This window comes from Trichomycterus rosablanca, chromosome 6, assembly GCF_030014385.1.
Source record: "Trichomycterus rosablanca isolate fTriRos1 chromosome 6, fTriRos1.hap1, whole genome shotgun sequence".
NCBI classification, from domain to species: Eukaryota; Metazoa; Chordata; class Actinopteri; order Siluriformes; family Trichomycteridae; genus Trichomycterus; species Trichomycterus rosablanca.
In genome coordinates, this window is record NC_085993.1 from 15649035 (window position 1) to 15937392 (window position 288358).

General features: G+C 39.0%; 1 protein-coding gene across 2 annotated transcripts; it reads left to right on the plus strand.

Moving 5' to 3' along the window:
• Nucleotides 1-75637: 75637 nt before the first annotated feature.
• Nucleotides 75638-227976, plus strand: LOC134316305 (cadherin-22). 2 transcript variants are annotated; one of them, XM_062996651.1, is made up of 12 exons: nt 75638-75918; nt 88589-88883; nt 122759-122878; nt 126963-127130; nt 142250-142437; nt 148801-149057; nt 151668-151804; nt 152655-152662; nt 166436-166549; nt 191382-191499; nt 200921-201172; nt 227463-227976. In XM_062996651.1, exons 1-12 carry the CDS (start codon nt 75691-75693, stop codon nt 227954-227956), a joined length of 2379 nt encoding a protein of 792 aa, XP_062852721.1. In that variant the 5' UTR covers nt 75638-75690; the 3' UTR covers nt 227957-227976. The 2 variants fall into 2 exon arrangements, with proteins under 2 accessions (XP_062852721.1, XP_062852720.1); XM_062996650.1 differs by lacking the exon at nt 152655-152662 and having other exon boundaries at nt 166428-166549.
• Nucleotides 227977-288358: the final 60382 nt, after the last annotated feature.

The window sequence follows — 288358 nt, forward strand, 5'->3', positions numbered from 1 at the left end:
GCATGTGTTTGGGCTTATTGGTGAAAACAGAATGTGATACTCATGGACACATGGGCAACATGCAAACTCCACGCAAACATAATCCGTCTTGTTGTGAGGCGTCAGCGCTACTCACTGCACCACCGCGTCACCCAGAGAGTATTAATCATAATGAAATAAATACATTGTTTTAGTTTGTATTAAATTAGAAGTTACCAAATACACAACAGTTTTATACTTGTTCAAGTAAGGCGCATCATGCTTGAGTACTACTACAACTACACCACTAGTATGTAGCAACAGAGCAGATGTTCTTCATGGATCTTGTCTGCTGCACTTGTAGTTATTTTATAGCATTTATAATAAATACAGTGTTTTTAACATGGGCTCAGGGATTTAAGCCATTATGACCCAGACAGTTTTTTACATTTGTATTAGGGCTGGCTTGATACCACTTTTTTTATGTCCGATACCGATACAGATACTGCAAATACAGTATCTGCTGATACCGATACCAATCCAATACCATCATTTCTCCTCTCAAACAACTAAGCAGTAATATTACATGTCTCAATGAACCATGGTTAAATTAGCTATCTAAATAACAATGCTCAGACTGTGAAACAAATATTCTAAAGGAATAAATACAGAACCTACAACATCACACTTATGCAAAACTGCTGTTTTTATTTTAACTTTTACACACAAAACATTTAGCAGCATTTTTGGCTCGTTTCACAAAAGTATCCACAATTGGAAGATGTGGATGTCAATCAAACGCGATGGACCAATTAGAATTGATGCAGAGTTGAGATTTTTCGTTAAAGTTCTGTCATGTTTTTAGATTATTAAACCCTGCTGGATTTTGAAGAGGACATCTGTGGCTAAACGGGAAACGGTGTAGTTTGTTTTATTTCATAACACTAATGAATTAATCATTGAAGATGTGAGATATCTCCAAGCCGGGACAAGATAGGTTCTTTATCTCAGGTGAGCGATTTATCATTTATAAAGCGATTTTTATTGTGTTTAAACAGTGTTTTTAGATGTGGCAGTAGTAGATGATTTTTTAAAATGCTAAAAGTTTAAGTAGATCAGTGTATTTTAATTTCTAAACGGCCGTTGCGGATGAGTTGTAGATCAGTGGCACATGTTAATGATAGGACAGGACAGAGGTAGCCTATTGGGTAGAGCTTTGGGCTATCAACCGGAAGATTGGCGGTTTAAATCCAGGCTCTGCTATGCAGCAACTGTTGGGTCCTTGAGCAAGACCCTTAACCCTGTCTGCTCCAGGGGCGCCGTACGATGGCTGACCCTGCGCTCTGACCCCAGCTTCCAAACAAGCTGGGATATGCGAAGAAATAATTTCATTGTACTGTACACCTGTATATGTATATATGACAAATAAAGTATATCTATCTGATATCAAGCGTGAGTGGCAATAAACGGCGCTCTGTTGGAACGTATCTTCGTGTGTTATTTGTTTCACACACAAACAATGGCCTTATTTACATTCAGTGTTATTTACATTGTGTTATTTATATTAAGTGTTATTTACATTAAGCAACAGGATCGGATTACATGTTTTTTTTCCTTCCGATATCCGATCCAGTGATTTGGGCCAATATCAGCCCTAATTTAGATTATCAGTGTTATGAATTCCATGATTTTCCTTGTTATTGCTTTTGTCTGGTCATTGCAAAAGAAAGATAGCAGGGCTGCTGGCTTGTGCCTGGTTCTATGCTCTTGCTAGCTTTAATGTCTTTGCTTTTGTTCGCTTTGTCAAATTCCACATTGAGTGGGATGGTGCTGTTTTAAAAGTCTTATTAAATTTGTTATTCCCAATGTTTTGAAAGTTGATCCCCCACTGCGTACTTTTTTTGTTTTTTTGCTATTTTATTAATGCACTTTCTCCCCTTTTCTCCCAATTTAGCTGGAACACTTCGGTCGTATCCGAGGAGGGTATATTTGCCTACCTCATGCACCGACCTCTTCTTATTTGCCCACACATTTGGTAAATTTGTGCGTGAGGAAAGCCTCTTGCCAGAAGAGCCACACACTGATCTCCATGCTCCTCCACTTTTTGTACAGGTGACTTGGGGTCCTTGCACAGCGTCAAAAACCCCACCCACTTTCAGTCTGGTCTTTTCCCACCTGGCAGACTTTAATGGCCAATTTTGTCTGCTGCAGGCATTGCCAATTATGCTCACCAGAGGGTGCCCAGCCAACCAGTAGCAATTTAGAGTATACAGCATCTATTCCTAATCTTACAAAATCCCTCTAAAATAATTCAGAACTAAACACAGGAACCTGTAGAACTCTAAAATAGCATATGTTCTGAAATTCCCATTTGTATACTTTCTGATACACATTCGCTTGGCACAGAGTTGTTGATTGTACAAGCCACGTTTGTTTTGATTTGTATCTGTACACCTGTCAGAAAACAGACTGGATGTGTAAACCGAGGATATACAGTAATAACGGTTCAACTGGATAAATGCATTGTGCCACCTGTTGTCATGAGCAACTTTTTTACATCATGAAGACAGACGGATTTAAGAAAGACAGAGAAAAAAAAATACAGATAGAGATTAAGAGACTTGGAGAAAGAGGCAGGGACTGTAACACACTCCATTTCCCAGCATTCCCAGCTTACAGTTCTAACACCTGACGCTTATTCCATATCTTATCAGTCCGGCATTTTCATACTCAGTGTTCTTTGTTATTCCATAATAATCTCAGCTAGTACTCTCTCTGGTAGTTCAGGCTGTAGTATATTGATTAGTTTAGTTTGTAGCCTTGGCACTTGTAGCTTGTAGCCTTAGCTTTAGCATCCATGGCACTCAGTTACATTTGTACATTTTGTTGTACTGTTCACATTTGTAAATAAATATTGTGCACTCTTGTCTTTTAACTTGTATTTAGCATCCGTATGACAGAGAGGGAGGAGTGTGGAGTAAAAGGAATGTCATTTAGCAAGAAGGTAATGGGAAGACAGATGGAAGAAAGGAGGTGATGACTTTTTTAGGAAGTATTTCAGAATTTGATGCTAAGGTCTGAGATATACTTCCTCAGTAGTGTATGTAAGAGCATTGCTAAACAACCTGAAGCGGTCTATAAATTAGGCCCTTTTGGCCTAGGTTGGCAAGATGGAAGCATTGGAGTTTGGAAACGTTGTGTTGAGAAGTCTTGTAGCATGAGGTCATTTTTGGTCTGATTTTGGTAGAATAGAGAGCACTTGCATGTCTGGTGGCAGCATCATGCTATGGTGGTGGTTGCCAGTTGCTGTGGGACAGTGGTAGCCTAGAGGTTAGAGCTTTGGGCTAGGCAATAGCATAGATAGGTGGCACAGTGGCACAGGTGCTAAAATATTTGCTGCAAAGCAACATGGTTCCTATGTGCTTCAGTCACTGCCTGGTAAGTCTTTGTTGGTTTCCTACAGTATGTGTACCTTCACTTACTAAATGTGCAGAGGGTATGTTGGCCTTGCTTGGTCGCCCCTAGCTGTGTGTGTGTCTGTAAGTGTGAAAGACATTACTATAGAAGTGTCATCATGTTTTCGGGTCTGCTGGGTCAACCACAAGCCTGACCAGAATGAGGTGGTAACAAAATAGAATGAAATAAATGTTATATATTAGTATGCATGGGTAGTAGTGTTCATAAAAGCCACTTTTGCTTTTATGGACATGTGGCGAGCATTAATCTTTATTACGAGGGTTCTTCAAAAATTATTTTGGTCTGATTAGATAAAAATTGAACGTTTTTGGTAGAATAGAGAGCACTTGCACGTCTGGTTAAAAAAAAAAAAAAAAAAATGGGGGTGGTAGCCATGTGCTGTGGGACGGTGGTAGCCTAGTGGGTAGAGATTTGGGCTAGCATTTGGAAGATTGTGGGTTAAAATCCTGGCTCTGCCATGCAGCCACTTTTGGACCCTTAAAAAAGGCCCCTAACCCTGTCTGCTCCAGGGGTGCTGTCCAAATGGCTGACCCTGCGCTCTAACCCTAGCTTCCAAACACGTTGGGATGTGCAGAAAATAATTTTGATTGTACTTTACCTGGGTTGGTTTCCAAGGTTGAGCAGTCTGGGTCCTTTCTGTGTGGAGTTTGCATGGTCTCCCATGTGTCTGCGTTGGGAGCTTTTCCTCCCACAGTCCAAAGACATGCAAGTGAGGTGAATTGAGGATACAAAGTTGTCCATTACTATGTTTGACATTAAAGACTAGAACTGATGAATCATGTGCAACCAGTAATTACCAGTTATGTCATGAATACAACTATGGTGTGTAAAACATGAAGTTAATATCCTAATAAAATAAAATACATAAAAAATAAAATAAATAAAATATGATAAATAAAGTGTATTAAATTCAAATAAAAGTATTCTTTTTCATTCTATTATATTTTCACAGGAAGCTGGTAAGAAATAAGGGGCAAATAAATGCAGCAGAAAAAAATATAATAACATTAATAATAGTAATAATAATGATATAATTATAATAATAATGATATAATAATAATAATAATAATAATAATAATAAATACATAAATAAATAAATAAATAAAAAGAAGAAGAAAAAAAAACTTTAGATTGCTGTTTAGTTTAGCAGGACAATAGCCCGAATCATATAGCCAAAACAACACTAGAGGGGCTTATGACAGTCCCAATCTGTGTGGTATTTTTAAAGATGTCTCCACTTACCAAGATGCTCGGGCGGCACAGTTGCTAAGTGGGTAGCACTGTCACCTCACAGCAAGAAGGTCCTGGGTTTGATCCCCAGGTGGTGCGGTCCAGGTCCTTTCTGTGTGGAGTTTGTATGTTCTCCCCGTGTCTGCATGGGTTTACTCCAGGTGCTCCGGTTTCCTCCCACAGTCCAAAGACATGCAAGTGAGGTAAATTGGAGGTACTAAATTGTCCATGACTGTGTTTGATATAACCTTGTAAACTGATGAACCTTGTGTAATGAGTAACTACCATTCCTGTCATGAATGTAACCAAAGGGTGTAAAACATGACGATAAACAAACAAACAAAGCAGGAAAGGTTTTGTAATGGTCGTGTTTCTCACACGGAGTGAGAACCAAATTGTTTTGTTGAGTAAAATCATGTCAACACTTGATCAAGGCACAGACTCACAGACTGAGGCGTGTATCTTAAAATCACTACATGCCACATCTATCCTGTTGATCTGATTTTCATCTCAAATCCATTGAAACCTACTGTGGTCTCTTCCTAGTCATTTCATGAAAGTGCTTCTTATAAGCACATGAATAAGTAATGAAAGCAAACCTGTTATCAAACCTTCTCTAATGTGTGGGGTTTTGAAAAACTCGGCAGGGCTTCAGCAGCGTTTGCTGGTTGATGTCTTTTAATTAAAGGAGGCGTATGTTAGGAATTGTAAGTGCAGAGATGATGGAGGCGATGGGTTACTTTAAACACAGTGAGAACCTTTCAGGCTGCTTGTGGATACACTTCAGTTCATCTGGTTTTATTGTTTGAATATGAGCCACATCAGTTGGCTGACTTGTTTTTTTTTTTAATGAAATTATTGGTGAATTATTTATAAAGTGATACTGGTGGACTATATAAAAAATATAAAAAGTTAGTGACATTTTTAGGAAATGAAATTACTGGTACAGCATGTGGAGTGACTTGATTTACAGGCAGGAATATATATACACCGATCAGGCATAACATTATGACCACCTTCTTAATATTGTGTTGGTCCCTCTTTTGCTGCCAAAACAGCCCTGCACCTGCAATGTACTGTGTATTCTGACACCTTTCTATCAGAATCAGCATTACCTTCTTCAGTAATTTGAGCTACAGTAGCTCGCCTCTTGGATCGTCTGTTGAGCCTTGGCCGCCCATGACCCTGTCACCGGTTTACCACTGTTCCTTCCTTGAATCGCTTTTGATAGATACTGACCACTGCAGACCGGGAACACCCCACAAGAGCTGTAGTTTTGGAGATGCTCTGACTCAGTCATCTAGCCATCACAGTTTGGCCCTTGTCAAACTCACTCAAATCCTTACGCTTGCCCATTTCTCCTGCTTCTAACAACATCAACTTTGAGGATAAAATGTTCACTTGCTGCCTAATATATCCCACCCACTAACAGGTGCCGTGATGAAGAGATAATCAGTTTTATTCACTTCACCTGTCTGGTCATAATGTTATGCCTGGTCAGAGTATATATATATATATAACTAAATAGATATTTTTTTATTTCCACTTCTGTTTACTTTTACTTATTAATTTATAATAATAAATAATTAATAATAATAATAATAACATTAATAAAATAATAATAATAATAATAATAATACTATACTTATAATAATAATAATAAATAATAATAACAATAATAAAATAATAATAATAATATAATGAATAATAATAATAATAATAATAATAAATAACTGTACACAAAATGTTTTTCATTTACATTTTTGTCATTTAGCAGACACTTCTTTATCCAAAGTGACTTACAGTACTGTGACAGTAAACAGTCTGAGCAATTAGGGGTTGAGGGCCTTGCTCAAGGGCAACCTGGCAGTGGTGGGGCTTAAACCCGCAACCTACTGATTACTAGTCCAGTACCTTAACCACTAAGCTACAACTGCCCTTTTTCATAATTCTGTCTGTAGCTGTTTTGGCAGGACATGGGCTCTAATTACACAGGATGCAAAATGAGTACAAATTTGCATGTGCAATGGCATAGATAGGTGGCACAGTAGCACAGGTGCTAAAATATTTGCTGCAAAGCAACATGGTTTCTATGTGTGTGCCTGGTAAGTCTTTGTTGGTTTCCTCTTTGTACCTTCACTTACTAACTGTGCAGAGGGTACAGTGGCCCTGTTTGATTGCCCCTAGCTGTGTGTGTTTGCATGTGTGTTGGAGTCTGCTGGGTCAACCACAAGTCTGACCAGAATGAGGTGGTAACAAAATGGAATGAAATGAATGTTATATATTGGTATGCATATGTAGTAGTTTAAAAAAAAGCCACGTGTTCATAAAAGCCACTTTTTTATGGACATGTGGCGAACATTAATCTTTACCATGAGGGTTCTTCAAAAAGTTTCAGCACTTTTAAAAATCTGTTTATTAAGAATTTCAAAAACAAATGACATCACTTTTCTACATAGTCACCTTTCAGTGAATTTTCCCAGTGTAGCCACTGATACACCGCTGCTTTCACATCATCATCACATAAAAATCTTCCCCTTAAAGCTTCTTTGAACGGTCCAAAAAGGTGGGAATCAGATGGCGCTAAATCCGGACTATAAGCTCTCTCTGTCTCTCAGACACGACCAATTACTCCTCCTCCCACCCTCACCATTTCCAAACTAAATATATAAGTGCGGAAACTTTTTGAAGATCCTTCGTATATTGACCTTATATGGCTCACCAAATGTGAAAACTCGACCATAAAGCATGAAATTATTAATGAACATAAATCTGAATTAGCGGTTTGAGAACAACATTTCTTAGTGCATGATTGGGTGGAATTTATGAAATATATATTTCACAATATACAGTCAGTCTATAACATTATTAAAAGATTCAGAGAGTCCAAGGCAATATATCTGCATACGGGGCATGAAAGAGGAACAATATTAATGCTTATATATTAGTATTAATGCTTATTTATTACTTCTGTAATGAATATAACTACATGGACTCAGGAAAACATGGACTCTTGTTAGTAAACACAGTTGCTGCCCCTACAAATCCAAAATAAGATTCTACTAGGTGAAGCATAAGCCAGCTTTTTGTTCTTTGGACTAAAGAAGAAAACAATCATCCTGATTGTTGTAAACACAAAGTTTAAAAGCCAGGGTCTAGTGTGGTACAGGTTGTGTGAGTATCAGTGGCATGGGTAACTTGCACATCTCTGGGGTGGCTAAGTGGCACTGTCGCCTCACAGCAAGAAGGTCCTGGGTTTGATCCCCAGATGGGGCGGTCTGTATCCTTTCTGTGTGGAGTTTGCATGTTCTCCCCATGTCAGCGTGGATTTCCTCTGGGAGCTCCGGTTTCCTCCCTCAGTCCAAAGACAGGCAAGTGAGGTGAATTGGAGACACTAAATTGTCCATGACTGTGTTCGATATAACCTTGTGTGAACTGATGAATCTTGTGTAATGAGTAACTACTGTTCCTGTCATGAATGTAACCAAAAGAGTAAAACATGACGTTAAAATCCTAATAAACAAACAAACTTGCACATCTCTGCTTGTTTCAGAAAGACAATGCCAAGCTGCATTATGCATGTGTTTCAACAGCAAAGAAACTGCTTATATCTGTCTTCATTAAAAATATATGGCAAACAGAATGGAACACACAATCCGAACACAAACGTCATGAAATATGTGCTGTCATTACCCAAGTACAAGCAGAGAAATGTATCAATCAGGTGGTTTATACAAGATGCCGCATTGGACACACACATTTAACACATTCATATCTTTTGAGAGGGGAAACTGCCTCATCCTGTGATATTTGCATCAGAGTTAGAAGAGAGGCGGCTGAAGTGATGCACCCATCATGCCTAGTGCCTACCGTACAAGCCTGTGGGGGCAGTGCTATGATCTGGGGTTGCTGCAGTTGGTCAGGTCTAGGTTCAGCAACGTTATGTGCCCAAAGAATGAGGTCAGCTGACTACCTGAATATACTGAACGACCAGGTTATTCCATCAATGGATTTTTTCTTCCCTGATGGCACGGGCATATTCCAAGATGACAATGCCAGGATTCATCGGGCTCAAATTGTGAAAGAGTGGTTCAGGGAGCATGAGACATCATTTTCACACATGGATTGGCCACCACAGAGTCCAGACCTGAGCCCCATTGAGAATCTTTGGGATGTGCTGGAGAAGACTTTGCGAAGTGGTCCAAATCTCCCATCATCAATACAAGATCTTGGGGAAAAATTAATGCAACTCTGGACAGAAATAAATGTTGTGACATTGCAGAAGCTTGTGGAAACGATGCCACAGCGAATGCGTGCTGTAATCAAAGCTAAAGGCGGTTCAACAAAATATTAGAGTGTGTGACCTTTTTTTTTGGCCAGGCAGTGTATACCCCTTGTATTTTGGTTTCCATACTTTATAAAGTAAAAGATTGTGCCACTGGTCAAAGTGTCTCTCAGCTCTTCTTTGATTGTAGTGCACTCAGGAGCAAATGTCAGTTTAAATGAGTGTGATCTTGTCCATGTTGTCTCTCACTGGCACAGTAATCTGAGCTTGTTGCTACCTCAGTCTCCATGGTGACTTTGTAAGAAGGACTTCCATATGAGCTGAAGTCGGAGCTGGCCTTGCTTTTAAGGCTAACACACTCGTTTATTAGTGCTTAGCTCCAACAAGGGGGTGAAGCGAGTCGGCAAATCTGTGTGTGTGAGAGAAAGCGAGAGAGACTTTATATGCATGTCATGGCTGCGCTATTAATTTTCCCTCGCTACCTGAAGCTTTCTGCTAGCTGTTACACGGGCCGTGCTGATGCTGAGATAGGGTGGAGCTCTTTTGTGTGATTAGGCAACAGTTTCAGAGTAATTAAAAGTGTTTAAGTAGACATGGAGCCATGTCAGGGGATGGTGGAGCATCCTAAGCTAGATAGGAATGGTAATTAAATGGTCTTGTGGGTTGTGAACATGTCGGGTAAAAAAAAAAAAGTGCTTTATGTCAGTTTTTTTAAACTCTGAGAGCAAAAGACTACATAATGAGGCTGTTTTTTATCAACATAAATGAGCTTGACGGTGTCTAAACAGCTAATGTGTTTCACAATGATGCTGGATCTCTGAGAGAGAATGAAAAGAGAGCATGCAAGAGAGAAGGTGGAGGAGACAAAGAGTGAGAGTAAAAGCAAAAGAGAGAGAGAGAGAGAGAGAGAGAGAGAGAGAGATCAAATTTTTCTTGGTCCATTAGCAAATTACCTCTCCTTCCAACACTGATCAGATATACATCCTGAGAATTAATTTGCTTCTTACTTGAAAAATAATTAAGTTGACCATTTTATGTGTGTGTGTGCACGCAGGAACGAAACGTGGCACTTTAAAGAACTAAAGACTTCAAAAGAGATTAAACAATCTGAACAGTATGCGGCTGGGTAAGTAGCATTTTGGTATTTCATTGCTAATGTTCTAATACACTGTATTGTATAACCAATGACACTCTGATCATAATCTCACACTACTGCCTGATAATTCATTTTGGTTAAAAAGCTAGTCCTGCTTATGCCAAGTTCACACTACACGACTTTCAAGTTGTTCAGATCGCTGTACAGTTTACTCTACACAACTGGATCTCTTGCAATCGGGAGTCTTTTGAGTCATGGATTTCACACTATACGACTGATCGGCGATAGGGGGTCACACACTACACGATCTACCATCAGGAGGAATCACAGTTGAGTCAGTCTGGTTTCCCAAACTACATTCTGTCACGAAAACACACGCGAGAAGTGATGAGGGGTTTAGTCATACCATATCCAAAAATTCACGTCAACAATAGGCAAGCGATCAAAGTTTTGTGCGCTGATGTGCAGCGTAAAAGAAAGTAGGAAAAAATAAATGAATCCGAGTGGATTAGGCTATGCGACCAGCAGTTCTGTAGTGAGTTAAAGGTAAGTAATTTATTTTGCAATGCAGCGTGGGTATTATGGTTTGGCGTGGACGATAAGATCACAAATACTGTACAGCTTGTGTGTGTGCTGATGTATTCTGATAGAAGCTACTGTATATTATGCCCCTGTCCCACGTTTTTACAACTCCTCCCCCATTTTATTGCTGTTCTTACGTTTAATTAGTTCTTAAATATAATGTAATATTTTACATTCAAATACCAAAATCAACATAAAAATAGTAGATAACTGAATCTTTAAAACATTACATGAATTTCAGAATTTATTAGTTTTTGGTACTCCTGATCTGGGAGGTGCCCTCTCTAAAACTTGAAATTTAGAATGAGCTGTATCACTAAGTTTCTTAGGGATTTCGGGAAAATAAACCTCTCCCACTAAAGCATCAACAATGACTTACACATTTTTGACTGATTTAGCCGGACAAAATAAACTAACAGACCAAAAACAACATAAAAGCAGTCTAGAAGAAAACTAGAAAGATTACCTCCAATGCAAACTAAAACAGAATTTAAAGGGAAGATGTGGTGCACTATACTTTCCCAAGGAATACAGAATAAATTGTGACTTTTATTATTATATAATGTAGACTGATTTCATGGCCTACGATTTAGCCAAAGAAAAAACTTAATTATCAGTTATGGACCTGGAAACGTTTATCACATCGTGCGAGCAGCGGGATATTCCGCTAGCACACCAGCGCTGTGATTCTGAACTCCTCGGTTCGAAACTCGGCGTTGCCACCGGTCGGCTGGGCGTCATTTAGCGGGCATAATTGGCAGTCCCTGCAGCAGATACATTTCTGCTAGGGTGGGATGACTGGACTATGTGGGTGGGGTCTTCAAACGCTGTGTGAGGACCCTGATTAACAGATAGAGAGACACCAGTGCAGAGTGCATGGGTGAAAAAGGGTTCCGCTAAGGGCTACGCAAGGGTCGGAGGAGGCGTGAGCAACAATATACCCATCTCGACTGCAATCAGGGATCCACAGCAGCGGAAGACAAATTGACTACGCAAAACTGGGAGAAAATGCATAAATAAAGATAGAAAAAAAAAGACAAACAATATTAGGCACTTTTTAACAATGGGGGGATCTATATAGTATCTGTATAGTCAGATTTTCATCCAAGTCATATTATTACACTTGGTTTAAAATTTTTTGCCTAAACCTGTAATACACACACAGCTGTTTTCTTTATGGTTTTGGTTTAAACATTAATTTATAAGAATATCAGACCTTTTAACTTTTTTAGAAGAGTAAGTAGTACTGTATTTGTAAAGTTTTCAAAGGCTTTACAGTTTTTACACTGTACACATTTACCAAAACATCACTCTTACTGTAAAGTGTGGTGGAAAGAGTATTATGTTTTGGGGCTGCTTAGCTGGCTCAGGCACTAAACAGGTTGCGGTTACTGACAAAAACAATTTACAGTAGAATCGCAGGCTAGCGGTCAATTACTTAAACATTAATAGGTGACTCAAATTATCAGAACAGTTTGGAAAGAACAGGAGTTTTGTTTTAGAGTGGCCATGTCAGGGTCCAGAGCTTAAGTAAGATTAAGTAGAGATTAAGTAGCCGTGACTTGACCTGGTGAGGAATGTTTATTCAAGCAATCCTTGTACTGTATTTATTTTTTCTCACTATTGTGTAGTTGTTCCGTTAGTTGTTACCTACAGGTTTACTTTAACTGTAATGTGATTGATCTACACTGATCAACCATAACATTAAAACCACCTCCTTGTTTCTACACTTACTGTCCACTTTATCAGCTCCACTTACCATATAGAAGCACTTTGTAGTTCTACAATTACTGACTGTAGTCCATCTGTTTCTCTGCATACTTTTTTAGCCTGCTTTCACCCTGTTCTTCAATGGTCAGGACCCCCACAGGACCACTACAGAGCAGGTATTATTTAGGTGGTGGATCATTCTCAGCACTGCAGTGACACTGACATGGTGGTGGTGTGTTGGTGTGTGTTGTGCTGGTATAAGTGGATCAGACACAGCAGCGCTGCTGGAGTTTTTAAATATTGTGTCCACTCACTGTCCACTCTATTAGACACTCCTACCTAGTTGGTCTACCTTGTAGATGTAAATTTAGAGACGATCGCTCATCTATTGCTGCTGTTTGACTTGGTCATCTTCTAGACCTTCATCAGTGGTCACAGGACGCTGCCCATGGGGTGCTGTTGGCTGGATATTTTTGGTTGGTGGACTATTCTCAGTCCGCAGTATTGACTACCATTAAAACTATTAAAAACTCCAGCAGCGCTGCTGTGTCTGATCCACTCATTCCAGCACAACACACACTAACACACCACCACCATATCAGTGTCACTGCAGTGCTGAGAATGATCCACCACCCAAATAATACCTGCTCTGTAGTGGCCCTGTGGGGGTCCTGACCATTGAAGAACAGCATGAAAGGGGGCTAACAAAGCATGCAGAGAAACAGATGGACAGTGAGTGTAGAAACAAGGAAACAAGGTTTTAATGTTATGGCTGATCGGTGTATGCTAATTATTATGAATTGGATGAAAGTAATTAACTTAAAAAATCATTTCATTGTTACATTTATTGCATTATTGTATGTGCTTATTTTTTATTGTTTGGGGGGTGTAATCAGACATATGGATATTCACATTGAACAAGCTATAGGGGGCTTGTTTACTACTGATTTAAATATTTGGAGCCTGCTTCTGTAACGTATAATGTATTTTTAATGTATGCCTATTATTTACTGGCAACAATCAAAGCAACATTGAAGTCTATAAATCTAGCAAATTATTATTCATCCACAAACTGTTGTTTGTAATGAAACTTGCTAATTGTTGGTAAGGATTAATATGCACAGACTGCTTGTTTTTGGGAGGAATAAAGATAAATCTAGGAAAGAAAGCCAGAATGCAGCACTACAGGTGGTGTACTGTATCATATAAGCAGGGTTCTTTTATTAACTCATTCAGATATGTAAATTAACACAATGTACTCAAATTTCTGATTAGCATAATTAACTAAGTCTGGGGATAGACGGATAGGGGGTTGGTTAAGTGGTTTACCGCTGGAAATCCTGCTGTTGCTACAAGTATATCCGCAGTCATTATGTGCGCTGCACACACTCCCTACCATAGCACACATTTCATCTTAGCACAGAGCCAAAATCTGCTGACTCAAGGGGATTATAGCCCTTACCTCCTTAATATGGCTTAATAAGTCTGCCACTATAGCTGATGTTTTAATACGGTGTGGTGTATGCTCCCCAGCCTAGTTCTCTCCAGGCTTACAGATTATGTGGGTGAATTTGCTTGCACCATCTGTCAGTTTACTGAAATTGTTTCGACACTGATGATGGGTCTTAGCAACACTGCAGCTTGACGTAACCATGCTTTTATTTTGTTCATTTGTTTGTTTCGACCAGTGTAATCTAATAAACAGATTCGGGGGGATAGGATTTGTCTAAAAATGAGGCATTTATGTTGTAGCATTTCTAAATGGATCTATTGAGTGTGTTTTTTTTACCATTTATGAATAACATCTTTCCTCCTTCTATTTTTCGTTTTTTATCTTTCATTTTTGTTTGCTTATCTACCAGTCCTAAGTTTTACACAGTACATGCACAACCATGCATAGTATTATTATTTTTTTTTTCTTATAAGATCACTGCTTGTCACATTGTACAGAATCAACTAATCAGCGATACCTTGTCCAGTTTTATATGACACACTATTTTAGGGCTGAAATGATTCCTCGAGAAACTTGAGTAATTTGATTACTAAAAATCATCAATGCAAATTTTCCGCATCGAGGCATTGTTTAATCCATACAACTATATACATCTCACGTTGTTTCGCACGGACAACTTTTACCTTTGCACAACGCATTCACGCTGTGGGCAGGTGACGTGAAAAAGACAAGAGCTGTGTCCAAAAACGCATACTTAATTGCTTGGCCGGTACAGAAGTAACTCTTTCAGTACACAAGTATGCTCTGTTAGCATACTTAAAAATAATTGCCCATGCAGTAGGTCATCCGGGTACTTTTCGCGTACTGTTTTATGAATATTACGTATTCGGGCACACTAACCGCTCATACTGTTCAGTATGAAAGTATGCGATTTCGGATGCAGCTGAGATTTGATGGTGCGGACTGAAAAATGGAGAAAGGGAGATAAAATAGCGAGGGGCAAACAGAAGAGACGGGACAGAGAAAACAACAGAAAGGGTCCAAAGTTTGGGATCATTTTAAGTTGAAAAAAAAATAAAAACAAGTCCAACAATCACACCATCAGAGCGTCTGTTTTCTGCAGCAGGAAACACAGCATCATTGCGCAAGGCAAGACTCAGTTCTGAGCATGCTGATATGAGCATGTTGATGCTTTTTAGAAGGTTCAGGCAATCACACATGTACAAGCACACAAACACCAAATCTACCTCATCTAGGAGATACAATCCTGACATAACTTTTTTTGCCTCTTACAAATACCACAAAGCCTCCCAACAAATCATTAAAGGTTTATGATATGCGTGAGCTGTAGCTAAAACTTTTAATTCTGAAAGAAGGCAATGTTTATGTATTATTGTTTATTATTATTTATGCCTTAGTTTCAGGTTGCCGCTATACATTTTAAAGCCAATTTGAATTTGATTTATTTTTGATATATTTGTTTTTGCATTTCAAAGATGTTCTCTTTAAACTGTCCTGTATGCAAGCAATACAAATGTACAGTTTATTTTAAGAGAAACGTCTTATTTAATCTTATATGTATTTATTTTTGCTCTTTATTAAAGCAAAAGTATTTCTTATCCGATTACTCAATTAATAGCTGGAATAATCAATAGAATACTTGATTACAAAAATAATCGATAGCTGCAGCCCTACACTAGCGGATAACTTTATTACACAAATATATTTACATTTTTGGCATTTAGCGGACACTCATTTCCCTACTTGTCTAAAAATGCAAATCTGCTGAAACTCTGTTGAACAAAGATTATAAGCAGCCTAAGTGCTTAGTAAAGAGGTGATGAAAGTCTTTAGTCGTCTTTTGAGAACTGTGAGAGACTCAGATGTACAAAAGGACAGGGGAAGTTTGTTCCACCACTTGGGTGCTAGTACAGAAAAGAGCCTTGATGCTGTTCTTCCTTGAGTTCTGGGTGGGTGATCAAGACAAGCGAGAGTAGTGGCTCAAAGTCTATGCATGTACAATATGTATGGTCATGTGAGCACTGCTGCCCAATTAGAAATTAATCAGTAAATAAGAGCTATAGAACAATTAATGCAAAGTGTTCTGGAAAGAGGGAGAAAAAAAGTAGAACTACCAACATGGTAGAAGTGTTTAATAAGTGAACTTTTTCCACCAGTTCCATTTTTTCTAGCACACACGTAGATTAGGGTACTTTTAGGGATTACCTAATCTGAAACAGAGTATCTTTGTCAGAGCCAACACTGCCCTAAACAATCAATGCACTTGTACATTTTATAGTGAAATCATTAATGTATTAATGTCATTAATGTAAACACAGGACACACCCACTGAGCCACCATGCCACCCATTCTGGTCAGTATAGTTGGAGGCAGAATAACAGAATGTTTCCATATCGTAGGAATTTGTGTTGAGTCCAGTACGGACTATTGTTCTTCGTTCATTTTGCTGTATCATCAGATCTCCTTCAGATCTCGTTTCTTTAGTGGATAATGATGGTTATTGTGTTCCGAAGCTTTTGGGAAGTGCATCTCTGGTCAGCGGGGGATTCTGTTTTTAGCGTTGCATACTGTCACTGCTGCTTTAGGTCTTTTCTTCAGTGCAGATGCAATATAACTCTGTAATTACACAATATAAAGCTTTTTGACTTGATGCCCAGAAATAAAAAGCCTATGCGGTGCAGTAAAAAGAGATTTTACTGTAGTTTACGATATAAACATAAACCCACAAGAACAGCGCAGGCAGCTGAAAGGCTCCCAAATGGTACATCAGGGAATCCAGTTGCAGGCCTGACCCAGACAGAATGTTTGTAAATTGGTTTTGAAAAATCGGGCGGTGGGAAAATAAAAGATGATGCTCGGCTTTGGAATTAAATATGATAACACAAAGATCTGTAATTTTACTTCGAAACATTTCCCACAGAACAACAAGTAAAATTCAGTGCATAGTGAAGCAAGACGAGGTACAATACTCGCTTCTCAGGACTGAATTTAGTCAATTATAGTATGCATGCCTAACATCATGAAGAGACAGAATTATGAAAAGGTGTAAAATGAGCAAAAAAAATCATTGAATTTGTCTGAGTGTTTGGCTTTGGTTACAGTTTCTTGGTCAGTTAAAATGTATGTTATTCCCATAACTATCTGTACGTGTCCTGAGATGTACTGGTGCCCTTCCCACAGTGACCTTCAAATAGGTCCGAACAACATTAGTGCTTAAAATACAACCCCAAATCAGAAAAAGTTGGGACAGCATGAAAAATGCAAATAATAAAAAAAAACACAGTTTTTCTTACATTTACTTTGACTTTTATTTGCTTGCAGACAGGATGAACCTGAGATATTTCATGTTTTATCTGCTCAGCTTCATTTCATTTATTAATAAACATCCATTCCTGCATTTCAGGCCTGCAACACATTCCAAAAAGGTTGGGACGTAAAGAATTTACCACTTTGTAATGTTGCCATTCCTTTTCACCACACTTAAAAGACGTTTTGGCACCGAGGATACCAAGTGATTTAATGTTTCAGCTTTTATTCTTTCTCATTCTTCCTGCAAACATGTCTTAAGATGTGCAACAGTATGGGGTCGTCGTTGTCACATTTTTCGTTTCAAGATTCTCCACACATTCTCTATTGGGGACAGGTCAGGACTGCAGGCAGGCCAGTCCAGAACCCGTACCCTCTTCTTCCACGGCCATGCCTTTGTAATGTGTGCAGCATGTGGTTTTGCATTGTCTTGTTAAAAATTCATGGATTTCATTTGCATTAATGCTTTTTTGCATGTACTTTTCAGCATTAATGATGCCATCACAGAGGTGTAAATGACCTTTGCTTAACAATGGTTTGCCAAAGTAATCCCTTGCCCATGTGGTTATATCAGCTATTGTTGAGAGGCGGTTCTTGATGTAGTGCCGTATGAGGGATCAAAGATCATGGGCGTTCAGTTTAAGCTTGTGCCCTTGGTCTTTATGCACTGAAATTCCTCCCGATTCCTTGAATCGTTTGATATTATGCACTGTTGAGGGAGAAATATGCAAATCCCTTCCAATCTTTCAATAATTTACTCGCGCATTTGTTGACAAACTGGAGATCCTCTGATCATCTTTGCTCATCAAAGACTGCTTTTGTACCAAACCATGATTACAATCACCTGTTGACATCACCTGTTTGGAATCACATTATTATTTAGTTTTTTTACCTCATTACTAGCCCTAAATTGCCCCCGTTCCAATTTTTTTGTAATGTGTTGCAGGCCTGAAATGCAGGAATGGAGGTATTTTAACAAATGAAATGAAGTTGAGCAGACAAAACATGAAATTTCTTAGGTTCAAACTGTCTGCAATCAAATAAAAGTCAAAGTAAATGTAAGGAACACTGCATTTTTATTTTATTTGCATTTTCCATACTGTCCCAACTTTTTCTGATTTGGGGTTGTAATTATGGCTAATATTTTCTTATAAATATTCTTTTTTTTTATCCTCCACACTCTAATATGGGTCACCGTCCATCACACTTAGAGGAGATTTGGAGTAGCCAATCTACATACTAGGATTATTTATTAATTTACAAAGAAAGCCTTTATTTGTCATTTATACATTTACACGTGTACAGTACAATGAATTTTTTTTTTTTCACATATCTCGGCTTGTTTGGAAGCTTGGGTCGGAGTGCAGGGTCAACCATTGTATGACACCCCTGGAGCTGAGAGGGTTAATGGCCTTGCAATAAGGGCCCAACAGTGGCTGAATGGCAGAGCTGGGATTGGAACTGTTAACCTTTTGATTGATAGCCCAAAGCTCTACCCACTAGGCTACCACTGTCCCCACTGTTTATTTATTATTTAAGAGGAAAACCAGAAAAAACAAACCCATGCAAACAATAATGCAATTTCATGTGCAGAAAGTGGTGTACATACTGCACAGCCCCAGGGACCTGGGTCTAACCCTGCATACGGTTGCCTCATATTTGTCATGTTGTCAAATTTGTCATGTTCTTCCCATGAGTCCTGTGGTTTTTGCCTACCTACCAAAATCATGTACATAGGTAGATTAATTAGTATAAATTGCTCTTTGGTTTCAGTGGCTTAGTCTAGCCCTTGGTCTTAATCTTGGTCTTGCACCCAGTGATACAGGAAAGGCTCCAGGCACACTGTGTTGAGTAAAGATACATTAATGAATAAATGGTAAATATTTAACTGATTTTTGTTTTGCCATATTACTTTATATTATGATACTCTCAATCCTGCCTTTCATGTTAAACCTTTTATATTTCCTTTTTATATCTTTATACATCAATATTGTTAAGTTTTGAGTAAAGATATTGACATTGCTGTAGATAAATGTCATACTTATACTCACTGCAGGCTTTCTTTACCTCAACCATTCTCTCTTCTTGTACGTAAGATTGACAATAGAATTTTAAGTGACATTGTTTTTCTGATGGCAGGCTCAAGGATACTTGACAAAGAGGTTGTGAATAGCATCAAAAGATTGATGTACTCAGCACTTAGCTAATAATCATGAATTGTCCCTGCAGCCTATGTTTTGACAACGTTATTTACAGTGTGTTGCTCAACAGATCTCTATGCAGAAAATATTCACTAATGTTCCACAACACTGAATATAACTTGTAATGCAGTGGTAGCTCAGAGATTAACGTAATAAACTAGTGATCAGTGGGTAGCTGGTTCAAACCTCACCACAACAAAGTTGCCACGGTTGGGCCAATAAGCAGAGCGCTTAACTCTTAATTAAAATTGTAAGTCGCTTTGGATAAAAGCATCTGCTAAACGCCATACATGTGAACGTTATACAGTTAAATACAATTAAAACCCAGTGCTAAAGAGCCGGTGGAGAATTAGGCAAATAATGGGCTAACAACGCCTGACAAAAAAAAAACATAATATAATGCAAAAAATAATACAATTTATTTATTTTTTAAATAAATAAATACAACATACAATTGACAGTAAAGAAAAAAAACCTTTTAAATAATGCATAAAATAATACAATTTATTTATTTTTTAAATAAAAAAATACAACATAGAAATGGCAGTAAAAAAAAAAAAAAACTTTTAAATAATGCATAAAATAATACAATTTATTTATTTTTTAAATAAAAAAATACAACATACAAATGGCAGTAAAGAAAAAAAACCTTTTAAATAATGCATAAAATAATACAATTTATTTATTTTTTAAATAAAAAAATACAACATACAAATGGCAGTAAAAAAAAAACCTTTTAAATAATGCATAAAATAATACAATTTATTTATTTTCTTAAATAAAAAAATACAACATACAAATGGCAGTAAAGAAAAAAAAACTTTTAAATAATGCATAAAATAATACAATTTATTTATTTTTTAAATAAATAAATACAACATACAAATGACAGTAAAGAAAAAAAACCTTTTAAATAATGCATAAAATAATACAATCTATTTTTTTTTTAAATAAATAAATACAACATACAAATGACAGTAGAAAAAAAAATCTTTTATATAATGCATAAACTTAAATACAATGTATTTATTTAAAAAAATAAATAAATACAACATACAAATGACAGTAGAAAAAAACCTTTTAAGTAATGCATAAAAATAATACAATTAATGCATTTATTTTAATAAATAAATACAACATTCAAATTACAGTAAAGAAAAAAAACTTAAATAATACATAAAAGTAATACAATTTATTTATTGTTTTAAAAGAATACAACATACTAATGACAGTAGATAACAATTATTATTATTATTATTATTAATATTATTAATATTATTATTATTATTTATATTAGTTGAACAAGACAACTACTATTATAGCATCCAACATAAACTAAAGCATCAGACATAAAGAATCTTAAAGTGTTGAATGTCAATGTTGCTACTAAAGAATGAATAATTGAACAAAATAAATTGCAAATTGCAACATTTAGCAAAAAAAATATAAAATAAATATTTTACTTTTCTTTGGAAGCTGGTTAAAAGGCATTTGGAAAACCATGATCAGCAAATACTTACAAAAATTACAGCAATACAGGGGTGATTTATAGATTATTCTCAAAGTCTTTTAGATTGATTACAAATAATCTACATTCACCCTTGATCTAACTTTTAACAGCAAATCAATATATTCAAATTCTGCTCTTTTCTGTAGTTCTGGCTGCTGTTTATTATGCATTTCTGCTTTTGAATTAACAATTGAATGGTTTTTACTAATTTAATAAATGGAAAAATAATCACTACATTTTATAAACATTAGGCCTGTAAATAACCTGCCTTGCACCATCAGTGTTAACTAATTATAATTAGCATGCATAACTAGATAACATTACTCAAGCTGATGCAACTTTCCCAGCTCTGCAGTCTGTTGCTATTTTTGAACATTTTGTAAATTTTAAAGAATCAGAAATTCTAAGCTAGCATTGAGTTTGTGGACTTTCACCTAGTGATACTTTTTTTTATTTCTTTGTCATCTTGACGGCAGTCAGAACTAACAGAATAGTTCTGGCACAGATCATGTAAATATTGAGAATTGCTTTCTGACACATTGCATTGTGTTAGCTGTATGGATGTTTGAATACATTTAGATTTGTACTGTATAAGGATTATAAGTTCTTATTTTTGTAGTAAGCAGCTCTTATTTACAGTAATTTGGCTGAAAGACCCAGTGGGCGCTGTTCAGTAAAATGCTTTAGCGCCCCTTAGATACATTGAAATAGCGGTTGGGGCTGCGGATATGCTCTGATACTGTCCTTGGCAGTTACAGTGTATCACAAAAGTGAGTACACCCCTCACATTTCTGCAGATATTTAAGTATATCTTTTCATGGGACAACACTGACAAAATGACACTTTGACACAATGAAAAGTAGTCTGTGTGCAGCTTATATAACAGTGTAAATTTATTCTTCCCTCAAAATAACTCAATATACAGCCATTAATGGCTAAACCACCGGCAACAAAAGTGAGTACACCCCTAAGTGAAAGTTCCTGAAGTGTCAATATTTTGGGTGGCCACCATTATTTCCCAGAACTGCCTTAACTCTCCTGGGCATGGAGTTTACCAGAGCTTCACAGGTTGCCACTGGAATGCTTTTCCACTCCTCCATGACGACATCACGGAGCTGGCGGATATTCGAGACTTTGCGCTCCTCCACCTTCCGCTTGAGGATGCCCCAAAGATGTTCTATTGGGTTTAGGTCTGGAGACATGCTTGGCCAGTCCATCACCTTTACCCTCAGCCTCTTCAATAAAGCAGTGGTCGTCTTAGAGGTGTGTTTGGGGTCATTATCATGCTGGAACACTGCCCTGCGACCCAGTTTCCGGAGGTAGGGGATCATGCTCTGCTTCAGTATTTCACAGTACATATTGGAGTTCATGTGTCCCTCAATGAAATGTAACTCCCCAACACCTGCTGCACTCATGCAGCCCCAGACCATGGCATTCCCACCACCATGCTTGACTGTAGGCATGACACACTTATCTTTGTACTCCTCACCTGATTGCCGCCACACATGCTTGAGACCATCTGAACCAAACAAATTAATCTTGGTCTCATCAGACCATAGGACATGGTTCCAGTAATCCATGTCCTTTGTTGACATGTCTTCAGCAAACTGTTTGCGGGCTTTCTTGTGTAGAGACTTCAGAAGAGGCTTCCTTCTGGGGTGACAGCCATGCAGACCAATTTGATGTAGTGTGCGGCGTATGGTCTGAGCACTGACAGGCTGACCCCCCACCTTTTCAATCTCTGCAGCAATGCTGACAGCACTCCTGCGCCTATCTTTCAAAGACAGCAGTTGGATGTGACGCTGAGCACGTGCACTCAGCTTCTTTGGACGACCAACGTGAGGTCTGTTCTGAGTGGACCCTGCTCTTTTAAAACGCTGGATGATCTTGGCCACTGTGCTGCAGCTCAGTTTCAGGGTGTTGGCAATCTTCTTGTAGCCTTGGCCATCTTCATGTAGCGCAACAATTCGTCTTTTAAGATCCTCAGAGAGTTCTTTGCCATGAGGTGCCATGTTGGAACTTTCAATGACCAGTATGAGAGAGTGTGAGAGCTGTACTACTAAATTGAACACACCTGCTCCCTATGCACACCTGAGACCTAGTAACACTAACGAGTCACATGACATTTTGGAGGGAAAATGACAACGCAGTGCTCAATTTGGACATTTAGGGGTGTAGTCTCTTAGGGGTGTACTCACTTTTGTTGCCGGTGGTTTAGACATTAATGGCTGTATATTGAGTTATTTTGAGGGAAGAATACATTTACACTGTTATATAAGCTGCACACAGACTACTTTTCATTGTGTCAAAGTGTCATTTTGTCAGTGTTGTCCCATGAAAAGATATACTTAAATATCTGCAGAAATGTGAGGGGTGTACTCACTTTTGTGATACACTGTATATGTGTCAGGGTCAGGTTATATGTGTTGCGGTCTCCTGATACAATACTTTACATTTGCAGCATTTAGCAGACACCTTTATTCAAAGTGCCTTACAGTTATGACTGAATATAGTTTGAGCAATTGAGGATTAAGGGCCTTGTTTAGGGACCCAACAGTGGCAACTTGGTGGTGGGGTTGGGGCTTAAACCAGTAATCTCCTGATTATTAGTCCAGTACCTTACCCACTAGGCTAGCCCTGCCCCTGTTGCATTTATTTCTATTAATCAAACAAGACTACTGCTATAGCATAGTTAGTTAATGTAAATGGTTCTTTGAGGCAGTGACTGTGTTCATATTTATTTTTATCAAACAAAACTTAATCTGATCTTAATAGTATGCCTGGTCTGATCACGACTCAGCAATAAGCAGTTTGGCTTAAGGACCTGAAGGGTGTGTTGGCAGCTGATCAGTACACTAGCTGGATGCTGACCAAAAGACTGAAATATTTATATACCAGGGCGACTGAGGGACAGAGAAGGAGTAAGCTATAATAGCGTATGATTTACAGTTGTTTTGACACTGTAAATCTAATTATCATAGTCGAAACATAGAACCGGGCAAGGAAAAGGACATGGGAACACAGATTAGTACCTGGACATGGAGGATACAAGATGAATACTCAACTTTTCCTTCCAATCTAGTTGTATCGATTTACCCTATAGCACTACGCTTCCTCTCTACTAATGTTGATCTCCACCCTGATTGAGGAGAGCCTAGACTAACACACGCCCCCTCCGACACGTGTGCAGTAGCCGACTGTATCTTTTCACCTGCACGAGGCGAGTTCATATGCGGATCAGCTTTGTGTATGGGGAGCCACATCGTGATCAATGCATTATCCCTCGTCTCTGTAAAAGCATCATAAAGCAGCCAGCATAGGTTGCAATTGCATCTGTTATGAGGTCCCCTCCGGCACTACCCTTGTACAACAGCAAATCGTTGTTCGTGTAGGTGCCTAGCTTGCCAGATGGCAGAGCTGAGATTTGAACCTTTGAGCTCTGGTGTGCTTATAGTGTGTACCGCCCTTGCTGCAATACTTTCAATAGGAAACAAACACAAAAGGTAATCAGTAGACGATGGGGGACAGTTAAGTGACGGTGTAGCCAGTTAACAGGAGGCAATAATAAAAATAAAAAGGGGGGGGGGGGGGCAGGGTTACATGCATGAAAATACCATAAACACACTAGAAGTGACAACGCTATAGGGGAAACTGGCTATCTGTGGATCTGTAGACAAACATCTGTTAATTATGTAAGAGAAGGCATTTTATTGAAGGTAGAAAATCTGGCTCAGGGGGTAGCACTGTCACCACACAGCAAGGAGGTCCTGGGTTCGATTTCCAGGTGGACCGGTCCGGGTCCTTTCTGTGTGGAGTTCTGTGTGCATGGTCTACCCGTGTCTGCAAGGGTTTCCACCGGGAGCTCCGGTTTCCTCCCACAGTCCAAAGACATGCAAGTGAGGTGAATTGAAGATAATAAATTGTCCATGACTGTGTTCAACATTAAACACTTGCGCTGATGAATCTTGTGTAACCAGTATCTACCTGTCCTGTCATGAATGGAACCAAAGGGTGTAAAACATGACGTTAAAATCATTACAAAAATAATTAAATCAATAAATATAAAATGAGAAGCACAACTCCTCACGACTCCACACCCAACATGGTCGGCTTATTGCATGTTTATATAGAACCCACGACTGTGTGGTTAACACAGTTTAGGTCCGGAGGGCATGTTGATTCGAGCTCCACACTTGGGATTCTCATGCGACGGTGATGCCCTGGAGGAGACCTTGATTTCGGCTGTGTCGTGTTTACATTTAATTTGCACTTGTCAGTCATCTGTCTGCATTATGGCAAGATGGCATCCGGGCTGATATGATGGAGATGAATGCGTTTCTCTATGTTAATGCGGCCACAGAAACACACACGCTATACGGTACTCGAGAGCCAGTGCTTGAAGGCTGCTGAGATCATCAGGGGTCAATAATGATAATTATATTATATAATTATTATATATTATGGTAATAAAAAAAACACTTTAAAGCATTTGTCACCTCATATTAGATAACTCTACGAGTCCCAGGGAGGCCATGGAAATGGAGACCCTTGTTCATGGGCCACCTTGATTGGCTCACTTATTTCATTAAGTGAGTTTATTACTTTATTTAATACTTTCAGCGCATCCGGAAAGTATTCACAGCGCTTCACTTTTTCCACATCTTGTTATGTTACAGCCTTATTCCAAAATGGATTAAATTCATTTTTCCCTCAAGTCAAGAGACTCAAGAGTCAAGAAAGGTTTAATTCTCATTTCAGCTATATACAAGTACAAATTGAAATGAAACAATGTTCCTCCAGGACCAAGGTGCAACATAGAACAAAACGTGCAAGACAGTACAGTACAGTCGACCCTTGAGTTACGAACGGTTTACCATACGAACATTTCGGGTTATGAACGATCTTTTTCAACTTAACGTACAAACAAATTTCGGACTACGAACTAAAATTCGCAAAACACGTGACGCCACAAACAAGTTGACTCCGACCGTCTCTCTTTCTGTATATATACAGTGAGCAAACATTCGCACAGCGGACGGTGTTTTTCCGGTGTTTTCAATATTAAAATGTCCCCAAATAAGGTGCAGAGAGAGAGAGCAGAGCTGAGAAACATTGCATTTGTTGTTGTATAATTACTCCTGCCAGTAGCTGTCACTGTGTATCAGACAGAGGGGACAGTGAGTGAGAGAGAAGAAGAAAGTCCACTGAGTAAATATTGTTTCTTTTGTGTAATTACACCTACAAAATACAACACTACTGAAATAAAGAAGGAAATGTGAGAGAAATATTAGAGTTATTGCTGTTTCTGGTAGATACATTTTATAAAAAAAGAAGGAAATGTATTATGGTGTATGAAATGTGATGTATGTGTTTTATGTACAGTACTACTGTGTATTGTTGTTTATTATTGTTTATTTCAGGAATGTCTATTCAATACTTTAAGATTTAAGGGAAAATATACTTGTATTTGACAGTGGCAAGGAAAAACTCCCTTAAAAGTTACAGGACGAAACCTTGAGAGGAACCAGACTCAGCAGGAACCCATCCTTCTTGGGTGGCCTGGAGGAGTTCTTTATTGTTCAATCCAGTCTTTGAAGAAGACCTGGACATTATAAGTTCTGGACATTTTTGGTGCAACATGCCAGGTTCCCGTTCCATCTAGTAGGGGCACGCCAGGTTCTGAGCATTTTTGGTGCAATATGCCAGGTTCCCGTTCCATCTAGCAGGTGCACGCCAGGTTCCCGTTCCATCTAGTAGGGGCACGCCAGGTTCTGGACATTTTTGGTGCAACATGCCAGACTCCCGTTCCATCTAGTAGGGGCACGCCAGATTCTGGAAATTTTTGGTGCAACATGCCAGGTTCTCGTCCCATCTAGCAGGTGCACGCCAGGTTCCCGTTCCATCTAGTAGGGGCACGCCAGGTTCTGGACATTTTTGGTGCAACATGCCAGGTTCCCGTTCCATCTAGTAGGGGCACGCCAGATTCTGGAAATTTTTGGTGCAACATGCCAGGTTCCCGTCCCATCTAGTAGGTGCACGCCAGGTTCCCGTTCCATCTAGTAGGGGCACGCCAGGTTCTGGACATTTTTGGTGCAACATGCCAGATTCCCATCCCATCTAGTAGGGGCACGCCAGGTTCTGGACATTTTTGGTGCAACATGCCAGGTTCCCGTCCCATCTAGTAGGGGCACACCAGGTTCCCATCCCATCTAGTAGGAGCACGCCAGGTTCCCGTCCCATCTAGTAGGAGCAGCATTGTTGGCCCTGCAGTCTCAACTTGCAGTTATTAACCTCGGGAGGGTAAAATTCTACACACAATACCCCATGATGACAAAGTGAAAAAGTTTGTTTGAAATTATGATAAAAAATAAAATGTGGTGCAGGCCGAGGTTCAGTCCTCACTAACGTGTGTTTATGTGGAGGTTGCATGTGTTTCTCTGTAGATTCTCTAGGGAAAAAATGACTATCTGTAATTAAATGCTAATTGAATTATTGGACTGGCATCTGGTCCAATGTCTTATATCTCTGTCTCCCAGTGTTCTGGGAGAGAAATTCTAAATCTAAACTTGAACTTGATGTTAAACGAAGAGCGCAGTGTGCATGCACAGAGAATATCCTAAAGCATGTTAGTCTCAAAACATGACACCGCTTTGAATTACAGCCAGGGTGTGGAGGAGACTGTGCCAAACTGATTATAGAAGCAAAGTAAAGATTCATGGGGGAATGTCTCAGGGCTTATGTTGTCTTCCAAACAAAATATGCCACTAGATGCCAAGTCAACACTGATTCATTTTTGTCATTCCAGTGCTCATTTAGGGGAGGCTTCAGTGTGCTGCTGTGGATAATCAGATTTCATTGTTTTGGGTTGTTTTATTACTAGCATTTTTCTGCATTCATTAAAGGAGATGGGAAATGGAGAAGAAATGCGTACGGCTTATGGATAATACAATGGCAAGAAGCCATGTGGCTTAAAAAATTTAAATCACAGTACTGAGGAAATAGTATTACAATATTAATCAATCAATATTTTTGTGTTTATTTATTAGGATTTTAACGTCATGTTTTACACTTTGGTTACATTCATGACACTACAGGTAATTACTGGTTACACAAAATGTATCAAGTCAAGTCTTTAATGTCAAACACAGTCATGGACAATTTTGTATCTCCAGTTCACCTCACTTGCACGTCTTTGGACTGTGGGAGAAAATCGGAGCTTGGGGAAATCGGGAAGAACATGCAAACTCCAAACAGAAAGGACCCAGACCGCTCCACCTGGGAATCGAACCCAGGACCTTCTTGCTGTGAGGCGACAGTGCTACCCACTAAGCCACCGGGTTTTATAACATCATATAACGATGTTACATGGCCTTCTCATTTCTTGTGAGTTGTTACAATTTACTACAGCTTATGGCTTAAGATGCTCAGCTGGTGTAGAAGTTTATTACTCTTAATTTCAATACAATGCTTGTGTGAATGTTCAAATCTTAGCGCTTGGCTATGTCATGATTGGCAAATTTCACCTTATGCTCAAAGGAAATATCTTTACATTTTATATGCAATCCAGAACCAAAAAACAGGTCTGCCTTTGATATGGGGTAGGTCAAGAGGGCTGTAGTGCATACCCTGGGGAGAAAGGTCCAGATCTTACCCTCAGTCACTGTCTGTAAGGAGTTTTCTTTGTGTCTACATGGGTTTTCTAGTGCTGTTCTGGTTTTCTTATTTATCCATTGAGGGCAGCACAGTGGCTCAGTGTGTAGCACTGTCGCCACACAGCAAGAAGGTCCTGGGTTCGATCCCTAGTTGGGGTGGTGGGGGTCCTTTCTGTGTGGAATTTACATGTTCTCCCCGTGTCGTTCCCTCCCACAGTCCAAAGACATGAAAGTGAGGTGAATTACAGATACAAAATTGTCCATGACTGTGTTTGACATGAAACATGTGAACTGATGAATCTTGTGTGATGAGTAACTACCTGTTCTGTCATGAATGACCTGTTCTGTCTCTACATTGAGTAGATGTTTAGCTGCCTGTGTTGATACCAGGTGTAAGTGAGTAAAAAGGTAGCTATTTAATGCACTCTAATCCATATGATAATTCTTGCCCTGCACCGATTGTTCCTGGGAAGTATCAAACTCACTGTGACCCTGATCTGAGTGAAGCATGTAGTGAAATTAGTATGAATAGAATGAAATGTGAGGCTTGCTGACTAACACTATGAGCTGGACACTGAAACATTAATGTATGAATGGAGTGATGTCAACAATCGCATCTGTTTTCACACCACAGTACAGAGAATTTAAATTCATGAAAATATAATTTGTTTATATATATATATATATATATATATATATATATATATATATATATATAGAGAGAGAGAGAGAGAGAGAGAGAGAGAGAGAGAGAGAGAGAGAGAGAGAGAGAGAGAGAGAGAGAGAGAGAGAGAGAGAGAGAGAGAGAGAGAGAGAATGTATATATATATATATATACAGGATATACGTATATTCAGCATTTAACAGACACTTTTATTCAAAGCAACTTACAGTGTACAGTCTAAGCCATTGAGGGTTAAGGGCCTGGCTCAAGGGCCCAACAGTGGCAACCTGGCAGTGGTGGGGTTTGAACCAGCAACCTTATGCTTACTAGTCCAGTGCTTTAATTGCTAGGCTAGCACTGCCTAGTAATTAATATATATTAAAAATAATAATAATAAATTAATAAATTCCCTCACTCACATATCTGGGACTGGACATACCACAAATACACTCTGAAGTTAATAATTTTCCAATAATAAGCATTTTCATTATTATTACAATAACTGTTTCAAGCTGCCTGTGTTATAGCCCTGAAGTAAGCGAGTTGGATTACGGTTTTTTTACATTAAAACTATTTTTTTAAAACATTGTTTCTTTTATAGTGTTTTTATCTTCCCATCCATGTAGATCAATGTTTTAAGACACAATCTAGGAAATAAGATGCATTCAGACAAAACAATTGTCCAGTTGACCAAATAGTCTTGCATTCAATTTCACGCCTGACATATTTATATTATTGGTGTATGCATTCAGGTGAAAGTGCCTCAAGAAGAGGGGTTAGAGGGTTTGAGTGATTTTGGGGAAACCAGACCCACTGCGACCCTGACTAAGATTAAGTGATATTATTATCACTGGCAATACTGTATAACATTTAAGTATCATATACATTGTCCAACATTGCAATCAATTTGAAACCATCATTGTTGTATCATAAATACAACAATGCTGAAGTGAAGTGTTTATTTATTTATTATTATTATTATTATTGTTATTATTATTATTATTATTATTATTATTATTATTATTATTATTTTTAGAACATTGCATCACATGAATAGGACATAGGACAAGAATAAAAAGGACAACCATGATTGTAAAATAATCCAGCAGAACCACCAGGTATCCTGAGGTGCTCACCAAAACCCTAAAGCTTCTTCTACACAGGATGAAGCATGTGCTTGCTTTTCCTTTTGCCTGTCTCTGCCTTTCACTATTAAGGAATCGGAAATGAAAGAAAATAATTCAGATATTCATTAAAAAAGTGCAAAGCTTTCTTGTTGGGCAAAGAACTTAATAAAATATTAATCAATATATAAAATGTATACCAGTGTTAAATATGTGGGGTGCAGTGCTGATATTTTGCAGTTCTAGTTTTGTCATAGGGTCTGTCTAAAAACCTAGTGAGCTCTCTACATAAACAGCATTGTATGTCATCCTGCGCACGTTCCTGAAAAGAAGCCTGTATACGCCTTGAAACTCAACGCCTTTTAAACTCAACGCCATTCCCAGAACCAACTGACGTTGAGTTTTAAGGTACCATATATTTGTCAAATAATAATAATAATAATAATAGTAGTAGTAATAATAAAAAAATAAACAATAATAATAATCATAATAATAAAATAATTAACAGTAATAATAATAATAATAATCATAATAATAACAATTATGATAATAATAATAATTATAATAATAATAATAATGATAATAGGGATAATAATAATAACAATAATAATAACAATTATTATTATTATTATAACAATAATAATAATAGCAATATTATTACTATTATTAATAATAATAATAATAATAATAATAATAATGATAATAACAATAGTAATAATAATAGTAATATTAATAATAATAATAATAATAATAATAATAATAATAATAATAATAATAATAAATATCTTATTCACAAAAGTATTTCCCCTCCTTTTTTCCTCACTGGATATGTCTTTACACATAGATTTACACAGTTTATCCCATTCTACATGACATACTTTTAAACTTAATCAGGTTGAATGGGAAATGTCAAACTGCCTCTCTCCACAGCTGTATGATCAGGCTTTGGTTTTGGCTTTGGCTGGGCCATCCAGAGACCTGCGACATTCAATACACGCCCCTAAAATTAAGAAACAACTGTAATTCACTATAAGCACTACCAGGGTATGAAAATACATATTAAGTCAAGCATTTATTACCATCTCATTCTTGGCTGAATAAGAAAATGTTGCAAAATTTATAAAAACAAATGTATTTTCGTGTCTGCTTAAATGAACTTCATTTGCTGCTAGGCATAATCTCCTAAATCAGGGTGGTCTAATCCAGATTTATATGTGAATAAAGAAAAGGTGAGCGCAGGAACTGCTAATCCACTTGTTTTGTCTCCCTGCATGTCAATGTTGGTGCTAAGCTAATTGTTTGTACCTGGAAAGCTAATGCTTTCGTTAACATGACCTTATGGTGATTGTCACATTCTGTAATCCCTTCAGGAGCTGCGGGGTGCCGAGGCAGTCTCCTTTCATTCTTTATAAGGGTGTCTTCAACTGTGTGGAGCTCAGTGAGACTGGGCATCTTAAATTGCATTAGAGCCCTGACAAACCTTTAGACATGCTCGTTGGGTACACAGCCGCCGTCGTAATGGGCTTCACCTTGACACAGTAAAGATTAATGTAACAAGACAGAGCAGCGGTAAGTGTCTCTTTCTGATGCGGTACACAGAGACAGTCCTACACACACACAAATCAGTGTGTAATAGACCAGACAGGGACATCAGTACCATGGTGCGAGGAGTTTTCCCTCTTGCTGCCCATGCTGACCAGCAGTTCTGCCACGATAGTGAGATATAAATCTAGAAAACTGGGTCATTATCCGGACAGAGTGGCTTTAGAGTGCCATGAAATATAGAAGTAAAAGAAAATGAAATCAATCAGTTCATAACATTAAAAATCATGTTTTTAGGATCACGAAGATAGTGTAATATATACACATATCATTTTAATCACCTGCTTTATCCGGGGTTGTGGCTAGTCTGGTCTCATCTCCTTCGGGAAACACTCAGGGTAAGGGAGGAATATGCTGGACAGGGCACCGATCCATCGTAAAGATTCCGCCTTGTGTAAGGAGAGACATGCTGTGAGCTTTGCAAATATTACCAGACAGCAAAAGTTGCAACTGCACAGAGGCAATAAAGACTGCTCAAGCTCCATCCCTCAGGCAGAGCTAATTGCATGTTTGGATGCCCAGCCAGGTTGTTAGTACTGCCTGGGATGCAAAGAGTAGAGATCGGAGATCTCAGCAGTGGTGGCCTACTGTGTTACACCGCTGCGCCATCTGAGAGCCCTCAGTTTCACAGTTCTACATCTAAATGTCATTTCAAAAGCCTTTTTGTTGTTAAGTATAACAATTTATTAATAAACATTGATTTTAAGCCAGAAGCTAAAAAATACTAATAATAGAAATGAAAACTGATTTCTTTGTGCATTATTAATAAGTATTATGTAATTGGGTTTATGAAATTGGAGAAATGGGTTATATGTATTTGCCAAAAAAATATAAATAAATAAATAATAATAATAATAATAATAATAATAATAATAAATATTATTATTATTATTATCATTAATAACAATAATAATAATAATAATAATAATAATAATAAATAATATTATTATTTGTATTTCTTTTTTAATAATAATAATAATATAACAGCTTCAACTCTTTTGGGAAAGCTTTCCACATGGTTTAGGAGTGTGTTTATGGGAATTTTTTGACCATTCTTCTAGAAGCACATTTGTGAGGTCAGACACTGATGTTGGAAACCCGTTCCATGAAGCTCTACGCACTGTTCTTGAGCTAATCTAAAGACCACATGAAGTTTGGAGGTCTGTAGCGATCGACTCTGCAGAAAGTTGGTGACCTCTGCACACTATGTGCCTCAGCATCCGCTGACCGCGCTCTGTCATTTTACGTGGCCTACCACTTCGTGGCTGAGTTGCTGTTGTTCCCAATCGCTTCCACTTTGTTATAATACCACTGACAGTTGACTGTGGAATATTTAGCAGTGAGGAAATTTCACAACTAGACTTGTTGCACAGGTGGCGTCCTATCACGGTACCACGCTGGAATTCACTGAGCTCCTGAGAGCGACCCATTCTTTCACAAATGTTTGTAGAAGCAGTCTGCATGCCTAGGTGCTTGGTTTTATACACATGTGGCCATGGAAGTGATTGGAACACCTGAATTCAATGATTTGGATGGGTGAATACTTTTGGCAATATAGTGTATATTTTTAAGCCCACAATACTACATTATGTATCCATCAAAAGATGACTGTGGATACCACCCAGGGATTTTGAGTCCAACTTAACCACATGCAGGCTGGCAACTGATAAAACTGTTGACACATGCCCCCCTGTGTCTTTTCCAGGATTGACTGCTGCCCTATTCATGTTTCAGAAAAAAAAGAATGGGGGGAAAAAAGATAAGAGTTATATCACAACATCTAAATTTGTCACGACTGAAGTGCTGATGTCTGACCCTTGATGGGGCCTTTCGCAGGCCGCGATAGCTCTCCATTATCCTTTTCTTCTACTTGTGGATGCTACAGGCCTGATTGACATCTCAAGTGCCTGTATGGGATAAGAGTGTGGTCCTCCAGAAGAGTGCTCAGGAATCAGGGGGGATTTAAAGTAGGCTGAATGCACACAAACAAGATAATGACAGACGAATTACAATTCAGAAGTGCAGGCCTGCATCCTTTCTATGAGATAAGGAAGCAATTTCTGTTGATGTACAGCAGGGTGTCTTGAACCAATAGGGCTTTATGATGGCGATGGGGTTTGTGGGTCTGATGTCATATAGATTTGTAAAGAAATACTTTTATACTATAATGTATTGCAATTGAATTTAAACAATAAGAATAAGACAAGTTATATTATATCACGTCATGCCACGACACGGTCATCTCTTTGCGATGGTTGTCTACACAGATGGGTCTTCTTTTCCCAGTGCCCTCTTAGTGGTGTTGGCTGTAGCAGACTAATCCCTGATAATGCAATCCATGGCTGCAATAAAAATTGCATACTTAAACAGAATGTACTAAAGCTTTTTCAGTACGCAAGTGTGCATTATGCACACAACCTTGTATGGCCATCGTTCCAACATCATGTGATGCATGACGTCACATCGCCACAGTTATTTTAAAATACAAATTTTAAAATCACAATTTTAAAATCAGACACATTTCTGTCGTTCTCCACAAAGCTACTGATAACGTTATTCAGGGTTGTACTTAATCATAACATTTTTAATTGTTGTCTCACTCCAACTCAGATGCAGTAGGTTATCCGGGTACTTTTTGTGTACTGTTTAATGAATACTACGTATTTGGACACACTACCCGCTTTTGCGTACTGCTTTCGCCTACTGTTCAGTATGCAGGTATGAGATTTAGGATGCAGCCCATGTCATAATGTCAATTCAGCTTATTGTTGGTCTTTCCACAAGCCCTGTCGTAACACTGCCTTCATGGGTGTCATGTGGGGGCCTTATCAGACACCCAGAGTAATGTAACATCACTGTGAAGAAGTGAAATAAGTGTTGTTTGCCTACATATAATGTTAATGGTTGATTAATGTCGTGTATGAAGTGTTGCGACACATTTGGCGAAGGTTCTGGGTTTGATCCCCAGTTGGGCTGATCCGGGTCCTTTCTGTGTGGAGTTTGCATGTTCTCCCCGTGTCTGCGTGGGTTTCCTCCAAGAGCTCTGGTTTCCTCCCACAGTCCAAAGACATGCAAGTGAGGTGAATTGGAGACACAAATTTGTCCAGGACTGTGTTCGATATAACCTTGTGTGATGAGTAACTACCGTTCCTGTAATGAATGTAATTGAAGTGTAAAACATGACGTTAAAATCCCAATAAAACTAAACAAGCAACACATTTGGCTGTCACAGTAACACCACTTGGGGCAGTCCTTTCTGGAGTGGGCCCCAAGTTTGGACCTATACTGGGCATTTTAAAGTAAACACAGTGATACTCTTAAATTATGTTCTGCATTCATGTCTTAAAACTGCATAGTTTTTTGTAATGAAGTGCACATAAAAATGAATAAAAAAAAAAATAAAATCTAAAAAAGAATAATTAAAAATAAAAAACACCTTTAAAAAAGGAAAAAAAAACTAACTACTTCTTGACAACCTACTGTTATTTTTATTATTATTATTTTTAATCATTATTAACTGTCTTCATAGTTCATCATTTTTGGAGTACAGTGAGGAAATTATAGTATTATACTTATTTCATTTTCATCTTTGAGGCACTTAGTACAGGTGAATAAGAATAAGCAGTCTGATCTCTGTTCTTTGCCCCTGTATGCCAGTATATTTCATATTTGTAGCTTCTCTTCCATGTCAGTTCCTTAAAATGTAAGACCTTTGAGAGCCCCACATTGCAAACTCATCATCAGCAGTGAGCCTGGGTGTTCAAGTGAACCCAGTTTCTGTAAATGTATTATATTTACTTGAGTTGCTCTGCTGTTGAATCCCTCCATCTTTCTCCTGACATAAGTAACTGCTCAACAAAAGAGCTAATGAAGCAGAAGAGAGGGGGATATTTTCCTGGTAATTATGAAAAATGAACGAAGGCGACCAAGAGGCTGCTGCATGCTTCATAATTGTCCGGTCCTCTATTATCTTCCTTCCTCCATTCTTTCTTACTTCATCTGTGCCCAGCCAGCACCTTTTTGTGACCTTCTACCTAATGCATGTGATGAATGCAATGTGAGTTTTAAGGTTAAAAAAAAAACTGGATGACTGGGTGCTCCACATCTACATGGATTTTGGGTTTGATTCTTACCTTTAGTCATTGGTTTGTCAGAGATTTCACATGTTCAGCGGTTTTACCCGAGGACTCTAGTTTCCTCTCACCTCCGAAAGCATGCACAAGATAGATTGGCTGCTTTAAATCGCCTCTAGCTGTGACTGAGTGTGAATTCTTCTGGATTAGTTTCTGCCAAAGGTGTATTTTTTACTAATGCAGGGACCCTACCTTAGATGTAGAATTTAGGAAAAGTTAATGCATGTTAAAAAGACACATTAATAAATCATTATAAATAAATCATTGGTTGTTAAGGGCATTCAATGTTTCATGCTATTTGATATAGATAGATTGTACAGTATACACTAACTGTCCATTTTACCATATAGGAGCACTTTGTAGTTCTACAATTACTGACTGTAGTCAGTAATTTCTCTAGTCAGTAATCTCTTTCTCTACATACCTTTTTAACCTGCTTTTACCCTGTTTTTCAATGGTCAGGACCCCCACAGGACCACCACAGAGCAGGTATTATTTAGGTGGTGGATGATTCTCAGCACTGCAGTGACACTGACATGGTGGTGGTGTGTTAGTGTGTGTTGTGCTGGTATGAGTGGATGAGACACAGCAGCGCTGCTGGAGTTTTTAAATATTGTGTCCACTCACTGTCCACTCTATTAGACACTCCTACTTGTAGATGTAAAGTCAGAGACGATTACTCATCTATTGCTGCTGTTTGAGTTGGTCATCTTCTAGACCTTCATTAGTGGTCACAGGATGCTGCCCACAGGGCGCTGTTGGCTGGATATTTTGGTTGGTGGACTAAACTCAGTCCAGCAGTGACAGTGAGGTGTTTAAAAACTCCAGCAGCGCTGCTGTGTCTTATCCACTCATACCAGCACAACACACACTAACACACCACCACCATGTCATTGTCACTGCAGTGCTGAGAATCATCCACCACCCAAATAATGCCTACTCTGTAGTGGTCCTGGAAGAGTCCTGGCCATTGAAGAACAGCTTGAAAGGGGGCTAACAAAGTATGTAAAGAAACAGATGGACTACAGTCAGTAATTGTAGTACTACAAAGTGCTCTTATATGGTAAGTGGAGCTAATAAAATGGACAGTGAGTGTAGAAACAAGGAGGTGGTTTTAATGTTATGGCTGATCGGTGTATATACTTTCCCTACATTCCCTATGTCACCTCAAACCAGTCTGGCCTTCATCCTCTGATCCCCATTCTGATCCATACCATTCTGTGTAAAATCTAAAGACTGTAGTGGCAGTTTACCCGATATACTTAGACCTGCCTGTATGGAAATATACCTAATAAAAATGGTGACAATCTGGCCCCACTGTGGTCTACAAGACATAATGTAAAGGCTTCACAAGGGGGCAATTGTGTACAAGTTTTTATATGCCTGTTAAAATTCGTTCATGTAATCATTATTATTTTTCTGTGCGACCCATTTTTCTTTTGGCTTGCGACCCACCCAGAAGTCGCGACCCAAAGTTTGAAAAACCCTGCTGTATGGCACTGACAACTATGCTTCATCTGTACAATTTATCTGTGCTTTTGCTGATATTTTTAGATACCTCACTAATAATAAGGCATTTTGATACACACTCAATAATATTTATGTGCATACACACAAGCCCTGTGCTCTTGTCTGTTAATGCACATACCTGTTCCCTGACAGGTTGCTATATGTTTTATGCCTTGGTTGCTACCACACTAGCTGAATGGAAGCCCATATTGATACTGAACCGAAGCTCTAATAGTGGAATTGCTTTTTAATGGATGGGCCATTTGGATTTTTCACATTTGACAGAATTGATTCTAGTGAGCTTACTTTCTCCATATTGATATACAGTCAGTTACAAATTGCAATTTTGGCTGCACCTTGTACTAAGATGAGTTGACTGAATATTGATTGAGGTACAAACGAATCTTAAAGGATTTTTAATAAACAAAATGAAGCTGTATTTCTTAGGTAAAACAATGCGGGCTAGAAAGCCAATTTAGCTTTCAGCGCAGACATCTACTGAGATAAGCATTATTTGAAGGGTTTAAATTAGACTAAAATGGAAAAAGCGAGAAAGTCAAAGAAATTACATTAAAGAAGTGAAGGCCAACAAAATTATGTTAAATAACTAAGAAACTGACGTAAAATGTAATATTTTGTGTTTGTACTGATTGTCTGTGTTTAATTGATCTGTTCCCAATGGGTACATTTAACGTGTACCACCATAATAAACAATCATTTGCAGAGAACTAGTTTTTCTTTATTTATTAATCTCAAAATTTGGCTTTTTCTCATATTTAGTTGCATATGTATTCTGTTATTACTTACTTCTTACTTCAACTACCACAGTAAGTGCAGTAAGAAGTGGCCACTCTATTTTGATGGGAAGCTTTAATAAAATACGTCAAAGACTGGATTATGAGAAAGAATAAAAATAATTACCCTTTATACTCCCATCAGATACCTTACACTGATCAGCCATAACATTAAAACCATCTCCTTGTTTCTACACTCACTGTCCATTTTATCAGCTCCACGTACCATATAGAAGCACTTTGTAGTTCTACAATTACTGACTGTAGTCCATCTGTTTCTCTGCATGTTTTGTTAGCCCCCTTTCATGCTGATCTTCAATGGTGAGGACTCTCCCAGGGCCACTACAGAGTAGGTATTATTTGGGTGGTGGGTCATCCTCAGCACTGCAGTGACCCTGACATGGTGGTGGTGTGTTAGTGTGTGTTGTGCTGGTATGAGTGGATCAGACACAGCAGCACTGCTGGAGATTTTAAATACCTTACTGTCACAACTGGACTGAGAATAGTCCACCAACCAAAAATATATCCAGCCAACAGCACCCCATGGGTAGCATCCTGTGACCACTGATGAAGGTCTAGAAGATGACCAACTCAAACAGCAGCAATAGATGAGCGATCGTCTTTGACTTTACATCTACAAGGTGGACCAACTAGGTAGGAGTGTCTAATAGAGTGGACAGTGAGTGGACACGATATTTAAAAACTTCAGCAGTGCTGCTGTGTCTGATCCACTCATGACAGCACAACACACACTAACACACCACCACCATGTCAGTGTCACTGCAGTGCTGAGAATGATCCACCACCTAAATAATACCTGCTCTGTGGTGGTCTGTGGGGGTCCTGAACATTAAAGAACAGGGTGAAAGCAGGCTAAAAAGTATGTAGAGAAACAGATGGACTACAGTTAATACAGTTAATTAAGTGCTTCTATATGGTAAGTGGAGCTGAATGAATGGACAGTGAGTGTAGAAACAAGGAGGTGGTTTTAATGTTTTGGCTGATCAGTGTATAGGATAGTGGAGGATTCCACTGTTAACAAAGATTTCTTTGCTAGAACTAAAACCAGCTAGAACTGGGTTTTGAAGGTCATAAAATGTAATTGATGCACTTCTTGTTATGTACACCACTTTCCAGTATCATTCCACTGTAGCAGTGTTTTTGAAATATTGGAATATGACTCCTGGCAGTCTTGCCCTAAGCATTTCTTTACATTCTAAGTAGTAATTAATTATACAGTATATTAACACTTCTAGTGTAAATTAAAATTTTTTCTCCCACAGGTTGCAGTGCTATTACTCTGTGCTATTTTTAAAACAGGAACCTCACACGTGTAGTCTTGTGTGACTGCTTTAGATTGATTCGGTAATCACACCGTAATTGCAGTTAATGACAGGCTTTACAGTGAACAGTTTTAATCATTAACCATAAGTACAAATTTAGTTATGCTTTAAAATAGATGTTTTATTGTTATATCTGTCATTGGCAATCTGTAGTAATGAAGCCTTTTTTTTTAAATCAAATGTAGTGACAGAAACAACATGTAGCGGTCGTCTTTATCCAGCGGTTTGACAGTTCCCACGCAGCTAGGTGAATCATACTTCTGCTGAATTGAAATCTCTAGGTCCAGAGGTGCCATTCAGCATGCTGAGGGGAGTCTAATGATGCCTGTAATGCTGTTTATGATGGTAATAATAGTAGTAATACTGGAATAATGACAGTGCTTGGTGTAATAGCTGTTCATTGTGTGTGGCGCAGAGGTCTTCTCTGTGCAGAGATTACTCTGTCATTGTCCCAGCAGGTCACTCAACTTTCAGTGTTCTGCTGTATGATTTCCAAAATTGCAATTCTTTTTCGTGTGTGTGTGTGTGTGTGTGCGTGCGTGTGTGCGTGCGTGTGTGTGTGTGTGTGTGTGTGTTCGTGTGTGTGTTCGTGTGTGTGTTCGTGTGTGTGTTCGTGTGTGTGTGTGCGTGTGTGTGTGAAACCTTTTAGATTACAAGAATTGCCAATATTTTATATATACGTATATATATATATATATATATATTTTTTTTTTTTGCTTAAATTTTTGTTTCCATGTTCCATTTTCATTTATTTGTTTTCTCCGCACCTTTGTAGTTCATTCTCTGTTTGGTAAGATGTGGTTGTAGAAAACATAGATGCAGAAAGCTGGTGCAAATAACTAATAAAAAATAAACATTTACTTTGACTTTTATTTGATTGCAGACAGGATGAACCTGAGATATTTCATGTTTTATCTGCTCAACTTCATTTCATTTATTAATAAACATCCATTCCTGCATTTCAGGCCTGCAACGCATTCCAAAAAAAAGTTGGGACGGTAAAGCATTTACCTTTATGTAATGTTGCCATTCCTTTTCACCACACTTAAAATATGTTTTGGCACCGAGGATACCAAGTGATTTAGTGTTTCAGCTTTTATTTTGTCTCATTCTTCCTGCAAACACGTCTTAAGATGTGCAACAGTACAGGGTCGTCGTTGTCGCATTTTTGTTTACTGGGGACAGGTCAAGACTGCAGGCAGGTCAGTCCAGTACCTGTACCCTCTTCTTCCGCAGCCATGCCTTTGTAATGTGTGCAGCATGTGGTTTTTGCATTGTCTTGTTAAAAAATGCATGGACGTCTCTGGAAAAGATGACGCCTTGAAGGCAGCATATGTTGCTCTAAGATCTCAAAGTACTTTTCTGCACTAATGCTGCCATCACAGAAGTGTAAATGACATGACAGACCCTGGCTTTTGGACCTGTTGCTGATAACAGTCTGGATGCTTCTTTTTGTCTTTGGTTCGGAGCACACAGCGTCCATTTTTTTTCAAAAAATACCTGGAATGCTGATTCATCTGACCACAATACATGTTTCCACTGTGTGATGGTCCATCCTAGATGCCCAGAGAAGTCGACGCTGCTTCTGGACATGGTTAACATAAGACTTCTCTTTTGCACAGTAAAGTTTTAAGTGGCATTTGTGCATGTAACTCTGTATTGTAGTGCTTGACAAAGGTTTGCCAAAGTAATCCCTCACCCATGTGGTTATATCAGCTATTGTTGAGTGGCGGTTCTTGATGCAGTGCCGTCTGAGGGATCGAAGATCACAAGCGTTCAGCTTAAGCTTGCGCCCTTGGCCTTTACACACTGAAATTCCTCCCAATTTCTTGAAATGTTTCATGATATTATGCACTGTAGAGGGAGAAATATGCAAATCCCTTCCAATCTTTCTTTGAGGTACATTGTAACATTTCATTCATTTTCTCACACATCTGTTGACAAACTGGAGATCCTCTGATCATCTATTTGGAATCACATCATTATTTAGTATTTTGACCTCATTACTAGCCATAAATTGCCCCCTTCCCAACTTTTTTTGAAAATTTGTTGCAGGCCTGAAATGCAGGAATGGAGGTATATTAAATGAAATGAAGTTGAGCAGATAAAACATGAAATATCTTGGGTTCAAACTGTCTGCAATCAAATTAAAGTAAAAGTAAATGTAAGAAAGATTTGGGGTTGTAAATAAATAAGTGAATAAATAAATATTTTGATTAACCCTAAATATCCAGGACCATTCTGTTGTCCTCTAGATCAGTCTTCTAGCTCTTGTGTCCTTGTGCATTGATATAGTTCCTGTGTTGGTCTAATCTTGTTCTTCCAGAGTTTCATTACTAGAGTTTCGATTGTTAGTTGAGTGAGACCACCTTTTCCAAACAGCTTCAGATCGCATATAGTGTCCATAATTGCTTCATTTTCTACCAGTTAAAGAAGCCGCATTGCGGGGAAGTGCACACACACTGTTTGATTTTGATTAATTTAATGCATTCTGCATATGACAAAGAAGCTTTAAAATGGTCACAAAACAGGTGTAGGCTTTGGTTTTGCTTTCAAGATAAATGTATCCAGCCACAACAAGGACGCCGATTAAAGCTTTACAGTTGATTTATACTGATGTTGCTCACGAATCATGCTCTGTTCCTTTCACCCACCCAGAAGCAGGTTTGTGTACTCTTCACTTTTCTTGATCTGACAGTGCCTATAGGCCTGACACAGCACTGATCAATATACTGGCACCTTGTTATACTGCACCACACTGCCATCTTTTAAATGAAAAACCCAGTTCCAAAAATGTTGGTACAGTTAAAAAAATAGATAAATCAATCAATAAAAATTAAACAATAAATGTATAAAAATAAATATAGATATGAAGATATTAATAATAATATATGTAAAGATATAATAACAATAATAATAATAATCAATTTAATGTTTCAAGTATTTAACTAGTTTTTGTTGTAAGTATATATTCTTAGTATATATTTAATATATTAAAAATATATATATATATATATACTATTTATATATTTTAATATACTATACTAAGTATATATTTAATGGCTGCACCTTACTTTAAACACAATGGGACAGGGCATGTTTATCACTTATATCACCTTTTATAGTCTTAATTAATTTATTATTTATTATTATTTTTTATTATTATTTTTCAACAGTGGTATGTAATTGCTTAAGAACTGAGGATACCCATTGTTTTAGTTTTATTAATGCTATTTTTCCCAATTCCTGCTTGATAAAATATTTCAGCTGCTTAATAGTCCTGGATCTCAGTTGCCTTATATTGAGCTTTATAATGCACCACAAGTTTTCAATGGAAGTTAGGCCGGGACTGCAGCCAAGCCAGTCTAACACACAGTTGTAATATGTGTAGAACGTGGCTTGGAATTGGTTTGGTGAAACAAAAAGGGAAAAAAAAAAACATATACACATATGAACTACATCAAACTTAGTAAACAATACACAAATAGACAGTATAAGGCACAGATGTTTGCAGACTTTACATGGTAAAGAAAAACAGATGTTAAAATTGCTAAAAGAAAGATGCTTAATGGTGTATTTAGGTCAGACTTACTATTTTATCCTAGTGTGGAGCAGCCCCGGTTCTGGACCGCTTTGCTTGGGGGGGGCAGTAAAACCCAGGTGCGTCGCAGTGGGGGGCAAAGTGGGATAGAGTCACCAGGGCCCCAAATCGGGGGAGGGCCCCAGAGAGCATAATGAGCAAAGAAACGTAGCAATGGAGCACCCGGTGTGGATCGGCAGTCAGGCAGGTACGCCTGGTACATGCAACCGATCGCAGGTTCACCAAGGGGAGGGGGGCGTGCCGGAGGACGTGCGTGGCAAATGCGACCAAACGCGGGTTCACCTAGAGCGGCTGCCGTTCGAAGGGGACCCACGGTCACTTCTTGTGCATAAGGCCCAGAATTTGGTTCTACGCCCCTGCTTGGGGGGGCAATGTCCCCCTCAGCCCCCCCCTAGCGCCGGCCCTGGTGTGGAGTATGGTGCGGTTTGCCCCACTTTGCTTGTTAGGGAGTGTAGATTCCAGTAGGATCTTCCATGTGGAGTTTAAAGGAAATCTATGATCTGTGGGCTTAATTTATGAGGTGGTTTGGATGCACATTGAATGATGGAAAATATAATATTTGCAATGTAAAAGAATATAAATCATGTAACTAGAGAGCAATACACAAGAGCAGGCATGTAGCTTCTGTTTGAAACTAATTACCTATATACAGTACAATGCCTTAAAAAATTTACTAATGACCAATTTTTTATTTATTTATTTACACACCTCGGAGTTCAGTTAAATGCATCATGAAGCAGCGTGAATATTAACACTAGAGCCACACACTTTAGGTTAGACCACCTCTCTAAACTTTGACTAAACTGAGCACTTTGCAGAATGGCTGCTGTGACACAATAAACGAAAACTTTAACAATCAGTCTTAGTTGTACCATTTTAAAACATTTAGTGGTGAGAAAGAAAGAACATACAGTATTATGCCTTCATACGGAGACCCCCAATTAAATTTACTATGATAGGTGTTCAAATATTTTCATAACACTCTATTATTCTTATTAAGAAACATCTGCAAAACATCTCTGAAAATCTGTGGTCTGATAGGACTAATAATGTCAGCTTAAATACGAATGCTTAGTGTGGTGTAAATCTAACAATTCACATCAGCCCAGTAGCACCACACCTACTGTAAGATATGATGGAGGAGGCAATATGTGAATGTGGTTAGATTTGATAGGCAAATTAATGGTTCTGAAGGGAAAAACTTGAATTGTAAAAAAAAAAAAAAAATTGGTCTACAATTAAGAAAACTAATTTAACTACTGATCCACTTAGAATCCTGGTGTTTATCCCATCAAACATCTGAGGTTGGTTTTTAATACGACTGTACACCACAGATATACCACAGCTAGGCTGGCAGAACAAAGGTGATTTTGTGCCATTTAAGCTTATTTATCATTAAAAAATTGGTACGACACTGATAAAAATTCATCGGAAAGTGACTATGTAGAAAAGTGATGTAATTAGTTTTCAAAGTTAACTTAATGAATAAAGTTTAAAAAAGTGTGGAAACTTTTTCAAGAACCCTCGTATTATTATTATTATTATTATTATTATTATTATTATTATTATTAATGATGATAATAATAATAATAATAATAATAACAATAATAGTTATTATTATTATTATTATTATTAACAACAACAACAACAACAACAATAATGATATAATAATAATGATATAATAATAATAATTATTATTATTGTTATACTACTACTACTACTACTAATATTAATAATAATAATCATAATAAAATATTATTAATGATAATAATTAATAATAATAATAATAATAATAATTAATATTATTATTATTACTGTCATACTACTAATATCAATAATAATTATAATAAAATATTAATAATAATAAAAGTAATGATATAATAATAATAATTATTATTATTGTTATACTGCTACTACTAATATTAATAATAATAATCATTATAAAAATAATAATAATAATAATAATAATAATAATATAATAATTATTATTATTATTATTTTAATAATATTTTTATTATGATTATTTTTAATATTAGTAGTATACTACTAATATTAAAAATAATCATAATAAAAATATTATTAAAATAATAATAATAATTATTATTATTATTAGTTTGTTTGTTTGACCAGATTTGTATGCCACCACCTCCATCATACTTTACAGTAGGTGTGGTGCTACTAAGCTGATGTGAACTGTTAGATTTACAACACACAAATCACTGACAATATTAGTCCCATCAGACCACAGGTCCTCAGAGATGTTTTGAACGTTCCTTAAAATGAACCATAAAGTCTTATGAAAATGTTAGAACACACATGATAATAATTTTGATCGGGGGTGTCCGTATGATTGCATAGTACTGTATATTTCTTAGCAATCTAGTAGTCAGATTTAATAAAATCTTAGTTTGGTAGATAATTCCTTATTTAAAACTTTTCAGAGCACAGTATTATCAATCATAATTAATGTATCCTGCACACTGGGTAATATATGGTACACTAGCCAGTCATTACACTATATGCCCTGAACGTGCCGGATAACGGGATCCATTGGAAGTTAGAATTTCCATGGGGTTTGGAATGTCACAGCTGGTTGATTTGGTGATTTCTTTAGGTCTCCAGTGTGTTCTGATTGTTTATTTATTTCCACTTTTTGCTGCTGAGAGCCAGCTTGTTTTCAGTCTCGGGGAATATGCCTGCAAATAGATTTATTAGCCAATAATGTAATCATGACAAGGGTAATGGGCGAGTCAGTCAATGTTGGAGAACGGCGGCGACCGTGTGTGCAATGAGGATGAGCCGTGCTACTCAGAATTCAAGAGACACATAGAATACCTGCTCAGCCTGCATATCTTTAAATACTGCAGGTACAGATCAGAAAGTTCTTCATTATCATTACACTGCTGTCACATGTCTGAAAAGGCCAGGAAATAAATGATAATATAGCACAACAGAAGGTGTGCAGTTAATGAAACACCATTTCATTTCCTGAAATAGTGACACTGCAGCTTTGTTTTGGATTTGTCTTCATATCGTTTGGTCATAAAAATCATAAACATATGTGGGCCAGATGTGCCTATATGTGATGCTGAGGTTTTGTGCATAGCTGTTACATTTGATCAAACTGCCATCTGTACATTGTGCTTTTTAATTTACATCAAGCATTCTTGGAGCCTCACAGCAAGAAGGTCCTGGGTTCGATTCCCCACGTGGGGCGGTCCAGGTCCTTTCTGTCTGGAGTTTGCATGTTGTCCCTGTGTCTGCATGGGTTTCCTTTGGGAGCTTCGGTTTCCTTTCACAATCCAAAGACATGCAAGTGAGGTGAATTGGAGATACAAAAATGTCCATGACTGTGTTTGACATTAAAAACATGATGTTAAAATCCTCAAAAATAAATAAATACACTAGTTCACAACATAATACCATTCTCTAATATGTTAGGCCCCACTGATAACATAGATAAGCATCTTTCACATTCAAAACAAGGAAAGAATCAGGTGGCCTCCTCTAATAATTTCTCTTGCATTATTTATATGTGCGGCTTCACACTGGAATTTAGGTGTTACATCCCACATACAATGAATTTGGTGACAATAATTTGTAATTATCCTCTCACTATCAATCACAGTGTTCTAATGAGCGTTAGTCTATGATTTAGATAGCTAAATAGACATTTTAACAAACAATTATTTCTTTGATGTGGGGGACTTTCCACTAGCACACCAGCACTGGGATTCTGAGCTGGTCATCTGGACCTCCCCTAGCAGGCACAATTGGCAGTGTCTGCAGCAGACAATAATTGGCCACTAAATCTGCTGTGTGGAAAAACACTGGGCTAAAAGGGGTGGGGTCTTCGATGCTGTGTATGGACCCTGGTTAATAGCCCTAGGCGCCTGTACAGAAATGGAGGAACGCTGTGATCAGTGCGTGACTCTCTATGCGCAAGACTGGCCATGTCCAAATCCACCGAAGTATGGGCGAATAAAAAGGGGTCTGTGGGCTGCACACGCAATGTAGGGAATGTGTGTCAGGCAAATATACTATCTTTGAATGTGATCTTGGTCTCCAGCAGCGGAAGACAAATTGGCTACTTTAAATTGGGAGAAAATGCATAAATAAAAAAAACAAAACAAAACAAATATATTATAATAAATAAATAAATAAAATAATAATAATAATAATAATAATAATAGTAGTAATAATAATAATAATAATAATAATAATAATAATAGTAGTAGTAGTAGTATAATAATAATAATTCCTTTGATATTTGCTTTATTAATGAAGTTTTAGATGTGAAAATGGGGTAATGATTTATACTGAACTGTCTCTTATACTAAACTGTGTACTAAACACCTGTATCTAATATGGAGTTATCTTGTGTCCATGTCAGAATTTCAGCATCGTGACTAATGGAAAGAGTTTGTTTTATTTTTCTTGAAGTGTCAGGGCGGCACGTGGGTAGCACTGTTGCCTCACAGCAGAAAGGTTCTGGGTTTGATTCTCAGGTGGGGCGGTCCAGGTCCTTTCTGTGTGGTGTTTGCATGCTCTCCCCATGTCTGTGTAGGTTTCTCCCAGGAGCTCCATTTTCTTTTCACAGTCCAAAGACATGCAAGTGAGGTGAATTGGAGATACTAAATTGTCCATGACTGTGTTTGACATTAAACTTGTGAACTGATGAATCTTGTGTAACAAGTAACTACTGTTTTGTGTGTAAAACATGACATTAAAATCCTAAGAAATACATAAATAAATAAATACATTTCTTGAAGTGTCAAGATGATTCACAACACACCCATGTGTTTAAGGATTTGTTAAACAAGCATGCCAATTAAGTAGTTGCCTTCCTAGAATACGTGTAAAAATTAATAATTAAATTACTTAATAAAAATTATGTTCATACCCTCTAGTATCAATTTGCAAAAAGGTTACATAATTTACTAATTAGGCTTTTTTATTGGGAACATGAGGACATAAATTAAACACAGAAGTTCAGCAGCGGGAATTCTCCTGAAAACAAAGCGTTTTGTGCACAAAAAGCGTTTACAAGCTGCAACTTAAAAGCAATTCCTCTAATAGCAGTTTGGTGAGCTGCTCACAAGTCAAGACACTTTGTTCTAAATTTCACTTCATTTTTTAGGAATCTCTGCTAATGCAAAGATTTAAAGCCCGTAAAAAGAAGATTGTTTAAGCAGTTTGCAACACCTTGTCAAGTATTTCCCCTCAAACAGTATTAGGCTGTGATCTGTTTTAATAGGAAGTGATCTGTAACATCAAACCACATTTTCAACGTCAATTTGTTCTGGAAGTGGTGTTAAGTTTAAAAGGCATTGAGTTTCAAGGTATTTTTTCCCATTAGGATTTATGGGAAACCTGTTAATGCTTTACATGGACCTGTGGAATTGCATATATTTTAGGCTATTGTAAAATAATGGTGTTGTTTTGACACTTATACACTGAAAGTAACACAAATATAATATAAAAACACTGAAATACAATTGAAAACAGTAACATACAATAAAACCTGTGCTTTACCTTTACTTCTTTATTGTTTCCTTATGCTTCTTAATCGTGAAGATGCTTGATCTTGGAATACCGTATTCTGTTCAGTCAGGGTGAATTCACATGAGAAGCAGCACAATAGCTTTTGCACTGACTCTGCCCTTATTTCCTATGGGGTGTGGCAGTGAACAAAGCTTGCCGTGACTTATTGTACTAAAATAACGAGCGAGGAATTTCATTAGTGGAGAGAACTAATGAATAGTAATAATTAAGAGAGGTTTAGTGTTTCTATGTCATTCTTTTAATACATTAAGTCACATTAAGTGTGAGGTACGGGCCAAAGAAGGACGCGTGCAGATGAGGCTAAAAAGGTTTATTACCAAATCACAGTCCAAAGGCGTAGTCAGAAACAAGCTGAAGGTCGATAACCAAACAAACATACACAAAAAAGGAAATCCAAAGACAAAGTCGAAAAAAAGGCCAAAAGTCAAAAACCAGTACAAAGTACAAAAAGTACAAAGAGCAATAATAAGGTCAATCTGGGATAGGTTGCCGGCTGCATATTAGAGGTCACATGACGAGGACTCTTGGAAAAGCTGAGAACCCCGAGCTATGACACAAGTTTAAAAGTGAAACAGGAGCTAAGAATCCAGCAAAACACAGATACATGTATACGCTTGCCGAGTAATTTTGATGGATATTCCACACAAATGCAGATTCGTCTCATATGCGCACTTTGATGACGTTTTACTGCACCGCTCAAGCCAACCGCTAAACAAAGCGTTGTTCATTGTTAATTTGAAATTAAATAAATACATAAAAAAAGCTGAACACATTAAGTTTAAGGTAAACGTCTTTAGGGGGAGTTTAGGGGACGTCGAGTTAAAAGGTACCACTGCATATTTGAAATACATTTCTTTGTGATTGTGGGCTTTTGTTTGTTCTTACATTTAGATTAGTTACTGCTAATAGTTAGTGTTATGCCACCCAAGCTTTGGAATTCATTACCACAAATTCAGTGCCATTCTCTTTTTGCTATGTAAAATGATTTTAGGTTTTAGAAAGACACTATATAACTGCAACTTATTATTCTTATTATTGTAATCTTTATATTTCAACACTGGATAACTAATGAATGACTTGTGTGCCCTTGTTAGTGGACAATGAATCCAAAAGTTAGCCATTTAAGATTCTACCTGCCAGCCAAATGTATTAACTGTTATTTTGTAGGTTATTATTAGATTAAATCCTGACTTCTTCTTAGTGATGTCATTCGTCTTGGTTCCTGTCGTCTGGCTCCAGGAGATCAAACACAAAAAGTGACAAAACACATCTTTTCTTAGTCGATCTGAAGTTTATTTAGCATGAGTCATAGCTAAAGATGATATCTAACATCCACCCAGCACAAAAGACCAGACAAGGTGATTGACAGGAGAAACAGGATGATAACATGATCAAACATCTTGTGTATGGCATAGAATATCTGACATTAGAAACAAAGGAAGGATATGTGCGTTATTGGAAGATGGCACAGAAATGACAGAGCAAAACGTTCTAGCTTAAGGTAAAAAGGGTGATAATGTAGTGTGCCTACGGGCAGAGAGAAATGGATAAGAATTCAGAACTAAACTGATCACAAAGTAGAATATAAGATTCACAAAGTAGAATATACACTGATCAGCCATAACATTAAAACCACCTCCTTGTTGGTATTATTTAGGTGGTGGATCATTCTCAGCACTGCAGTGACACTGACATGGTGCTGGTGTGTTAGTGTGTGTTGTGCTGGTATGAGTAAATAAGACACAGCAGCGCTGATGGAGTTTTTAAACATCTCACTGTCACTGCTGGACTGAGAATAGTCCACCAACCAAAAACATATCCAGCCGACAGCGCCCCGTGGGCAGCGTCGTGCGACCACTGATGAAGGTTTAGAAGATTACCAACTCAGACAGCAGCAATAGATGAGCGATCGTCTCTGACTTTACATCTACAAGGTGGACCAACTAGGTTGGAGTGTCTAATAGAGTGGACAGTGAGTGGACACGATATTTAAAAACTCCAGCAGCACTGCTATGTCTGATCCACTCATACCAGCACAACACACACTAACACACCACCACCATGTCATTGTCACTGCAGTGCTGAGAATGATCCACCACCTAAATAATACCTGCTCTGTGGTGGTCCTGTGGGGGTCCTGACCATCAATAACTGTAGAAATACAAAGTGCTTGTATATGGTAAGTGGAGCTGATAAAATGGACGGTGAGTGTAGAAACAAGGAGGTGGTTTTAATGTTATGGCTGATTGGTGTAAGATTCACAAAGTAGAATATAAGATTTACTCTAACAATGTCCCCCTTTTATTCTGACAGGATGAACAAGAAGTTTTATATTTTTCATTTTCTTCTCTGTTCTAACAGAATAACACATAACAGTACAGTTCTACCAGACCCGGGCACAAAACCCCAATTCAGGCCACTTGAACACTAGGGATAATTCCTTTCTGTGCGACAGAGTTTCAGCTCCTGGCAGTAAATTAATATTTGTGATGACTTTGAAGGTTATACAGCTCACTACAGGATCTGTGACCTAAGACTTTACACACGTGTGAACAGAAAGTTGAACATGAAACATTACACAGATATACACAAATACACAAAGAATAACAGTAAATTTAAGCTAAAAAAAAAAACCTGTATAATTGTCAAAAAATTTATTATAAATAAATAGTGAAGAGTAAATTGTGGATTTATAATGACGTTGACCACCTTTTTACACTTTTAGATTTAACATCAGGTAGCACCAAACCGGAAGAATTCAGTCCAACAGCTAGAGATCAGTTTTTTTTTCTAACAGCTACAGTAGACAGGTACCAAATAAACAAATCTAAATAATGGGCAATTGAAGAGGATATACAATGGTTGTGAGCCACTAAAACCAGCCTCCACCTAGGTTGCTAAAAAAGTAGTAGTGCTGGCTTTTTCATATCTGATACAATATCAGAAACAGCATTTTATTACATCAGGGTCTATAGCCAGTAAAGAGAATTATACTGTACACAGAGAGGTCCAAGATTGTTTTGGTTAATTGGAGCTTACATCAATCAGCCATAACATTAAAACCACCTTCTGGTTTCTACACTTTCTAAACTCATTTGTAAAGTAGCTGACAGAGCTCCTCATGATGATCTCTTTAATTGGCTCATGTTATAAACCTTAGATGAAAAAAAGTGTGATTGCTTCTGTTCACATACATATGTGTACCAAGTGTCAGCAAATACCTAATAATTGTACTTGTATGCCTGTACCTGATCAGTAGTTATCTGGCATTTAGATTATGTGGTGTTTACAAATGCGTCCTCGTAAAGTGTAAAATAAATATGCAGTAGTAAAGGGTATCTTGCCTTCTGTGGCATGTTGAGTTAACTGATCTTGCTAAATTGTTGTTTATTAAGTTTATTACTGAAATGAAGTCTTGGAACAATATGTAATTTGCTTGCGGTCATTATTTTTTTTAGCTAACTCAATGTGAGCTAATAATGTGTGTGCCTTCAAATAAAGTATAGCTCCTTTTTATAAGCTTGAAATATGAGGGCCACCAGAGGCAAATGTGTTAAAAAGAAAGATTTTTCTAGGCTGTAATTTATTAAATGTATTTTATATTTAATTTACGTAATAAAAAGCCTCTGTATTTATATTTATAAGCAGTTTTGTTTGGGTAAAGCTCAGCACAATGCTTAGGCACTTTAGGATAGAAGCCCTGTAGGAAACAAGACATCAATCAATAAGCAATACAAAGTAGCTTTTTAATTAGGCTGCCTTTTCAATTTTTAACGTATTGTTGGATATACACTGATCACGCATAACATTATGACCACCTTCCTCATATTGTGTTGGTCTCCCTTTTGCTGCCAAAACAGCCCTGCAACTGTGATACACTGTGTATTCTGACACTTTTCTATCAGAACCAGCATTAACTTCTTCAGCAATTTGAGCTGCAGTAGCTCGTCTGTTGGATCGGACCACATAGGCCAGCCTTCTTGCCCATTTTTCCTGCTTCTAACACATCAACTTTGAGAATGAAATGTTCACATACTGCCTAATACACCGACTAGGCATAACATTATGACCACTGACAGGTGAGGTGAATAACACTGATTGTCTCTTTATCACGGCACCTGTTAGTGGGTGGGATATATTAGGCAGCAAGTGAACATTTTATCCTCAAAGTTGATGTGTTAGCAGGAAAAATGAACAAGCGTAAGGATTTGAGAGAGTTTGACAAGGAATGAAATTGTGATGGCTAGACGACTGGGTCAGAGCATCTCCAAACTGCAGCTCTTGTGGGGTGTTCCCAGTCTGCAGTGGTCAGTATCTATCAAAAGTGGTCCAAGGAAGGAACAGTGGTAAACAGGGTCATGGGCAGCCAAGGCTCATTGATGCACATGGGGAGCGAAGGCTGGCCCGTGTGGTCCGATCCAACAGACGAGCTACTGTAGCTCAAATTGCTGAAGAAGTTAATGCTGGTTCTGATAGAAAGGTGTCAGAATACACAGTGCATCGCAGTTTGTTGTGTATGGGGCTGCAAAAGGGGGACCAACACAATATTAGGAAGATGGTCATAATGTTATGCCTAATCGGTGTATATCCCACCCACTAACAGGTGCCGTGATGAAGAGATAATCAGTGTTGTTCACTTTACCTGTCAGTGGTCATAATGTTATGCTTTGTCGGTGTATTCTTTCCTTTTTATTACTGTCACCCCTTCTTGGAAAACTTACATGACTAACTGGTAATGTATTATAACTCCAACAAGCTAAGCTCAGCCTCAATCCTTAACCAAACCACACTACTTCATTGAAAACTCGCACCTTGATCTACAACTCTTTTGCTTTTAAATTTTTGCAGGGAACAAGAGGGTTTTCAAGGGCTGCCTGCAATCTCTACATTTACAAGGTCCCGAGGGTCTTGTTAGAAGTAGGCTGGGGCTGTCAAAATATTTATAGTGCTTGAAAACCCTGGATATAGACAAAAAAAATAAATAAATAAATAGACAGCATGCTTGAGGGCCTCTCATGTGGATTGCACTAGTGCAAAAAAAGGGGCTGTGCTTTACAGGGGGGCAATCACTTGGCTGTTGATTTGTGTAATGGATTGTTGTAACGCTAAGGCATGCTTGATGAAGGACCATTGACTGAAGTCTCTGTGCTATTGCAATCTATGTGAGGTCTAATCTTTATTGCAGCAATTTAGGATGAGCACAAGCTATAGAACATGTTCTTTTGTGGAGCCACACAGGACAGCATGGTTTACGTATGGGAAAAAAGTGGGACAGAGACTTGTACTGTACATCTAGTGCACTTAAACACCAGTACAACAGTACGAACAAATAGCTTTTACTGCTTTGGCTGACAATGTGAATATAAAACAGGTTTTAGATTTAATGCCTGCAAAACACTATTTTTTTTTCTTAACTGTTTTGAAACATGGGTTATTTGGTAATAGGTGATGGTATCACGCTTGGGTATAAAAGTGAAATTCACTGAAGGTTCAGACTTATAATTGTGCCAAACGTCATGAGAGAACTTTGTGAGAGTCAGTCACTTCTTTCAGAACATCTTTCAATGCAACAGTACAAATAATTTGGGTCTTTCACCATCTACTGGGCGGCATGGTGGCTCAGGGAGTAGCACTACTGCCTTACAGCAAGAAGGTCCTGGGTTCGATCCCCAGGTGGGGCGGTCTGGGTCCTTTCTTTGTGGAATTTGCATGTTCTCCCCGTGTCTGCGTGGGCTTCCTCCGGGAGCTCCGGTTTCCTTCCAGTCCAATGACATGCAAGTGAGGTGAATTGGAGATACGAAATTGTCCATGACTGTGTTTGACATTAAACTTGTGAACTGATGAATCTTGTGTAATGAGTAACTACTGTTCCTGTCATGAATGTAACCAAAGTGTAAAACATGATGTTAAAATCTTAATAAATGAATATAAGCACCATCTACTGAACATAATATTGTAAAAAGATTAAGGGAATCCATTTACTGTACATTATCTGCATTTAGTAGACGCTTTTATCTAAAGAGTCTTACAGTACTGTTACAGTAGTCTAAGTAATTGAGGGTTAATGGTCTTGCTTAAGGGCCCTAGAGTGGCAACCTGGCAGTGAAAGGGCTTGAACCAGCAATCTTCTGATTAGTACTTTAACCGCTAGGCTATCCAAAATCCAGAGAGAGCTATGTCAGCATGTGCAACCTTTGAGCCCTCAGACAACATAGCATAAAAAACCGTCACGCTCTTGTGCTCTAGACACAAGCTCGGGGGTAATGTTGACACAAATATTGGAGCTGCATCAAGAAATGCAGCTTAAAACTGCAAAGAGAAAGCCTTATATTAATTTAATATTTAATGCAGTATTGTAAAAAAGAGGCATCTACAATCCTGATCAGTGGCTGCTTAGAGAGCATTTCCTCCCCTTTTTCTCCCTTGTAGCGCATCCAATTGCATCATGCTTCCTCTCCACCAATGCCGATCCCTGCTCTGATTGAGAAGAACAAAGCTAACCCACGCCCCCTCCGACAAGTGGGCAGCATGCCGTATGCATCTTATCACCTACACTTTGACGAGTGCAGTGCAGCTCAGCACTGTGTACAGAGAGACACACCCTGACAGCACTCTCTCCTCATCTCTGTGCAGGCGCCATCAATCAGCCAGCAGAGGTCGTAACTGCATTAGTTATGAGAGAGACCCTATCTGGCTTAACCCCACCCAATATCTGAACAACAGGCCAATCGTTGTTCATGTGTTCGCTCAGCCTAGCCGGCAGGCAGAGCTGAGATTCGATACGATGTATTCGAGATCCCAGCTCTGGTTCAAGCGTGTGTTTTTACAGCTGCGCCACCTGAGCGGCCCTATGAATAATTAATATGATATACAGTATATATAGTTAATAAATCATTAAGCAATGTAAAATATCGTAAAGTGTATTTACAAAAAAAAATATATTTTATTTTATTTGTATAATTAATGCTGCAGAGATGCTCTGCTCCAGTGACCCTGGTTCAATTCTGGATGTCTCTTATTTATACTTTTTTATTTACTGAATGATTAGGTTATTTGGCTTTTTTATTTCTTTATATTTTGGATTTCTCGTTTTTTGACAGATGTACTGTACACATAATTTGAGTGCGTTTGACTGGTCCTGGCCAGGTTCTCTGAATTGGACTTTTTTCACCCTAACCTTCTACATGAGTTATCAGTTGGGCAGCGGGCCCCAGTGATGGTCCCCTGGACTAATGGGAATCTTCTGGCTGAATAAATCTCTCAGCAGGGATGCACACACCTGCACAGCGAGTGCTCCAGCTGTGACAGAGACATGGAGAAAATGAACTGTGCTGTGCAGGAAAGCCATGTTTAAAAGACTTTTGTGGGGGGATTGGTGGGGGGGGGGGTGAAAGGGGAGAGTACAGGTAAAGAGGTAAAGGCAGGGTATGTATGATGTTACATTTACATTTGCAGCATTTAGCAGACACTTTACCAGGTATGACTGAATACAAGTTGAGGGTTAAGGGCCTTGCTAAGGGGACCAGCAGTGGCAACTTGGCAGTGGTGAGGGTTAATCTCGCAACCTTCTGATTACTAGTTCAGTATCTTAACTACTGAGCTACCACTGCCAGTATTACGCTCATCATTTTATATTCACCGATTAGGCATAACATTATGACCACGTCCTTGTTTCTACACAGCATTTTCATACCTTTTAGAACCAGTGGTCCTCCTTGGCAGAAAATAGTACTATGTGTGTATCATTATTCAAGTGTGGTTGTGTTTAACTAGCTAAATTGTCTCACCAAGGCATTTTAAGGGCGATATGTTGCAAAACGTTTTCCACAGACATAATTATTTTTAATGACCTAAAATAATTCATATACACTGATCAGCAATAACTTTAAAACCACCTTCTTTTTTCTACACTCACTGTCCATTTTATCAGCTCCACTTACCATATAGAAGCACTTTGTAGTTCTACAATTACTGACTGTAGTTTACTGTTTCTCTACATACATTTTTAGCCTGCTTTCACCCTGTTCTTCAATGATCAGGACCCCCACAGAGCAGGTATTATTTAGGTGGTGGGTCATTCTCAGCACTGCAGTGACACTGACATGGTGGTGGTGTGTTAGTGTGTGTTGTGCTGGTATGAGTGGATCAGACACAGCAGTGCTGATGGAGTTTTGAAACACCTCACTGTGACTGCTGGACTGAGAATAGTCCACCAACCAAAAATATCCAGCCAACAGCGCCCCGCAGGCAGCGTCCTGTGACCACTGATGAAGGTCTAGAAGATGACCAACTCAAACAGCAGCAATAGATGAGCGATCGTCTCTGACTTTACATCTACAAGGTGGACCAACTAGGTAGGAGTGTACCTGCTTTGTAGTAGTCCTGACCATTGAAGGACAGAGTGAAAGCAGGCTGTAGAGTATGTAGAGAAACAGATGGACTACAGTCAGTAATTGTAGAACTACAAAGTGTTTCTATATGGTAAGTGGAGCTGATAACATGGACAGTGAGTGTAGAAACAAGGAGGTGGTTTTAATGTTATGGCTGATCAGTGTATATTGTGATATAAATGAAATCTTTGATCATCTAAACTACTCTCTGGCAGGTTGAAAAGCATGAAACATTCTTTGTTTGTTGTTTGCCAATATCCAGTCAGTGAGAACTAATCACAACATGGGTTCCTAGCTCAGACATCTACTTTCTCTCTAATGAGCCCATCAATACATGGAATCAAAACACTTTCCAGGGTGTTGATTACTTGTCCGTGCGTCCTGCTTAATAACTTAGCCCTCTTGTATGTTAGTGAAATTCTGATTTTGACATCCTGCCGTGAGTCTTGGCAGTAGTTTGACGAATGCCTAGATCAGTTTTATATTTATTTGAATTAGATAACTCCTCAAGCAACATGATCTGCGAAATTCGTCTGGAAAGGTTGTGTGGCTAAATCATATTTAGGCTTTTACCAGAGGACCTTGATGTGGCTTTTCTAGGTTGGAGAGCTGGCAATAAACCGGCCCAGAGACCAGCCCCTGTGACAGTCGTATTTAGCTTTTTCCAGATGTCAGCTGCCCAGCTGTCTTCCTAAATCACTCCCCTCTATCTCTTCCCCTATCCTTCTGATCACTGGCCAGTGCCTGCCTGGGGCTGGACTGTGCCAGTGCTACATAAGATGAGTGATTGAATAACTGCACATCTGGCAGAGAGCAGGGTGGGCAGAATACCATAGAATGAGATCCAGTAAAGGGAAGAGAGGTATAACCAGGGGGAAAGTAAAAGGTCAAAAACAAAATGGAATTCAAATGACCAACAGTGGCTAAATGCTAGAAGTAGGGGACAAAACAGTGTGTCTACCATATCTAAGTGCTTGTGTGTCGGTTAGCAGAGAGCGAAGCCAAGAAAGACAAAGTGAAAGGGGAAAGTGGTTAAAACTAGCTGCAATTAGCATAATTAGACAACCTGCTTTTCTAAGGCCATGACAGTATATGTCTTCCCTCATTACATCCTGTAAGCAAACGCAGAGCCTAATGCGAGGCAACATGCTCGCACTACACGCTTCATCCATTACCGTACACAGAGCTTTGCCAATCCGCACTACTCCCCTCTGAGACTCACTCACCCGTGCCGCTCTGCTTTGCCAAGACGAGAAAGTCTCCAGCACACGGGCTGCATTAAAGTGCTTCCTCATTCCAGGCCATAATAGCCTGTCTCAAGAGCTCCCAGTCAGCAGCCAAATGCAAGAATCGGGCAAAACTACAGCACGGGTGCCGATGCCAGTCCAGGTGTTTGGTTAATGCTGCCTAATTGACTTTGTATTTCCAAATGTTTGGCTTGCCAAGCGTAAACAGTTGGTAGGTCAGAAATGAGGATCCAGATGTATTCACTTGCACCAGTAACCTGACATTATTATACAAATCCACCACATCGCAGGTTTTATTCCCATTGAATGATGGTTGTTCAGCAAAATAATACAGATGGGAAGAGACAGGACTCATTATTATGATTTAACTAAGAATATATATATACATAACATTAAAACCACCTCCTTGTTTCTACACTCACTGTCCATTTTTATCAGCTCCACTTTCCATATAGAAGCACTTTGTAGTTCTACAATTACTGACTGTAGTCCATCTGTTTCTCTGCATGCTTTGTTAGCCCCCTTTCATGCCGTTCTTTAATGGTGAGGACTCTCCCAGGACCACTACGGAGTAGGTATTATTTGGGTGGTGGGTCATTCTCAGCACTGCAGTGACACAGATATGGTGGTGGTGTGTTAGTGTGTGTTGTGCTGGTATGAGTGAATCAGAGTTTTTTACACCTCACTGTCACTGCTGGCTGAGAATAGTCCACCAACCAAAAATATATCCAGCCGACAGCACCCCGTGGGCAGCGTCCTGTGACCACTGATGAAGGTCTAGAAGATGACCAACTCAAACAGCAGCAATAGATGAGCGATCGTCTCTGACTTTACATCTACAAGGTGGACCAAGTGGGAGTGTCTAATAGAGTGGACAGTGAGTGGACACAATATTTAAAAACTCCAGCAGCTCTGCTGTGTCTGATCCACTCATACCAGCACAACACACACTAACAGACCACCACCATGTCATTGTCACTGCAGTGCTAAGCATGATCCACCACCTAAATAATATCTGCTCTGTGGTGGTCCTGTGGGGGTCCTGACCATTGAAGAACAGGATGAAAGCAGGCTAAAAAGATATGATGGATTACAGTCAGTAATTGTAGAACTACTACTGCAAAGTGCTCCTATATGGTAAGTAAAGCTGATAAAATGGACAGTGTGTGTAGAAACCAGGAGGTGGTTTTAATGTTATGGCTGATCGATGTGCATATATTCTTGCATATCTTTGCCAATGATTAATAGTCAAACACAATTGCTGACCTATTAAAACACACTGAGGACATTGATTTTAATAGGAGCAGTAAACACAGACAAATTGGTTCTCAGGCCACAAACAACACATGGGTATGCACCTACATTCTGTTCTATCACAATTCTACGGTTAATAGAATACACCAATTAATGATGCTGAGATGATTGAGATTAATGAGTCATTTACATCAGTGAAGGATATGAGTGAGAAAGTGTTTGTAAATGATCATTTTTCTTCACTGACTTTAACAACATTTTGTTTTTAGTTTTCATTCTCAGCATGCAGGTAAGCCAGTAGCCAACAGCCTGTGTTCCAATTCACATCATACTGTGCTAAATCTATGGCAAACTAGTCTACAACCATTAGCATTCTTACCTGACTGTAGTTCAAGATGCAAGTTTCCAGTGCTGTGGTAGATGAACTTAACATTTAAGATATTGCTAAAAAATGATTGTCATTGTATAGAACCTACAGATATAAAAGACTTTGACCTATATGGTTGGAGCAATTTATACAAATAAACATAGCACTTTTATGGGAAAAATAATTGAATTGATTGGCGATGCCTCAGATTATTATTAGGCAATTTTTTTTAGGCAACATTTTTGACAGACCTTAAAGCAACAATCAATGAATTAATAGATCAAAAACCTTTCAAGAGATAGTGGTTTAAATGTAGCAATGCAGTTGTATTAATCAAAACGAAAAATAATAATAATTAATAATAGTAATAATAGTAGTAGTACTAGTAAGAGTAGTAGTAGTATTATAATAATAATAATAATAATAATAATAATAATAATAATAATAATAAAAATGTAATAGTAATAATAGTAGTAGTAAGAGTAGTAGCAGTAGTAATAATAATAATAACAAATAATAATAATAATAATAACAAATAATAATAATAATAATAGTACAAGTAATATAGTAATATTAATAATGTAATAGTAATAATAGTAGTAGGAGTAGTAAGAGTAGTAGTAGTAGTTAAAATAATAATAATAATAATAATATAGGGTTTTATTATTATTTACAATAGGTAAATCTTGTGTAAGGAATAACTACCGTTTCTGTCATGAATGTAACCAAAGTGTAAAACATGACGTTAAAATCCTAATAAATAAATTACTAAATAAATTAACCTTTTATTACCTTATTTAATTTTTATTTTCCTAAATATTAGTTTTATCAGCCAGCACTCTTGGCTGTTTAAGGGTTAAATCCAAAAGTATAGCTGGATTTTAACATTTCCAGTTAAAATTTCCCAGCCCTAGTTACCTTTCCCACTTTACAATCTAATTAAAAAGCATGTTTCTGTTGTGACAGCAGCTTGAATGCGGAAATACAGAAATCAAAAGGTGTCAAAATTTAAATACGCTACGTGTACTATAGTTAGCTTATAGATACTATATTTGTCTCACATGAAGCAATTAATATGCTACAAATCATAATCACATGATCAACACTGGTTGAAAGTGTTCTAGAGGCTTTTTCTATATTCACAAAGGTTTCATAAATGAAGGCCATTGTTTCCATAAAAGGTCAGAAGCTCTAACTCCATTAGCTAAATGAAAAAAGATTTGATTGGTAACCTTTTGGGTTCTTATTATGCCATGTAATTGTTCACACAGTGCAGCTAGACAACTACATTTCAATCACACAACCTAACTATGATATCTTATATATTATTTTAGTTCACATAGCTGGTCAGGGCCAGAAATGGTGACTTAGCTGTTTGTGACCTAGTGTTTTTAGCCTTGCCACCGTTAGCTTTTGTCCCTTTGTGTCATAGTCTGACTGTCATTTAACCTGACTACATATATTTTTATTTATTTTAACTACAATACATTTCACTACAGTATACTCATTTATAACCTTGTTACCTTTTTATTCTGACCCACTTTCAATGGCCTTGGTATGTTTTATTCCTTTTTTTTTATAGCTGTCATTTCAAAATTATTATTTTATTTATTTCATTTCCACAGGCAGTTGTAATAACCTAATACTTTAGGCTAATGGCCAGACATTCCCCGTCATGACTGGTTTCTCATAATCCTTCACAAAAATGATATAAGTAGGTCAGTTCCAAAGTGACAGGAATAGAAAACCTCTAGGAACACGTTTATTTAAGGAATTATGCTAATCATGCCATCCTTCCAGCCATCAGTGTCATAATACATGATCAAAATCAAGACCTTCAAAATGGGGAGAGAAACAACAAAATGTGATCTAAACACACTTGACCATTAGAAAAGCTTGTGTGATTATGTCGTCTGAGATTTTGGAACACAGCAATCTCTGGAGTTTCGGCTGAATTGTGAGTAAAACAGACAAACATTTAATATTCTGCAGTTTACAGCTGAAGAAGGATCAAAGGAGATATATATACCGATCATGCATAACATTATGGCCACCTTCCTAATATTTGACCCCCTTTTGCTGCCAAAACAGCCCTGACCTGTCAAGACATGGGCTCCAATACATCCCTGAAGGTGTGCTGTGGTATCTGGCACCAAGATGTTAGCAGCAGATCCTTTAACTCCTGTAAGTTGTGAGGTGGGGCCTCCATGGATCGGACTTGTTTGTCCAGCACATGCTCGATTGGATCGAGATCTGGGGAATTTGCAGGCCAAGTCAACACCTCAAACCTGAACCATTTTTGCTTTGTGGCAGGGCGCATTATCCTGCTGAAAGAGGCCACAGCCATCAGGGAATACCGTTTTTATGAAAGAGTGTACATGGTCTGCAACAATACTTAGGTAGGTGGTACGTGTCAAAGTTCCCAGAAGAACATTGTCCAAAGCATCACACTGCCTCCACCGGCTTGCCTTCCTTCCATAGTACATCCTGGTGCCATGTGTTCCCCAGGTAAGCGACGCACACGCCCCCAGCCATCCATGTAATTTAAAAGAAAATGTGATTCATCAGACCAGGCCACCTTCTTCCATTGCTCCGTGGTCCAGATCCAATGATCTTGTGCCCGATCACTTTCGGCGGTGGACAGGGGTCAGCATGGGCACCCTGACTGGTCTGCGGCTATGCAGCCCCATTTGCAACAAACTATGATGCACTGTGTATTCTGACTCCTTTCTATCAGAACCAGCATTAACTTCTTCAGCAATTTGAGCTACAGTAGCTCGTCTGTTGGATCGGACCACACGGGCCAGCCTTCGCTCCCCACGTGCATCAATGAGCCTTGGCCGCCCATGACCCTGTTGTCGGTTTACCACTGTTCCTTCCTTGGACCGCTTTTGATAGATACTGACCACTGCAGACTGGGAACACCCCACAAGAGCTGCAGTTTTGGAGATGCTCTGACCCAGTTGTCTAGCCATCACAATTTGGCCCTTGTCAAACTCACTCAAATCCTTACACTTGCCCATTTACCTGCTTCTAACACATCAACTTTGAGGATAAAATGTTCACTTGCTGCCTAATATATCCCACCCACTAACAGGTGCCGTGATTAAGAGATAGTGTTATTCACTTCATCTGACAGTGGTCATAATGTTATGCCTGGTCGATGTGAGGACAAAAATCAGTGGCCTTGACTTATTTCCATTAACATTTATTATATTTGCTGACCTTTACATTTGAAGGTCACACAATGTTGCATTTTTCTGTCTTTTTAGATTTTCACGTTTTATTATTATTCATTTGCTAGGCTACAGGAAGCAAGTAGAAGAATAATTGGATCATGAGTGAATGTAATTGCTTACAGAAACTGGTGAAGACAGATTGACCTTTGTAAGGGGAAAAATCCCATTGAGGTGTGCTGCCTTGATGTGGTAATATGTTGGGCTTCAGACTATGATCTCAGCCTGGTACAGTGCAGATAACAAAGACTGCTCATAAGCTGCTTTGTCTGCATCTCTACCTGCTCCATTGTGTTTCTGCAGCAGTCAAATGTTTGATGGAGTTTGGCCATCTCGTTACCCTCACCCCGGCATTGTTCGATGGCTCTCTTGATGTCCTTGGTACAAAATATGCTGATGGCTATAGCGGTGTAGCGGTAGGCTTTCAGACAGCACAATGAATAAAATTAATATAGGTCCAGGATAGCAGTTTTCAGGCTGTGTTAAGTCAGTTGTGACTCCAGATTACAAGAGATCAAATTGTGTAGTGTGAAAACCACAACGACTTCAAAGAATCTCGATTACAAGAAATCAAATTGTGCAGTGCGAAAACCAGGACTTAAAAGACTGCCGATTACAAGAGATCAAGCTGTGTAGTGTGAAAACCACAGTGACTTGAAAGACTCAAGATTACAAGAGATCAAGTTGTGTAGTGTGAAAACCACAGTGACTTACAAGACTCCAGATTAGAAAAGATCAAGTTGTGTAGTGTGAAAACCACAACGACTTTAAAGACCCCTGATTACAAGAGATCAAGCTGTGTAGTGCGAAAACCACAGTGACTTAAAAGACTCCCGATTACAAGAGATCAATTGTGTAGTGTGAAAACCACAATGACTTGAAAGACTCAAGATTACAAGAGATCAAGTTGTGTAGTGTGAAAACCACAGTGACTTACAAGACTCCAGATTACAAGAGATCAAGTTGTGTAGTGTGAAAACCACAACGACTTAAAAGACTCTCGATTACAAGTGATCAAGTTGTGTAGTGTGAAAACCACAGTGACTTACAAGACTCCAGATTACAAGAGATCAAGTTGTGTAGTGCAAAAACCAGGACTTAAAAGACTGCGGATTACAAGAGATCAAGTTGTGTAGTGTGAAAACCACAATGACTTTAAAGACTCCTGATTACAAGAGATGAAGTTGTATAGTGTGAAAACCACAGTGACTTTAAAGACTCCTGATTACAAGAGATCAAGTTGTGTAGTGTGAAAACCACAACGTCTTGAAAGACTCCCGATTACAAGAGATCAAGTTGTGTAGTGTGAAAACCACAATGACTTCAACGACTTCTGATTACTAAAGATCAAGTTGTGTAGTGTAAAAACCACTGTGACTTAAAAGACTCCTGATTACAAGTGATCAAGTTGTGTAGTGTGAAAACCAGTGACTTAATAGACTTCTGATTACAAGTGATCAAGTTGTGTGTTGTGAAAACCACAACGACTTTAAAGACTCCCGATTGCAAGAGATCAAGTTGTGTAGTGCGAAAACCACAGTGACTTAAAAGACTCCCGATTACAAGAGATCAAGTTGTGTAGTGTGAAAACCACAGTGACTTAAAAGACTCCCGATTACAAGAGATCAAGTTGTGTAGTGTGAATTCCACAACGACTTAAACGACTTCTGATTACTAGAGATCAAGTTGTGTAGTGTGAAAACCACTGTGACTTTATAGACCTCTGATTACAAGTGATCAAGTTGTGTAGTGTGAAAACCACTGTGACTTTTTAGACCTCTGATTACAAGTGATCAAGTTGTGTAGTGTGAAAACCACAGTGACTTAAAAGACTCCTGATTACAAGTGATCAAAATGTGTAGTGTGAACTGTACAGCGATCTGAACACCTTGAAAGTTTTGTAGTGTGAACTGAGCTCAAGGGCCCAACAGTGGCTGCATGCCAGAGCCAGGATTTAAACTTTCAACCTTTCAATTCATAGCCCAAAGCTCCACCCACAAGGCTACTACTGTCCCAGTAGTGAGGTATTGGTGGTGTAGATTAATTTATTATTTATTATTTTTTATTTTGTCTGAATAATAATTAGATTTAATTTAATTTGTCTGAAATATTTTTACCGCACTTGCTAGTAAGTAAAAGAGAATTTCTTTGCCATGCTTTTTCCTGTTTGACAGTGAACAGCACACCTCAGCCACCAGACATTCGGTGATTAGTATTAAATTGATGGATGGTGGACAGGTTGTAGGAGCCTGTGAAGCAAGCCACAGGATAGAGGGAGATGAAGCAGAAATAGGCTGAGAGGAGAGTGACTGAGAGGCTGTCAGTCTCTGGCTCTGGCACTAAGCCCATCATTCAGTGGTGATCAGTCTCTTCTCATGCCATGGATACCCGCTGTCAGCCCCTTGCACGTCGGTTAGCGGCAGATGAATGCTAGCAGCCGTGTTTTCCAATCAATCTGCAACCTAATAGGTCACGCGTGAGCATGGTCAGCTTGCCAATAACAGTTTGAGTGGGAGCGGTGAGACCTTACATCTGTATCACACCCTGCCAGTGACTCCTAACCTCCATTCCTTACTTTTGATACCCACTCATTGACATTCCTGTATGAGGTAGCAACCCTAACTGAACCCAAATGGCAACTTATTAACACACCACATGCTCAGCCTAAATAAGGGACAAACTGTGTGTCCTCTAAAATCATTTTAAAGGTGGTCAGTTAGGCCATCTGATAGTTTAGCCCACCATAGATGAAATCCTGAGCTTTTGACTTCAGATTACAGGCGATGCTATTGACCTGTTCAGGCATTTTACAGTCACAGTTGTCTGTGTCAGAAGGTAGGATGTTGACTAGTCTGATTAAGGTGCTAGAACTAGAATACAAAAAATATAATGCCTTTATTTGTCATATATGCTTATACACATGTTCCGCATATCCCATCTTGTTTGGAAGCTGTGGTCAGAGCGCAGGGTCAGCCATTGTACAGCTTCCCTGGAGTTGACAGGGTTAAGGGCCTTGCTCAAGGGCCCAACAGTGGCTGCATGTTAGAGCCAGGATTTAAACACTCAAGCTTTCAGTTGATATCCCAAAGCTCTACCCATTAGGCTACTACTGTCCCTGTAGCAAGGTATTGGCGGAGTATCTTCATATGTGATGTGGCTCTCAGACAGGTACCAGTTGAGGCTGACGACTGCACACGTGTTAGACAGAGCATGTGAGTCTCAGTTCTCTTTGGACAGTGCAGGGGGTGGTTCCAGCAGCATGGGAATGGCAAGAGGGACAAGAAATCTGGTGGTTAAAGCTAAAAAGACTAAAAAGAGACTAAAACATTTTGCTTTGATCTGTTGGTAGTTCACTAAGGAAGATGTCAATTCAAACTGAGTTTGTTTCAGCCCTAACAAAATGTTTTTTTATCCACCATCAAGCCAAAAACCCTTTACAAGTGTCTCCAGATGTCTTGTTAAAGAGGACGGCTAGCCCTGCAAGGCTATATCTCAGCCAGGAGGCAAACAGTAATATACAAGTACCAGTAATATACAAGGGGTTTATCGGCTACATCTACTTTATATTTGCACTTCTTGATCATTTTATACAGGGCACGGTGGCTAAGTGGGTAGCACTGTCGCCTCACAGCAAGAAGGTCCTGGGTTTGAGGTGGGGTGGGGTGGTCCTTTCTGTGTGGAGTATGCATGTTCTCCCCATGTCTGCATGGGTTTCCTCCGGGAGTTCCGGTTTCCTCCCACTGTCCAAGAACATGCAGTCAGGTTAATTGGAGACACTGAATTGCCCTATATATGTGTGTGTGTGTGTGTGTGTGTGTGTGTGTGTCGGCCCTGCGATATACTGGCGCCCCGTCCAGGGTGTTACTGTGTGTCTTGCGCCCATTGAAAAAGCTGGGATAGGCTCCAGCACAACCACCCCCCCCCCCCCACCACCACCACCACCATTTCCGCGACCCTATATTGGATAAGCAGTTAAGAAAGTGAGTGAGTGATTATTTTTTAAGCTACACCCACTATACAGATGAACTCTGTGCCAACAATGCTGCTCCTGCTAGATGTGACGGGTACCCAGCGTGTTTGCACTAAAAATGTCTAGAACTAACTACAGACTTTACAGAATGGACTGAATAATGAACAACTCCAATTGTTTAATTTTGTGCATGTATGATTTGTGTAAATTCTATTCATTCAAATTATTCTCCAGGCCACCCAAGGATGTGGGTCCCTGCTCAGTCTGGTTTCTCTCAAGGTTTTGCCACTGTCACCCTTGACTTGATCAATAGGGGTTTTTGGTCTTTTGGTCCTGTATTCTGTAAACTTGCTTTGAGACAATGTCTATTGTAAAAAGCACTATACGAATAAATTTGACTTGACTTGATTCGAGTCTGTGGTGATACACCTACTGACTGTAGCCCATCTATGCAGCTAAAGAGCACATTGACAAATGCACCTCCCAATAGCTTGTCTGTTTGGCCACCTCCCCCCTAGACAATCATATCTGTGTAGACGCCCAACTGTTTGATAGCACTGCTGAAACTTGAACCCCAGCCCTCAGTTGGCAACATGGGTAACGCCACAGCAGAACATTCTGGTTTGTAAACCTGATTTGGCACAGTTTTTACTCCGGGTGCCCTGTATGACCCAACCCTTCTATTTTTTATCTGGGCTTGGGACTGGCATTGAGAGCACACTGACAAATGCACCATCCAATGGATTGTCTGTTTGGCCACCTCCCCCTGACATAGACATATCTGTGTAGATTCCAGACTGGTTGATAGTACTGCTGAGATTCGAACCCTATATTTCAGTGGTAGTGGGCTGGCATATTTTATTGCCGCACCACCCAAGCACACAGATTCCACTTTATTTTTATTCTATGCCCAAAAGTCCTAAAAAAACAAACATAAGCAAATTCTTGAGCTTGAAGAAGGACTTCAGAGACACACTCATCCTAAAAGTGATTTGATACGAATTGCTTATAATTAATCATAGGAACATGGCTGGGTCCAGTTAGGAAATCTGCTGCAAACAGACACGGGGGAGCTGAAAATCGACTAAAATGAATTAATCCGTATTTTCCACTGAGCTGTTTTCTGTCCCGGGAAATATGAAACAAACAACATTAACTTTGAAGTAACTCTTTAGCTAAAACATAGAGGACTAATTGCAAACATGAAAAACATTTTTGATCAGAAAGAAGTAAAGGAAACTCTTTTGATTATCTTGGCAGGATTTGGTGGACTGCATTTTAGCTACTATACTGGAAAGTTGATTGAAAAGTTTTCAAGTAATTATGATAAAATGTATTGTTGTTTTAAGGTATTGCTGTGAATGTGTTATATAAATATAGAAATTTTATTATTAAAGAGAACTTAGGAGCAGTAAAGAGACGTTTAGTGTTTCTATGTCGTTCTTTTAATACATAAAAGGAGGAAACCGGAGCACCTGGAGGAAACCCACGCAGACACAGGGAGAACATGCAAACTCCACACAGAAAGGACCTGGACCGCCCCACCTGGGGATCGAACCCAGGACCTTCTTGCTGTGAGGCGACAGTGCTACCCACTGAGCCACCGTGCAGCCCGAGTTTAAGGGTACAAATCCTTCGATGAAAGGTGTTGAGTTTCAACGATTTAGAGTTTAGGAGACGTTAAGTTACAAAGTACCACTGTAATAATAATAATAATAATAATCATCATCATTTGTGTCGAGTCGCTGGTAGAATATTACACATCAAAATGCTGATTTCCTGTTCATTCATTCATTCATTCAATAAAATGTATTTATTTGAGATAGGTACAGAGAAGCTGTAAAATGCAATTAAAAAGAATCTGTGATTTGGTAATTCTTTGGTAATGATATAAGTAGAAAGAAAATATGTCTAATGATGTACTGATCAACTTCATTGAATTTTGAACTATAAACACATTTAGAATTTAATGCCTAAAACACACTAAGAGGAAGTTAAAGTTAAGTGTTACAGTAAAACATTTCACAATAAGCAGGTGAATTGGTAACAGGTGAGGAAATCATGACTTGGGTATAAAAGGAGGATCCACCCAAGCCTCAGCCTTTACAATAAATTATGGGTAATGGCTTCAACTTCATGAAAGAATTGTCTGTCACTTTAATAAGAATATTTTCCAATACAAGATTGCAAGTAATTGAGGTTGCAGCATTGCAGCATCTACCATAGATAATATTCTAAAAACATTTAAATGCTTTATCTAAATGTTCAGTCGATGTAGGGCAAGGTCAGAAAACACTGTTCAAACCCTCAGACAATGTTGCATAAGAACCCATCATGCTACTGTGCTAAATATAGCTACAGTGTATCACAAAAGTGAGTACACCCCTCACATTTCTGCAAATATTTCATTATATCTTTTCATGGGACAACACTATAGACATGAAACTTGGATATAACTTAGAGTAGTCAGTGTACAGCTTGTATAGCAGTGTAGATTTACTGTCTTCTGAAAATAACTCAACACACAGCCATTAATGTCTAAATAGCTGCAACATAAGTGAGTACACCCCACAGTGAACATGTCCAAATTGTGCCCAAATGTGTCGTTGTCCCTCCCTGGTGTCATGTGTCAAGGTCCCAGGTGTAAATGGGAAGCAGGGCTGTTAAATTTGGTGTTTTGGGTACAATTCTCTCATACTGGCCACTGGATATTCAACATGGCACCTCATGGCAAAGAACTCTCTGAGGATGTGAGAAATAGAATTGTTGCTCTCCACAAAGATGGCCTGGGCTATAAGAAGATTGCTAACACCCTGAAACTGAGCTACAGCATGGTGGCCAAGGTCATACAGCGGTTTTCCAGGACAGGTTCCACTCGGAACAGGCTTCGCCAGGGTCGACCAAAGAAGTCGAGTCCACGTGTTCGGCATCATATCCAGAGGTTGGCTTTAAAAAATAGACACATGAGTGCTGCCAGCATTGCTGCAGAGGTTGAAGAGGTGGGAGGTCAGCCTGTCAGTGCTCAGACCATACGCCGCACACTGCATCAACTCGGTCTGCATGGTCGTCATCCCAGAAGGAAGCTGACGCACAAGAAAGCCCGCAAACAGTTTGCTGAAGACAAGCAGTCCAAGAACATGGATTACTGGAATGCCCTGTGGTCTGACGAGACCAAGATAAACTTGTTTGGCTCAGATGGTGTCCAGCATGTGTGGCGGCGCCCTGGTGAGAAGTACCAAGACAACTGTATCTTGCCTACAGTCAAGCATGGTGGTGGTAGCATCATGGTCTTGGGCTGCATGAGTGTTGCTGGCACTGGGGAGCTGCAGTTCATTGAGGGAAACATGAATTCCAACATGTACTGTGACATTCTGAAACAGAGCATGATCCCCTCCCTTCGAAAACTGGGCCTCATGGCAGTTTTCCAACAGGATAACGACCCCAAACACAACCTCCAAGATGACAACTGCCTTGCTGAGGAAGCTGAAGGTAAAGGTGATGGACTAAACCCAATTGAGCACCTGTGGCGCATCCTCAAGTGGAAGGTGGAGGAGTTCAAGGTGTCTAACATCCACCAGCTGCGTGATGTCATCATGGAGGAGTGGAAGAGGATTCCAGTAGCAACCTGTGCAGCTCTGGTGAATTCCATGCCCAGGAGGGTTAAGGCAGTGCTGGATAATAATGGTGGTCACACAAAATATTGACACTTTGGGCACAATTTGGACATGTCCACTGTGGGGTGTACTCACTTATGTTGCAGCTATTTAGACATTAATGGCTGTGTGTTGAGTTATTTTCAGAAGACAGTAAATCTACACTGCTATACAAGCTGTACACTGACTACTCTAACTTATATCCAAGTTTCATGTCTATAGTGTCATCCCATGAAAAGATATAATGAAATATTTGCAGAAATGTGAGGGGTGTACTCACTTTTGTGATACACTGTATATGGAAGCATTTTGGAAAACCATTGTTACTTAACACAGTTCACCACTGCATCAAGAAAAGCAACCTAAAATCACTTACTCACTCACTTTCTTAACCACTTAGCGGGGGGTGCTGGAGTCTATCCCAGCTTTTCAATGGGCGCAAGACACACTGTAACACCCTGAACGGGGCACCAGTCCATCGCAGGGCAGACACACATACACACACACATATACACACCCATTCACCTATAAGGCAATTCAGTGTCTCCAGTTAACCTGACTGCATGTTTTTGGACTATGGGAGGAAACCGGAGCTCCCGGAGGAAACCCACGCAGACACAGGTAGAACATGCAAACTCCACACAGAAAGGACCCGGATCATCCCCCTTAAGGATCGAACCCAGGACCTTCTAGCTGTGAGGCGACAGTTCTACACACAGAGCCACCATGCTGTCCTGCAAAATTGAACTATTACAAAAAGGGAAACCTGTACATAAATTCTATGCAGAAATGCCCAAGTTCTCTGGGCCAGAGCTCATCTCAGATGGACCGAAAGAGATTGGAAATGCGAGATGAGTCAGATGAGTCCACATTTTAGCTTGTAGAATTCTCCATGCCAAAGACAAAAATGAACTTCTCACTGTTATCAGCAAAAGCCAACATCTGTCATGGTATGGGATGAATCAGTGCCCACAGCATGGGACTTGCTTTTATGTGAAAGTACTATTGACTACTGTAGAAACATGCTGGCATCAAGATGTCATCTTCTCTTGGGAAGGCCATGGTTATTTTAACATTCTGTATGTGCTACAACAGTGTGGCTACATAGATACTGAGTGTGTGTGCTTGGCTGACCTGCCTGCACTCCAGATCCATCTCCAATTAAAATGTATGGTGAATTTGTTCAAAATAGATAACAAAAGATGCTATTTCAAATACACCCATGTAGGGGTGAACAAGCTCTTCATACGCTTGCCAAATTGCTGGTGGGTGTTTCAAGTTTGCAGATGTTCTAACTCACACATGCCTGGGCGTACTTATATGAATAATTATAGCATGTTGTCTGCATTAAATTGTACTTCATTACAAATGTTCTGTTTGTGTGAACGGGTCCCATTACAGCAGTCCCACTTTCTGGTAAATACGCATGTGATCCAAATGCATCAAATGATTAATAATTCATTTTAATAATGATTGCTTAGCATGCCGAGCATATCAGTAATATAGCCTTGACTGGAGTTTACGCCATGCTTTACTTACTTGCCTCATTTCTACAGTCTTTATTCCTTCCTCGTCTCTGCCTTGTGTATTAGCCACATATAGAAGCATATCATTCTCCATTTGTTGCTGCGGCAGTCAGTTAGCCTTGAGGTTGTGACACTTCAGTCACTTGTTCTGGTGTTTTTGTGCACATTCAGAATGCCTCAAAAGACCATTAATCGTTATCCAGTGTTTGTGTGCAGCAAGGCCATAGCTTATCTACACCTACTGACCCAGTGTTTGTTTGAGGCATTAGGCAAGCTGCCCTAATGGATGGAATTAATTGATGAATGCATTTATCCAATTAGTGCTCCCTCATGCAATTAATCAGATACCCTCCAGTGTAAATCCCACGCTGTAGGTCAGAGCTATGCAGTTAGAGGTTTCCAGACCAGGTTCATGATGTATAACCCTCCCTTAGTGATCCTTTCTCCACACATGACTAGCTTATACACCAGTCATTGCTGTAGGGCTTGAACCTTTATTAGAATTCTTGCTGAGTCTAAAGATTGTGCCTGGAAAACAGTTCTGCTGGTAAATTACTACAATTAAAAGTTATTTTTTGTTATTTGTAGACTGAAAGGGGGTAAATAGGGCAATTAAAATGGGACCAGAGTGTGGCACAGTGTTCTAACAATCACATTTGGTTTGTACCTTATTGAAATAAATAAGCTAAGTTTTGCTTTTTATTGCTAGTTAATACACGGCTGGAAAAGGTGCACAGTGTACCATTGCAATGAAAAGAACAGCAATTAAAATAGGATTAAATCACCTAGGATGGTCAAGAATAGTCCCAAAATGATACACACAATTACAGAGAAGCTCACAGGCAGCTAGACAGTCATCATAAGAAATTAATAAAGTGTGAATAATACTGATTGCCATGTTTTCCCTGGGTAGTCTGGGTAGGTTTCTGGTGGGTACTCTAGTTTTGTCCCACCTCCTAAAGACCAGGTTCTGTCTGTTCTTCTATCTGAAGCGCCACCTGCATTATGATTTCAGTCTGTCTGTCCCCATGCCCTGTCTCCGCTTCTGGTCTATTACTGGTTTCTTTGATCATTGTCTGCACCTGTTTCTTGATTAGTTTGTCTATGAGTACCTCTTGTGTGATGCTTGTCCTGGATGAGTATTGTCCTTGCTGTTTAATTTAATTAATAATTATTTAATAAGTAATAATTCTTCTTCTTCTTCTTCTTCTTCTTCTTCTTAGTTTAATTATTTCTTTTTTATTTCTTGATTGTTATTATTATTATTATTGGTAGTAGTAGTAGTAGTAGTAGTAGTCATTTATTTCTTTTTTATTTTTATTATTATTATTAGTAGTAGTTGATCTATATTATTATTATTATTGCTATTATTATTATTACTATTAGTTATTATTATTACTATTATTACTATTTGTATTTTTATTTATTTATTTAATGTTATTTTTAATGTGTTTTATTATTATTATTATTATTACTATTATTGTTGTTTGTTGTTTGTTGTTGTTGTTGTTGTTGTTGTTGTTGTTGTTATTGTTATTATTATTATTGTTATTATTATTATTATTATTTTTATTTCTTAACCCTGTTTGCTTGTATTTTGACTCTAATATGGATTGTGAATTACTGGTTTGCCCCAGTGAAGCTCTTTAGCCATGCTTTATGCTTAAGCTTTATCCACTACCCGCTGGATACTACAGAGTAAATGTGTGAGTGTGTGGCATGCTACCCAGGTTGTATTTCTGCTCTGACAGTTAAAGTAGGGGACACTGTTGTAGGGGGCAGTGGAGGCTCAGCAGTTAAAGTACTGAACTACTGATTAAAAGGTTAAAGGTATCACCTTCAAACTGCCACTGTTGAGCTGCTGAGCAGACAGCACCAGACCTATCTCAGCCCGATCAGGATGATGCAGCTACCAAAGATAAATAAATGAAATTATTAAGAAGTCATTACTTTCTTTTTCTTCATTTTTATCTTCTTTTTTAATCATAAAAATTAAGAAGGAGGGAAGTAAATAGTTGAGAAAATGATATACTGTAATTAAAACATTTACCCACATGTAGAAGGCTTTCTAGGATGGCTGTTGAGATATAAGATATCCTTTATTTGTCATATATACATATACAGTTGTACAGTACAATGAAATTCTTTCTTCACATATCCCAGCTTGTTTGGAAGCTGGGGTCAGAGCACAGGGTCAGCCATTGTATGGCGCCCCTGGAGCAGACAGGGTTAAGGGCCTTGCTCAAGAACCCAAAGCCCAAAGCTCTACCCACTAGGCTACCACTGTCCCTGTTAAGTGGAATGGAAGGACATCAGCTTTTTTATTTTTAATATAATATTTTTTTATATAATAATTTTTATTATTTAAAACTGTTTTATAACTCAGAATGCATCAGTGCAGATAATTTGATCAATATACAGTGTTTATACTTAATATGTACCATAGGATCAAATCAGTGGAATTTATTAACTTTGTCTTTCTGCTCTGTTTCAGATGGACTGCCCTTTTTCCATCACATCTTTTTGTTGATTCTGGAGGTCTACTGTGGATACAGCTAATACACTACTAAAGAGGCTGTGCTAAAGCATAAGGTCCTGACTGTATTGGATTTTTTTTCAATCATGTTTCCTTGAACACAGAAACACTTTGTGCAAGCTTTTATTCTCAGCATCATGACATTCATCGTATCTCTTTGAATGGTTGATGAAAGAAAGTACTGTGTATGTTTGCATTTGATAAAACGGCGGGAAAGGAGTAAAGTACTGTAGCATTGCACTTACTATCTTTTTCATGCCACCGGAATTCAACCCTAAAAACACCTGCAACATTCTTTTTTCCTACCTGATTTACAATCATGTCTAATATCTTGTTCAGGTTTTGCTTCTTCTATAGAGAACTAATAGCACAGCAAGAACTGTATGGCTCTACAGCTATTATTGTAGAGTAGACTCATCTCCCCATAACTTTACTACAACTAAACCACTACAGAATAAACAAACAAACAAAACAACAAGAACATGCTTCTCAGATCTGCGTCTTACCAGTACAGTCTGCAACTTTAAATAGAATCCACACCCTGGAATTAACTTTCCTGAAGACCTTGGATTTTCTTTCCTTGTTTCCTTTTTTTAACCATAAACATCAAGAAGGAGGGAAATAAGAGTTGAAAAGAAAAGTTGAACTGTGATCATAACATTTACCCACATGTAGAAGGCAGACATTTTCCCAGTATGGCTGTTAAGTGGAAAGGAAGGACATCAGCTCTTGTGGTGACTCTGGGAGTGCTGAACTTTTGGGGATTGGTTTCTTGTTATGATGAAAGGACTAGTGCTCAGAGAGGAAGCAGATCTACCGAAAATCACACTTTTACTCATGAGCGAGTGAAGAGAGGATGGGTGTGGAACCAGTTCTTTGTGGTGGAGGAGTACACGGGAACAGAGCCGCTTTACGTCGGAAAGGTACGTTCACCTGAAGAACTATTATGTATATATACACAAGGGTTATTCAAAAAGTTTAAATTAAGAATTTCAAAAACAAATTCAGTCACCTTCCGATGCCATTTTCCCAGCGTCGTACTAACTTTTTAATGCCATCAGCAAAAAATGTGTTTGGTTGAGAGTGTAGCCACTAATGCATCGCTGCTTTCACATCATCATCACATGAAAATCTTCTTCCTCCTAAAGCTTCTTTGAGCGTCCAAAAAGGTGGAAGTCAGATGCCGCTATATCCGGACTATAAGCTCTCTCTCAGTCTCTCAGACACGACCAATTACTACTCCCACTACCTCCCACCATCACCATTTCCAAAATATAAAAGCGCAGAAACTTTTTGAAGATCCCTCGTGTATAAGTCTTCTATTATCGAGGCTTTTTAATCTAGTAGTGGAGTTATGTTTTATGAATCTGTTAAAAGGTTTTGGATGGACCATTAATACAAGTTGTCCATACCTACAGTAAGATAAACTGATACACTATCCTTGCTTTGTGTGGCTATTTATAATATACAGATGTTTAATTGAGGTGACCTTAAAACCTTTGTGGATAGGGGTGAAAAAACCCCAGCATTTTTCAGTACATTACAGCAAAACAGGCTTATCGAGCCAACCTAACTGTGTTGTAACTTTTTTTTTTTCCATCATAACATTTAGTGAATGAAGCGAATCTTATTTTTAGGTAACTATTGGCCAGTTCAGCAAAATAAATAAATAAATCAATAATATTAAAAAACAAGTGTTATTGGATGGTTTAAACATCATGGAGACCGAAGAAGCCTTTGTTGACGGTTGGTTGAACAAATTCTAGTTTTAGTACTTAATTGTTAATAGATTTCATATAGTATAATTATGTGCTGAAAAAAGACGAAGGTCCAAACTATGGAAGGCCATACACTAGCACACACTCCTCCAACATGTGTGCAGTTACTGGCCACTTCTTTTACATCAGCCAGCAGTGGATTCTCTTTTTTTAATGCATTTTCCTCCCGATTTAGTGCACTCAGTTTGTCTTCTGCTGCTGAGGGATTCCGGATTGCATCCGAGGAGAGCATGTCGCTATACACGCCTCTTCCGACATGTGCACAGCCCTCCTCTTCTCGCCCCTGCACTTTGCACGGGTGTCTCTTGCGCCAATTAGGGTCCTTACACTGCGTATGAAGTCCCACCCACACATAGTCCGGCCCCCACCCTGCAGATATGGCAGCAATTAGTATCTGCTGCAGGCACTGCCAATCATTCCCGCTAGATGGTGCCCAGGTGACCGGAGGCAACCGCTAGTTGGTGTGCAAGCGGAATATTCCACTGCGCCACCTGGGTGCTGGTGGATTATCATAGTGAGTATTTGTTAGATACTTTGTCAAGTGTGTGGCTCTGGTGGTGAGTTAGTGTAATAGACCGCTGTTTTATTCTGAATACCTCAGTCAGTAAGGCTACAGCAAAGATTACCTTTGGATCCAATTCTGGAATGGATTTTGGCTTTGTTTTGGATTTTTGGATTCTCTTATTAAATGCATTTGTTGGCTTCTTAGTGCAGGTTATGCACTAAAACCTGTATTTTTTTATTATTATTTATTTATGTTTTTTTTACATAGGTCAGTATTTTAGATCTTCTGTTAACTTCCGTTTTTTCTTCCTGGGCTCATTGTGTGTCAGCAGCCAGGTATGTGATTGTGTAGGTGTGTTTTAAAGAGAAGAACAGTTGCATTTTGGACTAATTCATTACGCCTGGGTGTGTGTCTGTGCTAGACAAGATAGGAGCAGCTGTCTGCAAAGGAAGGCAGGTGTAAGGGGGGGTGTCTGTAGAGACGTGATTTTATTAAATAAAACTGCTCAGAAGTTATAGCACCCCAATTGTGTCGTGAAGCCACGACACAAGCCAAGACAATTGATAGAGACTGCTGGTGTTGCTAGACCCATTTATCGCTAAAGGTATCAAATACTTTAATTAGGTCTATACAGGATTAAATATGACCAGCATGCTTTTTATCACCTTTTTTTTTCTGTCCTCCCTTCATTCCTGCCTCTTTATTCTCCCTATCTCAGCTACGATGCCAGAGAGATTATGGATTTTATTTTACAGATGAAATGTGTCTTTTGATTACTAAATGGTCCGATGTCTGCACTATAAACTGGCAGTTTAGCCCAATACATTTGGATAATGAACTTTCCTAATCTTCTATAATCTGTTAAACCCTCTCCATTTATGCAGGTTTTGTAGCCATAACACAGATTTATAAATGGTTTATGATAGCCATATTTATGAAAACTTGTGTCATGTAAGAACCAGGGGATTTGAGGGACAAGTACTCTATTCATTATTATTTAAACTGGGCACATATTTAATGTTACAATTACATTGCATGAATGCTATACATAATATAGTCTAATATATTTGAATAACTAAACAGGGGCTTGCTGGACATACTTTTGGAAAGCCATGGGCAGGAATAGAATAGAAAAGAATAGAAAAGAATAGAATAGAATAGAATTAAAATACTGTAGAATTAAAATAGAATAGAATACAAAAGAGTAGAATAAAATAAAATGAAATTAAATAGAACAGAATAAAAAAATAAAACCAAAAATATAATAGAATAAAATAAAATAGAATAGAATAAAATAGAATATAAAAGAATAAAATAGAATAAAATAAAATAAAATAAAACAGAAAAAAATGTAATAAAATATAATACAATAAAATATAATAATATAAAAAGTAGAATAAAATAAAATAGAATATAAAATAAAAAAGAATAAAATAAAAGAATAAAATAGAATAAAATAAATAAAATAAATAAAATAAATAAAATAAATAAAATAAATAAAATAAATAAAATAAATAAAATAAATAAATAAAATAGAATAGAATAAAATAGAATAGAATATGGCATCTCTCCAATAGAGGTAGTAGCAGCAGAAAATAGTTTACACAAAATGTACACTCTGCATAAGTAAATGCACACGTGTATTTATAAATATTAATTACTGGAAATTAATTTTAAAAAACAAGTTATATCACCTTTCTACATAGTCACCTCTTTCGTAATAATAGTTTTTGGGAATGCTTTTGACAAGATTGTGGCGATGATGCCATCCCTAGGCCTCGCTAACAATTATAATTCCAATGAATCTCACATGTATTTAATGGGCTTGAGGTTTAACACTCTGTTCAGGCTGCTGCACTGCTTCCACATCAAAATCATTAGACCATGTCTTTATGTACCTCTAGTGCACAGGAGGAAGCTGGAGTAGTAAAGAACCCCACACAGATCTTTCACAAAATTAGAAGCATATAATGATGTTTTATAACATTGACTTTATTCACCTGGTGGCAGTGGGTGTAGTAAACAGATGAACTTCGTAATTAAAAGTGTCCACATACTTTTGTTGGAAATATGATGCCAGGTTTTCATATATGTACAGTATATTAACATTAAAACCACCTCCTTGTTTCTACACTCACTGTCCATTTTATCAGCTCCACTTACCATATAGAAGCACTTTGTAGTTCTACAATTACTGACTGTTGTCCATCTGTTTATCTGCATGCTTTGTTAGCCCCCTTTCATGCTGTTCTTCAATGGTCAGGACCGACCCCCACAGGACCACTACAGAGTAGGTATTATTTGGGTGGTGGATCATTCTCAGCACTGCAGTGACACTGACATGGTGGTGGTGTGTTAGTGTGTGTTGTGTGAATTTATTAATACTAAACTTGGCTGATGACATAAGTGGGATTTATTGGGGCAGCAGTGCAGCAGTCTAATAATTTAGCCCAACCACCACAGACTTATGTTCGAGTACAAGTGCCAGTGGCCTGGTTTAGCTCTCAACAGACCAAACTGGGCATGTATGCTGGAGAAATGGCTAGATACCAAATTACCTTCTTATGTTGGCTCCTGCTGTTTGGGCTGTAAGTGTCTAGTCCTTACGTGTTAGGGTTTCTGTAAAAATCCTTTGCTGGCCAGGGTACAAAGTGGCCGGCATTTTCATACTTTTTAGAGCCAGTGGTCCTCCTTGGCAGAAAATAGTACTATGTGTGTATCATAATTCAAGTGTGGTTGTGTTTAACTAGCTAAATTGTCTTACCAAGGCATTTTAAGGGCGAGATAAATGTTGCAAAATGTTTTCCATAGACATAATTCTTTTAAATGACCTAAAATAATTAATATACACTGATCAGCCATAACATTAAAACCACCTCCTTGTTTCTACACTCACTGTCCATTTTATCAGCTCCACTTACCATATAGAAGCACTTTGTAGTTCTACAATTACTGACTGTAGTTTACTGTTTCTCTGCATGCTTTGTTAGCCTGCTTTCATGCTGTTCTTTAATGGTCAGGACTCTCCCAGGACCACCACAAAGCAGGTATTATTTAGGTTGTGGGTCATTCTCAGCACTGCAGATGGAGTTTTTAAACATCTCACTGTCACTGCTGGACTGAGAATAGTCCACCAACCAAAAATGCCCCGTGGGCAGTGTCCTGTGACCACTGATGAAGGTCTAGAAGATGACCAACTCAAATAGCAGCAATAGATGAGCAATCGTCCCTGACTTTACATCTACAAGGTGGACCAACTAGGTAGGAGTGTGTAATAGAGTGGACAGTGAGTGGACACGGCATAAGCGCTGCTGTGTCTTACCCAATCATACCAGCACAACACACACTAACACACCACCACCATGTCATTGTTACTGCAATGCTGAGAATGACCCACCACTCAAATAATGCCTGTCCTGTGGGGTCCTGACCATTGAAGAACAGTGTGAAAGCAGGCTAAAAAGGTATGTAGAGAAACAGATGGACTACAGTCAGTAATTGTAGAACGACAAAGTGCTTTTATATGGTAAGTGGAGCTGATAAAATGGACAGTGAGTGTAGAAACACTGAGGTGGTTTTAAAGTTATGGCTGACCAGTGTATACTGGAACATTGTCAGATTCACATGTGGTTTGTCCTGCAGTAATGGAAGAAGTCGTCACATGATTCTGTGCTCTGTCTTACTTTGGTATTCTTTCTTTTACTGATGCTATCACTAAATGTCTACCTCATATGTAGCTGTCCGACTGCCAGGGGATATATATATATTTTCCCCTGGCAGTCGGACAGCTACATATGAGTAGTATATACAGTGCCTTGCAAAAGTATTCAGCCCCCTTGAACTTTTCAACCTTTTGCCACATTTCAGGCTTTAAACATAACGATATGAAATTGTAATTTTTTGTGAAGAATCAACAACAAGTGGGACACAATCGTGAAGTAGAACGAAATTTATTGGATATTTTAAACTTTTTTTAGAAATAAAAAACTAAAAAGTGGGGCGTGCAATATTATTCAGCCCCTTTACTTTCAGTGCAGCAAACTCACTCCAGAAGTTCAGTGAGGATCTCTGAATGATCCAATGTTGACCTAAATGACTGATGGTGATAAATAGAATCCACCTGTGTGTAATCAAGTCTCCGTATAAATGCACCTGCTCTGTGACAGTCTCAGAGTTCTGTTTAAAGCGCAGAGAGCATCATGAAGACCAAGGAACACACCAGGCAGGTCCGAGATACTGTTGTGGAGAAGTTTAAAGCCGGATTTGGATACAAAAAGATTTCCCAAGCTTTAAACATCTCAAGGAGCACTGTGCAAGCGATCATATTGAAATGGAAGGAGTATCAGACCACTGCAAATCTACCAAGACCCGGCCGTCCCTCTAAACTTTCAGCTCAAACAAGGAGAAGACTGATCAGAGATGCAGCCAAGAGGCCCATGATCACTCTGAATGAACTGCAGAGATCTACAGCTGAGGTGGGAGACTCTGTCCATAGGACACAATCAGTCGTACACTGCACAAATCTGGCCTTTATGGAAGAGTGGCAAGAAGAAAGCCATTTCTCAAAGATATCTATAAAAAGTCACCTGGGAGACACACCAAACATGTGGAAGAAGGTGCTCTGGTCAGATGAAACCAAAATCGAACTTTTTGGCCACAATGCAAAACGTTATGTTTGGCGTAAAAGCAACACAGCTCATCACCCTGAACACACCATCCCCACTGTCAAACATGGTGGTGGCAGCATCATGGTTTGGGCCTGCTTTTCTTCAGCAGGGACAGGGAAGATGGTTAAAATTGATGGGAAGATGGATGGAGCCAAATACAGGACCATTCTGGAAGAAAACCTGTTGCAGTCTGCAAAAGACCTGAGACTGGGACGGAGATTTATCTTCCAACAAGACAATGATCCAAAACATAAAGCAAAATCTACAATGGAATGGTTCACAAATAAACGTATCCAGGTGTTAGAATGGCCAAGTCAAAGTCCAGACCTGAATCCCATCGAGAATCTGTGGAAAGAGCTGAAAACTGCTGTTCACAAACGCTCTCCATCCAACCTCACTGAGCTCGAGCTGTTTTGCAAGGAAGAATGGGCAAAAATGTCTGTCTCTCGATGTGCAAAACTGATAGAGACATACCCCAAGCGACTTGCAGCTGTAATCGCAGCAAAAGGTGGCGCTACAAAGTATTAACGCAAGGGGGCTGAATAATATTGCACGCCCCACTTTTCAGTTTTTTATTTCTAAAAAAAGTTTAAAATATCCAATAAATTTCGTTCCACTTCACGATTGTGTCCCACTTATTGTTGATTCTTCACAAAAAATTACAATTTCATATCGTTATGTTTGAAGCCTGAAATGTGGCAAAAGGTTGAAAAGTTCAAGGGGGCTGAATACTTTTGCAAGGCACTGTATATTAAAACATTACTAGCTGGTCCAAGCCTTTGCATAAGCAGAAAGTTCAATAAAAATACATGTCTGTGTAAATTGGGCCACAGCATCTGAATGTATTAAACGAATTATTGCAGAAATCCACAGAATCAGAATATCCTTATTATTTTGTGTGTTGAATTTATAAGTAAGCTACGTGGGAGTTTGGTGAAGAATTGTACACTGTTGATTCTAGCAGCTGCCTAGCGAGGCAGACCTCTGCGTGACCTTTAATTTGAAGTCTCTCACTCAGACAAAACCTGCGTCCCTCCAGTTAGCATGGACAGATGCGTGTGCAAATGGCAGCCAGAGGCAAGGAGAAGACTAAGAAGAGCTGATTTAAACCCGTCTGACTGACTCGACTCATGACACAGCTGCTATCAGCCTACTTGCACCTCACTGTCTTTTTGTTAAAGCAATAAGCCACGAGAGGCCGTACGTTACTGTGATTTTAGCACGGGGATGACGTTTTGGCACGACGCGAAGCGGAGTGCCTAAAACTTCTTTCCCCGTGCTAAAATCGTAACAGTAACGTACGGTCTCGAGTGGCTTATTGCTTTTATAAAACGGCGGTCAACATAAAATATAATAAATACAACAATGTTTAATTCATAAATGTATTTATTGTGTATAAACTTACAATAAAGCATTCTTCCGCGACGCAAAATAGTTCGATTAACAGTGTTGCTAGGCAACATAAGGTCGAAAATAACATTAACTTTTTCGATTCAGTGGCGTATTAATATGGAATGATGTGAGGTGGTCATAGGTGTGAGTTTATCTGGGATTTTACAACGGCTTCGAACGCGGCTCAGCCAATCAGATTTTAGGACCGGAACTATCCGTTTTATAATAGGAAATATAACAGGCTGGTGCGGCTGCTTCCTGAGAACTATAGGTTAAATAGAGACATCTAATAGACTGGTTTTAAACCTTAAACTATTTTAATTGGATGAAAACAGACCTTGAGATCCATGTTGATTCCACTTACACATGCAGCTCTTGTACAAAATCTTTACACTGATGTCTGTCTCAGGTTGTTTCCTTTGACAAGAACTAAATTTATTTTTCCCACTACTCTTCAGTTTTGTTTAAAGGGTCAGTTATTTAAAGTGCTTTAAAATACACAGAAATAATTACAATATTATTACACTGATTTCATTAATTAAATATTAAATGATTGGGGGCAGCACAGTGGCTAAGTGGGTAAAAAGGTCCTGGGTTTGAACCCCAGGTGGGGCGGTCCGGGCCCTTTCTGTGTGGAGTGTGCATGTTCTCCCTGTGTGGGTTTCCTCCGGTTTCCTCCCACAGTCCAAAGACATGCAAGTGAGGTCAATTGGAGATACTAAATTGTCCATGACTGTGTTCGATATAACCTTGTGTGAACTGATGAATCTTGTGTATCGAGTAACTACCTGTCCTGTCATGAATGAAACCAAAGTGTAAAACATGACGTTAAAATCCTAATAAACGCCGCTCAGGTGGCGCAGCGGTAAAAACACACGCTGGAACCAGAGCTGGGATCTCGAATACATCGTATCGAACCTCAGCCCTGCCTGCCGTCTAAGGCTGAGCGGCCACATGAACAACGATTGGCCTGTTGTTCAGATATGGGCGGGACTAAGCTGGATGGGGTCTCTCTCCCACGACTGGTGCAGTTATGACCTCTGCTGGCTGATTGGTGGCGCCTGCACAGAGATGAGAAAAGTGTGCTGTCAGGGTGTGTCTCTCCGTACACAACGCTGAGCTGCACTGCACTCGTCAAAGTGTAGGTGATAAGTTGCATACGGCATGCTGCCCATGTGTCGGAGGGGGCGTGGGTTAGCTTCGTTCTCCTCAATCAGAGCAGGGATCGGCATTGATGGAGAGAAAGCATGACACAATCGGGCAATTGGACGCGCTAAAAGGGAGAAAAAAAATCCTAATAAACAAACAATATTAAATGATTGAAAATTGATTCTATACATTCTCTTACATGATGGAACCAAACGAAGTAATAAACTAATGTGAGAGGAATACACTAGAAGTATTAATACATAATCAATTACTACTTAGAAAATGTAGATATGCTTAGGGCATTATTGCCAGTAGTCGTATTCCAAGAATATTGCTACAACAGAATGTTACTGAATGTGTACATGGTGTACATGATAACAGTGCAAGCTCATGTTATTAGTACCTCCAAATGCAAATTCCTCCAATGCTGAATTCATGATCATTTGAAAGTATGAGGGTTCTTCAAAAAAGTTTCCACATTTTTTTACACTATTTATTAAGAATTTCAAAAACAAATACATCACTTTTCTACATCATCACCTTTCAATGCATTTTTCCCAGCGTCGTACCAGCATTGGTTTTGGCTGAGCGCATAGCCACTGATACACTGCTGCTTTCACATCATCATCACATGAAAATCTGCTTCCCCTTAAAGCTTCTTTGAGTGTCCAAAAAGGTTGAAATCAGATGGTGCTAAATCCAGACTATACACTCTCTGTCTCTCAGACACGACCAATTGCTACTCCTCCCGCCCTCCCCGTTTCCAGCCAAAATATAACCGTGCAGAAATTTTTTGAAGATCCTTCGTAGAAGACACTAATACAGTAATATTAGTTAATAGATCTTGATTGAATTAAGGACTGTCTTTTTAAAAATAATACGCTTTATTAAAATGAAACTAAATAAAAATGGTTATTTAATATGCATTAAGCAAATATTATTCACTACTTGCCCTGAAAGCTGTTAATAATAATTAGTCAGTAAATTAATAGTAATTAATTAGGTACCTTTTGTACAGATGATACAATGATACATTTTAAAAACATATAGGATTTTAAATCGAATGATGCTGTCACGAATTCAGCCTCTGTGTGTTCCTGCTGCAGCTCCTGAAGCTCCTATGTGCCACACCCCTCTCTCGCTCAGTCCTCAGCCAATACTGTTACAAATTCAGCCTCTGTGTGTTTCTGCTGGAGCTCCTGAAGCTCCTATGTGCCACACCCCCTTTCTCACGCTGTCCTGAGCCAACGCCCCTTTGATGATTGGTTCCCCTCTGCTAATTGGCTCCAGCTGTCCCTCAGCTGAGGGTATTTAAGAGGGGAGCTGGGAACGCTTATTGGAGACTATTTTGCTTTGAACCCTGTATGCCTTCTGATTTGATTTGCTTCTGAACTCTGGATTTTGCCTTGTATTTCGACCTGGTTTGTCCTTGCTTTTGTCTTTGTCTTTGTCCCTAGTCTGTTTAGCCTTTGTTTAGTCTTGTTTTGTCCTGTTTAGCCTTTGTTTAGCCTTTGTTTAGTCTTGTTCAGTCCTGTTTTGTCCTGTTTAGCCTTTGTCTCTGTTCATTAGCCTTAGCCTTTTGTTTGTTTAACCTTTGTTTGTTAGCTCTTTCTAGTCCTGTTTAGTCCAGTTTAGTTTTGTTTAGTCTGTTTAGCCTTTGTTTATTAGTTTTTGTCTTTGTTAGTTAGCTTTTGCCTTAGCCTGTTCAGTCCTGTTTAGCTCTTGTTAGTTTCTGTTTTCCTATTTAGCTTAGTTCATGTTTAGTGTTCAGCTTAGTTAATGTATGTTTAGATTAAATTAGCTTAGCTTAGGGTTTAGGTTGCTGTTTTGTGTGTAGCATTTAGCATAAGGTCATGTGTTTGCCTCGTCTTGTTTATACTTGTCTGGTGTATTTTGGTTATTAATAAACTTAAGTTTGCACATCTCCGCATGTGTGTCCGCCCCCTCTTGTCTTGTCTAGCCCAGCATTATAGATGCTTTGTAAATAAAGGTTTGTTTCTTTGTTTTATTAGGATTTTAATGTCATGTTTTACACACTTGGTTACATTCATGACAGAAACAATAGCCACTCATTACACAAGCTTTTATCAAACACAGTCATGGACAATTCAGTGTCTCCAATTCACCTCACTTGCATGTCTTTGAACTGTGGGAGGAAACCCACGCAGACACTGGGAGAACATGCATACTCCATACAGAAAGGACCCAAACCGCCCCACCTGGGGATCGAACCCAGGACCTTCTTGCTGTGAGGCGACAGTACTACCCACTTAGCCACCGTGCCGCCCGTAAATAAGGGTAATCATTATTATTAATGTGGAATAACAGAAAACATTTTTTTCTTTATTTGTCTGTTGTGCAAATGAAAGTGAAAATCAGAAAATTAGGCAAGTATTTATCTCCACATCATTAATGCTGTAAATGTGATTTTATTCATCCACCCAAACAAATAAATTAGTTTAATCAGATCAGCATTCGCACAAGGTTTTTTAAGTACTTAGCAAACATCCGGATTCAGATGATGCACATACGGATATTTCATATTGTTCACACCCAGAAATTGAAGAATTCTTTTATAAGTGTTGAAATATTAATGTATCCAAAGATTGTATATTTTCCAGAGTGTCTGTTTTATTTGACTTGGGAAGATGGATAGTGAGTGAAAGAGGGAACATTCAATATGGCGAAGCTTGCTTTGGGTTTACGACTAATACTTAATGAAAAAAACCCCATGAGGGTGATCGAATCCTGTATTTAATTAAAGGTTTATAAAATATTAAATACATGTGATTTTATCTCCCTGTCCATTGATATTTGGTAACAGAGAGATGCAGTGTTTGGGTAACACTGGGGAAGAGAGAGATGCTGGTGCTACATGGTAGTAGATCAAGGAAAATGACTTCCAGTGACATTAGGAAAAAGTCCTTGCAGATTTATAATGCTTTTCAGTTATAAGTGCACTTCTAAAATCACATGTTCAACCTTTTTTTTTTTTTCATATTTCCCCCCCAATTCAGTCATTTCCTGTTTCCTATTATGAATTCTCAGACATAGCCGAGCCTGTAGCACCACTGAGATTTGAACTTGGGATTTTGAACTCTCCATGGTAGTGGGCTAGCGTATAAAACTCACCTTTAGCAGGGGTTCAAAGGAAAATGAGGCAACATGTTGTACAGTCGGTTTAGTGTGTCTAAAAATATTGTGTCTTCAAGATCCGAAAGCTGAAACTGAAGGTGGTGTTGGCCAATAACAGCTCAAGGCAAGCAGGATCTATCCTTGCCTTTGTTATTTACTTCTACCACAGTCTTCTAGCACAGTCTTCTACCACAGTGTTCTAGCACAGTGTTCTAGCACAGTGTAATGCTATGCTTCATCCTATTTATGTTCCAACCAGTGTCCAGTCTTTAGTTAGATAGCCTCTTGCCATATCATGTCCAGTACTGGTACTGTAATAATGGTTCCTGTATTTTATTTTTTATTTTTACAACAGGGATGTTGGGGCGTCACGGTGGCTAAGTGGGTAGCATTGTCGCCTCACAGCAAGAAGGTCCTGGGTTTGATCCCCAGGTGGGCCGGTCCGGGTCCGGGTCCGGGTCCTTTCTGTGTGGAGTTTGCATGTTCTCATTGTGTATGCGTGGGTTTACTCCGGGTGCTCCAGTTTCCTCCCACAGTCCAAAGACATGCAAGTAAGGTGAATTGGAGACACTAAATTGACCATGACTGTGTTTGATATAACCGTGTGTGAACTGATAAACCTTGTGTAATGAGTAACTACTGTTCCTGTCATGAATGTAACCAAAGTCCTAATAAACAAACAAACAATAGGGATGTCCAAACGATGGCCTGCAGGCAATTTGGGGTATGGTACCATTATTGAAACAACTCACAAAGTATTGTAGAAACACAGTGGTACCTCAACATCAATTGGTTCTGTGAGTGACATTGTGTTTACAAGGCGTTAAGTTATTTTTTTCTCATAAGGTTGTATAGACAACCTTTTACTCCATCTGGCCCCCAACAAGAAACACTGCTTTACACTGTATAATATTAATACATTTGTGCTCATTTGTTCACTTATACCAATCTCCCTTCTGACCGGCAGATCCACTCTGACTCTGATGAAGGCGATGGCTCTATCAAATACACCATATCTGGAGAAGGTGCAGGGACTATATTCATCATAGACGAAGTCACAGGGGATATTCATGCCACCGAGAAATTGGACCGTGAAGAGAAGGCGTTCTACACATTACGAGCTCAGGCTCTGGACCGTCAAAGTGATGCCCCGCTGGAACCCGAGTCCGAGTTTGTCATCAAGGTCCAGGATATTAATGACAGTGAGCCCAAGTTCCTGGAGGGGCCGTATATCGGAAGTGTAGCAGAGCTCGCTCCTATTGGTAAGATGCTGTTTACAGTTGTTTACTTGAAATAACTTTACCCTGGTCAGGCTAACTGCGGGTCCGGTTGCACTTAGAAACACTGGCAGAAAAGCAGGAATATCCTAGCCATGTCACTGAGATTCGAACCTGGATTTTAGTGGTGGTGGGCTAGTGTTGTACATAATTGCATATATAAAGAAAAATAGCATCCACTATGATCTAAAAAGCTGTGAGATGTGGTGTGTAATGTGTTGTGTACAGACCCCTTAAGTTCTGAAATACATATATATCATGTAAACTGATGTTGTTCAGTAGATGTGATATAGTGATATAGTTCAAGTGTATGTACATGTATTCACATCTATGTAATGTATGGAGCACCGTAACTGCACAATGATTTAGAAGTCAGCTGAAACCAGGGGACAAGAAACAAATGTTTTATACACACAGCCACATGTTTATCTTAATTAAGTTAAACTTTCCTCTGGTTTAAAAATTAGTCCTAATTAGTGCTATTAGTCATAGCGCACAGTTTACTTAATCAACGCTACACAAAAGATCCAGTTTTTACATTTAGAATCAGGCTGTAAGAACAAATAAACTTGATGTGTTTACTGTGTTCCCTGTAGACTCCTGATTACAGTCAAATTTACCTTTGACATGTTGTAGTTTACTTTCATAGCAAAGAGTGGGCTAAGTGTTTATCTTGATCAAGTTCAACTTTAATCAAGTTAAAAAATGTGCTATTAGTCATAGTGTACATCATACATTGACAAGCAGTAATAAACAAAAGATCCAGTTATTACATCTAAATAAATAAATAAATAAATAAACAGTTGAAAAAAAATCAAGTTTAAAAATGTGCTGTTAGTCATAGCGCACAGCATACCTTGACAAACTGCAATACACAAAAGAACCAGTTCTTACTTCTAAAAATAAATAAATAATGGCTAAAAAAGAAATTTGAAAAATCAAGTTTAACTTTTATCAAGTTTAAAAATGTGCTATGTCATAACGCACATCATAAGTTGACAAACAGCAATACAGCAATCTAATATAAATAAAGTTTAACTTTCATCATGTTTAAAAATGTGCTATTAATTTTGGCGCACAACATACATTGACAAACAGCAATACACAAAAGATCCAGTTCATACATCTAACTTAATTAATTAACTTGATTTTTTTGTTTCTGTTTTTCAGCCTTTAATTAATTCATTAATTAATTAAAGGCTGAAAAACAAAAACAAAAAAAATCAAGTTTAACTTTCATGTTTAAAAATGTGCTATTAGTCATAGCGCACAGTATACATTGACAAACAATGATACACAAAAGATCCAGTTCTTACATTTAAATAAATAAATAAATGGTTGAAAAAAAAAGAAATAAAAAAATCTAATTGAACTTTAATCATGTTTAAAAATGTGCTACTCTTCGCACACAGCATACCTTGACAAACAGCAATACATCATACTAATAAGTGAAATAAATAAATAAATGGCTGAAAAAAAAAAATAAAAAAACAAGTTTAACTTTCATCACGTTTAAAAATGTGCTATTAGTCATAACGCACAGCAAACATTAACAATAATACACAAAAGGTCCAGTTCTTACATCTAAATAAAATAAAATTATTTAATTAATTAATTAATTAATTAATGGCTTAAAAAAGGAATAAAAAAAATCAGGTTTAACTTTCATTATATTTAAAAATGTGTTATTAGTCAAAGCACATAGCATACATTGACAAACAGTAATACACAAAAGATCCAGTTCTTACATCTAAAACTAAATAAATACAAAACATAAAGTTTGTTTCATTTTGTTTAAAAAAAAAACAAAAATAAAATAAATAATTGGACTTGCCTTCTAAGAATAGGAATTAAACAATGCCCACTCATGTAACATTTAAGTGTAGGATTTGCTTGTTTTTACTGGATTTAAGAAAGAGCACTGTGCATAGGTGTGTGTATAGGTTTGCGTTGTGTTCCTGTTTAAAAAAAATACAGTGTCTTGTTTGAGAATCATTGATATATAGTAATATGTATTAGTAATGTGATTTGTCATATGATCAGCAGAGTTATTTTGCTTACAGTTAAGATCTCTCATTCCATTAGAATCTGTCAAAATCAATAAAGGCGTTCTTGTTAAAATGACTTAACGTACTTACAGTATGTTAGGGAAAAAGTAGCTGAATGAATGAATGTGCTTGGGTAAGTGGATTCTTTTTTTGGGTTACTATTCACTCGTGTCTGGCTGCACATTTATTTATTTATGGGTTCGTGTTTTCTTTTTTTCTACTTAAAGTTGATTAAAACAAACTAGAGGGCGAGGTATGATAATGCAATGCTTCGGTCATCTGTAACAGTAAACCTTCTGATTAGAATTAATTTCTGCTTTCTCAGCGTAGTGCAGACTGAGCCCGTGGAAGCACTTTCTCAAACGAAGAGAGTGTAAAAACGAGAAGGAGGGAGAGAGAGAGAGAGGGAGAGAGTTAATGTCCATGCCTTCTTCACTTCACATCCTCCTTGTTTCTCCTCCTCTCACATTAACAGTGCTCGCTGTTCATGTTTTAAACATTGAGCTAAATGGCAGGTCTAATGAGATAGCATCACTGCTTTGTTAAGCATTTTACTGTTTTGCTCTGTCGCAGAACAATTACTGATGCCGTAAGTGTTAGCGTCTGCATGATAAGGTCACACCTCTCTGTCAAAGCAAGGCAGACTGATAGCCCAGTCAGATAGGAAGAAGAATGGGTGCTTCGCATTAGCTTGGCACTCGAAGATGAATGTATGGGTTTCAGAACATAATCTTAGGTGGTTGTTTAACACACAACAGACAGTCGAACATTCACAAACTCTACAGTCTTCACTAAATCAAATTATACTGGACGTGTTCTACTTAATACTACACATGATGGACAAAAGCATTTGGACTCCCTATCTAATTAGCAAATTCATGTGTTTCAGTCACAGCAATTGCTTACAGCAGTGTTTCCCAACCTTTTTGAGCCATGGCACATATTTCACATTAGAAAAATCACAAGGCACACCACCAAACAAAAATGTCACAAAAAGTATATTTACTTTTGTCTCACTCACAGGATGACTATGTTCTTGTGTATTTTTTCTTCGTATTTCTTAGACTCTAAGCGAGTGGCGTGTAGTGACAGGCAGAACAATTACATTCTCTTCCACTAGAGGGCAGTACAACTTCTTGCTCCAATTAAGTGGATTGCCAACTGCCAGTAAAACAGAAGAAGACGAAGAAGAAATACGAAAGTACATAGTCATGCTGCGAGTGAGACAACGCCGCAGGTAATACGCCATAGAGTACCAATCAGGTGAAATTGGATAATCTTCCACGGCACACCTGATGATTTCTCACGGCACACTTATGTGCCGTGGCACAGTGGTTTGGAAACACTGGCTTACAGGTTTAATAAATCAATTATACACAGTCGAGTCACATTATTATGACCACTTTCTACTTTTGACGGCGGCAGCTCATAGCTCATAAAGGAAGTCATGTTTTGTTAGCTGGCTTGGTGGGTACGTATATATCCCTTGTTGCTGTCATGGGTAAAAGTACTATGGGTAAAATTGTCTTCCCTGGGGCAGATGAGATCCTCCAGCAAGACAATGCGACATGTCACATGGCTAGAAATGTCCGACATTGGTTGGAAGAGCATGACCAAGACTTTGAAGTACTACCCTGTCCCCCTAATTTCCCAGACTTTAACTCAAATGAGCATCTGTGGGATTGCCTTGATTGTGGATCCTCCCCTATGCACCATCCAGCAGCTGTGGGATGCACTGCAGTCAGCATGGCTCTAGATACCTGTGACAAACTACCAGGACCTTACTGAGTCACTTCTAGTTCATCTAGCTGCTGTTCGTGCTGCACAAGCCGGTGACTCTACTGTGTACACCCAACAAGCATAACATTATGACCACTGACAGGTGAAGTGAATAACACTGATTATCTCTTCATCACAGCACCTGTTAGTGGGTGGGATATATTAGGCAGCAAGTGAACATTTTATCCTCAAAGTTGATGTGTTAGAAGCAGGAAAAATGGGTGAGCATCTCCAAAATTGCAGCTCTTGTGGGGTTTTCCTGGTCTGCAGTGGTCGATATCTATCAAAAGTGGTCCAAGGAAGGAACAGTGGTAAACCGACGACAGGGTCATGGGCAGCCAAGGCTCATTGATGCACATGAGGAGCGAAGGCTGGCCCGTGTGGTCCGATCCAACAGATGAGCTACAGTACCTCAAATTGCTGAATAAATTAATGCTGGTTCTGACAGAAAGGTGTCAGACTCTATGTCTCAATGGGTTAGGGCTGTTTTGGCAGCAGAAGGGGGACCAACACAATATTAGGAAGGTGGTCATAATGTTATGCCTCATCGGTGTATAAAGAAAATGTTATGCTTAATTTTTAGCGACAGTTTAGGGAAGGCTCTTTCATTGTTCTAGCATGACTGTGAACAAAGCAAGGTCTACAATGACATGAAGAAAAGTTTGGGCCAAAGAAACTCCAGTGTTCTGCACAGAGCTCTGACCTTAACCCCACTAAACAGCTTTGGAATTAACTGGAACATCAATCAAGACTTTCTTGATCAACATCAGTGCCTAGCCTTAGAAATGCTTTTTTGACTAAATGGGCACAAATTCCCACAAACATACTGAAAAGATCACTCTATGTTAATACTATGTATTTGTTTTTAAAATTGGGGTGTCCAACAAGCTAGTGGTCAGATGTCCAAATACTTTTGGCCATAGAGTGTGTACTTGCTAGTATCAGAAATAAACTGCCACAAAGGGCTCACCCAAGTGACAAATCTTCCATATCAAACAAGAGCATAAGAAGTCACATGAGCCAGCAGGTTATTTCTAAATATGAAAATCATGTATTTTATTCTGTGCATCACCTCTTTTATAACAACAGTGGAATTGTCTTGGTGCTTGTTACCTCACCCTATTCTCCATCATTCACTATCTGTCTGTCATTGATTTGCTATTTTTTGCCATCACAGAGACCAAATTGGGTTACATGTGTCAGTTTATACAGCATGAATTCATTATGTCTGAGCCCTTGTCTGCTTTCAGACCTTCACTGTGGATGTTGGACTGTTAGTTTTAGGAAAACGGACATGAAGATGACAAAAAATAGAGGTGGTCTAGGAAACTAAGAAAATTCCTGTAATATTTAGCCTCTGCTGTAGTACTTCAAAAAATAGACAGACAGACAGACAGACAAAAAGGCAGACAGATAGGCAGATAGATAGATAGGCAGATAGATAGATAGATAGATAGATAGATAGATAGATAGATAGATAGATAGATAGATAGATAGATAGATAGATAGATAGACAGATGGACATACAGACATACAGACATGTAGACAGACAGACAGACAGACAGACAGACACAGACAGACAGACAGACAGATGCTAGATAGATAGACCAACACATAGGTAGGTAGGTAGACAGACAAATGACAGACAGACAGATAATCACACAGACAGACAGAGACAGTCCGACACAGGTAAGTAAGTAGGTAGGTAGGTAGGAAGGTAGGTAGATAGACAAACAGAGAGACAGATGACGGACAGACAGATGAAAAGACACAGTCACACAGACATATGATAAATAGATAGACAGACAGATAGACACAGACAGATGATAGATAGGCAGGCAAACAGATAGACAAATAGACAGATAGCTAGCTAGCTAGCTAACTAGATAGACAGACAGTTTGACACATAGGTAGGTAGGTAGGTAGATAGACAGAGAGACAGATGACAAACAGACAGTCAGTCACACAAACTGATGATAGATAGCCAGACAGACAGACAGATGTCAGATAGACAGATGGATGGACAGACAGATAGATGTTAGGTAGATAGACAGACAGATAATAGATAGACAGTTTGACGTGGGTAGATACGTAGGTAGGTAGACAGACAGACAGGTACTTCATTAATCCAGGATGAGATTAGGAGGGATAGCCACATGCATCTGGCAATATAGTGTGTATCATAGGCCCAGCAGGTATAGTCGGTGCTACACAGCAACATGGCAACCCATATATGAGAGACTGAATGTGTGGTGTGTGTGGCCTTGTTATAGATTAGTGCCCGGTTCAGGGGTTATTTCCTTGTTACTCATCACAACCCTGACCAGGATAAAGTGGTTAGTTAGTGAAAATTGAAGAATAAATGATAAGCATGTACCACTTTTTCCTTGCTACCATAATCTGCTTCTTTAAGCTGTCCTTAAACCACTGAACAGCTGTTACAGTGAGATGATTGGCTGATCAGTTAGTTGAGTCTGATGTACACTGTTAAGACGTGGCATGAGGCTCGGGTATTCTGCTGTGCAATTTACCAACTGCTGAATCATTTAGCTTATCAAATGACGGTTTCACTACTGGAGAGACAGAACTCATTTCTTACACTCATTTAATACTACAGAGAGTCTAACTAACCCATCAGATCAGGGTCATAACTAATCAGGCTAATTGTTACATAACAGCCAGAGCAGGGCCACTTTCAGAACGAAACCTACAGATGTAGAAACCAAGTGATGTGCGGAAATATGAGATTTAATCACAGCTAGTGGCCGAGCAGGAGCGTGGCTGGGTTTTATTACTGCAGTGGGGAGTGCTCGGCTATAATAATAAAAGTCTAATCACAGACAAGCCCCCAGCATATTCATTTTCCCTAGCCACTGTCTGTCTTGTTAGCACTCTCTGTTCTCATTCTCACTGCATCTGGCCTTTAGTGGGAAGCAAAGTCCATGGTAAATATGTTTGCATATAAGTACACTGAGTTGCACGATTTTGTTGGACAACGCTAGAGGAAGTGCATAGCTGGAAACTGGAGACTGTCGACACAGGGCAGGGGGTGATCTGTGTTGAATATGTTCACTATCCGGAAAGGGAATTACAATGAAATTACTGCCAGTGGTGTGTATTTCATGCCCTTTAGAGAAGATTGCATTAGTGCATCTCAACCTATATGAGACCACGGATTTTGGCCAATCTTATTTCCTGGTGCACATTTAATGCTAATTTATTATTTATTTATTTATATAGATTTTTTACTCAGAGTTAAAGAGCTTGACATATTTGCAAATAAAGCAATTTTGTGGAGGCACATACACTGACGCCACAACATTAAGACCACAAAAAAACAAAAAAAAGTAATAAATAAAATAAAAAACGCCTATTTTAAAATAGTTTTGCAAGTCACTGTCAATAAAATAATAATATTAATAATAAATAAATAAAATAATAAAATAAATAAATAAATACAGTAAAATTTTTTTTAAAATGCCTGTTTTATAATAGTTCTGCAAGTCACTGTCAATAATAATAATAATAATAATAAAATTATAAATAAAACAATTAAATTAATAAAAAAATATAAATGCCTATTTTATAATAGTTCTTATAATAGTTCTGCAAGTTACAGAATTATAATAATAATAATAATAATAATAAAAAATATAAATAAAACAATAAAATAAATAAATAAATACAAACAAAATTTTTAAACAGTTTTGCAAGTCACGGTCAATAATAATAATAATAATAATAATAATAATAATAATAATAATAATAATAATAAAAATAAAAATAATAATAATAAAATAATAAATAAATACATGTTTTAACTGAAATTAATTGGAAATTGTGTTCCAATGATTGGCTGAGCAAAGTAGTACTTTAGTTTTTTATATAGCAGCTCATCCAGGTACTGGTAGGTTTTAGCCTAGTCTTTAGCCTATTGTTAACATGTTGGGTGGATGTTAGTTACTCATAGGACAGATGTTGAATACTGCAGATTTTGACAGCTGGGTTAAAGTATCTCAGAAACAGCAAGGATTGCTAACAGACAGCCATTTTAAGGACCCACCAAGTCATGATCCGACAGTGTGTTGTTGGTCAGCCAGTATTCATTGAGAGGACTCTATTGATGCCATAGGACATGAAAGCAATGACATCTGGAATGGACCAACAAAGGACTACAGGGGATCAAACCGCAGATCATTTAAATACTGGTGATGTAGTAAATTTAAATGGAAATGTTGTTGCAGGACAGTCAAAATGATCACTTGGACCTCTTGTCCACTACTGAAAGCACCTACAATTAATGCAGGCATCTGAACTGGACATCTGACTAATAAAAGACGGTCAACTAGTCCAGTAAATCTCGTTTTCTTTCTTGGATGGCCAGCCAGGTATACATCATTTATCCACAAAAGGATGCATATTTGTAACAGCTGGTTTGCAACTAACAAGTGAAGCGTGATGTGAAGCCCCACACTTGCAAGTATGAAACATCTAGGTGTGGAATGGTTACCCATGCAGAAAAATACTGTTGCTAAAAAGCCACTAACAAAAAAGGGACTTTTGTAGCCTAGTGTTTAAGGTACTGGACTAGTAATCAGAAGGTTGCTGGTTCAAGCCCCACCACTACTAGGTTGCCACTGTTGGACTCTTGAGCAAGGCCCTTAACCCTCAATTGCTCAGATTGTATACTGTCACAACTGTAAGTTGCTTTGAATAAAAAGCAAAGTTGGGGAACTCTCAGAACCAGCCAGGACCCATAACCCGGATTTACGTGCGAGGTCTACCGCTCTACCAGGGGGGTTCTATTGTGAGACCTAAAATGCTGTGACACTTGGTGAGTGCCTAGAGAAAGATAAGTGTGCTGACATTGCTCACCAGCAAAAAAAGAGGAGCTTGGCAAGTCTGAAAGGAAGAAACCGTGATATATAGAAATAACTTACATCTGGAGCAAATTAGCACTCACAAGGTGCAGATGTTTGTCCATTAGAAGCAACTGACACATCAATAATCTGCACTTCAAATGTCTCTCTGTCAGCCAAAATGGCAACACAGAAGGGCATGACTCTTAATTTGACAGGAGATATAAAGAGAAGAGAATCAGGGCTTTAGTTTTAGACTGAAAAAATACTTGCCGCTATATTGCATCATCTTTTTTCATTTTTTAACACAGTATTAAAGGCTGTATACGTTTTTATTTTTGTCTTCTTTCCATGGCTGGACTTGAGCATGTGCTTGAATAACAAGCCAAACAATGCTGATGTCTGAAATGCTTTGGTTGTTTTTGAAAGCTGAAAGCTGTTGGTTTACACACAGGACTGAAGGTTTTAGCTTTATTCCCCAACACAGCGATTTGATGCATTACACCTTATTCAGTGCTGGGCTTATTATCATTTTGTATAGGCTTATGTTTACTTCACATTGTGAAATGACTACATTTACTTTAATGCTTTGAGGATGTTAAAAGCTGTTTTCCTGATTTGTGAAAGGACTGGAGGAAAATGATTTTTATTTCTGTTGGACTTGATTTAGTGTAACTGTCGCTATGAGTGCTGACTATGTTTTTTTCTTTTTTTTTTTCCGGATAAACACCATGCCACAAATTATAAAATGTGTGTATGTGCAGGCTAAGCTGGTAAAAGAGGAGAAAAAGATAAAACAGAGAGCACTGATACATTGCCACTGATAAACTGTGTTGACAGGGCATGTTTTGTTCAGTAGACAAAATATACTAAATTTATGATGTGTAACTTTTTGTACATGGCGTTTTTTTCGAAGCACTTTGCCACACTTGCTATTATCTTGTTGCCTTTTGGGCATTACTACCTCATGTTTACCACTATCACTTGGCTTTAGAAGCACTGCCTAACTAGAGGCATGCGATAGCCATCCTGTACCCTGATTTATTATAATCACACCATAATGCTGAAAACTGAATTGACTATTTGAGAAACTAAAAAAATAAAGAAATAAAATAAAAAAAATATTTATATGTATATATATATATATCTTTATATATATACATATATATATATATATATATATATATATATATATATATATATATATATATATATATATATATATATATATATATATATATATATATACAGTGTATCACAAAAGTGAGTACACCCCTTACATTTCTGCAGATATTTAAGTATATCTTTTCATGGGACAACACTGACAAAATAACACTTTGACACAATGAAAAGTAGTCTGTGTGCAGCTTATATAACAGTGTAAATTTATTCTTCCCTCAAAATAACTCAATATACAGCCATTAATGTCTAAACCACCGGCAACAAAAGTGAGTACACCCCTAAGAGACTACACCCCTAAATGTCCAAATTGAGCACTGCTTGTCATTTTCCCTCCAAAATGTCATGTGATTTGTTAGTGTTACTAGGTCTCAGGTGTGCATAGGGAGCAGGTTTGTTCAATTTAGTAGTACAGCTCTCACACTCATACTGGTCACTGAAAGTTCCAACATGGCACCTCATGGCAAAGAACTCTCTGAGGATCTTAAAAGACGAATTGTTGCGCTACATGAAGATGGCCAAGGCTACAAGAAGATTGCCAACACCCTGAAACTGAGCTGCAGCACAGTGGCCAAGATCATCCAGCGTTTTAAAAGAGCAGGGTCCACTCAGAACAGACCTCGCGTTGGTCGTCCATAGAAGCTGAGTGCACGTGCTCAGCGTCACATCCAACTGCTGTCTTTGAAAGGCGCAGGAGTGCTGTCAGCATTGCTGCAGAGATTGAAAAGGTGGGGGGTCAGCCTGTCAGTGTTCAGACCATACGCCGCACACTACATCAAATTGGTCTGCATGGCTGTCACCCCAGAAGGAAGCCTCTTCTGAAGTCTCTACACAAGAAAGCCCGCAAACAGTTTGCTGAAGACATGTCAACAAAGGACATGGATTACTGGAACCATGTCCTATGGTCTGATGAGACCAAGATTAATTTGTTTGGTTCAGATAGTCTCAAGCATGTGTGGCGGCAATCAGGTGAGGAGTACAAAGATAAGTGTGTCATGCCTACAGTCAAGCATGGTGGTGGGAATGCCATGGTCTGGGGCTGCATGAGTGCAGCAGGTGTTGGGGAGTTACATTTCATTGAGGGACACATGAACTCCAATATGTACTGTGAAATACTGAAGCAGAGCATGATCCCCTCCCTCCGGAAACTGGGTCGCAGGGCAGTGTTCCAGCATGATAATGACCGCAAACACACCTCTAAGACGACCACTGCTTTATTGAAGAGGCTGAGGGTAAAGGTGATGGACTGGCCAAGCATGTCTCCAGACCTAAACCCAATAGAACATCTTTGGGGCATCATCAAGCGGAAGGTGGAGGAGCGCAAAGTCTCGAATATCTGCCAGCTCCGTGATGTCGTCATGGAGGAGGGGAAAAGCATTCCAGTGGCAACCTGTGAAGCTCTGGTAAACTCCATGCCCAGGAGAGTTAAGGCAGTTCTGGGAAATAATGGTGGCCACACAAAATATTGACACTTCAGGAACTTTCACTAAGGGGTGTACTCACTTTTGTTGCCGGTGGTTTAGACATTAATGGCTGTATATTGAGTTATTTTGAGGGAAGAATAAATTTACACTGTTATATAAGCTGCACACAGACTACTTTTCATTGTGTCAAAGTGTCATTTTGTCAGTGTTGTCCCATGAAAAGATATACTTAAATATCTGCAGAAATGTGAGGGGTGTACTCACTTTTGTGATACACTGTATATATCTGCAGATATTTAAGTATATCTTTTCATGGGACAACACTGACAAAATGACACTTTGACACAATGAAAAGTAGTCTGTGTGCAGCTTATATAACAGTGTAAATTTATTCTTCTCTCAAAATAACTCAATATACAGCCATTAATGTCTAAACCACCGGCAACAAAAGTGAGTACACCCCTTAGTGAAAGTTCCTGAAGTGTCAATATTTTGTGTGGCCACCATTATTTCCCAGAACTGCCTTAACTCTCCTGGGCATGGAGTTTACCAGAGCTTCACAGGTTGCCACTGGAATGCTTTTCCACTCCTCCATGACGACATCACGGAGCTGGCGGATATTCGAGACTTTGCGCTCCTCCACCTTCCGCTTGAGGATGCCCCAAAAGATGTTCTATTGGGTTTAGGTCTGGAGACATGCTTGGCCAGTCCATCACCTTTACCCTCAGCCTCTTCAATAAAGCAGTGGTCGTCTTAGAGGTGTGTTTGGGGTCATTATCATGCTGGAACACTGCCCTGCAAACCCAGTTTCAGGAGGGAGGGGATCATGCTCTGCTTCAGTATTTCACAGTACATATTGGAGTTCATGTGTCCCTCAATGAAATGTAACTCCCCAACACCTGCTGCACTCATGCAGCCCCAGACCATGGCATTCCCACCACCATGCTTGACTGTACGCATGACACACTTATCTTTGTACTCCTCACCTGATTGCCGCCACACATGCTTGAGACCATCTGAACCAAACAAATTAATCTTGGTCTCATCAGACCATAGGACATGGTTCCAGTAATCCATGTAATTTGTTGACATGTCTTCAGCAAACTGTTTGCGGGCTTTCTTGTGTAGAGACTTCAGAAGAGGCTTCCTTCTGGGGTGACAGCCATGCAGACCAATTTGATGTAGTGTGCGGCGTATGGTCTGAGCACTGACAGGCTGACCCCCCACCTTTTCAATCTCTGCAGCAATGCTGACAGCACTCCTGCACCTATCTTTCAAAGACAGCAGTTGGATGTGACGCTGAGCACGTGCACTCAGCTTCTTTGGACGACCAACGCGAGGTCTGTTCTGAGTGGACCCTGCTCTTTTAAAACGCTGGATGATCTTGGCCACTGTGCTGCAGCTCAGTTTCAGGGTGTTGGCAATCTTCTTGTAGCCTTGGCCATCTTCATGTAGTGCAACAATTCGTCTTTTAAGATCCTCAGAGAGTTCTTTGCCATGAGGTGCCATGTTGGAACTTTCAGTGACAAGTATGAGAGAGTGTGAGAGCTGTACTACTAAATTAAACACACCTGCTCCCTATGCACACCTGAGACCTAGTAACACTAACCAGTCACATGACATTTTGGAGGGAAAATGACAAGCAGTGCTCAATTTGGACATTTAGGGGTGTAGTCTCTTAGGGGTGTACTCACTTTTGTTGCCGGTGGTTTAGACATTAATGTCTGTATATTGAGTTATTTTGAGGGAAGAATAAATTTACACTGTTATATAAGCTGCACACAGACTACTTTTCATTGTGTCAAAGTGTCATTTTGTCAGTGTTGTCCCATGAAAAGATATACTTAAATATCTGCAGAAATGTGAGGGGTGTACTCACTTTTGTGATACACTGTATATATATATATATATATATATATACAGGGGTTGGACAAAATAACTGAAACACCTGGTTTTAGACCACAATAATTTATTAGTATGGTGTAGGGCCTCCTTTTGCGGCCAATACAGCGTCAATTCGTCTTGGAAATGACATATACAAGTCCTGCACAGTGGTCAGAGGGATTTTAAGCCATCCTTCTTGCAGGATAGTGGCCAGGTCACTACGTGATGCTGGTGGAGGAAAACGTTTCCTGACTCGCTTCTCCAAAACACCCCAAAGTGGCTCAATAATATTTAGATCTGGTGACTGTGCAGGCCATGGGAGATGTTCAACTTCACTTTCATGTTCATCAAACCAATCTTTCACCAGTCTTGCTGTGTGTATTGGTGCATTGTCATCCTGATACACGGCACCGCCATTGGATGCACATGGTCCTCCAGAATGGTTCGGTAGTCCTTGGCAGTGACGCGCCCATCTAGCACAAGTATTGGGCCAAGGGAATGCCATGATATGGCAGCCCAAACCATCACTGATCCACCCCCATGCTTCACTCTGGGCATGCAACAGTCTGGGTGGTACGCTTCTTTGGGGCTTCTCCACACCGTAACTCTCCCGGATGTGGGGAAAACAGTAAAGGTGGACTCATCAGAGAACAATACATGTTTCACATTGTCCACAGCCCAAGATTTGCGCTCCTTGCACTATTGAAACCGACGTTTGGCATTGGCACGAGTGACCAAAGGTTTGGCTATAGCAGCCCGGCCGTGTATATTGACCCTGTGGAGCTCCCGACGGACAGTTCTGGTGGAAACAGGAGAGTTGAGGTGCACATTTAATTCTGCCGTGATTTGGGCAGCCGTGGTTTTATGTTTTTTGGATACAATCCAGGTTAGCACCCGAACATCCCTTTCAGACAGCTTCCTCTTGCGTCCACAGTTAATCCTGTTGGATGTGGTTTGTCCTTCTTGGTGGTATGCTGACATTACCCTGGATACCGTGGCTCTTGATACATCACAAAGACTTGCTGTCTTGGTCACAGATGCGCCAGCAAGACGTGCACCAACAATTTGTCCTCTTTTGAACTCTGGTATGTCACCCATAATGTTGTGTGCATTGCAATATTTTGAGCAAAACTGTGCTCTTACCCTGCTAATTGAACCTTCACACTCTGCTCTTACTGGTGCAATGTGCAATTAATGAAGAATGGCCACCAGACTGGTCCAATTTAGCCATGAAACCTCCCACACTAAAATAACAGGTGTTTCAGTTATTTTGTCCAACCCCTGTATATATATATATATATATATATATATATATATATATATATATATATATATATATATATATATATATATATATATATATACACCGATCAGCCATAACATTAAAGCCACCTCCTTATTTCTACACTCACTGTCCATTTTATCAGCTCCACTTACCATATAGGGGCACTTCCATCTGTTTCTCTGCATGCTTTGTTAGCCCCCTTTCAAGCTGTTCTTCAATGGTCAGGACCCCCACAGGACCACCACAGATTAGATATTATTTAGGTGGTGGATCATTCTCAGCACTGCAGTGACACTGACATGGTGGTGGTGTGTTGGTGTGTGTTGTGCTGGTATTAGTGGATAAGACACAGCAGCGCTGATGGAGTTTTTAAACACCTCACTGTCACTGCTGGACTGAGAATAGTCCACCAACCAAAAATATATCCAGCCAACAGCGACCACTGATGACAGCAGCAATAGATGAGTGTTCGTCTCTGACTTTACGTCTACAAGGTGGACCAACTAGGTAGGAGTGTCTAATAGAGTGGACAGTGAGTGGACACGGTATTTAAAAACTCCAGCAGCGCTGCTGTGTTTGATCCACTCATACCAGCACAACACACACTAACACATTACCACCATGTCAGTGTCACTGCAGTGCTGAGAATGATCCACCACCTAAATAATACCTGCTCTGTGGAGGTCTTGTGGTGGTCCTGACCATTGAAGAACAGGGTGAAAGCAGGCTAAAAGATATATAGAAACAGATGGACTACAGTCAGTAATTGTAGAATTATAAAGTGCTTCTATATAGTAAGTGGAGCTGATAAAATGGACAGTGAGTGTAGAAACCAGGAGGCGGTTTTAATGTTATGGCTAATCAGTGTATATGTCCTGTCCAAGGTGTGTTGCTGCATTGCGCCTAGTGATACATATTTCATTGCATATTTTTTGTTTTTATTACAGTCAAGTTACTAAGCAACAGTGGAAGGTGACATTCACGTGGGCTGTGTCTCAGACCGCTCGCTTCCAGAACATAGAAAATTGTGGTAAAAGTTGGCTTTGGATCAGACGATACTTAAAGCTTTAGTATAATAATTATAAAAAAATATATAGTAAATAAATAAAGTAATAAAAGGATTAAGTGATAAATAGAAAAGGACAAGTCTATATATGTCTACAGTAGCACAGTGGTACCTTGAAACACAACGTCAATTGGTTATGGGAGTGGCGTTTAAAAGGCGTTGAGTTTGAAGGTATTTTTTCTGATAAGGATTCATGGGAAACCTGTTAATGCGTTCCATGGTCCCGTGGACTTTTGTAATATAATGGGGTTGTTTTTGACTCTTATACACTGAAAATAACACAAATATAATATTAAAACACTGAAATAAAAAGCTGATTCTTACAATTTCTCAGAACCTCGAGCTGTAACACAAGTTTAAAAGTAAAACTGGAGGAAAATCCAAATAAACACAGATACATGAGGACACTTTTAGATCGAATCTGACGGTTATTCCATACAATTGCAGATTCGTTTCATATGCACACTTCGATGACGTTTTACCCCACCGCTCAAGCCGACTGGGTCAGAGCATCTCCAAAACTGCAGCTCTTGTGGAGTGTTCCCGGTCTGCAGTGGTCAGTATCTATCAAAGTGGTCCAAGGAAGGAACAGTGGTAAACCGGTGACAGTGTCATGGGCGGCCAAGGCTCATTGATGCACATGGGGAGTGAAGGCTGGCCGTGTGGTCCGATCCAACAGACGAGCTCCTGTAGCTCAGATTGCTGAATAAGTTAATGCTGGTTCTGATAGAAACACTATGGGAAGAAGGGAAGCCGCCGGAACCAGTGTGATTCTTCAAACAATGTCTTGCTGGGAAACCTTGGGTCCTGCCCTCCATGTGAATGTATATTTGACACATACCGAATATGATGTTTATTCCATACAAATGCAGATTCGTCTCATATGTACTTTGATGACGTATTACCGCACCGCTCAAGCCGAGCGCTGAACAAATCAGCTGTTCATTGTTAATTTGAAATTACATTTTTAAAAAACAAAATTAACACACTGAGTTTAAGGGTACAAATTTCTCAGCGAAGGGTGTCGAGTTTCGAAGATTTTGAGTTTAGGGGATGTTGAGTTACAAGGCACCACTGTACTTTAGTTATTGATATAATAACTAGGTTTTATCCTAGTCTTTAGCCTGTTGTTAACATTTTTTTCTCATGTGCAGCTAATTGCGCTCATCATTCAATGTGGTTTGAGCCGAGGTCATGTAAATCTTTTGAAAAAGCCAGTACACTCAGAGCCCTCAGTGCTGCCAAGGCCACCTCACAAATAACAGTTTAAAAAACTTAAATTGTTCAAATCAAAGTCCCCATGCTTTTAGTGCCCACTTTCATTTTCATTTTAGCTTTTAGCTTGCACTCTGGGCTGGTTTCCACAGACTCTGAAGGGAAAAAAATCTAAGTGTATGTATTAGAGAAGGTCAGAGACGTTGTTTACCTTATTAGAGTTAAGTTGACCAACGTAGCTGGTCTTTTTTTATGTTTCTATCAACTTGACTGTTTATTATTTTAATGGGTTAACTTGCTGCCCTGACTGTTTAACTGGTCAAGTAGAAGCAGTTATTCATAAATGTATCCATTTATTTTAGCAGATATATAATAGATAAAGAGCATTGCAAAAAATGTTTTGAAATGCTGTGGTCACAATACTTCTCTGTGTTAAGCGAGTTCAGATGACCAGTGTTGCTATGTCAACAAAGATGTACCTTCTGTGGCCTCTTTAGATGATGTTATACAACTCAGTCCATTCCTGCATTGTTAAAAATATGCACTGTACATTTTTTATGTACTGAGTTTTCGTTAGATTGTAAATATTTGTTTTAAATACATACACTGACAAGGCATAACATTATGACTACTGACAGGTAAAGTGAATAACACATTATTTCTTCATCACGGCACCTGTTAGTGGGTTGGATACATTAGGCAGCAAGTGAACATTTTATCCTCATAGTTGATGTGTTACAAGCAGGAAAAATGGGCAAGCGTAAGGATTTGAGCAAGATGGATAAGGGCCAAATTGTGATGGCTAGACCACTGAGTCAGAGCATCTCCAAAACTGCAGCTCTTGTGGGGTGTTCCCGGTCTGCAGTGGTCAGTATCTATCAAAAGTGGTCCAAGGAAGGAACAGTGGTAAACCGGTAAACAAGGCTCATTGATGCACGTGGAGAGCGAAGGCTGGCCCTTGTGGTCCGATCCAACAGCGGAGGTACAGTAGTTCAAATTGCTGAAGAACTTAATGCTGGTTCTGATAGAAAGCTGTCAGAATACACAGTACATCACAGTTTGTTGTGTATGGGGCTGCATAGCTGCAGACCAGTCAGAGTGCCCATGCTGACCCCTGTCCACCACCGAAAGTGCCAACAATGGGCATGTGAGCACTGGGACTGGTCTAGTGAAGTCCATGCCTTGATGGGTCAGGGGTGTTTTGGCAGCAAAAGGGAGACTAACACCAGTCCATCGCAAGGCAGACACACACACACACACCCATTAACCTATAGGGCAATTCAGTGTCTCCAATTAACCTGACTGCATGTTTTTGGACTGTGGGAGGAAACCGGATCACCCGGAAGAAAACCCACACAGACACGGGGAGAAAATGCAAACTGTGCACAGAGAGGATTTCCTCTCCACCTGGGAATTGAACCCAGGACCTTCTTGCTATGAGAAGACAGTGCTACCCACTGAGCCACCGTGCCACCAATATAACCTGAAAACCTAACCTATTAACACAGCTATATTATATTCATAGAAAGCCTTTATTTGTCAAATAAACATATACAGATGTACAGTATAACGAAATTCTGTCTTAGCATATCCCAGCTTGTTTGGCACCCCTGGAGCAGAGAGGGTTAGGGGCCTTGCTCGAGGGCCCAACAGTGGCTGCATGGCAGAGCTCAACCTTTCAGTTGATAGCCCAAAGCTCTACCCACTAGGCTACCACTGTCCCAAATTCATGGATTCATCCAGATTCATTTAATTAGTTCTTAACATTTGTTATATAAAGTCTGTTTCCAAACGTGATAAATAGAACATTTTTCTCCCTGTATTAAGCAGTAGCGCTTAATGCACAGAGCTGAGTACACACAGCATATCTAATAGCGACAGTAATTATGTTGTGATACACACTGTCTTAGTCAAAGAAAAAAAAAAAATAGTCCTCAGATGGCTAATTACTCTTCTTGTGTATGGTGTTACCCTTAATCTAACTTGTATGGTGAAATATTGTGCAAACAAGAAATAGTCTTTGGATTCATCAGTTACATGCCAGGGAAATGCACTGCAGTTCAGACTGTAAATTATAAATATAAGAGACATGACTTTTTTTGAGCTGCATGCACAGAGCAGAATTAAATCCAACAATATGTCTTCTGTCCGAATACGGGGGCGGCACAGTGGCTCAGTGGGTAGCGCTGTCGCCTAGGAGTTCAGAATCTCGGCGCTGGTGTGCTAGCGGAATATCCCACTGCGCCACTTGGGTGCCCTAACCAATACCTTTTTGCTGTGAGGCGACAGTGCTATAGCCACCATGCCACCATTACTTATTTATTGGACAAAGATGCATGTAAGAGTTTTAATCGGTTAATAACACAAAAAGATGAATTGGTAAATTATCCGAGCTGCACATGACACATGATTTCTTCATTTAGAATTTCATTGACAGTTAGCAGGTCATTGAGTTTTAATTCATGATTTTTTTTTCTTCTTTTCTTCATCTTTTAGCTTAACCACCATTCTGTTTCATGTGAGCCAGTAAAGAATAAATCATACCGGTAGTGGTGTCAAATTAAATTTTTATGTGAAAACATCTCAGCTTTTATAGAAGCATTAAATGATCCATAATGCACAGGGATTTAAAATGAACGTGTGCACACGGGATGATAAAGACGGGGGGAAGTGTGAAAGTCTGGGGGACAGAGTGGACAAGCGATTACAACAGGCAGCATGACAACACTGGTAGTACGGGGGTGGTATCTGGGTTTGATCCTTGCCTCTTGTCACAGTCTGTTCTCTACATTTGTATGGTTTCTTAGGGGAACTTTCATCCTCCTCCTATATACCAGTTTGGACGAGGGGAGAGTGAAAGAGCGCAAATGGGGGAGGGCAAAGAGGAGGAGAAGAAAGTGAGAAAGTAGCAACATGATTGTGCAGGTAGTATGGTGGGTGCTGCACAGTAAATGGGTCCTGATCACATGAGTTTAATCCATGCCTCCATGCATTAGGTGGAGAGACGTAAGATGGGGTGAAAGAAAGTGGAATGGAGAGACATGCTGGTGCAGGTGGTGACGTAGAGCAACAGGAGTTCTGAGCACCTTGGTTTGATCCTTGCCTGTGGTGCATGCATTAGACAGGTTGCTTTAACATAGCTTAGTTGAGAGTGTGTCTTGCTTTGCTGTTTGAAGCCCTGTTCAGAGGGGTGTCGACTTGACTGAGCCCTGTTTCTTCATGGTTCTGGCTGTGAGGTTAAAACAAATGAATAACTTGTGCTACAGACACAGTGAACAGATTGCTGTAATGTTCAAAGTACACACACTGATCTCTTGTAATCGGGAGTCTTTTAGTAGCATTGGTTTGCTCACTATATGACTGATCAGTAAGACATCTTTAGCACAATGCCATCTTTAACCATGGAGAATTACAGACAAGCCTGTATATTTTTTAACCCTACCACAGGCAAAACCGCCCTGACCCGTCGAGGCATGAGCTCGACTAGACCCCTAAAGGTGTGCTGTGGTATCTGGCACCAAGATGTTAGCAGCAGATCCTTTAACTCCTGTAAGATGTGAGGTGGGGCCTCCATGGATCGGACTTGTTTGTCCAGCACATCCCACAGATGCTCGATTGGATTGAAATCTGGGAAATTTGGAGGCCAAGTCAACACCTCAAACTCGTTGTTGTGCTCCTCAAACCATTCCTGAACCATTTTTGCTTTGTGGCAGGGCACATTATCCTGCTGAAAGAGGCCACATCCATCAGAGAATACCATTTCCATGAAAGGGTATACATGGTCTGCAACAATGCTTAGGTAGGTGGTACGTGTCAAAGTAGCAGCCACATGGATGGCAGGACCCAAGGTTTCCCAGCAGAACATTGCCCAAAGCATCACACGGCCTCCACCGGCTTGCCTTCTTCCCATAGTGCATCCTGGTGCCATGTGTTCCCCAGGTAAGCGACGCACACGCACCCGGCCATCCACATGTCCACTGCAGACCGGGAACACCCCACAAGAGCTGCAGTTTTGGAGATCTAGTTGTCTAGCCATAACAATTTGGCACTTCTCAAACTTGGCCACCCATGGCCGGTTAACCAGTGTTCCTTCCTTGGACCACTTTTGATATATATTGACCACTGCAGACCAGAAACACCTCACAAGAGCTGCAGTTTTGGAGATGCACTGACCCAGTCGTCTAGCCATCACAAGTTGGCCCTTGTCAAACTCGCTCAAATCCTTACACTTGTCTATTTGTACTGCTTCTAACACATCAACTTTGAGGATACAATGTTCACTTGCTGCCTGATATATCACAGGTGCCGTGATGAAGAGATAATCAGTGTTATTCACTTCACCTGTCAGTGGTCATAATGTTATGCATATATATATATACACACAACATAGATCAAGGAATACTCTCTTGTTTGACAAGAGAAAACACCACACTCTCTGGTTTGGCCTGGAAGAGAAGGTTACAAATACTGTAAAAACACCACACTCTCTGGTTTGGCCTGGAAGAGAAGGTTACAAATACTGTAAAAACACCACACTCTTTGGTTTGGCCTGGACGATAAGGTACAAATACTGTAAAACCACTGCACTCTCTGCCTGTCATAACCTGGTCACAACACTTTTCACACTGCAGGATTTGAAGTCGCCAACAGGTCCAGATATTTATAATACACTCCAAAACCTGTCAGTGAGCGGAAAAGCAGGGCTAAAATGTAGTGTAGTGTGTATTTAAGAAAACATATGAGAGAGAGAGAGGTCTGACTGGCTGTTTGTACTGTTACTGTTAGTGCAACACAAATCTCCTTTATGGCACTAGCTTTTAAATAGCTGTCAGTCTAGCGTCTCACTCTGGATAACCTCCTCCAGCCTTGCTTCACACTGTAATTTAGCCGTCTTCCTTCCCCAAAGGGCCGTCATTATGAGCTTTAACAGATTTTGTTGACACCATGTGTGCATAAATAAAACTTACTGAAGAAACCACACAGACTTTAGGAATGCAGTGATGATAGAGCCAGGAGTTACATTAATTTCACATTTAATTAATAACCGCCCTCATCTCGGCATATGTTTGACATTGCATTACACTGCACTAATACACTGATCAGCCATAACATTAAAACCACCTCTTTGTTTCTACACTCACTGTCCATTTAATCAGCTCCACTTACCATTTAGAAGCACTTTGTAGTTCTACAATTACTGACTGTAGTCTGTCTGTTTCTCTACATACTTTTTTAGCCTGCTTTCTCCCTGTTCTTCAATGGTCAGGACCACCACGGAGAGCAGGTATTATTTAGGTTGTGGATGATTATCAGTGTTAGTGTGTGTTGTGCTGGTATGAGTGGATCAGACACAGCAGCGCTGCTGGAGTTTTTAAATACCGTGTCCACTCACTGTCCAGTCTATTAGACACTCCTACCTAGTTGGTCCACCTTGTAGATGTAAAGTCAGAGACGATCGCTCATCTATTGCTGCTGTTTGAGTTGGTCATCTTCTAGACCTTCATCAGTGGTCACAGGACGCTGCCCACAGGGCACTGTTGGCTGGATATTTTTGGTTGGTGGACTATTCTCAGTCCAGCAGTGACAGTGAGGTGTTTAAAACCTCCATCAGCGCTGCTGTGTCTTATCCACTCATACCAGCACAACACACACTAACACACCACCACCATGACAGTGCCACTGCAGTGCTGAAAATCATTCACCACCTAAATAATACCTGCTCATTAGTGGTCCTGTGGGGGTCCTGACCATTGAAGAACAGGGAGAAAGCAGGCTAAAAAGGTATGTAGAGAAACAGATGGACTACAGTCAGTAATTGTAGAACTACAAAGTGCTTCTATGTGGTAAGTGGAGCAGATAAAATGGACAGTGAGTGTAGAAACAAAGAGGTTTTAATGTTATGGACTATGTGTGGGTGGGATATTCATTCGCTGTGAAAGGGGCGAGAAGAGAAGGGCTGTGCACTTGTCGGAAGGGGCGTGAACAGTGACATGCTCACCTCGGATGCAATCTTGTATCCTTCAGCAGCGGAAGACAAATTGACTCCGCTAAACTGGGAGGAAAATTGGGAGAAAATGCATTAAAAATAAATAAAATAAATCAATACAAGTTGGGTCTTCATATGCTTTGTAAGGACCCTGATTGGCGGAAGAGACGCCTGTGCAGAATGCAGGGGCGACGAGGAGGGCTGTGCACATGTCGGAAGAGGCGTGTACAGCAACGTGCTCTCCTCGGATACAATCTGGTATCTCTGGTAGCAGCGGGAGACAAAATTGAGTGCACTAAATCGGGAGGGAAATGGGGAGAAAGTGCATGAAAAAAAAGAAAGAAAGGACCCAGCCCACTCCACCTGGGAATGAAACATTGGATCTTCTTGCTGTGAGACAAAAATGCTACCCACCGAGCCACCATGCCGACAAGTAGCTTCAGCTTTTAACATAAATCTGAAAGGTCTAATATTTTTTTTCTGCTGGCAAAGCAGTATAAAGCAGATCATAAATAACTAATGCTCTATGGTGCTTTAAATTCCTCTGTACACTATGTAGCATTTAATTAAGGATGAAAGGAAATGAAATTAATTTCTTTACAAAAATGTGTTTGCTTGTAAATCAGTTAGTGATTATTAGAAGGCTACATATGAGCAATGGCATGATAGTGTTTCATTTATTTGGTTAAAATGCAACTTCTGATATGAATTACTTTGTAAAACCATTTCATTCATCAGTGGTCACAGGACGCTGCCCACAGGGCGCTGTTGGCTGGATATTTTTAGTTGGTGGACTATTCTCAGTCCAGCAGTGACAGTGAGGTGTTTAAAAACTCCAGCAGCGCTGCTGTGTCTGATCCACTCATACCAGCACAACACACACTAACACACCACCACCATGTCATTGTCACTGCAGTGCTGAGAATGATCAACCACCTAAATAATACCTACACTGTGGGGGTCCTGACCATTGAAGCACAGCATGAAAGGGGGCTAAGCATGCAGAGATGGACTACAGTGAGTAATTGTAGAACTACAAAGTGCTTCTATATGGTAAGTGGAGCTGATAAAATGGACAGTGAGTGTAGAAACAAGGAGGTGGTTTTAATGTTATGGCTGATTGGTGTATGTTGTAGTTAAGATTCTTAAAGTGTATTGCAGTGGTCCTAGGATATGGGATAAAAGGGGAGGTCACATTTCCATAAGACAAACAGTAAAATGAGTCCAAACCTCTTGTGGCAGCTAAGATACATAATGACAAGGACAAAATACTGTATGTTTGGTTAGCTTTACCCTGCTAACCCTAGTGGTCAAACACCATAGAATCCAGTGTGGGGCAAAAACAATGTTCCACGTACCCCCCATAGACTGAGCTCAAAGGCGTACATACAGCTATGTTGTTTATATGTTATATTTTTAAGAAAATCTAATTCCCCTCTCTCTCCTGAAGACAATGAATATAATAATATTATATTATATGAATATATTATTTTATTTTATATATGAAAATAGGGACAGTGGTAGTCTAGTGGGTAGAGCTTTTGGTTATCAGCCGGAAGATTGGTGGTTCAAATCCAGGCTCAGCTGTTGCAGCCACTGTTGGGTCCTTGAGCAAGACCCTTAACCCTGTCTGCTCCAGGGGCGCCGTAAGATGGCTGACCCTGCGCTCTGACCCAGCTTCCAAACAAGCTGGGATATGCGAAGAAAAGAATTTCATTGTGCTGTATAACTGTATATGTATATATGACAAATAAAGTATATCTTATCTTCTTCAATGGCCACATTCTGCTTTTAGAGACAGAGTCTGGTTGGAGAGTTACACTTTACTATCTGTGAATCAACCATCACTTTTGCAGCTGCATCAACCAGCAAAACTCCCTCAAAACACAGCCAGACAGGTTTGTGTGGCCACATGGTCTGTCGATAGCATAACTGAGATTTGAACAGTGGTGTAGAGCCACCTAAGGTCCATATTATGTGCTATTTTTCTGTGATTAAATGACTGGAACACACAATTTTTTGTTTCTTTTTTATTTTGATGATGAAACCAGAATAACGGGTAAGCTGAGGGTTTGAGCTTTCTAACAGCATGCTAGTCTGCAAGTCTCTATATCATTAAGATGCAGAAAAAAGAACTTTTAAAAGCTGGGAGGAATCTAAGCAAACACACCTCTTTACAGGCTGAATGTTGAATAGGTATTGAAACTCAAATTTGTACACAGCGGCTAGTGACGGTGACGTTTTATTGCTGCCTTGCCAACCACGTAAAGCAATCGATAAAAAAATCAGGTCAAAAATCAAAGAAATTCCTGCCTGTGTTGGTTAAACTTTAACTTTAAACCGTCTGGATGAGTTTTGTACCAAATACAAATCTACAAAAATGAGAAAAATATGTCACTTTTGAATGTTTTATGACTCTAACTGTAGATTTTATGATTGCACTACTCACTGCTCATGGCTTATCTTTGATAACTCAGAGAGGGAGGCACCCTGTGGTCTTCCAGCACTGGTGTTTTTTAATTAACCTTTACCGTATGTGTTCAAAAACTCGTGCTGGCAGGACAGTTCAGGTGAAGATGACATCTGAGCTCTGTTAATATGCTTAAGTTGCCTTAAAGTCTTTTGGAACTAGTGAACATTTAAACATAATCATTGTAATCTATCTATCTATCTGTCTGTCTGTCTGTCTGTCTGTCTGTCTGTCTGTCTGTCTGTCTGTCTGTCTGTCTATTAATCTGTTTGTCTGTTTACCTATCCATCTAACTGTCTCTGTATGTCTGTCTGTCTGTCTGTCTGTCTGTCTGTCTGTCTGTCTATCTATTAATCTGTTTGTCTGTTTACTTATCCATCTAACTGTCTCTGTCTGTATGTCTGTCAATCTGTCTGTCTGTCTACTTATCCATCTATTTATCTATCTATCTGTCTGTCTGTATGTCTATCTGTCTGTCTGTCTGTCTACCTATATATCTGTATGTCTGTCTAGCTATCAGTCTCTCTGTCTATTAATCTGTTTGTCTGTTTACCTATCCATCTAACTGTCTCTGTCTGTATGTCTGTCTATCTATATGTCTATCTGTCTACCTATCCATCTATCTAACTGTCTCTGTCTGTCTGTCTATCTGTCTACCTACCTACCTACATATCTGTCTACCTGTCTAGTAAACCCTTTAAACATAATCAGTGTAGTATATCTATCTGTCTGTCTGTCTGTCTATATATTTGTGTGTCTGTCTGTCTATTTATCTATCAGTCTGTCTGTCTATTAATCTGTTTGTCTGTTTACCTATCCATCTAACTGTCTCTGTCTGTATGTCTGTCTATCTATATGTCTGTCTGTCTACCTATCCATCTATCTAACTTTCTCTGTCTGTCTGTCTGTCGGTCTATCTGTCTACCTACCTACCTACCTACATATCTGTCTATCTATCTGTCAACCTGTCTAGTAAACCCTTTAAACATATTCAGTGAAGTATATCTATCTGTCTATCTGTCTATCTGTCTGTCTGTCTGTCCGTACGTCCGTCCGCCCATCTATCCGTCCGTCTACATACCTACACGTCAATCAGACAGATAGATGAATAGACAGATAGGCAGGCAGAGAGAGAGAGATAGAGAGAGACAGACAGACAGACACTATAATTATTACAAAGCAGAGTATGTTAGAAGCTAGAGTTCCTTGAAATGTCTTCCAGCATTTTAGCTGTTCAAATCCAGATGTTTTGATAGTACTGATTTACCATGCTGTATTAAAATTGGACATAGCCCTCTGTAGTTAGTATTTTTGCTTGCTATAAGTACAAACTTTCAAAATGTTATTTATTTAGTGGTCTGCTGATTTTAGAAAATAAAAAGCCACATTATTTTGTTTCCTACTCTGGAAGTCACTTAGTGCCATTATCGCCAACACCTTTCTTTCTATAACTTTTGACATTTCTTTCTTTTCAGGTCATGTCAGTTTGTGCCCGTGTTTTGCAGACTCATCTGCTGAATTGGAAATCATAGATTTATTAACTGAGCTGAGCTTTCAGAGGGCGAGGGCATGACTTTAAAGCTCTGACTGAACGACTGAAATGTCATGAGCTTGTTACAAATACAATGCTATTTGTAATGTTTTCAGCATTTGTATTTCTCTTTCTCTACTGCTCCTGACCTTCACTGCTGACAAACACACGTCCCGACACATGTGCAGTAGCCAACCGCTTCTTTTCACCTGCATGAGGCGGGTTTATATGGAGATCTGTATTACACACTGATCTCTATTATCCCCCATCTTTGTGCAGGCATCGATCAGCCAGTAGAGATCGTAATTGCAGCAGTTATGTTGAATCCCCTCCGTCATTCCCACCCTCAGATGAGCCAATCATTGTCTGTATGGGTGCCCGGCTAAAGTCAGCACAGCCTACCTAAATAGTTGAATGTAAACCTAGAAAATCCAGCGATGGACAAAAAATCTTGTCTGTTTTTTGACCCCATACCCATCCAATTACTGACTGTAGTCTTGTTTTTCTGCATGCTTTGTTAGCCCCCTTTCATGCTGTTCTTCAATGGTCAGGACTCTCCCAGGACCACTACAGAGCAGGTATTATTTGGGTGGTGGTTCATTCTCAGCACTGCAGTGACACTGACATAGTGGTGGTGTGTTAGTGTGTGTTGTGCTGGTATGAGTGGATAAGACACAGCAATGCTGATGGAGTTTTTAAACACCTCACTGTCACTGCTGGACTGAGAATAGTCCACCAACCAAAATATCCAGCCAAAAGCACCCCGTGGGTGGCAACCTGTGACACTTGATAAGGGTCTAGAAGATGACCAACTCAAACAAAAGCAATAGATGAGCGATCGTCTCTGACTTTACATCTACAAAGTGGACCAACTAGGTAGGAGTGTCTAATAGAGTGGACAGTGAGTGGACATGGTATTTAAAAACTCTAGCAGGGCTGCTGTGTCTGATCCACTCATACCAGCACAACACACTCTAACACACCACCACCATGTCAGTGTCACTGCAATACTGAGAATGATCCACCACCTAAATAATACCTGCTCTGTAGTGGTCCTGCGGGGGTCCTGACCATTGAAGAACAGCATGAAACGGGGCTAACAAAGCATGCATAGAAACAGATGTACTACAGTCAATAATTGTAGAGCTACAAAGTGCTTCTATACGGTAAGTGAAGAACAAGTGTAGAAACAAGGAGGTGGTTTTACTTTTATGGCTGATCAGTGTACATGTACAGTATATACATTCATGCAACACTAGAACACATTCTCATTAACACAGGTCCCTGATATAACAAAACTCCAATAAATATGTGATATGTATGGTTCCCAATCCATCCTGCATCATGCAGTAGTTATATTGAATTAATGTACAAGGGTCTGTGTTTCAACAATGTACCTGGGGATCCAAGAGCAAACAAGCCAAAAGAAATGTGTTTTGCAGCTAAAACAATATTTGCACTGTGGTCGAACACAGGAGGAACCCAAACATAGAATATTTATGTTTAAAGGTACAGGGTTTCAGCCTGCTTTGTGTCTACGTTTCTGGACACTCAACAAGATTAAAAAGATAATTTGTTTTTACTTATGAGTCCGATGATCTTTTTTCCCTTTTCAAGTACCCTCAGCATGTTTAAAATAATAGAACAATATGTTTGAAATACACAACCCAGTAAATAGTGACTTCGTAGGGAATCTGAAGCACTGATAGATAATGATGTATGCATTTTTTCCTGTTGAAGTATAAACACATTCTCATAGTATCATTAGCATTTATATCGATTTTTTTCTTTTTACTTGTAGCATTACCTGATGTGTGGTTAGCTGAAAAAACATCAAAGCATTTCAAACCATGATTATAATCTTAAGATAAGCAAGTAATCCAGTGAAAGGGTCTGGCTTCGGCGTGTCTACCTCACAGCCAGGCGCTCATGCATTAAAAAGTCTGTTTACTGAAGAGGAAAAATTGCTTATGGGAGCTGCTTTTGAATACAACATGGGAGGGATAGAAAGTAATTTGGGTGCAGATATTTTTATTCGTGGTTTTAAAGTGTGCACTAGTGGGTACATGGAAATACATTTTTAAAACTATCCGGTATGTACATGTATTGATTATTGTATAAGCTATCTTAATTACTCCCAGATCAACCCATCTGATAATGTACAAAACCTCTGTGTTGTTCTGGATAACCAACTGTCCTTCTCTACTCATGTAGCCAACATGACAAGATCATGCTGATTATGATCATGAAATATTATCTACATAAAATCCTAATTGTGTGATGAACTGGCACCTTATATAGGGAGTTTCTGCCTTGCACCCAGTGTTCCCTGGTGGAATCTGTTCCCAGTGTTCCTTGGTTGAATCTAGTTTTCCCAGTGTTCCCTGGTGGAATTAATAAGTCAAGTCAATGCAGGGGTTGAATAGTGGATAGTTGCAGGGGTTTAATAATTCCCCAATTTTCTTCAGGATTAATAAAGTATCTATCTATCCTATCTATCTGTCTGTCCGTCCGTCAGTCCATCCATCTATCTATCTATGCCAGTTCCTCTAGACTACTGCAACTCCCTCTTGGCAGTGCTCCCATGTCTACCAATAAACCCCTGCTACTCATTCAAAATGCAGCTACTCGCCTGGTTTTCAACCAACCTAAACCTAAAAAAGCCAGAAACACCCCAAGCTACCTTATGCCTGGTTTACACTACATGATTTTGCCCTGATTTTTGCTCGCCGACAGGTCGTCATTAGATGTGGCACCGTGAAAGCAACTCGGCGTTCACTCGGGGCTCGAAAATCGGCTCTCGGTCGCTATGTGTGAACTGTTCAACAACTCGATCCCAGCAACTCGCCAAGCACTTGCTGATTGCTCGCAGACTCAAGAAAAATATCTAGCATGTTAAATATCTGGACCAGTCGATGAGCCAAAATCATGTGGTGTGAAATGTGTTGCAATCAGGTTGTAATTGTTATTAATGCAAACTATAAATAAGTGGAACAGGGGCATAATAGAGTTGATATCAGAATATATTGGCACACACAAACACACACAAGCTTTACAGTATTTGTGACTCATGCCAAACCATATTACCAGCATTGCATTGCAAAAAAAATATTTATTTACCTCCAACTTATATAAAAGTAAATTGCAATACGGAACAGACAATCCCTGCTGGCCGCGTAGCCCAAACCACCGCTTCACCCAGATTCATTTACAATTCATTTACATTCACAACTTTGATCACTAGCTTCTTGTTGACGTGCATTTTTTGACATGGTATACTAAACCCCTCGTCACTTATCACGTGTGTTCTCGTCACACTCATCTGAAATTCATGCTGGTGATAGATCGCGTAGTTTGTGACCCCCTATTGCCGATCAGTCGTGTAGTGTGAAAACCACAACGACTTAAAAGACTCCCGTAGTGTGAACTATACAGTGATCTGAGTGTATCCTTGAACTGTTGTTTACTTAAACTAGAGTAAGGTAATATTCACTATGGAAGCACTTTTGTAAGTTGCTCTGGATAAGATGATGCTAAATGCCAAAAATGTAAATGTAAATAAGCTACATTTATCATACTGATATACGTTTGCTGACTCTAGCCCATCTTTACATCTCTGATCAGTACACTTTAACACTTCTCTACACCCTATTTACCAATTAAAACAGACCCCACAGGACACCCAGTGACCTGATGATCATTTTCAGGACTGCAATAACATGGTACTGGCATGATAGTGTGTGTTGTTTTGGTATACTTAAACTAAATTCCTTTGGTATTTGGTATAGTTTCCAATTTGCTGCAATGTCATCATACACTCCAACTGGCATGGGCTTCACAAGTTTGTGCAAAAACTAATGATCCATGTTATCCTAGCATGAGTTCACAATATTCCAAAGAGCATTTTGTGATATTGATGAATGCTTTATATTCTCTGTGTTCAAGTGTACCCATAAATGTGTGATGGAATATAGGTCAGGTGACTGTGGAGGAAATACAGTCAGCACTGCTTGATCTTCTTGGTCTTCAGCTAGTTGCTGCAAAGCTTTGAGTTCTGAAAAGTTGTGTTGTGAGCTCTGGAGGAGCTTTTTCAAAGATGTTTCTGTATTTGGCTGCATTCATCCATCCATCCTTCAATTCTCCTGTCCCTGCTGCTGAGCTCCCCTTTGGCATGATACTGCTACTCACTCACTCACTTTCTAAACCACTTATCCGAATCAGTGTCGCGGGGGTGCTGGAGCCTATCCCAGCTCTCGATGGGTGCAAGACACTCAGAAACACCTTGGACAGGGTGCCAGTACATCGCAGGGCCGAGACACAAACACATTCACATCTTAACACACACACACACACACACACACACACACACACACACACACACACACACACACACACACACACACACACACACATCTACGGCAATTTCAGTATTACCAATTAACATAACCAGCATGTCTTTGAATTGTGTGAGGAAACCAGATCAACCCATGCGGACAAGGGGATAACATGCAAACAGCACACAAAGACCACAAGACCTTCTTGCTGTGAGGCGACAGTAAGAACAAGAACCACTTGTAGCACCATATTTTATATTAAGTAGACCAGACTGTTAGATATACACTTTTTTAATAATAATAATAATAATATCATATTGTCTTATTATTATTATTATTATTATTACTATTATTATTATTATTATTGCTATTATTATTATTATTGCTATTATCATTATTATTATTATTATTATTATTATTATCACTATTATTATTAATTTTTATCACTATTATTATTATTATTATCACTATTATTATTATTATTATTATTATCACTATTATTATTATCATTATTATTATTATTATCATTATCACTTATTATTATCATTATTATTATATTATTATTATTATTATTATTATTATTATTACTATTATTATAATTATATATCAAATTTAGTTTGATTAGCCTTTTTAATCTCCAATACATCCTGAAATCCTATTATGTTAGAGTGCAAAAAATGGTTTGCTGACTCAAATGATAATTTCCCCTTTGCCCATCGTCCCTAGAGAGCAGCTTCGATGACAGAAGACAAACGGTCCTCTGACACTTTTATTTAATTAGTCTAATTAGCATAAGCGTATTGTAAGGCTGGACAGTAGCATGACAGGTCCAGGGGGACAGTGTAACAGTGACCTTTTTGCAGACAACACCAGCTGTCAGCAATTACCTGCTGACCAGGCACTTTGCACAGAGCCGTCCGTTCTCGCCTCCATCGCCACTCTTGCTACACATCCATTTCCTACCTGGATGAACAAAATATCTATTGATCTGCTTGTATATTAAGATTAACACTGGAGCATCTACAGTTTTGGCTGTATCTCAGACCTTGTACATACATTGTTTCATGATCATATTGACAATACATTGGATGCAATATATGGTTTGAGACACGGCCATTTGTTAATATTGACAGAGTGACTAGTTAACTACTCTCAGTGGTTTACAGTACAGAGTAGTAGCCAAAAATGACGTAAATATACCAGAATAATTTTATCACAAAATTAGGATTTTATGTAGATAATATTCCTTCACAGTCTAGCTGATTGCTACCAGGCTTTATTGTTTAGAAGTAAACATGACTGTGAGTTTTCTATGAAAGTTTTCATTTATACTCTCAGTGATTGACAAACTAGTAGCAACCATGTCTCTTATACAATTTTCTATGTACATCTTGTTTGAATAGAAAAACAAAATAAGTTTTTTTTTTATTACTAACACTATTCTATTAACTCTCCTTAGCAGGTGTTTAAATATTGTGTTGAGGCCAGGGTTTAAAGCTTGGAAAAAAAAAGAAAAAAAATTATTAGCTCCACTTACCATATAGAAGCACTTTGAAGTCCTACAATTACTGACTGTAGTCCATCTGTTTTTCTGCATGCTTTGTTAGCCCCCTTTCATGCTGTTCTTCAATGGTCAGGACTCTCCCAGGACCACTACAGAGCAGGTAATATTTAGGTGGTGGATCATTCTCAGCACTGCAGTGACACTGACATGGTGGTGGTGTGTTAGTGTGTGTTGTGCTGGTATAAGTGGATCAGACACAGTAGCACTGCTGGAATTTTTAAACACCTCACTGTCACTGTCGGACTGAGGATAGTCCACCAACCAAAAATATATCCAGCCGACAGCGCCCTGTGGGCAGCGTCCTGTGACCACTGATGAAGGTCTAGAAGATGACCAACTCAAACAGCAGCAATAGATGAGCGATCGTCTCTGACTTAACATCTACAAGGTGGACCAACTAGGTAGGAGTGTCTAATAGAGTGGACAGTGAGTGGACATGGTATTTAAAAACTCCAGCAGCGCTGCTGTGTCTGATCCACTCATGACAGCACAACACACACTAACACACCACCACCATGTCAGTGTCACTGCAGAGTTGAGATTGATCCACCACCCAAATAATACCTGCTCTGTGGGGGTCCTGATCATTGAAGAACAGGGTGAAACCGGGCTAAAGCAGTATGTAGAGAAACAGATGGACTACAGTTGACCTGTAAAAGAAAAACAAATTTTATTCTGCCACAAGTTTTCACTTGAGGGTGCATTGAAACATAACATCTTCCTAATAAATAAGTGCCTACATGATATGAAATATAGATGTGCTACAGAATACAGAAGCCTGGTGTTTAAAGCTTTGGGCATATACATATATACACAGCTTTTTTATCTATAAGCATTTTAGACTCTTTAAAAAAACTGATTCTTACAGTTTCTCAGAACCACGAGCTATAACACAAGTTTAAAAGTGAAACAGAAGAAAAATAAACAGTTAAACACAGATACATGTGGACGCTTTCATAGTAGATTTGACGGTTATTCTACACAAATGCAGATTCGTCTTACCGCACCGTGGGCACACTGCATCAATGACTTAAGCAGGGGGAACGTCCCTTGCCTTACTCTGATGGCGAGCCAGCGGCTAGGCACAATATATAAAAGTCACTTAACAACAAAATACTCTTTACACCTGTCACTATTATTAAAATGAAGCAGAACACAGCAGTGTGTCACTCTTGTTTGATTGTGTTGTCAGACTGTGGTGTTGGGACTCATCTTGTATTAATACTGTCTTGACAGGTACTTCAGTAATGAAAGTGATGGCCTCTGATGCTGATGACCCGACCTATGGGAGCAGTGCCAGGATAGTGTACAGTGTTCTGGATGTGGAGAAATTCTTCACAGTTGACAGACAGACTGGTAAGGACATATACCCTTTGTACAGATATGAATGATCGGACCAGCACGGACTGTTCTCTCCAAACAATAACACTCGCCTCCAGAATCTGATTTCAACTCTCTCCTCTGAGTCGTGCTTAGTGCAGACTTTTTTTATATTCATCTGTCATATCATACATTATAAAACAGCGAAACTCAGAGAAACTATGCCTTGTTTTTAATCCTTAGCATTAAGCATTAATAAAGGGACGTAGCTCTAGTGGCTAGTTTTCCAGGGCAGATTTTATTTGAAATTGTCCAAAATCTGAACTGCTAAAATCTGTCACAAAGAGCAAATGAGGACCAGAATTTATCTTGCAGGTGGTGTTTATGTGTTCAGGTTTTACTGCCCCTTTTATAATGTATTCATAAGCTACACCCAAAAACGAAAACTAATATTATGTAATCGTATCATTTGAATACCAACAGTACTCCATAAAACTAAACATAATAGCAACTAAACTGTTCAGATGACACTCATTTTGTTAGGTTATCATGCTGGTTTTAAAGATAAAGATCATGCATATTCACAGACTATAGTACAGTGCCAAAAAGAATTCTGGGAGGGAAAAAAAAAATCAGTTTACCTTATCATTAATGCACCATTCATATTCTAAAATCTGCCAGTGTTGGTTTGTTAATGGTTAATATACTTTGGTTAATTTAGTTGTTAGAGTATAAGATAACAATGCAGTGACATAGGCATTGACTTTAGCCAACTCACACTATACAGTTTGTCCAACAATGTCAGGTGCCATGATAACAGTTGGTGCCTGTTCAGAAAAGAGCAATGAGTCAAATACAATATTAGTATATACTGTATGAAAATAATTGTATTTCTTGATGTTTGAAATAAATGTTGCATTTTCTAATGTTTGACATCATAAACAAATTAAAACAGCCAAACTGGTCTTTGGTCTAGTAATCAGGTTGTTTAGTACCTCTACACCAGCCTTTTATGGATGCCTTTGTGGATGACCGGTTGCGTGTGCGTCGCTTACCTGGGGAACACATGGCACCAGGATGCACTATGGTAAGAAGGCAAGCCGGCGGAGGCAGTGTGATGATTTGGGCAATGTTCTGCTGGGAAACCTTGGTTCCTGCCATCCATGTGGATGCTACTTTGACACTTACCACCTGCCTAATCATTGTTGCAGACCATGTACACCCTTTTATGGAAACGGTATTCCCTGATTATTGTGGTGTCTTTCAGCAGAATAATGTGCCCTGCCACAAAGCAAAAATGGTTTAGGAATGGTTTGAGGAGCACAACAACGAGTTTGAGGTGTTGACTTGGCCTCCAAATTCCCCAGATCTCAATCCAATCGAGCATCTGTGGGATGTGCTGGAGAAACAAGTCCGATCCATGGAGGCCCCACCTCACATCTTACAAGAGTTAAAGGATCTGCTGCTAACATCTTACCAGATACCACAGAACACCTTCAGGGTATATATATACTGGGAAAATATGATGCATTGTCACAGATCCATTACATAGAGAAACACTATAAATTAACTAATTTTTGACTAATGACTGAAGACCTGGGATTTCTTAATATAAGATGACAATTACTGACCTGCAGGCAATAGATGAATTAAAAGTAATAATAAATAATAAATTCCACATTCACAGTTAACAGGTAATTTATTTGTATTACTTATATTCTTGTATTACTATTATTAGAAGTAGTAGTAGTAGTAGTAATAATAATATTAATAATAACAATGTTTTCATCTCACTACTGAGAGTTAAAAAGCTTCTAAACAGGCCATGAATCTACCTTAGAAACTGAAGGCCCCTCATAATCAAATTCCCATTCAATATTTGACAAAATCATTCAATATTTGTTAATATCAAGGCTATCCTTTGTGTTTCAAAAGCTTGTCCACCTTACGCTTGTGTCTCAGAGGGTGTAAATCAATTTTTGGCTTTGTAGGCCAGCATCAAGTTTTTGAAGCAACAGGAAGCTGTTGAAGGGGCAACATTAAAATTTGATGTGGTAATTTTTAAAATATAATAAACAAGTATTAGTACTTACATTTTAAAGCCTCTTCTTTTAGGGGTGGTAAGCCATTGGCAGGCCAGTAAAACAGGGATAATGTATGTCCATGTCTGTACATCATGTTCTTCCTCAGCCAAAAAGTTCTTACACCTTCCAGCAAATCAGGGATCACTAAAACAGACTCTGTCCATAGTTATTGATCTTAGTCTTTCATTAGACAGCTCAGGGAGCATAAGTAGTTGGTGTTGTTTGAACTGTAGAAAAAAAAATATTGTTTTGTCTTTCATGTTCTGAATCTTTGATGAATTTAGCTTATTACAATCCTTTAATCTCGTTGTCAAGGGTGTTTTGGAACTCTTTGAAATTTGGTTGCAATATGTGAGGGGAGAAAAATCATCAGTGTACTTTGTTTTCACCCTTCAAAATTCTCTGGATGTCTAATTAATTATGAACTAATTAAACAACTTAAATTTAGGTTGTGGTTAGAGGTAAACCTAAATATCTGGTTTCTTAATTGGAGAAATCCCTGTAGGGGTGTGTGTGTGTGTGTGCGTGTGTGTGTGTGCGTGTGCGTGTGCGTGTGCGTGTGTGTGCGTGCGCGCGCGTGCGTGTGCGTGTGCGTGTGTGTGCGTGTGTGCCCTGTGCTGGACTGGAAACCTGTCCAGGGTGTTTCCTGCTTTTTACCCACTGAGTTGTACCCACCACAACCCTGAATCAGAATCTTTATCTTTTAAAGGCACTGTACTGTACACATGTATTGCACACTTTATCAGATGCTATACTGTTGTTATTGCTGCTGTGTCATTTATTCTTTGTTTACATATAGTATAACTTTTCAATTCTCTACTTGAAGTCTTCAGTGTACTGTACTGTACATCTTCATCGTACAACTTGTCTGATGCTGTTCTGTTTTATGTCTTCTGTGTTTGCTTCATTCTATGTTTATGTAGTATACCTTTCTATAATTTAATTAGATGTTTATATGTTAACACCTGCATCAAGAGAAATTCCTTGTACACCTGGTACTTTTGAAATAAAGATAAATAGAATAAAGTGGTAAAAAAGGCAATAAATGAATGAATGTATGTAATGGAAGTGGGAGCTTGCATCACAGTGTGTTTATTTATTTATTTATTATGGTTATTATTATTATTATTATTATTATTATTATTATTATTTCTAAATAGAATAAAGTGGTAAAAAAGGCAATAAATGAATGAATGTATGTAATGGAAGTGGAAGCTTGCATCACAGTGTGTTTATTTATTTATTTATTATGATTATTATTATTATTATTATTATTATTGTTTTGTTATTATTATTATTATTGCTATTGTTTTTATTATTATTATTATTTGATTATTATTATTATTGTTATTATTTTTATTATTATTATTATTATTATTATTATTATTATTGTTATTATTTGATTATTATTATTATTGTTATTATTTTTATTATTATTATTATTATTATTATTATTATTATTATTATATGTTATTACATACTTTTTTATTGTTTACAGGTTTATATACTCATGCTCAAGGAATGATTATCCCCTAACTTTAACACTTACTTAATTTTTATCCATATTTAATTCCTAGAAGCATTCCTAGAGTTGCTTCAAGATAATGTTTTATATTTAATAATAATAATATATGCAAAATGCAAAACCCACAGACAAAAATCAACCCAAGCATTACGCAAAGTGTTGGGCACAGTAAAAATGTCAAAAATTTATAGTATTTACTGATCTTAGTGTTGCTATAGGTTTGTGGAGACACATCAAGACATTTTTAAGTTTACAGCACAAATATTTTGCAAACATGTGCTAGCCTGGCTCCGAATAGGGCTTAAGAGATTAGATCTTCAGGACACAAATGACCGTATACACTCCCAACTACTTTGGGGCAGATGTAAACAGGGCTTTAGATGTGGTAGATGTGCATCGCCATTTCTTCAAACAGTTAATGTTAATATGACCTTTCAATGCTGGCCTCTCTCTCTCTCTCTCTCTCTCTCTCTCTCTCTCTCTCTCTCTCTCTCTCTCTCTATCTCTCAAGGAGTGATTCGGACAGCGGTGGCTGATCTTGATCGGGAGACGCAGGATCGCTACGAACTGGTCGTCAAGGCAACAGACATGGCAGGCCAAATGGGAGGTCTTTCTGGCTCCACCACGGTGACCATAGTGATCACAGACGTAAATGACAACCCTCCACGCTTCCCTCAGAGTGAGTGCTTATTAAAAAGGTCTTAAAACAGACATGCCATTAGAATTGGCCTTTCCATGACTCGTCTTAATGTGGGTCTGCAAAGAGCTTTTGCCCAATACTGAAAAAAGTGTAACTGGCAAAATAACACTTTGTGTATACAATAGAACAATCAGCACTGTGGTTAAACACGCTCAAGCCCAATTAAAAAAAAAAAAAAAAAAAAAAAAACTTTGGGATGAACTGTAATTAAAGCTGACAATAATGATCTGCATTTTTTATTCAATTGAAAACAGTACAAAGGCAAGATCAACTAATCAACTTCAATTTAACTATTTTCTTACTATGAGTCTAAGCTGTTCAGGAACATTTATAAATAGGACATTGTTTATATAAAGCATGTATAACTTGTTTATCCAAATGCATGTACCCTCAGTACCCTCACTGCCTTCACAGATGTGCAAGTTACCCCTACCATTGGCACTAAAACATCAAAACAACATCGATTATTTTTAAAAGCATTAAAATGATTCTTCATGGACCATGGCACACCTTTTCACCTTATGTAAGTCCATTGGCCTAGAGCAGGCCTTGATCGCGCCTCATTCAAACAGGTCAGCATGATTAACATGAAATGTAGCCACTGTTTCTTTAATTTGCGGTTTGTTGCCATAGCTATGCTTCAACCCGCCTAAAGCACCGCTAATCTAGAAAGTTTTTATTCATCAGTAGCCAGTTTGCACCATTTTTGCATTTTCCCTTTTGTAACCTACACTGTTTGTGAAGACGAGTGTGCAACCAAGCACAAAGAAACCAAAAACGGTTCGATTCGGAGAAGAACTCTTTAAAGATGGCTGTTTCGTTCATACGTGGAAGTAGCTGATGGAGAATATTTAGATCTCATAATACATACAGAAATTTTAACCCTACAATCTGACATTCTTATAAAGTCAAGAGCCTCTGCTGGGCAATTTTGGAACTTTGCTGGCTGAGGAAAACTATTCAAACATAAGAATATGTGCCACATATTTGACAGCATTTTTGGATCAACCTACTTCTATTGGTCCACCCTTACTGATGAACACTTGGAAGCCTGCTTGAGAATTGGCATCGGCAGCTATTGTCTACCTGGCTGACACCATTCAGAGCAAATCATTAGAATAAGGTTAGTGTGATTTTTCAGTTGCTGGCCCTGTAATGCTTGTTGTAAGGGTCTAGTTACGGCTGACGCTAACAGCCACTGCTTCACCTGAAAACATTGCTCTGGGGTTCAAATAAGTCTAGCTCTGGTGCAGACAGTGCTGTGTAAATGTGATCCAATTCCTAAAGTCAAACCTTTAGTTGTGTGATTAGCTGAACTTATGTTACCTTCTCTTTTAACTTTTACAAATGACTGATAATGGGACGCCTGAACTGCCAAAAACTAACAGATGAAACGGAATGTATTTGTGATCAATTTGGCCGAATAAGCCATTAAACACAAGTACCTAGAGGAGAAGGCATCTCACACAAGTCACAACATCTCAACAACTTTAAATGAATCATTTTGTATGGAAGTGAGAAACGCTGACTGAAAAGCTTTCCATAAACAACCTGTTAATGATGACAGCCTGCTACAGAGTTTCTAAGAATCAATATCAGGTGCTGACTTGAGTATCTGGAAAAAGTGTGAAAAATATTAACAAAATTGATGCAAACACACACACACACATGTGAAAACCACAGCCACTACTTCTTTGAAAAGATTTTTTTACAAGACTATTGTGTCTGTGGGATTTATTTATTTATTTTTGCTTAAACAACCTTATGTGATGCCAGGCACTTATGATAAATGAGAAAGCCAATAATAACAGTTTTGCAACTGATATTCCAGTTAATCTCAGGGTCAAGTATTTTCTGGGGTCAAGGGGTTGTGCAGGCCACTGGAGTCACAACAGACCTTCACATGCTAGAGCATGAAAGAGCATTCCCCAAACTGTTTCCACAAAGCTAGGATTATTTAATGTAACTATCAGGCAAAAAACTACCTAGATAATTAGTGTCTACTTACTTTGACCCAGTGGTATATATTTCAATCAGATCATTTTAATGATTGAATTTTACACAGTCTGGCCTATAGCGCAATAATAGCCGCTACTTTCCACAACATTATTGTGTGGATTTACTTTTATTAAAAAAACTGCCATTGATATGGGGAAGTTGTAGTCTAGTGGTTAGAGTACTAAACTAGTAATCAAAAAGTCGCTGGTTCAAGCTCCACCACTGCCAGGTTGCCACTGTTCAGCCCTTAAGCAAGGCCCTTAACCCCTTAATTGCTTAGACAATACAGTAGACCCTTGACTTACGAATTTAATTGGTTCTGAAGGGCTGTTCTTAAGTCAAAATGTTTGTCAGTTAAACCTGTTTTTCCCATAAGAAGTAATTTAAATATAATAAAACCGTGCCAGACCTCCCAAACCACCCCTACCTAACATTTCTAATGTCTAAGGTCTTTTTTGTTATAAATACAAGAATATTTTTCCTTAAATCTTAAATAATAGAATAGACATTCTTGTAATAAACAATAATAAACAACAATACACAGTAGTACTGTACAGTACATAAAAACACACACATCACATTTCAGTACAGTACGTGTGCTGTACCATACACCATAATACATTTCCTTCTTTTTTTAAATACAATGTATCTACCCAAAACAACAATAACTCTCCTATTTCTCTATTATTTCCTTCTTTATTTCAATAGTGTTGTATTTTGTAGGTGCACAAAAGAAAGAATATTTTACTCAGCTGACTTCCTTCTTCTCTCTCACTAACTGTCCCCTCTGTCTGATACACAATGACATCTACTGGCAGGAGTAATTATACAACACATCAAATAGTATATGTATATATATATATATATATATACAGTGTATCACAAAAGTGAGTACACCCCTCACATTTCTGCAGATATTTAAGTATATCTTTTCATGGGACAACACTGACAAAATGACACTTTGACACAATGAAAAGTAGTCTGTGTGCAGCTTATATAACAGTGTAAATTTATTCTTCCCTCAAAATAACTCAATATACAGCCATTAATGTCTAAACCACCGGCAACAAAAGTGAGTACACCCCTAAGAGACTACACCCCTAAATGTCCAAATTGAGCACTGCTTGTCATTTTCCCTCCAAAATGTCATGTGATTTGTTAGTGTTACTAGGTCTCAGGTGTGCATAGGGAGCAGGTGTGTTCAATTTAGTAGTACAGCTCTCACACTCTCTCATACTGGTCACTGAAAGTTCCAACATGGCACCTCATGGCAAAGAACTCTCTGAGGATCTTAAAAGATGAATTGTTGCGCTACATGAAGATGGCCAAGGCTACAAGAAGATTGCCAACACCCTGAAACTGAGCTGCAGCACAGTGGCCAAGATCATCCAGCATTTTAAAAGAGCAGGGTCCACTCAGAACAGACCTTGCGTTGGTCGTCCAAAGAAGCTGAGTGCACGTGCTCAGCGTCACATCCAACTGCTGTCTTTGAAAGATAGACGCAGGAGTGCTGTCAGCATTGCTGCAGAGATTGAAAAGGTGGGGGGTCAGCCTGTCAGTGCTCAGACCATACGCCGCACACTACATCAAATTGGTCTGCATGGCTGTCACCCCAGAAGGAAGCCTCTTCTGAAGTCTCTACACAAGAAAGCCCGCAAACAGTTTGCTGAAGACATGTCAACAAAGGACATGGATTACTGGAACCATGTCCTATGGTCTGATGAGACCAAGATTAATTTGTTTGGTTCAGATGGTCTCAAGCATGTGTGGCGGCAATCAGTTGAGGAGTACAAAGATAAGTGTGTCATGCCTACAGTCAAGCATGGTGGTGGGAATGCCATGGTCTGGGGCTGCATGAGTGCAGCAGGTGTTGGGGAGTTACATTTCATTGAGGGACACATGAACTCCAATATGTACTGTGAAATACTGAAGCAGAGCATGATCCCCTCCCTCCGGAAACTGGGTCGCAGGGCAGTGTTCCAGCATGATAATGACCCCAAACACACCTCTAAGACGACCACTGCTTTATTGAAGAGGCTGAGGGTAAAGGTGATGGACTGGCCAAGTATGTCTCCAGACCTAAACCCAATAGAACATCTTTGGGGCATCCTCAAGCGGAAGGTGGAGGAGCGCAAAGTCTCGAATATCCGCCAGCTCCGTGATATCGTCATGGAGGAGTGGAAAAGCATTCCAGTGGCAACCTGTGAAGCTCTGGTAAACTCCATGCCCAGGAGAGTTAAGGCAGTTCTGGGAAATAATGGTGGCCACACAAAATATTGACACTTCAGGAACTTTCACTAAGGGGTGTACTCACTTTTGTTGCCGGTGGTTTAGACATTAATGGCTGTATATTGAGTTATTTTGAGGGAAGAATAAATTTACACTGTTATATAAGCTGCACACAGACTACTTTTCATTGTGTCAAAGTGTCATTTTGTCAGTGTTGTCCCATAAAAAGATATACTTAAATATCTGCAGAAATGTAAGGGGTGTACTCACTTTTGTGATACACTGTATATAGAAAGAGAGAGATAACTTGTTTGTGACATCACGTGTTTCACGAATTTTGGTTCGTAATCCGAAATTTGTTTGTACGTTAAGTTGAAAAAAATCGCTCGTATGTCCGTATGGTAAATGGTTTGTAAGTCAAGGGTCTACTGTATACTATCACAGTCAGTCACGTGCACAGATAGACCCCTAGTGGTGCTCAAGCACCTGCCCTTTTGCCCTGGATGAGAAAAGTGCCCTTTCTGCTGGAGCCCAATTTTTTTCTACATTTATCAATATTTAAAAATAAATATTACCCTCTCTGTCATCAATTCCCCCAAAAGTGTTTCACTAGTTTTGTTTTATTTAAAATCTTACTTATTTTGATGTGAAAGTGTGAAAAAAAAAAACATGAGCACAAACATTTTGCAGGAAAATGTCAAGTAGCTCTCACAGTAAAGTGTTGAAAATAGATACAAACATACAATATTTTATAATTACAGCATCCTGGCCAAAACGCTGTGTAGGAAAAGTCACCTTTAGTAAAGGAGTTATTTTCATGCAAGCATTTATACTTCAACAGTTGAGGTTTACAAATGAGGAATAATTTTGCTAGGTAATTAACATTACAAACTAATATATGTAGAAGGCTAAATATAATGCTCAGCATAAAAAAATGATGAATAAATAGGAAAATGTTATTTAACTGTCTGTTTGATTTTATTGCATAATAATAGGCCCATTGTAACATTAAATACCCAAAGTGGGTTTCTGATTTGAAATCAAAGGTAGGTCTTAAGTTGAGCAATTTTTTGAGGATAATTTAATATATTGTTTGGTTATTAAAAAGCGCACAATATGGCCTTGTTTTTGCCTGTTTTTTATTTATTTATTCAATTTGATAATTTAAGTTATTTGATTAGATGTGTATTGATTGTGTTAACAAAAATAAACACAAATATCCTACTGTGTTTTTTTTATTTATTTTATTAATAATTTTGGCGATGGGTGCCCTTTTCTTTGCTTGAGCACCTGCCCCCAAAAATGTCTGTGCATGTGCCTGATCACAGTACTGTAAGTTGCTATGGATAAAACTCTGCTAAATGCCGAAAATGTAAATGATATGGGTAGAATGTCTGGCTTGCAGTCCGGTCATTTAATTCATCAATTGTGATGAGGTCAAGCAGAGTATTTATTTTCCTCTACCTAACTTTACAATTGTCACTGTAGAAGACAACATCTGTACCTAAACCCAGTTTACTCTCAGCCTGTCAGATAATGGTGTTTTGTAAGCTATACATGTGCTTAATATTATGGACAAATATCTACACTCTTTGACAATGTAATGTATAATCAAATAAACATAAGTGATTTACGGCATACCAGTTCAGTTATTAGGATGCTACAATTAATACCAAAACACTGCTTGTTTAGGAGTCTGGAATTCAGAAACGTAATTCATTAAGCTGATAATTAGCTGTCACTATTTAATGATTAACTGTTAACTGAGAAGTCTGTCAGAAAAACTAGCATAACGGTATGTAGGCTTTTTTTACTAATGGTTCAGGTTCAGAGTTCAGGTTTTTCTGCAATAACTATAGCTAGAAGGTGTATACAATCAATGACATTGTGGCAACAGTTTGGAGAAAGCTCATTGCTGTTCTAGTATGACTGTATAGACATGGTTTGACAATTTTGGTGAACAAATGCACACACCCAGGAAGGCCTGGTCAGAATTTAAGCCAGAATATAAAACAGCACTTGTTTACTGTTCCTGTTGCTGACGTTGTATTTTTTCTTTTAGCTCTACTTAATTATCAGCCGTTGACTATTGGTAAATTGACACCTCTACTAGAATCCACATTAGTGTTGACAAGCAGTAGTTCACAGTGCAGCAGTACTGCTAGTGGTGCAGTTGTACATTGATGTGGATGGAGGAAAAATTGATGGAAGATTGCAACAAAGGATTATTTGAATGGTGGATAAATAACTTTGATCAACCTACAAACAAATTCAAGCGGACCTGCAGACACAGGGTGCAACAGTGTCAGCTCACACTGTCCATCGTCATCTAAATGAAACTGGACACAATGGTTGGAGGCCCAGGAAAGCCCCACTGCAAAAAAAAAAAAAATCAAAATACAAAACTGGAGTTTGCCTATAGATAGATAAGTCCAAAATCGAACAGAACAGAAAATTAAATTATAAAGAAAATAACAGTACAATAATACATGATGGAGGTTCACTGATGTTTTGGGGTTGCTTTGCTGCTTCTAGCATACGATGCATTGACTGTATGCATACATTAGGAAATCTAAAAACTACCAAAGAACTTTGGATCATAATGTAGGGCTCAGTCTCAGATATTTAGGTTTTTGTCAGGACTCAAAACATACTTTAAAAAGCATCCAACCTGGAGCAGTTTAGAAGAAAAGAATGGTACGAAATTTCAGTAGAGATGTGTCTCAAACTCATTTATGGTTACGGTAAGTAATGAATTTTAGTTATTGTTTATAAAGTTAAATATTAGGTGGGTGTGCGTAATTTAGTCCAGTCATTTTCTGAAGTTCCTTGTGGAAATGATATCAGATTCGATTTTTATTTATTTTTTTATTTTTTTATCAGCTTTTGTATTGTTCCAATACAAACAAAAGAAATATACACTGATCAGCCATAACATTAAAACCACCTCCTTGTTTCTACACTCACTGTCCATTTTATCAGCTCCACTTATCATATAGAAGCACTTTGTAGGTCTACAATTACTGACTGTAGTCCATCTGTTTCTCTGCATGCTTTGTTAGCCATGCTGTTCTTCAATGGTCAGGACCCCCACATGACCACTACAGAGTAGGTATTATTTGGGTGGTGGATCATTCTCAGCACTGCAGTGACACTGACATAGTGGTGGTATGTTAGTGTGTGTTGTGCTGGTATGAGTGAATAAGACACAGCAATGCTTATGGATTTTTTAAACACCTCACTGTCACTGCCAGACTGAGAATAGTCCACCAACCAAAAATATCCAGCCAGCGGCGCCCCATAGGCAGCGTCCTGTGACCACTGATGAAGGTCTAGAAGATGACCAACTCAAACAGCAGCAATAGATGAGCGATCGTCTCTGACTTTACATCTACAAGGTGAACCAACTAGGTAGGAGTGTCTAATAGAGTGGACAGTGAGTGGACATGGTGTTTAAAAACTCCAGCAGTGCTGCTGTGTCTGATCCACTAATACCAGGACAACACACACTAACACACCACCTCCATGTCATTGTCACTGCAGTGCTGAGAATGATCCAACACCTAAATAATACCTGCTCTGTGGTGGTCCTGTGGTGGTCCTGACTATTAAAGAACAGGGCGAAAGCAGGCTAAAAAAAGTATGCAGAGAAACAGATGGACTACAGTCAGTAATTGCAGAACTACGAAGTGCTTCTATATGGTATGTGGAGCTGATAAAATTTACAGTGAGTGTAGAAACAAGGAGGTGGTTTTAATGTTATGGCTGATCAGTGTACACATGAGCACCAAAACTTGCAAATGCAGCAGTTTTCTGGATGAAATAAAGCATTTTCTGAATACATCATGGGGTGCCATTATTTTTGAGCATAATTGTATATTACGTTTTTAAAGCAAAGTGAATGTAATATATTGTTCAAGAACTATTCAAAGCTTTCATAAATTATATGTTCATGGTATATCAGCTCCTGTACTGTCATATGCTGTTTGTAACAGAATAAGAAATCTGATTTATCAAGAATGGCTGATTTAATAACGGAAACCCAAGCTTCATTTTGTAAACAGGCATCACAGACGTACTTTTGTATAAATGCCTGAAGTACAAAGAGGCACATGCTGTGCTTTGTCGCATTGCCTACGTATCAGTGGGGAACTGGGGATTGAAACTTTTAATGTTTTAAGTCAGAGAAACTGGGCCATGTATGGCTTCACTGTGTGTTTCACTGATCCCCACAGAATAAAGAAATAAATAGAAAAGACATGAAATGATTTCCAACATATTAAATTTGAGTTCCACCTGGGTTTGTTTTCCACCCATTCCAGGTACCTTTTTGCTTCTTTTTTTCCTCTGCGAGGCATTAGGACATTAGATTTATTACAATAAGGAGAGGATGAGTCAGGACTCCTTTCCCCTGTGCCTCTTTTCCTCCTCATCTCAATGGCTTTCTTGTTTCTTACCTCTTAACAGCAGAGCAGCTCACATTTAGACCATTCCCTCTGGCTATCTAATTCAGCAAGCTCATTTTGCTCTGTGGAGGGCCAAAGTAATTATATGTTTTTTAAATAGTATTTCCTTTTTAAATGGAGCCAGAGTTTTTTGCTTGTCTCATAATTAAATCAGCGAAGCAGTTTACACTGTCATAAAAAATAAAATTTAAATCATAATTCAACATCAAATGAGAGTTACTGGCACTATGCTGGGACTCTGGATGGGTAAAAGGGTAAAATCAGGCTAAAAAAGATGCAGAGAAATAGATGGACTACAGTCAGTAATTGTAGAACTACAAAGTGCTTCTATATGGTAAGTGGAGCTGATAAAATGGACAGTGAGTGTAGAAACAAGGAGGTGGTTTTAATGTTATGCCTGATCAGTGTAAGGTCCCACAGTTGGCAGTGCATATCAGAGCAAACTCCAAGCCATGGGGTCAAAGGAATTATCTGGGTACAGAAAAATTGCTGCAGCTTTACAGGTCCCAAAGAGCACAGTGGCCACCATCATTCATAAATGGAAGAAGCTTGGAACCACCAAAAATTTTCCTAGATCTGGCTGCCCCGCCAAACTGAGCAATCGGTAAAGTCTCATCACCGCTCATCACCTGGCTAATGCCATCCCTACAGTGAAGCATGGCGGTGGTAGCATCATGATGTGGGGATGTTTTTCAGCAGCGGGACCGGGGCAACTAATCCTGATAGAGGGAAAGATAAATGCAGCTAAGTACACCGAGATCCTTGTAGAAAACCTGCTCCACAGCGCTCTGGACCTCTGGACTGGGGCAAAGGTTTATCCTCCAACATGACAACGACCCAAAGCACACAGCCAAGACAACAAAGGAGTGGCTTCAGAGAAATTCTGTGAATGTCCTTGAGTGGGCCAGCCAGAGCCCAGACCTGAATCCAATCAAACATCTGTGGAAGGAGCTGAAATGGGTGTGTATCGACGCTCCCCATCCAACCTGACGGAGCTTGCAAGGATATGCCAAGCGAAATGGGCAAAAATGTCCAGAAACAAGTGTGCCAAGCTTGTAGCTTCTTTCCCAAGACGCCTTGAAGCTGTAATTGCTGCCAAAGATGCATCAACCAAGTATTAGGCTAAGGGTGTGTACAGATATGTAACCTCTAAATAAACTATTTTGGTCAGTAAAGTAAAATTGCATATTTTCTAAAACCTGTTTTCACTTCATAATTATTGGTGATCGTGTGTAGATGTTTAAGGCAAAAAAGAACTCAATCTATTATAGAGTGAGTCTGTAACATAATAAATAAGGAGAAGGTGAAAGGGAAGTGCAGACTTTTCGGCTTGACTATAAATCTGACAAATGCAGTGGCGTTTCTTTTGAATTGCACCACAATAGATGTACAGAATATTCTTTTAATCACGTCATTAAAATGTAAATAGGAAGTATGACATGTAAAGTAGACACTAAACAGTGTTATATAAGGCAAGTATTAGTAAATTTAAATAATACAAATGCAGATTTAACCATAATAACTGTAAGAGCCATGAGATAAATGATAAAAGCACCACTTGAAAGCAGCAGCCTGCTGTTACACATTAATAATTCCTGTTTGAAATGCCACATTGTTAAAATAAAGATGAAAAAGAATAAATAATTTTATTCTATTCTATTGTTGCAGTAGTTTTTGTATTTAAAGCACATTCCAGATATGGGTGTGTTTGAGTATTACTAGTGAGGAGCAGTATTGGCACCTCATTGTTAGATTTGCTAATATTAAATATTATTGGACAGTTTGATGCCAGAAAGTACTGTATGTAGGGCGTATGCAAGTCAGTATACTGCACAATACCACAACCAAGTGAAAGAACTAGACAGCTATAGGCTACTATACAATTCAAGCACAGAGACACCGTACACTGATCAGCCGTAACATTAAAACCACCTCCTTGTTTTTACACACACTGTCCATTTTATCAGCTCCACTTACTATATAGAAGCACTTTGTATTTCTACAATTACTGACTGAAGTCCATCTACTGTATTTCTCTGCATGCTTTGTTAGCCCCCTTTCATGCTGTTCTTCAATGGTCAGGACCCCTACAGGACCACTACAAATGAGATATTATTTAGGTGGTGGATCATTCTCAGCACTGCAGTGACACTGACATGGTGGTGGTGTGTTAGTGTGTGTTGTGCTGTATGAGTGGATCAGACACAGCAGCGCTGCTGGAGTTTTTAAACACCTCACTGTCACTGCTGGACTGAGAATAGTCCAACAACCAAAAATATCCAGCCAACAGCACCCTGTGGGCAGCGTCCTGTGACCACTGATGAAGGTCTAGAAGATGACCAACTTTAACAGCAGCAATAGATGAGCGATAATCTTTTAATTTAAATTTACATGGTGGACCAACTAGGTAGGAGTGTCTAATAGAGTGGACAGTGAGTGGACACGGTATTTAAAAACTCCAGCAGCACTGCTGTGTCTGATCCACTCATACCAGCACAACACACACTAACACACCACCACCATGCTAGTGTCACTGCAGTGCTGAGAATGATCCACCACCTAAATAATACCTGCTCTGTGGTGGTCCTGTGGGGGTCCTGACCATTGAAAAACTGCATAAAAGGGGGCTAACAAAGCATCCTGAGAAACAGATGGACTACAGTCAGTAATTGTAGAACCAGAAAGTGCTTCTATATGGTAAGTGGAGCTGATAAAATGGACAGTGAGTGTAGAAACAAGGAGGCGGTTTTAATGTTATGGCTGATCAGTGTATATAAACATTTACAAGCTATTTACATGTAGCAAAATATTGCTTGTTTAAATTACCAAACCACATAACTACCACAGTGAAAAAGAACAGGCTCTACCTTTTTATTGTTGTAATAGTTTTAATTAGAAGTGCTGATTTAATCAATTGGAGTTAAGTGATAAAAGTCTTGTCTTAATGCTTAATGCATAATAATAATAATAATAATTGTCACAAATCCCAGTGCTCCCAGTGTTTATGTACCATGCCCCTGTCTCTGGGAGCAAATGTTGGAGGTTAGTCTGTAGCCAATGATCCACAGCTGCTCCTTGTTTCAGGTAAATGTTCAAGGTATTTAAGGGAACAGCTGTGGATCATTTGGTTGGAGGCTATTTTGGTTTTCATGCTCATGTATTGGTTTGGCATCCTAGGATTGTCATGCTTTCGAATCAATCTGTGGTCATTGTCAGGTCATGATTTTGGATTATGCTCTTGCTCTTGTTCATGCTCTTGTTCACACTCTTGCTCATGCTTAAAGTCTTGTTTAGTGTTTTAGTCTTGTTTGTTTGGTGATAGCATAAGTTAGCTTAAGGTCTAGTATAGTTTAGTCAGGTTTCATGTGTGTTTAGTTTAGCATTATCTGTTAGCTTAGCATTTAGCATAGGTCATGTGTTTGTGTGTCTTGTGCAAACCTGTGCTGTGTCTTTGTTATTATTAAATGCTATGTTAAACATCTCTGCATGTGTGTCCGCCCCCTCTTGTCTTGTTAGCCCATTCGTTACAACAACAATAATAATAATAATAATAAAAATACATTATATTTTAGCACTTGACTGGATTAATGGCTGTACCTTAAATAATTTACTAGTGTAATAGGTAGATCATGATAAATTTGTAGTTAAACACATTTAGAACCCCTCTGGGTATATCCTCTAGCTATCCACATTTACATCAATGCTAAGCTTAATGTCAGAATCCTGTAAAATATTTGACAGTATGTGTGCAGAATTCCGGGCAGGTATAATGTACATTATAAAATCATTTAGTCTGATACTTCGCTAAAATTAGCCCCATGTGCGGACATGGACTGAATAGTGTAAAGGCCTCAGAAAACTGATGTGGAGAGTAGAGGTTTAAATATGAACAGGTCATGTGTAATTTTAAAACCTTACAGTTTAAACTGCATAACATTTACATTTACATTTTCGGCATTTAGCAGACGCTCTTATCCAGAGCGACTTACAGAAGTGCTTCCATAGTAAACATTACCTTACTCTAGTTTAAGTAAACAACAGTCCAAGAACACAAATCTGCTAAAACACTGTTAGAATCAAAAGCATAACTGTTTAGAATAGATGATTTTTCTAGCCAACTAGCCTTGTTGTAAAGGACATAAAGTTGAGTGTATGCACAACTCTGAGGCATTAGTCAGGAAGGGTATATTAAAAGGAAGGTCAAAGAAAAAAAATAGGAATTAAATCAAGGACCTTCTTAAATTTGCCACCTAGGTCAAGTTTTGAAAGTTTTTCATATTATGTAGGTACTACAGCATTCGGATGAGATCTAGGTTCAAATCCCAGCAGTGCGACTGGTCGGCCGGGCATCTACACAGACATAATTGGCTGTGTCTGAGGGGGCTGGATGACCTAAGCTCTGTGATGGATATTAGAGAAAATAAAATATTCCATAAAATAGCAGTGTATATTGTGGACTCTTATAAACCCAAGTGTACCTTCCCAAACCAATTATAGCAAACATGATGCACCCAACCACAGTTTGGAGTACCACTGCAAAGAATTTTTTAATGCGTTAAATTCGAAATTAAATTCAGGCCTGCAACACATTCCCAAAAAAGTTGGGACAGTAAAGCATTTACCACTTTGTAATGTTGCTGTTCCTTTTCATCACACTTAAAAGACATTTTGGCATCGAGAATACCAAGTGATTTAGTGTTTCAGCTTTTATTTTCTTTCTGCAAACACGTCTTAAGATGTGCAACAGTACGGGGTCGTCGTTGTTGTATTTTTTTGTTTCAAAATTCTCCACACATTCTCTATTGGGGACAGTTCAGGACTGCAGGCAGGCTAGTCCAGTACCCGTACCCTCTTCTTCCACAGCCATGCCTTTGTAATGTGAGCAGCATGTGGTTTTGCATTGTCTTGTTGAAAAATGCATGAACGTCCCTGGAAAAGATGATGTCTTGAAGGCAGCATATGTTGCTCTAAGATCTCAATGTACTTTTCTGCATTAATGCTGCCATCACAGAAGTGTAAACGACCTTTGCCAAGGGCACTGACACAGCCCCATATCATGACAGACCCTGGCTTTTGGACTTATATACTTATGCTGATAACAGTCTGGATGCTTCTTTTCGTCTTTTGTCCGGAGCACACGGCGTCAATTTCTTCCAAGAAAGACCTGAAATTCTGATTCATCTGACCACAATACACGTTTCCACTGTGTGATGGTCCATCCTTGATGCCTCCGAGCCCAGAGAAGTCGACGCTGCTTCTGGACATGGTTAACATAAGGCTTCTTTTTTGCACAGTAAAGTTTTAAGTGGCAATTGTGCATGTAACTCTGTATTGTAGTGCTTGACAAAGGTTTGCTAAAGTAATCCCTCACCCATGTGGTTATATCAGCTATTGTTGAGTGGCGGTTCTTGATGCAGTGCCGTCTGAGGGATCGTAGATCATGGGCATTCAGCTTAAGCTTGCACCTTTGGCCTTTACACACTGAAATTCCTCCTGATTTCTTGAGTCATTTACTGATATTATGCACTGTAGAGGGAGAAATATGCAAATCCCTTAAAGATCATCTGGCTATTTTTGCTCATCAAAGACTGGATGCTGTTTTGTACCAAACCATGATTACAATCACCTGTTGACATCACATGTTTGGAATCACATAATTATTTAGTTTTTGCACCTCATTACTGGCCCTAAATTTCCCCAAACTTTTTTTGTAATGTGTTGCAGACCTGAAATGCAGGAATGGATGTTTATTAATAAATGAAATGAAGCTGAGCAGATAAAACATGAAATATCTCAGGTTCATCCTGTCTGTAATCAAATAAAAGTCAAAGTAAATGTAAAAGACTCTGTGTTTTTTATTATTATTTGCATTTTTATTCTGTCCCAATATTTTCTGATTTGGGGTTGTAATTTAAAATATAATCCACAACAAAGTGACTCAGTGCCTATTTTAAATCAAAATCTAATTTTGCAGACTCTAGTTAGCTACTCTGTAGTGTTTTCGTGTTTTTTAAATGGTATAATCATGAGCTGATCAGTTTAACCTTGGAAAGTAAACATGTTGACGTGGTGTGTTGGAAAAATCTTGCTTACTCACTGACTGTTAGTCATCTGTGCTTTTGTATAAACTAGCTTTAATGATATAATTATATAATGCTTTGCTTTAATCGCAGCTAAATTATAGCAAAGTCTTCTGGCTACAGGGCTGTATTGTGGGATTTGAAGCTGCTGTGTAGAGGCTGTGACTTCTCGACTGTGGATCATAATGTCCCCAAAGCATCACTTATAATTTAACCAGTGTTGTGCCAACAGCTCATGCATAGATAATTGTTCCTAGATCTCTAAGACAGAACATCAAACTAATATTTACTTACAAACTCTTCTTTAATTTTCTCCACTTTTCAGAGATGTACCAGTTCTCAGTTTCAGAAGGGGCAGAGGTGGGAATGTCGGTTGGCCGGGTGATGGCTACGGATGCAGACATGGGTGAGAACACGGACATGAGCTACCTGATCAAGGATGAGGAAGGAGGCGAGCTGTTCCGAGTCTCTACTGATGCTGATACGCAGGAGGCCATCATTAGCATCAAGAAGGTAAACTTAGGACCACTCCACAATTCTGTACCAGTGGTTGAAGATATTTATATATTTAATGTGGGGTAGATTATTTGGAGAAAATACCCAATTTAGACAGATAAAAAAGTTACTAATTACTGATATAAATTATATGTACACTGATCAGCCGTAACATTAAAACCACCTCCTTGTTTTTTACACACATTGTCCATTTTATCAGCTTCACTTACCATATAGAAGCACTTTGTAGGTCTACAATTACTGACTGCAGTCCATCTGTTACTCTTCATGCTTTGTTAGCCCCCTTTCATGCTGTTCTTCAATGGTCAGGACTTTCCCAGGACCACCACAGAGCAGGTATTATTTGGGTGGTGGATCATTCTCAGCACTGCAGTGACACTAACATGGTGGTGGTGTGTTAGTGTGTGTTGTGCTGGTATGAGTGGATCAGACACAGCAGTGCAGATGGAGTTTTTAAATACCTCACTGTCACTGCTGGACTGAGAATAGTCCACCAACCAAAAATATCCAGCCAACAGCGTCCCGCAGGCAGCGTCCTGTGACCACTGATGAAGGTCTAGAAGATGACCAACTCAAACAGCAGCAATAGATGAGCAACCGTCTCTGACTTTACATCTACAAGGTGGACCAACTTGGTAGGAGTGTCTAGTAGAGTGGACAGTGAGTGGACACGGTATTTAAAAACTCCAGCAGAGCTGATGTGTCTGATCCACTCATACCAGCAAAACACACACTAACACACCACCACCATGTTAGTGTCACTGCAGTACTGAGAATGATCCACCACCTAAATAATACCTGCTCTGTGGTGGTCCTGTGGGAGTCCTGACCATTGAAGAACAGAGTGAAAGCAGGCTAAAAAAGTATGTAGAGAAACAGTCAGTAATTGTAGAACTACAAAGTTATTCTATATGGTAAGTGGAGCTGATAAAATGGACAGTTAGTGTAGAAACAAGGAGGTGGTTATAATGTTATGGCTGATCAGTGTATAAGGCCCCATTTAATTCACGGCTGTGAAAATCACATCGCACACCATGAAACAACATTTTTTTTTCCTGTAATATGCAATTTGCTGTGTTTTTCATTTGCATAGCATCTAAGTGCCTCACATTTACTGGTTAATTTGCACTATGAGGCAATCCTACGGCAATTTAGTTAGCAGTCATTTAGTCAAAATGTTCAAGTCAAAGTCTAATGCAGCTAAACACACTACTCAGGTAACTGAGTTTGGAAAACTCCCAACCAATTCTGTGGACGTGGGGGGTTGGATGGGGACATTGCATAGGCATTGCAGTGCCTACATAACAACTGTGCATGCCACAATCAGATATATGCTCAAGGTTAGTAGTTACTTGTAGTACATGTGCTGAACTCAGGAGATAAACACCTGAGTGACATTGATAAGGACAAAATCATTACGGCCTGTAGTATCTGGGCTGCAGTATCACCTAAAACAGCAAGAAGTGCTTACAGGAGGCTGTAGTGAGTAACCACCAACAGTGGTCCATGAAGTGACAAGCTGCAAACCACTGACAGGTTGTGACCAGAGGACCTGAAGGCTATGACATCTGATCTACTGAAGATCATTTTAAAACTGGTGATAAGGCAAATGTGTTACAGCACATGGCAAGTGCATCAAACCCTTCTGTGTACACCGATGAGGCATAACATTATGACCACCTTCCTAATATTGTGTTGGTCCCCCTTTTGCTGCCCCACAAGCAACGAACTGTGATACACTGTGTATTCTGACACCTTTCTATTAGAACCAGCATTAACTTCTTCAGCATTTTGAGCTACAGTAGCTCGTCTGTTGGCCCACACGGGCCAGCCTTCACTCCCCATGTGCATCAATGAGCCTTGGCCGCCCATGATGCTATCGTCGGTTTACCACTATTCCTCTCTTGGACCACTTTTGATAGATACTGACCACTGCAGACTGGGAACACCCCACAAGAGCTGCAGTTCTGGAGATGCTCTGACCCAGTCGTCTAGCCATCACAATTTGGCCCTTGTCAAACTTGCTCAAATCCTTACGCTTGCCCATTTTTCCTGCTTCTAACACCTCATTTTTGAGGATGAAATGTTCACTTTCTGCCTAATATATCCCACCTACTAACAGGTGCCGTGATGAAGAGATAATCAGTGTTATTCACCTCACCTGTCAGTGGTCATAATGTTATGCCTAGTCAGTGTATAAGGGTGTCTATATAGTCTCATACCAATGTGTCCATGCTATTTCTTATCCACTGTCAAAAGCACCTAAAATTGGCACACACACATTGAAACTGGACATCATGGCAGAGGGCCTGGAACGTATGCTTTGTTTACTCGCAAGAAGAGAGGGCACTATGATCTACCTTGCCAATGTAGGTTGGAAGGATTTGATGGAAATGCCCTTATGTGTTGTGGAGTATGCCTTGGCATGGTCAAAGCTGTTTGACCTACATAGTAGATAAATACCTTTATTGTTTTGGCTCATCAGTATATATGCTATTATAAAAGATTTAGAAAATTATGCTTGACATTATTTGAACACAGAACATAAAATACGTATTAAAAAGACTCATTATTATTCAGTATTCATGATCACTCCATTCTTTGTCTTGTGATCTGACACACTTGAGAGTTAAATTAGCATGTAAATTTCATGAGGGAGAATTTTTAATATAATTAAAAACTAGATGTAGGCGTCCTATCACTGGGGAGCTTGAACTAACAGGTTAATCTAATAATTTTTTGGAGATTTTGACTTAATGCCCGAGCCGAATCATGACATATGTAAATGCTGCCAGTAGAAACATGGGAAAATAATTACATTACGCTTACGTTGTTGTAATCAAAACAAACCAAAAATACTCAGACGACTTTACATGATGATTCACATTTTATACAATGAAATAATCTTTCTGTTTTTAGTAGGGTTTTTTTTTTCTTCTATTTTTATGAGCTTGTTTCATAATCTGTTGATCTTTCTGCTGCTAATCAGCTCTGTAAGTTATAAGAAATCCATAAATGCAAATGCAAAAGTAAAAAAATGGATAATAAACCTATTATTTTCCAGGGTGCTCAGTCAGTGGTAAAGAATATAATGTTTGACCACATTATGAATGCATATAATTATGTAATAACAATTATTATGAAGGATATATGGGTCATCATACGCATGCTCCCGACAACAAGGCTTTTCAAATTCTTAGACACCTTAAATGCTGCCTTATGAGGTGCCTTATTTTGAAACTATAAACTGACTGAATAACGAAGAAGCATCCGATACTTCCTTAGTGGTGAAGTCAATCCCAGCATTCAATGCGGCACAACTTTTCTCACAAAAAATAACAAATATGGCGGATGAATGCAGAGCAATGAGCAGAGTTGTTTTCAAATGTAAATAAATTGTTATTGATTTTTAATTTGTATAAAGGTGCAATTTGCAAATTTGGGCTGGCATCAGTGATGGTTTAACCTTTTTCGCTAAACGTAGGCTAGCGGGTTGTGAAGAGATTATGAAGGATATGTGGGTCATCCTATGCGCGCTCCAGAGAAGAAAGCTTTTTGAATTCTCAGATGCCTTTAAATGCTGCCTTATGAGGTGCCTTATTTTGAAACTATAAACTGCCTGAATAACAAAGGAGCATCCGATGCTTCCTTGGCAGTAAAGTTGATCCCAGCATTCAGTGCGGCACAACTTTTCTCACAAAAAATAACAAATACGGTGGATGAATGTGGAGCAACGAGCAGAGTTGTTTTCAAATGTAAATAAATTGTTATTGATTTTTAATTTGTATAAAGGTGCAAAAGTGTTATTTATTTGCAAATTTGGGCCTGTCAGTGACGGTTTAACCTTTTTCGCTAAACGGAGGCATGCTAGCGGGTTGTGAAGAGATTATGAAGGATATGTGGGTCCTATGCGTGCTCCCGAGAAAAAAGCTTTTTGAATTCTCAGATGCCTTAAAATGCTGACTTATGAGGTGCCTTATTTTGAAACTATAAGCTGCCTGAATAAAGAAGGAGCATCCGATGCTTCCTTAGCAGTAATGTCAATCCCAGCATTCAGTGCGGCACAACTTTATTACAAAAAATAACAAATATGGCGGACGAATGCGGAGCAATGAGCAGAGTTGTTTTCAAATGTAAATAAATTCTCATTATTTTTAAATTTGTGTAAAGGTGTACAAATGTAATTATTTGCACATTCGGAATTGACAGTGACGATTTAACCATTTTCGGTAAATGTAGGCATGCTAGCAGGTTGTGCTGCCTCAGCCCATTGGTTTGAATAGACTAAGGCTAATTGTGTGAGCTTAGTAAGAGAAAACCTTGGTGATGTAAACACAGTGTGTCTGAATAACCTGTCTTATAAGTCAATGACTCTCTCTACTTAGGCAGCTCACTAGGTTTTCGAACAGACCCATAGTGGCAGATAAATAAATGACTTTATAAATATTTAATAATTTGAGATTTAATTATGCCATATATTTTTATTTGGTGCATATATTAAATAGAAGTAGAAAACATATCTCTAATAAAGTGTTTATTGAGTTTATAACACATTTCCATAACATATAACATTAAAACCACCTGCTTGTTTCTACACTCACTGTCCATTTTATCAGCTCCACTTACCATATAGAAGCACTTTGTAATTCGACAATTACTGACTGTAGTCCATCTGCTTCTCTACATACTTTTTTTAACCTGCTTTCACCCTGTTCTTCAATGGTCAGGACCCCTACAGGACCACTACAAAGCAGGTATTATTTAGGTGGTGGATCATTCTCAGCACTGCAGTGACACTAACATGGTGGTGGTGAGTTAGCGTGTGTTGTGCTGGTATGAGTGGATCAGACACAGCAGCGCTGCTGGAGTTTTTAAATATCGTGTCCACTCACTGTCCACTCTATTAGACACTCCTACCTAGTTGATCCACCTTGTAGATGTAAAGTCAGAGATGATCGCTCATCTATTGCTGCTGTTTGAGTTGGTCATCTTCTAGACCTTCATCAGTGGTCACTGGACGCTGCCTAAAGGCTGCTGTTGGCTGGATGTTTTTGGTTGGTGAAATATTCTTAGTCCAGTAGTGACAGTGAGGTTTAAAAACTTCATCAGCATTGCTGTATCTGATCCACTCATACCAGCACAACACACTAACACACCACCACCATGTCATTGACCCACCACCTAAATAATACCTACTCTGTAGTGGTCCTGGTAGAGTCCTGACCATTGAAGAACAGTGTGAAAGGGGGCTAACAAAGCATGCAGAGAAACAGATTGACTACAGTCAGTAATTGTAGAACTACAAAGTGCTTTTATATAGTAAGTGGAGCTGATAAAATGGACAGCGAGTGTTTCCTGAAAAAGAACAGTTTCCTAATAAAGTATTTGTTGGGTGTATAAGACTTTCTGAAAAATAAAGCAGAACAGTTTACTTTGTTCATATAGTTTTGTATTTGAATACATACTGAATTTTAGATATTTGGGTGTTTTGTAACAGTATTACTTATATGAGTGTCTGAGCAGCAAAATAATAAAGCTATTGAACTGTAAAGAGAAGATAGACCAATAATAACAAATTGTCCTTCTTGAGTGTATTACACCATATATCATTTCTGGAAGTTAAAGCAGAACAGAAGAAGTTTACTTTGTTTGCATAGTTATGTATTTAAATAACTGTTTTAAATGGTACAAAAATAGTAAAAAAAAAAAAATACCACACTTATTTCAAGCATTTTAGAGATCCAGGTCTTTTAAAACCCAAATTACTTACAATAATGTCTGTGAGCTGCAAAATAATGAAGTTATTGAACTGTATAGACAAGGTAGCCTAATAATAACAAATTGTACTTCTCTGTCTCTATAGGGTTTACACTTTCTCTAACCCATTTACACTTTATCAAAACCTTATATCTATGCAAAGAGTTTCAAAACCTTTGGTACCAGAAATTTTACTTCTAATTGTGATTTTGCACAGTATTCAGATCTGTTACCCAGAGGGCCTAAGGTTTGTCCACCACTCTTGCTATTGCCTCAATCAGACAGATGCTGTTCCAGTGGCAAGGAGGTCTCCAGATACTCTGTTAGCTTTCTAATGTAGCGGATAAATTGTGTACTCTTAAGTTCTCTCAGAGTGAGAAACAGTGTGTAGTGATTAGCGATTGATTGGTTCCTTATCTGTGGTGTGTTTCTTTCTCGATCTCAGTGTTTCCATGTGGGGTTGGAACCCCACCGCCCTAATCAACATGAAATAAAAGTTAAAGATGTGCTGTTTAGGTTTTACTAATCTTTTTAAACAAGAGAATATAAATAATAACACTTAAGCATTTTTTCTTTTATCTTTTTTTTTTTTTATCCTTGTAGCCTCTGGATTTCGAGAAGAAACGGACCCATAATGTGGTGGTGGAGGCAGTAAACAAACATGTGGACCCACGTTTTGTTGACTTGGGAACTTTCCGGGACCAGACCATCGTGAGAGTCAGTGTATCAGACATAGACGAGCCTCCAGTTTTTTCCCCAGCCACAGGAGCTATTATGGAAGTACAAGAGGATGCCAAACAAGGGGCCCTTGTGGGCTTTGTTACTGCCAGGGACCCAGATACAGATAATGTTCCTGTAAGGTAAGACATGCCAAATGGTTTTCATTTGAATTTGATCATCTTTAAAGAAGTTTTAAGGATAAAAGAATTGCTTTAAAGCTGTTGTTTTATAGTTGTTGTGTCATCACAGAGAAATTGCTCACTGTCCAAGATTTTTATTAATCAAAGGTATTGGTGGACTTGGAAATTGGTGTGAAATGCTCAGCACTTGCTTATTTGGAACTGCAACCAAAGACAGATGGTTTGATAGTGTTTTAGTAGCCGTGGCCTAGTGGTTAGGGTACTGGACTAATCAAAAGGTTGGTTTAAACCCCACCACTGCCAGGTTGCTGCTGTTGGGCTCTTGAGCAAGGCCCTTAACCCTCAATTGCTCAGACTGTATACTGTAACTGTAATGTAAGTCGCTTTGGATAAAGACATCTGTCAAAATCTCTATTCATTGGTAGGAGGAGGTCAATAACTTTAATGCAAATTGTATTTTTTATTTATTATGTATTTATTTAAAAATATATTTGTTTGTTTATTTATTTATTTATTTATTTGTTTTTGTTTTGTTCTTATCATGTGACACTGTGGGCTTTGATCGAAGTACTTTTCATTTTCCAGCACTGACAGTGAGAAGAAAATTTAACAAAACAGCGGTTCCAGAATCACTCATATTAAAACTATTATTATTACTATGTTATTACTATGTTATAACTATATTAGAATAATTGCATTGCTGAGAATTGTTCACCATCCAAACATCATCTGATCAGTGAGGGGAAGGGGTCCTTTTTAATTAATAAATGTAGGGTAAGAGAGAGTATTATATGTCTAAAGTCAGTCATTGTATACCCTACCCACAATTTGATCTGTACAGTATGGTAGTTGTAGCTTATAAAATTATCAATTAATGTAAGTACCAGTGTTTCTAATAAAGTGCTCATTTAGTGTATTACATATCATTCCTAAAAATCAAAGCAGAACAAAGACAAAGTAAAATCTATATCTATAAAAAATAAATAAATAAAAAGCTCATTGATACAGCTCAGAGGGAACAGAAATTATGAATACCAGCACCATAATGTAAAGTGTATTAAAATGCATGAGATGAAGCTCATAGTGCTTCAGGTGATATAAAGAACAGAGTAAAACCATGTGGGTTAGTTGGCACACGTCCATGAATGGCATGCCTCCCATGCCCATTGGTAACACTTTAATAGTCTCAGTGAGGAGAGCTGTGCCTTATGGCCATCCTGCCATGTCCCACTTATGCCGCCAAAGGTGCCACCGGCACCTTTCATTATATTTTTTCTAGTCTAAGGAGTATTTTTTTTTTTTGTCTTTTCACAAGTCTGTAAAATAAAGGTGTGAAATTTGTTTTCTTTGTGCCTGGGTGCCATCACTGTGATGGTATTGTCGTAAAAGTTTATAGGCTGTGTGGGAATTAGCTTGCTGTTTTGCACCTGTCGAGTGACACGTTTATTGGCATTGTAGTTAGCAGATTATTTATTGCTTCTCTTCATGGTTTTATTTTGCTTTTATTTTTATTACATGGTTTCTTAGCTCACACATAACTCACATCTAGATAAGCTCGAATCATTTTCTTTACAACATGCAACAATGTTGTTTTTAATTAACAGTAACAACTTTATCCTGTTTAAAGTGATGGTGGGTCTGGACCCTACATGCATGCAGTGGGTGTATGTCAGGAATACATCTTGACAGGGCATTACAAATTTACCCACTCACTCACTCACTAAATCACAACTAGAGGTAATGTAAGTATGAGTTTTTGGGAGGTTAGAGAAAACTGAAGTACCTAGAGGAAATCCAAGTGGATGCAAGGACAACATGTCTAAATACTCACAGGCAGTGATCAAAGTATACTTTTATTTATTAATTTTTTAATGCATCTTCTCCCTTTTTCTCCCGATTTTTTGCGCGTCTAATTTTTTACCCAATTGCGTTATGCTTTCTCTTTACTGGTGCTGACCCCCACCCTGATTGAGAAGAGCGAGACTGACACATGCCCCCTCCGACACGTAAGCAGTAGCCGACTGCATTTTTTCTCCTGCACGAGGCACATTCATATGAGATCAGCCTTGTGCATGGAGAGCCACACCCTGATCAGCATTATTCCTCTACTCTGTGCAGACACCATCAATCAGCCATTAGAGTTTGTAATTGCATCAGTTATGAGGTCCATATCCAGCTCCCATCCTGTATGAACAACAGCCAAACGTTGTTCTTATAGCCGCCCAGCCCAGCCAGATAGCAGAGCTGAAAATCGATATGATGTATTTGGAGCGGTCTAGGTCCTTTCAGTGTGGAGTTTGCATGTTCTCCCTGTGTCTGTGTGGGTTTCCTCCAGGAGCTCCAGTTTCCTCTTACAGTCCAAAGACATGCAAGTGAGATTAATTGGAAATACAAAATTGTCCATGACTGTGTTTGACATTCTGTAACGAGTAACCACCTGACCTGTCATGAATGTAACCAAAGTTTGTAAAACATGTATAAATACTTCCTTTTACATAAATACTTCCTTTTAAAATGGATTATAATTTGGGTTTAGAAAGATTTAAATAGACATTGGTGGTATTTTTTTCCACAGATACCCATGCCTACTGACTCTTCCTTTTTGTCTAGGTATTCAATAGTGCAGAGCACAGATCAGGAGCAGATCTTCAACATTGATGTGGTGACTGGAGCCATCACCCTGGGGAAGATCTTAGACAGGGAGACGGCAGGTTGGCACAATATCACAGTGACAGCCGCTGAAGCAGGTATGTCCTGCACCTCTTCATGCGCTTTGGTCTTAGGACTGTCATTTCACTTTGACTAACAGGAGGAAAAAACATGCACCCTTTCATGACAGCTTAAAAGAGAATGGTTTTGCTTTAACATGACAACACAGAGAAACTATTAAATCACACAGCGTCAGAGCGGTATAGCACAGAATCAAGTGTAGTCTTTTATTCATTTATGACTTTTCAATCTAACAAGGACATTTTAAAAATGCTTTTTTAACAGCAAGGAAAATCTGCTCATAATTGAAAACTGTATGGTGCCACCCTGTTTCTGCACGAGTGCTTTATTTGAGAAGGAAGTTTTTTGGGGCCCAATCTCATATCAAATGGACTGAAAGATGGTGAACAAATGTGCTGTGGTCAGTGAGTCCAAGTTTCAGGTTGAAAAAATAGGCATTGAGTTTCCTTTTGACAAAAAATTAAAAGAACCATCTAGACTGTTATCAGTAAAAGGTGTAAAAGCCAACAACTATTATCGTATGAAAGTAAATCCATGCCCATGCCATGCATATGTGTGAGGGTACCATTGACATAGATGCTACCATCAAGGCGACATCTTTTCCAAGAAAGTTTATAGTTTTCTTAGCAAGACAATGCCAGAGCTCATTCTGCATACACTACAAAAGTGTGGTTTCATAAAAAAGCTGAAGTCTTGTATCAAAAATACCACATGCAAAACTACAACAATTAATACCCTCAGTTAATTGATAGGCAGCACGGTGGCTCAGTGGGTAGCACTGTCGCTTCACAGCAAGAAGGCCTTGGGTTTGATTCCCACGCGGAGCAGTTTGCATGTTCTCCCCTTGTCTGCATGGATTTCCTCCAGTAGATCCAGTTTCTTCCCATAGTCCAAAGACAGGTTAACTGGAAATACTAACAAATTGCCCCTAGATGTGTGTGTGTGTGTGTGTGTGTGTGTGTAAGTGTGTGGTAAGATGTAAATGTGTTTGTGTGTCTGCCCTGTGATGGACTAACGCCCTGCCCAGGGTGTTTTTGTGTGCCTTGCACCCATTGAGAGCTGGAATAGGCTCCAGCACACCCCGCAACGCTGACTAGGATAAGCGGCTTAGAAAGTGAGTGAGTGAGTGAGTTCCCAAATGATTAAAAAGTGTAAATAATAGAGAAGGTTGATGTAACACAGTGGTAAACGTGCACCTTTTCTAACAATCTATTAATTGAAAAAAAACGATACAATGATTTAGTTATAGTAATCGTTTTTCTCCTTGTACAAATGCTGCTGTAAGAAATTAGATTACTAATTTTGTCGAAATCTGGGACAAAGCATCTAAAGGTTAGTAATGCAAATGAGTTGAATGGATTCAGCAAATTCTGCAAATGCATTTAAGTAAATGAGTTGTACATGATGATTTCTTATTTATTTATTTACTTTATTATTGTATTATTTATGTATTTATTAATTTATTTAAAATCTACTTTTTTTCTATAGAAAAATTATACACTTTTACTGGACACACTAGAAAGGCACATTTTTTAGAAAGGTAATTTCTTATTTATTTATTTTTACAGTGTATTTAATTTTTTTTAAATTTTTTTTAAAAATATTTATTTTTTTTTAAAAATAAATTTTTTTTTTTTAATTATATACTTTTTCCTTTACTAGACACACTAGACTGTCGCCTCACAGCAAGAAGGTCCTGGTCGATCCTCAGGTGGGGCGGTCCGGGTCCTTTCTGTGTGGAGTTTGCATGTTCTCCCCGTGTCCACGTGGGTTTACTCTGGGTGCTCCGGTTTCCTCCCACAGTCCAAAGACAGGCAAGTGAGGTGAATTGGAGATACTAAATTGTCCAAGACTGTGTTTGATATAACCTTGTGAACTGATGAACCTTGTGTAATGAGTAACTATCGTTTCTGTCATGAATGTAACCAAAGTGTAAAACATGACGTTAAAATCCTAATAAACAAACAAACAATAGACACACTAGAAAGGCAAATAAAAAAAAAAGTAATTTCTTATTTATTTAAAGTGTATTTAATTTTTTGTATAAATTTTTTTTTATTTTTTAGATAAATTATATACTTTCTCCTTTACTGGACACACTAGAAAGGCAAATTTTTAGAAAGGTAATTTTTATTTATTTATTTAAAGAGTATTTATTTTTATTCATTTATGTATTTTTTTTTTTAGAAAGGTAATTTCTTATTTATTTAAGTATTTATTTAAAGAGTATTTATTTATTTTTTAAAATAATTTATTTTTTAGACAAATTATAAACTTGTATTTATTTATTTTTATTCATTTATGTATTTTTTTAGAGAAAGTATATATGTTCTCCTTTATTGGACACACTAGAAAGGCAGTTTTTTAGAAAATGTAATTTCTTATTTATTTATTTATTTATTTAGATTTTTTATTCATTTTTTATTTTTTATATTTCTCATTTACTGGACACACTAGAAATGCAAGTTCTTATTTATTTATTTGTTTATTTATTCATTTATTATTCATTTATTCATTTATTTATTTTTTAGAGAAATTATATACTTTTTCATTTACTGGACACACTAGAAGGCAAATTTTTAGAAAATGTAATTTCTTATTATTTATTTATTTATTTAAAATGTATTAGATTTTTTTATTCATTTTTTAGAAAAAAATAAATCTCATTTACTGGACACCCTAGAAAGGTAAGATAATTTCTTATTTATTTATTCATTGTGTTTTTTTTTTATTATTTATTAATTTTTTTGAGAATTTATATACTTTCTCATTTACAGGACACACTAGAAAGGTAATTTATTTATTTATTTGTTCATTTAAAGTGTGTTTATTTATTTATTCATTCATTTAATTTTTTACAGACATTATATACTTTCTCTTTTACTGGACACACTAGGAAGGCTTTTTTTTTTTCTTTTTAAAATGTATTTCTAATTTCTTTTTTGATGTACATTAGAATTCACCGCACTGAAGCAATTGGGCCAGGAGGCAGTAAAGTCACACCTCAGAAACTTTTTCTTATGGCTTTTTTAATCCCTAGACCACGTTCACTGGTATCTGCTCACAATGAGTTCAATTTAGCTCTGTCAGAGAAATATATATATATATATAGATTGAGACAGCTGAAGGTCAGCTTCTGTTGTCAGACTGTATATTGGACTGTGTAAGCTATTAAAAGTCGCAGCAACACTGACGTCTTTTCCCTTTTCGGGAATTTTTGCAGTAAAAACCTTGCCAAATCTGCTTCCAGAAATGTTGTTTTGCTGTTTGGAAAATTATCAGCTTCACATCTCTCCTAATCCTGCTGAGCTACTTTCAGATAACCCTTAGTGTGAGCACCAGAAAAAAATAAAATAATAAAATGTAAAAGTCCAGGCTTCAGGAGTAGCACTGACAAACTGCTCACCTGCTGCCAAATCCTATCTATCCCTAGTGACACATAATTTCTGCAGCCTCTGATTTTATGTTTGATATCAAACTTCAGGCTGTTAATTTTTAAAGGCAGGTAAATGCAGGGGACGAGTGAAGTGTTGAGTCTGTATCAGACGATACCAGACTAACTGGTACAATTTTATCCAGCAGAAAATAAAGCAGGATGTGAGGAGAAAAAACAAATTCATTGAAAATTTAATAAGCTACACCTACCACACAAATGAACTTGGTGTCACGGTCGTGAACAGAACATTCAGACACTCACGGATAGTCAAAGACATTTTAATAAACAGTACAAGAGGTAATCCAAAGAGTAGTCAAAACCAAGCAGTAGGTCAGCATGTACACCGATCAACCATAACATTAAAACCACCTCTTTGTTTCTACACTTACTGTCCATTTTATCAGCTCCACTTACCATAGAGAAGCACTTTGTAGTTCTACAATTACTGACTGTAGTCCATCTGTTTCTCTACATACTTTTTTAGCCTGCTTTCATGCTGTTCTTTAATGGTCAGGACCCCCACATGACCACCACAGAGCAGGTATTATTTAGGTGGTGGATCATTCTCAGCTCTGCAGTGACAATGACATGGTGGTGGTGTGTTAGTGTGTGTTGTGCTGATATGAGTTTCAAATCGTATCGAATTCTGTATTGAAGAGAATTAACTACTATTTATTATTGTTTACGCTACTGACTTTACCCCGCATTCTTTTGCTGCTAAAACATAAAAGTGACATGGCTTCTTAGCAAAGGTCAAAGTTTGTTGCCATGACTATGATGTCAACGGTTGCTGCTTAAAGTCGCAGGTGTCCCATTAAATTTTAAGTACGTCTCTGTAACTACTCGAACCATCACAACAATCGTACGTCTTTTAGGCTCTCGCTTTGGCCCGCGGGCCTTGAGTTTGACACGTGATTTAAATAACGCCCCCCTTCCCCCAATTGCAGCTACAGTCACTAAAACGTGCTGCTATAAGGGAAAATCTCGATCTCACAAAGTAATGTAGTGTATATTAAAATAAACGGCATCAACAAAAAGGAAAAGTGGCTGTAAGTGGATGCTTGCCTTGCTGGCAGGGATAAAGAGCACTTTACAGAAAAGTTGTTAAATGCAAATGTACACCTTTATGACCCTGTCTATACTGTCTATATATAAAACTGTACATCGAAAGCTTCACACAGCTGCAAATCTGTTTGGAGCTGCAACTCTTGAACATCTGATATTAAAGGCCAATGCATTATGACATACACTATATCAGAGAAAAAGTATTGGGACACCCCTTCTACTTTTTAAATGAATGCATTTCAGGTACAGTAAGTGCTAACAGGTGTAATACATCAATTTTATAAAGAAAATGTTATAGTTGCAACATTAAAGCAGCACTTAAGAGAAGGCCAATTTCTGATGAAACTCCTGTGGAGCCCCACTGAACAGCTTTGGAATAAACTGAAACATCAGTTGGGCTTTCTTGACCAACATCAGTGCCCAGCCATACAAATGCGTTTTTTTTTTTTAATCGGGCAGAAAATCCCCCAGACATAGTAAAATGTCTTCTGGGAAACCTTGTTGTTATAGCTGAAAAGATCACATAGAGGTCACTCTATTTTAATATCATTCCATCAAGCTTATAGGCAGGTCTCCACATACCTTTGGCCATATAATGTATATCCTCCATCTGAATGAAAGTATGTTTGTAAGCCAACAGGTGACTTCAACCCACAATGTCTTCTGCCAGCTATCAAGTGGGGTATAGGCAGCTAGCTGGTGGAAATTCTGGAAGTTAATGATTGCTTTGCATGGTCATACATCCTGAAAATGTCAGACTGTTAGACACTAGCAGGTGCAACCTATGGTATTATAGTATATTAATAAAATTATGGTTTGTTTAACACCAGAATTAGGTCAGTCTCATTCCATGACCTCTCCAGTCCCCATATTAAATATGTTTACCTTTAATTAGGTTTTACACCTTAATAAGGTGTTTACCCTTAAAAGATTTTTTTATTATTATTTGAATAATAATAATAATAATAATAATAATAGGGTGGCTTGGTGGGTAGCACTGTCACCTTACAGCAAGAAGGTCTTGGTTTTGGGTCCTTTTTATGTGGAGTTTGCATGTTCTCTTTGTGGGTTTCCTCCGGGTGCTCAGGTTTCCTCCCACAGTCCAAAGACATTAATTGGAGATACAACAACAACAACAACAACAAGAACAACAACAATAATAATAATAATAATAATAATAATAATAGTAACAATAATAATAACATTAATAATAATAATAATAATAGTAACAATAATATTAACATTTATAATAATAATAATAACAATAATGATAATAATAATAATAATAATAACAATAATAATAACAACAATAACAATAATAATAATAATAACAATGGTAATAATAATAATAATAATAATAACAGTAATAAATACAACTGCCATCAACACACCACAAACTATTTGCAACGTCTGTTATATTATTCCAAAACAATATCAAAGCTGCACCGTTTTACTTCCTAATATTCATATGTTTAAAGGTTTATGTTATTTTGAACACACCTATATTTCTCTGCTTAGATTTAAAGCTGTCTACACTTAGCTTTGTCTGACCTAAAAGCTACACCCAACATAAGATTTTGCTTATTGTGCTAATACCTTGATTTTGGATGAGTCAGCAACTCCAGTATGGAAAAAAGCGAATTTTAATAGAGTAATCAAATTACGCAGAGCAGGCAAGTTTAAAGCCAAAATGAGCGAAAATGTGGTTTAATTAAACCATGTTTATGTCTTTTGTAGAAACCCATCCTAAATTCAGACTACTTATTCATGTGCAGTGCATATTATAATGTACAGGTGATGTGATACACTTCAGCTTTCCTTCTGGAATAACACATAATAGCTGCAGTAGCATGTGCTTGTCTGTGTGTTTTTTCTATGACATTTGAAAGCATTCATGGCAGCGGGAAGCTGCTGAACACGAGCTGCTTCGGCTTAGTCTGACAGAGATGGCCGATATCTGCGCTTGAACTCCATTATGAAGTCGGGCAACCTTTTCAACATGAGAGCATATGGCTGTTTGCCCTTGCTGAAAGATTGTGCCTGTGATTTACTGGGGGGTGATTTTCCTACAGGGGTAAAACTATTTCTTGTATATTATGGTTTATATTGCCATGGAAGTCCAGGACGGGTTCAGAGCACTCTAGACTTTTTCCGAATGATAAAAAACAAATAATGTTAAATTAAAAAATAATGTTTATAATGAAATACATTCAGATTGCTTGTGATTTTCATACATTGTAGCCTGTGAATTATTATCTTCTGCATAATTAGTATCTATTTTAGAGCTGTTTCAATGATAAGTGATTATTATTCACTCAACAGCCAATCAGACATTATTAGTGTGATTGCTGAAGGCACATCACTATAACACTATTGATATCCGTTAGTCATATTCTTCTTTTTTTTTATTATTCCATTTTTATTTTTTAAATTATTATTTTATTTTTTTGTCCGGCTTTCTTTGTCCGCAGTTTTTGAAATTTCAACCCTGTTCCAACTCTAAATCTCCGGCCCACTGAGGAATGGACTGCTTGTATACAGCTTTTGGATCCGCCCTCCCGTTTGCTTTTTTTCCCCATTGACTTCCATTAATTTTTTTAAAAAGTTTGAGATATCAACGCCGTTCCAATCGCCGTTCCAATCGCTCTCAATCGTCCGGCTCATTGATGACACCCCAACTTGTAAACAACATTTGGATACACGCACCTGTTTGCCCTCTACGCCCGTTTTTCTGTCCAAATTTTTTGACCCTTTTGGCTTTGATTATATTCAACGTGTTTTAACCCTTTTGGTTTATATTATGGTTTTCAAGAAAAAAAACATGGCGGCCGATAGGGGAAACAGAGTTATTTTCAAACGTAAATAAATTATTATTGATTTGTAATTTGTAAAAACTTGTACAAGTGTATTTATTTGCAAGTTGGGGTTTGTCAGGGACATTTTAAACGTTTGCGGTACACGGAGTGAGATGTTATTTGACATGCTAACGTGTTATGCCACCTCATCCCATTGGTTTGAATGGCATGATGCTAACTGTGTTAGCTTAGTAAGCGAAACCGGATCTAATCGCTCTGTAAGAAGTGCGCTCGAATAAGCTGCCTTTTGAGTGGATGACTTATTAGAATCCTCCCGCTTAGTAAGCGAAACACGATCTTACGTCCGTCTACGCTCTACGTAGTGCGCTCGAATAAGCAGCGTTATGAGTGCATGACTCATTAGAATCCTCTCTACTGAGGCAGCTGCCTATGTAGACAGTAAGACAGCAAGGCAGCTCACTAGGTTTTCAAACATACTCATAGTGAACTTCTGCTTAAACGACAGCTTGGACACAGATACAGTCGCCTGTCTGGGAAAAAGTATTCACACCCCCACAAACTGGAGCTCTTCTATACACATACGCACCCCCACCACGGCCGTTTTTTTTGTCCCTGATGCACTGCAATCACACTCGCATTTTGTTCAGAAAATGCACCTCTCTAGTTATTCTTATTCTTATTATTTTTTTCATGACTGTGATAAAAAAAACAATAATTAAAACAAATCATTTAAAAACAAGTCACTATGCATATCTAAAAAAGACATAAAATGTACTGTATTACTTAATTATATACTTTATATGTATTGCTTTATATATTTATATATATATATATACAGTGGGGAAAATAAGTATTTGATCCCCTGCTGATTTTGTAAGTTTACCCCCTTACAAAGACTTGAACAGTCTATAATTTTTATGGAAGGTTTATTTGAACAGAGAGAGACACAGATTATCAACAAAAAATCCAGAAAATTTTTTTTTTAATAAAAGTTATGAATTAATTTGTATTTAATTAAGGGAAATAAGTATTTGATCCCCTACCAACCAGCAATAATTCTGACCCCCACAGACCGGTCACAGAATCAGTTTCTTCCGTTCAAATCTCTCGACCACCATGGGCAAGACCAAAGAGCTATCAAAGGACGTCAGGGACAAGATTGTAGACCTGCACAAGGCTGGAATGGGCTACAAGACCATCAGCAAGAAGCTTGGTGAGAAAGAGACCACCGTTGGCACGATAATTCGAAAATGGAAGAAATACAAGATCACAGTCAATCACCCTCACTCTGGAGCTCCATGCAAGATCTCACCTGGTGGGGTAAGAATGATTCTGAGAAAGGTGAGGTCAGTCCAGAATTACACGGGAGGAGCTTGTCAATGATCTCAAGGGAGCTGGGAGCACAGTCACCAAGAAAACCATTAGTAACACACTTCGCCGTAATGGATTGAGATCCTGCAGTGCCAGCAAAGTCCCTTTGCTCAAGAAGGCTCATGTACAGGCCCATCTGAAGTTTGCCAATGAACACCTGAATGATTCAGGGAAAGCTTGGGAGAATGTGATATGGTCAGATGAGACCAAAATTGAGCTCTTTGGCATCAACTCCACTTGCCGTGTTTGGAGGCAGAGAAATGCCCAGTGGGGATGGTGTTCTTGGGGTCATATCCAGCATTTCTCTGCTCCCAGCTCCCTTGAGATCATTGACAAGCTCCTCCCGTGTAATTCTGGACTGACCTCACCTTTCTCAGAATCATTCTTACCCCACGAGGTGAGATCTTGCGTGGAGCTCCAGAGCGAGGGCCATTGACTGTGATCTTGTATTTCTTCCATTTTCGAATTATCGTGCCAACGGTGGTCTCTTTCTCACCAAGCTTCTTGCTGATGGTCTTGTAGCCCATTCCAGCCTTGTGCAGGTCTACAATCTTGTCCCTGACGTCCTTTGATAGCTCTTTGGTCTTGCCCATGGTGGTCGAGAGATTTGAACGGAAGAAACTGATTCTGTGACAGGTGTCTTTTATACAGGGACAGGACTAATTTGTGTGCCTCATGGGCACATAACCGGTTTGTGGGGGTCAGAATTCTTGCTGGTTGGTAGGGGATCAAATACTTATTTCCCTTAATTAAATACAAATTAATTGACAACTTTTATTTAATGTTTTTTTTCTGGATTTTTTGTTGATAATCTGTCTCTCTCTGTTAAAATAAACCTTCCATAAAAATTATAGACTGTTCAAGTCTTTGTAAGGGGATAAACTTACAAAATCAGCAGGTGATCAAATACTTATTTTCCTCACTGTATATACTGTATATGCATGGAGCATCTGATTACATTTGAATAATTACAAATACGCTTTTTTTTCTTTTATTTCCTTCATGATTGAGCTTACTTGCTCAATTACTAACATTGTGCAATCAAGCTAAAAAAAAATACAACCCCAAATCAAAAAAAGTTGGGACAGCATGGAAAATGCAAATAAAAAAAAAAACGTTCTTACATTTGACTTTTATTTGATTGCAGACAGGATGAACCTGAGATATTTCATGTTTTATCTGCTCAACTTCATTTCATTTATTAATAAACACCCATTCCTGCATTTCATGCCTGCAACACATTCCAAACAAAAGTTGGGACAGTAAAGCTTTGACCACTTTATAATGTTGCTATTCCTTTTCACCACACTTAAAAGACGTTTTGGCACCGAGGATACCAAGTGATTTAGTGTTTCAGCTTTTATTTTGTCTCATTCTTCCTGCAAACACGTCTTAAGATGTACAACAGTACGGGGTCGTCGTTGTCGTATTTTTCGTTTCAAAATTCTCCACACATTCTCTATTGGAGACAGGTCAGGACTGCAGGCAGGTCAGTCTAGTACCCGTACCCTCTTCTTCCACGGCCATGCCTTTGTAATGTGTGCAGCATGTGGTTTTGCAAGATGACGTCTTGAAGGCAGCACATGTTGCTAAGATCTCAATGTACATACCATGACAGACCCTGGATTTTGGACTTGTTGCTGATAACAGTCTGGATGTTCCTTTTCATCTTTGGTCCGGAGCACACAGTGTTTTTTTTTTTTTTCCAAAAAAGACCTGGAATGCTGATTCATCTGACCATAATACATGTTTCCACTGTGTGATGGTCCATCTTAGATGCCTCCGAGCCCAGAAAAGTCAACGTTGTATCTGTAGCTTTTTTTTTTTTGCACAGTAAAGTTTTAAGTGGCATTTGTGCATGTAACTCTGTATTGTAGTGCCTGACAAAGGTTTGCCAAAGTAATCCCTCACCCATGTGGTTATATCAGCTATTGTTGAGTGACGGTTCTTGATGCCGTCTGAGGGATCGTAGATCACGGGCGTTCAGCTTAAGCTTGCACCCTTGGCCTTTACGTACTGAAATTCTTTTTTTGAGGTTCATTGTTTTTAAACATTTCAATCATTTTCTCATGTTTCTCATCATTTGTTGACAAACTGGAGATCCTCTAATCATTTTTACTCATCAAAGACTCAGCCTTTCCTGAATGCTGCTTTTGTACCAAACCATGGTTACAATCACCTGTTTGGAATCACATCATTATTTATTTTTTTCACCTCATTATTAGCCCTAAATTGCCCCCGTCCCAACTTTTTTTGGAATGTATTGCAGGCCTGAAATGCAGGAATGGAGGTATATTAACAAATAAAATGAAGTTGAGCAGATAAAACATGAAAAATCTTGGGTTTAAACTGTTTGCAATCAAATTAAAGTCAAAATTAAATGTATAGAACACTGCATCCACTACACAAGGATTACGTCTCACATGGCTTAAAACTAATGTAAAAACTTATCACCTACTGTTAATATTTTGTCCCTGATTACCATTCCTCTTCCAATCCAACTGATGTAGTTCTATAAATCAATCTTTGGGAAAATATGGTTGTTTATTACATACGAATAAACAACAATAAGACAAACAATAGACTGTTATGAAATTGCTACCATACAAATGTTTGCTATTAAGATCTAATTCCACATATAGTGTGTCACGTTTGCACATGTGATTGAATAGACGTGTTTTTGTTTACGCTTAGCCCGAATTAAATCATAATGAATATTTACGAGACTGTTCGCATTCAGGATTTATTACTCTGTCCATCTTCCAGATGTTTTCATCGGTGATAAAATCCTTCAGGCATCAAATCAAGTCATTTTAAAGACATTTCCTGCAGGCTTAAATGACCTTTGTAATAGAAACACATTATTACCCTGCCATCCTAGACGCATGTCTGCTCCTCCAGCATACAAACCATTCCTCTGGCTGAAATGTTACTCTGTTGCTCATGAGCTAAGATCAGTCAGAGCAATCAGAAGAAGTGCTTTTTCAATATATTTCATGGCTGATAGAATATCTGGTCCTACAACATCTGGTAAGTATGCAGCAGATGTGCAGCATCTCTCTAAGCTGCTTAAATCGCTTACTTTAATATCCCGGCTTCCTATAAGTATTTACGGGTATCTTGAAGCTGCATGTGTCAAAGAGCTTATATATACACTGATCAGCCATAACATTAAAACCACCTCCTTGTTTCTACACTTACTGTCCATTTTATCAGCTCCACTTACCATATAGATGCACTTTGTAGTTCTGCAATTACTGACTGTAGTCCCAGGACCACTACAGAGTAGGTGTTATTTGGGTGGTGGATCATTCTCAGCACTGCAGTGACACTGACTTGGTGGTGGTGTGTTAGTGTGTGTTGTGCTGGTATGAGTGGATAAGACACAGCAATTCTGATGGAGTTTTTAAACACCTCAGTGTCACTGCTGGACTGAGAATAGTCCACCAACCAAAAATATCCAGCTAACAGCGCCTCGTGGGCAGCGTCCTGTGACCACTGATGAAGGTCTAGAAGATGACCAACTCAAACGGCAGCAATAGATGAGCGATTGTCTCTGACTTTACATCTACAAGGTGGAACAACTAGGTAGGAGTGTCTGATAGAGTGGACAGTGAGTGGACACGGTATTTAAAAACTCCAGCAGCGCTGCTGTGTCTGATCCACTCATACCAGCACAACACACACTAACACACCACCACCATGTCATTGTCACTGCAGTGCTAAGAATGATCCACCACCCAAATAATACCTGCTCTGTGGTGGTCCTGTGGGGGTCCTGACCATTGAAGAACAGCATGAAAGGGGGCTAACAAAGCCAGCAGAGAAACAGATGGACAACAGTCAGTAATTGTAGAACTGCAAAGTGCTTCTGTATGGTAAGTGGAGCTGATAAAATGGACAGTGAGTATAGAAACAAGGAGGTGGTTTTAATGTTATGGCTGATCTGTGTATATTGCGGTTCTTAATAAATATATTGTTCTTAAATATAATTTCATTAAGAAATAGAATGGCTTAATATTTCTTAAAAGTAAATATACTCAGACATTCACAGGCAGTATTACACCATCATAACCAGATTATCAAATTCAGGCACCCTTGCTTACTGCTCACCTAGTGAATGTGGGTCAAATTAGGCAATTTAGAACCGGCAGACTGTTTAATTTGCTGTCAAAATCAAAAGGTTTGGGTGTTTATTTATTTATTTCTCTTTTCTCTCATCCAGGGGAAAGTTCTAATGTATAATCTAAATTTTTAGTGCTTGTACAACTGTGAAAAGGGGGTAATATTGCAAACTCCTTTATCGCTTCATGAACTATATGATTATTTAGGTTTATTAAGGCGTGTTTATAGTGTAGATATAGCAGTGAACAAACATACAGTATTTACATTTTTATTTGTGCATTTTTCATGTATCATTATATTCTTTATGAGGGGAAAATATGGAATATTATGCATTATTTATTTATTTATTATTTGATGTTATTTATTGCTTGGTGGGTAGCACTGTCACCTCACAGCAAGAAGGTCCTGGGTTTGATTCCCAAGTGGAGCAGTCTGGGTCTTTTCTGCATGGAGTTTGCATGTTCTCCCTGTGTCTGTGTGGTTTTCCTCTAGGAGCTCTGGTTTCCTCCCACAGTCCAAAGACCTGCAAGTGAGGTGAATTGGAGATACAAAATTGTCCTGTAATTACCTGTCCTGTCATTAATGTAACCATTAGTGTGAAATATGACATTAAAATCTAATTAATAATAATAATAATAATAATAATAATAATAACAATAAAATAATAATAAAATAATAATAATAATAATAATAATAATTATTGTTATTATTAGTATTATCATTGTTATTATTATTATTGTTATTAATTATTAAGAGCATTGATTGTAATAATAATAATAATAATAACAAAACAACAATAATAATAATAATTCTAATAATAATAATTCTTAGATACATTCATTTTAATTATTTCACTTTGCAACATTTTTGTTAAAAATGTAAAAATGATATTTAAAAAAAGTATATAATTCCTCTTGTTGAGTGCAATAGCTGGGTTTTTTTTATGCTGATAAAAAGTGGGTAATTTAGAAAAATCTTAACTTTTTACTGCTTCATGAACTTCTTGATATGCTGCACATCCTTTAGCTTCATGGTGTTTTATTAGTGTTATGGTCTTTTATTAGTGTTCATGGTGTAGTTATGGCAAGGAACAAACATACAGTATTTGCTTGTTAGTTTACTGGACCGACTCATTTCTAATCATGTAGTAAACCTCACCATAGCCACTATTTTAAACTGAGCTGCAATACCTCAAAGCATGGTTTATTTTAAGATGGTAAAATAGCTTGCTTGTGTTACTTTTTTTTTCTGCATGGCCAAATTTGTATAGCAACCCACATGAACATAACAGAAGTGTTATGCCTTTTAATTAAAAGTTGCTGGTGTTTTATTAGTCAGGAGGAGTTCATCTTTAAAACTTGTTACTTATCTACCATGCTTTCTGTTCTCTCTGGTATTTGTCCCATAGGTTTAAATTTGGGTGGGAACAAAGTGTTACTTTGGTGAGATAAAACTCAGCTGAAATCCAATCAGTGCCTGCAAGAAAGTAATGGCAGGGATTCAAAAGTGATTCAAAAAGGTGGGAGCAGCGTCTCGTTGCATGGGAAAAAAAAACTCAGGATTCACACTGATTTTCCGTTCTATAGTTATTCTATTTTAAATCCTCCCGCCCCCGCCAGTCCATGAAATTATATCTTATATGTAACCGGTCCATGCTGCAAAAAAGGTTGGGACCACTGGTATAATATATAAAATAAGTAAACATTCTGCAAGTAAAGTCTTTACTTAGAATTAAAACATTACAATATGTAAAAAATTCAAATATGTCCTAACAGGGAAAAAATGTGAGCTGTGCTGACTTTGATCTCATTCTTTCTCTTTTTGCAGAAAACCAGTCCATGGCCTCCCAGACTGCAGTTAGCATTCGTATTCTAGATGTGAATGACAACCCACCCGAGCTGGCTACTCCATTTGAAGCCTCTATCTGTGAGGATGCAAAACCTGGCCAGGTGAGATAAAGTCTCTGCTTAAACTCATTTATAATTTTCTTTTTTTATCTATTAGAATTGTTGCTTGCCATTACATGCAGATATAATCCCGAAAGCAGAAGCTACTATTTAACTAACATCAAAGACTAGTAAGAATTAATGGATAAAAATGATTGCTATACGTGTTACTATTGGCTTTGTATGTTGATGTAGCTTTCAGATACAGTACAAAAAACAGAACACATCATTTAAAGACAGCTGAACATCTTTGGAAAAATACCACCTGGTCCTGATATTATCAAATACCTGGTACAATTTTACACAAGCTTACAGCACCAAATGCAATTCTAGAGTTGTAAATGTAACATTTAAACGTTAGTAATTTGCATGAGGTGACAGCATTACTGAGGGGTTTATTTATTGTTCCTTAATAAATGATTAGAAACACTTTGCAGGTTGGTACATATGTATAGACAGGAGCTATTTATTTAGTTCAGAAACCAGGTAAAGAGCCAGGAACTAAAGGCTAGTCCATAAATCTTTTTTTCCGGCTACTTTAATTAGTGGAAATTTTGTGTTGAAATACACAACATGTTTGTGTTTTACATCTTGCAAACTAGACAGTCGAAAATGCTGTACATTAAAAAGTAGGATAAAAAGGTCATTTTTTTACAGTCGAACACTGATAAGCCAAAACATTAGGACCAGCCACTTCTGTCACAACATCTTAGATCAGAGGTGTTACTAGGACGTCATCTTTGGGTGTGCATTTGAATTATTTGGGTGGGCAACAATAGAAATGGTACTTTTGCTACGTAGGGTATGTAAACGAGGGCATAGTTTAATTTTGAGAAGGGGGATGAATGAATAAAGTATGCTATGTTATGTGGCACAATGTGTATATCCTATATTGTGTGGCACAATGTGTATATCCTATATTGTGTGGCACAATGTGTATATCCTATGTTGTGTGGCACAATGTGTATATCCTACATTGTGTGGCACAATGTGTATATCCTATGTTATGTGGCACAATGTGTATATCCTATGTTGTGTGGCACAATGTGTATATCCTATGTTATATGGCACAATGTGTATATCCTATATTATATGGCACAATGTGTGTATCCTATGTTATATGGCACAATGTGTATATCCTATGTTGTGTGGCATAATGGTAAGAGCCACGCGGCTCTGGGAGATAGGGTATGTAAACAAGGGCATAGTTTAATTTTGAGAAGGGGGCAAAATGAATGAAGCATCCTATATTAGGAAGGTGGGGTGGGGATTAAGCCACCTCATATCCATGCTAGCTATTACCTAGCTAACTAAACAAAATGTGTGGTCTAGTTAGATTTACCCAGCTAACTAACAAATCCTGTGAGGCTTCTGTAAAATTACTTAATACCTACCCAACAAGCCAAATCTACTGACTAGCAAAGACATTTGCTATAAATAGCCCTGTGCTGGTTAATTAGTAAACTAGTGGCCACCAAGTGGGCTGGTAACTTAAAATAAACACATAGCATGCAAAACGTGCAACCTCAGTTGTAAAACTATATAAGACTATTAACTTTTAAGAACCAAAGAAAATAATGAACAATAATTAAAGTAAGAACAGGTTTTCTTGGATTGCTGAGAGCAGCTACCTCAGTGGTTAAGGTACCGGGCTAGTAATTGAACCGTTGCTGGTTCAAGCCCCTCTACCACCAGGTTGCCACTGTTGGGCCCTTGAGCAAGGCCCTTAACCCTCAATTACCTGCAATGTATGTGGTATTGTAAGTCACTTTGGATAAAGCATCTGCTAAATGCCAAAGCTGTAAATGTAATGTGAAGCTACAAACTGGTTTAGCAGTTCACTTAACCAAGTTACATGTGTGTTACACGTGTGTAGTACAAGCTACATGTGTGAAGAAGTGTCATGGTTGGCGATTATGTAAAGGAGGAGCACTGGCTAAACACACCTATACATTCAAAACGGCCAATAGGATTGCAGTGCATTTTTGATGACCAATGACAAATTTATAGAACACTATGAACGCTCAAAAATACCTATAATGGAACTTTTTATTAAATGAGGAGATGTTTCCTCTACATGACCAATTCTTAACTCTGGGTGGGCAATGCCTACCTCAGCATACCCATAGACATGGCCCTTGCTCTGACTTACCAAAACATGCACTTTACAAGACATCTGAAGGAGTCATGTGGTTTCTGGTCCCATGACATTACCAGCAGGTCCTTCAATTTCTGTATATTGTAAGGTAGGGTGACCTATAATGCATCAAGAAAATAGGATCCATCGGACCATTATGCTGGTGTCCAGTTCTGATATCTGCGACCCAATTGTACCAAACGCCATATTCGTGTCCCATCACATCAATGAGTCTTAACTGCCCAACAACCTGTAAGCAGTTTGTGGCTTGTCCTTAGTCGAACCACTGTTGGTGAGTACTCACTACGGCTACCTGTCAGCACCCCTTGGTGTTTCAGAGATACTTCAACCCAGACATTTGGCCATAATGATTTGGCTCTTATCAAAGTCACTCAGGTGTTTTTAATGATCATATCTGCTGCATTTATCATATTAACTATGAGTAACTACCATCAGCACAACATGTAATAAATCCCAGACCTTGACATTTACAATTATTATACACATTCTACATTTAGATTTAGAATTTCTTTTGAACACTTGTGTTTTATGTGAAATATAGCTATTTGTTTTCTTCACAGTCTGTTAAACCTTCTCTAGTTCTTCATCAGTGATCACTTCTGAAAGACAGTACACAGCTGGCTGCACTTGTGATTGGTAGACTATTAACATCAGTTGTTGTGTTTAATGAGCTGACCTGATCTTCACATGCACAGGTTTCCTCCTCCAGAGGTTTGCACTAAGTCTAAGTAGAGAACATTTTAAAGATGGATGCTGCAGTATGTCTGTTTGACCCTCCTGGCCCTCCATATTTGAACAAATTCACTGGAGGCAAACTCAGGCAATCGGTTTGTGTCAGTCTGAGTACAAAGCCAATCTCTTTTCCGTTCTTGTCAGAATTGTTTCATTACCTCTTGTACCTAGTTTGTACCTTTTTCAGTTGGGAAGAATGATCTGTCTGACATTTTGTTCCAAAAGCAATTTATGATTTCAGAAAGTCCAGAAACCTGTGCAGTAAATCCTTAGATAATTCTAAATAGTTACATGTTTGTGTTTGGTCCTTGTGTCAAACCTGAATTATTTTAGGTGTAAATGTTATTGTATTGAAGTGAATTCAATAAATACAAGCTGTTTAAGAGTTTTAGGGAGAAGAATATACACAGATCAGCCATAACATTAAAACCACCTCCTTGTTTCTACACTCACTGTCCATTTTATCAGCTCCACTTACCATATAGAAGCACTTTGTAGTTCTACAATTACTGACTGTAGTCCATCTATTTCTCTACATACGTTTTTAGCCTGCTTTCACCCTGTTCTTCAATGGCCAGGAGCCCCACGGGACCACCACAGAGCAGGTATTATTTAGGTGTTGTTTCATTCTCAGCACTGCAGTGACAATGACATGGTGGTGGTGTGTTAGTGTGTGTTGTGCTAGTATGAGTGAATCAGACACAGCAGTGCTGCTGGAGTTTTTAAATGCTGTGTCCACTCACTGTCCACTGTATTAGACACTCCTATCTAGTTGGTCCACCTTGTAGATGTAAAGTCAGAGATGATCCCTCATTGTTTGAGTTGGTCGTCTTCTAGACCTTCATCAGTGGTCACAGGACGCTGCCCACAGGGTGCTTTTGGTTGCTGGATTATTCTCAGTCCAGCAGTGACAGTGAGGTGTTTAAAAACTCCATTAGCATTGCTGTGTCTTATCCACTTACACCAGCGCAACATACACTACCACACCACCAACATGTCAATGTCACTGCAGAGCTGAGAATGATCCACCACCCAAATAATACATACTCTGTAGTGGTCCTGGGAGAGTCCTAACAATTGAAGAAAGGGGGCTAACAAAGCATGCAGAAAAACAGATGGACTACAGTCAGTAATTGTAGAACTACAAAGTGCTTCTATATGATAAGTGGAGCTGATAAAATGGACAGTGAGTGTAGAAACAAGGAGGTGGTTTTAATGTTATAGCTGATCGTTTTTTCATTATTTACATACAATTACCTTCTGACATTTGACGTGCTGTCAGCCTTTTTAAATGAGTGCATCTAAAATGTGAAAGATTATAAAGATCCATTTAAAATGAGCTTATATACTGTATATATACAGTGTATCACAAAAGTGAGTACACCCCTCACATTTCTGCAAATATTTTATTATATCTTTTCATGGGACAACACTATAGAAATAAAACTTGGATATAAGTTGGAGTAGTCAGTGTACAACTTGTATAGCAGTGTAGATTTACTGTCTTCTGAAAATAACTCAACACACAGCCATTAATGTCTAAATGGCTGGCAACATAAGTGAGTACACCCCACAGTGAACATGTCCAAATTGTGCCCAAAGTGTCAATATTTTGTGTGACCACCATTATTATCCAGCACTGCCTTAACCCTCCTGAGCATGGAATTCACCAGAGCTGCACAGGTTGCTACTGGAATCCTCTTCCACTCCTCCATGATGACATCACGGAGCTGGTGGATGTTAGACACCTTGAACTCCTCCACCTTCCACTTGAGGATGCGCCACAGGTGCTCAATTGGGTTTAGTCCATCACCTTTACCTTCAGCTTCCTCAGCAAGGCAGTTGTCATCTTGGAGGTTGTGTTTGGGGTCGTTATCCTGTTGGAAAACTGCCATGAGGCCCAGTTTTCGAAGGGAGGGGATCATGCTCTGTTTCAGAATGTCACAGTACATGTTGGAATTCATGTTTCCCTCAATGAACTGCAGCTTCCCAGTGCCAGCAACACTCATGCAGCCCAAGACCATGATGCTACCACCACCATGCTTGACTGTAGGCAAGATACAGTTGTCTTGGTACTTCTCACCAGGGCGCCGCCTCACATGCTGTACACCATCTGAGCCAAACAAGTTTATCTTGGTCTCGTCACACCACAGGGTATTCCAGTAATCCATGTTCTTGGACTGCTTGTCTTCAGCAAACTGTTTGCTGGCTTTCTTGTGTGTCAGCTTCCTTCTGGGATGACGACCATGCAGACCGAGTTGATGCAGTGTGCGGCGTATGGTCTGAGCACTGACAGGCTGACCTCCCACGTCTTCAACCTCTGCAGCAATGCTGGCAGCACTCATGTGTCTATTTTTTAAAGCCAACCTCTGGATATGACGCCGAACACGTGGACTCAACTTCTTTGGTCGACCCTGGCGAAGCCTGTTCCGAGTGGAACCTGTCCTGGAAAACCGCTGTATGACCTTGGCCACCATGCTGTAGCTCAGTTTCAGGGTGTTAGCAATCTTCTTATAGCCCAGGCCATCTTTGTGGAGAGCAACAATTCTATTTCTCACATCCTCAGAGAGTTCTTTGCCATGAGGTGCCATGTTGAATATCCAGTGGCCAGTATGAGAGAATTGTACCCAAAACACCAAATTTAACAGCCCTGCTCCCCATTTACACCTGGGACCTTGACACATGACACCAGGGAGGGACAACGACACATTTGGGCACAATTGGGACATGTTCACTGTGGGGTGTACTCACTTATGTTGCCAGCTATTTAGACATTAATGGCTGTGTGTTGAGTTATTTTCAGAAGACAGTAAATCTACACTGCTATACAAGCTGTACACTGACTACTCTAAGTTATATCCAAGTTTCATGTCTATAGTGTTGTCCCATGAAAAGATATAATGAAATATTTGCAGAAATGTGAGGGGTGTACTCACTTTTGTGATACACTGTATATATATTATTATTTATTTTTCTAATGCAGTCATTGTGATGTTTTAGAACGTGATAGTTTTTCAGCAGCCACAAATAACTACGTGTCCTTGCAGCTCTGTTCACTTGGTAAACATACAGTAATGTTAAAAGCATTTTCCTCTGGGACCACAGAATGTACAAGACAACAAAAAACATCATTTTTCCTAGATAAGCCTTAAAAGCGGGGAAGAAAACTACAACCTATGCTTTATTGTTATGGTGGCTTTTATTTATTTATTGTCCTCTGCAGGGAATCCCTTGACAATAGAGAGGCTAAATGTGGAGTGTTGCTTTAAGGTCAAGCATTTTAACACTCATAGGCACTACCACAATATATGTAATGTTAAGATTCGGTTATTTCAGCTTAAAATACATTAAAATATTTGCTGAATGAATATCAAATGTGTTTAGATTTATTTATTTATTTATTTATTTACTTATTTATTTATTTATTTATTTTTAATTATTTATTTATTCATTATTTTAAATTATTATTTTTTTTGTTTTAAATTGATTATTTATTTTAAATTATTAATTTATTTAGTTAATTATTTTAAATTATTTAATTATTATTTTTTTATTTTAAATTATTTCTTTATTTAAATGTAAGCTTGTGTAGCACAAATATAAGAGCCTGCGGTGCCTGAGTTTTGGGGGATAAAATCCCAAGCCGGGCAGCTCATGAGTATAGAAGGCACATGGTGTCACGCAAACCTTAGCCTTGTGTTGGGGCAAACAGTACACCCTTAGTTCCGGTCCCAAACCCGGATAAATAGGTGGGTTGCTTTAAGGATGGCATCTGGCATAAAGAAAACTATGGTGACCCCATTGTTCAGATAGGGCTGGGATATTAAAAAGCCGGATAGGAACTCACTCATAACTAATGCAATTATGATCTCTGCTGGCTGATTGATGGCGCCTGCACAGAGATGGGAAAAGAGTGCTGTCAGGGTGTGTCTCTCTGTACACATTGCTGATCCGCATTGCACTTGTCAAAGTGTAGGTGACAAGATGCATACGGCATGCTGCCCACGTGTCGGAGGTGGCGTGGGTTAGCTTTGTTCTCCTCAATCAGAGCGGGGCTCGGCATTGGTGGAGAGGAAGCATAATGCAATCGGGCAAAATAAGTAAATACATTTAAAAAAATAAAAATAAAGTCGCTCAGGTGGTGCAGCGATAAAACACTCTAGCACACCAGAGCTGACATTTCGTCGATCCGAAACTCAGCTCTGCCATCCTGCTGGGCTGGGCGGTTATATGAAAAATGATTGGCTTGTAGTTCATAGAGTGTGGGAAAAGCCGGATAGGGACTTCATAACTGATGCAATTACAACAACAGAGTTGAGGGATAATGTTGATCAGGGTGTGGCTCTCTGTGCAAAGGGCTGATTTGCATATGAACTCGCCTTGTGCAGGTGAAAAGATGCAGTAGACTACTGCACACGTGTTGGAGGGGGCGTGTGTCAGTTCGCTCTCCTCAATCGGGGCAGGGGTCAGCACCAGTGGAGAGGAAGCATAACGCAGTTGGGTAAAAAAATTTTACTCGCTACAAACCAGGAGAAATAGGGAAGAAAATGCATAAAAAATTACTAAATAAATAATTAAATAATAATAATCTTCAACAAACATAACATTCTATTCGTACAAACTATTACAATTTTATTCGTACTGGGTGCCCCCTAGCAGGCACAACTGGCAGCTCCTGCAGCAGACAAAATTGCCCACTAAAGTCTGCTGGGTTGGGAAAAGACCAGACTAAAAAGGGGGTGTGGTCTTCGATGCGGTGTAAGAACCCTGAGGCGCCTGTACAGAAGTGGAGAAATGCAGAGATCAGTGCGTGACTCTCCATGTGAGAGACTGGCCTCGTGCAAATCCACTGAAGTCCGGGCAAATAAGAAAAGGGTCGGATGACCAAGGACGCGACAGAGGGAGTGTGTGTCAGGCAAATATACCATCCTAGGACACAATCAGGGTCTCCAGTGTGAATTGTGGTGTGTTGTTATTTCCTGCTTTATTTGTGTAGCAAATTGGTTGTTTTTAAGAGACTGAATTAGAGAGACAAGAGGGAGGAGAAGATAGTTTTTTGCATATTACAATAGGCACCAACCTTTTCCCAAACTCTCTATTGGGCAATTAATCACCCTGATGAAAAGTAAGGAAAGCAGCCATGTGGATGAACCAGTAATTACAGGCATTTTTCTCTCACCTGTGCTGCTGCGGCCAGCCAAACTTTGCCCTTGGTTTCCTGTTAGTCCAGTTAAATTAAAATATATGCTCATGTGGTACTAAACTGGGAGCTGGGTTTGAAAAAAAGGTCAGAATAAGCTGCAAAAGCTCTTTAAAAGTAGGTCAGAGAGTGGTTGTATTAAAGTTTTGATCATGTGGGCATTGTTTAACTAATGAGCAGGTTTGGGTACTTTTGTAAAATCTACATATTAACATAATAAGAAAATTAAATAAAAACAAACACCGATCAGCCATAACATTAAAACCACCTCCCTGTTTCTACACTCACTGTCGATTTTATCACCTCCACTTACCATATAGATGCACTTTGTAGTTCTACAATTACTGACTGTAGTCCATCTGTTTCTTTGCATGCTTTCTTTAATGGTCAGGACTCTCTCAGGACCACCACAGAGTAGGTATTATTTGGGTGGTGGATCATTCTCAGCACTGCAGTGACACTGACATGGTGGTGATGTGTTAGTGTGTGTTATGCTGAGTGGATCAGACACAGCAATGCTGATGGAGTTTTTAAACACCTCACTGTCACTGCTGGACTGAGAATAGTCCACCAACAAAAAATATCCAGCCAACAGCGCCCCGTGGGCAGCGTCCTGTGACCACTGATGAAGGTCTAGAAGATGACCAACTTAAACAGCAGCAATAGATGAGCGATCGTCTCTGACTTTACATCTACAAGGTGGACCAACTAGGTAGGAGTGTCTAATAGAGTGGACAGTGAATGGACATGGTATTAAAAAACTCCAGCAGCACTGCTGTGTCTGATCCACTCATACCAGCACAACACGCACTAACACACCACCACCATGTCAGTGTCACTGCAGTGCTGAGAATGATCCACCTCCTAAATAATACCTGCTCTGTGGTGGTCCTGACCATTGAAGAACAGCATGAAAGGGGGCTAACAAAGCATCCAGAGAAACAGATGGACTACAGTCAGTAATTGTAGAACTACAAAGTGCTTCTATATGGTAAGTGGAGCTGATAAAATGCACAGTGAGTGTACAAACAAGGAGTTGGTTTTAATGTTATGGCTGATCAGTGTATATGTAATACTCTCACTGCAATAACACATCTATACAATATTATAACCACCACAATCCAAAAAAGTCAAAATGTATAAATCCCAGTTAGCTATTCAAACTCCAAAATTATACATTCACTCCTTAATCTCCTAACACTCACAGCAAGCCAATTAAACAAGCACTTTTTCTGCCATTCTCACTCATGGTGCTAAAGTCCTTGCCAGCTCCTTGGTTCAGGTTTCCAGTGGCACTGCAGCTAAATGAAATCCAATTAGCTTAGGATTCTAAATGATCCAATTTAAGGCGTGAAAACTTAGCACGTTTATGTAAAGAAGTAGGACTAAAGCAGAGAAGTGAGACTAAAAATGGAAATGCTGGTTAGTTTGACTATAGTTCCATACTGGTTATTACATAGGATGAGCATTATACAGTATTATGTATAGGCAGAAGCTGATACATTACCAGGTAATTGAGATTTGTTGTCTACCCCACTAAACAAATAATCAAGGTCATTTTGGAGAATCACAGACCTTTAATTGATTTTTACTTTTTGGACTATCAATTACAAGGCTGAGAGTTTGAATACCAGCTCTGCCATGCAGCCACTTTTGGGCCCTTGAGCAAGGCCCTTAGCCCTCTCGACTCCAGTGGCGCCATACAATGGCTGACCCTTCTCTCTGACCCCAGCTTCCAAACAAGCTGGAATATGCGAAGAAAGATTTTTGTTGTACTGTACAACTGTATATGTATATACACTGATCAGCCATCACATTAAAACCACCTCCTTGTTTCTACACTCACTGCCCATTTTATCAGCTCCACTTACCATATAGAAGCACTTTGAAGTTCTACAATTACTGACTGTAGTCCATCTATTTCTCTGCATGCTTTGTTAGTCTCCTTTCATGCTGTTCTTTAATGGTCAGGACTCTCCCAGGACCACCACAGAGCAGGTATTATGTAGGTGGTGGATCATTCTCAGCACTGCAGTGACACTGACATGGTGGTGGTGTGTTAGTGTGTGTTGTGCTGATATGAGTGGATCAGACACAGCTGCGTTGCTGGAGTTTTTAAATACCATGTCCACTCACTGTCCACTCTATTAGACACTCCTACCTAGTTGGTCCACCTTGTAGATGTAAAGTCAGAGACGATCACTCATCTATTGCTGCTGTTTGAGTTGGTCATCTTCTAGACCTTCATCAGTGGTCACAGGACGCTGCCTACGGGGTCCTGTCAGCTGTATATTTTTAGTTGGTGGACTATTCTCAGTCCAGCAGTGACAGTGAGGTGTTTTAAAACTCCATCAGCATTGCTGTGTCTGATCCACTCATACCAGCACAACACACACTAACACACCACCACCATGTCAGTGTCACTGCAGTGCTGAGAATGATCCACCACCTAAATATTACCTGCTCTGTGGTGGTCCTGTGGGGGTCCTGACCATTGAAGAACAGCATAAAAGGGGGCTAACAAAGCATGCAGAGAAACAGATGGACTACAGTCAGTAATTGTAGAACTACAAAGTGCTTCTGTATGGTAAGTGGAGCTGATAAAATGGACAGTGAGTGTAGAAACAATGAGGTGGTTTTAATGTTATGCCTAGTCTGTGTATTGATATTCACAAACTTTTCCCAGGGCAAAAAGTTCACAACCCAATTTGTTAAAACTATGACATCACATGAGTTGCCACACTGAACCTAACCTAACTCTACTGCCATTGTTGTTTTTTTGATGATTGTTGGCTGTTTGCTAAATTCTAATGCACCTGTTAGCAACAGGAGTGGATAAAACAACCGATCCTGGGTATTATTAAATTTGTACATTACACTGTTGGGCCCCTGAGCAAAGCCCTTAATCCTCAATTGCTTAAAAATCGTGTTCAGTCATAATTGTAAGTTGCTTTAAATAAAAGTGACTGCTAAATGCAAAAAAAGTTAATGTAATGTAAATTCTGAGCCAGATATATAAACGCATGAAGAAGAGGCTAGATCTGCAATACACAGACCACTTTCACTATGCTTTAACAGCCAACAAAACAGGAAGGTCTAACAAAGATGTATTATGCACTATAGCATTTTGAACACATCCATATGAACATGAACACTTTCATAACATTTCGACTATTAACTAGTTTTTAACCACTATCAATGTTTCGGCCACGGCCACACGGCATCATGGGATCTCGTGCTCTCACGGCCGATGACGCACGCAAGGGAGATGCCACAATACATTCTAAAGCTCAAACTAAAATTAAAAAGACAAGATATCAGTTTATTCTGCTATAATTCAGCCTTCTAAAAATAGATGAAATGCAATATGTATGTAGCAGTAAATCATCATGCTGCCTCAGTCAATCTTGAACATTTTTCCATTAGGTGGTTTGTTTACTCTAAATACTGTATAAATATTCAATTAAATAGGTTGGATTAAGGTGATTTGCATTTACATTAGCCCCACTGTGTCAATTTCATTTAATGTAATATTTTAATCCTGGCAATTCCTTGTAGAGGACTTAAATGCAGTGTCAGTAAATCAGAAAATTGGCTGGCTCAGCTTTATGTTGCTCTAATTTTAGACCAACCCTTGTCCAAAGCAATCTGTAACAGAAGATGTGAGAAATTAAAATCAACCCTTTATTTAAAAAAAAAAAAAATTCCATACTTACTATAAAATTATAATAATTAAAATAACAATAATAATAATAATAACAGTATTAATAGATGATAATAATGATAATAATGATAATAATAATACTACTACTAATAATAATAGTAATAACAAATAATGATAATAATAATAATAGTTATTATAATAATAATAATAATAATAATAATAATAACTACACAGAAAAAAAATGGCTGTTAGGATTTCATATTTAATAAATATTTAATTAGGGTTAAATAAATACTGTTTTACCAAATAATAAAAAACAAGATTTGTACTGGAATTGATTGAATTAAATGGATCAAATACAACCCAAATGATTATATTTTAATTATATATTAAATGACAAAATACAATACAAAAAAAACCCCAGAAAGCTGTTGTAGTAAGTGTTCTTTTACTATTGTTATTTTTATTTTTGCTTGTGATACCTACTTGTGCTTTACTAGCAATGTAATCAAGAATAAATATTATGTAACATGTCTGCGTATGTGTTCACCCTTGCTTTTTGTCTTGAACCCAGCGTTGCACAGCTTAGTATCTTAATGTAATAGTTGGTAAAGTTATAGGGCATATAAAATGTTAACTGTACTACTTGGGCAGCACAATGGCTCAGTGGGTTGCACTGTCGCTTCACAGCAAGAAGGTCTTGGGTTTGATTCACAGGTAGAGCGGTCCGGGTCCATTCTGTGTGGAGTTTGCATGTTCTCCCTGTGTCTGCGTGGGTGTTCTCTGGGAGGTCCCGTTTCCTCCCACAGTCCAAAAACATGCAAGTGAGGTGAATTGGGGATACAAAATTGTCCAGTAACTACCTGTTCTGTCATGAATGTAACCAAAGTGTGTAAAACATGACATTAAAATCCTAATAAAATAAAAATGTACTATCTTGTTATTATCATGTTATTTATTAAACATCTATTTTATGCTACCTTAGTTGTTTAATATAGACAGTTATTGTAGAGATCGTTCCAAATTTTTTCTTATTCTCCCTTCTATGTTAGCTACACTATATGGCCAGTAGTATGTGGGCACCCTTCCTTATTATTAATTCCTCCTGATGCCACACTTCTTGCTAATTGGTGTATAAAATTATAGACAGAAAATGTATTTTATGTTTTCAGCTTTGTGGCAACAGTTTAAAGAATGCATATTCTGCTCCAGATAAAGTGACTGATAAAGTGAGTTTAATATAAATAGTGAGGTTAATAAAGACATGCTTTAATCAGTTTGGTGTTTCCTACAGACACACTTCAAAATATTGTGCAGAGCCTTTCCAGGTGAGAGTAGGCTGTGACATCTACAAAATAAGTACCAACACTACTTATGCCCATTGTTTTTGTGAATCCCATTCGGGGAAAGCACTCAGACAAGCACTCAGACAAGAGACAAGGTCAGAGTTCGGGATGTCTTAATTTATTCTGAGTCCTACAAGAGCTTATATAGACACAGATGTCTTGAGAATAGGCTTAACGTTTAGTTAGAAGACAATAAAAACAAAAACAGAACCAGCTCGTAACAACTCTGTGGTTAGTGTTATCTGCAGAAACAGATTGTAAAATGGTATGCTCAGCTTAACGGTCAAAAAGTCCAGCACTATAAGTATATGGACACTTAAAATCTCTAACAGTTTGTTTGGATTTTAACGTATTTTTACATTTATTACACAAGATCATCAGTTCACAAGTTTAATCTCTAATTCACTTCTGGAGCTCCCGGAGGAAACCCACGCAGACACGGGAAGAACATGTAAACTCCACACAGAAAGGACCCAGACCTCCCCACCTGGGGATCAAACCCAGAGCCTTCTTGCTGTGAGGCGACAGTGCTACCCACTTAGCCACCGTGACGCCCCTAACAGTTTTGTAATAGGATGTACAACTAGCTTATGGTTATGTGTTCCAGTACTTTTGTCCATATACAGTAATGTACTTGCTAAATAAGAAGCCCCGGAAGGGGATGTTGCTAAGGACCCCCTTTTTTCCATTTCCACACTAGTGTGACTCACTTCAGCCAGACTCTGAATGCACCCAGTGTAGATGTTAAGTCCAATTAAGAGTAAACTTGTGCCAAATCATGTCAAACATGCACTTGTTATATCACACTGAGAGAGGATAGAAGGACTGATGGATGGACAGAAATAAGTAAGGAAAGAAAAAAAATGATGGATTGATGGATGGACAGATGGATTTATACAATAACGTGTGCAAAAAGTGGTCTGAAAGAGGTCTAAATACACACACACTCATTATAAATTTATGCCAAAGGATTTCCCTATAGACAACATTTGAGTTGGTTGGAACACTAGTGGACTGCATGACCTTGACCTCCACCTTAGTGAACACCTCTGAGAATATTTACTTTGTTTTACAAGCCAGGCCTTCTTGCCCAACATCAGTGCTTGACCTTGCAAATGCTATATTGATTGAAAGGTCACAAATTCCTACAGACCCACTAAAATTTGTATTGAACTTCTTTCCAAAAGAGCAAAACCTGGCTAAAAGAGGTCAACTCTATGCAAATTGCACAGATGTCTTTCAGCCTCATATTGTATGTGGGCTTTATTTGAGCTCACATGTACACTTTTTATTCACTGTTTTCAGTTATGCAGATTATGCATCAGTGTTGCCACTCTCTATTTTGAAGATCTTACCTCAAAAATTTACTGAAAAATTTACTGAAAACGACAAAATTGTTTTTGTGAATAAAACAAGATTTATTCACAAAAACAAAAATCCTGAGTTAACTGAAAAAGTGGGTTCATTATCAGTATTAATATTTACAAATTGTAATTAAAACAATAATAATTAATGTCTTTCAAACCCAGAGAACGTCCTGTTGAGTCTGATTTGCTATCACTATCGCAATCATCAAACGATACCATGAGAAAATCAGATTTTAATCTGTTCACACTATGGTGATTGACGCAGATTTATTCCTGCAATATATCACAATAAATGACCAAAAAACGGTTCTCGCATCCATGACAATGTATTAAGTAAAGAAGTAAATGTACATAAGCCGTGAAATGGCCAGCGACAACCAAACGTTATTATTTAGTAGTAGTATGCTTTGTCATTCCTTGTTTATGACTGTAGACCATAAAATTGCATGCAGATTTTATCTGTTTGAGCGCAGATTAAAAATTGCAAGATTACTTAGCAAAATCCCCAAATCCCAAGTCGATCCCCCAAATCCCAAGATCTTGGGAAAAATCCCAAGGAGTGGCAACACATAGGCATGTACAGTAGACCCTTGAGTTACGAACGGTTTACCATATGAACATTTTGGGTTTTGGGTTCTTAGAGTCTCTCTCTCTCTCTCTCTCTCTCTCTCTCTCTCTCTCTCTCTCTCTCTCTCTCTATATATATATATATATATATATATATATATATATATATATATATATATATATACATACATGTATATACAGTGAGCGAACATTCGGACAGCGGACAGTGTTTTTTCCGGTGTTTTCTTTACATTTTGTACAATTTTATATTACAATATCCCCAAAGAATGTGCAGAGAAAACTTAGTGGTGAGAAGGGTATGGAGGGCCACACCCCATCAGCATTATTCCTCAGCCCTGTGCAGGCGACATCAGTCAGCCAGCAGGGGCCGCAGTTGCACCAGTTATGAGGAACCAATGATCTGACTTTCTTACCCTCTAACCCTGAACAACAGCCAATCGTTGTTCATGCTGCCGCCCAGTCGGAAAGGCAGAGTTGAGATTCAGTACGATGTATTCGAAACCCCCAACTCTGGTGCGCTAGCGCACTTTACAGCTGCGCCCCCTGAGCGGCTGAAATAGTATAGAATTATTGTTGTTTCTGGTAGATACATTTTATAAAAAAAGAAGGAAATGTATTATGGTGTATGGTACAGCACACATACTGTACTGAAATGTGATGTTTTTTATGTACAGTACTACTGTGTATTGTTGTTCATTATTGTTTATTACAGTATTATCTATTCTATAATTTAAGATTAAGGGAAAATATACTTGTATTTATAACAAAAAAGACCATTTAAGACATTAGAAAGGTTAGGTAATGGGTGATTGGGAGGTCTGGCATGGATTCATTCTATTTACATGATTTCTTATGGGAAAAATAGGTTTAACTAATGAACATTTTGACTTCTGAACCAATACAATTTGTAAGTCAAGGGTCTACTGTATATAAAAAAAAAAAAAAAAAAATTCTGTTTATTTCTAATTCCATTTTCCACAATAAAATGTTAATTCACTGTTATTCTCAAGCCACAGCTTTGCCTTTTTCTGTTAGATAAATGTTAAGGACACAAAATATGAATATTTGCTTAATTAAAGTTACAGTAGTACAGTAGCAGGTCTACATTTTTTAAAAGCATGGCACTGTATATCTAAACATGGACAAACATCATCAGCAAAGAAAGAAAAAAAAGAAAGTGGTTTTAAATAGAAGCTTCCTGACAGGGATTAATAAGCACTTTTCTATAACTGATTTGTTAAATGCCTCAAATGTAGAACCACAAAAATAATTACACAATTACAAAATTGTACAAACACCTCTTAGACCAGTTCTTATTAACAACTGTACAATGTGAGCTTTACAAAACTCTACTACACATTTTATATCAAATGTTAATGTCTGTTTTATCATAAAATTATAATATAATTTTACACCAGATGCTCTTCCTTACGCAACCCTGCTATTTTTATCTGGGGTCAGGACCAGTCGTGCTCCTTTTGAAGTTATTGTCATGAATATTTGTGTTATTTTATCAACCATCTGTACTGTAAAAGTGTAAAAATAACTAAATTAAAATGATAACCAACAGAGTAACCAAATGATACAGGTCTGATCTATTATCTTCTGCTTATCAAACACAGTGTTTTATGGAACATACAGTAAAGGGGTTTTTAATATGCCAATATTTTAGGTTAATGTAAAATAATGAGATTATTTTTTACACTGAAAATAACACAAATATAATATTAAAATAAACACTAAAATACAATTAAAAACAGTTAAAAATCAATAAAAAATACAATAAAACCTGCACTTTACCTTTACTTCTTAATTGTTGTCATATGCTTCTTAATTAGTGGAGAGAACTTATAAGTAGTAATAATTAAGAGAGGTTTAGTGTTTCGATGTCATTCTTTTAATACATTGTCACATGAAGCTTTTTTCTAATGATAAGTGTTTTAGACTCTCTTGGAAAAGCTGATTCTTACTATTTCTTAGCACCCCGAGCTATAAGACAAGTTTAAAAGTGAAACAGTGAGGTAAATCGGGCGGCACAGTGGCTCAGTGGGTAGCACTGTCACCTCACAGTCGGTCCGGGTCCTTTCTTTTTGGAGTTCGCATGTTCTCCCCATTCATTTTCTGTGTGGGTTTCCTCCAGGAGCTTCGGTTTCCTCCCACAGTCCAAATACATGCAAGTGAGGTGAATTGGAGATACTAAATTGTCCATGACTATGTTGGATCCTTGTGATAACCTTGTGATAACACCTGGTGAATCTTGTGTAACGAATAACTACCGTTTCTGTCATGAATGTAACCAAAGTGTGTAAAACATGATGTTAAAATCCTAATAAACAAACAAACAGTGAGGTAAATCCAGATAAACACAGATATACGTATGTTGATGCTTTCAGACTGGATTTGATGGTTATTCCACACAAATGCAGATTCGTCTCATATGAGCACTTTGATGACGTTTTATCGCACCATTCAAGCCGAGTGCAGACCAAAGCAGCAGTTGCACACTCGTTGAGTTTAAGGGTACACATTTTTTGACAAAATGCATTGAGTTTTAAAGATTTTGAGTTTAGGGCACGTTGAGTTACAAGGTACCACTGTATTTTTTATTGATTTTAAGAGCAACATTTCTAGTTCTAGTAATTTTAAATAGTATTTTCATCATTTTACAAGGTTATACTGAACACAGACAATTATGTCCAAACCGGAGCATCCGGATGAAACCCACGTGGACACGGGGAGAACATGCACACAGAAAGGACCCGGACCGCCCCACCTGGGGATCGAACCCAGGATCTTCTTGCTGTGAGGTGACAGTGCTACCCACTTAGCCACCGTGCTGCTTTTTAAAATGAATTATTATTACTTATTATAATTAATGTATTTCATTTTATTTACTATAACCTTTGCACACACCATGTGATATAAATAATTTCCCTGGATGTTAAAAGCAATCTTTTCAAATAAGTAAAGTAAAACATTGTATGTTTGTCCTTCAGGATAAAGTTTTAAACCTCAAATGTTCTTCTTTTATCTTTCTGTGGCTTTTTGTTGCTTTTCCTCCCAGAATCTTCTCATTTTTCCCGCTGCCCTAATCTGGCATTAACCCCAGGTTTAGCCTGCAATCTGACTGACTGTGTGAAGCAGGCTTATGAGCCGGCTGTGTTCAGCCGGTAACCTCTTGGTATTTGGATACAAGAGGCTGATCAGATAAAAAGAGACAGATATCATACAGTGACACGTGTGCAGGAAAAGGCTGGGTAGAACAGCAAACAGTAAGAATGGCTCAGGGAGGAGAAGCCTGTCAACTCTGCACTAGACATCAAACAGCACTGAGCAATCTTCTTTGACATATCACAAGGACTTGTTCTCCTTTAGGACTGTCCCAGCCAGATGAGTAATGTTTGAAACAAAACAAGCACACACACATGCACACACATGCACGGGTTAGGAAAAGGGCAAACATGATGAAGCATGCAATGGTCATCCTTGTTTTCTGCCCTCCCCCCAAAAAAATCACAAGCAAAGTAACAGTTAAGGATAATCTTGGGCAGATGGAATGCCTTTATTTGTCATATATACATATACACGTGTACAGTACAATTACATTTCTTATTTGCATATTTCATGTCTACATTTTTTAAATGCATTTTCTTCCTTTTTCCCCCCAATTTTTTTAGTGCGTCAAATTTTTTTTATCTAATTGCGTTATGCTTCCTCTCCACTGGATTGAGGGATAATCTTGGGCAGATGGAATGCCTTTATTTGTCATATATACATATACACGTGTACAGTACAATTACATTTCTTATTTGCATATTTCATGTCTACATTTTTTAAATGCATTTTCTTCCTTTTTCCCCCCAATTTTTTTAGTGCGTCAAATTTTTTTTATCTAATTGCGTTATGCTTCCTCTCCACTGGATTGAGGGGAGCGACTGACACATGCCCCCTCTGACACGTGTGCAGTAGTCTACTGCATCTTTTCACCCGCACAAGGCGAGTTCATATGTGGATCAGCTTTGTGTAAAGAGAGCCACACCCTGATCAATGCATTATTCCTCAACTCTGTGCAGACACCATCAATCAGCCAGCAGAGGTCGTAATTTGCATAAGTTATGAGGAGTTCCTATCCTGCTTATCCAACTTCATGAACAACAGCCAGTCATTGTTTATGCAGCCGCCCAGCCCAGCCGGATGGCATAGCTGGATTTCGATTCGACAAGTACGAAATATCTGCTCTGGTGTGCTAGCTTGTTTTACTGCCACAAGTTCTAACAACAGTGTTTAAACTTTTTTTTAATGATGAATTATTTATCATGATTGTCATCATTATCACCTTCATGTTATACCATGTTTTACTTGCGTGGTTGCAACACAAACACTGGGCACACTCCAGTAACAATGCAGTAACAATCAACCTTCCTCAGACATAGCCATTCATGTCTGTATGTATATAGCATGTCCAATAGCACCGCTGAGATTTGAACCCTGGATTGCAACGGTAGTGCAGTTTACCACTGTACATAAGATACTGTATTTCCCTCTTTCTGGTTAAGCTCCAGCATGAGCAATAGACCACACAGCCCATATCTCTATTTTTCTTAGTGAGATCCACTGCTGAGATCCACCGCTGGCTTGTGTAAAGAGGAGGACTTATGTTTTGATGCAGGCAACACCCTTCCAAGCCAGTGTGGAGGAATTGTGTTAGGGAATTGGAAATGACTAAAATAAGAGTAAAAGTTTGTCTGTGATGTTTGAAATGAAGGAGATTTATATTCTACAGAGCTGGCTAAAATTAACCCTGGTTCTTTTAATATTGCGATACAGGCTTACCAATAAAATGTGGTAAATCAGTTGATTGAGTTAAGACCTGGGTTTTGATCCTAGCCTCTAAGTGTATTACTCTCTGAGTGGGTTTCCTCTGGGTTCTCCAGTTTCCTTTCCTCTCAGCTCCTAATAAAGTGGACTGGCAAGTGGACTGGCAAGATCCCCAGGTGGGCTTGAGAGTGTGCTGCCTCAATATTGAATTGGCACACTCAACAGTACGTACAAATTCTACTGTGACCACAACACATGAACATACTGAATACTGTATACTTAAGTGCACATACTATTGATTGAACTTGGCTAGGTTTTTCATTAGGATATGAACAGCCAGTGCTCGTTTTTCATTTAATTTGGTTCTTTAGCACATAAGGCTTGCCCTTTGGAGCAGAAAGTAATCTCTCCAAACACGTGGCAGCACCCTGGAGAATGTGCTCAGATTTTGGGGGGATTTGTTCATCCTTTAGCAATCCAGACCTAGTCCAAATGAAAGGGTCAGAAGCAGAACACCAGATAAAATCCTAATTAGAGGATAAGGCTGCAGGAGCAGCAGTTGTTACTATTCACTCACTCGCTCACTCCGCCTTACGTACACTACATCAGAGTCGTATTTGAGCTTCTTGTCATTTGCACTGTTTGATTTGCAAAATGAAAATATATGACTTTATCGTTCATTCATTTCATAGCATTAATATTGGCTTCATTTTTATCAATTGGTCCCATTCATCATGGGAACTGGCCACATAATGGAAATGCACACTAGACAGGGCACCAATCTGCTGCCAAACATCTCACCCATTCAGTACACTCATCTCAGGACGGGCTGTGTTGGTAGCACTGTTGCCTCACAGCAAGAAGGTCCTGGGTTCGACCCCCAGGTGGGGCGGTCCGGGTCGTTTTTGTGTGTAGTTTTTATGTTCTCCCCGTGTCTGCGTGGGTTTCCTCCGGAAGCTCTGGTTTCCTCCTACAGTCCAAAGACATGCAAGTGAGGTGAATTGGAGATTCAAAATTGTCCAGGACTGTGTTTGATATAACCTTGTGAACTGAAGAACCTTGTGTAACAAGTAACTACCGTTCCTGTCATGAATGTAACCAAAGTGTAAAACATGACATTAAAATCCTAATAAACAAACAAACATCTCAGTCCACCAACCAAAGAAATATTCAGCCAACAGCGCCCCGTGGGCAGCGTCCTGTGACCACTGATGAAGGTCTAGAAGATGACCAACTCAAACAGTAGCAATAGATGAGCGATCGTCTCTGACTTTACATCTACAAGGTGGACCAACTAGGTAGGAGTGTCTAATAGAGTGGACAGTGAGTGGACACGGTATTTAAAAACTCCAGCAGCGCTGCTTTGTCTGATCCACTCATACCAGCACAACACACACTAACACACCACCACCATGTCAGTGTCACTGCAGAGCTGAGAATGATCCACCACCTAAATAATACCTGCTCTTTGGTGGTCTTGTGGGGGTCCTGACCATTAAAGAACAGGGTGAAAGCAGGCTAAAAAGATATGTAGAGAAACAGATGGACTGCATTCAGTAATTGTAGAACCAGAAAGTGCTTCTATATGGTAAGTGGAGCTGATAAAATGGACAGTGAGTGTAGAAACAAGAAGGGGGTTATGGCTAATCGGTGTATATTCAAATGTTTAAATTGTTAATCACTTAATTTACCTTTACCTATGTACATAAAGTTCACAACATTCCTGCATTTAATTATAATACCTGTGATGTCACATTCTGCTTTACTGTAGTGGGTTACCATGGGGATGTTAGTATCTGATTATTTATCATTTACTCATATTTAAAGCTTTTATACCAGTATTGTATTACAAATAGAAAAAGCGAGATAGTATATGATAATTTGGGCAGCACAGTGAAGCAGGTGGTAGCATGAGTGCCACACAGCATAATGGTTCAACTCAATTAATGTCCTTGTCCTTTAGGTGTTTTGTACGCTCTTTCTACAGGTACTCTAGTTTCCTCCCACGTCCCTAAAGCAAACAGAAGATTAACTGGTTGTTCTAAATTGCTTTTAGATTTTAGTGAGTGAGTGAACAAGTAGAATAATAATGATAATCCAGGGTAGATGGAATGCCAATGAAATTCTGTACTTGCATGTTCCAGATTCTTTGGAAGCTGGAGTCGGAGCACGGGGCAGCCATTGTACAACGTACTTGGAGCTGAGAGGGTTAAGAGCCTTGCTCAAGGGCCTAACAGTGGTTGCATGGCAGAGCTGGGATTTGACCCACAACCTTGTATTTGGTATCTCACAGCTCCACTTACCATATAGAAGCACTTTGGAGTTCTACAATTACTGACTGTAGTCCATTTGTTTCTCTGCATGCTTTGTTAACCCCCTTTCATGCTGTTCTTCATTTTTACATTTTACATTTTCAGCATTTAGCAGACGCTTTTATCCAAAGCGACTTACACAATGAGCTGAACACGATATGCAATTGAGGGTTAAGGGCCTTGCTCAGGGACCCAAAAGTGGCAACTTGGTGGTGATGAGGCTTGAACCGTCAACCTTCTGTTTACTAGTCCAGTACCTTAACCACTGAGCTATCACTGGCGGTGGTGGTGGACGATTCTCAGCACTGCAGTGACACTGACATGGTGGTGGTGTGTTAGTGTGTGTTGTGCTGGTATGAGTGGATCAGACACAGCAGCGTTGCTGGAGTTTTTTTAATACCGTGTCCCTTACCGTACACTTCTACCTAGTTGGTCCACCTTGTAGATGTAAAGTCAGAAATGATCGCTCATCTATTGCTGCTGTTTGAGTTGGTCATCTTCTAGACCTTCATCAGTAGTCACAGGACGCTGCCCACAGGGCGCTGTTGGCTGGATATTTTTGGTTGGTGGACTATTCTCAGTCCAGCAGTGATAGTGAGGTGTTTAAAAACTCTACCAGTGCTGCTGCGTCTGATCCACTCATACCAGCACAACACACACTAACACACCACCACCATGTCAGTGTCACTGCAGTGCTGAGAATGATCCACCACCTTAATAATATTTGCTCTGTGGGGGTCCTGGGAGAGTCCTGACCATTGAAGAACAGCATGAAAGGGGGCTAACAAAGCACTGTTAAATGGACAGTGAGTGTAGAAACAAGGAGGTGGTTTTAATGTTATTGCTGATCAGTGTATATACAGCATTTAGCATTTAGTTTTATCTAAAACAAGTTCCAACTGCAAGAAAATGCAACAGAATGCAACAAAAGCATGTGAGCTTTAATGGCCTTGCTCAGGGGCCCAACAGATTCCTTTTCCTTTCTTCATTTTATACCTAAAAAAACTTGCATAACAGAAATATCCTGGACATGCTGCTAATCAATCTCAGATTTTTATTATTTGAAATTTCAACAGTGACTACACTCGAGTTCTATGCTAAGTAAAAAATCCTTTTTTTACTGTTACTTTAAAAAAAAAAAAGTATAAATAAATAACTAATGCCCCAGGCTTACCTGCACTCTGATTATGTGCTGCTATAGGTTTGTGCTGCATTAGATATAGTTCTTGCAGTCACTTGCACGGCACTGCTAAGTAAAAAAAAAAAATAATAATAAATAAATACAAGCTTGGTTTGCTCTCTGCAGTCTTATAACAGTTACTTTTAATGCTTGCAACACCTAAAAAAGTCCCTTAAAAGCTGAGGATTTTATCATTGCTGTATAGATTAATGTTAGAGCTGAATACACTTCATTACCGAGTAGAAGGTCCTAATTTTTCAATGAAACACAGTGGTACCTTGTAACTTGACATAAATGTCAAATTCATTTTGAATGTATCCATGTTGGTCAAGAAAGCCTTAATGTTCCAATTTATTTCAAAGCTTTCCAGTGGAATTGAAGTCAGGACTCCAAGCTTTTCTTCATCTCTTTATAGACCTTGCTTTGTGCACAGAAGAACAGTATTACCAAAACAGGAAAGGCCCTTCCCTAACCAGACATTTTACCATTTGGTCAAGAAAATCGACTAAACCCCAGCACAGAAAACCAGATTGTTAAGTTGAAAGCTGGACTTCTGATAAGCTTGCGGCAATGCACACAGATGCTCACTACAGAGGAAAAAAGAGATTATTTTACCAGCAACAGCTTCTAATCAGACCCAGCAGAAATAGCCATGTCCTTCAGGATAAGGGACTGAAAGCAAAAAACTTACTCTCTCTTTCTCTTTTAATCTTTTTTGAAGTGTGTCAGTGTAAGGGACCAGAGTTGGTCACACTGGGTCTCCTTTGAGTATAAACATCGCCCGAGAAGAGTTTCGCCCTTGCCGTCACTTTGCCAGTGTGTTAATTCGACTGCGTGTCATTGTGTCATTATTCTTTGAAAGTGCTCTTTTTTTTATTCGATGGCGCTTTTATTCGACAGTCTTATTGTACAAATGTCCCTTTCCTACTTTGTTCTTACTTGAGGGGGTGGCTACAATTTGCTCAGGGAAGTAGTTCAGTCCTCTGTAATTTCCAATTTGGATTTTCTCAGTCTCCCTGAAGAGTGACATAAATACTGCATGAGCCTTTTGAGGAGCGTGTAATGAGAAAAGAGCAATAAGCGTTCATGGGAATTCCACTTGATTGTCGTAGTGGCGCTTGCCACTGGTTTGTTCTCTCCCTCTATTTCTCTCTATTTCGCTCTATTCTCTCCATTCAATGCGTTAAACACGTCAGTCTGTTATGTTACGGGATGTGATAATTTAATAACTGGGCGTGAATTCAGAAAACAGCTTCTGCAAGCACTCTTACCTACATTCTGAATCAGTCGCTTTCACTTACTAATTTACAGCAGAAATGTAATTACTCTCTGCATAGTGCTAGTAATGGAGTGTCAATGTGCATATTACCATCATGACCACATCAGGGTATGAGGATAAAGAGAATTTTAATGTAGGCCTTTCTGTTCTAATTTAGCCCATATTTTCTTCTTCTTTTTTTTTAATCCTAGCTCATTCACACCATCAGTGTGGTGGACCGAGATGAACCTCAGTCTGGCCATCGGTTCTACTTCACACTCGCACCGGAAGCCTCCAACAACCGTCATTTTACACTGTGGGATGTCAAAGGTAAAAAAAAAATCACATTACTTCTTAACCTTTCAAAATTAAAAACTAAAAATTATATCCTTATTTTTATGCAAATGAATACAGATGTTAGAAACCAAGACAAATATACGTAAGTCTGATAGCTGGATATTTTGGTGCCCTGTCCAGGGTTTTCCAGCTTTTCCAGCTTAATTAATATGTGTGTATTGGTGCTTGGGTTGTGCAAAGGTCTATTACACTAGCCCACCACTTCTGAGAAGGAGGAAAGATTATCACATGATTGATCATGAGTACATTCAGACAACATAAATAACACTGAAGGCTCAACAACTGGGAGAATCATGAAGCTGAACACTTGATTGGTATAAATGTGTGTTTAAAAGTTGCAAACTGGATCAAGGATCAGAAATGACACAAAATGTATCAAGGTTTAGAATTATGCTCTTCACATAAAAAAAAAAAATAATAATAATAAAATAATAATAATAATAAAAAGTAGCATCCACCACAATTTAAAATAAGTTGTAGGTGACTTAAAGCACTATTTAATAAAGCATAAACCACAAAAGAATAAATTAGGAAAATTACAAATATATTTATATTACATGAAAAAAAAAAACACTACTTGTTCTATCAGCTAGTTATTTTTGAAGACAAAATAACACATAGCAGGTGGCAGTCAATATCAAGGGTATAAATATAACCTTAGTATCCTTAGTAGCTATATTTTTAGTTTTTGTAGCACAATTGTCAAAGCATTACCTGTTACTTGTTTAAGTATGAAAATAAAATTTGGAATTTCCAATTTTCCCTGTCAAGCTAAACAGGATGTTTGTGTTAATGTCAATTTGTCAATCTGAGTGAATGTGACACATGGCAGAATCAAGATTGATACTGATTTGACACAATGAAAATGTCAACCGGTACAGTCAGGAAATGTCAAACGAGCATGTGAGGACAGTCGAAAATACAACATAGATGCTCAGACAAAAGCTCAGTGTAATGCAAGGCAAATTATTGTGCTAGGATTTGGGCACATGTATTTACTTGCTTTTTTACATATCCCAATTCGTTTTCAAAGCCGGGGTCGTTGTACAGAGGGTTAAGGGCCTTTCTCAAGGACCCAACTGTGGTTGCTTGGCAGAGCTGAGATTCAAATTCTAAACCTTTTGATTGATAGCCCAACGCTCTACTCACTAGCCTACCACTGTCCCTATTAAAAATTATGCAGTCAAGATTCCCACATTTGGGGAATTTGAAAGGTCAGCACAACCAGAGTGCAATGGCTGAGCCTCGCCCTGGACGACCACTTTCTTGCCAGGTAATGAAAATATCATGAAAATATTTTTAGTAGTGGGGACCAGAAATAAGATTTTCCTTATATATTAAAATAATATCACCTCACTAGTGCATTGGTTGTTAGCTATATGCATCTAGTGTTTAGACATGTACTTAAACTAATACTGTCTTAAAATTTTAATCTTATGGCGCTCAGGTGTTGCAGCGGTAAAATATGCTAGCACACCACACTCATCAGTTTGAAACTCAGCTCTTCCATCAAGCCGGACTGGTCGCTGGCTAGGGTTCCTCATAACTGAGGCAATTACGAATTCTGCTGGCTGATTAATGGTGCCTGCACAAGGGATAATGTCAAGGGATAATGAGTAACAGGATGTGGCTCTCCATACACAAAGCTGATCCACAATATAAACTCGCCTCGTGCAGGTGAAAAGATGCAGTCGGTACTGCACACGTGTCGGCGGGGGCGTGTGTCTATCTCGCTCTTCTCAATCTTTAAATAATGAAATATTCCGCTAGCACACCAGCGTCCAGATTCAGAACTCCTCGGTTTGAAACTCGACACTGCCCCCGGTCGGCTGGGCGCCATCTAGCAGGCATGATTGGCAGTGCCTGCAGCACACACGTCTCTGCTAGGGAGGGATAACCGGACTATGTGGGTGGGGTCTTCAAACGCTGTGTATGGACTCTGATTGGCAGGTAGAGAGGCACCTGTGCAGAATGCATGGGTGAAAATGGGTTCTGCTAAGGGCTGCACACGGGTTGGAGGAGGCGTGAGCAGCAATATACCCACCTCAACTGCAATCAGGGATCCCCCAGCAGCGGAAGACAAATTGACTACACTAAATTGGGGAAAAAATGGGAGAAAATGCATAAAAAAATAGAAAAAAATTGCATCAATGTTGCATTGAAAATGTGGGAACAGAAAAAAAAAATATTATTATTAAAAATATAATATAACATTATGTAAAATTCTGCCCCCATTATGCATGAACTACATGATTTATAGGACTTAAGTAATATATTGGTGGTTACCTGTTGTAAAAATCTTGTTACCCAAAGCTGAATTGGACAATCATTTATTTTCAGAATAATTTTCCCATCCTAAAATATTGAACCAGTCAGCATCCGTACACCACTGGAAAAAATAATTAGTCAAGCCAATTCAAATGTATTTGTATAGCGCTTTGTACAATAGACATTGCCTCAAAACAACTTAACAGCCTACAGGACCAACAATCCCTGTTGAGCAAGCCGAGGGCGACAGTGGCAAGGAAAATCCTCCTTAAAATTACAGGCAGAAACCTTGAGAGGGACCAAACTTAGCAGCGACTCGTCCTCCTTGGGTGGCCTGAAGGATGAATTACTGAATTAAAACAAAAACAGAGAGATCAAAATGTGAATAATTATAAAATATACAAGTCTATTTAAAAATCATGCATTTTTCTGACCCACCCATAATGGATTTTACACCAATTAAGCTCAAGGACTATCAGCATTCATCAGAGCAGAATCCAGCCACCGTGTTGCACACTAATACCATTTCCTTCACTGGCACACACACACAAAAATTAGTCATTAACATGAGCCAACAGTTTATTTCCAGTTCAACTGAGCAATCACATTCAAAGCCATCCACCTACACTCCAGACATCTCTGTCTCCTTCTCTATGTATTTTGCATTAGTATATTTCTACATCCTGTCATACATCCTCTTTTCTCACTATACATCTGATTTCATGGACACACATTTGTCAGCCTGTCACATTGAATCTGTCACCTCTCCTTCTTACCATAGTGCATACGCAGTGCATTCGGTCTTCCTTGCATTCCGACACATGGGGACAAATGCGCGATTTACAAACCTGAAAAAAAGCCTTAGAGCAAGATGAAACAATTTTTTTAAGAAAATAGAATATAAATATTTAGCTGTGTGCATTGATGTACTGTGCCATATATCTGTGTTGGAAGATTGTTGACAAAGTATTTTTTTCTCATGACTAATTACTTCTAGAGATACTTGTTAAAACTAGCAATGAACATTAAGCCAAAGCTTATAGTAATATATTTACCTTTAATTTTTTTAGAGACATAATTGTTCTTTGAGCAAGATGGGACTAAAAGAGCACTATTTAATAATATGCAGAAAATTTAACACAAAACTACAATTGACTACAATTGGCAGTAAACTAGATTCTACTTAAGATCTTGGGAACCATGCAGCAGTCATAGGATGTAGTACTTAAATAAATTTGTCCAGTTTCTACATTGGAAGAGCTGCTGGCTTTAACTGTAAATGCTGCTATTGTAAAAAGTGTAGTAGCAACAACAGATCAGCCACAAAGCAACAAATAAATAGAGCAAACACACAAAGGTTAAAGTACACCAAATGTAAAAATCACATGCCAGCACTCTGGTGTTATGGAAAAATTAGATATCCTCTTAGATAGATGGATGGATGGATGGATGGATGGATGGATACTTTATCAATCCTGAAGGAAATTAATATATCACCTGAATATTAGTATTTTGCTGCTTGTGCATTAAATACTTATAGTTGTTAAATCCTTGTGTGGCTGCTCGAGGCGAAGCATAAATAATCATTTATTGATTCATTTATTGTATTTTAACCTGTCAGGGTCATGGTGGGTGCAGTTCACTGAGTGAAATGTAGGAAACACCCTGGACAGTTCGCCACACGCACACTCACAGCTAGGGCAATTTTGTATCTCCAATTAACCTGACTGCATGTCTTTGGACTGTGGGAGGAAACCGGAGCACATGGAGGAAACTTGCAAACTCCACACAGTTAGAACCCAGATCACTCCACCTGGGAGTTGAACCCAGGACCTTCTTGCTGTGAGGTGACAGTGCTACCCACCATGCCACCCATATATGATTTGAAATATAGAGTAATGTACTTTTTATGGTACATAAAATGCCAAAAATGTGCGAGTATACCAACCTATATCCACTTAAAATCAAGAACAAGAAAAATCAGCTTTTAATACAAGTGTCTAAACACAGTAAACATTTACACTGTGCCAGTCCACCAGTGTGCGGTTAATGTTCCGTTTAAAAGGTATATAATAAAATTCACAGTCTACAATATAACATGGCAGGAATATTATGTCTAAAAGAATATAACATAAAATGTTCCGGTAGTACTAAGTGTCAGCGCAAGGAAATTGCAAAATTATATAGTATAGGATTGGCTCAGGGTTGGTAAATCTGTCTGTGTGGAATATGTGCATTTTAAAATAAAAAACAAAACGAACAGGAGGTTTGCAGGATGGGCAGATTTGACCCAACTGAGGGCTGATGGTAGAAACTATTTTTTAGTCTGACAATCTCGAATATTTTAACTAAAACAGAAAACCTAGTGAGCTGCCATGCTGCCTACTGCCTAACTAAACAGCTGCCTAAGTAGAGATGATTCTAATAAGACAGTGAACTTATAAGACAGATTATTTACACTTAGACAGCAATTACAGCAATTACGTCATCATGGTTTAAGCTTACTAAGCTAACACAGTTAGCCTCAGGCCATTCAAACCAATGGGCTGATGAGTCACAACTCGCTAGGATAAGAGCTAACATCTCCCTCCATGCACTGGAAACGGTTAAATTGTCACTGACAAGCCCAAATTTCCAAATACATCGATCAGCCATAACATTAAAACCACCTCCTTGTTTCTACACTCACTGTCCATTTTATCAGCTCCACTTACCATATAAAAGCACTTTGTAGTTCTACAATTACTGACTGTAGTTCATCTGTTTCTCTACATACTGTTTTAACCTGCTTTCACCCTGTTCTTCAATGGTCGGGACCCCCACAGAACCACCACAGAGCAGGTATTATTTAGATGGTGGATCATTCTCAGCACTGCAGTGATAATGACATAGTGGTGGTGTGTTAGTGTGTGTTGTGCTGGTATGAGTGGATCAGACACAGCAGCGCTGCTGGAGTTTTTAAATACTGTGTCCACTCACTGTCCACTCTATTAGACACTACTACCTAGTTGGTCCACCTTGTAGATGTAAAGTCAGAGACGATCACTCATCTATTGCTGCTGTTTGAGTTGGTCATCTTTTAGACCTTCATCAGTGGTCACAGGACGCTGCCCACAGGGCGCTGTTGGTTGGATATATTTTTAGTTGGTGGACTATTCTCAGTCCAGCAGTGACAGTGAGGTGTTTAGAAAACTCCATCAGCGATACTATGTCTGATCCACTCATACCAGCACAACACATACTAACACATCACCACCATGACAGTGTCACTGCAGTGCTGAGAATGACCCACCACCTAAATAATACCTGCTCTGTAGTGGTCCTGACCATTGAAGAACAGCATGAAAGGAGGCTAACAAAGTATGTGGAGAAACAGATGGATTACAGTCAGTCACTGTAGAACTACAAAGTGCTTCTATATGGTAAGTGAAGCCGATAACATGGACAGTGAGTGTAGGTGGTGGTTTTAATGTTATGGTTATGACACTTGTACACCTTTATACAAATTAAAAATCACTGAGAATTTATTTACAGTTGAATAGAACATATTTAAATTTTTTTGTGAGAAAAGTTGTGCCACACTGGGATGAATGCTGGGATCACCTTCGTTGCTAAAGAGGCATTGGATGCTTCCTGGTTATTCAGTCAGAATATCGCTCAGAATAAGGCATCTCAGTAGGCAGCATTTTGAGATACAGTGTATCACAAAAGTGAGTACACCCCTCACATTTCTGCAAATATTTCATTATATCTTTTCATGGGACAACACTATAGACATGAAACTTGGATAGAACTTAGAGTAGTCAGTGTACAGCTTGTATAGCAGTGTAGATTTACTGTCTTCTGAAAATAACTCAACACACAGCCATTAATGTCTAAATGGCTGGCAACATAAGTGAGTACACCCCACAGTGAACATGTCCAAATTGTGCCCAAATGTGTCGTTGTCCCTCCCTGGTGTCATGTGTCAAGGTCCCAGGTGTAAAAGGGGAGCAGGGCTGTTAAATTTGGTGTTTTGGGTACAATTCTCTCATACTGGCCACTGGATATTCAACATGGCACCTCATGGCAAAGAACTCTCTGAGGATGTGAGAAATAGAATTGTTGCTCTCCACAAAGATGGCCTGGGCTATAAGAAGATTGCTAACACCCTGAAACTGAGCTACAGCATGGTGGCCAAGGTCATACAGCGGTTTTCCAGGACAGGTTCCACTCGGAACAGGCTTCGCCAGGGTCGACCAAAGAAGTTGAGTCCACGTGTTCGGCGTCATATCCAGAGGTTGGCTTTAAAAGATAGACACATGAGTGCTGCCAGCATTACTGCAGAGGTTGAAGACGTGGGAGGTCAGCCTGTCAGTGCTCAGACCATACGCCGCACACTGCATCAACTCGGTCTGCATGGTCGTCATCCCAGAAGGAAGCTGACGCACAAGAAAGCCCGCAAACAGTTTGCTGAAGACAAGCAGTCCAAGAACATGGATTACTGGAATGCCCTGTGGTCTGACGAGACCAAGATAAACTTGTTTGGCTCAGATGGTGTCCAGCATGTGTGGCGGCGCCCTGGTGAGAAGTACCAAGACAACTGTATCTTGCCTACAGTCAAGCATGGTGGTGGTAGCATCATAGTCTTGGGCTGCATGAGTGTTGCTGGCACTGGGGAGCTGCAGTTCATTGAGGGAAACATGAATTCCAACATGTACTGTGACATTCTGAAACAGAGCATGATCCCCTCCCTTCGAAAACTCATGGCAGTTTTCCAACACGATAACGACCCCAAACACAACCTCTAAGATGACAACTGCCTTGCTGAGGAAGCTGAAGGTAAAGGTGATGGACTAAACCCAATTGAGCACCTGTGGCGCATCCTCAAGTGGAAGGTGGAGGAGTTCAAGGTGTCTAACATCCACCAGCTCCGTGATGTCATCATGGAGGAGTGGAAGAGGATTCCAGTAGCAACTTGTGCAGCTCTGGTGAATTCCATGCCCAGGAGGGTTAAGGCAGTGCTGGATAATAATGGTGGTCACACAAAATATTGACACTTTGGGCACAATTTGGACATGTTCACTGTGGGGTGTACTCACTTATGTTGCCAGCCATTTAGACATTAATGGCTGTGTGTTGAGTTATTTTCAGAAGACAGTAAAGCTACACTGCTATACAAGTTGTACACTGACTACTCTAAGTTATATCCAAGTTTTAGTTCTATAGTGTTGTCCCATGAAAAGATATAATAAAATATTTGCAGAAATGTGAGGGGTGTACTCACTTTTGTGATACACTGTATCTAGGAATTAGACAGCCCTATTGTCTGTGTTTATTCATTTATTTATTAGGATTTTAACGTCAAGTTTAACACACTTTGATTAAATTCATGACAGAAACGGTAGTTATTTGTTACAGAAGATTCATCAGGTCTCAAGTTTAATGTTAAACACAGTCATGGACAATTTTGTATCTCCAATTCACCTCACTTGCATGTCTTTGGACTGTGGGAGGTAACTGCAGCTCCCGGAGGAAACCCACATGCAAACTCAACACAGAAAGGAACAGAACTGCTCCACCTGGAAATTGAACCCAGGACCTTCTTGCTGTGAAGCGACAGTTCTACCCACTGAGCCACCGTGCTGCCCTATTGTCTATGTAGAGATCTTACTAGGTTATTAGAAGGACACACTATCTTTATTTTTATAGTTGTCTTGTAGATAGTTACATATAGAAGCAGAATGTATGAAACCTTGGTGTTAGCTAGCTATTCTTCTTAGTTCACATTGCTCACCTGACCTGATCAGGTAGAAAAAAAATGGCAATTTTTCTCTATAGAAGATTCTTATCCAGTCTTTGTCGCTTCAAGGCTTGATTACTTAAACTTCCCTTTGCAGATCTTCTTATATATGTCTGATTCCACTATAACTGATTTAAACTGCAGCTGCATGTCTGATTTCCAATCATCCCAAGCACTGCCACATCACCCCACCGCAGCACTCCATTCACTTGCTTCCTATGGCTGCAGTTCAGTTTAAAACAATGATGCTTGCCTACAAAGCTAAAAATGGACCAGTTTCGACCTACCTTAGAGAACTTATCAAACCCTGTTCTGTACCATGTACATCTAGAGCTACAAGTCTACAAGGCTAGTCTTGAGCCACCCATTTGAACTTGAGGAAGACAGGTATCAAGGCTCTTTTATTTATTAGCACACTATTTGTGGAATGAGTTTTCCCTGTCTGTTTGAACAGCTACATCTCTTGCTTCTTCAAAATTGACAAAGTGCTTACTAAATAGAAACCACAGTATGCATTTAGTAATCTTATAACTATGTATTTTATTTGAGTTTAGATTTGTTGTCTTGGATGGTTGTCTATTTGTATGTGAGTAAAGAAATGTCTACTGAAGAGTGGCACGGTGGCTCAGTGGGTAGCACTGTTGCCTCACAGCAAGAAGGGCCTGGGTTTGATCCCCCAGGTGTAGCGGTCCTTTCTGTGTGGAGTTTGCATGTTCTCCCTGTGTCTGTGTGGGTTTCCTCCGGGAGCTCCGGTTTCCTCCCACAGTCCAAAAACATGCAGTCAAGTTAATTGGAGACACTGAATTGCTCTATAGGTGAATGGGTGTGTGTATGTTTGTGTACATGTGTGTCTGCCCTGCGATGGCCCCGTCCAGGGTGTTACTGTATGACTTGCGCTCATTGAAAAGCTGGGATAGGCTCCAGCTACACCCCCCCCCCCTTCCCCCAATCAGTTAAGAAAGTGAGTGAGTGATTCAGAGTTTGCATGTTTTCCCGTGTCTGTGTGGATTTTCTCCGGGAGCTTCGGTTTCCGCCCACAGTCGACTGGAGATACTAAATTGTCCATGACTGTGTTTGACATTAAACTTGTGAATTGATGAATCTTGTGTAACCAGTAATTACCTGTCCAGTCATGAATGTAACCAAAGTGTTTAAACATGACATTAAAATCCTAATAAATAAATACATTTTCACTAAAGAAGCGCTTCTGTAGTCGAGTGCGCATCTGGTAAATGCTGTAAATTGAATGTGCATAAAATAAAGCACATTAATATTTCCTAAAAACATGTAGTATTAAAAATTGTTTCATAATTATCATTAATGCTATCTGCTTTTTTTCTGCAGACAACACAGCAGGCATTAGGACCCAGCGATCAGGATTTAACCGGCAAGAGCAAAACGTATACCTGTTGCCCATCCTGGTGGTAGACAGTGGGCCTCCAGCTCTGAGCACAACTGGTACACTCACCATCCATGTATGTGGCTGCGACACAGACGGAGCCATCCAGTCCTGCAATGCCACAGCCTTCAGCATGGGCACGACTCTCAGCCCAGGAGCCCTGATCGCCCTGCTCGTCTGCATGCTCATCCTCATAGGTAAAAATTACACAATCATTCAACAGAAACAGTGCAAAAGTGTGATGACTTTAGACACAGTCAGAAAGTGTGTAAACAAAGGGTTTGAGGGTTTCTTACATTTACATTGACTTTTATTTGATTGCAGACAGGATGAACCTGAGATATTTCATGTTTTATCTGCTCAACTTCATTTCATCTATTAATAAACATTCATTCCTGTATTTCAGGTCTGCAACACATTCCAAAAAAAGTTGGGACAGTAAAGCATTTACCACTTTTTAATGTTGCCATTTCTTTTCACCACACTTACCAAGCGATACCAAGTGATTTAATGTTTCAGCTTTTATTTTGTCTCATTCTTCCTGCAAACACGTCTTAAGATGTGCAACAGTACGGGGTCGTCGTTGCATTTTCCTTTTCAAAATTCTCCACACATTCTCTATTGGGGACAGATCAGGACTGCATACAGGCCAGTCCAGTACCCGTACCCTCTTCTTCTGCAGCCATGCCTTTGTAATGTGTGCAGCATGTGGTTTTGCATTGTCTTGTTGAAAAATGCATGGACGTCCCTGGAAAAGATGACGTCTTGAAGGCAGCACATTTTACTCTAAGATCTCAATGTACTTTTCTGCATTAATTCTGCCATCACAGAAGTGTTAATTACCTTTGCCAAGGGCACTGACACAGCCCCATACCATGACAGACCCTGGCTTTTGGACTTGTTGCTTTTTTCCAAAAAAGACCTGGAATGCTGATTCATCTGACCACAATACATATTTCCACTGTGTGATGGTCCATCCTAGATGCCTCAGAGCCCAGAGAAGTTGATGCCGCTTCTGGACATGGTTAACATAAGGCAAATTTTTTGCACAGTAAAGTTTTAAGTGGCATTTGTGCATGTAACTCTGTATTGTAGTGCCTGACAAATTGTAGAGCTTGACAAAGGTTTGCCAAAGTAATCCCTCACCCATGTGGTTATATCAGCTATTGTTATTTGGCAGTTCTTGATGCAGTGCCATCTGAGGGATCGAAGATAACGGGCGTTCAGCTTAAGCTGTCGCCCTTGGTCTTTATGCACTAAAATTCCTCCTGATTCCTTGAATAGTTTAATGATATTATGCATTGTAGAGGGAGAAATATGCAAATCTCTTCCAATCTTTCTTTGAGGTACATTGTTTTTAAACATTTCAATCATTTTCTCACGCATTTGTTGACAAACTGGAGATTCTCTGATCATCTTTGCTCATCAAAGACTCAGCCTTTCCTGGATTACAATCACATTTTGACATCACCTGTTTGGAATCACATCATTATTTAGTTCTTTCACCTCATTACTAGCCCTAAATTGCCTCCGTCCCAACATTTTTTGGAATGGGTTGCAGGCCTAAAATGCAGGAATGGAGGTATATTAACAAATGAAATGAAGTTGAGCAGATAAAACATGAAATGTCTCAGATTCATCCTGTCTGCAATCAAATAAAAGTCAAAGTAAATGTTAGGAACACTGCATTTTTATTTTATTTGCATTTTCCATATTGTCCCAACTTTTTCTGATTTGGGGTTGTACATGTCACACTCAGTCCAGTTATACATGATTCGAAAGTAAATACCAAAAGAAAATGAAGTTTTGAATAGGTCATACTCGAATGATTGTATCTGCAATTTTTATTTCATTTCTGTATTACACATTCATAAAACACACACAAAAGCATGCTATCCTTATTTATTTATTTATTTCTCCACCGTGTCTGGTCAGTTTATTCAGCCGGCTGTTGGACGTGGCACAGTAATAATCCTTCCATAAGATTGACTTGGAACTTTAATAATGCCACTATTAGACTGATCTGGCACTTTAATAATTTTAACATTAGGCTGGCTCGGCTCGCACTGTAATAACCCTCATATGAGACTGCCTGGTAATATTTACTCTAAATTTAGCACTGATAGCTGAAATAGAATTCGCTGCATCAGAAGTCAGTCATATCTCACAAATGTGACATGAGTAGAGTTTTTTTCCTCTGAGTGCAGCCAATCAGACTGGCACCACTTGTCATTTACTCCAGCAGTCAGATTACACCACATACAGATGTCAATATGGATTTTTAACAGCTGGTTTTCTTTAAAAATGCTTTTCAGCTAGACAAGGAATGTGTCATTTTAGTCATCACAGATTTATTGTTTCCATAAGGTGACTTCACACTGGATGCATCAATAATACTACTGTAACATTTAACTCTAATCAACGTGTCATAAAGAAGCTTTTTGCCCCCTTCACACTTCATTGTTTAAAATCTTCAAGTTTAAAATGTAAGTTAATAAAACAGATACATCCTTCATAAAATATGTTTAACTTTTACCAACCAATTAATTCTGGGTTTTACTAGATAGGTCATACCTAGGCAATGGGAAGTTCCTATAAAAAGTCAAAAGTAATAGTACACACTACAGAGATTCAGATTATACAAACAGGTATCTGTATAATCACCGTAAATCTGGTATAGATTGTAAGTAACAGCTGTAAAATATAAATTATAAAGTGAATTATGAAGTTAGGTAGGTAACTGAGCAATGACAATAAAGTTGAATCTATCTATCTATCTATCTATCTATCTATCTATCTATCTATCTATCTATCTATCTATCTATCTATCTATCTATCTATCTATCATCATCCATCTATCCATCTATCCATCTATCCATCTATCCATCTATCCATCCATCCATCCATCCATCCATCCATCCATCCATCCATCCATCCATCTATCCAGGTAGGTAGGTAGGTAGGTAGGTAAGTAAATATGTAGGTAAGTAAAGTAAGGAAATAAAATAAATAAACAAATAAATATATAAGTAAAGTAAGTAAATAAATACATATATAAGTAAATAAGTAAAGTAAGTAAATAAATAAAGTAAATAAATAAATAGATAATTAAATAATAATAATAGTAATAATAATAATAATAATTAAAGTTAATTAATTAATTAATTAAATAATTAATTACTTGAAACAGCGGTAAAACTTCTCAGAAGTGTACAGGCTACCAAAATTCCTTAATGCTCACATCAGCATTCATGGTTCTTTCATTCAAACAACATGAATCACTATAACATAGTAATCACTGGGTATAGGCAGGACTAAAAGCCACATGCACTGTGCTTGTGTACCCCATTCAATCATCAGGATCATGTATTAAATAAATGACTGAATATATACAAGTACAGAAAACAGACCATAAAAACTAGACACATACTGTCCCTTATAATCAGGAACAGAATTTTAACATATATTTCATACAGAAATCTTTCCACTGGTATATATTTGTATGTTTGTTTTATAAAAGACCTAAATACAGAGCTGCACACACAAACTGTGCTGTGTTCACCACGCTATTGATTTTATCTGCTGTTACCAGGTCTGTAATTGCCCATTTCAATTATTTAAAAGTTTGATGGGTTCAGATTCTGCACAAACTTGAGCCACAAAAATAAATAAAGAAATAAAAACGGAATGAAAATGACATGAAGGCCAATCAATAATTCACTCTCCTTTTTCAGTCCAATGGCTCTACTTGAGGTCCTCTTTCATGTGAGGAGTTGAAAGCTTTAGTTCAGATGGAGAGCACATGTATAACAGGACCTGGTAAATCACATCTAACCATTTTGTTGGGAAATTATGTGAGGGATGGTTCGAATGTATGCAGCCCTCGATCCGAAAAAAGAGGAGCATCAGCACCTCTGTCGATTTTGAGTGGCTTAGACTCTAAATAGGCAGAGTTCTGTATGCATGTTGTTCTGTACGCTCCCCAATTTTCCCCCAATTTTCTCCCCTAATCTAGTCGTATCCAATTACCCTGGTTGCGTTATGCTTCACCTCGACCGATACAACCCTCCACTGCTGACTGAGGAACTTTGCAACTGACACACGCCCCCTCCGACACGTGCTCAGTACCGACTGCTCCTTTTCACCTGCACGAGGCGAGTTCATATGCTGACCAGCCTTGTGCACGGAGAGCCACACCCTGATCAGCATTATTCCCCAACTCTGCGCAGGCGCCATCAGTCAGCCACCAGAGGTCATAACTGCACCAAGTATGAGGAACCCTGGTCCAGCTTACCAACCCTGTGAACAACAGCCAATTGTTGTTCCTGTGGCCGCCCAGCTCAGCCGGATCACGGAGCTGAGATTCGATACGATGTATTCAAAATCCCAGCTCTGGTCTGCTAGCGTGTTTTACCGCAACAGAGGTTTTTTTTTTTTAAAGACTAGCATACAGTATAAGTTTTGTTCTGCTACCTGTGTACATTGGTGCAATGGAGTCCTTCTGCAGACCTACAGACTTCCTAAAAGAGTCATATTTTATTTATTATTCTTTAAAAGTATCAATTCTGAACATAGTTTTATATGTGTGGGACTGAATATACCTTTACCTTTATATATATATGAACATCCCTTACTGATTTTTGCATAGATTTTCTGCATAGATTTTCTCTTCACCTCATATTCACCTTCACTTCATTTATCTCATTGTTACCTACTGGGAAGAATCAGTAAGAGTTCTGACGATTGCCACTGCAGCAGGTTAGTTTCAAACATTGCCAATCTTTAAGGGATTAGGGGCTGAAGGAGCAGGGCTCTGGGGAATGTAGTCTGGCGGATATGTATAGAAGCATGGTAAACTATATAGGTTGTATGCAGAGTTGGCAACTCAAGTCAGCAACTTATAGCTTATAGGATATGTTAATACAGTGGTACCTTGGTTTAAAAAGCGTTGAGTTTTAAGGTATTTTTTTCCCATAAGGATGAATAGGAAACCTGTTAATGTGTTCTAGATTCCTGTGAAACTGAATATATTTTAGGAAAATGTAAAAGAATGGGGTTGTTTTTGACACTTATACACTAAAAATAACACAAATATTATATAAAAAACACTGAAAATACAGCTGAAAATCAATATATCTTCTTTATTGTTTCCTTACACTTCATCTTGAAGATGCTTGATCATGGAATACCGTATTCCTTAGCAAGTTCAGTAATTCACATTAGAAGTGACAAATCCGCTTTTATCCTCAAAGTTGATGTGTTAGAAGCAGGTAAATGGGCAAGTGTAAGAATTTGAGTGAGTTTGACAAGGGCCAAATTGTGATGGCTAGACGACTGGGTCAGAGCATTTCCAAAGCTGCAGCTCTTGTGGGGTGTTCCCGGTCTGTAGTGGTCAGTATCTATCAAAAGTGGTCCAAGGAGGGAACAGTGGTAAACTGGCAACAGGGTCATGGGCGGCCAAAGCTTGTTGATGCACGAGGACTGGCCCGTGTGGTCCAATCCAACAGACAACTTACTGTAGCTCAGATTGCTGAAGAAGTTAATACTGGTTTTGATAAAAAGGTGTCAGAATACACAGTGCATCACAGTTTGTTGCGTATGATCGGTGCGATAAGCCATAACATTAAAACCACCTCCTTGTTTCTACACTCACTGTGCATTTTATCAGTTCCACTTACCATATTACTGACTGTAGTCCACAATTACTGACTGTAGTCCATCTGTTTCTCTGCATGCTTTGTTAGCCCCCTTTCATGCTGTTCTTTAATGGTCAGGACTCTCCCAGGGCCACCACAGAGCAGGTATTATTTAGGTGGTGAATCATTCTCAGCACTGCAGTAACACTGACATGGTGGTGGTGTGTTAGTGTGTGTTGTGCTGGTATGAGTGGATCAGACACAGCAATGCTGATGGAGTTTTTAAACACCTCACTGTCACTGCTGGACTGAGAATAGTCCACCAACCAAAATATCCAGCCAACAGAGCCCCGTGGGTGGCGTCCTGTGACCACTGATGAAGGTCTAGAAGATGACCAACTCAAACAGCAGCAATAGATGAGCGATCGTCCCTGACTTTACATCTGCAAGGTGAACAAACTTGGTAGGAGTGTCTAATAGAGTGGACAGTGAGTGGACTCCAGCAGCGCTCCACTCATACCAGCACAACACATACTAACATGACCATTAAAGAACAGGGTGAAAGCATGAAAGCAGGCTAGGTGGTTTTATTGTTATGGCTGATCGGTATATATATATACAGTGTATCACAAAAGTGAGTACACCCCTCACATTTCTGCAGATATTTAAGTATATCTTTTCATGGGACAACACTGACAAAATGACACTTTGACACAATGAAAAGTAGTCTGTGTGCAGCTTATATAACAGTGTAAATTTATTCTTCCCTCAAAATAACTCAATATACAGCCATTAATGTCTAAACCACCGGCAACAAAAGTGAGTACACCCCTAAGAGACTACACCCCTAAATGTCCAAATTGAGCACTGCTTGTCATTTTCCCTCCAAAATGTCATGTGACTCGTTAGTGTTACTAGGTCTCAGGTGTGCATAGGGAGCAGGTGTGTTCAATTTAGTAGTACAGCTCTCACACTCTCTCATACTGGTCACTGAAAGTTCCAACATGGCACCTCATGGCAAAGAACTCTCTGAGGATCCTAAAAGACGAATTGTTGCGCTACATGAAGATGGCCAAGGCTACAAGAAGATTGCCAACACCCTGAAACTGGGCTGCAGCACAGTGGCCAAGATCATCCAGCGTTTTAAAAGAGCAGGGTCCACTCAGAACAGACCTCGCGTTGGTCGTCCAAAGAAGCTGAGTGCACGTGCTCAGCGTCACATCCAACTGCTGTCTTTGAAAGATAGGCGCAGGAGTGCTGTCAGCATTGCTGCAGAGATTGAAAAGGTGGGGGGTCAGCCTGTCAGTGCTCAGACCATACGCCGCACACTACATTAAATTGGTCTGCATGGCTGTCACCTCAGAAGGAAGCCTCTTCTGAAGTCTCTACACAAGAAAGCCTGCAAACAGTTTGCTGAAGACATGTCAACAAAGGACATGGATTACTGGAACCATGTCCTATGGTCTGATGAGACCAAGATTAATTTGTTTGGTTCAGATGGTCTCAAGCATGTGTGGCGGCAATCAGGTGAGGAGTACAAAGATAAGTGTGTCATGCCTACAGTCAAGCATGGTGGTGGGAATGCCATGGTCTGGGGCTGCATGAGTGCAGCAGGTGTTGGGGAGTTACATTTCATTGAGGGACACATGAACTCCAATATGTACTGTGAAATACTGAAGCAGAGCATGATCCCCTCCCTCCGGAAACTGGGTCGCAGGGCAGTGTTCCAGCATGATAATGACCCCAAACACACCTCTAAGACGACCACTGCTTTATTGAAGAGGCTGAGGGTAAAGGTGATGGACTGGCCAAGCATGTCTCCAGACCTAAACCCAATAGAACATCTTTGGGGCATCCTCAAGCGGAAGGTGGAGGAGCGCAAAGTCTCGAATATCCGCCAGCTCCGTGATGTCGTCATGGAGGAGTGGAAAAGCATTCCAGTGGCAACCTGTGAAGCTCTGGTAAACTCCATGCCCAGGAGAGTTAAGGCATTTCTGGGAAATAATGATGGCCACACAAAATATTGACACTTCAGGAACTTTCACTAAGGGGTGTACTCACTTTTGTTGCCGGTGGTTTAGACATTAATGGCTGTATATTGAGTTATTTTGAGGGAAGAATAAATTTACACTGTTATATAAGCTGCACACAGACTACTTTTCATTGTGTCAAAGTGTCATTTTGTCAGTGTTGTCCCATGAAAAGATATACTTAAATATCTGCAGAAATGTGAGGGGTGTACTCACTTTTGTGATACACTGTATATATATATATATTGGTTGCTTACAGACTGGAATATGCTGCAGTGGAAGTCTAGTTTGTGCATGCATATTTGTGGTTGCCACAAATGTTGTTACAGCAGTAGTTTCTAATGTTTTCTTTAGACAAGCTTTTAGAGCGCTGATCACACTGTATGGGTATTAATCATACTAAACTATTAAGAAAACAAGCGCACCAGAAGGAGTGCAGTAGATAAATAAGCAAATCATATGATTATTAATATCGTTTTTATTTAATGTGAAAATCATTGTATTTTTATCAGGGGGACTAAACACAAACAGGTCATCACATACACAGCCCACTATTAAAAGCTGACCACTTTACAGATGAAAGATGAGCATGTCGGCTTAATGCTGTAACTGTAGACATTAATAATAGAGATATTCTGCTGTAATTCACACATGCAAAAAATATTTTAGACTTTAATTAAAAACTTTAAATGATTTATTTATGTAGGCTAACAGGTTAGTGAATGCTCATATTAATGTTTAAGTCAACAGTAATATATACCCTGAAGATTTATACAAGGCTAAATTACAGCATAAACGCACACAAATGTAAATGTCTTGTGAAATATGCAGTTTATTTTAATTAAGCTGATAAAATAAATGTAATGTTAAATAAATGTCTTATTAAATAGCACTTATCTCTAATAAACAGATAAATTAATGCTTTTAAAATTGGTAAACAGTAAAATCTCTTTTAAATGTTGTGTAAAAGTCCTAACTATGCTAAATTCAACTCATAATACCTTTCTTTGTCTGCAAAAATGAATAGTATACCTACACTATATGGCTGAATGTATGTGGACACCTGATCATAAGCTTGTTGGACATACCATTAAAAAAACCAAATGGTATTAAAATAGAGTGACCTCTATGTGATCTTTACAGCTATAACAACAGTCAATGTTCTGATAAAGCTTCTCATGTCTGTGAGAATTTATGCCCATTCAGTCAAAAGAGCATTTATTCTCAAAATTGTGAATTTGAATCTCTGGCCGTCTGCACGAACAATGTTTGGATCATTCGTAGGGAGTGTGGCAGAGAGGATTCCTCATAACTGATGCAATTACGACTTTAACTGGCTGACTGTGAAATCTGCACAGAGACGAGGAACAATGGGATCAGTTAGTGACTATTCATGCACAAAGCTGATCGACATATAAGCTTGCCTCGTGCAGGTGAAACGGTCGTGCAGGTTGCCTTGTGCAGGTCGGCTACTGCACACAGGGGAGTGGTTTGAGGGGGAGTGTGTTAGTCACGGCTGTCTTTGGTCAGGAGTAAAGGTTAGCATCAGTAGAGTGAAAGCGTAATGCAATCGCGTATTTTTATAGTACTTGATTGGGAGACAAATTGATCATTTGTATGGCTGAGCACTGATGTTGGTCAAGAAAGCCTCAATTAATGTTCCAAGTTATTCCAAAGCTGTTCAGTGGGGCTTAGGTCAGACCACTAGACTTTCTTCATGTCTTTTTAGACCTCACTTTGACCACAGGGGCACAGACATGCTGGAACAGGAAAGGGCCTTCCATAAACTATTGCTGCAATGTCAAAAAACATAATTTATTATTTATAATTAATTTATTACACCCGTTAGCAATTGTTGTAGATGAAACACATTAATCCAGTAATTGGAAAAGGCGTCCAAATACTTTTGTTCATATTGTGTATGCTTTATTGTAACAGTTACCCTCTCTAAACACACATCCCAGTAACAAACCTTTCAGACAGCCCTAATGTTGCTTCATTTGCTAAGGAACAAGCATCCTCTTCTCACATGTACTAAAAGGAAGAGGGGTATGGATTTATTTGGGTGTAACATGGCATCTGTGCACAACCTCCTCAATTATGGCCCATCTGCTAGGATGTTCTGGCTATCCGAAGGAAATTAGTTGTTGTTTCAGGAGTACTTACAGAAACATCTGCATGCCCAGCAATATACCACAGATTTTGGAGGTGGAGATTTAGAATTTCTTGTCACTCCAAACCCCGTCTATAACCAGCAGCTTGGGTGACAGATTGAATAAGCAATTAATGTTCCTGACTTAAATGGATGTGGGTTGATCCTGATGTTCTGTTGATTATATGTGTTGATTACAAAATACTGTTTCTACTGTTTCTTCAATTAACACAAATTAACTCAGCTCTATCATCGTGAGAGTGAACTGCAGAACCCATATATAGCAACTATTGTTTCATTTGTTCATCTGGCTGACAGAGCTACAGTGTCAACAGGTTTATCTGAACTGTGTGTTCCTGGACATTTATTACAACATAGATTCATTTCTCTGTTAATCAGCATTTGAAGCCAAACATCTAGGTTTATGATATTTTTTTAGTGTTTCAACCAATTACATACATTTAGCCCATGTTACATATAAAACTTATCTCCAAATTAAAGCATTTCCAACTATTTTCTAACTTTCACCTAACTAAATGTAAAAATAAATAAATAAATAAAAAAATGAAAATAAATTACAAATAAAATAATAATAATATGACATTTTTATTTTTAATTATACATTTTAAGGGACATGTGGGACCTATGAAGCTTTATAATATATAGTAAAATTGTTTTATTTTCTGAAAAAATAATATAATAAAATAAAATAAAAAAAATCTTACATTTTATTAAGTAACACGTATCAAAACAAAGCACTACAGTAACATAAAAACACTACAAATAAAGTTTAAAGATTTTGGCATTTTATTATTATTATTATTATTATATTTCCATTACAATTAATATTTTTACATTTTCTTTTTCTAGTATATTTTCTCCCATTTTCTCTCAATTTAGCGTAGCCAATTTGTCCTCCACTGCTGGGGATCCCTGATTGCAATCGAGGTGGGTATATTGCTGCTCACGCCTCCTCTGACCTGTGTGCAGCCCTTAACGGAGCTCTTTTTCACCTATGCATTCTGCACAGACGCCTCTCTATCTGCCTATTAGGGTCCTTACACAGTGTTTGAAGACCCCACCCACATATTCCAGTCATCCCGCCCTAACAGAGACATGTCTGCTGCAGGCACTGCCATTTATTCATGCTAGATGGTGCCCAGCCATATAGTGGCAATGTCGAGTTTCGAACCGAGGAGTTCAGAATCTCAGCGCTGGTGTGCTAGCGGAATATCCCACTGCGCCACCTGGGCACCCACATTTTCTTTTTTAGCTGAAATGTAGATATTTCACTTTTCAAAAAAAAGCTTACTGTTAATTTTACAGCCCAAACCTATTACTGATATTTAGTATTCCTGAGTTACACATAAAAAGTGGCAAAACCTTGAACCTTGGCGCAAATCTGCACTTTGTTCAGGGCTCGGCTTGAGCGGTGCGGTAAAATGTCATCAAAGTGCACCATGACATGAATCTTCATTTGTGTGGAATAACTGTCAAATCCACTCTTTTATCATCCACATGTATCTGTGTTTAGCTGGATTCTTAGCTCCTGTTTCACTTTTAAACTTGTGTTATAGCTTGGGGTGCTGAGAAATTGTAAGAATCAGCTTTTCCAGGTGGCGCAGCGGGATATTCCGCTAGCACACCAGCTCCGAGATTCTGAACTCCTCGGTTCAAAACTTGCCACAGGTCGACTGGGCACCATCTAGCGGGCATAACTGGCAGTGCCTGCAGCAGACACAAATTGGCTACTGTGTTTGCTAGGGCAGTATGACCGGACTATGTGGGTGGGGTCCTCTAACGCTGTGCAAGGACCCTGATTAGCAGATAGAGGCGCATGTGCATGGACGAAAAAGAAAGGGTCCACTAAGGACTGTGCACGGTCGGAGCAGGCGTGAGTAGAAAACATACCTTCCTCGATTGCAATCAGGGATCCCCAGCAGCGAAAGATGGGAGAAAAATGGGAGAAAATGCATAAATAAATAGAAAAAAAAAAAAAGCTTAACGTGGTTTAATGTACTAAAAGAAATAAATAGAACAACATAGAACAACGACACTAAACTTCTTTTAATTATTACTGGTAATATGTTTTCCTTGCTCATTGTTTTAATACAATAAGTCATCTTGAGCTTTGTTCAAGTTAAGCGTTGTTCGTACTGCTTGAGTCGCTATTACTAAGTCTTATCAAACAGTTCATCTCATTGGAGGTGCTTTAAAAAGGTCAGGGGTAAACTGTGTTTAATCTGTTAAACTTTGAGCACCGCAGCAAGCACAAAAACCGTGAGCTCAATGCGCCAAAACACAGCGGCAAGATAAGCAGCACTGCCACACTCCATAGGGAACAACGGCACAGTCAGCGCAAAAGCGGTTTTGCCGCTTCTCATGTGAATGCGCCCTTAGACAGTACATTTTACTGACTGTTGGCATCCTCAGTATAAATTCTGACTGATGTAATATGTGTGATGCTATGCAGAGGAAGCTAGTAAAACCTATTTGCTTATCTTTTAGAGTCTATTTGCTTCTCCTCTGTCTCTTAAGGGCGTCTGATTGTGATGAAATAGAAAAGTAAAACAAAAGAGCAACATGGTCAAAGAGCCACCTCCTCCAGGCTTAAGGAGAAGAAAAAAAGTGGAGTTATTAAGTGAGTGAGGGAGGCAGAGACTGATTAGATACGTGAGGAAGACAATCAGCAGTCCCAGACGAATATCTCTCCCTAATTCTCTCCAGGCGATTGCCACCAATTTCCTTCTCTGCAACTTTCCAAGTAATTTATAAGCAAATTAAAACAATTAAAGGCCGCCCATGCAAGTCATTTGTACACATTACTGTGGCTATTATTGAGTTTTTTTTCCCTCCCATATACCATTGTACGAAAAAAAGCCTTTTAGCTTCGAGGGCACAATTCATCGCTGTAAAAGAACATTTATTATAAGTTATAATGTACAACCTGAAGTCCAACTCTGGAAGTTTACCAGTTGTGTGGTCTGCTGTTGCTTTAATGCGAATTCAGCTGCTCTGACCAGATTGTGGGAGTTTTTTTGCTCAGCTAACACAGACTGTAAATCTGAGTATTATATGATGTTTTCAGATCGCTGCTGTTATCAACAACAAGGCAGCATCACAACATTGTGATACACTCCCACCAGCAGCTTGATCTATAAAACAAAGTAGCATAACAGATACGTAGAGGCCGTCTGGTGCAGTAAATCTAAATATACTTCATCTGGCATCTACTGTTGGACTTGTGTCAGGAGAAATAAAAATGTAAACATGGAAAACGGACAACTTAAACGGTGTATCCACTCACCTATTTTAACAAAAGCTGTGTAATTTTTAGCATAAAGGCAATTTTAATCAAGTAAATAAAGAATTTACATGGGCTGGATGCTGGATCATAAATGTGTGATTGCTGTGTGTTAAATGACATCTCATAGTAAATTGTAACTAGTGTTTTTTTACAGCTGCTACTTCCAGCTACTTCTTGTAACTATTAACTGTATTGTTGTTGTTTTTCTTATAAAGGCCTTATAAATATTTCCACCTCCCATACATTGTATCACCTAATTGAAACATGTACTTCAAAGGAAACAACAGTCCTATTTACAGTTCTTAGGCCGCTCAGGTGGCACAGCGGTAAAATACTCTAGCACACCAGAGCTTGGATTTCGAATACATCGTATTCTCAGCTCTGCCATCTGGCTGGGCTGGGCGGCTATATGAACAACATTAGGCTGTTGTTTATCCAGGTAGGACAATTACGACCTCTGCTGGCTAATTGATGGCGTCTGAGTTGAGGAATAATGCTGATCAGGGTGTGGCTCTCCATGCACAAGGCTGATTGGCATATGAACTCTTTTCATGCAGGTGAAAAGATGCAGTTGGGTACTGCTCACATGTCGGAGGAGGCGTGTGTCAGTTCGCTCTCCTAAATCAGGGGCGGGGGTTAGCACCAGTAGAGAGAAAGCATAATGCAATCGGGTAAAAATTGTATGGAGCAACACATAGTCTAAATGACCTTAGATGTTATGATGCACAAGCAAAATAAATGAATAGAAAATAAATTAAATGATAAATAACATTACACAATAGCATGAATAAATAAATAACATGTTGATATGCCTTCAAGAAATGAGTATACAGGGTCCAAGTGACATTTGTGATGCTTTGACAAGGCTAGTAGGTGTTTCATAAACAGGGTGGGGATAGGGAGGGGGGTATAGTTCTATTTTTGGTATAGTACAGTTTATTATTATTAGTACTAGTAATATTAGTATTAGTAGTATTAGTAGTAGTAGTTCATTTCCACTAAGCACTTTCCTCATCAGGGTCTGATAGTTGTTTCAGAGCCTATCTTGGTCGGGCACAGTCTTGAAATCCTTACCTAGGGCCACTTTACATCATCATTTCCTCTACTGGGATGATTCTAGGAATTGTTGACAAGTGAATTCAATTCAATTCAACTTTATTGTCATTATACAATACAGGGTTGTACAGTATAACGAAACACTGTCAGGCTACATCTCCAGTGCAGACAACGAAAGACAATAGTGCAAAGACAATAGGGGAGAGGGGATGGGGGAGGTTACAAAAAAAAAGTGCATAGATTTACATTTACATTTTCTGCATTTAGCAGACGCTCTTATCCAGAGCGACTTACAGAAGTGCTTCCATAGTAAACATTTCATTTCTCAAGTTTTAGTAAACAACAGTCAAAGAACACGAATCTGCTGAAACCTGTTAAAACCAAAGTGTTTTTTTTTTTTTTTTTTTTTTGGAAATGGAAAAAAAATGTTAGTAAATAGGTACAAGTCAGCATAGACAAAGACAAAGGTGCTACGACAAGGCAAGGTGCATAGGTGGATCGTAAGAATATAATATATACGAGGGATCTTCAAAAAGCTTCCACACTTTTATATTTTGGTTGGAAACAGTGAGGGTGGGAGGAGTAGTAATTGGTCGTGTCTAAGAGACTGAGAGAGCTTATAGTCCGGATTTAGCGCCATCTGATTTCCACCTTTTTGGATGCTTTAAGTGAAAGAAGATTATCATGTGATGATGATGTGAAAGCATAGGTGCATTAGTGGCTATGCGCTCAACCAGAAACATTTTTGCTGATGGCATTAAAAAGTTGGTACAACGCTGGAAAAAAATGCATCAGAAGGTGACTATGTAGAAAAGTGATGTCATTTGTTTTTGTTTTTTAATTGTTAATAAATAGAGTTAAAAAACTGTGGAAACTTTTTGCAGAACCCTTGTATATACTATAGGAATGCAACCAAATGTAAGGACTGATCCCAGGTCACTGTGTCCAAACAGTACCTGCTATCCTTATGCATAGCTCTGTGTTAAAATACACACACAAGGTGTGTGTGTGTGTAATTCTACCACAGGACATTTTTTGGATTATGGATTATTCAATAGTCTGCACCCCTTCTACAACACACTCTTGAAGTATAGAACAGGATCGAATTTGCTTAGAGCTGCTGTGCTGGTGTTCTTTGTCTTTGAATGCTGGGTCAAACATGACAAATGGGCTTCCTATAGGTTGCTACAGGGACTTCTGCTCCACTGTTTCTAAACTCAGCAATGAAAAATGAATGATGATGACTACTACAGCAAACTTTGGGAAATTGTTACAAGTTGTTAGATGTTACATCATAACTTAGGAAAGCAGCTGTTCTGATGTGGGTTTGAGGTGGCCATCAAACTGACACATTCTTCAGTGCTAGAATTAGGGCGCATTCACATCAGCTGGCTGTGCCGTTGTTTTCTATGGAGTAAAGCGGTGCTGCTTAGCTTGCTGCTGCTTTCCTAAGCAGCGTGCACTGTGCATTTTCACCGGATTGAACTTTGACCCAGTTTGCCACTGACCTTTTCAAAGTGCCTCCACTGAGACGAACTGTTTGATATGGCATGATAAAAGCAACGCAGGCAGTACAAACAATGCTTAACATGAACAAAGCTTAATGTGGCTTATTGTATTAAAACAACGACCAAGACATTCCATTAGTGGAGAGAAAATACACCGATCAGCCATAACATTAAAACCACCTTGTTTCTACACTCACTGTCCATTTTATCAGCTCCATTTACCATATAGAAGCACTTTGAAGTTCTACAATTACTGACTGTAGTCCATCTGTTTCTCTACATACCTTTTTAGCCTGATTTCACCCTGTTCTTTAATGGACAGGACCCCCACATGACCACCAAAGAGTAGGTATTATTTAGGTGGTGGATCTTTCTTAGCACTGCAGTGACACTGACATGGTGGTGGTGTGTTAGTGTGTGTTGTGCTGGTATGAGTGGATCAGACACAGCAGCGCTGCTGGAGTTTTTAAATACCGTGTCCACTCACTGTCCACTCTGTTAGACACTCCTACCTAGTTGGTCCACCTTGTAGATGTAAAGTCAGAGACGATCACTCATCTATTGCTGCTGTTTGAGTTTGTCATCTTCTAGTCCTTTATCAGTGGTCACAGGATGCTGCCCACAGGGTGCTGTTGGCTGGATACTTTTGGTTGGTGGACTATTCTCAGTCCAGCAGTGACAGTGAGGTGTTTAAAAACTCCATCAGTGCACAGATACACTGTTTTACTGCACAGCTTAAGCCAAGCACTGAGCACAGCAACCATACTCATATCAGGCCAGTGGTAGCTCAGTGGTTAAGCTACTGGACTAGTAATCAGAAGGTTGCCAGTTCAATCCCCACAACACTGCCAAGCTGCCACTGTTGGACCCCTGAGCAAGGCACTTAACCTTAAACCTTTAGATTTCACCTCAACCCTTAGCCGCTTTGGATAAAGACTTCTGCTAAATGCTATAAATGTAAATGTGGATGTCTTGTCCCTTATTCACAAATTAATATAACAAGCTTGCCTTTGAAAGTAAGGTTATTTAAAATTCATTTTACTGAAAGTAGTCAGAAGATGAAGCTTTAATGAAAGCTGAAATAAAAATTGATGAATCAGCAAGAAAAATACATCAAAATGTATGGATTTCTTTTCTCCCGAGGCATTTTAATTATAATTTAGCACTTCACTATCTCCTTACCTAATGGCTGTTCCTCAGAAAGCTTTTATTTTGCTGTATCCACGCCATGTGGCTAGATAAAAGCGTGCTAAACCGACTAACCTCTAGACCCCCAGATTTCTCATATAAGACGGTTACATGGTCCTCACAACAATATCAGTTTTATCACATTTGTACTCATGGATTATTAATGAACTTAGATCTGACTTGTGCCTCCAGACAAGAGACCATTAATAAAACATTAACATTATTTCTCAAAGAAAGATGTGTGGGCCAAAGGAAGTCACCTTGTCGGCCCAGTCTGCTAAGAGAAATCATTTGTTAAAGCTGTCTGCACATGTGGGTACTGGCCATGTTGGTAGTTTACTAGGAATAAATGCTCTGACCTCCACATTTCTTCACTTCTGTACAGGCGCCTTGGGCTACTAACCAGGGTCCTTACACAGCGTTGAAGACTTCGCCCCCTTTTTAGTCCAGTCTTTTTCCACCCAGCATATTTTAGCGGCCAATTTTGTCTGCTGCAGGTACTGACAATTGTGCTCGCTAGGGAGCACCCAGACGACCGGTAGCTGAGCTAATATTTGAACTTGTGGAGTTCAGAATCCCAGAACTGGTGCACTAGTGCAGGGTTTTTCAAACTTTTTTTCAGACGTGAAAGTGCTAAAGCGGTTTTGTCGCGTCTCACGTGGTAACAATGTGGTTAGCATAGTTCATGCGTTTGTGTGTTTTGTCCCATAAAACCTAGTCTTGTTCATTATAATGAATAAACAATCATGAATAAACAATACTTAACATCTCTGCATATGTTTTCACCCTCATCTCTCGTCAAGAGCCCACTGTTACATGTAGAGACTCTTATTTTTATTATTGATCCACACCTATTGCTAACAGGCTTATAAATTCAGTTTCATAAAATGGAATATACACCCATCAGGCAAAACTTTAAAACCACCTCCTTGTTTCTCTGCATGCTTTGTTACCCCCTTTCATGCTGTTTATCACCCCCACAGGACCACTACAGAGTAGGTATTGTTTGGGTGGTGGATCATTCTCAGCACCGCAGTGACAATGACATGGTGATGGTGTGTTAGTGTGTGTTGTGCTGGTATGAGTGAATAAGACACAGCAGCGCTGATAGAGTTTTTAAACACCTCACTGTCCCTGCTAAACTGAGCAAAGTCCACCAACCAAAAATATCCAGTTAACAGGGCGTGGGCAGCGTCCTGTGACCACTGATGAAGGTCTAGAAGATGACCAACTCAAACAGCAGCAATAGATGAGCGATCATCTCTGACTTTACATCTGCAAGGTGGACCAACTAGGTAGGATTGTCTAATAGAGTGGACAGTGAGTGGACATGGTATTTAAAAACTCCAGCAGTGCTGCTGTGTCTGATCCACTCATACCAGCACAACACACACTAACACACCACCACCATGTCATTGTCACTGCAGTGCTGAGAATGATCCACCACCTAAATAATACCTGCTCTGTGGTGGTTCTGTGGGGGTCCTGACCAATAAAGAACAGGGTGAAAGCAGGCTAAAAAAGTATGTAGAGAAACAGATGGACTACAGTCATTAATTGTAGAACTGCAAAGTGCTTCTATATGGTAAGTGGAGCTGATAAAATGGACAGTGAGTGTAAAAACAAGGAGGTGGTCATAATGTTATGGCTGATTGGTGTATATTTATTTATATAACTATAACTTTAGGGCAAGAGTTTGGGGAAGGCTTTTTTCTGCTTCAGCGTGAGTGTGCCCCTGCACATAAAGCGAGCTCTATAAAGACATGGTTTGCTAAGTTTAATTTGTAGAAACTCCAGTGCCCTGCACAGAAGCCCTGACCTCGACCCTACTGAATTCCTTCAGGAAGAATAAAATCACCGAATGCAAGTCAGGCTTTCTCACCCAGCAACAGTGCCTGACCTTACAAATGTTTGTATTTCTTTTCTTTTTTTTTTTTATTTATTAAATGTCAACACATTTTCTACAGACACACTTTAAATTTACTCAGCCATATCACAACTCTCTTTTTAGTGTAGATGATCTAAAAAAAAATCGTAAAATCGTAATTCTTGTAAACAAAACATAGTAGTATTTCTACTCTGACTGAAAAATCCACATTTATCTTTGGCACAGTGTAAGCAAGATAAAAGCCACAGTTCTAACCCACTGGACCTCATAAGTAAACTGGTCACCACTAATATTAATTATCTGATCTGAACCACACAGCAACATTAAAGGACAATAAATTAGAATATACAGGACTAAAATCTCATGCACAGTGTTTGTATAATGCTTCTAATTAAAATAATTGTATAAAATTTGTGCAAATAAAATTGTCTTTACTGTAAGCAATTACTGTAAAGAAATTACTGAGCTGACAATTTATACATTATTCCACATTCGTACAAAAAGTGCTTTTGTGAGATAAACCTCAGAGTGCAGTATGATAGCTGGTGCTGTTTGACTTATGTTAAACTTATGTTAAACTTATGTTAAACAGTATACTTTTTTCTGTTCCATTCTGAACACAACTGCAGCAATTTGGCAGGGTGACCAAATGAATGACCGTAAAACATATACTTACTTAGTATTAATTTTGGTTTGTAAAACTGTAAAACTGAAATAACCCATTAAAAGAACCTACAATAATTGTACCCCTACACAGAAACCCCCCCATAGTACATGTTAATTAAAGCAGAAGATAGATATATAGATGGATAGATAGATAGAAAGATAGAAAGATAGAAAGACAGAAAGACAGACAGACAGACAGACAGACAGACAGACAGACGATAGATAGATAGTTGATAGATAGATAGATAGATAGATAGATAGATAGATAGATAGACAGACAGACAGACAGACAGACAGACAGACAGACAGACAGACAGACAGACAGACAGACAGACAGACAGATAGATAGATAGATAGACATACTGACAGAAAGATCGATAGATAGACAGATAACTTTATTAATCCCAAAGGGAAAGTCAGTTATTACAGCAGCTCAAGATACATTAAAGCAAAAAGTATTAAAGTACACAAGCACTGTTGTACATACTATGTAATATGTAATATATATATGGAAGTGGAAGTAATATATATTACATACTACATTTCTTATTATATATATACTATATATTTCTTATTATACTTATACTGTATATACTGTATATAAAAACTTTAAAAAGTTACATTGCAGTAAATATTATGGAATGAGATCTGTAATATACTAAACTGTTGAAAGGTGTTCTTTGCAGTAAATATTAACAGTAGTGTAATGTATTGTAGGCTTCATAAACAGAGAGCCAAATCATGCGCCATGAGGCTATCCTGATAGTAGCTCAGTGTTCAATTATGTCCTGACACAGTGAAGTGTTATACATTGTGATCACTGCTGGTACAAACAATCTTCTGTATTGTCCCTTGTTACTCTTCGGACACATAAATCAGTGGTAAGGGATTTATTTATTTATAGCAGTGATTGTAATACTACTACTATTACTACTACTTTACATTTTCAGCATTTAGCAGATGCTTTTTATCCAAAGCGGCCTACAGTACTGTGACAGTATATATTGTCTAAGTAACTAAGAGTTAAGGGCCTTGCTCAAGGGTCCAACAGTGGCTGTCTGGCAGTGGTGGGGCGACCCTTCGACCACTAGTCCAGTACCTCAACCGCTTGGCTACAACTATCAGAATCAGATTATTCTCAGACTTCTGGTGTTTCGGTCACTGTCCTTCATTACTGAACTTTCTCCAGTCTCTGTTATTTCAATGTCTGAGTCATAGCCAATCACATCTCCTGCGTTGGGCCCCTGGGTCTCTGTAGGGTCCAGGGCATAGTGGCAGACGGTGCTGGCCCTGCCACCCATCTCCCCTTCATTTAGTGACAGGATCTCAATACCACCAGTACTCACCTCCCCCTCTTTCCTCTCGTATAAGAAAGTCCTCTGCAGCATCAGCTTCTTGGTGGTGTGGCACTTGTAGTTCAGGACAGGATTCTGGTTCGAACCTACCTGATCCTGCTGCTGCCCCTCAAAGATCACACAGGTGCCCAGTGAGTCCTCGTACTCCCTGGCGAACATGTACCTGCCCAGCTGCAGGATAAGCTGCTCGGTGTTCATACTCATGATCCTACACACTCCCCCACGCTCACTCAGCATGTCCGAGTGTTTATTTGAGTTCATTCCGGAGAGCTCCGCCGCCACCACCTGCTCCTCTTCATCCCACTCAACCTCCATTACCCAAGTTCTGTGGTCCTGGTCCACACGTGTTCCACGAGGTGCATTTGAACACACTACTACTACTACTACCAGTACCTTAACCACTGGGGCCAGTGATAGCTCAGAGGTTAAGGTACTGGACTAGTAAACAGAAGGTTGCCGGTTCAAGCCCCACCACCACCAAGTTGCCACTGTTGGGTCCTTGAGCAAGGCCCTTAACCCTCAATTGCTCATCGTGTTCCACTTATTGTGTAAGTCGCTTTGGATAAAAGCGTCTGCTAAATGCTGAAAATGTAAATGTACTACTACTAATAATAATAATAGACTTATGCTTTTGAACAGACATGATGTTTGATTTTAGTTATCTTTAGCTAATTTATTGTTTATATTTTCAGCAAAAAATCTCAGTTTGCAACTTGTTTGCTTTTAAAAAGTGTATTATTATATTTATTATTATTATAAGAATCACTGTTTTATATAAATAAATGAATGAATGAATGAATTAATACCTTACCACTGATTTGTGTATGAAGAATATTAAATGTATTGTTTGGAAACACATTTGTCACTTTCTCTTGTGTTCCAACAGCTCATGTGTTGTGTGTCAAAAGTTGCAGTTTAATTGAGCACATGCACATCAGGAGTAAAGGGGGCGCTTTTAAATTACCAACAGAAGACCTAATTAAGATAATTCAGCTGAATGAAAGGCTCATTGATTTATTTAGATGAATGCAGCTTTTGTTTTCTTTCATTATCATTAGTGGATTAAATGATGCATTCCAGTTGTTTTCCTTTTCAATTCTGCCTTAACTTTACATTAATTACAAATATATCTGCACACCACCTTGAGCAAAGTGTTGGAAAGTCTTAATTCTTAGAAATGCTTTTGAATAATGCTCATTTACCCTTATTTGGAAAGATCAGCTTTTATCAAAAGCTTGATTACTCTGAAGCTATAAAAAGGTAAACATTTTAGGCGTGATTACTGCAGCCTTTTGCCCTCTGGTGTTCCATCTCCACTACAGAGAATATAGACTGCTTACTGCTTACCTGATTCACAGCCTCCCCAAGTCCTGAGTCAACTTCATTGCCATCCTGAGGCAACGAGAATCAATTTCAATACATTTGTTCCTGCACTATGGGCCTGGAGTGGCTATGCTTTACACTATCAATGTACCAAGGTTTTGAGCTACACACCTGCACGCCAAATCACGTCTTCTAATTTAGGGCTCCTGACATGTCCTTTTCTAGGGTCTGAGCATTCTCATAACTTGTGATCTCACTGCTTTGGTGTCTTAAAGCTCCATCATGGTGAAATAAGTATAGTATTAATTTCAGTTATAGTATTAATATAAAAAAGAATCTGTGCTTTGTAGTAATATCATTTATTCTCTTGTGCTTTAAAATATCCTCAGTATAAAAGACATACAATACCACCATGATCCCTTGCTTGTCTGAGTCACTATTAGCAGGCTAAGCTTATGACCCTCATAAAGTGCTACACACATACATATTGGATCATTTGCAGTTGGGCTGGGTAATAGTGCATTCAATCTCAGCCAGTACCCTGCAGTAGTAAGCACACTCAATATTTTGATGATCTGTTTTAGTCTATTACTTAGATAAGCTAAGTTATGCTTTTGTATAACAAGTGCTGATTAAATTCCAACAAATGTAAACTCTGCATGAAATTTCACCAGATTTCTCAGGTACATTTTATTTAAACCTAAAGTTTCTTGATTGATGCAGCTTCATGTAAAAACTAGAATTTCTTTAAACCCTTAGGAAGTGCAGCGGTCTTTCACGTTAGCCCATTACTGCTAAGAGCCTGTTTTGAATCTTGGTGGTTCTATAGGCCAACCGGGCATCTATACAGACATAACCAGACCAACCCCAACCTTAATCAGGATAAATTGTTTTCTGAAATGAAATAAAAAAATACATTAATAAAAATAAATGTAAAAAATAAACTGGTGTAAGTAAGCTTTATACTTTTATACTTTATATTGTTATATATTTTATTTACTACTGTTAATTTGAAATAAATACAGGAGCAGCCAAAAGCAAATAATAATAATAATAATAATAAGAAGAAGAATAAGAATAATAATAATAATAATAATAATAATAATAATAATAAATAAATAAAAATACATAATAAAATACATCATTTAGTCATAGGCTTATTCCAACAAAGAGCAAGATGAAGCGCTTCAGACGTTCTTATGTGTCCACTGCCATCAGACTGCATAACGACAGCAAAAAACACAGGCTGTCCTCACACTGACCAGCAGCCTAAACAATACAATATTTCAAAGATCTTCTTCCCCACCTTTTTCTTTCATCTTTTCCTTGCATTTGTGCATTTGACTTTACACTACATACTACACACACATATATATAAATATCTATCTATCTGTCTGTCTGTCTGTCTGTCTGTCTGTCTGTCTGTCTGTCTGTGTGTGTGTGTGTGTGTGTGTGTGTGTGTGTGTGTGTGTGTGTGTGTGTGTGTGTGTGTAGATAGATAGATAGATAGATAGATAGATAGATAGATAGATAGATAGATAGATAGATAGATAGATAGATAGATAGAGTCTTCCTGTATAGTTGTAATTTGTCACAACTGTATTCATTTTTTATTTTACTTATATTTTATTTTACTCTGTTTTATTTTTTATAACCGTATTTACTCGAATTTCCCCCATGGGGATCAAAAAAGGAATCTTATCTTATAATTAATATCAGGCAGAAATTTGTTTAGATGAAAACTAAAGATCTAGCCAAGTTATAGTGGCTTTGTACAGGTGACCAATATTAATTCATTCTTACATTATCCTCAGTAATGGGTGCAAAACATCAACAAATATTTCTCAAGCTAAAAGAACTTGAATCTCTAAGACTTATAACAATTCTTGTAGCGTTGTTCACAATAGGCCAAAATTCACTGAGCCGTGTCCCCCAGATTTGTTTTGTAAGTTCATTCACTATTTACATTTACATGTTTATTAAAATTAATTTCAGCTAAACAAAGGCTACATAATTACAATCAGAATCAGTTATTATTTGACAGTACTTTCTTCCTGTATGTTGAAAGTTGCTTTATGCAGTATGTGCTACAATTACTGACATGAGAAAGGCAAGAAACAATGGACACACAATAAGAGGACACAACAATACAGAACATAATCTATACATAAGTGACCCTAGAATAATAAACTAAGCAAAGCCAAAGCCATGAAAATAAATAAATAAAAAATATTATATAATAAAAATATACACACAAAAGCAGTGGCCTATACATTCTTGTCTGAAATGTAAAAATATTGTATTATTTAATATTTGACTGTGACAAGTGTTTTACTAATTTGAAACTCATGAGACATATGTAGTATTATTTATTCATTTTACTTAATAAGCAGACTTATCTACAGATGCTGGTTTTAAGCCTCAGTTGATTTTACACTTGATCTGAGCTACATTTTTCAAATATGTCACTGCTCAAAAATATCACAAGGAATTTTAAGTGTTTTTGACATATGTCTGATGGACGTTTTGATGTTCTGGCTAACTTTCTATTTACTTATTTCATTTATTTTATTGCATTTTTTCTATTTTTCTTTCAGTCTAGTTGTATTCAATTTTCTAATTGTAACTTCCTCCAGACTTCCACTGCAGACCCTCACCCTTACCAGACCCTCAACAAAGAGAGCTGCAGACTATCATCTGCTCCCTAAAACACACACACAGTCTCTAAATGCTACTTTTCACCTGCCAGAGACAGGGCTTCACATAGAGTAGCATCAAATATACTGTAGAGTCACAGTTGAGATTTGAACTTGATAGCTTGAAATCTCAGAGGTAAGTTAGCGCATTAGACTGCTGAGCCACCCGTGAGCCCAGATTCTACGTATATAATTGTAACTCTTACTATAAAGCTACAAAACAGAAGACATTTGCTTTTTTAAATTGATTTCAGGTAGACCTACACACCAAAAATATCTATTCTATATCCTAATTGATGCTACTTTTATTAGATGAGGAAAATTTCATGTTTGAAATGTTTCATGCCTTACTTGTGATGTCAATTTAGAAAACTGAAAATACTTTACTTTTTAATCTAATAGATAAAATATAGTTAGCAAAACTCTCTTTTTCTGACTAAAATTTGTTTTCTTCAGTTATAACCTACTTAATATATTGTTCAAAAAATAACATATTATAAATAAAAAAATAAAAAAATAGATAAATAAATTATTTTAATTTTAATCAAAATATTTTAGCCCTTATATAATGTTATGCTGCCAATACTTGTATTATCTAGTTAATGTTTTACATATTTATTGTCACTAAATAAATAAATGCCTTTATTATTTAAAAAACAATCACATTTTTTTAATGGTGTGTTAGTGTGTGTTGTGCTGGTATGAGTGGATAAGACACAGCAATGCTGCTGGAGATTTTAAACACCTCACTGTCACTGCTGGACTGAGAATAGTCCACCAACCAAAAAATATCCAGCCAACAGCGCCCCGTGGACAGCGTCCTCTGACCACTGATGAAGGTCTAGGTAGGAGTGTCTAATAGAGTGGACAGTGAGTGGACACAGTATTTAAAAACTCCAGCAGTGCTGCTGTGTCTTATCCACTCATACCAGAACAACACACACTAACACACCACCACCATGTCATTGTCACTGCAGTGCTGAGAATGATCCACCACCTAAATAATACCTGCTCTGTAGTGGTCCTGTGGGGGTCCTGACCATTGAAGAACAGGGTGAAAGCAGGTTAAAAATATATGTAGAGAAACAGATGGACTACAGTTAGTAATTGTAGAACTACAAAGTGCTTCTATATGGTAAGTGGAGCTGATAAAATGGACAGTGAGGGTAGAAACAAGGAGGTGGTTTTAATGTTATGGCTGATCAGTGTATACAATTTCTTGATGATAGCTGAGTGATTGTGAGTAGCTGCTATTTAATAGTTACAGGCAAGCAAGAAATTGAAAATTGAGGACTGCAGGGCCTGCAGTAGTTAGCAAATAATCAACTCTGTGGTTGTATCAGTGTGTTGGCTTTATTTTATTACACAGTATTTTTTTTATAACTGCATGCCTGCTGTACTTTATTTCATAATTATACATGGTTGAATAATGTATTGAAGACAAAGTACTTACCAATTTCATTTCTCATTGGTATTTTAATTATATGTACTACATGTACATTGTTAGATGGCAGAAAGTCCTTAATTTTACTAATATATTCAAAAGGCTTTACAAGGATATATGATCATGTATATTATTTAAGCTAGTGTGTGAAATACAGTCTCATTTGCACTAATTCAATTTGGTTAACCGACACTAATAAGTATGTCTGTATTTATCCTGTCTCCCTCTTTCTCAATAGTCCTTGTGTTGCTGATTGTGACCTTGAAGCACCACAGAAAGGGTCGGCGAATGTGCGAGGACGAGGAAGACATGCGCGACAACGTCATCAAATACAACGACGAGGGCGGAGGTGAACAGGATACCCAGGCCTACGACATGACCGCCCTGCGCAACCTCTACGACTTTCCCGAAGCCAAGAGCTCCGAGTCGCTGCCCCAGCGCGTACAAAACCATGTGAACCCAGACAGAGAGGTGGCTGATTTTTCTCTGTTTAAAGGCTATATCCGAAAGAAAGTGGAGCAGGCGGACGCGGATCCGTCGGTACCACCGTACGACTCGTTCCAGACATACGCGCTGGAGGGCAGCGGCTCACCGGCACTCTCGCTCAGCTCCATACACACTTTGTCCACCAGCTCGGAGCAGGACTTTTCCTACCTCAGGGACTGGGGCCCACGCTTCAGGCAGCTGGCAGGATACTACGCCCCAGCACAGCCTGACGAAGAGGGTTCCTAGCATTCCTCACCGTCTGGTTCCCAAAGTGACAAGCTAATGACTTGTTGTTCCACAAGTACTGGAGCTGCCCCCCCTTTTTTACTAACCACTCTGCTCCACCAGAGCCCAACTGAGATGGTTAGTAGATTAAATTGTGCAACAAACATCATGGTGTCACTCTTAAAAACTGTGGCTAATTCTGCTTTGGAGACTGAGGTGTCTGACAGGTCTTCAATAAGCTGGTATCAAGAGTGTGACATGAGAGTCGTATGGCGTATGCAAAGTGCTGAACAGTCATTGTTCCCTTTTATTATTATTAATTATTATTATTTTCTTTCTTTTGTGGGTGTTTTTTCTTTCTTCTTTCATCCAAGCAAAAAGCAAGTGACTCAGTGATGACAAACAGGACAACGTGCAGCAAACGGAAGTCTTGCCATGCTGAGGCAAATCAGTATTTATTTAAAAGAAAGATATTTATGTATTTATTACTTTTTTTAATTTATTTATTGATCCATTCTGGTATTATCATGGTACCATGTAGTACAGAACATAGAAATATAGACACATACTGAATGAATGGACCTAACTGTGCATCCCTGAGGATTATTGCTGTAAGAGACTGATAAAGACTTTCAAAGACAGTACAGTGGGAATGCTATTGTGAATAAGAGATCCGATCAAATGTATCTATTTTTTAGAAAACCTTTTGTAAAATACAGACTTATCCTAGAAAAGGATATACTCCTTATACATACTGTCACTGACCATTTTATTGGCTTTTCCCAACATTTGCAGGTATACTAATACAACCCCAAATCAGAAAAAGTTGGGACAGCATGGAAAATGCAAATAATAATTAAAAAAACACAGAGTTTCTGACATTTACTTTGACTTTTATTTGATTGCAGACAAGATGAACCTGAGATATTTCATGTTTTGTCTGCTCAACTTCATTTCATCTATTAATAAACATCCATTCCTGCATTTCATGCCTTTGTAATGTGTGCAGCATGTGGTTTTGCATTGTCTTGTTGAAAAATGCATGAACGTCCCTGGAAAAGATGACGTCTTGAAGGCAGCATATGTTGCTCTAAGATCTCAATGTACCTTTCTCCTTTGCCAAGGGCACTGACACAGCCCCATACCATGACAGACCCTGGCTTTTGGACTTGTTGCTGATAACAGTCTGGATGGTCCTTTTCCGTTTTTGGTCCAGAGCACACAGCGTCCATTTTTTCCAAAAAAAGACCTGGAATGCTGATTCATCCGACCATAGTTCACGTTTCCACTGTGTGATGGTCCATCCTAGATGCCTCCAAACCCAGAGAAGTCAACGCCGCTTCTGGACATGGTTAACATATGGCTTCTTGTTTGCACAGTAAAGTTTTAAGTGGCATTTGTGCATGTAACTCTGTATTGTAGAGCTTGACAAAGGTTTGCCAAAGTAATCCCCTCACCCATGTGGTTATATCAGCTATTGTTGAGTGGCGGTTCTTGATGCAGTGCCGTCTGAGGGGTCGAAGATCATGGGGGTTCAGCTTAAGCTTGCGCCCTTGGCCTTTATGCACTGAAATTCTTCCCAATTCCTTGAATTGTTTAATGATATTATGGACTGTAGAGGGAGAAATATGCAAATCCCTTAAAGATCCTCTGATCATCTTTGCTCATCAAAGACTCAGCCTTTCCTGGATGCTGCCTTTGTACCAAACCATGATTTTAATCACCTGTTGACATCACCTGTTTGGAATCACATCATTATTTAGTTTTTTCACCTCATTACAAGCCCTAAATTTCCCCCGTCCCAACTTTATTTTGGAATGTGTCGCAGGCCTGAAATGCAGGAATGGAGGTACATTAACAAATGAAATATCTCAGGTTCATCCTGTCTGCAATCAAATTAAAGTCAAAGTAAATGTAAGGAACACTGCATTTTTATTTTATTTGCATTTTCCATACTGTCCCAACTTTTTCTGATTTGGGGTTGTACATATTATGACTTTAGATTATTGGTTGCGGTAAAGTAACCACTCCATCTGTATGGGACAATAGAACCACCACTGACCAGATAGTACCCAAATTACTGATAAATTTTAGCACAGCAGTGACACTGACGTGGTACCTTGTGTAAAGCTAGTATGAGTCTGTCAAGCACAGCAGCATAGCTGAGGTTTTAAACCCTGAGAATTCTTCAACACTCAAAAATATCCAGCCAGCAGGATAACTAGTTCAGAAACAAGCCACTACTTGCTGAAAATGTTCTGTTTTCCCACTCTCATATTTATTTTATATAACACCAGTCACAAACAGGTACCCATACAACCCTGGGAGTCCTCTGACTGCCTCCCTGTGTCTCTAACTAGCTCTCTTGCTAAACTGTTCTCCATAAACTTTGTAAACTCTTAAAAACTGTTCTTCAGCTCTGGTTTTCTGAAGAACAGTAAACAGATAATAGATAAAAAGGTTTTTGGTTTTGTAGCTTTTGGACACCCCTCTCACTTGGGTGTTGTTCGTGGGTGGCTTGCAGCATTTTGGGTTTTGTAGCTGCTACCAACGTTCCTCTGCTGAGCCTCTTAAGAAGATCCCTTTGTTTCAGAGTTTCTTGGAGATCGTGTTGCATGGAGTTCAATGTTCCTGCTTGCGTAATGTAGCCCGGCATCTCGCCGTCTTTTCTATTTTTGAGTCTCGCTTTGGGCTGCGGTTTTGTTTTGGTGTTCTTTTATTTATTTGGTTTATTGTGTTTATTTAGTTATTTGTCTTTCTTTTGTTTGTATGGCTTTTTATCCACAATATAGTTCTGCCATGGGTAAGTCTCCTGATCTTGCTCCTGCTTTATCGATCAGCAGCGCAGCTCCGGGGTTACAACTGGTGCCTCTGTCAGTGACTGCTTACTAAGTAACTAGAATGGAGTGAGAAAGTTGTGAACCTATTAATTTTAACGGCAAAAAACAGGATTTAAAACAATCCCCACTGTAAACCAGCAGTATAAAATACAGTGGTACCTTGTAACTCAACGTCCTCTAAACTCAAAATCTTTAAAACTTAACGGCCTTCATCGAGAAATTTGTTCCCTTAAACTCAACGTGTGTGCGACTGCTGCTTTGTTCAGCGTTTAGCTTGAGCGGTGTAAAACGAATCTGCATTTGTGTGGAATAACCGTCAAATCCACTCTAAAAGCTCCACATGTATCTGTGTTTAGCTGGATCTTTCTCATGTTTCACTTTTAAACTTGTGTTATAGCTCAGGGTTTTGAGAAATTGTAAGATCAGCTTTTCAGAGAGTCTAAAACTCTTATTGTTAAAAAAAATAATGTAACTTAATGTATTAAAAGAACGACAAAGGTAAACGGCAGGTTTTATTGTATTTTTGATTGATTTTTAACTGTTTTTAATTGTATTTCAGTGTTTTATTTTATATTATATTTGTGGTATTTTCAGTGAATAAGTGTCAAAAACAACCCCATTATTTTACATTAGTCTAAAATATATGCAGTTCCACAGGACCATGGAACGCATTAACAGGTTTACCATACATCCTTAAGGAAAAAAAATACTGTAAAACTCAACGCCAGTCCCAGAACCAATTGACATTGAGTTTCAAGGTACTTCTGTGCTGACAAAACAATGAACCCAGTCAAGAATAGCTTTCCTTTTTTAAAAAGCTTTAGTAGCCACAATATTAGAAAGGATTAAAGTTGAACATATTCCTTAGTATTTAAGACCCAACTTGTCGAAACACATCAATCTTTAAAAAATTTTTATGACATCTCATACAGTTATGCAGCCTTTGCATGTTAATGTGCTGGTTCAGGAGATTCTCCCACGATTACCACACGACCGTATGATATACGATAATCCAATTTACTGATGTGTAAAATACAAAAATATCTCTTTTGACTTCAGTTAGGGCACTGAGGTCAGAGCTAGAGATACCCGTATTACATACAAATAATTTTATGATATGTCCATGCTAAAATACATGTAATTTTAATTTACAAGTATGTGCACACCCCTACTAATTAAGGTAAATTGTTTTTTCTACACCAATTGCTGATAAATATTTAAAATTATTCATATGGGCGCCCAGATGGCGCAACGGGATATTCCGCTTGCACGCCGAGATTCTGAACTCCTCGGTTTGAAACTCGGCATTGCCACCAGTCAGCTGGGCGCCATCTAGCGAGCATAATTGACAGTGCCTTCAGCAGACACGTTTCTGCTTGGGCGGGTTGACCGGACTATGTGGGTGGGGTCTTTAAACGCTGTTTAAGGATCCTGATTAGCATATAGAGAGGCGCCTGTCCAGAGTGCATAGGTGAAAAGGGTTCCGCTAAAGGCTGCATGCAGGTCGAGGAGGTGTGAGCAGCAATATACCCACCTCGACTGCAATCAGGGATCCCCCAGCAGCAGAAGAGATAAATTGGAAGAAAATGGGAAAAAATGCATGAATAAAATAGAAAACAAATAAAATGATTTATATGAATAATAATAATAAAAAATCATTCAACTCTGTATAAACAGTTTGGGAAAGGCCTCTTATTTCTAACATGATTGTGCTCCTGAGGTCCAAAAACAAATGGTCTTACAACTTAAAAAGGCATAAAGAAACTCAAGTGGCCTGTACAGAGCCCTGAACTCAACCCGACTGTAGCAAACGAAGTATGACACTGTGATGACACTGTTGTGCTAAGAATAGTCCAGTACCCGATTTTTTAATCAGTGGTAGATTTTTGGTTGATGGACAGAATAGATAGTGCCAACAACAGATTGGATACATACATGAGATTATATACCTAGAAAATGTACCTTTGTTGTAACTGGATCTAATAAAATGGTCATTGAGTATGTATAAGGTAACTGTACCTGATTTATATATATTGGCTCACTCAGTAAATTTGTTGTCCCATTTAACATTTCATGTATATTGTTCCTTTAAGATTGATTATAACAATTGTGTGTTGTGGGTCACATTTGTTGAGTTATTTTTCTGGTCATTTACTTATTTGGGGCTCTACTATAAAGTTTAATTCACCAAGACTATTAGATTACATATAAAGACAAAAAAGACAAATGACATATTTTGGTTGAGCTGCATTCTTGGTTATTCCAAATTTGTGACTGTTGTTTACATGATAACTTAGTTTTAATGTAGTTTTGTTCTCTTTAGTCTTTGATATTGGTTCAGGATGATGAAGGATGAATGGAATGAATGATGAGAAGGCCTGGGTACACTGAGCTGATTTTAATTCAATTATGTGTCTATACTTAACCACTAAAATAACCAATGACACTGTCAAGCCCCTCTTAATGTTAAAAACTGGGTAATTACTGGTTTATCTTTAGTAATTTTTCATTACCATGGAAAGCCTGTTACACATGGTATGATGGACAAACCCAGTTCCTCAGACAATGATTTTGACATGTATTAAATTTACATATTTAAACACAAAGATTTGCCAACTAATCAGCTTAATTGTTATATATATATATACACCAACCAGGCATAACATTATGACCAGGTGGACAAGCATAAGAATTTGACAAGGGCCAAGTTGTGACTGGGTCAGAGCATCTCCAAAACTGCAGCTCTTGTGGGGTGTTCCCGGTCTGCAGTGGTCAGTATCTATCAAAAGTGGTTCAAGGAAGGAACAGTGGTAAACCGGCAACAGGGTCATGGGTGGCCAAGGCTCATTGATGCACGTGGGGAGCGAAGGCTGGCCCGTGTGGTCCGATCCAACAGACGAGCTACTGCAGCTCAAATTGCTGAAGAAGTTAATGCTGGTTCTGGTAGAAAGGTGTCAGAATACACAGTACATCACAGTTTGTTGCGTATGGGGCTGCATAGCCGCAGACCAGTCAGGGTGCCCATGTTAACCCCTGTCCACCACCGAAAAAGCCAACAATAGACACATGAGCATCGGAATTGGACCACGGAGCAATGGAAGAAGGTGGCCTGGTCTGATGAATCACGTTTTCTTTTACATCACGTGGATGGCCGGGTTCGTGTGCGTTGCTTACCTGGGGAACACATGGCACCAGGATGTGAAGAAGGCAAGCCGGGGAAGGCAGTGTGATGCTTTGGGCAATGTTCTGCTGGAAAACCTTGGGTCCTGCCATCCATGTGGGTGTTACTTTGACACTTACCACCTACCCTTCATTGAAACGGTATTCCCTGATGGCTGTGGCCTCTTTCAGCAGGATAATGCACCCTGCCACAAAGCAAAAATGGTTCAGCAATGGTTTGAGGAGCACAACAACGAGTTTATGGTGTTGACTAGGCCTCCAAATTCCCCAGATCTCAATCCAATCGAGCATCTGTGGGATGTGCTGGACAAACAAGTCCGATCCATGGAGGCCCCACCTCACATCTTACAGGAGTTAAAGAATCTGCTGCTAACATCTTGGTGCCAGATACCACAGCACACCTTTAGGGGTGTAGTGGTGTCCATGCTTCGACAGGTCAGAGCTGTTTTGGCAGCAAAAGGGGGAACAACACAATATTAGGAAGGTGGTCATAATGTTATGCCTGATCGGTGTATGTAGAAAAGTGATGTAAATGTTTTTGAAATTCTTAATAAATAGAGTTTTCAAAAGTGCGGAAACTTTTTGAAGAACCCTTGTACATACGCTCATTCTAAATTTACTGGCTGCAACACACATGATATGTTTGCTACTGTGTTATGTCTTTTTCCCTTCCAACAATATTCTGTGAGTACATTAACTGCTGTAGTTGTAAAAGTGATTTTTTTTCTATTTTTGCTTGATAACACTCCTCAATAAACAGGGGTCTTTAATGTCATATATTGCACTTAATAATGCAAGTCTGGAATGCAGGCAGGCCAGTCTAGCACATGCACTCTTACAACAAAGTCTGTTATAACAAGTGCAAACGTTCATTTACATTTATAAAACTAACCACTGTGCTACTACTGCCCTCTTTTTTTCTGAATAAACTGAGGTGCCAGGCAACATTCAGTCAGCACAACTTCTGTGCTCTAAGCAGGAAATTGCATGTGTGTTTGGGATGTGATTTTAAAAGCAACACTGTGAATGTAATTGGTTAGTCTGTTCTTAAAACTGCTAATTTCAGCTAAAATGGTTTGGTTTTTCAAAAATAATTGCTGCTTCCTTTCACCCCTACCCCATGATTTCTGAATAATTTCCCTGACAGAAGAGGTTGTGTAAAAGAGGTTTTAGAAGCACATCTATATTTTATTCAGCCTTAATTAAGTCTATTAGAGAAACATTTATTCACACAAAGGTTGTTGTTAATTATCATTTTATTTTTGTAGCTATTTTAACTTTTGTGACTATTAGTGTGTTGATTTTAACATACCAGCCAGTAAATTAAGGCCTTTGTGTACTGGTAAAACCTTAAAATCATCCAACACCAATATCTAAAACCATCCCATTGTCAACCCTTATCTGCCAGTGTATGAATTAAATGTATATTTGAAAATAATAAACAAAGCTTTTTCAAGACAAACATAGACTTTTACCAGATGTGTTCATTTCATTTACACTTATTTTGCTTTTAGTTAGCCAACATGGCTGTGACTTTAAATCCTTAAACTTACATGGTTTAGTTACCTGTGTCTGGCTTTTTACCTTTGTTTAGAAAGGCTTGTTGGCTATCTGTGGTCACGGTCCCACCTAGCGCTCTCTTCCCATTAGTCATAGTTAGCTCTCCAGAAGAAACAAAGCATTCTCTCCCCATTGTCCAGGCCACTGGGCCACAATTTCTCACCCTACAGTGTTTTCCTCCTTTCCTACCCAGTGGGTGCCTTCCCATTTTCTTATTTTCAAAGAAAAACAGCTCCAAAGCATAATATTGCCACCATCATGCTTTACTGTGGGTATGGTGTTCTTTTGGTGATGTGCAGTGTTGTTTTTGCACCAAACATACCTTTTGGAATTATGGCCAGAAAGTTCAACCGTTCTCGAACATGCTTGACAGACTTGATGTAGATTTTTGACACGTCACATGTAGTTCATTACCAGTACTTGCCAGAAATTCCTGCAGCTCGATTAATGTTGCTGTGGACCTCCTGGACAAGTTTTCGTCTTGTCTTTTTATCAATCTTGGTGGGGCATCTAGTTCTTGGTAATCTCACTGTGTGTGTTGTACTGGTATGGATGGATAAGACACAGCAATGCTGATGGAGTTTTTAAACACCTCACTGTCACTGCTGGACTGAGAATATGAAGATGAAGGTCTAGAAAATGACCAACTCAAACGGCAGCAATAGATGAGCGATCGTCTCTGACTTCACATCTACAAGGTGGACCAACTAAGTAGGAGTGTCTAATAGGGTGGACAGTGAGTGGACACGGTATTTAAAAACTCCAGCAACGCTGCTGTGTCTGATCCACTCATACCAGCACAACACACACTAACACACCACCACAATGTTATTGTCACTGCAGTGCTGAGAATCATCCACCACCTGAATAATACCTGCTCTGTGGTGGTCCAGACCATTGAAGAACAGGGTGACAGCAGGCTACAAAAGCACGCAAACAAACAGATGGACTACAGTCAGTAATTGTAGAACTACAAAGTGCTTCTATATGGTAAGTGGAGCTGATAAAATTGACAGTGAGTGTAGAAACAAGGTGGTGGTTTTAATGTTACGGCTGATCAGTATATATACATACAGTATATCTTCACTGTGTAAAATGATATTTTAAACTATGGCTTTTGCTGTAAAATGCAAATTAGTAAATGTCATGAAATCCTACTGTATTATTTGTACATGAGTCAGTTGCCATCAGGGTATTGCTGTCCTTCATGTGAGCAATAGAATGTCTGGAAAGACAAACTTTTGCTTTACACTTCCCTTCTATGTGTTCATGAAAGGTCATTAAGGTAGGACTGTTGGTGGTCACTCCATTCTTCCCTTTCATTAAAATGCTGCACCATGGTTCAGTTAGCTGCCTTCCATTTTTCTTTAATGGACTTTACTTGTTAGTGTATTAATGTGGGGCCATAAATCATACCTCAGCTCTGATCCAGCAAGGGCAACGAGATGACCTTTGGATTAATTCTCACCACCACTACAAGCATGGTGATTGGCATTGCTCATGGATATGGTCACTGCTGATCACTAAAGATTATAAATCTGAGAAGTTAGAATCTGTATTAAAAATAATAGGGAAAAAATGTTGATGTGACCAAAATTATTATAACCTGACAAAATAAAATGTATAAGAAGAACATACAGGCACTGTATTTATTGATTCACTGATTGGTTGACACATTTATTGATTATTTTATAAGCTATCCTTAGTGTGTATGCAATTACTGGCTGTTGCTTTATCCACTTTGGCCCTATAACTCATTTATCACTCATATTGAACCCCCATAGGACCCACAATGACCAAATGTTATTTGGGTGGCAGACATTGTAGTTACGGGGTAATAACTCTGTCCCTTTTTTGAGTGTGTGTTGCAGGCATTACATTTAATTATATATTATTATATATACAGTGTATCACAAAAGTGAGTACACCCCTCACATTTCTGCAAATATTTTATTATATCTTTTCATGGGACGACACTATAGACATGAAACTTGGATATAATTTAGAGTAGTCAGTGTACAACTTGTATAGCAGTGTAGATTTACTGTCTTCTGAAAATAACTCAACACACAGCCATTAATGTCTAAATGGCTGGCAACATAAGTGAGTACACCCCACAGTGAACATGTCCAAATTGTGCCCAAAGTGTCAATATTTTGTGTGACCACCATTATTATCACTGCCTTAACCCTCCTGGGCATGGAATTCACCAGAGCTGCACAGGTTGCTACTGGAATCCTCTTCCACTCCTCCATGATGACATCACGGAGCTGGTGGATGTTAGACACCTTGAACTCCTCCACCTTCCACTTGAGGATGTGCCACAGGTGCTCAATTGGGTTTAGTCCATCACCTTTACCTTCAGCTTCCTCAGCAAGGCAGTTGTCATCTTGGAGGTTGTGTTTGGGGTCGTTATCCTGTTGGAAAACTGCCATGAGGCCCAGTTTTCGAAGGGAGGGGATCATGCTCTGTTTCAGAATGTCACAGTACATGTTGGAATTCATGTTTCCCTCAATGAACCGCAGCTCCCCAGGGCCAGCAACACTCATGCAGCCCAAGACCATGATGCTACCACCACCATGCTTGACTGTAGGCAAGATACAGTTGTCTTGGTACTTCTCACCAGGGCGCCGCCACACATGCTGGACACCATCTGAGCCAAACAAGTTTATCTTGGTCTCGTCAGACCACAGGGCATTCCAGTAATCCATGTTCTTGGACTGCTTGTCTTCAGCAAACTGTTTGCTGGCTTTCTTGTGCGTCAGCTTCCTTCTGGGATGACGACCATGCAGACCAAGTTGATGCAGTGTGCGGCGTATGGTCTGAGCACTGACAGGCTGACCTCCCACGTCTTCAACCTCTGCAGCAATGCTGGCAGCACTCATGTGTCTATTTTTTAAAGCCAACCTCTGGATATGACGCCAAACACGTGGACTCAACTTCTTTGGTCGACCCTGGCGAAGCCTGTTCCGAGTGGAACCTGTCCTGGAAAACTGCTGTATGACCTTGGCCACCATGCTGTAGCTCAGTTTCAGGGTGTTAGCAATCTTCTTAAAGCCCAGGCCATCTTTGTGGAGAGCAACAATTCTATTTCTCACATCCTCAGAGAGTTCTTAGCCATGAGGTGCCATGTTGAATATCCAGTGGCCAGTATGAGAGAATTGTACCCAAAACACCAAATTTAACAGCCCTGCTCCCCATTTACACCTGGGATTTTGACACATGACACCAGGGAGGAACAACGACACATTTGGGCACAATTTGGACATGTTCACTGTGGGGTGTACTCACTTATGTTGCCAGCCATTTAGACATTAATGGCTGTGTGTTGAGTTATTTTCAGAAGACAGTAAATCTACACTGCTATACAAGCTGTACACTGACTACTCTAAATTATATCCAAGTTTCATGTCTATAGTGTTGTCCCATGAAAAGATATAATGAAATATTTGCAGAAATGTGAGGGGTGTACTCACTTTTGTGATACACTGTATATATACTATATATATATATATATAATTATATATATATATACTATATATATATATATATATATATATATATATATATATATATATATATATATATACTGCCAAATCAAATGTGCAGATCAGTTTACATTTAAGATTGGTCGAGGTAAACACTGATCACTTTCAGTACTGTTAATCAGCAGGGTACTGGTGAAAAATATGCTATGCTTGGACCAAGAAGGAGAGGGAGGTTGAGAGAAGGAATACATGTTCTACAGCAGAGTGAGAGAGAGGTGGAAGGGTAAGAAAGTGGAGGTGATATGTGTGCAAAAGACCAAGTGGAAGGGTAGTAAGACTATGAGTACTGAAGGTGGCACACAGGTACATGTAGTACATGTGCACACAGGTGGGCTATATCCACCTGTGGGGAGAGTGTACTTAGACAGCATCAGATGGTGGTCTGTAGGATGTTTTTGACGATGAAAAGGAGGATGGGAGTGAGTACGGAACCAAAGATCAGATAGTGGAGGTTGAAGGAAGAAGACTGTGAAAGGGTAAGACAAGTGCTGTGTGTTAGTTGTCAGACAACTAGACAACTGTGCAATGATTGTGGTGAGGAAATTAGCTTGAAAGTTACTTGTTGTGGCATCTGATCAGAAAAAGAAAGAAAAGAAGACTTGGTTGTGGAATGACAAAGTGAAGTGTAAGAAGAAAGAGATTGTAAAAACAAGAACTAGGATCCAGAGAGATGAAGAGAGTAGAAAGAATTACAAGGAGATGAGACATAGGGCAAAAAGAGAACTGGCAAAGGCAAAGAAAAAGGCGTATGGCAAGCTGTTTGAAAGGTTTGACACTGAGGAAGGTAAAAAGAATTTGTGCAGATTGTCCAGGCAGAGGAACAGAGCTGGGAGGAATATACAGCAGGTTAGAATGGTAAAGGATGCAGATAGGAATGTGCTGACAAAGAGTAAGTGTCCCGATAGAAAAAAAGAGTATTCTGAGAAGCTAATGAATGAAGAAAATGAGATAAAAGGTTAGATGACTTAGATATAGTAAGTCAGAAAGTGTTGGGATTAGCAAGAAAGAAGTAAAGGCAGCTATAAAGAGAATGAAGAACAGAAAGGCAGTTGGCCCAGATGACACACCAGTGGATGCATGAGAATGTTTTTGAAAGATGGAAGTGGACTTTTTACATCTTAAGAATCTTGGAGGGGCCGCTCAGGTGGCGCAGCGGTAAAAACACACGCTAGCACACCAGAGCTGGGATCTCGAATACATTGTATCGAGTCTCAGCTCTGCCTGCCGACTGGGCTGAGCCGCCACATGAACAGCAATTGGCCTGTTGTTCATATAGGGGTGGGTTATTGAGCCGGATAGGGACTCTCTCATGACTGATGCAACTACTGCCGGCTGCTGGCTGATTGATGGCCCTGCACAGAGACGAGGAGAAAGTGCGGATCAGGGCATGTCTCTCCGTACACAGAGCTGGTCCGCAGCTTTTTTATATATATATATATATATATATAATCAGGCAATTGGATGCGCTAAAAGTCGGGAGATTAAGGGGAAAAAAAGCATAAGCAAAAAAAAAATACATTAATACACACTTTTAGCACATCCAATTGCCCGATTATGTATGTATGTATGTATGTATGTATGTATGTATGTATGTATAGTATATATACAGTATATACTGTACAGGGGTTGGACAATGAAACTGAAACACCTGTCATTTTAGTGTGGGAGGTTTCATGGCTAAATTGGACCAGTCTGGTGGCCAATCTTCATTAATTGCACATTGCACCAGTAAGAGCAGAGTGTGAAGGTTCAATTAGCAGGGTAAGAGCACAGTTTTGCTCAAAATATTGCAATGCACACAACATTATGGGTGACATACCAGAGTTCAAAAGAGGACACATTGTTGGTGCACGTCTTGCTGGCGCATCTGTGACCAAGACAGCAAGTCTTTGTGATGTATCAAGAGCCACGGTATCCAGGGTAATGTCAGCATACCACCAAGAAGGACAAACCACATCCAACAGGATTAACTGTGGACGCAAGAGGAAGCTGTCTGAAAGGGATGTTCGGGTGCTAACCCGGATTGTATCCAAAAAACATAAAACCACGGCTGCCCAAATCACGGCAGAATTAAATGTGCACCTCAACTCTCCTGTTTCCACCAGAACTGTCCGTCGGGAGCTCCACAGGGTCGATATACACGGCCGGGCTGCTATAGCCAAACCTTTGGTCACTCGTGCCGATGCCAAACGTCGGTTTCAATGGTGCAAGGAGCGCAAATCTTGGGCTGTGGACAATGTGAAACATGTATTGTTCTCTGATGAGTCCACCTTTACTGTTTTCCCCACATCCGGGAGAGTTACGGTGTGGAGAAGCCCCAAAGAAGCGTACCACCCAGACTGTTGCATGCCCAGAGTGAAGCATGGGGGTGGATCAGTGATGGTTTGGGCTGCCATATCATGGCATTCCCTTGGCCCAATACTTGTGCTAGATGGACGCGTCACTGCCAAGGACTACCGAACCATTCTGGAGGACCATGTGCATCCAATGGTTCAAACATTGTATCCTGAAGGCGGTGCCGTGTATCAGGATGACAATGCACCAATACACACAGCAAGACTGGTGAAAGATTGGTTTGATGAACATGAAAGTGAAGTTGAACATCTCCCATGGCCTGCACAGTCACCAGATCTAAATATTATTGAGCCACTTTGGGGTGTTTTGGAGAAGCGAGTCAGGAAACGTTTTCCTCCACCAGCATCACGTAGTGACCTGGCCACTATCCTGCAAGAAGAATGGCTTAAAATCCCTCTGACCACTGCGCAGGACTTGTATATGTCATTTCCAAGACGAATTGACACTGTATTGGCCGCAAAAGGAGGCCCTACACCATACTAATAAATTATTGTGGTCTAAAACCAGGTGTTTCAGTTTCATTGTCCAACCCCTGTATATAGTACATACATACATACATACATACATACATACATACACATATATATATATATACATACATACATACATTTACATACATACATACATACATACACCGATCAGGCATAACATTATGACCACCTCCTTGTTTCTACACTCACTGTCCATTTTATCAGTGGTGGATCATTCTCAGCCCTGCAGTGACATGGTGGTGGTGTGTTAGTATATATATATATAAAAGAATCTTGGAGGGGATGCCCAAGAAGAAAATAAGCGTAATGGTTCTGATTTTTAGGAATGAGAGTGATGTGCAGAAATGCAGACACTGTAGAAGCATTAAGTTAATCAGCCACAGCATGAAAACCTGTGAAGAGTAGAAGCTGGGTTAAGAAAAGAGGATTTGTGTGCAGCATTATGGTTTCATGCCAGCAAAGTGTACTACAGATGCAATATTTGCTTTGAGGATGTTGATGGAGAAGTATAAGGAAAGTTGTGTGTGAGAAAGCTTATGATAGGGTGCAGAGAGAGGATCTGTGGTGTTGCATGAGGAAATCAGGACTGGCAGAGAAGTATGTAAGACTGGTGACGGACAGTGTGACAGCGGAGAGATGTGCAGTGGGAATGACGAGCAGGTTTAAAGTGGAAATGGGACTGCGTCAAGTCAGCTCCGAGTCCTTGTTTGGGCATGCTGATGGACAAGGTTAGACAATCTCCATGGAATATAATGTTCACGGATGACATTGTGATTTGTAGCGAGAGTAGAAAGCGAAGTTGAGGAGAGCCTCGAGAGATGGAGGTATGCATTGGAGAAAAGGGGAAGGAAAATTAGCAGGAGTAAACAGAGTACATGTGTGTGAATGAGAGGGAGAGTGGCTGAAAGGTTAAAATGCAATGAGTTGGGTTGATGAAAGTGTACTTAAAGTCAAGTGTACAAAGTAATAGAGCGTAATGGGCAGGGTGGAGTGGATGGAGGATTTGTAGTAGAAGGGTATCTGCAAGAGTGAAAGAAGAAGTTTACAAGACAGTAGTGAGGCCTGCTATGTGATATGGCTTTAGGGCAGTGTCACTGACTAAAAGACAGGAGAGGGAGCTGGAGGTGAAGATGCTAAGATTCTTATTGGGAGCGACAATGACGGTTTATTACAGTGCAGGTAAGATGTTTTGGAGTCAAAGTTAGGGATGTCAGATTGGGATGGTTGAGATAGATTGAGTTTGAGCATGTGCAGATGAGAGATGAGAGTTATTAATAAAGTTGGTAGGCAGTGGTAGCCTAGTGGCTAAGGTACTGGACTAGTAATCAGAAGGTCGCTGATTACATTCAACCCTCCTTCATTGGTACTGTTAAATGGTACTGTAGTGATGTGCATACAGCAAGAAGTCTCAAATAATACATAAAAAGTGTCTAGTTCATAGTAATTCATAGTAAGATCATGATAGTTGTAATAGTTCAAGCCTCACCACAGCCAGGCTGTCACTTTTGGGCCCTTGAGCAATGCCCTTAAACCTCAAATTGCTCAGACTGTATTCTGTCACAGTACTGTAAGTCATTTTGGATAAAGGGTGTCTGCAAAAATGTGAATATATTAATTGAATGATGATAAGTATGGAGTTGCGAGGCAGGAGGAGGAGGAGGAAGGCCAAGGAGGAGATTTATGGATGCAGTGAGGGAGGACGTGCAGGTAGTTGGGGTGACAGAGGAGGATGCAAATGTTTGTTTTTATTACAGATTTTTGGTTTTATTGCCCCAACTTTTCCAAAAATGGAAATTCATTCAGAAACATGAAACTCCTCTTCACATTAAAATGGTACTGTTGTGATGTGCATACAGCAAAATGTCTCAGTAAATACATAAAAAGCATCTAGTCCTCTAGAGTTGCAACTATTAGACACTCCTACCTAGTTGGTCCACCTTATAGATGTAAAGTCAGAGATGACCGCTCATCTATTGCTGCTGTTTTGAGTTGGTCATCTTCTAGACCTTCATCAGTGCTCACAGGACGCTGCGCACGGGGCGCTGTTGGCTGGATATTTTTGGTTGGCGGACTATTCTCAGTCCAGCAGTGACAGTGAGGTGTTAAAAATTCCATCAGCGCTGCTGTGTCTAATCCACTCATACCAGCGCAACACACACTAACACACCACCACCATGTCATTATCACTTCAGTGCTGAGAATGATCCACCACCCAGATAATACCTACTCTGTATCCCCAATTTTCCTCCCAATCGAGTTGTGGTCAATTACCCCAAATGCATTACACTTTCTCTCTACTGATGCTGACCTCCACCCCTGACTGAGGAGACACGCAACTGATACACAACCCCTCCGTCACATGTGAAGTACCGGACATCTTTTTACTTGCACGAGGCGAGTTCATATGTGGATCAGTGTTGTGTACAGAAAGTCACACCCTGATCCCATTATCCCTCGTTACTGTGCAGGTTCCATCAGTCAGACAGCAGAGGTCATTATTGCATCAGTCCTTGGTACCCTCCCTGCGAACGAGTCAATCATTGTTCGTGTAGGCTGACATTTGATCCAACGAGTTTGAGATGTCAGCTTTGGTGTGTTAGTGTGTTTTACTGCTGCACCACCTGAGCGCTTTAACTGTTTTATATTTTGATATATTCTTATAGAGAGAGATATTAAGTAAAAGTGATTAAGATAGCTTTAATTTAATTAGAATTAGGGCTTACAGCTAACTACAAACGCAAACAGATAAAGCACACATGAGCTGGAACAAAATATATTTCCAGCTGAGCAATCTCATAAGCTGCTATTTCTGACTTTATTTTTCTAGGGTACATATTATAGTTTGAGAAAGATCAAATGTCATTAATTGTTCATTAAGGAGTGACAGAAACCAGCATTTTTTTTTCTTTGAGCAAAAATGGTCTTGAAAATCTTACATTAGAATACGTAGCATCATGGACTTAAAGTACTAAAAATTATTATCGGACAATAATCAACATATAAAATAGAATAAAATAGGATAGAATCTTTAATGTCACTATACATCGATCAGTCATAACATTAAAACCACCTCCTTGTTTTTACACTTACTGTCCATTTTATCAGCTCCTCTTATCATATAGAAGCACTTTGTATTTCTACAATTACTGACTGAAGTCCATCTGTTTCTCTGTTTGCTTTGTTAGCCCCCTTTCATGCTGTTCTTCAATGGTCAGGACCCCCCACAGAGCAGGTATTATTTAGGTGGTGGATCATTCTCAGCACTGCAGTGACACTGACATGGTCGTGGAGTGTTAGTGTGTGTTGTGCTGGTATGAATGGATAAGACACAGCAGCGCTGCTGGAGTTTTTAAACACCTCACTGTCACTGCTGAACTGAGAATAGTCCACCAACCAAAAATATCCAGCCAACAGTGCCCCGTGGGCAGCATCCTGTGACCACTGATGAAGGTCTAGAAGATGACCAACTCAAACAGCAGCAATAGATGAGTGATCGTCTCTGACTTTACATCTACAAGATGGACCAACTAGGTAGGAGTGTCTAATAGAGTGGACAGTGAGTGGACACAGTATTTAAAAAAACTCCAGCAGCACTGCTGTGTCTGATCCACTCATACCAGCACACACACTAACACACCACCACCATGTCATTGTCACTGCAGTGCTGAGAATGACCCACCACCTAAATAATACCTGCTCTGTGGGGGTCCTGTGGGGGTCCTGACCATTGAAGAACAGCTTGAAAGCAGGTTAAAAAGGTATGTAGAGAAACAGATGGACTACAGTTAATAATTGTAGAACTACAAAGTGCTTCTGTATGATAAGTGGAGCTGATAAAATGGACAGTGAGTGTAGAAACAAGGAGGTGGTTTTAATGTTATGGCTGATCAGGTACTAGCAGCAGTAGAGAAAAATAGCAGTAAAAATCACGTGTACTTATAAATATTAAATACTGGATTTGTGCAAATGCTGTTTGTATCATCACAAAAAAATAGTTTGAATATTACTAAACCCAAGCTTTTTTCGACTGCCACTGGAGTTCTTAACCAAGTTCCTATTTAACATTTGTGAAGTGAGTTAAGAGGAAAGTCCACAAGAGAGGACCTAGAATTCTTAAGAATTTGGAAAGATTCTGTATTGATGAGCGCTTTCAGACAGCTTGCTTTGTATTTTTCATTGGGCAGTAAAGAAAGTGCTGTTATGTTGGGAAAAGATACTTTTACAACATCCTGAATGCAGTGGTGCCAGTAAATGTGGTTTTGTTTAAACAATTTTAATAAGGATTTTGTTTGAAATAAAATTATTTTAATTATTATTATTTATTTATTTAATTTTATTTCATTTTCAGTCTGAAATTAAGCTAGTTAACCACAAAGATTGTTTTTATGACTATGATGCTATTTACTCTTGCTCTTGGTCACCACTTGGCACAGGGTTTAAGCGTGGATTGAAACAAACTTCTGTATTATTCATCATGAGTTTCAGCACAACACTATTTGTTTTGATGTTCAAATCCCAAAGGCATTTCAAAAAGGCACACAATTTTGTTAAGCCTAGGGCTGTCTTAAGCTTAATGTAAACATGTTTACCAAACAAGTCTCTTAGCTGTAAATGCTAGATCCCTGGAGGCAGGGCTTGCAAGACAGTAGGTCAACCACTAAAAGTTTTTTAAAGGTGGAAAACTAAATGGAGATATATGGCTCACGTAACATGCAGCCAATCTGTAAAAATCTCTTAGGGTTTTTTTAGGAGTTTGCATGGACCTGCAACTAGCTAAAAAAATGCTATCTTACTACCTAATTAGACAGGTATTATGATTGAGTATTAAAGGAGGAGCCACCAAAGACTCAGTCTTAGATGAATCTTGAGTGGGTCATGGCTACACGGGAAGATTGTTAGTCAGTTTAAAAAGAACATTTCTTTTTGATTGCAAATAATTGTAATAATTGTATGACCCACCACCCAAATAATACCTACTTTGCAAAGCATGCAGAGTAACAGATGGACTACAGTCAGTAATTGTAGAACTACAAAGTGCTCCTATATGGTAAGTGGAGCTGATAAAATGGACAATGTGTGTAGAAATAAGGAGGTGGTTTTAATGTTATGGCTGATCGACATGAGATGGGGATTACTTTAGATAACCATTGTCACTTAACACAGTCCACCTCTGCATCAAAAAAATGCTACCTGAAACAGAGAGCCATACATCAATTCTGAGCAGAAATGTTGCGGAGTTCTCTGTGCTGACCTTATCTTAGATGAACGAAAAGACAGAAGAAACAAGTACTGTGGTCAGATGAGTGTGCTTTGAGGAGTCTGTGCCTAAAATGACAAAGACAAGCTAGACTATTATTACTGAAAGTTGTAAATGCAAATGCCAACACGGTATGGGGGTCCATTAATGTAATGCATGACCTTCATATTTGTGAAGGTACCACTGACAGGCATATATCAGATTTAAAAGAAACATATGCTCTTATCAAGGTGACATCTTTTCTCAAGACGTCCATGATTATTTCATCAAGACAATGCCAGGACTTGTTGTGCATAAGCTATAACAGTGTGGATTTGTAGCAGGGTGTTTAACTGTCCAGACACGTCTCTTATTGAAAGTGGACTATTATAATAAGGACAATAAGACAACAGCAACCACAGACTCCAGGGCAGCAAAAAATTAACACTAAAAAACTGCCCAAATTACAATAGGGAAAGTGATGTAACAATGGTCAACATGCAGGCATCGAATTCTAAATCTGTTAACATTTTTAAAATGCAATGTAGTTGGTGTGGAAAAACAATGGGAATTCTTTATTTATTTATTGGACCATAGCCACCACAGACTGTTGGGCAGCTGAGGTCTTATAACAAAGCTAGATTGGGTCAAAAATTCCACTTGCAAAACGGCAACAATTAGTGTCCTCAGTTCTCAAACCATTATAAGTAAAATTGTTAGAAATAGTGATGTAAAAGTGGTAAAATGCCTTTGTTCCAACTTTTTTTGGTGTATCAAATTTGCAGGCATCAAATTGGAATCTTTTCTTTGTATTTTTGTTAGATAAGTAAAAGTCTAAGATAACAATTCTTCACAGATCCATGTTTTTATTGCATGCCTCAACTTTTTCTGTAATAAGGTTTGTGAATATATACACTGATCAGCCATAACATTAAAACCTCACTGTCCACTTTATCAGCTCCACTTACCATATAGAAGCACTTTGAACTTCTACAATTACTGACTGTAGTCCATCTGTTTGTCTGCATGCTTTGAAGAAAGTTAGCCCCCTTTCATGCTGTTCTTCAATGGTCAGGACAACCACAGAGCAGGTATTATTTAGGTGGTGGATCATTCTCAGCACTGCAGTGACACGGACATGGTGGTGGTGTGTTAGTGTGTGTTGTGCTGGTACGAGTGGATCAGACACAGCAGCGCTGCTGGAGTTTTTAAATACCGTGTCCACTCACTGTCCACTCTGTTAGACACTCCTACCTAGTTGGTCCACCTTGTAGATGTAAAGTCAGAGACGATCACTCATCTATTGCTGCTGTTTGAGTTGGTCATCTTCTAGACCTTCATCAGCGCTCACAGGCCGCAGCCCGTGGGGTGCTGTTTGCTGGATATTTTTGGTTGGCGAACTATTCTCAGTCCAGCAGTGACACCACCACCACCATGTCAGTGTCACTGCAGTGCTGAGAATGATCCACCACCCAAATAATACCTGCTCTGTGGGGGTTCTGACAATTGAAGAACAGGGTGAACGCAGGCTGAAACAGTATGTCAAGAAACAGATGGACTACAGTCAGTAATTGTAGAAGTTCAAAGTGCTTCTATATGGTAAGTAGAGCTGATAAAATGGGTAGTGAGTGTAGAAACAAGGAGGTGGTTTTAATGTTTTGGCTGATCAGTGTATACAGTGGGGTCAAAAAGTATTTAGTCAGCCACTGATTGTGCAAGTTCTCCTACTTAGAAAGATGTGAGAGGTCTGTAATTTTCATCACAGGTACACTTCAACTATGAGAGACAAAATGAGAAAAAAAAAATCCAGGAAATCACATTGTAGGATTTTTAAAGAATTTATTTGTAAATTATGGTGAAAAATAAGTATTTGGTCAATAACAAAAGTTCAACTCAATACTTTGTAACATAACCTTTGTTGGCAATGACAGAGGTCAAACGTTTCCTGTAAGTCTTCACCAGGTTTGCACACACTGTAGCTGGTATTTTGGCCCATTCCTCCATGCAGATCTCCTCTAGAGCAGTGATGTTTTGGGGCTGTCGCTGGGCAACACGGACTTTCAACTCCCTCCACAAATTTTCTATGGGGTTGAGGTCTGGAGACTGGCTAGGCCACTCCAGGACCTTGAAATGCTTTTTACGGAGCCACTCCTTCGTTGCCCGAGCGGTGTGTTTGGGATCATTGTCATGCTGGAAGACCCAGCCACGTTCCATCTTCAATGCTCTCACTGATGGAAGGAGGTTTTGGCTTAAAATCTCACGATACATGGGCCCGTTCATTCTTCCCTTAACACGGATCAGTCGTCCTGTCCCCTTTGCAGGAAAACAGTCCCAAAGCATGATGTTTCCACCCCCATGCTTCACAGTAGGTATGGTGTTCTTGGGATGCAACTCAGCCTCCAAACACGATGAGTTGAGTTTTTAACAAAAAGTTTTATTTTGGTTTCATCTGACCACATGAATTCTCCCAATCCTCTTCTGGATCATCCATATGCTCTCTGGCAAACTTCAGACGGGCCTGGACATGTACTGGCTTGAGCAGGGGGACACGCCTGGCACTGCAGGATTTGAGTCCCTCTCGGCGTAGTGTGTATACTGATGGTAGCCTTTGTTACTTTGGTCCCAGCTCTCTGCAGGTCATTCATCAGGTCCCTCCGTGTAGTTCTGGGATTTTTGCTCACCGTTCTCATGATCATTTTGACCCCACGGGATGAGATCTTGACCCCAAGGGAGATTATCAATGGTCTTGTATGTCTTCTATTTTTTTTACAATTGCTCATACAGTTGATTTATTCACACCAACCTGCTTGCCTACTGTAGATTCACTCTTCCCAGCATGGTGCAGGTCTACAATTTTCTTCCTGGTGTCCTTCGACAGCTCTTTGGTCTTGGCCATGGTTGAGTTTGGAGTCTGACTGTTTGAGGCTGTGGACAGGTGTCTTTTATACAGATAATGAGATCAAACAGGTGCCATTAATACAGGTAACGAGTGGAGGACAGAAGAGCTTCTTAAAGAATAAGTTACAGGTCTGTGAGAGCCAGAGATCTTGCTTGTTTGTGGGTGACCAAATACTTATTTTCCACCATAATTTACAAATAAATTCTTTAAAAATCCTACAATGTGATTTCCTGGATTTTTTTTCTCATTTTGTCTCTCATAGTTGAAGTGTACCTATGATAAAAATTACAGACCTCTCTCATTTTTCTAAGTAGGAAAACTTGCACAATAAGTGGCTGACTAAATACTTTTTGACCCCACTGTATATGTTGCAGAAAGGTAGTTGTCTCAGTGCCCAATCATATCAGTTTAAAGTAAATTAGTTGAAAATATAATCAGCCCATCTGAAATGTCGAATAGCAAAAACCGTTATAATTACATGCATTCAGACTTTAGGCATAAGTCACTTTTTGTTGGTGCGGTCAGTGACTAAGCAACCTGTCATGGACAGTGAACTGTACATAATAAGGTCTCTACTTCACGTTTTTTTAACATAAGCCTCAAAGTTGGTGGCACTCTTTATTAAAGTGCAGATGTCAAACAATACAATTCAAAATTTTTAAGCTTATTAAAATTCATCCAATTTGTACTAACAATGAGTTTCAGTGAAACGTTTCTAAACCACCATTGTGCCCATTAATTTAAGGCATACCAATCAATATTTTATGCATCAATGTTTGACAGAGTGTCTGTGAGGTCAATTGATGTTCAGATTTCTTCCTAAATCATTCTGTAGTGTTGTGGTCAGGGCTTTATGCAAGCCACCAAAGTTCATTTACACCAAACTTATTAAAACATGTCTTCCTTAGCCAATCAGGTGGCACAGCGGTAAAATACACTAGCACACCAGAGCTGGGGTTTCGAATACATTGTATCGAATCTCAGCTCTACCATCCGCCTTGGGCTGCGGGCTATATGAACAACGTTTAGCTGTTGTTCATCCAGAAAAGGGGGCCGGATAGGGACCTCATAACTGATACAATTACGACCTCTGCTGGCTGATTGATGGCGTCTGCACAGAGAGAGGAATAATGCTTATCAGGGTGTGGCTCTCTGTGCACAAGACTGACCGGCATATGAACTCGCCTCGTGCAGGTGAAAAGATGCAGTTGGGTACTGCTCACGTGTCAGTTCGCACTCCTCAATCAGGGGCAGGGGGTCAGCAACAGTAGAGAGGAAGCATAATGCATTTGGTTAAAAATATTGGATGCACTAAAGATCGGGAAAAGGAAAGGTCCTTCTCCAAACAGGTGCCACAAAGTAAAAAGTATAAAATACATTTTCTGTCAATAGTTTTCATACACCTACAAGCAAGGAGGGTGGTTAACACACCAAAAGTCAATAATTAGGTGTTAGGAAGGGTGTCCACATACATCCAACTATAAATATAGATAAATAAAGATATTCACTCCTTTGTACCACCTTTTTATGTGTTGCAGGCATGGAATTCTAAATTTGTTCATATTTTTAATGAAGTTGGTCTGGAAAAACATTGTGTGTGTGTGGACATCGGGAGGAGTATTATACCACCACAGATTGTTGGGCAGCTGAGTGCTAAGCTAGTATGGTCAAAAAATTACTTGAAAAACTGCAACAGGCCGCTCAGGTGGCGCAGCGGTAAAAACACACGCTGCAACCAGAGCTGGGATCTCGAATACATTGTATCGAATCTCAGCTCTGCCTTGCCGGCTGAGGCTGAGCGGCCACGTGAACAACGATTGGCCTGTTGTTCAGATGGGCGGGACTAAACCGGAGTCTCTCTCTGTCAGACTGGTGCAATTACGACCTCTGCTGGCTGATTAGAGGTGACTATACAGAGATGAGGAAAGAGTGCTCTTAGGGTGCGTCTCTCCGTACACAACGCTAGGTGGCACAACACTCGTCAATGTGTGGGTGATAAGATGCATACGGCTTGCTGCCCACGTGTCGGAGGGGGCGTGGGTTAGCTTCGATATCCTCGGTCAGAGCAGGAATCGGCATAGGCGGAGAGGAAGCATGATGCAATTGGGCAATTGGACGCGCTAAAGGGGGAGAAAAAGGGGAGAAAATGCATAAAAAAAAAAAAACTGCAATAGTTCTCAAACCATTAGTGAAATTGTTTGACATTGCTGATGTAAAAGTGGTCACTTGCCTTTGTCTATATAGAAACCTCTAAACTACCACTGCGCCACGCATAATGATAATAACAATGATAATAATACATATTAAGTAGAAAAATATAATTAATTATGGACGTTACTGCATTGAGTCTGCTGTAAAGTTAAGGTTAGCATGCACCAAGAACTCTTCAATCTTTTATTTGCTCTAATAATTCCATGCCTGTTATGACAAACGTGGGTTCATCACCGCCCAGGGACACTTGGGAACAGGACTTCAGGAAAACCAACATTTACTTACTCCTCTAGTAGTCTGTCTACCTGTAACAAATCTTATTAGGCTTATTCTTTGCTTTACGCTTCTCAGGGGATGGATGTGCTAACACTGAGCAGGACCGTTTGTCCACATGACATGCTTCATTTGTGTTTTCTGACAGCTTGGACCTTATGCTTCATGTCCTCGTTAGAGTAACTCTGGAAAATGCCAGAAGCCAACCCTCTCTGCCATGCCGATTATTTAAAAGCTGATGGGAACTTCATGCATGGTGCACCCAGCATCCAATCAGCCAGTGATGCATTAAAGACTATAAAGGAGACGTAAGCCTAGCCTGTCTTGCTTCTGGCAGCAAAGTGCCCTAGGTCAGCCACAGTACTCAAACTAAGTGGTAGTCAGTAAAATTTAGAAACATCTAAAATTATTCATTTACAAACAGCAAGATTTTTGGTTAAATGAAATATATGTATTGGTCGAGAGTCGACAATGCAAATACACCAGTCAGGCGTAACATTATGACCACCTTCCTAATATTGTGTTGGTCCTTCTTTTGCTGCCTGTATCCTTTAACTCCTGTAAGTTGCAAGGTGGGGCCTCCATGGATCGGACTTGTTTGTCCAGCACATCCCACAGATGCTCGATCGGACCACACGGGCCAGCCTTCGCTCCCCACGTGCATCAATGAGCCTTGGCCGCCCATGACCCTGTCGCCGGTTTACCACTGTTCCTTCCTTGGACCACTTTTGATAGAAACTGACCAATGTACACCGGGAACACCCACAAGAGCCTCAGTTTTGGAGATGCTCTGACCCAGTCGTCTAGCCATCACAATTTGGCCCTTGTCAAACTCACTCAAATCCTTACGCTTGCCCATTTTTCCTGCTTCTAACACATCAGCTAAGAAGACTACGTATCCCTCTAATTTGGAAGCACCTTAGCAGGGCGTGCATTATGGTATTCAGCTGAGAGTTTAGAAAATTGCACAGCAAATCATAAATACTCAAATATAACATGCACCATGTAATACACCCCTAACACTTCTTAGTTTGCATTTCTGTATTATCTGCCGTTCTGATTAGCTGTTGTAATATTAGTCCTTAGGAAGCTCATGTTATACTGATCTCAAACATAATTTCAAACACTGAAAAATATCTAAATGTTTTTAAAGTTACTGTGGAGGGAAGCATTTTAGCAACCTGTTCTCTTCAATTGCCAATGTAGAGGAGGCTCTACCTCCTCTAGATTGGCCTGCCCAAAATTGGTGTGCAATTAAAAAAATTAAGCATTGAATCACAATGTGCAGTAGAATATAAAGAAGGCAGTCCACTTGCAGGTGTATTTTGGAATACATCCCAGGGCACAACATTTTCATACCATAGTCAGTATAATGTGAATGCTTTAATACAGCCTTCTCATATGCTCAAAATGTATTAGCAGAGGTGGAAAGAGTACTAAAATATTGTACTCAAGTAAAAGTACTATTACTTTAATGAATTTTTCTTAAGTATGAGTAAAGTTACTAGTCTAAAAATTTACTCAAGTAAAAAGTAACTTGTTTAAAATGTACTCAGAGTAAACGTTACTTAGTTACTTTTTTAGGAGGGCGTGTCTCTTCTGTGTAATGCAAACAAGACAACTGGATATAAATCTCACAATAATTGTTTTTAATTAAAATATAATAAAAAAACATGTTGATACAACATTTAAAACATTTAGGGATGTGTAATGTGTAATTTTAGTCCGATAAAACTTTTTCAATCTGTATAACCACTAGTGATGTGTCGTAGAATGATTCAATTCTATTGAACGGCCCTTTAAAATGCAACAAAGGAACCGAGTCGAGCTTCTGGGAGTCGTTTTATATATACTGTATATGGCTCTTTAAAAGGAACCGAGCCAAAAGATCCGACTCCCCATCGCAGAATTCACTGCAGCGGTTTCCCAGACGCGATTTTTTAGCGTTTTTTTTACTCAGTAACGGATTTTATTTAAAATGTAGCGAATTACAATTCTTAATACAAAACATACTTAAGTAAAAGTAAAATTACAGGCTGTAAAATCTACTTTAAAAAGTACAAGTACACAAAAAAACAACTCAATTACAGTAACGCGAGTAAATGTAACTCGTTACTTTCCACCTCTGTGTATTAGTGCGTTCTTGTTTACATCACAATGTATAACAATATATTTATGTATTTTTTAATGTATTTATTTTACTATTTATTTTACCACTGCTTTATCAAATTCAGGGTTGCGCTGGGTGTGATTCACTGGGCAAAGGGTAGGAAACACTCTGAAAAGGTCGCCAGTCCATCACAGGGCAAACACACAAACACATACACACTCACACCTAGGGGGACTTTAGTATCTTCACATATCTTCACACATACACAGGAAGAACATGCAAACTACACACAGAAAGGATCGGGCCGCTCGACCTGGGAATCAAAACCCAGGACCTTCTTCTCTTATTTTATTTATTTCATTTTATTTTAGATTGGCCCAGTGACACTGTAAAGGACATATTAATAATGCTGCCATGGAAAGCGAAATGAATGTGGGAGCCGTGTCAGGGAGTTCGACTCATTCAAATGCCTATCAGTTTACCAGGAGTGTGTGTCTGTGTGTATGTGGAGAGGATTTGGGTTGTTCTGTGCTCTGAGCACTTTAGATATGTGAGGAAGCGTTCTGTTCACACTTCCCCTCCATTCACCTCTGACATTTGTCAAGCGAGACAGGAGAGAAGAGCTGAGGAAGCTCATGCATTATTTAAGAGTTAAAGACTGTTCCTGCAGTCCAGGTTTACTTGTAACTCAGGCCTTTCATTATCAGGAAAAAAAGAGGGATAAAAAAATGAATGAAAGATGCGGATTTATAAAATGAAGTGGAGAAGGTTGACGGAGGGAAAATATCTTATCTGTTTTCATTCATTGAAGAAAAATCGTGTTGGGTTATTTGTGTGAGGGGGTGTGCTGTTTAAAAAGTGAATAATTTAGATAAACCACCTGTTTGAGTATACAGGTGGCAATTTTATGGACTGCAAATCAATGTAATAGTCTATCAGAGCGATCTTGAGTAGAGAAAATAAAAGAGCAATGAAGGAAATAATAAACCTGTCTGTCTTTGGTTGCAAGTGAAGGCTACAAAAATACTCATGAATAGCAATTTGGTAGCATACCTTATATATCCAGGCCAGCACAGTGGCACAGCTGCTAGACTAAGTGCTGCACAACATGGGTCCCAGCGACCTGGGGTGTATCCTCATGGGCTTTCACACATATTTAAGGAAAATCAGTAGATAAATTAGCTGTAATGCCACACAGTAAATTTATTCCCACCTTGTTTACCTAATAATGAGACCAATTGGGGAGATTTCCTTCATGAACATCTGTACAGGTCATAACACAGAACCTCCTTCAGACTCATTTCTGAATTCAGAAATGTGATTTTTCTAATCTCCCCGTTGTTTATTTACTGTGTTTTGCTCTTATTATCATCTTGTTACATCATTCAGCATTATTATTGTTATAATTATTATTTATATAGCTGATGGACCACAATCCGTACATTATACTGTAATACCGTATGTTGCTCTGCAAGCAACTAAAACCATCTGCTCCAAACCACAATGGATCCTTTAATGCCTAGTTCACACTACTTGCCCTGATTTTTCCTCGCGGACAGGTTGGCGCTAGACATGGCAGCTTGGAGGCAACTCGACGTTCGCTCGGGGCTCAAAACTCGGCTCTCGATCGCTATGTGTGAACTGTTTAACGACTCCATCCGAGTGGCTCGCTGAGCGCTGAAGAAAAATATCTAACGTTAAATATCCGGACCTGTCGCCGACTCAAAATCATGTAGTGTAGGCTTTGCGAGCAGGTTGTGAGTGGCAGCAAGTGCTATGTCAAACTACAGCCGATGAGAATGCAAGATACAGGGTGAGGGGAAACCCGGGGAAGGAGTTGTAAAAACGTGGGACAGGGGCTTAATAAAGTTTCTATTAGAATACATTGGCACACACACACAAGCTTTACAGTATTTGTGACCTTATCGTCCACGCAAAACCATAATATCAACACTGTATTGCAAAAAAATATGTATTAACCTCCAACTCACTACAGTACAGACACCCCCTGCTGGTTGCCTAGCCCAATCCACTCGGATTCAGTTATTTTTCCTACTTGCTTCTATGCTACACATCAGCACACAGACAACTTTGATCGCTCGCTTATTGTTGACGTGCACTTTTGGACATGGTATCATTAAACCCTGTTACTTCTCGTGTGTGTTTTTGTGACAAAACATAGTTTGGGAGACCAGATAGACTCGCCTGCGATTCCTCCCGGTGATAGATGGTGTAGTGTGTAATCCCCTATCGCTGATCAGTCGTGTAGCGTGAAATCCACAATGAATTAAAAGACTCCCGACTGCAAGAGATCCGGTTGTGTAGTGTAAACTGTACAGCGATCTGACGACTTGGAAAGTCGTGTAGTGTGAACTTGGCATAACATGCTTCACACGCAATTGGATGGTGATATGATCTATTGTTGAGCTGTGTTATCAGCTAGCCAGACATCTAAACAGACAGGATTGGCTATGTCTTACGGGATGGCCGAAGCCCTACAATGGTAATCCTGCCTTGCACCCAGTGTTTTCTGGAGAAACCAAACCCCCGCAATCCTGACCAAAATAAAGTAATGAATTGGTTATTTATTTATTAGGATTTTAATGTCATGTTTTACACACTTTGGTTACATTCATGAAGGGACAGGTAGTAGATTTATCAGTTCACACGTTTAATGTTAAATACAGTCATGGACAATTTTGTATCTCCAATTTACCTCACTTGCATGTCTTTGGACTGTGGGAGGAAACCCACACAGACACAGGGAGAACATGCAAACTCCACACAGAAAGGACCCGGACCACTCCACCTGGGGATTGAACCCAGGACCTTCTTGCTATACACTGAAAAAAACAGTTAAAAATCAATAAAAATACAATAAAACCTGCACTTTACTTCTTTACTGTTTCCTTATGTTTCTTAATCGTGGAGATGCTTGATCTTGGAGTATCATATTCCGTTCAGTAAGGGCGCATTCACATAATAAGTGGCAAAAAAAGCTTTTTCCCTGGCTGTGCTGTTATTTCCTATGGAGTGTGGCGGAGCACAAAGCTTAATGAAATGTAATGAAAAAGAACGAGTAAGGAAATTCATCAATTTATGAGCAGTAATAATTAAGAGAGGTTTAGTGTTTCTGTGTCGTTCTTTTAATACATTAAGTCACATTAAGCTTTTTTTCAAGCGAAGCATTTTAGAGTCTTTTGAAAAAAAAGCTGATTCTTACAATTTCTCAGCACCCCGAGCTGTAACACAAGTTTAAAAGTGAAACTGAAGGAAAATCCAGCTAATTAAATATATATGATGATAATTATATATATATATATATATATATATATATATATATATATATACAGTGTATCACAAAAGTGAGTACACCCCTCACATTTCTGCAAATATTTCATTATATCTTTTCATGGGACAACACTATAGACATGAAACTTGGATATAACTTAGAGTAGTCAGTGTACAGCTTGTATAGCAGTGTAGATTTACTGTCTTCTGAAAATAACTCAACACACAGCCATTAATGTCTAAATAGCTGCAACATAAGTGAGTACACCCCACAGTGAACATGTCCAAATTGTGCCCAAAGTGTCAATATTTTGTGTGACCACCATTATTATCCAGCACTGCCTTAACCCTCCTGGGCATGGAATTCACCAGAGCTGCACAGGTTGCTACTGGAATCCTCTTCCACTCCTCCATGATGACATCACGGAGCTGGTGGATGTTAGACACCTTGAACTCCTCCACCTTCCACTTGAGGATGCGCCACAGGTGCTCAATTGGGTTTAGTCCATCACCTTTACCTTCAGCTTCCTCAGCAAGGCAGTTGTCATCTTGGAGGTTGTGTTTGGGGTCGTTATCCTGTTTGAAAACTGCCATGAGGCCCAGTTTTCGAAGGGAGGGGATCATGCTCTGTTTCAGAATGTCACAGTACATGTTGGAATTCATGTTTCCCTCAATGAACTGCAGCTCCCCAGTGCCAGCAACACTCATGCAGCCCAAGACCATGATGCTACCACCACCATGCTTGACTGTAGGCAAGATACAGTCGTCTCGGTACTTCTCACCAGGGCGCCGCCACACATGCTGGACACCATCTGAGCCAAACAAGTTTATCTTGGTCTCGTCAGACCACAGGGCATTCCAGTAATCCATGTTCTTGGACTGCTTGTCTTCAGCAAACTGTTTGCTGGCTTTCTTGTGCGTCAGCTTCCTTCTGGGATGACGACCATGCAGACCGAGTCGATGCAGTGTGCGGCGTATGGTCTGAGCACTGACAGGCTGACCTCCCACGTCTTCAACCTCTGCAGCAATGCTGGCAGCACTCATGTGTCTATTTTTTAAAGCCGACCTCTGGATATGACGCCGAACACGTGGACTCAACTTCTTTGGTCGACCCTGGCGAAGCCTGTTCCGAGTGGAACCTGTCCTGGAAAACCGCTGTATGACCTTGGCCACCATGCTGTAGCTCAGTTTCAGGGTGTTAGCAATCTTCTTATAGCCCAGGCCATCTTTGTGGAGAGCAACAATTCTATTTCTCACATCCTCAGAGAGTTCTTTGCCATGAGGTGCCATGTTGAATATCCAGTGGCCAGTATGAGAGAATTGTACCCAAAACACCAAATTTAACAGCCCTGCTCCCCATTTACACCTGGGACCTTGACACATGACACCAGGGAGGGACAACGACACATTTGGGCACAATTTGGACATGTTCACTGTGGGGTGTACTCACTTATGTTGCCAGCTATTTAGACATTAATGGCTGTGTGTTGAGTTATTTTCAGAAGACAGTAAATCTACACTGCTATACAAGTTGTACACTGACTACTCTAAGTTATATCCAAGTTTCATGTCTATAGTGTTGTCCCATGAAAAGATATAATGAAATATTTGCAGAAATGTGAGGGGTGTACTCACTTTTGTGATACACTGTATATATATATATATATATATATATATATATATATTTAGTTTCTTTAAAAAAAAAAAAAAAAAAAAACACGTTGAGTTTTAGGGTACAAATTTCTCGACGAAGGGCACTGAGTTTCAAAGATTTTGAGTTTAGGTGACGTTAAGTTACAAGGTACCACTGTACTTACTTTAACAAAGTGATGAGTATCAGGAAATGTATTATAGTTTGGTGCAAATAATCATATTGAAATTGTGATTACCAGTTTTGCACTGCATACAGTTATGCACATCTAAAATACATTTTATTCATAATCAAATCATAAGCTTCGTGTTAATGTGTCTGCTAAACAATCAAGGGATGACTGACTTGCACAAGTATGCTCGGAAAATGGAATAATTGTCAATGTCATTAACATTTACTCTGCTATTCAAATGTAAATTTCATTTTTTTGAAATTTGAAATCATTTTTCTTCTGCAAACAAAACCAACACAAGCCTTGGCTTTGCCTCACTGGTATATGATCATTTATTTTTTATCAAGAACTGTCTAATCAAGTGTGGTATTCAGTGTTTACTAAATAAAAACAATTTGTCTAGACCCGGTGCAGCGAGATACCCTCACATTATCAGAACATTACCAAAGTGTCTATGTTGCTGTGATGGTCTTACAGTAAAATTCTACATGAGACCCTTGTTTCCTTGTTTCCCAAAAGTTTATATTAGATGTGTCTGTCAAAAGAATGTCATTCCAAAAAATGGTTAATTCAGGTGCCCTTTATTGCAAATATCAAACAAACTAATGTTTTCCTTTCCTTAATACTATCCTATAAATCTTTTTTTTTTTTTTTTTTTTTTTTTTTTTATTAGCCAGACTTTGTGCTGCACAACATTGGGTGTAAAATATGTGGACTTGCACATTTATCCAAAAACATTCAGTAGATTAATTTGCTTTAATGCCACACAGTGAATTCCAGGGTGTATTTCCACCTTATGTGACCAACTGGGGAGATATTACCAAAAAAAAAATCCTATTTTCGTTTACGCTTCTTTTTTACATTTTGCTGAATTTGGCAGCAAAGGTGGAATGCTTTGTTAGTCCCCTTTCATGCTGTTCTTCAATGGTCAGGACCCCCACAGGACCACTACAGAGCAGGTATTATTTGGGTGGTGGATCACTCTCAGCACTGCAGTGACACTGACATGGTGGTGGTGTGTTATCAGCAGTGCTTAAATACCTCACTGTTACTGCTGGACTGAGTATAGTCCACCAACCAAAAATATCCAGCCAACAGCACCCCGTGGGCAGCATCCTGTGACCACTGATGAAGGTCTAGAAGATGACCAACTCAAACAGCAGCAATAGATGAGCGATCGTCTCTGACTTTACATCTACAAGGTGGACCAACAAGGTAGGAGAGTCTAATAGAGTGGACAGTGAGTGGACACAGTAGTTAAAAACTCCAGCAGCACTGATGTGTCTGATCCACTCATACCAGCACAACGCACACTAACACACCACCAACATGTCATTGTCACTGCAGTGCTAAGAATGATCCACCACCTAAATAATACCTGCTCTGTGATGGTCCTGTGGGGGTCCTGACCATAAAAGAACAGGGTAAAAGCAGGCTAAAAAGTATGTAGAGAAACAAATGGACTACAGTCATTAATTGTAGAACTACAAAGTGCTTCTATATGGTAAGTGGAGCTGATAGAATGGACAGTGAGTGAAGAAACAAGAAGGTGGTTTTAATGTCATCCAACTATGCTGTTGGTAAAAACTGCAGTTACTTTTTCCCTAACAAAAATGACATGATTATGTGATGCATGTTAGATAATTTTGCCCATCAAACACATAGATCTTTTAGTGTTACATGTTTTGTCCTTTATTTAAAATTATTCAGTCTGTTAGATGTTCAACAGACACCTCCACTGAACATGCTTGTGTTAAAAAAACAAAACATACTTTTTCTGATAATTTTGCCCAAGTACGAGCAACCTCACACTATACTGTTTTTCTCCCACAAAATTCACATTTTATTTATGTATAAGTACATAATATTCAAAAAGGAGTTCAATTCCCCCTGAGCTGAAATTGATTGAACTGCAAGTACTAAGAATGCATCACCAGTTACCCATTCTTAAGGGACAAATCTCACAATGCAATATTCAATCCTTCGAAAGACTCAACCAAAGCAATCTATTCAAAGAGCTCTCACAAGATCCTCATTGGTACCCATCGGCACACACGCAAGGCACTTGAAAGGCATTTCCTTCTCAATGAGTTAGATTTCCTCCCCATTCCCTCTCTGAACAGAGATATAACAAATAACAGAATAATTTGATGTGGATTTTGGTTGAGACCACGTATTAGCATGATAATGGAAATGTAATTAGTTATACCTTCAAGAAAATGAGTGGGGGTTGTTAGGGGGAATGGTGGACTTAGACATTGTAATTTCAGTTTTCCACAAGTCTGATTAACGGAATTGTCATGCTGTAGGGCTCATTACTGCAATGAATAAGGCTTTGTCGTTGTGCTAAATGAAATAATGCATGCCAGCTATCTGGCTATTGGACTGTGCAAAAATTAGGGACGTTTATCGGTGCTGCATAATTACGTTTTATTGTTTCTCACACTCACCTTTGTTCTTTTCTCTCTCTCTATTCGTCATGCTCCCAAACTTCATCCTCCCCACAAGTAAATGTTGGAAATCCCTCCTTCCATAAAGAACATTTGATATGCTTTCACTATGCAAATTATTTTCATTTGAGCTAAAAGTGGTGAGTCAGTGAACAAAGGAAGGAGTGAGATTGAATGGTGGAATGAGGCTCTCATTGAGATATTATTCTCTGGCACGGATCAAACCAAGGGTCATTTTTCCCTCAAAGTGTCAGATTGATGTCATATCTATGAGCCATTTGGAATTAATCTGGGCTGACACCTGTTAACTCCCCTTCACATCTGTTTAGGTATATTATTCTAATGTTTATGCAAAAAAAATCTTCTTAGAGCTGCCAATCACAGAAATATCAAACCATTTATTTACAAATTGTTTGACCTTGCAGTCTTGGTAATTTCCATTTACCACAATGTCACAAATAGAGTGCATCCTAAACACTGATGAGTCCTCAATTTCCAGCTTCTATGTCCTTCAACCTGTGACTTGGAAATCAATTGAAGTTAGTACATCTTCAGGCACGTCTCATTTCTATAAATGCACCTCTAGGAATCAAGACACTAGAAGGTAGAACACTTTTAGATCAAGGATACGTTTTTGTCTATCTATTGCATGTAAAGCACAGGTAAGTAGTACAAGCCAAAGAAGCGTTCACATAAATTGCACGACCTGAGAATCACACTGCCTCTGCTGGATTGCCCTCTTCCGCATTGTATTAGGTTTTTAATGTCATGTTTTATACTTTTGTTTACATTAATGACAGGAAATGGTAGTTACTCATTAGTTCATCAGCTTACAAGGTTATATCAAACACAGTCATAGACAATTTAGTATCTCCAATTCACCTCACTTGCATGTCTTTGGACTGTGGGAGGAAACCGGAGCAAACGCACGCAGACACTGGGAGAACATGCAAACTCCACACAGAAAGGACCTGGACCGCCCCACCTGGGTGGCGCTGTGAGGCGACAGTGCTACCCACTTAGCCACCGTGTCGCCCGGAAAATGATGTAAAAGACAACAGGATTTGTCAGATCAGGTCACCTTCATCTACTGCTTCGAATGCCAATTGTAGGTTGCTTTTTGTGTGTAATGCAAAACACATTAGAATGTGCTGACAGCTACCCAGATGAAGACCTCAACATACAGTGTATCACAAAAGTGAGTACACCCCTCACATTTCTGCAGATATTTAAGTATATCTTTTCATGGGACAACACTGACAAAATGACACTTTGACACAATGAAAAGTAGTCTGTGTGCAGCTTATATAACAGTGTAAATTTATTCTTCCCTCAAAATAACTCAATATACAGCCATTAATGTCTAAACCACCGGCAACAAAAGTGAGTACACCCCTAAGAGACTACACCCCTAAATGTCCAAATTGAGCACTGCTTGTCATTTTCCCTCCAAAATGTCATGTGATTTGTTAGTGTTACTAGGTCTCAGGTGTGCATAGGGAGCAGGTGTGTTCAATTTAGTAGTACAGCTCTCACACTCTCTCATACTGGTCACTGAAAGTTCCAACATGGCACCTCATGGCAAAGAACTCTCTGAGGATCTTAAAAGACGAATTGTTGCGCTACATGAAGATGGCCAAGGCTACAAGAAGATTGCCAACACCCTGAAACTGAGCTGCAGCACAGTGGCCAAGATCATCCAGCATTTTAAAAGAGCAGGGTCCACTCAGAACAGACCTCGCATTGGTCGTCCAAAGAAGCTGAGTGCACGTGCTCAGCGTCACATCCAACTGCTGTCTTTGAAAGATAGGTGCAGGAGTGCTGTCAGCATTGCTGCAGAGATTGAAAAGGTGGGGGGTCAGCCTGTCAGTGCTCAGACCATACGCCGCACACTACATCAAATTGGTCTGCATGGCTGTCACCCCAGAAGGAAGCCTCTTCTGAAGTCTCTACACAAGAAAGCCCGCAAACAGTTTGCTGAAGACATGTCAACAAAGGACATGGATTACTGGAACCATGTACTATGGTCTGATGAGACCAATATTAATTTGTTTGGTTCAGATGGTCTCAAGCATGTGTGGCGGCAATCAGGTGAGGAGTACAAAGATAAGTGTGTCATGCCTACAGTCAAGCATGGTGGTGGGAATGCCATGGTCTGGGGATGCATGAGTGCAGCAAGTGTTGGGGAGTTACATTTCATTGAGGGACACATGAACTCCAATATGTACTGTGAAATACTGAGCAGAGCATGATCCCCTCCCTCCAGAAACTGGGTCGCAGGGCAGTGTTCCAGCATGATAATGACTCCAAACACACCTCTAAGACGACCACTGCTTTATTGAAGAGGCTGAGGGTAAAGGTGATGGACTGGCCAAGCATGTCTCCAGACCTAAACCCAATAGAACATCTTTGGGGCATCCTCAAGCGGAAGGTGGAGGAGCGCAAAGTCTCGAATATCCGCCAGCTCCGTGATGTCGTCATGGAGGAGTGAAAAAGCATTCCAGTGGCAACCTGTGAAGCTCTGGTAAACTCCATGCCCAGGAGAGTTAAGGCAGTTCTGGGAAATAATGGTGGCCACACAAAATATTGACACTTCAGGAACTTTCACTAAGGGGTGTACTCACTTTTGTTGCCGGTGGTTTAGACATTAATGGCTGTATATTGAGTTATTTTGAGGGAAGAATAAATTTACACTGTTATATAAGCTGCACACAGACTACTTTTCATTGTGTCAAAGTGTCATTTTGTTAGTGTTGTCAAATGAAAAGATATACTTAAATATCTGCAGAAATGTGAGGGGTGTACTCACTTTTGTGATACACTGTACATTCCAGAAGTGCACCTACATTGGGGTTTTAATTAATAATAATAATAATAATAATAATAAATTAGTAATACATCCAAATTACTTTAAAGGTCATTATTTATTTATTTATTTATTTATTTATTTATTTATTTATTTATTTATTTATTTATTTATTTATTTATTTATTTATTTATTTATTCAATCATTTGTGGCAAGTCAATTAGTTAGAATATTTTTTTTACAATTATTGAATTAAATGTTATTTATTTATTTATTTTAATTAAATTTTATTTAATTAAACAAATAATATTTTATTTGTGTTATAAGAATAATAAATAATAATAATAATAATAAACGGATAATAACAAACAAATTACTTTAAATTTAAAATTTTTCAATTACCTTTTATTTATTTATTTTTTATTCAATTATTTGTGGCAGGTCAATTAGAGTTTGATTTTCTTTTTTCAGTTATTTAATTAATTGTTATTATTTTAATTAGATTTTATTTAAATAATCAGAGAAGATTTTATTATTGTTAAAATAATAATAATGATAATTAACATTTTTGGCATTCAGCATGTAAGTCACTTTGGCATTTTATTCAAAGCAACTTACAGTTGTGACCAGAGGCGATTTAACCTGCCTGTGGGCCCAGGGGCTACAGCTGCTTGTGGGCCCCCACATATAGTTTTCATAAAATCAGTACACAACGCAAGACAACAAAGTTCAGTGGCAGCTCATGGGCCCCAGTACAAAAATATATACATTATATATATACAGTGTATCACAAAAGTGAGTACACCCCTCACATTTCTGCAGATATTTAAGTATATCTTTTCATGGGACAACACTGACAAAATGACACTTTGACACAATGAAAAGTAGTCTGTGTGCAGCTTATATAACAGTGTAAATTTATTCTTCCCTCAAAATAACTCAATATGCAGCCATTAATGTCTAAACCACCGGCAACAAAAGTGAGTACACCCCTTAGTGAAAGTTCCTGAAGTGTCAATATTTTGTGTGGCCACCATTATTTCTTAGAACTGCCTTAACTCTCCTGGGCATGGAGTTTACCAGAGCTTCACAGGTTGCCACTGGAATGCTTTTCCACTCCTCCATGACGACATCACGGAGCTGGCGGATATTCAAGACTTTGCGCTCCTCCACCTTCCGCTTGAGGATGCCCCAAAGATGTTCTATTGGGTTTAGGTCTGGAGACATGCTTGGCCAGTCAATCACCTTTACCCTCAGCCTCTTCAATAAAGCAGTGGTCGTCTTAGAGGTGTGTTTGGGGTCATTATCATGCTGGAACACTGCCCTGCGACCCAGTTTCCGGAGGGAGGGGATCATTCTCTGCTTCAGTATTTCACAGTACATATTGGAGTTCATGTGTCCCTCAATGAAATGTAACTCCCCAACACCTGCTGCACTCATGCAGCCCCAGACCATGGCATTCCCACCACCATGCTTGACTGTAGGCATGACACACTTATCTTTGTACTCCTCACCTGATTGCTGCCACACATGCTTGAGACCATCTGAACCAAACAAATGAATCTTGGTCTCATCAGACCATAGGACATGGTTCCAGTAATCCATGTCCTTTGTTGACATGTCTTCAGCAAACTGTTTGTGGGCTTTCTTGTGTAGAGACTTCAGAAGAGGCTTCCTTCTGGGGTGACAGCCATGCAGACCAATTTGATGTAGTGTGCGGCGTATGGTCTGAGCACTGACAGGCTGACCCCCCACCTTTTCAATCTCTGCAGCAATGCTGACAGCACTCCTGCGCCTATCTTTCAAAGACAGCAGTTGGATGTGACGCTGAGCACGTGCACTCAGCTTCTTTGGACGACAAACGCGAGGTCTGTTCTGAGTGGACCCTGCTCTTTTAAAACGCTGAATGATCTTGGCCACTGTGCTGCAGCTCAGTTTCAGGGTGTTGGCATCTTCTTGTAGCCTTGGCCATCTTCATGTAGCGCAACAATTCGTCTTTTAAGATCCTCAGAGAGTTCTTTGCCATGAGGTGCCATGTTGGAACTTTCAGTGACCAGTATGAGAGAGTGTGAGAGCTGTACTACTAAATTGAACACACCTGCTCCCTATGCACACCTGAGACCTAGTAACACTAACAAATCACATGACATTTTGGAGGGAAAATGACAAGCAGTGCTCAATTTGGACATTTAGGGGTGTAGTCTCTTAGGGGTGTACTCACTTTTGTTGCCGGTGGTTTAGACATTAATGGCTGTATTTTGAGTTATTTTGAGGGAAGAATAAATTTACACTGTTATATAAGCTGCACACAGACTACTTTTCATTGTGTCAAAGTGTCATTTTGTCAGTGTTGTCCCATGAAAAGATATACTTAAATATCTGCAGAAATGTGAGAGGTGTACTCACTTTTGTGATACACTGTATATATACAGTGTATCACAAAAGTGAGTACACCCCTCACATTTCTGCAAATATTTTATTATATCTTTTCATGGGACAACACTATAGACATGAAACTTGGATATAACTTAGAGTAGTCAGTGTACAACTTGTATAGCAGTGTAGATTTACTGTCTTCTGAAAATAACTCAACACACAGCCATTAATGTCTAAATGGTTGGCAACATAAGTGAGTACACCCCACAGTGAACATGTCCAAATTGTGCCCAAAGTGTCAATATTTTGTGTGACCACCATTATTATCCAGCACTGCCTTAACCCTCCTGGGCATGGAATTCACCAGAGCTGCACAGGTTGCTACTGGAATCCTCTTCCACTCCTCCATGATGACATCACGGAGCTGGTGGATGTTAGACACCTTGAACTCCTCCACCTTCCACTTGAGGATGCGCCACAGGTGCTCAATTGGGTTTAGTCCATCACCTTTACCTTCAGCTTCCTCAGCAAGGCAGTTGTCATCTTGGAGGTTGTGTTTGGGGTCGTTATCCTGTTGGAAAACTGCCATGAGGCCCAGTTTTCGAAGGGAGGGGATCATGCTCTGTTTCAGAATGTCACAGTACATGTTGGAATTCATGTTTCCCTCAATGAACTGCAGCTCCCCAGTGCCAGCAACACTCATGCAGCCCAAGACCATGATGCTACCACCACCATGCTTGACTGTAGGCAAGATACAGTTGTCTTTGTACTTCTCACCAGGGCGCCGCCACACATGCTGGACACTATCTGAGCCAAACAAGTTTATCTTGGTCTCGTCAGACCACAGGGCATTCCAGTAATCCATGTTCTTGGACTGCTTGTCTTCAGCAAACTGTTTGCGGGCTTTCTTGTGCGTCAGCTTCCTTCTGGGATGACGACCATGCAGACCGAGTTGATGCAGTGTGCGGCGTATGGTCTGAGCACTGACAGGCTGACCTCCCACGTCTTCAACCTCTGCAGCAATGCTGGCAGCACTCATGTGTCTATTTTTTAAAGCCAACCTCTGGATATGACGCCGAACACGTGGACTCAACTTCTTTGGTCGACCCTGGCGAAGCCTGTTCCGAGTGGAACCTGTCCTGGAAAACCGCTGTATGACCTTGGCCACCATGCTGTAGCTCAGTTTCAGGGTGTTAGCAATCTTCTTATAGCCCAGGCCATCTTTGTGGAGAGCAACAATTCTATTTCTCACATCCTCAGAGAGTTCTTTGCCATGAGGTGCCATGTTGAATATCCAGTGGCCAGTATGAGAGAATTGTACCCAAAACACCAAATTTAACAGCCCTGCTCCCCATTTACATCTGGGACCTTGACACATGACACCAGGGAGGGACAACGACACATTTGGGCACAATTTGGACATGTTCACTGTGGGGTGTACTCACTTATGTTGCCAGCTATTTAGACATTAATGGCTGTGTGTTGAGTTATTTTCAGAAGACAGTAAATTTACACTGCTATACAAGCTGTACACTGACTACTCTAAGTTATATCCAAGTTTCATGTCTATAGTGTTGTCCCATGAAAAGATATAATAAAATATTTGCAGAAATGTGAGGGGTGTACTCACTTTTGTGATACACTGTATATATATATATAGTCTAGTAACGTTAAGCAGGTTACACAGATTCCCAAAATCCCTTGCTGTGCACTCACTGTGTAGTGTGATTACATGCATTCTGATATTTTATTGTCTTTTAGTTATTTTTATATTTTACTTAATGAAAACATTGCCGTGTTTTTTTTACTTTCGTTATCGCGGCACTTTACCGCTAGCATTAGCCACTTGCTACCGTAGAGGGTCGGCTCACCTAGCCGCTGTCCGGTGGGGATGTTACGGGTCTTTTGCTGTGCGGTGGTGGAGATGTGGGAATAAACACACACGACAGGGTAAAGTCACTTTAACTGTTTAGTCAGGACTTCAATGAGCATTACAGCACTTTAGATCGCCTAGTTCCAGAACCCGAACTTCAATGCTGGGACCATAAGGCGAGACTCACATACAAAACTAACTGCAGAACGTCCGAACGCACATGTATAAACCTGGTGCTGCATTCTGATTGGCTGAGCTGAATGTCACTCACATACTAGCTCTAACGTTCACGTTGCTTAACTGAAACCACCAATCAGAGTTACGGCAGCTCGTTTATCTGGCCAATCAACAGTCAGAAATATGAATAACGCGTAAATGATTTTGTAAGCTTCCCCATTCTTATTAACCAAAATAACTAACAAAATAAATAAAAAATAAAACAGCCAATCCGGGGCCCTCAATTATTCGGGGCCCCTGGGCTGAAGCCCAGGTAAGCCCGTGCATTAAATCGCCCCTGGTTGTGACCGTATACAATCTAAGCAAATGAGAGTTAATAGCCTTGCTCTACAGCCCAACAGTGACAACCTGGCAGTGGTGATGTTTGAACCAGCAGCCTTCTGATTACTGATCCAGTACCTTAACCACTAGGCTACACCCCTACATGATACGTTTAAAATAATTAAACATATGATATGTAATAAATTCTAATAATAATCCAATTTATTTTTCCAATAATAACCCAAATTATTTTAAACAAAAAACAAAATTATTCATTTATTTATTATGAAGATTCGGGCAGAAAATGTTAATCAGATAAGGATAAGGAGTATACAAGGTTGGTTGAATTGAGTTTGAAGGCTGTCCTATGAGTTATGGAAATTAAAAGCTAAGCCTCTTTCAGACCAGGGTCACTGCATGGTCATATGAGGACACAACAAATGGCTGCAATCAAAGCAAGACTATAATACATTGCCTATAACACACACACACACACACAAACACACACACACACACACACACACACACACACACACACACACACACACACACACACACACACACACACACACACACACACACACACACACACACACACACACACACACACACACACACACACACACACACACAAATCTGAATCGCCACTGGCAAGGTTAGTATCTGCCTCTCTGATATCTTCCTCCTTTTATTAGAAATAATGAGAATGTCACTTTATTCCTCAACAGAAAGTATCTGTAGTGCAAAGCCCAAAGAACAGACAGTCTGGTGTTCTAATGTTGACAGAATTACAGATAGCAGCTCTGATTTGTTTAGTGTTAGAGCTGTGGGCTTCTAATGAAGAGTTGCCAAGTGAAAATACATTTCGGAAAGGTTATCTGTGGTAAAGGATTGCAGCTGATTTCCTATTCTATGTCCCACATCTGGCACAGGCAGCAATAAAACAGCATTTATTGCTTTTAGCATGTCCAATGGCCCGATTGTATCATTCTTCCCCCCCACTAATGCCGATTCCCACTCTGATTTGAGAAGAACAAAGCTAACCCACGCCCCCTCCGACACATGGGCAGCAGTCGTATGCATCTTTTTCACCTGCACTTGGCGAGTGCTAATGTGGATCAGCCCTGTGTATGGAGAGACACACCCTGATCAACGCACTCCCTCCCCGCCCCTGTGCAAGTGCCATCATTTAGCCAGCAGAGGTTGTAGTTACTTACTACTACCCCACCCCTATATGAACAACAGGCCAATCATTGTTCATGTGGCCGCTCATGTGTATTTGAGATCCCAGCTCCGGTGTGCTAGCATGTGTTTTACTGCTGCGCCACCTGAGCGGCATAAAACAGCATTTTAACTTTGGCCATGTGCAGAATGGCTAAAATTTAACTCCTTAACATGTTGAAGATGGGTATGTACACACTAAAATACACTGCTCAAAAAAATAAAAAAATAAGGGAACATTTAAATCACACATCAGATCTCGATGAACAAAATATACAAGTTGAAAAAATTTACTGATATAAATTGTGTAACTAGTTAAGAACAAAATGACATAACAGTCAATGGAAACCAAAATCATCAACCCATGAAGGACTGGATTCAAATTCACACCTTAAATCTAAGTAAAACATTGAAATCATGGGCTTATCCAATTTCTTTGACGTTCATCACAGCATCTCATAATGTTACTTAGTAGTGTGTCTGGCCCCAACATGCCTGTATGCGCTCCCAGCAATGGCTGGGCATGCTCCTGATGATACGGCTGATGGTGTCCTGGGAGATGTCCTCCCAGACCTGGATCAGGGCATCACTGAGCTCCTGGACAGACTGTGGCGCGACTTGCCGTCAGATGCCAGTCAATGGCATCAATGCATTCATCATCCAGGAACTGCCTACACACTCTGGCCACAAGAGACCGGGCATTGTCCTGCACCAATAGGAGCCCAGGGCCCACTGCACCAGCATAAGGCCTAACAATGGCTCTGAAGATTTTATCTTGGTACCTAAAAGCATTTAGGGTACCGTTGGCTATCACATGGAGGTTTGTGCGACCCTCCAAGGATACGCTTCCCCAGACCATCACTGACCCACCACCAAACCGGTCATGCTAAATGATGTTGCAGGCAGCATAATGTTCAGCTACTCTTTCCATGTCTGTGACATGTGCTCAGCGTGAACCTGCTCTCATCTGTAAAAAGAATGAGGCGCCAATGGTGGACCTGTCAATTCTGGTGTTCTCCACCTCATGCTACCAGTAGTGACAAGAACAAAATGCAAAACTAGAGAAGAATCTGTCAGGAAGGATAAGGAGAGAGTATTTATCTGTGACCTCAACTTGTCCTTGTTACTACTGTTGCCTCTCCGGTGCACCTGTTGTCACTTTTATTTGCACCAAAGCAGGTGACCTGGTTTCACAATCGCTTATGATTCCTAACTGGGCAGATTGATATCCCTGAAGTTTAACTTAACTATGTTATACTGTGATGATTAAGTGTTCCCTTAATTTTTTTGATCAGTGTACTTTATACAGATGGAAAACTAGAACAAATTCCATTGTATATGTTCTAATTAAAATTATTGATGGCTAAATAATGTCTCTATTGTCTTCCAACATGTATATATATATATATATACACATTATACATTAATACAGCACATAAAAAAAGTATACTTTGAAAAAGCACATGTGGAACTCGGTCACACTGTTCCTTAAATGTGCAGCGCCAATGCCACAAGAAACTTAAAACTATTACCAAAGTTATTTAATAAACTATTTATTTGACTAGAGACATGTCAGATTTAGGCTACAAGTAGCCTAATTACACTGAACTACTTAAGATTTTGTGTGTATACATTTAGTGTAGAGCTTTATTTATAGAACTTTATTCATCCCAAGGGAAATTCTGCATGAGGCTCTCAAAAGATATATAGATAGAAATTTAGTTGAGCCACCTACTGAATTTCCTTTGGAATAAATGAAATTCTACTTCTCTTACCCTAACCTTGTTTTATCTTATCTCTTATTTATATACACATGAAGTAACAGTAAAACACCAAAACACAACATGGCCAAAGGTCAAAAATTGCAGCGCCATCATTTGTCTTACTGTTAATATGTCAAACAGACCTAGTCTGAACTCTTTGGGGACAACAGACACTGTAGAAATGCAGTGAAAAGCCATTTGTTTGTATTTTTCTGCAGTATGCACAGAGGTCCTCATGCAGCAAAATTCAATCCTATCTGATCTTAAGTGCCATAAAGCTTTATGATCTTTTGCGAGCATGAAGGTCACAAGTGAATCCACCCTTCCAGATGCTGCTAACAAAATTGGATTATGTATATGTTTAGGCAATTCTAATTAACAAACACATCACACCTTTTTTAATACAGAGAACATTTATTAAATAACTAAAAAGCCACATTGTAGTCTGTTTACAGCTTTTAATAATTATTTTATGTTTTTTTTTTTTTTTCTATTTTTATTGTAGCTTTATTAATTCTCCCAAGGCAGACATACCTTTTTTTCTTCCACAAACCTCAGTTCAGAAAAGGTCAAACCAAAAGGCAGACAATTTAAACCACCTGCAGGGCAGTTGGGTGTTAAGACCCCGGCATGATTGTACTTTTTACATCCTAAATTTCTTAAACGAACCCTAAGGCTTTTTAATCAGACAGACAAAAGTAGAAGCAATTTTCAATGCAATGTTATAGAGTCCCGCAGTAACTTGTTTGTTTACATTAACCCTTTGTGGAATTTTCCTGTGGCTAATAAATTCAAAGAATTAACAGCAGCCTGGGTCAGTGTATATACAGTATATATACACCGAGGCATAACATTATGATCACTGGCAGCTGAAGTGAATAACACTGATTATCTCTTCATCACAGCACCTGTTAGTGGGTGAACATTTTATCCTTAAAGTTGATGTTAGAGGCAGGAATGAGCAAGCGTAAGGATTTAAGCAAGTTTGACAACGGCCAATTTGTGACGGCTAGATGACTGGGTCAGAGCATATCCAAAACTGCAGCTCTTGTGGGGTGTTCCCAGTCTGCAGTGGTCAGTATCTATCAAAAGTGGTAATCCTGTGACAGGGTCATGGGCGGCCAAGGCTCATCGATGCACGTGGGGAGCGAAGGCTGGCCCGTGTGGTGTGATCCAGCAGACGAACTACTGTAGCTCAAATTGCTGAATAAGTTAATGCTGGTTCTAGGGCTGGGCGATATGGATCAAAAATCATATCTCGATATTTTTTAGCTGAACGGCGATATACGATATATATATCAATATTTTTTCAGATATTACATGTTACTTAATCGAAAAATTCAAAAAGCAGTTAAAAAGTTAATACACTTACCGATGTTCCACTGCTGAAATTGGCCGCCATCGCTGACTGTCCTTCTGTAAACGAAAGCCGCTTCGTTGTCGCTTAATCAGTGGAGTGTAACGTGATTGGCTGGGTATCAGTTCGATTTGAGACAGAATCGATTGCTCATCCTGCGTGTCCCGGATGTTTAATCTGAATTTTTTAACTTGAATTTTGTGATCTGAATTTAACCTATCGAATCTGAGCAACCTAAATATTTATTATTTGAATTTTTAAAACTTGAATTTTTGCTTTTGAATTTGTTAACAGCGAAAAATGAAAGTGAAAATGAGTTATTGTAAAATGCATGCATTGAATTCTGAGGCAAAAAAATTCAAAATGAAAATTTCAGTGTAAAAAAGTTCATTAATCAAAATTCAAAGGCTTTTAAATTTCAAAATCTGATGAGACAAATTTACTTCCATAAAACCCGCATCTCGCTCCCCATAGTAGCTGCGCTCGCTCGCTCGTCTCAGCGTTCTGCGCCCGATATAAAACTCCGCACCCAGACCAGATCAAAGCTCATATAAACATCAAACATCTTTGTTCTTGAAATGTTATATTCAGTATTGTCATTTTCAAATCTACATCAATGCAAGTGTTATTGATTCAAAGAGATCAACAACACAAATATCATTTTTAGACGGAGCTCTATAGTCACTAGAGCTGTTTAGAACATGCCCTGCGGGCAACTCACGCGGTGGTGGGGGAGGGGCGAGTTGTGTTCAGTGAGGGAGAGAGGCGGGGCAAGGTGAACATGTGCAGAGACAAACTGGGAGAAGAGAAAGACGAACTGTCGGATCTAAATAGAACGCAACATCTATATCGATATAAGCGATATTGTCTTATCTTATATCGCGTATGAAAATATATCGATATATCTTTAAAACTCGATATATCGCCCAGCCCTAGCTGGTTCTGATAGAAAGGAGTCAGAATACACAGTGCATCGCAGTTTGTTGCGTATGGGGCTGCATAGACCAGTCAGGGTGCCCATGCTGACCCCTGTCCACTGTCAAAAGTGCCAACAATGGCATGGTCGGGTGGTGTGCGGCGCTTACCTGGGGAACACATGGCACCAGGATACACTATGTGAAGAAGGCAAGCCGGCAGAGGCAGTGTGATGCTTTGGGCAATGTTCTGCTGGGAAATCTTGCTTCCTGCCATCCATGTGGACACGTACCACTTACCTAAGCATTGTTGCAGACCATGTACACCTTTCCCTGATGGCTGTGGCCTCTTTCAGCAGGATAATGCACCCTGCCACAAAGCAAAAAAGGGCCAGGAATGGTTTGAGGAGCACGACAATGAGTTTGAGGTGTTGACTTGGCCTCCAAATTCCCCAGATCTCAATCCAATCGAGCATCTGTGGGATGTTCTGGACAAACAAGTTCGATCCATGGAGGCCCCACCTCACATCTTACAGGAGTTAAAGGCTCTGCTGCGAACATCTTGGTGCCAGATACCACAGCACCTTCAGGAGTCTAGTGGAGTCCATGCCAGCAAAAGGGGGACCAACACAATATTAGGAAGGTGGTCATAATGTTATGTTTGATTAGTGTATATTCCAACTGTAGTTCTTCTTTCAAAAAGGACTATTTACATCTACATTAACACATTTACATCTACATTAACACATGCTCTTGTTTTATAGTCATCTCTAACATAAACCCCTGCTATTCAGTATAATCTAATATAATTACATCAATATTTGCATACATTTCAGCAATAGAGATCTTAGACATACTGAGTCTAGAATAAAGGCCCATAAACACAGCTGCCAACACTTGACATGTTTTATTTGGGCTCCTAAATCCAATGTGTACCCAAGAAGCTGCTTATTATACACAACCAGATTATACAGTTGCCTTTTGCTGAGTAGGCGAGCTGGCATGTGACAGAGGCGAGTAAATACATCCAGATAGAAAGTTCCGAGCAATTAATCAGTGTTTGCATATCACATGAATGAAAATTGAATGATATGCAAATGAGACAGATGCAAATGATTCGGTTATGCTTCAACAGAATCAGGGTAAACACATCATTATGTTCGTGTTGTTCAGCAGAAAGCAAATTTGATAACATCCAGTCTCCGTCCGTGGTGGAAATAAAAGGTAAAATTAATTAAAACTTGACCCATCAGAAGTGATATATGAGATCATTTTTGCAGCTTTAACACTGTAGACATTGTCAACCCAGTAAGTAAAGAGGTAATTATGCTTCCATTCATTCATTCATTTAATGCTTTGTTTATTAACAGCTTCATGCTGATCAGGGTTGCTGTCAGGCTGGAAGGTAGGTGGGCTCAGGGCAGGTAGGTAATACACCCTGGACAGGGCATTAATTCATTACATCATTATGTACTCATCAATTTGTTTCATTACACATAAAAGCCAAAGTAGAGGATAGAGTTTACAATGCATGTGTACTGCTGGACATGGAGAGAACATGCCAATCTCCACACTGACAATAACTGTGAACGATGACTGAATACCAGACCTATTATTCTCCACACCTTTCATTTATTGTTTTATACAATGTCAAAAGGAAAATGCCTTAAAGTATTTAAAAATAAACTACATTAAAATTACAAATTGGTGCATTTTAGTGCATAAATGTTTGCAAATTGTGACATCAAGAGGCACCATAGCACTAGGCCATACACATTAATTATTATTATTAGTAGTAGTAGTAGTAGTAGGAGTAGTAGTAGTATGTATGTATTTATTTTTCATTATTTTTATAATTAGCACACTGGTAGTGATTCATGAAATACATTCAGCTAACCTGCAAGTTTGGCAGCTACGGGACTGACTATTTTAGTTACCAAGCTTGCTAATATCAAGAATATACCCCACATATACACCAATCAGCCATAACATTAAAACCACCTCCTTGTTTCTACAGTCACTGTACATTTTATCAGCTCCACTTACCATATAGAAGCACTTTACAGTTCTACAATTACTGACTGTAGTCCATCTATTTCTCTACATATCTTTTTAGCCCCCTTTTATGCTGTTCTTCAATGGTCAGGACCCCCATAGAGTAGGTATTATTTGGGTGGTGGATCATTCTCAGCACTGCAGTGACACTGACATGGTGGTGGTGTGATAGTGTGTGTTGTGCTGGTATGAGTGGATCAGACACATTAATGCTGATGGAGTTTTTAAACACCTCACTGTCACTGCTAGACTGAGAATAGTCCACTAACCAAATATATCCAGCCAACAGCGCCCCGTGGGCAGCGTCCTGTGACCACTGATGAAGGTCTAGAGGTTGACCAACTCGAACAGCAGCAATAGATGAGCGATCGTCTCTGACTTTACATCTACAAGGTGGACCAACTTGGTAGGAGTGTCTAATAGAGTGGACAGTGAGTGAGTGCTGCTGTGTCTGATCCACTCATACCAGCACAACACACACTAACACACCACCACCATGTCATTGTCACTGCAGTGCTGAGAATGATCCAGCACCTAAATAATACCTGCTCTGTGGGGGTCCTTACCATTAAAGAACAGGGTGAAAGCAGGTTTAAAAAGTATGTAGAGAAACAGATGGACTACAATCAGTAATTGTAGAACTACAAAGTGCTTCTATATGGTAAGTGGAGCTGATAAAATGGACAGTGAGTGTAGAAACAACGAGGTGGTTTTAATGTTGTGGCTGAACGGTGTATGTTGTGGTTCAGCCATATACAATAATTAAGTTGGTTTGGTTTACCACAATGTCAGGCTGTGTAAAGTTTTACCAGCACTTTATCCTGATCAGGGTTGCAGTGGTTGGAAACACTGAGCATAAGGCAGGAACACACCCGATACACCCACACCCTGCCCCTCACTTCCTTCCCAGACATAGTCAATCATGCATGCATATGTGTACGGTCGGAACTCAGTAGTGGTGGGCTAGCACATGACCACCTGAAAAATACAGTGTTCATAATATTATGTCATCATTGCCATTTTGTATGTAATGAGGACTAAAGGAAAGTTGGGAATGTTTTTTTTTGTACTTTAAATGTGAAAATGAATAAATAAATAAATAAAAACTATTACTTATGTATTTAATAACGACAATTATTATCCTTAAAATAATTGTTTTGGCTGGGCGCCCTCTAGCGGGCACAATTGGCATTGCCTGCAGCAGACACAATTGGCCACTAGTATGCTGGGTGGGAAAAGACCTAACTACAAAAGAGGGGGTGGTGTCTTCAACGCTGTGTTAGGGCCCTGATTAGTAGACTGAGGCGCCTGTACAGAAGTGGAGGAACACGGAGATCAGTGTATGACTCTCCGTGTGCTAAACCTGGCTTCATGGGCAAAGAAGAAGGTATCGGTTGACTGTGCACGTGTCGAAGGGAGCATGTGTCATGCAAATATACCATCCTCTTACGAGATCAAGGTCCCCAGCAGCGGAAGACGAAGTGGCTACGCATAATTGTGAAGAAAAGGGGAGAAAGTGCGTAATTAAAATAGCAAAAAAATAAATAAATTAATGAAATCATAATAATAATAAACAAATAACTGAATAAATAAATAAACATCTGTTTTATCTATATATTAAAATATAACAATAAAAGATCTATATTGTTTGTAAATATGTATTTAATTATTTTTTTCATTTTTTTGTTTTGCATGCAAATTCAATACGAAAACTATACATTTAATTAGATAAATACAGTATTATAATATAAGTGTATTCATCTTCAGTATTTTTTTTTTTTTTATCCTTCCAGAAAAATCATACTGAATAGGGAACCAGTCTATTGCAGGGCACCACACATTCACCCATTCACTTACTAACACTGTTTTTGAAGAGCATTTGGAGAACATGGCAGATTCCTTAAAGTCAGTGACCAGGAGCGAGGTTTAAACCCGGATTCCCAGGAGCCTGCAGCTGTGCTATACCCACGCACCACCTAATTTAAAACACAATTTTCCAACGCTTAATGAAATGTAGCTTTTCTCCCTGTTTAGTAAAAATTGTTCATGAATTCCAGACATCACACGCTTCACTGAGTTTTGAGTCACCGAGTTCTGATGAAACAGTATAATTAAAAAGCATCTGCACAATTGCCCAGCTTGGTGTCAGGCGTCCCTTTAAATAACACTGCTGTTGTGCCTATTTGCATTCAAGCAGGTTATTAATTGCCATTTTATTCACAATTAACAAGACAGAGTAATTACTCCCACATTCTCTACTAATGGCATTCCTGTTTAAACCCGGTGGTAAATGGATCAGTGTAAGATAGCATCGTCTGAGGAGACGGCTGAAATAAATAATGGTCATTAGAGGAAGTGTCATGGAATGTAACGTGATCATTTCCTGCTTGTAATTAACAGTTAAAGAGCAAAATCTAAAAAAGGACTTGCACAAAGTGCATGGTATTTGGTGAATGATTTATGACAACAAAGCCTTTTACCCAGGTGTTTCTCAAACAGGTGCTCCTGGGTTATACCCTTCTTGTCTGTCTGTCTGTCTGTCTGTCTGTCTGTCTGTATAAATATAATAATAAATATAATAAATCTCTTCTACACCATTGATGCCAGTTATTTTATATATCTATCTATAAGTGCCTGGCTTAAAGATGAATCAGAAACCTCTTATTCCAACAAACACAAGGCTTGTCAAATGCCTAGATGTTAATATTTAATTCCTCATCATTAATGATTCTGTGATAGTAAGCTTATTATTATAAATTCATTATTGATCTTTACTCAGGAGAGAAAAGGCCATTCTCTGTAGTTTATTGGCGTGGTAATTGCTGCACTGGTTGAATGGTTTTTTTTTTTTTCATTCTTATAAAATGAGCAAACACCATATTCACTTTTTCACTGCACATATTAATGTAACCTAAATTTAAATCTGACACACTGCACTGAATCAGTAATGTAGTCTGCACTAACGTTTGGAGACTCCATATTACTAACACTGTGAAACAGTTTTAAGAAGCCTTAAATGACTATAGAATCATTTTATTATGTAAAAGGCTAGTTTGTGGTGAAAAAGGACAAATACCTTTTAAGTTTGAGAAAGTTGAGTGGAACTTTTACTACCAACAATAATAAGAGTGAACAATGAACCATTTCTAGATGCAACACGTATAACGTCATGTAGACCCACATCGTTAAGTATGTTAAAGCATCTACAGTCCACTGCAATTCATTTAACACCTGTGTTTGTAATGTTCCCACGACGTGTACAGTACATGGGCTTTCCATCCAAATTCCTCTGAAATAAAGTTAGACTGAGTCTGAGCTCGTTTTGCCTGTAACGTGTTTTCATGCGTGCAGATACCTGACGAGGCAAAGGTGTGCTCTGACCACAGATGATATTGAAGCGTCAATCAATAACTAATTTTGTCTAGCGATGATTTCTCATGCTTTTTGAAAACAAAAATTATTATTCCAAACACGCTACATTTCGCAATATGCAGCAGTAGCTTGAGTAATTTACAACTCGCGACCACAAACTGAAAAAAGACCCGTTTTCGCTATACAGTATAAACACAATGTTGCTGTGTTAAAGCAGCGCAAATGATCACAGAGACGCATATTTAAAATTGCACAAACATAGCCCAATAAAAATCATTTGATTAAAAATTTCTTAACGCAATTAACGACAGCCCTAATTATTATTATTATTAGTAGTGGTAGTAGTAGTAGTGTTGTTTTTCATCATTATCATCATAATATGCACACTGATAGTGATTTATTGAATACCTTAAGGATACCTGCAAGTTTGGTAGCTAAAGGACTGACTGGTTTAGCTACCAAGCTCGCTAATATCAAGAACATGGTTGCTAAATGAAATTATAATGTTGAATTACTGCATGTCTAGTTGAAATTCACAAAAACTTTATATTAAATTTACCAAGTACTGAAAACAAATAACAGTAGATGGAACTAATGGTAACTAGTGAGAGAAAGCAGTAATACAGTCTAAGATACCATACAAGGACACATTTTAGCAAAGAAATCAACTAGTAAAAAATTGCATTTTAAATATCACGGCCTTAAGGTTCATTATTTGTGAGGGGCACATTGTTCATGGCCTTTAGCAAACAAAAATTTAAAACCAAATTGTTTTTATTAGTTATACTAATAAAGGGCTATACTAAGGGCGGCACGGTGGGTAGCACTTTTGCCTCACAGCAAGGTGGTCATGGGTTTGATCCCCAGACGGGGCGGTCCGGGTCCTTTCTGTGCGGAGTTTGCATGTTCTCCCCGTGTCTGCATGGGTTTCTTCCGGGAGCTCTGGTTTCCTCCCACAGTCCAAAAACATGCAGTTAGTTTTATTGGAGACACTAAATTGGTGTGTGTGTGTGTGTGTGTGTGTGTGTGCGTGCGTGCGTGCGTGTCCTGCGATGAACTGGCGCCCCGTTCAGGGTGTTAATGTGTGCCTTGCACCAATTGAAAAGCTGGAATAGGCTCCAGCACCAACCGTGACCCTAATTGGATAAGCGGTTAAGAAAGTGAGTGAGTGAGTGATACTAATATCAAAGGTAAGCAAGTGTGAAAAGTAAATCTAAAACCCAGTGTATTCGGCTCTGTGTGTGGGTTTCATAACATGCTTAAGTGAACATGATCTTATCTTTACATTTATACACCAAACAAGCATTCAAGGTAAAAACTCCATTTGCAATGCGAGAACACTCATTCCAGATCTTAAACATTCCTGTTGCATTCAGTATTAAAATTCCTTGGTTGTGTTTTATTACTAGTATTATAACTCGTGCATCAGGCGCATGTCAAGGACAAACTACAAATCAAAAACCTTTAAAGCCAACTGGCAGCGAGCTAACTCAAGAGAGATGATGCCAATTAAATTGCTGCCTTTATGAAATAGTCTCTTCACATATATGTGATGATTTCTTTAGAGCCCATACCAAGACATGGAATGAAAATAAATTAAGCAAAATTAATTGCAAACTAAAATGAGAAAGGAGATGCATGCCAGCCCTCTGAGACCAACCTAAATAAAGAAAAGAGAAGCCAAAGTAATTTTCTCTCAATTATGTATCGAACAATAGCCTCATAGACCATTCAGTAACAAGCATGACCAAGTATGTGACGTGAGCTGAGCAAGCAAGTGAGATATCCATTTCATAATGTCATAATGTAAGGGTCATTAGTATTAAGTAATATAATTATTAATATATTATTAATTATTATTATTAACTAATAATGATAAAATAATGATAAATAAATAAATAAATAAATAAATAAATAAATAAATAAATAAATAAATAATTGGTGCCACCACAGTTTACAAAATGGATTTACATTTCTGTTAAAGGTTCAGGTAACAGAAATTGAATGCTTTTGATTTTGCCTTGTTACTCTGACATTTATTGTCAATTCACTGCCTGTGTAAAAGAAGACAAAACAAAGCTGTTAAATGTACGTTATTGAGATGAGCCACCATGTAAATTTCAGCTTTCATTTACTAGAGCAAAAGATAAAAAAAAAAAATAATAATATATATATTTTTTTTTTCATGGATGACCCAGGCTGGTGTCTTACTGTTCGTATGTCAGAATAGAGATAAGATTCAGCCCAGTGTCTAAGATGGGAGGTTTGCAAACATTATTTCTGATCCTAGTAATTAATATTTAAAACCAAAAACCAAATAACTAAATAATATAAAATAAAACACTTAAATAAAATAAGTAATAATAATAATAACGACTAAAATACTAATACCAATAATAATAATAATAATAATAATAATAATGACTAAAATACTAATACCAATAATAATGATAATAATAATAATAATAAGTGATAATAATGAATTAATGAAGAAGGCTTTTATAAAAAAATCCGTTTTTGCATGTCATTTTTTTTGTTTTTGTTTTTATTGATGTATATCATTTACTTTTAATCATATAATGTATGCTTTTAATGATATTAAGTATGATGTTTAACAAAATCAAGCACTTAAAAATGTCCTACAGCTGCCTGACTTCCAAGTTGCTAGTTCAAAACTTTGAGCAGTACCAGTTTAAAGATTCAAAGTCTGATTCAACATTCCTCCTCGATTCTGCATTCATTTAGTGTCTTTTCAGTTATTAAAAACGGATGGATGGACACTGAAGGAGACACTCAGTCTGCTTCATGTTTACCAACAGTTCCCACTTGTGCATCTTACTTCTCATCTTTCATTTTACACTTGACCAAGCATCTGAAATGAACCTCGCAGAGACAAACGGGAGCCGATGCACAGCTATAATTTCCCAATGATTTGGAGAGGTGGTGCATTAACTGAATTAGCTATCTCCTCGGGTTTGTTGTCTTTCACGATAAGTGGCTAACAGAGCTCCCATTAGCTTTAAGCGGGATTAGGGAGGAAGCGGGGCCTATTTCAAACAACATGGTAGCGCATCATAATGAGGCTGCAGAACATGGCTACAAAAGCACTTTTCATCCAGCTCTTTAATTATAGCCAAGGTGATTTTTTTTTTCTATTCTGAAAAAGAGCAGGGAGGGGATTTGCAACTTTTGAATAAGCTGATGACATTTAATCTCTGTGGAGAAGAACTGCAGGTTCTGACAGACATTCATGCATTTAGAATAAAGAGAATGCTGGAAACAATCAATATAAAAAAAGAGTCAGTGGAATGCTGGTATTCATTTTGTGAAGTTTCAAAGGACTGCACCATGTTCTGAATCTGATACTTTATACAGTTAAAGCAAAATAAACTATTAGTATTTATACAGAGTTCACATTTTGGGGTGGATGTGTTTTAAATGTCATCCTCTATAACCCATTTATCAGTTGAAAGGAAGCCCAATGGGACCACCACTGAATAGATGCTATTTGGGTGGTTGACCATTCTCCGCAGTGCAATGACACTTACATGACAATAACACTGGTAGTACAGGTGTAACATATTGGGCTAGGACAAGACAAGAAAGGGCGGACACACAAAGAGATGTATTAAGACGTTTTAATAATAACAAAACACACAAGGCAAGGTTTTACACAAGACAAGACATACGAACATGTGACTATGCTAAGTTAACTGCTAACCTTACTGCTAAGCTAAACACATAAACAATGCTACAGCTAATCTAAATGCTACGCTAATGCTAACCACTAAACACATGACATTTACATTTATTGGTATTTAGCAGACGCTTTTATCCAAAGCGACCTACAGTACTGTGACAGTACATTGTTCAATCAATTGAGGGTAAAGGGCCTTGCTCAAGGACCCAGCAGTGGCAACCTGGCAATGGTGGGGCTTGAACCAGCAACCTTTTGATTACTAGTCCAGTACTTTGACCCGCAAACACTAAAGATGTGGGCAGCTTTCTAACACAATACAAGGGTTAAAAAGACTAAAGCTAGACTTTTAACCATGAGCATGAGCAAACAGGCAAAATCCAATCAAAATACTCCCCACTGGAGGACCCACCACTGCCCTCTTAAATCCCTGCGGGTGATTAGCGGGGCACCAATCAAAAAAGGGTCATTGGCTTAAGAACGAGATAGCTCCCAGAGAGAGGAGTGTGGCACCTACACACTGTGGGAGCATAGAGGGGCTGAATTTATGACAACAGGTTCATCAAGTGCAGCAGTGTTGTTGAGATTTTTAAAAGCCTCAATAGCAATGCTGGGAGGCAAAAAGTGCTCCAACCACAAAATGTAAAGCCAACAGTGTCCTGTAAGAAATGAGTGTCCTCTGCTAAAAGACTAGAGGTAGATTACCACACATTGTATACACAAAACTTAGTCTCTATTCTCTACCTGTCCACTTGCAGTTGATAACAGGCTTTGACGTACTTATAAAGATGCCAGTAAGTTTAAAAGTTTGTAATAAATCTCTTGGTTGCTGTAATTATTCTTGAGAGGTGTCTAGAACTCAACTGGAATCAACCTGTTGCAATTTGAATTAATTTAACGTAAATTTGGAAAGGCATGAACACTGATCTTAAAAGGGCATAATTTACACTGTATTGTCAGATCATCAAGCAAACCCTGTAGTCCAGGAAGCTGTCTGTCAAAATATGGCAAGTGGATGTGTGCCATTCAGTCTGACAGAGCTTGAGAGGATCTGCCAGAGCTTGAGAGGATCTGCTATTGTGATTGCTATAAACTAGCTTGTAGAGACGTGTCCAAGAGACTTGCAGTTTTTGATTGTTAATTGTGATTAAGTGCAGATTATTGAGGAAAATTGCAGGTTTGCGTGGCTGTTTATATGATCTTGGAAAAAGCAGGATTCATGGGACCAGGTCAACCATTTGGTTGCATTGCTTTGATGTCCAGTTCTGATGCCCGGGTGCCCATTAGAGGTGCATTCAATAGTGGACTTGGGTGCGTTCAGTAGCACTTTGACTGGCCAGTAACTGAGCAGCCCAGTAAATAAAAGGGTTAACATCAACTAAACCCTGTAGTCCAAGAAGCTGTAGATTTCCATGATCAAATTGTGGCAAGTCAAGGCATAAATGAAAAAGAAAAGAGTTATTTTAGAAGACTTGTTGGATAGACAACCATCTCTGCAGCACTCCATAAATAAGGTCTTTATGACAAAGTGGCAAGATGGACCCCACTGTTAAATAAAAGACATATGACAGCCCATTTGGAGTTTGCTAAAATGACTGAACAAAAGGACTGGTAAGAAGTAAGAGACGGATAAATAAATGTAGCCGAATACTTAAACCTCCTTGAGACAATCTTCATTCAAAGTGTGCTCAGATTTAGTCTGGGGTGACGGTTCAATATTCACCAGCCAAAACAACAATATATCAGCTTCAGGGAATGTCCCTGAATGTCTTTTAGCGGACCAGCCACAGCCCAGACATAAACCCATAACACATCTGTGGAGATACCCAACTATGGCAGGTCACAGATGTTTGCCATTTAATCTGACAGAGCTTGAGAGGATCTGCCATTAAGATTGCTATTAACTAGCTTGTAGAGACGTGTCCAAGAGACTCGCAGTTTCTAATTGTCTATTTTGATGAAGTGTAGACTATTAAGGAAAATGTCAGTTATATTTGAGGTTGGGGGTTTCCAGGGCTTCAAGTTCACATTTACATATTCGGCATTTAGCAGACGCCTTTATCCAAAGCGACTTACAGTAGTGTGACAGTATACTGTCTGAGCTCAAGGGCCCAAAAGCAGCAACCTGGCAGTGGTGGGGCTTGAACCAGCAACCTTTTGATTACTAGTCCAGTACCTTAACCGCTAGGCTACAACTTCCCGAATTAAGTAAAACAATGCACATTAGCCTGGTTGTTTATATGATCTTGGAGAAAGCAGGATTCGTTGGACCAGTCATTGCTTTGATGTCCAGTTTTGATGCCAGCGTGCCCATTAGAGGTGCATTTGATAGTGGACTTGCGTTCATTAGTACTTTGACTGGCCTGCAACTGAGCAGCCTAGTAAATAAAAGGGTTTGATGCACTGTGTTGTGACACATTGACCTAATCATCAGTATTAAGCTGATCTTCAATTCAAACCACAGTAGCCCTTCTGTTGGTTTTACCAGACAAAATAGCCCTCATGTCCTCTGGCATCAATGGTTATTGGCCTTACAAATGTTTCAAAGATAATTAGACCCACTAGTTTGGCCATCGGCAAAATCACTGAGGTCTTTATGCTGCCCATATTGGCTACATTCAACACGTCTACACGTCATGACATTCATGGTGACATACAGTATACACATAGACAGACTAAATAATTAAAATAGGGAAATTCATTTTATTACTGTGCATCATGTAGACCAGGGGTGCCCGCACTTTTGTTGCTTGAGATCTACTATTTCAGTCGACAAGTCATCGCAATCTACTTTTAAGGTCATAGTTTTTTAAAAAGGCTTTGAAGCTTTTTAAATGTGCTGAATGGTGTCAGCCAGGGTTACGTAGTCTGGACAGTAGCTGTTGATGTCAATTCTCAAGGAGGCTTTTAAGTGTTCATCAGTAAGCGTGGACCGATATTTAGAATTAATTATTTTTATGTTGAAAAAGGCTAAATCACATAAGCAGGTTGATCCAAAAATGCTGTAAAATATGTGCCTTGTGCTTGAATGCACACTCATCTTCACAAACAGTGTAGGTTTAAGAAGGAAAAAGTAAAAGTGGCACAAACTGGCTACTGATGAATGAAAGGAAATTACACAACATTTACAATCCAAAATAAATAAATAAATAAAAATGATGGTTATGGGTCTTGCTCAAGTGCCCAACCTTTTGATTACTAATCCAGTCCTTAACCACTAAGCTACCACTGCCCCTCTTCAGTATCAAGAAGCTAAATTATTGTGTGACCGACTACCTAATAGGAGTCACACAGAAACATTACGAATTTAAGCGTAACCTGCACTTAACGGGGTATGGACATGGGTGTACAGAGAAAGTATTCTAAAGCACAGTAACCAAGAACAGAGTACATGTCCACAAACATATGGTGAAACCCTTAAAGCGTATTAAGTGTGCGTTCTCCCACACACCCGCACGCACGCACCCGCACGCACGCACACACACACACACACACACACACACACACACACACACACACACACACACACACACACACACACACACACACACACACACACACACACACAGAGCAGCAGCAGCAGCAGCAGCAGCAGCAGCAGCAGCAGCAGCAAGAAACCAACATACAATATACAACTGCTCAGTACTTTGGCTTCAGCAAATAAAGTCCTTGAGTCCAGCTCTACAAAATAGCTAATTCTTCAAACAAGGAGTCTTACCCATTTTGTAGGGTGATAAGACAGATCCTCTAAGAATATGGAGATCATAGGGGGTATGGAAGGTTCTGTTAAAGGTATAGGTCCAGCAAAGCCACTTGAAAGGTAATCCTTAGACCAACCTTACCTTACCCACCAGTAGACTGATGGAAGGTATAATGTCTCCTGGTAAGCAAAGTCAAGAGTGCATGTGTTTGTCCAAACAACTCTCACCTACTTCCTGTTTCACTCCACTTTTATTCCTGTTTCTGCCTCAAGGAGTCAGTATAAATCACAGCTCCCCTTGAGGCTGGAGGTGGAAAGAGCAAGTAGTAAAGCTGCACATGCATACACTTTTCAGTTTGCTGTTTAAAACAGTGCATACATCTAAAGCAGATCATTTTGCTTGGCTAGTCCAGAGTCAAAGGTTTAGTCTGGCAGGGTAAAATGTAATTTTGAAGCAAATATTTGTACAGTTACAATATTTATATATATATATATATATATATATATATATATATATATATATA

Coding starts and splice junctions, on each gene's coding strand:
- LOC134316305 (XM_062996651.1), top strand. CDS start 75,691: ATGGCTGTTAAGTGGAAAGGAAGGACATCAGCTCTTGTGGTGACTCTG. Junction 127,131..142,249: donor CCCTCCACGCTTCCCTCAGA/GTGAGTGCTTAT, acceptor TCCACTTTTCAG/AGATGTACCAGTTCTCAGTT. Junction 149,058..151,667: donor ACAGATAATGTTCCTGTAAG/GTAAGACATGCC, acceptor CTTTTTGTCTAG/GTATTCAATAGTGCAGAGCA.